The sequence below is a fragment of the Perognathus longimembris genome, chromosome 5, assembly GCF_023159225.1.
Source record: "Perognathus longimembris pacificus isolate PPM17 chromosome 5, ASM2315922v1, whole genome shotgun sequence".
Lineage (NCBI taxonomy): Eukaryota > Metazoa > Chordata > Mammalia > Rodentia > Heteromyidae > Perognathus > Perognathus longimembris.
Window position 1 is genome coordinate 56,984,984 of NC_063165.1, and position 272,546 is coordinate 57,257,529.

Consider the following 272,546-nt stretch of genomic DNA (forward strand, 5'->3'; position numbering starts at 1 on the left):
CCTGGCTCTGATTAATTTGGAAAGGGCAAGTTTAAGTTGACTCCATTTAAGATGAGACTTCATCTCCTCTTACTTCTCTCCATGGTTCCTTGTTGTCAGGATTGACCTCATCCTGAAGGTCTAGATGCTCATTGCCTGGATAGCTTGTCCCAGTTGGCATTCACGGGATTTGAACTCAAGGCCTGGGCACTGTCCCTGAGCACTTCTGCTCAAGGCTAGCACTCTACTATTTGAGCCATGGTGCCGCTTCCAGCATTGATATGCGTCTCTTGGGCCAAGCTTCCAATCTGGCTCTTTGCTGGTTAGTTGGGAGATGGAGGTTTAGAGGGATTGTTTTTCTCTGCCCTGGCTTGCTTTGAACTGGCGAAATCAAAGGTGTCTTAGCCATAAGAGCCCTTTTTATTTCCAATTAAAGCAACGGGAGAACAATAGGAGTAGAGCTTACCAGTAACTTGTTGAGAACAAATACTTGCCAGAGTTCTGCAGTAACACTTACACTTTAGCTTCTTCATTTGCATTTGAAAAACTGAAGCCTGGAGGTATTTGAGAAAATTATAGCCTAGGTGTCACCCATTGCTTCAGGCTGCTTGTTTGTTTGTTTGTTTTTTTAACTTCCAAATTTCTTACCTAGAAATGCTCTCTTGATTTCTAAAGCCTTTTAACACCTTCACCTCAGCCTTTATTTGAATCTGAAAAACTCTGAAGCCAGAATTATAATTTCTGTAATGACAAAACTCATTCGATGTGTTAGGAGTCTTCAAACAACAACTGATTAGTACTTTAGAGTTCCTTGGGCTATTTAACCACTGGCATTGTGCAAGAATCCAAACTTGGCACTTTTTTGCTATTTACCAAAATGCATCTAACTGCAAAATAGCATTAAAAAAACATGCAAAGGCCACCATGTAGGTGCTCACAAGAGTCATCACACTATAGAGAACAGCAGACTGAATGAGATCCATTTCCCATCAAATCATATCATTTAACCTTACTGGAAGGTGGAAGAGAACACAAATGAATAATAATCAAGAGGGAAAACGGTCAGGACAATGTAAAAGTCTCAGCTTCAGTGGATCTGAAGTGCCTGTGTCTTCCATCCCAAATCAGCAGGCTTCATTAGTCATGTGTGATGGAGGCAGGCAGGAGAGATGGGTGGGATCTGGGCAAGGCTGTAGTAACATCTCTCAGAGTTCCCTAGATAGATTGTCACGCCTCCTGCTGGGTTGCCTGCAAATTTCTGCACAGACTGGTTAAAGACATTTGAAATCTCCCAGTATTCCCTGGTTGCTTACTCTGAGTACTCTGGCTTTTGTAGGCTGATGCCATACTGGTTTAAGCAGGGTGATAATTTTAAAAAAGATTTTAGAAGGCTTGGGCCTTAAACCATCTTCCTAGTCACAAAATCTACAGACCAAAGGCCAACCAAGTCTGCTCTCTGTAGCAGCCACAACAGTTTCTGTGACATGGGGGGGAGGGAGGGAAGATATCAATGCTACCCCAATACAAACCTGTAGCCACCAAACACAACTCTGATGCTTTTATCCTTGGAGTAAGAGTCACAGACATGTGTCTTAACTTATGTTATGCCAGATTTCCGGTCCCCAAAGACCATCAAGGAGCTGATTCTGATGCAAACACATGAAAGTTTTTATTGCAAGCTTAAGCCTGGACTCCCAACCGTCACCGACACAGCATATCTGGATTGAGAGCCCCGACTCTCAGATAGGCAGGTTTTTTATTGTGATTACAACAGGGGCAGGGTATTTCCAACTTGGCAGATACTTGATTGGATGGCATTTAGCAAGCAAGTCTTGTCCTATTTCTACTGGCTAGCTACCCTTTCATTTATCTATTTTGGCTTTGATATCAGGAGCTGGCCTCCATATCAGGAATTGACAACAGGTGGTCACGTAGCACTGATGCAGGGGGCTAGTGCAGGGGGTAGGGAAAGTCAAAAATGGGTTAAACAAGCCATTTACAGAAGCAGAATATTGCGGTCAGGCTGACCTAGTACCAACTTTATTTTAACAATTGCGACCATGTTTTCCCATTACCACTAAGCAAGCTTGAGCGGGCTAAAACAATCCAGTGCTCCATGGCATTTCTACTACTATTATGATTATTTCTATAGTATATGACTATGATCATTTTTACTGTCTGTTACCATGGTTGATACCTAGGTACAGAGGTGAACAAGTGCTCCCTACATTTTTAAATGTCAAACTATAAGAAACTTGTCTCATGGGTGGGGCTGAAGCCCTCTATCATGGAGTCCTCACCAGAGTTTAGAAGCTGTTATACTTTTTTTTTTTTTGGCCAGTCCTGGGCCTTGGACTCAGGGCCTGAGCACTGTCCCTGGCTTCTTCCTGCTCAAGGCTAGCACTCTGCCACTTGAGCCACAGCGCCGCTTCTGGCCGTTTTCTGTATATGTGGTGCTGGGGAATCGAACCTAGGGCCTCGTGTATCCGAGGCAGGCACTCTTGCCACTAGGCTATATCCCCAGCCCTAGAAACTGTTATACTTTTAACACTAAAACTTATGTTTAGTTACTCCAGTTTTCAGTTCAGCCTTAGCACTTACTACACAGTTTAAGTCTCAGTTGCAACTCTGTCTTGATAGGCCTGCTATAAACCCAACTCTAATCTTGGGGAAGGCAAGGCCAGGTCAGGAGCACTCTGGGCCTGTCAAAATCTTCACAGGAACACTACCAGTATTTCCCTTGTGAAAGAGAAGGAGTAAGGAATCACTAGTAGTGAAACCAGGCAGTTTGAGAGCAGACTGTGGAGGCAGCTTAGCCACAGGCTGCCACAGTCCATGGAGCTAGCACACATGTTGACCTGCATCCTATAAAGCAAAATATCAAAGCAAAATCGAAGTTAGCAGCCACATTTGCACACTTGTTCCAAAATGACTCTGGTCCCTTGATCTTAAAGAGTTTATGAGAACACAGGAGAGAAAAAAGGAGAAGCAAAATCTTGGTCTATACCAAAGAATTGTCAGGATCAGATGGACACTTGATTTTAGCATAGATGGACATAAAGAATAACACACTGGTTTTACATCATTGTATTTATACCACGTGCTGCATATTGAACCTTTTGGAGATTTTCTTAGACACATTTGTTTGTGCCCAAACATGATCATTTTGGATTGAAAACCTGGGTTTTTTTCCTTTTGGCTAGGAGTCTGGTGATTGGAGTCAGGATTGCCTCCAGGCTGTTTACTGTGACTCCACCCACAAGCTGCAAGGATCAGCTTAACACAAGACTTAAAGTAAGGTAAAATAGTCAAAAGAAAGTAATTTTGAGGGACTGGGGATATAGCCTAGTGGCAAGAGTGCCTGCCTCGGATACACGAGGCCCTAGGTTCGATTCCCCAGCACCACATATACAGAAAACGGCCAGAAGCGGCGCTGTGGCTCAAGTGGCAGAGTGCTAACCTTGAGCAAAAGGAAGCCAGGGACAGTGCTCAGGCCCTGAGTCCAAGGCCCAGGACTGGCCAAAAAAATAAAAAAGGAAGTAATTTTGAAACCACGATGACAGTTTTTATACATCTTACTGACGGCAGACAGACAGGCAGTTGTGTACAAGATTTGGGGCATGCTTAGAATTTTTTTTAATTGGCTATGTATGTTTTATGGAATTCCAGTGGCAAAACGACATTATTTTGCCCATATTTTAGAACCATGTCAGTTAGAAAACAAAAATTTTTCCAGCAAACAAAAATTTTCACAGATTATACGGCAAGGAAATGGAGAAGCCACATTTTGAGAAACCAATTGAGCTCCAGTGGGGAGGATGCTATGACCAGAGAAGGTCCAGGAGATGGGAGACAGGACACGAACAGAACACAGACACATGTCATGGCATAATGACAGCAGAGCTCGTCAGAGCCTTAGCAGGCTCACAGCAAGACACCTTCTTCACTTTCCAGCATTTGCATTGCAAGGGCCATATGAATTGCAAGGTGGCAGTTACAGAGTTCAGGGTGAGGGCAGGGTTACCTGGGAGCTTGAGTCTCCACATCCCTGCCCTGCCTCGAAGAATTTGGCACAGCCATTTCCTGGGGGATGGGTGGGACTCCACCTCCAAGAGTTTTTGGAACCTTGATGGAACCAAGATGGTGCTTGTTAAAACCAATTCTATTGTCCACCACGTGGTCAGTGCTAGAGAAAATTTAGGATTTAGCCAACAACAAGCAGAATTTAACCGAATCTCCAAGCTTAACAAACATCAATAACGAGAACAGAAAACCTTTCTTTGTGTCTTTCAAAGCAGATGTTAAACAAATATTGGTACCTTTCGAAGCTAAAATCAGCCCGTCCTATATCACAGGCAGGCAGGCAGGCTAAGTTTAGAGAGAGGCAGAGAGAGAGAGAGAGGCAGAGAGAGAGAGTAAAAGAGGAGAGAGAGAAAGAGGAGAGAGAGAGTTCCATCTGCTCGAGTGCTCATAGAAGTTATGTAAGTCCTGTAAAATATCAGAGGTCCCATGAAGGGGTCACATGGAGTTCCAAATTTGTGAGATTGGGCTCAAACTTGAGCACCTTTCCTGAAGCATTTTAGACCATCCCCCAGTTGATGAGTGACCAGGGAAGCTGAACTAGAGATAACCTGCCAGCGTCCCAGTTCAGTTGACTCCAAAAAAGTCAGCTGAGGGAATAAACAACTAATTGGGGTGGTCACACCAATTGCTGATTCCCTGGACCTACTGTCCTGTGACTACTGGTCCCTGGGAGTGGGGCTCGGAACTTGAACCCAAGATTTTTTTCTTCTTTCCTTTGTGTGGCTCTGAAGCCTTGGCCCTGTGATCCTACAGAAAATGTGGCTCTGAAGCCTCAGCCCTATGAACCTATGGAAAATAGGATCCGAACCCCAGGTTAATGGTCACTCACCCTGGTTGAAGGTTCAAATCCATTGTTGTGGTGGTGGGTGGAAATAGAGCACTTGGTCAGAAGTTACCTTGGTGGTCCTCTGGGTGGGCTTAGGACAGCAGAATAGGTCCTGGGGGCAGCTTGCTCCCCCCAAAGTGGGGGAGCAAATCCACCGGAGAACCTCTCCCAGGTTCAGCTCCAATGAAAGGATGTGTCCTGACCATCCCAAGGGACCATGCAGAGATAATCACAGACAGGAGAAGGTTCATAAAGAGGTTTATTAGTGGGGCCATAGTTCTCACAGGAGAGGGAGCTACATGGCATCTGCACCTTATGCAGGTGGCAGCTTCTCTCTCTTGGGGTAAAAGGGGAAGTAGGTAAGTAGTGAGTAGGAGTGGCTCATTAGGTATGGGTGAATCTGGGGGCTAATGGGAGGAGCTGAGGACCTGAGGCTAGGGGAATGCTAACAGATACCCTTCTCTATGATGGGAAAATCTTGCAGAGAAACAGGTCTAGGACATGAGAAATTGAGTCTGTTTTTCAACCTATGGATTTGGAGATGTGTATGGTCTGTGAATACCAAAGACTGACATTGTCATTCCGCCTATGAGCTCACAGTGAGAAGAGAGAAGTGAGAAAGTGGCCAGGAGTGGCTCTCACTGGATGCTGACTCTCTCAGAACTTCACAAAGGGCTTCCACTTTCAGAATAATGAGAAAATAAATTTGTGTCTAAGCTTTCCAGAATGAGCTGGCTGTCATTTCAGTACACGTGAGTAATACAGTGATGTTCTGAAAACAACCAAAGTTCACAAAGAGTTCCAAATAGAACATTGTGTAAGACCAAGGGACTCATTTTATTATAAAGGAATTGCACTGGTGGACACACAGCCAAGGCATCCATTGATCTTTTCATAAATTGCACCACTGGGAAGTAGCTGGTCTGGCAGAATGATGGAATAGCCTATTAAATGTTCAGCTAGGTTACTGACTTTAAAATAACATCCTGTTGGGCTGGAGCATTTTTCCTCAGGATGTTGTATGTATTCCCTGAATCAAAAATCAATGTAGAGTGTCATATCCCCAATAGTTAAAATGCATAGTTCTCAGAAACAAAACAAAGAATAGAAGGTGATTTGCTTTTCCTCACATGTTATCATGTCTCACAGTGACCTATTTACAGAATTTATTGGGCTTTGCTAGATTCAAAGTCTTGTGACATTGAGAATAATATTTCTACCAAAAAGAATCTTGCTAAATCTGAAGGTATGATTACTACCTTTTCTTAGTCCATTTTTTGCTGAACATAGAGATGGGGTAATTTACAAAGGAGTGAAACTTATTTTCTCACAGTTCTGGAACTGACAAGTCCAAAATGAACAGTAGTGTTTGGTGTGACAAAAACCTCCTTGTTTAATCCACATATGATAGAAAGCAGAAGAGCAAATGAACTAGCTAGCTGAATAGTGCATAATATCTTGCTCAAAAGGCCCTTAAGCCAAGCTCCAGTAGCTCATACCTGTAATTTTAGCTACTTAGGAAGCTGAGATCTGAGGATCAGGTTTCGAAGAAAACACAAGCAAGAAAGGCCTTAAGACTTATCTCTAAATTAACCACCAAAATCCAGAAGCCGAGGTGTACCACAAGTGATAGATTACTAGTCTTGAGGGAAAGAGCTGAGGGACCAGCCCTGAGTTTACCCCATTACCATCACATTCTATATCTAAAATATTGATCCAGCTTAGATAACATAGCTGGGTATAGAATTATATGTTGAAAGCTCTTTTATGTCAGCATTTTGTCTTTTTATTACAGTATTCCTGGTGTTATTTGATTTTTCCATTCCTTGGTGATTTATTCTTTATCATCTCAAGTTACTCCTTTAGAAGTTAATTCCCACCATTTTCTTAGGCTCCATGCCATTATTTTTACAAGGAAGATAAATTCTATGTTTCTTATTAATCTTGTTAAAAGTCCCTCTAATGGCTGGGCACTGGTGCCTCCCGTCTGTAATCCTACATTTCAAGAGTCTGAGATCTGAGAGTTGCAGTTCAAAGCCAGCCCAAGCTGGAAAGTGTGTGAGACTCTTGTCTCCAATTAACCAGCAAAAAAAGCTAGATCTGTGTCTCAAGGGAGAGAGTATTACTCTTGATCAAAAAGCTCAGGGACAATGCTCAGGCCCAGAATTCAAGCACCAGAACCCCCACTACCACCATTCACACACACACACACACACACACACACACACACACACACACACACACACAAAGAGAGAGAGAGAGAGAGTCAGCAGCCAAATCTTTTTTTAATATACACTTTTAATATACATATTTTACATACATATTTTAATTATACATATTTAATATACATATTTTAATATACACTTTTAAAATACATATTTCTTCAAATAGTGCATCCCATATAATCTTCCTAACATTTTGTTGGGAATGTCTTATACTTGAATGCTGGTATTCACAGCCCAATCTTGCTGAATGTTAACTATATGTTTTATATAGTGTTTAGCGAAATTTCTCAGATCAATTTTATAGGACACTGTTTAATGGTTTTATTAAGTTTAAAAAATTAAAGTGTATGAAAACATTGTTGGATTTGTAATATATTATTTCTATGTCAAAAAACTTTTTACCTAACGTCTATCTCTTGGTTACTAGATAAAATGACTACATTTGTCTCTTTGATACTACTATATATAAATTTTAAATTCTTTTAAATCTGCATTGTTTTCCCAACTTCCATGGTTGTAAGCTCTTTTTGTGGGAGAATTTACTAGCTTCTGTAACAGGACTGACCCTAGTTAGCTGCTTCATGGTTTGGGGGACTTTCTGAAGAACTCATCCGATGGTGAGGTCTTCTAAGTAATGTCGCTTCAGAATAACAGCTGGATACTGAGCTGAAAGGGGATTTATACATTTTTCTACCAATATGGAAGCTTCCTGATAGGAGAGAAATATCATTTCATGTTATATTGTTTCCCTGTTAAGGAAACATCTCCATCCAGGGGCAGGTGGCTCATGCCTCTAGTCTTAAACATTCAGGAATCTCAGATCTGAGAACTGTGGTTCAAAGTTAGTCCAGCCAGAAAAGTCCAAGAGATGTTTTCTCTAGTTAATGACGAAAAAGCCAGAAGTGAAGATGTGAAAGATGTGGCTCACATGGTAGTGAACCAGATTTAAGTGGAAAAAAAGAGCAATTGCATGAGGCCCTAAGTTCAAGCCTCACTACCTACACACACATACACACACACACACAGAGAAAGAGAGAGAGAGAGAGACAGAGACAGAGACTGAGAGAGAGAGAGAGAATATCTCACCAGTTCTGATTGTAAAGACTTCTATTTGGTTTTGGTTGGGATTTTGATTTTTGCACAAAATAGTATCATTTTAATAGGGTTGGTGTTAATGGGAGAATATTTTCTCTTATTTCATACTTTTGTGTAAAGACCTGAATTTAAAAACCAGTACTCTCCCCAAGAGAAAACATTAAAAAAAATCCTGCCACTTAGGGCAAGTGAACTCAGAGGATATTATCTTAAGTAAAGTTAGCTAAGCATAGGAAGAAATCTGCTGCATGTTTTTATTTACATTCGGAAGTTACAGAGTCAAACTCAGAGAAGAAGAATATGCCCTCTGGGAATGTTAAGTTTTGGAGAGGAAGGAAGAAAAGGGGGAAGCAGATTTGGATGACAAAGGCCACAGCCATTAGCCAGGAAGGATTAGTTCCAGGGAATTTTAGGGTTACAGTGGTCATAAATAACTATTGTCTATTTCAAAGTAACTAGGAAGGAAATGTCCAGCTTTTCCCCATGCTCAGAAATGATAAATCTTTGAGGAGATGGAAATACCCATGATAACCTGGATTTTAAAATCATGCATTATGTGTATGTGTGGAATTATTATGCCATAGCCCATAGATATGTTCAAATGCTATGCTCACTTTATAAAGCCTTAAAAGAAAAGAAAGGGCTAGATAGGCACTTTTTTTTTTTAGGACTTCTACATTTCTATTTAAGCCTTATTTTTCACCCACAGTTCTTCACCACAAAGTGGGGAAGAAAATGAGGTAATACCTTTAAACATGCTAAGTAAGTAGAACTTACTATTTAATACGCATACAAGAGGAAAATGGCATAAATAATAAAGTGAAAGTTTAGTTTTTTAATCAGTGAGATAAGGTACAGAATGGTGACACTATTTATTATCAATAATTGTTTTATTTGTTCTTTAACAGTCATTGTAGAAAGACAAAAGATTTATAGGACCTGTACAGAAAACAGAGTGAGAGGGCAAGGAGAGGGATAGGGTCAAAATACTTCATTGCATGTGTGAAAATGCAACAATCATACTTCCTGATATTGACCTGAGAAGCAGAAGGGAATTGAAGGAGAGTGACAAGAAGAGTGAGTCTAATCAAGGTACATTGCATGCATAAATGGACTTGTTGAAATGTAATCCCCTTGCACAACTAATTCAACACCTATAAAAAACATAAAAAGAAGGTCATTAAAAGCCAACAGTGTCCAAGGTCTGCATGAAGTCTGAAATCTGCAAAGACACTTCCTGTGTAGAGAGAGAGATAGTGGCAGGCACATGGGGTAGAAACATCATATTTGCTGGATGAAGACCACAAGTGACTAGCAACATGTGTGACAGGAACAGAGCAGTGCAAGAAGTGTAAGAGTGTGTGATAACTTAGTTTTTATTTTTGGAAAGGTATTACAAACTGCTATAGGAAAAGTAAGTTTTGCAGTAGTGGGATTTGAATTCATGGTCTGTGCTTTCTATGAAGATGTCCTATCAGTTCTACCTCTACCTAGCTTTACTTTTCAGTTATTTGTATGTGGAGGCAAGGTCTCTCTCTCTCTCTCTCTCTCTCTCTCTCTCTCTCTCTCTCTCTCTCTCTCTCTCTCTCTCTCTCTCTCTGTCTGTCTCTCATTTTCCCTAGAACCTGTCCTGGACAGCAGTAATCTTACTCAAGGCCTCCCGCATGGAATGGTAGTTGTGCACACTGCACCTGGCTTAGCTTTTGTTGTTGTTGTGATGTTTTTTCTTTCTCTTTTCTTTTTGCCAGTTCTGGGGCTTGAACTCAGGGCCTGAGCACTTTCCCTGGCTTCTTTGTGCTCAAGACTAGCATTCTACCACTTGAGCCACAGCACCACTTCCAGCTTTTTCTGTTTATGTGCTGCTGAGGAATCAAACTCAGAGCTTCATGCATGCAAGGCAAGCACTCTACTGCTAAGCTACATTCCCAGCCCTGTTTTGGGTTTTGGTTTTTTTTTTGAAGTAAAATCTCACTAACTTTTTGCCTCACTGTGATTCTCCTCATCTCTTCCTCCTACCTGGGATTACAGGAGTCATTGTACCTGGTGTAAGAAACTAAATTGAAAGGCTACATTGCCACTAGAATATCAGAATCTATTAGATGATTCAATTATTCTTAATTAATGTCTGGTATTTTAAAAATGCAAATTATAGGGGCTGAGAGTATGGCCTAGTGGCAAGAGTGCTTGCCTCGTATACATGAAGCCCTGGGTTCAATTCCCCAGCACCACATATATAGAAAATGGCCAGAAGTGGTGCTGTGGATCAAGTGACAGAGTGCTAGCCTTGAGCAAAAAGAAGCCAGGAACAGTGCTCAGTCCCTGAGTCCAAGGCCCAGGACTGGCAAAAAAAAGTATTTAAAAATGCAAACTGTACAAAGTTAGCTGAGCAAAATGAGAATCTCTCACTCCACATCCTCCAATGTTTCCTCAAAGAAGTAACCATGCAAGGCTTTCTTTGACTCCTTGTCCTTCTCTTCTAGGAATCAGTGTATTTATGCATGGAAAACTAACTCAGTGGATTTTGATTCTATTAGTTCTATCAATTTTGATTCTATTAGTTCTATCAATTCCAATATGCACAAAGCATGTATGATGATTAAAATGTTTCTTTTGGTAAATTTGGATTGCCTCCCCCCTCCCCAAACCAGGTGCTTTCAATTTACATTAGGTGGCATAATAAAAATATACCACAAGATGGCAGAATAAGCTATCTTTCCTGAACTTGTACAAATCTCTTAAGACAGAAAATTGATTTACAACCTCCACCTCAAGAAAAAGAAATTGCTTTATCAGTCTCCAGTGCATCAGCATATTCCAACAAATGTAGTAATATTAAAAGTCAATATAAAATGATCCCTGACTCCATAGCAATTTTCCTAAATTATACTTTATTAGATTGTTCATACAAATAACACACTATTTGTTTGTTTCTGAATTCCTTTCCCTTACTCCATTGCATAATTTTGGGTACTCTACAGATAGAGTTATACTATTGTATTTTTTTCTCCAAATAACTTATCTACTCCAGATGTCATAGCTCTTCATGAACTTCAATGCACATTCATCCTTCAGGTGGCCCATTGTTAAGAGTGAGTCAAGAAGACCTTCCTTGACTTATTCTCTCCTTCCAATGTACAGCAATATTTTGAAGAAAAGATTCCTACCAAACAGGACTAAACTTCCTTAATAAAAGCCCCAAAATGAAACAAATCAAAGAAAGGTTGGACAAATTGGACTGCATCTAACTGCAGAGCATCTACACTGCAAAGGACATAGTTTGCAAGATAAACAGAAAGCCCATAGACTATGAGGAGATCTTTACTGGCCATACAACAGAAAAAGGACTAATATCTAAAATATACTCAATATATTTGAGTAGAACTCAAATAATTAAATTCCTCCAAAACAAATCCTCAAAGAACCAACTGCCCCCCTCAACAAATGGGCTAAAGACCTAAGAAGAGACTTCTCTGAAGAGGAAATGACAGTGGCCAAGAGGCACATGAAGAAGTGCTCTACATCACAGTCCATAAAAGAAATACAAATCAAAACAACACTAAGATTCCAACTCACCCCAGTAAGAATGTTCATTATCAGAAAAACTAACAATAACAAATGCTGGAAGCGGTGTGGCCGAAAGGGAACCCTACTACATTGTTAGTGGGTATGTAAACTTGTTCAACCACTCTGGAAAGTGGTATGGAGATTCCTCACAAGCCTAAACATAGAGCTCCTCTATGACTCAGCAGCCCAACTTTTGGGCAACTACCCAAAAGATTACAAGCAAGACCACACTAAAGTCACCAGCACAACTATGTTCATTGCAGCATAATTTGTTATTGCTAAGATATGGAACCAACCCAGATATGCCTCAGTTGGTGAGTGGATCGGGAAAATGTGGCACATATACACAATGGAATTCTATACCTCTATCAGAAAGAATGACACTGCCCAATTTTTAAGTAAATGGAAGGACTTGGAAAAGATCATTCTAAGTGAAGTGAGCCAGACCCAAAGAAACATGGATGCTATGGTTTCCCTCATAGGGAATAATTAGTACCTGCTTAGGTTAGTCATAACAGAAGATCACAATAGCCCAATAGCTATGCCCCTATAAACACATAAGGTGATGCTAAGTGAAATGAACTCCACATTATGAAAACAAGTGTTATATCATTATAATTATTTTCAACATGCCATGTGAAACCATACTTTTTTGTTTGTTTGTTTCTCTCATATTCCCTTCCTGTGGTTTTACCCCCTCTATCACTGGATCTCATCTGAGTACCCTGGATACTGTATATACATGTATTAGAACTAGGAAAGGGGAAGAGAATATCCAAATAGAGAGACAAAGGATAAAAAGACAAACAATTGCAAAAGCAACACTTACAAAACCATTTGGTATAAACCAACTGTACAACTCATGGTGGGGAGAGGGAAAGTGGAAGTGGGAGGAGGGGGAAAATGAGGGCGGAGGTAACAAGTTGGAAAAGAAATGTACTCACTGCCTTACATATGTAACTGTAACCCCTCTGTACTTCACTTTGATAATAAAGAAAAAAAAGATTAATAAAAAATAAATTAAAAGAAGATTCCTGCCTAAATCTTTCAGACTGTATTTTACCTATTACAGTGGAGGATTCCCTGCCTTGTCTCAAATATACCACACACCATCCCTTTAGAGATTTTGCACAATGTTCAAATCCTACCTAGAGCTTCCAGAGGCACGGGAATTGGTCTTAGAAGGCCTCCTCACTCTAGTTCTTCCTTCTCACCTACCTTAATTAGTTTCAGAATTTCTGTAGGCAGTGACAGCTTTGTGGTCAGCTGTGTCCTCATCTTTTGTTTTACAAGAGCAGGATTAAACCTGCGAAACCCTACTGGTGTCAACTTATATGTCCTGGTGTCACTCAAATGCTTACACTTTGCCAGTTGCCTGTCACCTGTGGCTCATTTCTACAATTCTAGCTACTCTGGAAGCTGAAGGATGAAATCTAGAGGACTAAGTTTTGAATCAAGTCAGAGTAGAAAAGTCTGCGAGATTCCATCTCCAATTAAGCAGCAAAATGATAGACTGGAGGCCTGGATCAAGTGGTAGAAGGCAAGTTCTGAAAGAGAAAACCCAATAAAAGTGTAAGGCCTTGAGTTCAAGCTGTGGTATGTTGTGGTATGCACACGTGCACACACACATGACACCACTTTTTAAAACTTTTCTTTTGTAAAATCTAATATCACAAAATCTTGATGTTTATTGTGATGATGTTATCATCTTCCTACTAACGATTTCAGACTGAAATCTCAAAATGATTAGACTAGAATTTGATAACATTGTGTTAGGGATCAGAAAAACCCGACTTTCAACAGTAGCTTTGCCACTTCTGTCGGTGAGACTTTCTACCAGTTATTCTGCAAGTCTGTCTTTTTGAGGTCCATGCTTGTAAGAAAGAAGTTAAATACTTATGTCACCATTAGATGAATGTTGTAATACTTACAAGCACTTACACCATGTCTTGCCAATAGTAAAATACAGGAAATGCTAATTATAGCTTCCGATCATAATGGAATTTTTTCATTAAGTGGTTTTGATTAACATTCATTATTTGTAAAAGAAAGAATTTCATTGAGTCATTTCCATAATACAATATACAACAATCAAACTGCTTCCCTTCTATCAAGCATCTTTATCCTTCCATTCCCCTTTTAAAACAATTTTGACAGGTTCTATCACTTTATTTTCATAGATGCGAATACAGCAGTTCAACCATATTCATCCTCATGCACTACCCTCACCAGCCTTCTCTGAGATACAGGGATATTTTTCATTGAGATTTCTTGTGACATTTTTCACTGAGATATTTTTCTTCCTGCACAGTTGCAGTGCTTATCAGTAACAAGTTTCAAACAAGTCAAGAGAATGTTCTGGGTTTTTGTTCATTTTTGGGGCACCTGGGTAGGTTTCTTCTGGTCCTTCTTTCCTTTTAACACACTAGTTATACAAAGGGTTTCACATGAGATGTATATATATGCATGCAATGAACTTGGGTCAAGCTCATCATCTATTATTCTTCATTATGTTCTCTAATGGCTCATTTCAGTTATTTGGTCAGCCTTACAATTCTATTGATACTTAGGTTTACATGTGAATAATTTGTTTTTTCTTCAAGTGCTGTTTACAAACCACCATTCTTTAGTTTAAAAAAAAAACAGTTGCACTATAAGAGATTAGAGATGTTCTTTCTGAAAATTAGTGCATGTTTGCTTTGCATAAAAAGATAAGTTAATAAAATCAATTTTCCTACATTATAAATTTAGGCAAAACCAAATGTTGGAAAATTACCTTGAAAGTCAGTTGGGGTTCTCTTTTCTTAAATAACTGATTAGTATACATAAAAAAGAACTGATTAGGAATACCAAAATCGAGAGACACAGGGTAAAAAAAACCAGACAACTACAAAAGCAATACTTACAAACTGTTTGGTGAAAATGAACTGAACAACGGAACAACTCATGGGGGGAGAGGGGGAAGGGAAAGAAGGAGGGGGAGGGGGGAATGAGGGACGAGGTAACAAACAGTACAAGAAATGTATCCAATGTATCCAATGCCTAATGTATGAAACTGTAACCTCTCTGTAATTCAGTTTGATATATATATATATATATATATATATATATATGAACTGATTATTATTCAGAAAATGGATGTGGTCTTGGGAGACATTTCATTGCCTACTATGTCACTACACCTGGTATGATCTAAAATAAGAGTTTGGGGTTGGAGCTCTAAATAAATTTGAAGAATCAAATCCTGACTTTATTAATTAACATCTTTAATAATGTTATTGACTTCTATAGAGTAAGTTTTCTTTTTTAAAATGGGTGTAGGTTTAAGTTTAATATCATATAAAATATGAAATTTGGGGCTGGGATGTAGCTAAGTGGCAAAGCACTTGCCTAGCAAATACAACATCCTGGGTTTAATCCCCAGAAACAAACAAAAAATTAATTATGATCTTTGTGAAAATATTAGAGCATGTTATTGTGTATTTGACACTATAATAAAATATCTGTGAAATGTCTAGACTTGTGTTATTAATTAATTGATAATTGTGTGAGATCATAAGGTAATTACAAATTGGAATTTAAGTACTGAATATCACTAATTTATCCTAAAAAGGTATTTTAGATCATGAAACCGTCTTGCTTCATTTCAAGTTGAGGCACAGAGAGAAGACAAAGAACTTGCTCAGGTTTGCACAGCGAGTCAGTTAGTTGGCTTGCATTACATTCTCAACGTCTCAATTCCCAGAATAATTTAGAAGAGTTTTTCTTTCTCTCTTCCCTTCTCCCACTTCATTTCTGTCTCTGTCTCTCTCTCTCTCTCTCTGTCTTTCACACTCTCATTCTTTCTCATTTTTCCTTTCTCCCTTTACTAGGAAGCTTTTCAAAGTTATAGTCAAATGATCTGGCCAAGAGAGACCCATCTGAGAAGACAGCAGGACAACAAAGTTAAGACACAGAATCTGTAAATGTATTATTCTCATGTTAATCATCAATTGGAGACTTAGTAAGGCCTCGTGGGAGTGGCCAGAGCTATGCTGCACACATATACCACATGTTCCTCACCCTGGCTTTTCAGACTCTTAGGGGAACTGATGGGCAGCTAGGCAGAAACTCAATACTCAACAGTTAATCAAAGGACAATTTCTGTAGTATAGCTGAGAAGCCGCGCCTCTCTTTTCAACAGCCATGTCATAGAATTCAACTGCTCCCATTCTACAAATGTCACTGGTATCTGACTGTAAGAATTAAGTAAATAAACATCCTTTTGTATTCTTTGAATATTTAGAGGGCTCATTGGTTGTTCATTTTTCCCCAAAGTATTTATTTACTTATGTTTTGCTCATTTTCAATGTGACCTTAAGTAGGATGATCAAATATATTTTTATACATGAAATAGAATATAGGAAGAAAGTATTTCTATCTATGGAGAAATTCACTTTCTTAATTGGATTGATCTTTTAATTAAATTTCCCATAGTTTATTTCACTGAAATATTTTATTTTGGTCATTGCAGAAAATCTTGACATCTGGTAAAAAGATGTCTGTAAAAATACAGAATGGATTTATTAACTAAAGAATCAAGATTATTTTAAAAAGTGAACTTTATAATACAAAAGAGATGATAAATTATATCTCTGCAATTGATTTTCGGATGACAGATAAATTCAGCATCATTTCTTCCTAGGATTTTCAATTTCACTAAGAACTGAAAATTTCTAGATCCAAAGACTTGGAATTAACTGTGGCTCCTTTAAACACTTAGTTGCTTATCACACTTCCTATTTTCAAGGCCCATGGTTGTTCATTCTTGTACTGAATACTTGTGAGAAAAAGATTCATTAGTAGACACTATTATCTTGAAAGTCCAGGCAAATTAGCAAAGGTAATATTTAAATAGATCCAACAAAATGCTTTATGTATATGCATGGAACAATGAAGCTTACAGAAATTGGTTTGGGAAGGTTTGGGATCAAGGCACATTTTGTGTACAGTTATGGACATGTTAAAGTAACTCTCCCCTCTTGTACAATTAACTTATGCCAATAAAAATGTGTAAAATAAGAAAATAATTGAATTGAGGATATTATTAAAACTAAAAACAACATCAAATATGAGTAGGTATATGCACAATATATTCACGGCCAGAAATATGAACAATGCCTAGTGCCAGGAGCTACTAATAGAAAAATTTTCACAGACATTAACTTTCTGGGTAACCTAATTGGCTTTTGGTTAGAACCATTGGGCTAAGTAGCGCTCCCAGAGGAATTAAGAAAATAAAATATGACAAGGTTAGAAAAGTTTCCCTGGAATAGCTTATAAAAACTTAACTGTTCTTTGCACAAGCTACCCTTAAGTAACATAGGATTAGCGCAGATATAATAGTTACATGCTAAAAAAAAATGGATGTTACCCAAGAAATGTAACTTCCTAGAATAAGAAAAATACTATTCAATTCTCAACCACGCATTAAAATTCAAAAGCTTACATACATGTATGTGTGAATGTATATAAGACATGATGTGTTGTTAGGATTTGATCAATAGTAAAAATTAAAATTGACATTATGACAGTAATAGAGATAAATAAATACAGAGACCCAGATAAAGTTTGGGATACAGGTCAGTGGTAGAATATCTGTCTATTATACACAATGTCCAGACTTTGATCTTCAGTATTTCAAAGAAAAAGATGGGGCTGGGGATATAGCCTAGTGGCAAGAGTGCCTGCCTCGGATACACGAGGCCCTAGGTTCGATTCCCCAGCACCGCATATACAGAAAACGGCCAGAAGCGGCGCTGTGGCTCAAGTGGCAGAGTGCTAGCCTTTAGCGGGAAGAAGCCAGGGACGGTGCTCAGGCCCTGAGTCCAAGGCCCAGGACTGGCCAAAAAAAAAAAAAAAGAAAGAAAAAGATGGTGTAAATAGTAAGAAGCAAGACTGAGATTCAGATCCAGAAAATCTGTAGCATCATTTATTGTCTGTAGGGGATGGCTATTCCTTTAAGACCTGGAGCGGCTGGTTGCTGGCCCATCCCACCTCCTTCCGGGTTCTGCTGGAAGAGATGCCAAACCAGCCCCTGCCTCTCTGTGGCAAGCACGTGTGTCATGATGGCACCGGCTGACCCAGGAGGCCGAGCCAAGAGGCCGGGCCTCTGCGGGAAGTTCCGTGACATCATCGTGATGGACATGCTCATTAGCCTATCGCTAGCACATAGCCAGTCCCTCTCCTTCGCTCGTCACTACTGCTATAAGACTGTTAGCCCCTCCCTTGAATAAACAGAATGCTCTTTTTCTTTTTCAAATTTTTATTATCAAACTGATGTACAGAGAGGTTACAGTTTCATACATTAGGCATTGGATACATTTTTTGTACCGTTTGTTACCTCATTCCCCCCTCCCTCCTCCCCCTTTCTCTTTCCCCCCATGAGGTGTTCAGTTCACTTACACCAAACAGTTTTGCAAGTATTGCTTTTGTAGTTGTCTTTTTTTAACCCTGTGTCTCTCGATTTTGGTATTCCCTTTCAATTTCCTAGTTCTAATACCAGTATAGACGGTTTCCAATATACTCAGATAAGATTACAGAGATAGTGTAGATACAACCACAGGAAGGTGATACAAGAGCATCATCAATAGTAGAAGCTACAGGGACTGGGGATATAGCCTAGTGGCAAGAGTGCCTGCCTCGGATACACGAGGCCCTAGGTTCGATTCCCCAGCACCACATATACAGAAAACGGCCAGAAGCGGCGCTGTGGCTCAAGTGGCAGAGTGCTAGCCTTGAGCGGGAAGAAGCCAGGGACAGTGCTCAGGCCCTGAGTCCAAGGCCCAGGACTGGCCAAAAAAAAAAAAAAAAATAGTAGAAGCTACAGATACACATGGGACTTTGAAAGTAGTTACAACTGTGATATAACAATCGTTTCCATAACATGGAGTTCATTTCACTTAGCATCATCTTATGTGATCATAAGGGTATAGCTATTGGGCTCTTGTGATCTTTGAAGCTTCTCTGAGAATCCACGCGCTCCTGTCTTCCTTGGCAAGTATAGGGAGGGGGTAGGGTATTCTCGCAACCACACACTGACCAAGGCTGCACATGGACCTCACCCCTGCTGTAATTCCTTCTGGCCAGAGGATATGCGTTGAGGGCGATAGGGGACCACAAGGAGGGGCAGACAGGCCCAGGACCTCTACACGGACGGAGGTATAGAGCTTAGCCAGGCAATTGTCTAAGAACTCTCCACAAACATAATAGTGACCACAAGCTTGACTAGGTCAACACAGATATGTTATCTTTTCTCATACCCCGTCTTACATAGGAAGGTATTGCTAGAAGCAGAATTTCAGAAAATTCCTATTTTACGAGTGTTCAGGGACATCAATATGCATATATCAGTCTGATTCTAAATTTTCTGCTTACCAATTTTCTTCTTTTTTTTTTTTTTTTTTTTTGGCCAGTCCTGGGGCTTGCACTCAGGGCCTGAGCACTGTCCCTGGCTTCTTCTTTTTGCTCAAGGCTACCACTCTGCCACTTGAGCCACAGCGCAACATCTGGCCTTTTTCTGTGTATGTGGTGCTGGGGAATTGAACCCAGGGCTTCATGTATTTGAGGCAAGCACTCTTGCCACTAGGCCATATCCCCAGCCCCACCAATTTTCTTAATTAGAGATGTGGGAGTGGTATTTATACAATCCATTGATCTGGATCACAAAACAAATCACCATGTTTACACTAAACTTCTGACAAAATCAAACATTTTCTTTAAATATGATAGATTAGCCAAGTAACTATAGTTGTACTTTAAAAGCCCAAGGTGGCCAAAATTGCCCAGTATATAAGTAACATTAAAATTTCAACCTTCTTAACTTCTTTTTGCCTTAAAAAATCCTTATTAAATCGTCAACAGGTGCCTGGTATAGGAAATTTCAAATTCAACAGAAAGGATGATTCTTCATGATTTCAGAGACTTGGGAGAAGAGGTGACTTGAGAACATCAAACAAAAATGTAGCATTTAAAAGTCATAACCAACAGAACAGTGGGACCAAAGAGGAAATTACCAATTTTACCAGAGCTAATCTTCAAAAAAAGGATCAATCAGGACACACTTCTATAAGGAACTCGAGTTCCACCTTCAAGAAGAGTGCCTTGCCCTATAAATACAGCTCAAGGGAAAATGAGAACAGGAATAACACCACTAACTATGAGAGGCAAAGTGTACTTGGGAACTCGGAAGTTTAGTTCAGGATGAGTGGTTTGTAAAATGTGTGAAAGAGAATATTGTAGGTGGAGTGCAAAGTCAGGCCTGGGCCCATTATGGAAATCTGTGTCTCAGGACAACTCAGAGCTTGTGGAAGAAGGAAAAACCATGCGCATTTCTTGCCCATGGGGATTACCATTGGAATGAATCCATGATTCGTGCTGATTGTTTCTTGGTTTCATAAATTTCCAATTGCAAAGCCTGGTTAAATCTCAAAACCACTGGGTGGTTGTTGTCTTAGAGTAGCAGCAGCCAACAGCTAGGGTCAAGTGAGATACCCCAGATTAAAGGTCCTTCTTCGTGTGGGGTCCTTGGCTCTGGAATTTCAACCATCTGCTCTGTGAGAACCTGGTTTTTTGTTTGTTTGTTTGTTTTTGTTTTTTTCCTTCTGAGTTGGTTTCTCACTACATCTGGTGAAAAAGACCTCTCCTGCAGTTTTCTCAGACCTACAGACAGCTGGGCACAGAGCCTGGGGACTGGAGGGCTGCTCTGGGTCTCGGAAATATGAAGGGATGGAGACGAAAGTGTTAGCATGTACACCTTTGCTTTGTTCCACAGATTAGTGCAGATCTATCCTGCTCTGGGAAGAGGCTATATAGCTTCGGACAGAAAAAAATAAAAGTCACTTTCCAATGAGTTTGTGTGCCAGTAGGGAACAAGGATTAATTTATCATAGTCATTGGGCCATTTGTGTGTCTAGCACACAGTTAAACATTTAACTAACATTAACGCATAGGTTGTTTTTGTTGTTGTTGTTTTGTTTTAAAGAAGCCCATTGAGGCAGAAATTCTGTTTCTTATTTTACAGTTTAGAAAGCTCTAGTGCTTTAGCTAAGAGGTTTTTCAGGCTTCACCTACAGCTGATTTTTGCTGAAGCCAAGAGATCTGGCCTACTCCAAAGGCAGTGGTCTATAAAAAGGTTTCATGCAGAGGAAAGAGCACTTTGCAAGGAGTCATAGGGTCTGGATCCAGCTTCTCATGTTGACACTTATCTGCGTCATCATTTAGTCTCTCCATCTATTAGCTTCTATATATGCTGAGCCGAATAAATAATCATTGTCCTTCTTACAGATATCTGTGGTGGGAATCAAATATACAAGAGTTGTTGGTTCTCTATAAAAGTTAATTACTACTTTTTATTCCTTTCTATATTTCAGTATTCTCATGTATACATTTGGGATGACATTGCTCCTACACATTTCACAGGGATGTTACAAGAAATTCAATGAACTGTGGGGAAACACTTTATAAACTGTGAAGTGCTGTACAAATGAAGTAATGTATAATCAATCATTTTATAATTCTAATACACTACATTATAGAGACTGCTGCCAGACCCTCTGAGACTAGTAACATATATCACTATGAAATATTTCTTTAGCTTTTATTAGGCTCCTTTCCATTTCTTTGGCATATATTTTCCAAGTAAGTTGGCATAGAACTTCCTCCTAGCCTGCTCTCCCCCTCCTGTCCCCTCTGCCACAATAAAATGAGATGACGCCATGATGGAAATAGCAGCGTGGTCTCTGAATGACCTGCCCAAATCAGAACCTTGTGTATTACACATCCCAAGCTCTGCACATGCATTAGAACTATGAAAGCAGTTCTGTGAGAGAGACAAATACAAACACTATGAGGTCATTTCTTCCATAGTGTAACAGGATGCAGACTCTTGGAAGGAAATACTATAAATGTCTTCTTGGAAAATTCTGTCTCTCCATACAGAACACATTATAATTACTTTCCAAAACCCTCCAACATTACAGTACATCAAACAGTGTGCCTTTTCTTTCCTTTCTCTTTTTAAAGGAGTTCTATTTTCAAAGAGTAAAGGAGCAGCTGGGAAGAGTTTTCAGTTAGTTTCTTTTCTTTAAGACCTGACTCTGCAGTGATAGTACCAGTGCAATCAGACAGAAAGTTGAGCCCCAGTCTCACTCTCATGGTTGGGCCAATAGTTCAATTCGTCTTTTTACCTTCCAAAGAGGGCATTAGACCATGTAGTTAAAACCACTAAAATAATCTGAGCAATGATGGCTCATATCTGTCATCATAGCTACTCAAGTGCCTAAGATTTGAAAATTAAGATTTGAAGCCAGTGGGAGCAGTTAACCAGAAAACAGCTGGAAGTTAGTGGGGGGGGGGGGTGGATTGTAAGAATGCCAGCCTTGAGCAGAAGAAAACAAAGTGAGAATGTGATGCCCTGAATTCAAGCTCCAGTAACAACCCAAAACAAAACACTAAAATTGAAATTAGGAGACAATGGCTTTGCCAAATGCTCCTACCAATAATTAAAAATGGCAAAATTCTTCTAAAAATGGGTACTAACTTCCTGGCACTACTTGGTGCAGTCTCAGTCAATAGGTATTGAATAAGTAAATGGAGTGTGTGTGTGTGTGTGTGTGTGCAGATTTACACACAATATATAAAAATGCTCAGTAAACAGTTAAGAATATTTCAGTAGAGGCATTCTAATCAGGACAATATTTCTAGGCATCTATGCTTCAACTTCTACTGGTAGAAATGTGTAATGTTTTTGGAGCAAGGGAAATGACTCAGGGAAGTGGAGGAGCTACAAATTGGATACAGGTTGGTAACTACATTAAACTACACTTCCTCCACCTATGATTCATGGATTGCCTTCTCTGAGCCCCTGTTTCCCCATCTCTAAGTGAAGTGTCTGGACTAGCTGAATCCTGAGATCATGCCCACCTTTGGAGCTCTAACCCTAGAGAAGAGCACACAAAAAAACAATTTAACAATCGTATTTCTAGAATGATTTTTAATAAATATGGGAAGTAATGTCCCCATTCTGAGGAAACTATTTCAAATACAAAAGGAGATATAATATATATGTAGTTATATATATATATACACAGTTATATATTTATATAGTTACATATAGTTTAACTATGGTTACATATACAGTTATATATATATATATTCTTCTATATTGTACTCTTATATTTCTTATAGGGTTTCATTCAAGGGTTTGGTCACTTGATTAACTACTCACTCCATATCCAGAACCAGTACTTATTTGGTTGGGAACTTTAATTCTCAATATATTGTCTAGGTAAATAAATTTCTTTCTTTCTTTCTTTTTTTTTTTTTTTTGCCAGTCCCGGGCCTTGAACTCAGGGCCTGAGCACTGAGCCTGGCTTCTTTTTTGCTCAAGGCTAGCACTCTGCCACTTGAGCCACAGCGCCACTTCTGGCCTTTTCTACATATGCTGTGCTGAGGAATCAAACCCAGGGCTTCATGTATATGAGGCAAGCACCCTTGCCACTAGGCCATATTCCCAGCCCCAGTAAATAATTTCTTTATGAATGGTCTCAATTACTGTCATTACTGATCTTACTTCTTGACCTTTCATTCATGACTGTGTATTAATGTTAGTTGTACGTAAGGATGTCCTGGCTCCATAATGTGAGATTCCAGACTTATTTGGAATGAAATCAAGGCATTTTTTTTAAAGCTTTTCAGATGATTCTGCCATACAGTTCAGGGCTAACTAGTACTCATCAAGGAGAGTGGTTCTTAAAGTTTATTCTGAAAAATGAACCACATAGGGATATTATATGATAACGATTCTGATTCAGTTTGAAAATGTGTATTTCTAAAGTCCCAGGAGTTGTTGATACTCTATGTTTGCCATTGGAAGTGTGGGCCAGGGATGGTTTGTTAAGACAACAGGATTAATCAGATTCTTGATTAGCGAAATTGAGATAGGATAGATGATAGATAGATTGACCGATCGATGGATAGACAGACAGATGGAAAATTAGAACAGTTTTCTACTGTATTTATGGAAGCTGACAAGTTACTAGACATGCAATTGGCAAGTTGAAGACCTGGGGGAACACTGGTATAGTTCCAGTATGAAAAAGCCAAACTCAGATTTCACCAGCAAACTTACCCTATGTTTAATGAATTGGAAAAGCTAAAGCAATTACTTAAAGATGTCAGCTCTGTTTTTCACCAGAAAATTAAATCTTAAGAACTAATGGTTAGAATTACAGTTCTTGAAGCTTACTAGTCTCTGACTATAGACCAGAGTGTCTCAGCTCTAGCCTATCTTGACATGACTGATAGTTTTTGGTTAAATAATTTCTAGGAAAATTGAAAGAGATTCCAATGACTGATGAAGCTAATTCCCTTTTGTTTCTGGATTCACCTTATTTCTTATTCTTCTTGATGAAATCTCTTGACACTTTCTTCCTTATGCTTTAGATCTCAGGAGCAACAAGACTTACTAATAAATAACTTAATATATAGGACCAAAACTATCTCTCTTTTTTTTTTTTTGTCAGTCCTGGGGACTTGAACTCGGGGCACTGTCCCTGAGCTACTTTTGCTCAAGGCTAGCATTCTACCACTTGAGCCACAGCACCACTTCTGGCCTTTTCTGTTTATGTGGTATTGAGGAATTGAACCTAGGGCTTCATGCATGCTAGGCAAGCACTCTACCACTAAGCCATATTCCCAGCCTCCCTCGCCCCGCAAACTATCTTCTAAGTAACAGAAAGCAACAAAGCTCTGTATTGACCAATACTATTAGAACAGTATAATGATCAGTGAGACGTTGTTTAAAAAAATTACTACCACAAAGACCCCAATCTTTCCCTTTTTCCCTCTTTCTTGTATAACACACATGACAGTAAGCACTCTGAAGATGCAATTTAGGTCATGTGTCTACTGTGATCGTGTTCCTTCCATTACCATTGATCATCTATTTCTTTCAATGACTTCCAGGAATACTTGTCCTGACTAGGTTTGGTCTTCACCAAACCGAACTTTGTCTTCTGGTACTCCCGAGAGTCATGGCTTTTGACCTAACTCTGTAACAAGATGTTTTGTTTTTTTTTTCTTTTTCGTTTCTTTATTGTCAAAGTGATGTACAGAGGGGTTACAGTTTAATTGCCTTATTTTCTTTTTTTTTATTTGTTTATTAATTGAACATAATTTTTTTTACAAGGTGTTGTGCAAAAAGGGTACAGTTACATAGTAGGGCAGTGTGTACATTTCTTGTGATATCTTACGTCCTGTTTTTCTATCCCTTCTCTAGGTCAGGTAGACATATATACAATATACAATGTATCAAGAACATATACAGGGGGCTGGGGATATGGCCTAGTGGCAAGAGCGCTTGCCTCGTATACATGAAGCCCTGGGTTCGATTCCCCAGCACCACATATACAGAAAAAGGCCAGAAGTGGCACTGCGGCTCAAGTGGCAGAGTGCTAGCCTTGAGCAAAAAGAAGCCAGGGACAGTGTTCAGACCCTGAGTCCAAGGCCCAGGACTGGCAAAAAAAAAAAAAAAAAAAAAAGAACATATACAGTATTCACAGACTTGGTCTCTACTGTCTCTCCATCTCTCTTTGTTAACAGTCATATATCAGGGAGATCATGCCCCTTTGTTTTCTGTGTTCTAGGCTTGTCTCGCTCAAGACTATTTGTTCGAGTTCTGACCATTTCCCTGCGAACAACAATATTTCACCATTCCTAATCGCTATGTAGTATTCCATTGTGTATAAGTACCATATTTTTTGGATCCATTCGTCTGTGGAGGGGCATCTGGGTTGTTTCCATATTTTGGCTATTGTGAATTGTGCCACGATAAACATGGAAGTACAAATGTCTTTTTGATATCTTGGGTTTTGCTGTTTAGGGTAGATGCCTAGGAGTGGTATGGCTGGGTCATAGGGTAGGTCTATATTGAGCTTTTTGAGAAACCTCCATACTGTTCTCCAAAGTGGTTGTACTAATTTGCACTCCCACCAACAATGGAGAAGGGTTCCTCTTTCCCCACAGCCCCTCCAGCATTTGTTGTTTCCTGAGTTCAGAGTATAGGCCATTCTAACTGTGGTGAGGTGGTATCTCAGGGTTGTTTTTATTTGCATTTCCTTTACTAGCAGGGATGTTAAGCATTTCCTCATGTGTTTCTTTGCCATTTTTATATCTTCTCTTGTGAAGTCTCTCTTTAGCTCTTTTGCCCATTTCCTAATAGGTTTATTGGGCTTGGAGGGGCTTAGTTTTTTGAGTTCTCTGCAGATGACCGATATCAGGCCTTTGTCTGTTGCTGTGCTGGTAAATATCCTTTCCCATATCGTTGGCTGTCTTTCTGTTTTGGTGGCTATGACCTTAGCTGTGCAGAAACTTTTTAATTTGTAGTAGTCCCATTTGTCGAGTCTTTCCCTATTTGTTGTGCCCCTGGGACTCTATTCAGGAAGTTCCTTCCTGTGCCTATAAGTTCTAGCGTCTTTCCTATTCTGTCCTTCAGTAGTTTCAAGGATTCAGGTCTGATATTGAGGTCCTTGATCCATTTTGAATTGATCTTGGTGCATGGTGATAGGCTTGGGTCTACTTTGAGTTTTCTGCATATGGCTGCCCAGTTCTCCCAGCACCAGTAGTTGAAGAGGCTATGTTTATTCCATTGTATGTCTTTAGCTCCTTTGTTAAATATCAGTTGGCTGTAAGAGTGCGGTTTTATTTCTGGGTCTTCAATTCAAATCCATTGGTTTTCCGATCTGTTTTTATACCAATACCATGCTGTTTTTGTTATGATGGCCTTGTAGTAAAGCTTGAAGTCTAGTATTGTGATACCTCCTGCACTGCTTTTTTTTGCCTAGAATTGCTTTGGCTATTCTAGGTTTTTTGCTGTTCCATATGAATTTATGGATTGTGTAACAAGATGTTTTGTGCATTGCAGTATCCATGACCTCCAAACCCCATTCTCCAATGAGACAACCAAACATGGCTCCAGACATTATCCAGTGTCCCCTGAACATCAATGACAATGAATTTCATGTTGAACTTGGACAGAACAAGGACAGAGTTATCAAAGGAACTGCTGCAAAACTGGTAGGGGCAGAAGTTCTCTGATATAATTACAACTCTTTAAGAATGATGTAAGTTAAATGCCAATATTAATTACTTCTCATTTGTATACTGTGTTCTAGGTACTTTATAAGACCTCTTATAAGTACATGTAATTCAATCAAACATGACCTTTCACTCATAGGAAAAAAGTTGATAATTATTTAAATAACATCTTAATATTATTACAAATTTTTATTGTTATTGTAAAGGTGATGTACAGAGGAGTTAGAGTTATGTAAGTCAAGGAATGAGTACATTTTTTGTTGTTGTTGTTCACGGGGCTTGAACTTGGGGCCTAGGAGCTATCCCTGAGCTTTTTTGCTCAAAGATAGTGGTCTACCATTTTGAGCCACAGCTCCACTTCCAGATTTCTGGTGCAGCTTTCCTACCTGGACTGACTTTGAACCATGATCCTCAAATTTCAGCCTCCTGAGTAGCTAGGATTATACACATGTGCCTCCAGTGCCCGCGATACATTGCATTAACAGTGTCACCCTTCCCTAACTCTCTCCCAGTTTTCCCTCCTGTCCCCACCCACAAGTTGTACAGTTCATTTTTAGAGTAGTGTCTAATGAATACCACTGCTTCATCTGTCCACTTTTTGTCCCGCTCTTTATGTGCCCTCCCACCTCATACTTTTCGCAGAAGAGATAAACTTACAAATAAGACAAAACTTATTGAAAACAAAAAGAGCAACAAAGGGGGAAAAAACCCTCGTTTCCATTTCTTGGAGCTCATTTTGATAAATATTATCTTATATGATCCTATGCACATAGCTGTTGAGCCTTTGTGAGCTTCTCCTCAGAAAATCTTCTAAAGAAGTGTATAGTTTATCACATCCCAGTGTACTTTTTTGTCTTTCACCATCCAGTGTGTTTATTTGTAGATTTATAGACACATTCTAGTTACTACAAATGAGGATAATCATTCAAAAGCTACCAGCACAACCATATTCAGCACTGCAGCATTGTTTACTAAAGCAAAGATATGGAATTAACCCAAATGTTCCTCAGTAGATGAATGGATCAAGAAAATGTGGTAAATATATAAAGAATGGAATTATACTCTTCTATCAGAAAGAATGATATTGCACTATTCATAAGGTCTTTCCATTAAGAAAAACTTGGAAAAATTCTATAAAGTGAATTAATATTATTTTTCAAAAAGTCTGTAAGTGACAAAATTTAGTTGGACTCTAGAGACTGAATTTTTAATAACTCCATTTTTGTTTTTTCCCTCTATCCTTCTTCCCTTCCTTTGCTCCTCTTTTACCTACCTTCTCCCACTTTCTCCCTTCTATGTATATATACATATATATTATATATAAATGTGTATGTATGTGTATATGTTTCCCTTCCTCTTCTTTCATTCATTCTTCACATATAACTGGTGTGGATGTTGAAGGGATCATGAGAGGATGGTGAATGGGAATAGGGATGCACTTAAATAGAGAAAATGGCTTTTATGGTATACAGCACAGTAACATAACATTAATGTTAATATCAGAAAATAGCTGACTCAACATTTCAAAATAACTGATGAAGAGAATTAATAGTCTTAACAAAAAAAATGAAGTCAGTTTGATATGATAGATAGGTCAATTTTGAATCTACTGAAATTTCATCTAGAACCCCATGACTATGTACAATTTCTGTATATTAATTATGTAAAATATGTTTTCATAAAATAATATAATATTGAGAAGGAAGAAAAGAACAAGGGAAGAAAGGAAGGAAAGAAAGAAGAGAAGTATGGGAGAGAGAGAAGAAAGCAGGGAGAGAAGGAAGTGAGAGAAAGGGAGGGAAGGAGAGATGAAGGGATAAATGAAGATAAAAGAAGGAAAGAAGAAGAGGGAGGGAAACAAGAAGTAAGTAAATAAGTTAAGAATTAGTTAAGAAAGGAGGGAAATGGGAATGGAGTGAAGGAAATGAAAAGGAAGATAGAGGAAGGAAAGGGGGAGGAAGGAAGAAAGGAAAGATACGGAAGAAAACAAGAAGGAAAGGGAGAAGAGATGGAAGGAAGGAAGGAAGGAAGGAAGGAAGGAAGGAAGGAAGGAAGGAAGGAAGGAGGGAAGGAAGGAAGGAAGGAAGGAAGGAAAGAAGGAAGGAAAAGAAACACTCACTATTCCCATACTAGATTCCAAGACCTTTTCTGTTTCATGATCTGGTTCCCCACGTTCCTCCATTTAGCATACAACCTTTGATTTCATTTTCATCTTGTTTGTGATCTTCCTTCTTCCTTTTGGACTTGGCATACATGCTTGGATTCTTTGGCTTTAGACTTTCTCAAACATTAAAGTCTTTGGCTCCTTCTCACCATTCCAATTCACTGCTTTTGGATCCCTTGGGTCCTAACCTTGCTCTTATTTCAATCTCTAGTTTGTGTACAGTACTTGTGTTTAATTTCTAGTTCGAGTTCATTACTAGTGTTTTGTAAGAAAACACTTGAGAAGTTAATGGAGAGGAAATAAACATGAAAAATATAGTATACACCTTGCAGATGGAAAGTATTATTTGAACTTTGACTCTTTCCTTTTATTATTATTCAAACATGTATACAAATAGCAATGACTGCATATTAGTAATTGTTTCTCTTAACCACCAAGCATAACTATGTAGTTATTACATATTACTTTGTATGCATATGATGCTTTGCAACCTGATCCTTGCAGAAATAACTCACATGTTACCTTCTTTACAAAGTTTTTCTTGACTTGACCAGGTGGTGGGTTGCTCTGTTCTTTGGCCTTCTGTATTAGAAGCAGTAAGTAGCAAATGCCACAATGTCTTGTAATGGGTCAAATTCAATATGCATCTCCATGGCAATACTTTGCTTTCTCTCTGCTTCTGCAGACCTGGAATACTGTCCTACACACAGGAAACAGTAAGTTGATTCTTCCTGTGTTAATGTTTGATGATGCCAGACAGGAAAGCTCATTTAAGATCTACAACTTCCCTTCCCTCAGATACATGGGATAAGTGAAGTACAAAAGGTAAGGAGGTCTGCTAAGGGTACCTAGCTTCACACAAATGCTCTTAATGCAATTATGTGATTCTTTTCATTTTCCCAAAATATCATTCTCAAATCAAAGGACAATAATAGAATAGAATACTTACAGAGAACTAGTGCAACAGGGGTACATGAAGAGTGTTCTGAACTTAAAGCCCCAAAGCAAAATTGTCTGAGGTTAATGTATTACTTGACTTCAATTATATGTAAGAGGAAACACATTCTTCCTGATCACTCTTGCAATGGGAAGGAAAATAAAATCCCAAGGTGGAAGCATCAATAATAGTCTACACTGAGGAAAGATTTCACAGATGATTTTTAAGCTTGTAGGCCTGTGATTTCATATTTATATTTACGTTCAAGGTTTAATCTAAATGCTTGGTACTAATTTTAGATGGAACATTCTTCGGGAAGCTGTGCATAATGTTAACCTTTTTCCAATTTTACAAGCTGCTAAGTCAAGCTAGAGTTTAGTGTGGTGACACAAATGTAAAGTCTTGGTCTTCAGGCTTTTCTTTTCCTTACTGAACCTAGTAGTGAGATAACATTCACCTGCTATGCGAGTGCTATTAGATCTCTTTCTACACAATTGAGCAGATTTATTTAGAAGTATCACAGAACATTCAGCACAGAACTGCTTTTCTTATAGTGTCTACAAATGATATCCATACCGTGGAGTTTCACTTTATCATTCATCTTTGTACTACTCTCTGATCCTTCCTCCCCTACCCACATCTCATCAGCTTGTATCTACAAGGACATGCCAAGATGCTGTCTTGTCTTCCACTCTGCACAACTCATTTACCATCAAGCCCATTGCTTCTTAGCATTTAAATTCATTCTTTCTTCCATCCTCCCCTAGAGCTTAGGTAAGGTCACAGAATTTCTGTTCTTGTTACCCTGTCTCTGATCTTGTCCTAATCTAATCACTACACATGAAGCCAGACAAACCTATTAAATCAGTTATTAAGCTGTGCTACTTCACTGCTTTAAAACTCTTCAATTCTTTTCTGGCTGCTGACTTCATTCTGGGCCTCCCTACCAAACACTCTAATCTCTTTCTCTAGTCCTGAGTTCAATTGCCTGACATGGCTTAGCTGGCCTTTACATTGAGACCTGTAACTCACCAGCCTGTTTTTTTCTTTATCCCATTTTCTATTTTTTGTCCCATCCAGACTAAACCCCCAATAGTCCCATGATAGCACTCCCCTACCTCCACCCTGTCCTCTGGCCTATGGAACTGCAGTTCCTAATTCTTGTTATTCTCTCCATCCTGTTTCCTAATCCATGTCCCCTCACACTGTTACCCTAAATAACTCCAGTCTACACTCCTGACCCCAGGAAGCTTACCAGTGCATTTAGGAAGCCTCCCTGAGCCCTGCACACTGGGTCAGAATTGGCATTGGGCTACATGACAGCTGGCATTTACTCCTAGAGGTATAAAAATGGCATGGCTTTGCTATTGCATGTGGATTGTGTGTTTCCTCATTTTGTTGTCAAAGAGTTGAGTGTGAAGACTGTATCTTTTAGTTCTTTATTTCCATAGTAGTTATCATAATTTTATACAAAGTAGGCTGTCAATATGTATTAGTTGAAATAATAAATTATCTGAAAAGAGAATTAAGGATTGATGTTCTGGAGGTTTCTACACTTAGGTGTATTATTTAGAAAGATCAACAAGAAAACACCACCCTAACCTTGTCTAGCACAGATCAGTACCACAGATCACAGGAACTGTTCATACTGTGTAACCTCAGCAAGTATTCACTTCTGCAATTTTACACTGGGGGTTGAGCCAAAGACCACAGTTAGAGCTGTGTATACAAAGCAGCCTTAAAATAAAACAAAACAAAAATATTCTTGGCATTTGTCTCAACTTTGCCAAGGCTTAGGCTTTATTCTTGATTTATTTTAAGATTTTAATTAAGCAATGGATTCCCTGGCTGAAGTGTTCTGACAATAGTTAAATAACCGCATTATTTTCTTAAATGAGAAGTGAGTCATCATCTCCCCAGAGTCTAAAGATTTGTTCCCAGTAGTGGTTTGAGACATGCTTCTACAGATTTCAGTGAGAACAAGAATTCTGGAGAAGCTTGGAGATTCTGTTATTTTCATCTTCAGAATTCTCAAGAACTTGCATAGCTAACAAATTCCCAGGTGAAGGTGATACTAAGCCATTAGAAGAGCTTCCTTTCTGTAAACCTGGGTTAGGTGTGGATCACCTGCCATTTGCTGGGCATTTGCGGATATGCAGATAAGGAAATCTCTTCTACATACTGATGACTAATCTTCCACAAGGCGCTGCTGCACAGACTAAGACCATCTTTGCTTCTCAAATAGTCCCTGTTTATTGCCGCACACTAACTCAGATAAATCAAATTGTGGTACAGGTTATGGCTTGTCTTCATTACCACATTGGCCAATGCCTGGACAAGTATAAGAAAGGGGACTCAGGCCAGTAAATGACAGGCTGTGAAGCTCATCTGAAATAATTTTTTGTTTGCTGTAGAGAAAACAGGTTTTTGTTGTTGTTTTGTGAGCCAATACTGGGGATGGAACTTAGGGACTCATGCTCTTACTTGTCATTTTGCTCAAGGCTGGTACTCTACCATCCAAACCATACCTCTGGATTTTTGCTAATAAATTCAAGGTAGAGACTTGTGGACTTTCCTACACAGGCTGGCTTTAAACTGTGATCCTCAGATATCAGCCTTCTACATATCCAGGATTAAAGGCATGAGCCACTGGTACCTGACAGGAAAACAATTTTTTTCAAAAGGGAAAATGGTATTGACAGTTTCCTGGATCATGCATAGAAATGTATGGCAGTAGTTTGTATAGCAATATGAGGGAACTTTGTATGGAGATTAGGAAATTGGTAAGGACAGGCTTTCTGCTTTTCCAGAAAGAACTAATGAGAGCATAAGTTAGGGAGTGTTTGTAAAGTTATGGCTTTAAATCACATATAATCTCCCTTTGGGTGTAGCAATAGAACTTCCAGGGCCTAAAAAGTGCTTGGATAATGATTTGCTGGCTGTTCCTTTGTGAGGAAATAAAGGGAAGAATCAAGTCTGTTTTACTGGCTGATGTATTCCTAACACATAATAAAGTTTCTGGCCCTTAGCAGGTATGAAATAAATTTATATTGAATAACTGATCCTTTGGAAATGGATACAAGTATTACATAAAGATATAAATATGTATTCATAACTGTATTCATTATTTTATACATGTTCATATGTGTTTATTATTTATTTACACACATAAAAATGGAGGCCGAAAGAGTCAACTAACATGACATATCTGGTTACCAGAAAAACTGGAATTAGAACCCACATGCCTTGACTTCCAGTTCAATTCCTTTTAACATCACCCCAAACAGCAAAGAGTGTTGTCAACCTTCTATTTTTGTGTTCTGGGAAATTAAGGATTCTGCATCACCTCACTGTTTTCTGCTTGTCTTCAAGATGTTGTGGTCTGGCAGACAGCATCTCATCGAAGTCATCTTCTTCCAGCCAATGGCTCCCCTTACTAGGACAATAAAGTGTGTTTTCCTCTAGACTGTATTCCATTTCAAGTGGTTTGCTTTCTCTCTTGAGTATTCTACTACAGGTAGATCACTACTTAATTCCAAAAACCTTTCAAATGGAGGAGGGAATTGATCTAGCAAACAGGAACTGATAAAAGATATTAAAATACTCAGACCATATCATCCATTGAAAAATATATCACACAGAAAATACATCAAGGTCTCATGGGCAAAACTTATGTAAAATGGCTCCCAACAACCAAAGTTCCTGGCAATGACCCCAGTAAAGTCCTTCAGTGACTACATTGCCTACACTTCAGAATGTGTGTTCTGAAATAAAGAAGAATGTAGTACTACCAGAACTAGCACTAGAACTCTCAAAGGAAAATTGTGTAGGATTCTACAGGTAATAGCTCTGCATTTGTGTAGTACTTTGCTTCTATGCACATGTTACAACAATGGAAAACATCTTGTTGCTGAGGCAAAGAAGAGGACTGAGTTATCAAATTCCTGCATATTAGTCACTAGGTTATGTGGCCTCAATGCCACTTAAAATCCCTGGCTTAATTTCTCCATATGTAAAAGGAAATGTGAATTGTTTGCTTGATTCCTCAAAAGCATGTAGGAAAGGAAAACATTCAATAATACGTTCAATTCTAACACTATTGAATGTCTAAACATTAGGGTTCTACTACATCACTTCTGTGTAGAATACAGACTTATTGTAGAACAAAAGGTAATAGAACCTTATTAGAAATATGTCTAAGAGTATCTAAAGACTACAGGCTTTTTGTTCATACTCCTTTCAAAAATGTAACTTTTATTTACTAATGCCCTCTACTAAACAGTTTAATGGTATGGATGTCATTAGAATAATTACAAAATGTAGAATTAATTTCAATTTCACTGTTGAAGAAAACAGAGTTTTAAAAGATAAATTACCTTGCTCAATGACAAAAAAAATGGAAGTGTTAGTACAAAAAAAAGTGTTTCTCATTAATAAAGGTCTGAAATCCTCCATCTCATTGAAGGTCAAACAAATTAGTTTGTTTTCACTTTTCAAAGGAGTAAATCAATTTACTAAATTATCTTCAAAGAAATAACAAATAGGATCATTTATATGTTTCCAGTTAGTATATCATAACTTTAATGAAAATGTTTGCATGGCTTTCTCAGATATTAAAACATGCAGTATAAACTATAGCATCAATATAGAATATAGCATAAAGATGTGGCACTCTATATCATCTTTACTGATCTTGAGAATCAAAATTTTTGTCCTCTTAAATGGAGATTATAAGATTGCACTAAGGTGAAAGCTGAAATCATTGATTGAATCTTTTTATTTTTCTAAAAGATGTTTGTTGCTATAAAATTTCCTTTAAGTACTGAAGCAGCATTCCTCTACAAAATTTGAAAGATGTCATTATTTTCATTCAGTACAAACTATTTTCTAAAAATTTTCCCTCCATGGGGCTGGGGATATAGCCTAGTGGCAAGAGTGATTGCCTCATATACATGAAGCCCTGGGTTCGATTCCCCAGCACCACATATACAGAAAATGGCCAGAAGTGGCGCTGTGGCTCAAGTGGCAGAGTGCTAGCCTTGAGCAAAAAAGAAGCCAGGGACATTGCTCAGGCCCTGAGTCCAAGGCCCAGGACTGGCAAAAAAAAAAAAAAAAAAATTACCCTCCAGAACACTCCTGAATATAATAAAGGCAGTTTATGACAAAGCAACAGCAAGCATAATTTTAAATGGTGAAAAACTAAAGCCATTCCCTTTAAAATCAGGATCAAGACAGGAATGTCTGCTCTCTCCCCTTCTCTTCAACATAGGACTACAATTCCTAGCAAGAGCAATTAGGCAAGAAGAAAATATAAAGGGGATCCAAATAGGAAAAGATGAAGTTAATCTTTTTCTCTTCGTAGGTGACATGATCCTATACCTAAAGAACCCCATAGACTCTACTCCCAAGCTACTAAAGCTGATCCAAAACTTTGGCAAAGTTGCAGGATATAAAATAAACCCTCCAAACTTAATGACCTTTCTATATGCTAATGACCTGAACACCGAGGCTGAAATCAGGAAAGCAACTCCTTTTGCAATAGCCTCAAAAAACATAAAATACCTAGGAATAAACTTAACTAAAGAAGTGAAAGACCTCTATGATGAGAACTTTAAAAACATGAAAAACAAAATTAAGGCAGAACTAAGGAAATGGAAAAACCTCCCATGCTCCTGGATTGGGAGGATTAATATAATCAAAATGGCAATATTGCCAAAGGCTATCTACAAATTCAATGCAATACCCATTAATATCCCAACAGCATTTTTTTTTTTTTTTTGGCCAGTCCTGGGTCTTGGACTCAGGGCCTGAGCACCTTCCCTGGCTTCTTCCCGCTCAAGGCTAGCACTCTGCCACCTGAGCCACAGCGCCCCTCTGGCCATTTTCCATATATGTGGTGCTGGGGAATCCAATGGAGAGCTTCATGTTTAGAAGGCAAGCACTCTTGCCACTAGGCCATATTCCCAGCCCTCAACACCATTTTTTTTTAAGGAAATAGAGGAAGCAATCCAGAAATTCATATGGAACAATGAAAGAGCCAGAATAGCAAAAACAATCTTAAGCAGAAAGAACAGTGCTGGAGGAATTACAATACCAAAGTTCAAGCTGTATTATAATGCTATAGTAATAAAAACAGCTTGGTATTGGCATTGGAACAGGCCTGAAGACCAATGGAACAGAATTGAAGACCCAGAAATGAACCCACAGAACTACGCCTACTTAATCTTTGATAAAGGAGCTAAAAAAAATAGTCTGTAAGAAAGATATCCTCTTTAACAAATGTTGCTGGCAAAACTGGTTCAACACATGCAACACACTAAAACTAGATTCTTATATATCACCCTGCACCAAAATCAATTCCAAATGGATCAAAGACCTCGAAATCAAAACAGATACCCTGAAAACACTAAAGGAAGGAGTAGGAGAAACACTTGGGCTCCTTGGCACAGGACGGAACTTCCTTAACAAAGACCCAGAAATGCGACAAATCAAAGAAAGGATGGACAAATGGGACTGCATCAAACTGCAGAGCTTCTGCAGGGCAAAGGACATAGCTCACAAGATAAACAGAAAGCCCACAGATTAGGATAAGATCTTTACTGGCCATACAATGGACAAAGGCTTCATATCTAAAATATATGCAGAACTAAAAACATTACATTCCTCCAAAACAAAACTGCAAAGAACCAATAGCCCTCTCAACAAGTGGGCTAAAGACTTAAAAAGAGACTTCTCTGTTGAGGAAATGAGTATGGCCAAGAGACACATGAAAAAGTGCTCTACATCACTGGCCATAAAAGAAATGCAAATCAAAACAACATTGAGATTCCATCTCATCCCAATAAGAATGTCATATTTCAAGAAAAGTAACAATAACAAATGTTGGAGGGGATGTGGCCAAAAGGGACCCCCTACTTCATTGTTGGTGGGAATGTAAACTGGTTCAGCCACTCTGGAAAGCAGTATGGAGATTCCTCAGAAGGCTAAACATAGAGCTACCCTGTGACCCAGAAGCCCCACTTTTGGGCATCTACCCAAAAGACCACAAATAAGAACACACTAAAGCCACCAGCACAACAATGTTCGTCGCAGCACAATTTGTCATAGCTAGAATCTGGAACCAACCCAGATGCCCCTCCGTAGACGAATGGATCAGGAAAATGTGGTACATATACACAATGGAATTTTATGCCTCTATCAGAAAGAATGACATTGCCCCATTTGTAAGGAAATGGAAGGACTTGGAAAAAATTATACTAAGTAAAGTGAGACAGACTCAAAGAAACATGGACTCTATGGTCTCCCTCATAGGGAATAATTAGCACAGGTTTAGGCTAGTCACAGCAGAGGATCACAACAGCCCAAGAGCTAAGTGAAATGAACTCCATGTTATGGAAACGACTGTTATATCACTGTTGTAATTACTTTCAACATGTGATGTGAAACCATAGCTTCTATTATTGATGACCCTCTTCTATCCCCTTCCTGTGGTTGTACCTGCACTATCTCTGTAATCTTATCTGAGTACATTGGAAACCATGTATACTGGTATTAGAACTAGGAAACTGAAAGGGAATACCAAAATCGAGAGACACAGGGTAAAAAGACAAATGACTACAAAAGCAATACTTGCAAAACTGTTTGGTGTAGGGGGAATAGGGAAAGGGGGAAGGGGGAGGGGGGAATGAGGAAGGAGGTAACAAACCATACAAGAAATATATCCAATGCCTAACATATGAAACTGTAACCACTCTGTACATCAGTTTGACAATAAAAATTAAAAAAAATTCCCTCCAAAATCCACAGGTTAGTTAGAAGCATAATTAGTTTCCCAAACTGAGACAATGTTTCAGATAACTGTCACTGATTACTAATATCCAGGGTGGTCGTATAACCTTGACCAAATGACTTGAATTCTTTCAATTTTATTAAGAACTATCGATGACCCATAATAATCTTGGCAGATGTTCTAAATAGACATAAAAAGAACAGGTGACTGTTGTATAAATCTCAATTAGATAGTTGGTTGAGAATGTTTATAGCTTTTATACATTTAGTAAAACTCTTTCTACTTAGTAAAGAATTATTAAATTATTAAAAGCTTCTAAAGGTTTACTTGAATTTATACAAGACTTTTCTTCTTTCATTTCTATACTTTGCTTCAAATTATTTGGTTATCACTCTGTAGTATTGTCATGTCTCATGTCCAATAGAATTCTTTGTCATTATGAAAGGGACTTTGGTGTACCCACTGTTTCATGCTATGGAATCTATCTTATCAGAATTATCTACAGTTATTATAATTTCTTCTTGCACTAGATTTTATGTCTTTTTAATGTTTTGTTAACACATACCTTCAATTTTAAATGAGTTTCTTTTAGGCACTGTATGGCATCAACTTTCTTTTTAAATTCAATTTTTAGTCTCTTCATTGGTAATTTTAGATCAATGATAATGAAATTATTGAAATATTTCAGTTAAAATATTCCACCATTCCATTTTATACCATATTTGTTTCATTAGTTTTTGTTTCTTTCTCCTTCGTTGTGCTTTCTCTTGGTATTTACTCTGATTTAATTCTGTATCTGTCATGGATTATTAGTTATAACTCTGTTTTATTGTAGACTTTATTGTATACATCTCTACAGTACAATAAAAACAAAACAAAACAAAATCTTCTTGTTTCTATATTTTGGAGTTCATTTTAATTAGTATTATTTTATATGGTCATGTGTACATTGCTATTGAGCTATTGTGATCCTCTGCTAGGACTATCCTAAACATATATTAGTTATTGCAAATGAAGGAAACTAAGAAGCCTATGTTTCTTTGGGTCTGACTTACTCCACTTAGTGATTTTTTCCAAGTCTTTCCATTTCCTTATGAATGAGGCATTGTCATTCCTTTTGATGGAAGCATAGAATCCCATGGTGTATATATACCATATTTTCTTGATTGATTCATCTACTGAGGGGTATCAGGGTTGGTTACATCATAGCTATTGTAAATAATACTGCTGGTAGCTTTAGTGTAGCCTTATTTGTGTTCATTTGGGTAAATGCCCATAGGGTAATTCTATGTTTATTCTTTTGAGGAACCTCCAGACTGCTTTCTAGAGTGGTTGAACCAGTTTACATTTCCAACATCAGTGTAATGGTGTTCCCTTTTGGCCACATCCCTGCCAGGATCTGCTGTTGTTATTTGTTTGTTTGATAATGGCCATTCTAACAGGTGAGGTGAAATCTCAGTGTGGTTTTGATTTGCATTTATTTTATGGCTAGAGATGTTTAACACTTCTTCATATGTCTATTGGCTATTCTTATTTCCTCTTTAGAGAAACCTCTTTTTAGTTTTTTAACTCACTTTTTAATGGAGTGGTTGTTTCCTTGAGGATTTTTTTATTGGAGGGTTTAGTTTTCTGAGCCATATATGACAAATCTATAGTCAGCATTATACTTAATGGTGAAAAGTTAAGACCATTTCCTTTAAATCAGGAATGAGACACGATGTCTACTCTCCATCCCTCTTGAAATTCCTAGACAGAGAAATAAGGAAAGAGACAAATGAAAAAGGGATACAAATAGGGGGAAAAAAAGTAAAACTCCCTCTTTACAGATGACATGATCCTGTACTTAATGAAGCCCATTGACTTCTCTCCCAAATTACTTGAGTGGATCCAAAACTTTGGCAAAGAAGCAGAGTATAACGTTAACCCACAAAATCAGTAGCTTTCCTAAATGTCAACAATAAGAAGAGTGAGGCTGAAATCAGAAAAGCAACTCCTTTTGTAATGACCTCAAAAAATACCTAGGAATTAACAAAGAGGTGAAGGACTTCTATGATGAATAGTTTCAAAACTTTAAAAAAGTAAATAAAAGTAGATTTAAGGAAGTGGAAAAACCTCCCTTGCTCCTGAATTGGGAAGATTAACATCATGAAAATGGCAATACTATCCAAAAGCCCACAAACAAAATCACAGTAATGCCACCAGCACAACAATGTTCATCGCAGCACAATTTGTCATAGCGAGAAGCTGGAACCAACCCAGATGCCCCTCCATAGATGAATGGATCAGGAAAATGTGGTACATTTACACAATGGAATTTTATGCCTCTATCAGAAAGAATGACATTGTTCTATTTGTAAGGAAATGGAAGGACTTGGAAAAAGTTATACTAAGTGAAGTGAGCCAGACCCAAAGAAACATGGACTCTATGGTCTCCCTTATTGGGAATAATTAGTACAGGTTTAGGCAAGCCATAGCAGAGCATCACAAGGCCCAATAGTTATACCCTTAGGAACACACAAGATGATGCTAAGTGAAATGAACTCCACGTTATGGAAAAAAGTGATATATCACAGTTGTAACTACTTTCAACGTCCTATGTGTATGTGTAGTTTCTATTATTGATGATGTTCTTGTATCACCTTCCTATGGTTTTACCTACACTATCTCGGTAATCTTATCTGAGTATATTGGAAACCGTGTTTACTGGTATTGGAAGTAGGAAATTCAAAGGGAATACCAAATTTGAGAGACACAGGGTAAAAAAAGAGAAATAACTACAAAAGCAATACTTGCAAAACTGTTTGGTGTAAGTGAACTGAACACCTGGGGGGGGGGAGGGAAAGGGGGGGAGGGAGGGGGGCATGAGGGACAAGGCAACAAACAGTACAAGAAATGTATCCAATGCCCAACGTATGATACTGTAACCTCTCTGTACATCAGTTTGATAATAAAAATTTGAGAAAGAAAATGGCATTACTGCTCCAAGGGATCCACAAATTCAGTGCAAACCCATCAAAATCCCAAAACATTCTTCAATGATATAGAAGAAACAACCCAAAAATTCATAAGGAATAGTTGAAGACCTTGAATAGCAAAAAACAATCCTTAGCAGGAAAAACAGTGTTGGAGGAAAATCAATACTAAACTTCAAACTTTATTATAAAGCTATAGTTATCATAAGAGCTTGGTACTTGCACATGAACAGGCCCAAGAACCAATGGAATAGAACTGAAGACCCACACATGGCTATAGATCCACCTAATCTTTGATAAGGGAGCCAAAATAATCCAAAGGAAGAAAGACAGCCTCTTCAACAAATGGTGCTGGCAGAATTGACTATTCACGTGTAGAAAACTGAAGTAAGGTTATGAGAACTAGGGAAGTGAAAGGGAATATCAAAATCGAGAGACAAAGGATAAAAAGACAAACGACTCCAAAAGCAATACTTGCAAAACCATTTGGTGCAAACCAACTGAACAACTCATGGGGGGAGAGGAAAAAGGGAAGCGGGGAGGGGGTATGAGGGAGGAGGTAACAAACAGTACAAGAAATGTATCCAAGGCCTAACGTATGAAACTGTAACCACTCTGTACATCACTTTGACAATAAATAAGTTTAAAAAAAAGAAAAAAGAAAAAAAGAAAGAAAACTGAAGTAAGAATCTTATATGTCACTCTGCACCAGAGTCAATTCCAAAATGGATCAAAGACCTTGAGGTAAGAGAAGATACCCTGAAAATATTACAGGACAGGATGGGGGATACACTAGGTATCTTGGAATAGGTCAAAACTTCCTAAATAAAGATCCAGAAATACAACAAATCAAAGAAAGGCTGGAAAAATGTGCACTAATCTACAGAGCTTCTGACTGGAAAAGGACATAGCCAGATAAATAGAAAGCCCACAGGTTGGGGGAAGACCTTCATTAGCCATACAACAGACCAGAGCCTCATTTCAAAAATATAAAGTTAATTTTTAAATATGAGTTTCAATTTATAGCTTTGAAAATGTTTGCATTTTTATATTTATCTCAGTCCTATATTCACATGATAATAAGGTATAATACTATTATAAGCCTTCTAATAAAAATTAGCAATATTGCAGCTACACTCATTATCCACTTAATTAAAAATTATTTGTATCTTGATCACTCATTTTATTATTTTCTTGCTTTCTCTCCCAACTCCTGGGTTGTATTTTGGTTGACAGTATTTTTCTCTTAATTGTCATACCCCTGAATTGTTCCTTATAAGAATTTTTTTAACCACTATACAGAGCTTGTCATTCTTATTTGGTTGTTTCTAAATTTTTCTCTTTTTTACTGGTTTTGAGTAATTTGATTATTGTATGTCTTTGTGTAACTGTTTTGTAACTGTTAGGTTTCAAAATTGTCTAGCTTACTGATTTGTAAGCTTTAAGTTTTCATTAAGACTGGGAAAGACCAGGTGCAGATGGCTCACTCCTATAATCCTATCTACTCAAGAGGCTGAGATCTGAGGATCTCAGTTCAAAGCCAGCCCAGGTACAAAAGACCATGAGAGTTTTTCCAATTAATCTCCAATTACCCATCAGAAAACTGGAAGTGGCTCTGTGGCTCAAAGTAGAGCACTAGCCTTGAGCCGAAGAGCTCAGAGTCAGCTCCCAGGCCCAAATTTCAAGCCCAAGGACTGACAGAAAAAAAAAAAATAAAACATTGGGAAAAGTTCAATCACTGTTTCTGTAATTTTTGATCCTGTCTTCTCTGTCAGGGACTGGTTCAGTACAATGTTCTCATTTTTGTTTAACTTATTTTCCATTTCTTGTGTTTTATTTTGATAATGGCTATCATATCTTCACTCATTAAGCTGTCCTTGTGCCATATGTTAAACCAGAAAGTACATTTTTCATTTCACATATTGTAATGTTTTTAATCTCTAGAATCTCAGTTTGACTCTTTCAAAAAATCTTTTCTGTATCTAGTTAATATGATCATTATTTATTTCACTTTTTGGAGCATATCAAATATATTTAAAATATCAATCGCAGTCATCCAACAAAGCCAAAATACATATCATCTCAGGGTTTAGATTAGACTGATGGATTTTTCTCATCATCGTGGATTGCACATTCCTGCTAGGTGGCATGCCATGGGAATGAATGCTTGAAAACATACACACCTTCAGCTTCTGGCCCCTGGATTTCAGACTAAATCTCTCTTCTCTCTCTGTCTCTCTGTTTCTCTCTGTCTCTCTGTCTCTGTCTCTGTCTGTCTCTTTCTCTTCCTCTCTCTTCCCCCCCCCCTCTCTCTCTCTCACACACACACAGACTTGAAGCAAATAAAAATCTGGGCCAAATGACAAAATATTTGAAACAATGGTTTTCCACCCAGTGGTGTCAAGTAATGAGTAGCAGCAGTCTCTGAGAGAGGGTAAACACAGAAGTGCTGCAGCTGACCTACTTGAGCCTTGCAAGGAGTTGCAGACTGCATCAAGAGGGTCTCTCAGTGGGAGCCATAGTCTCACAACTCAAACAGGCTGGGAAGAAAACAATAGAATTCATGTGGTAGAGTGGCAGAATACTGACAGCTGTGCACAGATGTAACTCTCCCTGAACTATTTGGCAGTGTATGATTAGAAAAGTAGCTAAGAGGAATCTGACACCACACAAAGAGCCTCTCAAAAAAATGAGCCATAATAAAACTTGAAATTCAAGCATTTGTTCCTGTTGCCTAGTAATATCAAAACCAATATCAATGAGCATCTTGAGTGCCTAGATTATAGTCCATAGATATAGATATACATCATCTATTGAAACAAAAGCCCGAAACATATCTGAGTGTTCGCTGATTCTCTAATTCTAGAATGAGGGCATAAATATGTGTGATATGAGATGAACATGTAATGTTGTGACTTTATAATGCCATAGGGAGACTAGAATGCCAGATTTATGTCCAAATGATTCTGAAACATACTGAGATAATTCAGCTAACCAAGGAAGAGAAATCTGTTAATCAGTGGAATATTTACTCAGTACACAGAATATTTACATCTATGAATTGCAATAATTATTGTCATGAAAATGTATTGTCTGCCTTTATAGGCTGTAATTATTATTCAGAAAATTGAAAGAAAAAAATGAAGAAAGAAGCATTTGAACTTTGCTTTTCCTGGAACATCCATGATGGAAAGGAAATTTCTGCTTATAGAACTATTTTACTAATAAAGTTGTGACAGGATAATAATATTTGAACATTTTACCCTCTAGTAAGGAATCTGGGCTTGGATAGTTGATAACTGCCATATAACAGAAAGAGACAATAAGAGGTTTTATGCTTGATAATAGAAGAAATGAACAATATCCAAATCTGAAAAGTTTGCTTCTAGCTACAGAAAAATGATGTCATAAACACTTCAAAATATGCCAAAGTAATTCAATCAAGAAAATTGAGACTGTGAGAAATCCAACAGAATCAATAATATGACCTATGAAAGGAGCAAAAATAGAAATCACACAAGATGGGTGAGGTACTGCATTCATTCCTATGATACCAGTACTCAAGAAGCTAAGGAGTGAGGATCACTTGAGCCCCAAACTCTTGAGATTAGTCCAAACAAGACAGAGAGAACTTGTCTCAAAAACTGATGAAAATTCTACTGTTCAGAAATGCACATTTTTTATTAGACAGTAAAGAAAAATAAAGAAATGATAATCATAATAAATAAGATAGTCGGTACTTTTATAATGATTACTCTTACTTTTATAGAGGACAAAGAGGCAATAAACTTGCAAGAGGGTTGCACAGGCCTTCCCAGGGTTGGCAAGATTGCCTTTTTACTTGCATGTTAGTTACAAACTTGCTTGCACTTCCCATATCAGGTTAGTCAACATTTGTGACTGTGACACAATAAATAATCTAAAAGAGGAAAGGTTTACTTTAACTTGTGGTTGCCAAAATTTCTAATCCACAGTCAGCTGCAGGAAAGGAAGGAAGGAAGGAAGGAAGGAAGGAAGGAAGGAAGGAAGGAAGGAAGGAAGGAAGGAAGGAAGGAAGGAAGGAAGGAAGGAAGGAAGGAAGGAAGAAAGGAAGGAAGGAAGGAAGGAAGGAAGGAAAGAAGGAAGGGAAGAGAAGGAGCAGAAGGTAGAAGAGGAGGAGAAAGAGGAGAGGAAGAGAGGGGAGGAGGAGAGGGAAGTGAGAAGGGAAGGGAGGAGGAGAGGGAAGTGAGAAGGGAAAGAAGAGGAGAGGATAGAAGAGCAGGGGAGAGAGGAGAAAGGGTGTGTATGGGGGGGGGTGTCCAGGAATACATCCTTCCACTGCACATATTATTCTGACCTACTTTTTCCAACTAGATGCCCCTCCTAGTATCCCACTCAGCTATAAACTAACTCACCAATGTGTTAATCCATTGATGAGATCAGCACTGCCTTGATACAAACACCTTTCAAAAGCATCACCAGCTGGGAAGCAAGCTTTCAACTCTTGAGGCTTTGAGCACATTGAAACACATTCTAACATTTCTTTCATGCACTTTTTTTGTGTCCTATAATATTTTACAATAAAAGTTGTTAAAAAAAGAATACACACTAATGAAAAGATACTTTGTGAAGTGAATATTTAGTAGAATAAGAAATAACTGCTTATCCATTATAAATTATGTGTGTGTGAGAAAGAGATAGAGAGAGAGAGAGAGAGCTGATACTGGCCTCCTACTTTCACTTAGTGTTTTTGTTCAAAGCTGATGGTCTACCACATGATCTCTTAAACTTCTATTTGTTGTTTTAGTTTTTGTGTTTTTTTCTTTTGCTGGTTAATTGGAGAAATGAAAGTTCCTCAGATTTATCTGCCCAGGCTAGATTTGAACTACAATCCTCAGATCTCAATCTCCTAACTAGCTAGAAATAAAGGCATGAGCCACCAGTGCTCGGCTTGTAAATTTTTTTAAAGCTAAGGGAATACAAAAATAAGAAATTTCTGGGTGCTGGGAATATGTCCTAGTGGTAGAGTACTTACCAAGTATACATGAAGCCCTGGGTTCCATTCGTCAGCACCACATAAACAGAAAAAGCCACTAGTGGCACTGTGGCTCAAGAGGTAGAGTGCTAGCCTTGAGCAAAAAGAAGCCAGGGACAATGCTCAGGTCCTGACAGAAAACAAAAACAAACAAAAAGTATCCCACCTAGTTGGCATGGTGTACTATTTGCATAATTGCTTGATCACATCATTTCTTTATTCCACAAACTGGCTTAATGGTGCAAATTTGTAAGATTTTTTTTCCCCATGGGAACAATTTTTTCTTCAGGCCATGTCACTGGCAGAGTCAAGCCTGCATGTCGTTTCATCTGGATGTTCAGACATGTCAGGGCAGGGTGAGTCAGATGCCTGCAGATCTGATCGGGTCTCTTTGCTGGGACCTACCTGAACATTGGTCACAGCTGCGCAAGCATTACTGCAGATCGGTTCCCCAAACACAGATATTCCAAGACATTTAATTTTGCACAATCTCTAAGCCAATGTTTAAAGAAAGATGATACTTATAGTTGTTTATTGTGCAATATCAGTATATTTCTTTCAGGAGAAATCTTTCATTAGAAGGCAGTGGAAAGTGCCTTTACAGGCTATACATCCTACATGGGAAACAGTTGCTTGCCTATTAGGTCTGGATCCATGAATTGCAAACCTTACCTTTCTTTCCATCTCACTCCATTTCACCAGTTGTTTTCTGTGGCACCCACTTTTATTACAGGGTGATCTCTGACTCTGTATCATCATGGCCCCTTGTTGGATAATTGTGCATATCATCCCTGCTCAGGGAGGTTAATAATAACCTTCATTTAATTGAAAGGGGAAAAAAAAGCTTTGGTGCTAGTGTTTTATACCTATAATCCTAGTCACTTGGGAGATTGAAAGATGAGGATCACAGATTGAAGCCAGCTCTGGCAGAAAAGTCCAGGAGACTCCATCTCTAGTTAGCCAGCAAAACAATGCCAGACTAGAGGCATGTCTCAAGTGATAGAAAGCTAGCCAGCCCAGTGAGAGTGTGAGGCCCTGCACTGACGCCTTATCAGCTGAAAAAGATAAAACGAACAACAACAAAAAAAGAAAATTATATAAAACCTTCAAAAATATGTATCCATACCCAGATTCACAGTTTGTCGTTATTTTATCCCATTTGATTTATTTTATGTGACTTTCCTTTTTTATTATTTACTAATTTATAACTATAATACAGACTCCTTACTTCATTGTTATTTGACGGTTTATAGTTCATTACTCTAGGTATTTTGTTATAAAATTGTCCTCTCTGTAGACACTGAGAGCCCTTCAAACTGACTCATGTCTCCTTGTGACTATTCCTATACTTATGTGGTACTTTATCTTCTAGACTAATGTGTTGTTCAGAGGGCTCCCTGTGTATTTGCCTCAACAGTGGCATCATCTATGTCTCCAAAAAGCCTCCATGACTTTCAGTGGAAAGAACACTAGAGACTAAGGTTTGTGTGCTCACTGCTACTAGTGTATAGAGCAGTTAGTGCTTTGACCTTGAGCAGGCCACATCCATACACACCTCTGAAGCCAAATTAAGATGGTCCTATACCAGGTTTTCTAATATTGCTCCAAGACTACACTGTGTGTGTGAAGTGTAACAGAAGGGAACATGGAATATATGTACATATATATATATACATGAAGGAAAGATGGAATACACACACACACACACACACACACACACACTCACACACACATATTAGGCCAGGCATAGTAACACACATGGAATGTCAGCTACTCTAGAAGCTCTAGAGATTGTGAAAATTAGGTTCAAATCCAGCCTGGTCAAAAAGTTAGTGAGACTCCATTTCAACTATCTAATAGGTAGAGGAATTGCAGTAGGAAGGGAGGAAGGAAGAAAATGAGGGAGGAAGGGAGGGAGAAAGGGAGAAAATGAGGGCAGAAGGGAAAAAGAAAAATAATTCTCTTAACCTTTCAATTTACAATAGCAATGCCTCAAAGCCTTTTGCCTGTCTAACAGTTTCTGAGAAGTGTGGAATTTGCACTGAAGTGATGTCTTAATAATTTGTGTCTGGTGCTGAACTTGTAAATGTTACCCTACTACAAAAAAACATTGACATAGACCCCAGTGATCATGTGTGGTTAGGTGCTATGCCTTGTACTAATTGTCTCAGAGATCCTCAGTGCTCCATAGACATCAGATGTGAGAAGAGGAAGGTGAATTGTATTTGTGCTATTCAACAGTTGTCTCCAAGTCTGGTGCCAGTTCTTAAAAATGGTATTACTGGCTTAAGATTAGTAGTAAAAAGTGAGGGCAGATATTTAAAACATGTCAACACATTCTGAGAGAGTAATTTTATCTCTGCTCTATCTAATAAAATATGCCTGATTTTGAATATATATTGTAAGAGATCATTTTTATTATATTTTTCTTAAAATATGGATATTTCAGAGACTAACAGAAAATGCAATTTTAAAAATCTATTCCTGCCCACAGAAACACAGGATTAAGGACTTATCAAAAATCCTATTTTGGGGCTGGGGATATAGCCTAGTGGCAAGAGTGCCTGCCTCGGATACACGAGGCCCTAGGTTCGATTCCCCAGCACCACATATACAGAAAACGGCCAGAAGCGGCACTGTGGCTCAAGTGGCAGAGTGCTAGCCTTGAGCAGGAAGAAGCCAGGGACAGTGCTCAGGCCCTGAGTCCAAGGCCCAGGACTGGCCCCCCCCCAAAAAAAAATCCTATTTTGCCTTAGTATACTCGGCTATATATTTTTAGATCAGGTCTCTCACTTTCACATCCCTCTTAAACTAGCAACTCAAAACAGCACAGGAAAGCATCTTTAGCCAGAGTTTTAGCCAGAGTTTTAGCCAAAGTTCTTCTCACTTGCCAACTGACTTTGATTATGGGAGATGTCTGGGCTAGGCATAAAGTAGCTAATTTGAAATTTTCCAGACAAAAATCAGACATGGAATTACAAAGTGAGTTTTAATGTGGAACAATGAATGGAACATTTACTAGTTCTAGCCATTTCAGGACAAATTTTCTTTTACTTTTAGTTCACAAAGCAATATCAAATTTCCAAAGGAAATTAGTTTTTAATGGAGAAATAGTAGAGAGATACATTTGACTCTAACAGATGTTACATATGCTTTAGTATGAAAGAGAAGAAAAGTAAATGTTAGATGTTAACATGTCTAATATATTAAATGTTAGAAAGTGAATGTTTCCTAAATCAGAAAAACAAATGTCTTGAAACTCATGTAAAACAAGCTCATGATCAGAAAAAGTATAGCGGGCATAGTGGCATGTGCTTCTTATTCCACTTGGGTGAGAAAGTATAAATAGAAGGGTCACAGTGCAGGCCAGATTGAAGAAAAAATAAAGTCCTATTTCAACAATAATCACAGCAAAAAATGGGCTTTAAAAGTGTGGTTCAAGTGGTTGAGTACCTGCCTAGCAAATATGAAGCTCAGAGGTAAAGCTCCAGTGCCAATAAAAACAATAAATATAATATTTATAATATATAGTTGCCTTGTTGACTATAATTTACAAAAATCACTAGACTGCAATTTACAAAAATCCAAGCTACATTTCTTAGTGATATGGCATTTATTACATCTCTAGAAGACAGAATAGACATATGTTAAATGAAGGAATTTACTAAATAAAAATACCTTTATTTCCAACTATCTGTGTTCTAGAAAAATTTTGTTTTCTGTTTCTAAAGCAAAAACAAACAATTTGCTTAAAGTGGAGCTGTGGCTCAAAGTAGTAGAGAAGTAGTGATAATACTCATTTGTTTTATGCACTATTATCTTTTAAAATCATAGATCATATCTTTTAGTTAGAACAAACTGAGAGATGTTTTAATATACTTAAAATTGGTTCTTTTTTTCTGTATCAGAATTTCATGATAAAAGTTTAGAAAACATGGATTTATTTCTCCCTGTCAAGATTCCTACTGTGTGGATCCAGGATTGAAAGTATAGATAGATATCTGCACTAAAAAGAGAAATTATTCTGTGATCTGTAGTTGTAGAACTTCTTAATCTGAAGGTTAAATTTCTCTGATGATCCATTCACCAATGAGTGTTCAGTTTGGTTTTTACCCACTGAAGCAGTGCTATTAGAGTTAACACTCAGCCGTTAGAGAGCAGATACTCAGCAAATGTGTGGTGAATCATTGAAGACACTGAGGAAGAAAGAAAGGGACAGAAAGAGAGAGGCAGAGAGAGCTATGGAGTGGAATAAAACTGTCTCAAACCATCAAACCACACTGGGCCATCTTTGGGCTGTACTTTCTAGGGTAGAGAGATCCTTTTATGTTTTCCCCAAATTTCTACACATTTTTCCTATTATTATCCCATAAATAACTTGGTAAATGATGTAAAATTCTGCTATTTTCATCATGTGTACATGCATATGTTCAAGAATAGAAATAAATTCTCGTCAGAAAGCAAAATATATTACCCAAGATTATACACGAAGAGACAATAGCATGATAAGATCAGAAACAAGATCTCCACAAATAGAACTAATGTGTATGTAGTGTTTACTATATGTCAGACCCTTTTTAAGGTATTCTGGTATTGACTTCTTGAATCTTCACAATACCTAAAGAAACAAAATTATCATTGTTATGTATTCCCTTCCCCATGAAGAAATTGAAGTACATGTGATTAATTAGCTAAATTAAAGGCCAACTCAATAGCAGATTCTTTGAAAAGGAATTCCACAAAATTTTCTGCCCAGCTGCTTTCAAACTATGACCCTTCTCATTTCAACTTTATGAAATAGATACACTTATAGGCATCAGCTATTAGCATCATTTGGAACATTTCTATTTATCAGTACTGTCATTATATACAGTGGCTACAGAACTTTTTGTCGCTGTATTGCAGAATGCTTTCCATTTTTTATCAAACTTCTCATTTTGTTCATACATTATTTTTCCAAAATCATTTTAGGTATCTGTGTGTATTTGTATCTTCTCAAATTTCATTGTTTGTTTAATTTTGGCCATAATAGGGGACAAACTCTGGTCCTTACAGTGCTAAGCAGGTGTTTAGCCACTTGAGCTAAGGGATTCTTTCTTTCTGGATTTTCTCAGGCTTTTAAAATCAAAGAGGCTGGTAATTGTATTCAGTACAACTTTTTTTTTTTTTTAAACTTTGTGCAAACTCCTATGGAACCAATCGGAGTCAAGGACTACTCAAATGGTACACCTTCGGGTTTTTTGTTTTGTTTTGTTTGCTTTTTTAATCATTTTAAGAACATGTTTATTTCAACTTGAAGGTGAAATCTGTGGGATAATGACCTTTATAAACCTAGACTCCTTTATTTACCAGAGCAGGTACTTAACTTTTACTCAGGAAGTTCAATGGAAAGGCAGAGGTACAGAGCATTAATTTGTGATGTGACTAAACTATCTGTAGAAGTTGTGGAGAAGAAATAAATAAATGATCACTACTGCATTTCTACCTTCTAGTAAATTATCACTTACTGTACACTATAAGAGAACTCGTTATCATTTATTTGAAAAAAATGGCAAAAGTTTAACTTTGATTTTGAGATCTCTACTAAAATACAACATTTCCCCTTGGTTTATTACACTACATTGTATCATATCTTGAAATAGCATGTATTCAACACCTTTGCTCCAAGATTTCTTATATGAATCTCTTCCTTTGAGTGATTACCAATGTTGGTAAGTGGGCAATTATTTATGACTTTAACTTAAACAGAGGATACAGGAAGTTACAAAATCTAACTAAGGTTTCAGTTAGTAAATGGCCTTTATTCAAAAGTTTTTTCCACATTTCCTTCCATTTCCAAAGCACAGTGATAAATGCCCCTGGCAAGATTAAGATGATTGGTTTTGAAAAGACCTCTAGATTATTCATCCCAGGAACCTTCTATTAAGCAGAAAGCATGGATCTTACTTCATATTTACTAACGAAAATCCAAGGTATAAGATGAGCAAGGGCTTCCAACCTTATCATAGCTTTTCAAGGAAGCAGCTTTGACAAGTTCTCCCTGAATGCATTCTACAGGAAGCTACTGCCATCGGCAGTGTAGAAATGTCAGAGATCACTCACACACTGCTGGGAGAGCCACTCAGAACCAAGCTTTCAGATCCTTTGAGATCCATTGGGGTACACCTATGGTAATATGATTTATTATGAAGTTCCATTCTGTGTCTAATCCTTTAAATATTGATAATCCCATTTGGGTCTTCATTGTCTTCAAAAGCCAGCAGAGAGATAGGAATGATTTTCAAGCATCCTAATTTTGCATTCCCTTTCATTGAATTAGTGGAAGGGGTTTGAAAGATAATGGAATCAGCAAGTTCACTGACACTACTGAGTAACAGCTACCATAGTCTACCTTCCAAAGCCAAAATGACATTATTTAAAAGAATGAAATGTATTTTCAGATGCTGGGCCAGAGCTGTAGTGTGATGGTCTAACACATTCAAAGGCTGAAATCAAGTCAGACTGCCTTGTACAACAAAGCCCTCTCTACAGGGTTCAGTGAGCAGAACAGAAGGAAAAAATTCTATCTGCATTCAGAACGTCACTACAATAGGTGCCAGTGTCTTTCAGTAAGTGCTTTCAGGGTTTTGGTACTGTGTGTGTGTGTGTGTGTGTGTGTGTGTGTGTGTGTGTCTTTAACATTCCTGAGGAACAAGTCTGTGTTACTACCTCAACCAAGGTGGCCTGCCAATTAATTGTAAGGCTCCATATCCTCCTCAAAGTATAATTACAAAGCACACTTGTTTTATTTCTTTTTGTTGTTGTTGTGAAGTGCCAGACATTGAAGTCAGGTCCCACTTTACCATGCGAACCTGAGATAAGCAGGCCCTGTGAGCAGACCCAGGACAAGCCCATTAGGGCCCAGTCAGTCTAGAACTCTAACCGCTGGGAATGCTTAACTCTGACCTCCCCTAGAATGCCTCGAACCCTGAGCCAATCAGATTTGTATCTGTGTCCTAATCTTCCTTGCTTGAACACCTGATTGTTGTAACTTTGTGTTTTGCCTTTATAAGTCCTGTGTAATCATAGCTTGAGACTCCCTCCTAACCTCCGCTGTGTCGGTGGGTAGGACAAGGCCCGAGTTGCAGCTCGCTTGAATAAAGCCTTGCCTTGCTTTTGCATTTCAGAACGTCTGAGTCTCGGTGGCCTTCTTGGTGATCGTCTAGCGACTTGGCATAACAGTTGTCAAGTCATGGGGCTGTCGCTGAGCTTCTTTTGTTCAAGGCTAACACTCTTGCTTTATTCTTTTTTTTTTTAAGCAAAAAATAGAAAGCTTTCTCTGTTGATTAAAGAATTATTTCATGTTCTTTACTGCTTGCTTTGAACCTCAACATAGTTTTCTCCCCTGCATTGTCCCAAACACCAGCAGGCTAATCTTTCCAGCTTTAGTTCACCTCTGAATTTGTGTGTGTATGTGTGTGTGTGCACATGCATACAAACACACACTCATACAGGGACTTGAACTCAGGACTTCGCACTTTTTTACTTGCCTGTTTTGCTCAGGGATGGCATTCTACCATTTGAGCCACATTCCTTTTTCCAGCTTTCTGCTGGTTAATTGGAAATAAAATTGGACAGAATTGGCTTTGAACCATGATCTTCAGATCTCAGCCTCCTGAATATTTAGAATTACAGTCATAAGTTACCAGCACCTAGCTTTTCTTCTGAAATTTTGAGGCAATATTTTCAGGAGGTGGTATGAAGTGATTCCGTCTAAGCACTCCTCATTTTACAGCAATTAGAAGTGCTTAAAATTATTTCTTAACTGGCTTCCTGCATTTCTTTTGCCAGACATATCAATTCAATGTATTCTCTATATTATCGATATTATTTTAACAAAATGCACTACACTCTTCCTCATTGTGACACTTATTTCCATACACTGTTTGCCTGCTATAAAAATAATGCTAGCTGAATGACTTTGCTCACATGTTCTACTTTCTTGTAGTTTTTGTAGACTTTTCTTCCTTAACAAAATCTCATTTATATGTATTTCCATGAATTATGCTTGCCTGTGTAATTGTGTGTAAGTGTATTTAATTTTTAGACATTATGAACTCCCTGGGTACACAGAACAAATATTATTTTGGGAGTTCTCAATTCCACATACACTACTTGGTAAAGTGAAGTCATACAATTCAGGGTGTATTGTGAAGAGTACCATGCAATTGAGATTTCTGTTGTTCTTTTCTGTATATTTACTTTTGTTTGATTCATATTAAGATCATTAAAATCAAAGAAATTATAAGTAACAATTGTTTTTATTAAACAAATTAAATTTGTAAATGATATTTTATCAAATATACTTTATATTTTAAAATAAAATTTCATATATATAAATATATATACTTTCCTAATCCCAATTCTCTCCCCAGAGGCAATTGTTTTTATTAATTTTGTGCATATACAATAACATACACACACGCATATATACATAATATATACCTATATAAACATGTCATATACAATATATACATTATATATTGCTAATTACTACATATGTACTGCATATTTTAATTACTGTATACAATTAGATACATATAGTAACATAAACATAAAAACTAATAAAAATATACCCTTGTTTACTATAGCTTTTACAAAATGTAAATGCTATCCATCTCTACACAGTCTTTTGCGATTTCCTTTTCCATTTACCTTTAATTGTGAATTCTTATGATCTACATTAATTTATTTTAACTGACAAGCTATTCCCTCTTTTCGATAAATTGTAACTCAGTCGTTCATCAGTCAATGGGTCTATTTCTCTTTTTTTGCTGTACAATAAACTTTCTAATGAATTTTTGTAAGAGTTATAAGTATATGTTATAAGTAAAATGTGTATGTCATTTTCTGATTTCATTAAAGAGGCCAAACTGCTCCACAACGGAATTGAATTAGTTCAAATTCACTCATATAAAAACAAATATGGCAAGTATATCCAAAAAAGGTTCCTCCTCCTCCTCCTCCTCCTCCCCTTCCTCCTCCTCCCTCCCTCCCTCCCCCCCCTCCTCCTCCTCCTCCTCCTCTTCTCCTCTTAGTTTTACGAGTTCAAGGACATGACACTGACCACAGCTAAGCTCTGGCCAGAGCCTTTTAGCCACACAGTATCATAGCCAGACAGAATATGCACTAAGGGAAGAGATCATTTTAAAGGATGGATACCTAGTGCAATTTGGAGCTCAGATTCATAATTTTATAACAACTTGCTCTCATGAGAACTCAGAGGCCCACATTGGGAGCAGCTCCCCCAAAGACCTAAGGACCTAAGGGACCTCCCACCAGCCTCCATCTCCTTAAGGTTCCACATCATCTGCCTGTATCACTTCACAAAGGTCAAGTGTACAGCACGTGGAACTCTGGGAGTCAGAGAAACCATACCTAGCAGACACTTTATAAATCATCAGTCCCTCAAAGAGTTTTGTCTCTATAATCAATTACAAACAAAATATGTGGGCTACTCTCATATTTGCCTTAATTTGTGCATGCTAGTCTTTCCTTCTAACTTGTTTTGGCTCCTAAGTAGTAAGTGTGGATGTTGCCATCAGATTCTTCCCCAAGAGCAAGAGATCTGTTAGGTACCTGTTTCATATTTGGTCTCAATTATTTTGCTTTTAGTTTGTAATTAGGTCATTTGATATTGAAGTAAACCCATAAACATTTTAGATCTGTCCCCTCGTACTTTCTGCTATTAATCCCCTATTCTCTGCTATAATCCTACAAGTCTGTCTTTTTCAAATACTCAGAAAACACGACATCAACAGATATTCTTAGGCTAGATCCTTTTTCTTCTTTCAGAATATGTGGGCCAGATTCTTTCAGATACTCTTCCTACCTGGCTTTCCCTCCCTCAGCCAAGAACATCATGTGACCCTAGTCTAAATTCCTGCCACACCCTATCCTGCCCTAACAGGCCTCTAACTATTTTCTTAGTTTTCTATCTCCTTAATTAATTTCCCACCAACTTTTCCTAACCACAATCTGACACTCCCACACTGATTAGCTGATTCACCTTCATTGTCTGTTCTTTAAAGCCCTTGGGCCATGACCCAAAAGAAAAGTCCCTTTACTGCCTGTACCCTCTTATAATCCTCAACATCAGCCACAGCACCTGGTGTACCCCGCCCCCCACTCCCACAGGCCCTACACAGACTCATGGACTGCGAGTTTTAACCCCCAAGACTTCCAGGGTGTTGGCCTTTTAATACCTGCATAAAAAATGTGGATGCAGTGCTCATACTATGATTCATCTCTGACAGACACTCCCTAGTCATGACAAATAGATTTACAGTTACATGCCATAGTCACTAACCCCACTGAAACAATCTTATATTTTACATGTCTCCCTTCCCCAGTGCCACTACCAGCAGCAAAGTTAGATGTCTGAGCAAGCACAGCTGGTTATGTGGCTTGGCTTAAAATGATGACCTAAGCTAGTAGTTTGCTACTCTGGCTGAACATGGATGTCATCTGGGAAGTATTTCTATAATGTTACTAATACCCAACCATCTTCCCCAAGGTAAAAGTTGGGATGTCTTGGTATAGGACAATCTATATTCTTTATTTAGATCTCTGTACCTACCCTTTCTTAGGGCAGTAGTTCACTTTAGTTGGGTCATCAAATGCCAGCCACAGTTAGAAACCCTAACTTCATTTTATCCACCAGCCCTAATCTATTGTCACAGATTTGTCCAGTGAAAAATTGGTAGCATTTATATGCTTACCTTAATATAGATATCCAAGTTTTAAATTTAGCCCACAAAGTTGCCTTTCTTTTTAAGCTGCTACTGAAAAGTATTGATCTCTTTTAGAATGGAGAGCAATAAAATGTGCAGTAAGAAAGCATCACTGTGCTTTATTAGGTGGTTGTTTTGGGTGGTCAACAAGTTAACTTAAAGTTATTTTCAGAGTGCTCAATAGATAGAAATAATTATTTAATCTAGGCCAATTTGCCTTTCTAAGAGACACAGAAAATAGCCAGCTATAGGTAGGTGCCTAACCTTAGAAGTCCTGATATACATCAGGAGATCACAGACTACAGTCGAGGAGAAGAGGAAGCAGGATCACAAAAAGGAAAGGAAGTAAGTACAACATGCAGGAAGTAGCTAGAAGTGAACAAACTCTCCAGTACCTGGCGCTCCAGCTCTAGTTTATTTAAGTACATTCCCTTATTTTTTTCTCTTGGAAATCTGAGTATCTGTGATGTGAGAAGAAAGGGAAATAAGGCTCATGTGTTAGTTTGGCTTTTATGTACTGACTTATTGCTATTTCTTCATTAAGAAACTTCTGTTGCCAATTGCTGATAGGAAGGAAACAAGTCATATCCTTCCAGATGGCAGAGTAGAGGTTGTGTGTGTAAGAACTTCATCTTTATACACACAGGGTTTATGCCTTGATATTTGGCTTTGCTAAGTCATGGAGATGAGTCTGAATGAGTCGTTAAACCCTCTCTGATTAGACATCAAGTCCATGAGCAACAGAAGTTAAATTGAGAGTATCTGAAAAGAAAGCCAAAAGAGGATGATAGATCTTAAGGACAGAATGGGAACTAGGATGTCTACTGATCGATGCTTTAAAGTGGATTGTTGGTATTTTGTGTCTTCCAATCTAACAGGACCTGGGGATCTGGAGGACCAGTCAAAGATGCAGAACTCTGTGCATCAGAACAGACCCAACACCTTGGCCAATTGCTGATTGCTTAGGAAAAGTCATCCATTTACAAGAAGGAATGTCATCTAGCTGATACTTCCGGATCAAACATCTAAACTATGAATGCAATAAGTAGCCTTCCTGTGCCTCGTTTTTTTTTTTTTTTTTTTTTTTTGGCCAGTCCTGGGCCTTGGACTCAGGGCCTGAGCACTGTCCCTGGCTTCTTCCCGCTCAAGGCTAGCACTCTGCCACTTGAGCCACAGCGCCGCTTCTGGCCGTTTTCTGTATATGTGGTGCTGGGGAATCGAACCTAGGGCCTCGTGTATCCGAGGCAGGCACTCTTGCCACTAGGCTATACCTCCAGCCCAGTGCCTCGTTTTTTTATACAACATTGAATGCCATTGGCTGATGAGTTAAGGGCTGTCTGAGCAAATTAGCATATCCTATGTTAGGAACACAAGGGTAGACACACTTTCTCCTACCTATCTCCTATCACTAGAATAAAAATGTTATTTTTATTAGTACAGGACATGTAGAAATGTCTAAGGCATTTAATAAGGATGGGCTAAAATAATTCTGGAAGATAAATCAATTTTATAATTTATCCATTGTTCAATAGGTCCTCCAAAACTCATTGCAGGTTGAAGGCAAACATACCTAATTCTGGTTTTCATGATCCCATCTTCTTGTAAGGCAGCTTATCTCACTAGTTCCAGAGAAAGTTCTGCAGGAGAATAAATTGAAGTTCATTATGGCTTCTATGACAGTTCTTACAGGCATATTACAGAGGAGTGTCCACAGAGAATTGGGAGGTTGAAAAGAATTTTAGTTTTCATTGCTCAAAATATTGCAAATGCTTCATATAGTATAGATGACATGTTTGATCATGAAAAGGAAAACTAAGGAAACATTTAGAATCACTATTACTTTTGCTTACTTATTAGTAATGATTTATTTGTTAATGTTTATGCCTTCTACGTCCATTTATTTAAAAAATAAGCCATTTAAATGTCAAGAGAATCATTTTTTCAGTATGGGTAACTGTCAGTCCCAGTGTAAACTATATCACTTTTAAAGAATCAGCTCAATCTGCCCCTGAGCAGCAAGCTTTGTAGTCAGCCTAGCGGCCCTCACCAGCCCCACTTGGCCTCCGCAGGGATTAGGATGTCCCCATGGCGGCAGCAACAGCAGAAGCAGCGTGTGTGTTTATAGGTGAAGCGGCCCTGGTGCTCAGCCTCCTCGGTGTCCTTGGGATAAGCTCTTAACCTCTATGCCAGTAACAACCATGACGGGTGGTTTCGATGCCAGCAGTAGCAATGGCGGCCGCGGTGCTTGATGGCAGTCATGCAGAACAGGCACTACTGTGCTGGTTAAGAATTCAAGCACTGAGGTTCCCGAGGAAGACGGCGGAGGAGATGCAGATCCCTAGCAGAGCTCCCTCCGATATCACAGTTTTCTCACCCCATAGAATCTTTTACTCCTAGAAAGACAGCCAAAGTAAGTTCTAACAGTACAGGGATTCTGACCAGGAAGGAAAAATCGACTTTGCTGGTCTGAAAACACAGATTTGAGCTCCGGGCGGCGTCCCGCCGCCGCGCCAGTGCCGGCACCGGCACAGCGCCCGGCACAGCACCCCCGCACTCAGCGCAGCTAAAGCGCACAATGTTGACCTGCGAGAAATACTCCAGACGGCGGCTGACGACCTGACATCGCAGAGACAGCGTGAGTACCCCACAAAAGATATTCTCACTCGTGCCCACAGACCAGCTTCTGGAAGGCATCCCTGTCCCCACCGCCAGAGCAAAGCGCCATCTTTGCCACTGGCATAGGGTCAGACCAGATTGGAACTGAAGCGGGCCTGGGGAAAGCGAGGTCAAAAAAGCCATCTTTGAAAAGGGCAGGAGGGGCGGAATCAGTGAGAACCAGTTCCGCCCAGGAGAGCCCCCTGCCCTGGCAGGAGGCTCGTCCTGGGCCGCGGCTTAGCCAGAGGTGCCCCGCCCTGCCCGCCGGAATTTCTAAATTTAAAGCAAAAGCTCGAGCAGCTTCCGGGGGCACGGAAACACCAGAGGGAGGAACAAACAGTTCCTGGGACAGCTAAACGGCCCATCACAGAGGAAGCTAATTCCCAGCCCAAAACGGAGCTGCATTCCATACCCACCTATGCCAAGGAGGCCGCCTCCCTCAGGCAAGCAACTCTCAGCGGAGCAAAACAGGCCAGAGGTGCCCCGCCCTGCTGAGTTCACAGCCTAGTCAAGTCCAGGCATCAAAGGCAGCGGCCCCACAGCGGACAGAGGAGCCACAGTTCCTGAGACTGCTCACCTCCCCATCTACAGAGGACGCCCAAGGCCTGCCTGCAAGCTGTGCGAACCTCAGAGACCCACGATTGCACCAACAGGGGAGAAGGGTCAGAACAGATCCACCCCATGCCAACTGAAATCAAGTCAAACCAGCCAATCAGGAAAATAGACTGCAGTCCATTGCAGGGAAACCAGAGAATGGGGAGAAACCACCCAAACAAGGAGGACTCCGTTTTTTTGTTTTTTGTTTTTTCTTTTCAAACATTTTTTAAAACTTTTTTTAAAAATTTTCTTTTTAATTTTTTCACATCTGAAACATCATTGGTTTTTTTTGTTTGTTTTTTATTTGTTTGTTTGTTTTCCATTTTTACCGGTTTGTTTTATCAAGTTTTTTTTGTGTTTTTTTATTTGTTTGGGTTGTTCCTTTTCTGTTATTTTCCTTTTTATTTACTTTTTCTTCTTTTTTAAATAATTTTTCTCTGTTTTGTGTATCTGTCTTCCAGTATTTTTACTTTATTTCTCTCGTTGCGTTTTCTTCCTTTAAAAATTACTTTCCTGGGGCTGAGGATATGGCCTAGTGGCAAGAGTTCCTGCCTCGGATACACGAGGCCCTAGGTTCGATTCCCCAGCACCACATATACAGAAAACGGCCAGAAGCGGCCCTGTGGCTCAAGTGGCAGAGTGCTAGCCTTGAGCGGGAAGAAGCCAGGGACAGTGCTCAGGCCCTGAGTCCAAGGCCCAGGACTGGCACAAAAAAAAAAATTACTTTCCTATGAATAACACCTCCACTCTTTTCTGCTAACTCTCCAGTGTCTGTCATTTTAACCTTGTTCTTTCTACTGATTCTACCCTTCTCCACATTTCCATGTCACTAAAACTAAACCAAAATCACCACCACCCCCCCAATACATTTTACTCTATTCTCTTTACTACCTCCAACTTACCCTCCTGACTTACTGCCTGGACCTCCAGGTCCCATTGACCCCTGGTTATGGGATAGAGGGTATCCCAGCTTAATACGAGTGAATCAAAGGGGTTCATAGAGAAAGCCAGTCCTAAAAGAACTTAATATAAAAACAAGAATTGCGTATAGGGTTGTAACAGTAAATAAGTACTGAATACAGGGCCCAGTATCAGTTGTTATATTGAAATTGTATTCTTTAGGAACACCAAATCTAACTTTATAGACAGGTATACAAGTTATCTGTATATAATTGTGAAATTGTAAGATTTACACAACAGTGCTTGGTAAGGGCTGCTTTGGGTCTTAAACGGTGCTCACAGGTGTTGGTAGACTGGCATTCCCAATCCAAATGGGCAGAAGAAACACAAGAAAGATGACAAACAATGAAGTCTTATCCCCCACTCAAAACAAGGAGGAAGCAGAGCAGTCAATCAAAAGCATAGAAGAAACCCCCCAAAATGCTCTACAAAGTCTACTGATAAACATGATAAATGAAAAGTTTGAATCTCTTCAGTCAATTATGTTAGAGCGTGAGGAGGCAAAGCAAAAATTAATGGAGAATTTCATGGCATCCACAAATAGAAAGATAAATGAGCTTCAAGAGTCAAATGAAAAGATAGCTACCCAGCTTAAAGATTTGAGAGACAACACTCAAAAACCAAAGTAATGAAGTTAATGAAGTATAGAAGTCCATACAGGACCTAAGAAATGACATGGAAATCATCAGGAAAGACCAGTCAGAAGGAAAAGAGATTCGAAATCAAGTAGCTAGCCTACAGTCCCGACTAACTGAAGCAGAGGATCGAATCTCAGGAGCTGAAGATTCCTTAGATTCTATGGAGAAAGATCAAAAATCAATACAAATCAAGTCCAAGCAACAAAACAGATCGCTACAGGAGATTCAAGACATGATCAGGAAGCCCAATTTAAGGATAATAGGTATTGAGGAAAACTTGGAGAAAGAGGTTAATGGCATAGGCAACCTATTTAACAGAATATTAGCTGAGAACTTCCCAAACATCCAGAAAGAAAGGCCTATACAGATACAAGAAGCATTTAGAACCCCAAATCGAAGAGACCAGAATAGGACTTCCCACCGACACATTGTGATCAAAACAGCTTCAGCAGAGTGCAAGGAAAAAATACTCAAAGCTGTTAGGGCAAATAAAACAATCACATATAAAGGAAAAGCAATTATAATTACCCTAGACTTCTCAGCAGAGACCATGAAAGCAAGGAGAGCCTGGAATGAAGTATACCAAACTCTAAATAAAAATAACTACCAACCAAGAATTCTGTACCCAGCCAAACTCTCCTTCATAGCTGAAGGTCAAATAAAAGTCTTCCACAATAAGGAAAAACTGAAACAATATATCTCCACCAAACCAGCCTTACACACAATCCTTAAAGATGTACTATACAGGGAAAATAATCAAGATCCCAACACAGACAGAGAAATGAACCCTAATTAGTAAACACTAGATCAAGAAATGGGAAGACACAGCTTTAAACAAGATAGTGATAATGAAAGGAACAAACGATCATCTTTCAATCCTGTCAACATTAATGGACTTAATTCTCCAATCAAATGACATAGGCTTATAAGTTGGATCAAAAATCAAGATCCATCTTTCTGCTGCCTCCAAGAGACACATCTATCCAGCAAAAGTAAACATCTTCTAAAAGTGAAAGGCTGGAAACAAATCTATCATGCAAATGGCCCCCATAAGCAGGCTGGAGTTGCAATCCTAGTATCAGACAAAATTGACTTCAAATTAAAAAATGTAAGAAGAGACAAAGAAGGTTACTACATATTAGTAAAAGGATCTCTCCAACAGGAAGAAATTACCATCCCAAATATCTACACACCAAATGCAGGAGCACCCAACTTCATCAAACAAACACTACTGGCTCTAAAAACATTCATAGACCCAAACACATTGATAGCTGGAGACTTTAACACTCCACTATCACCTCTGGACAGATCAACACGCCAAAAACTGAACAAAGAAACCACAGAACTAAACAGTTGCATAGACCAACTAGACTTAATCGACATCTACAGAAAATTCCACCCAGCAAGGACAGAATACACATTCTTTTTGGCAGCACATGGAACATTCTCCAAAATAGATCACATCTTAGGGCACAAAGAAAATCTGTACAAATTCAGAAGTATCAAAACCATTCCCTGCATTCTCTCAGACCACAATGGAATAAAATTAGAGCTCAACTCAATCAGCCACCACAGAAAATCCCACAATTCATGGAGACTAAAGAACACACTGCTGAACCATCAGTGGGTCATTGAAGAAATTAAAATGGAAATTCAAATGTTTATGGACTTCAACCAAGTTGAGGACACAAAGTACCAGCTCCTTTGGGACACAGCAAAGGCAGTACTCAGAGGAAAATTTATATCCCTGAGTACATACATCAACAAACTGGAGAAACAGCAACTCAGTAATTTAAGGAAGCACCTTAATTTTCTGGAGAGAGAACAGCAAGCCAAACCCCAAGTCAATAGATGGAAGCAAATGATTAAAATCAAATCAGAATTAAATCAATTAGAGATGAAAAAACCATCGAAAGAATCAACAAAACAAAGAGTTGGTTCTTTGAAAAAATCAACAACATAGACAGACCCCTGGCAAACCTGACCAAAAAACGAAGGCAGCACACTCAAATAAACAAGATAAGAGATGAATCAGTTCACATCACCACAGAAATAACCGAAATTCAGAAAATAATAAGGGACTATTTTGCAAACCTTTATGCCAACAAATTCGAGAACTTGGAAGAAATGGATGATTTTCTAGAAAAAATTTATACCCCCAAACTCAACCATGAAGATTTAAACCTTCTAAACAGACCCATATCCAGTATTGAAATAGAAACGGCAATAAATGATCTCCCATCCAAGAAAAGCCCAGGTCCAGACGGATTCACTGCAGAATTCTACAAGGCCTTCAAAACAGAACTCACTCCAATATTTCTCAAACTCTTCAATGAAATTGAAAGAGAACGTTCACTACTAGACTCATTTTATGAAGCCAGTATAACCCTCATTCCAAAACCAGGCAGAGACTCATCACAGAAAGAGGACTACAAACCAATCTCCCTGATGAACATAGATGCAAAAATTCTCAACAAAATTCTGGCCAATCGACTTCAACAGGTCATCAAAAAGATCATACACCACGATCAAACTGGATTCATCCCAGGGATGCAAAGTTGGTTTAATATACGCAAGTCAATTAATGTAATCCACCACATCAACCGGAGCAAGCTAAAGAACCACATGCTTTTATCTCTGGATGCGGAAAAAGCATTCGATAAAATCCAGCACCCATTTATGCTAAAAGCCCTGGAAAAACTGGGATTCTAGGGAACATTCCTGAATATAATCAAGGCAGTTTATGACAAACCAACAGCAAGCATAACTCTAAATGGTGAAAAACTAAAGCCATTCCCTTTAAAATCAGGAACAAGGCAGGGATGTCCACTCTCTCCCCTGCTCTTCAACATAGCACTAGAATTCCTAGCCAGAGAAATTAGGCAAGAAGAAAATATAAAGGGGATCCAAATAGGAAAAGATGAAGTTAAACTTTCTCTCTTCGCAGATGACATGATCCTATACCTAAAGAATCCCATAGACTCTACCCCCAAGCTACTAGAGCTGATCCAAAACTTTGGCAAAGTTGCAGGATATAAAATAAACCTTCAAAAATCAATGGTCTTTCTCTATGCTAACAACCCGAAGACCGAGGCTGAAATCAGGAAAGCAACTCCTTTTGCAATAGCCCCCAAAAACGTAAAATACCTAGGAATAACCTTAACCAAAGAAGTGAAAGACCTCTTTGATGAGAACTTTAAAAGCTTGAAAAATGAAATTAAGTCAGAACTAAGAAAATGGAAAAACCTCCCATACTCCTGGATTGGGAGGATTAATATAATCAAAATGGCAATATTGCCAAAGGCTATCTACAAATTCAATGCAATACCCATTAATATCCCAACACCATTCTTTAATGAAATAGAGGAAACAATCCAGAAATTCATATGGAACAATAAAAGACCTAGAATAGCAAAAACACTCCTAAGCAGAAAGAACAGTGCTGGAGGAATTACAATACCCAACTTTAAGCTGTATTATAAAGCTATAGTAAAAAAAACAGCTTGGTATTGGCACCAGAACAGGTCTGAAGACCAATGGAACAGAATTGAAGACCCAGAATTGAACCCACAGAACTACGCCTACTTAATCTTTGATAAAGGAGCTAAAAGAATAGTATGGAAGAAAGATAGCCTCTTTAACAAGTGGTGCTGGCAAAACTGGCTCAACACATGCAACAAACTAAAACTAGATCCTTATATATCACCCTGCACCAAAATCAATTCCAAATGGATTAAAGACCTTGAAATCAAAACAGACATCCTGAAAACACTAAAGGAAGGAGTAGGAGAAACACTTGGGCTCCTTGGTGCAGGACGGAACTTCCTTAACAAAGACCCAGAAAAGCTACAAATCAAAGATAGGTTGGACAAATGGGACTGCATCAAATTGCAGAGCTTCTGCAGGGCAGATGACATAGCTCGCAAGATAAACAGAAAGCCCACAGACTGGGAGAAGATCTTTACTGGACATTCAACAGACAAAGGCCTCATCTCTAAAATATATGCAGAACTAAAAAAATTACCTTCTTCCAAAACAAAACCGCAAAGAACCAATAGCCCCCTCATCAAGTGGGCTAAAGACTTACAAAGAAACTTCTCTGATGAGGAAATGAGAATGGCCAAGAGATATATGGAAAAATGCTCTACATCACTGGCCATAAAGGAAATGCAAATCAAAACAACATTGAGATTCCATCTCACCCCAGCAAGAATGTCATATATCAAGAAAACTAATAATAACAATTGTTGGAGGGGATGTGGCCAAAAGGGAACCCTACTTCATTGTTGGTGGGAATGTAAACTGGTTCAGCCACTCTGGCAAGCAGTATGGAGATTCCTCAGAAGGCTAAATATAGAACTCCCCTATGACCCAGCAGCCCCACTTTTGGGTATCTATCCAAAAGACCACAAACAAAATCACAGTAATGCCACCAGCACAACAATGTTCATCGCAGCACAATTTGTCATAGCGAGAATCTGGAACCAACCCAGATGCCCCTCAGTAGACGAATGGATCAGGAAAATGTGGTACATATACACAATGGAATTTTATGCCTCTATCAGAAAGAATGACATTGTTCCATTTGTAAGGAAATGGAAGGACTTGGAAAAAGTTATACTAAGTGAAGTGAGCCAGACCCAAAGAAACATGGACTCTATGGTTTCCCTTATTGGGAATAATTAGTACAGGTTTAGGCAAGTCATAGCAGAGCATTACAAGGCCCAATAGCTATACCCTTATGAACACATAAGATGATGCTAAGTGAAATGAACTCCATGTTATGGAAATGATTGTTATATCACAGTTGTAACTACTTTCAACGTCCTATGTGTATCTGTAGCTTCTATTATTGATGATGTTCTTGTATCACATTCCTGTGGTTGTACCTACACTATCTCTGTAATCTTATCTGAGTATATTGGAAACCGTGTTTACTGGTATTGGAAGTAGGAAATTCAAAGGGAATACCAAATTTGAGAGACACAGGGTAAAAAAAGAGAAACAACTACAAAAGCAATACGGGTAAAAAAAAGAGAAACAACTACAAAAGCAATACTTGCAAAACTGTTTGGTGTAAGTGAACTGAACACCTGGGGGGGGAAGGGAAAGGGGGGGAGGGAGGGGGGTATGAGGGACAAGGTAACAAACAGTACAAGAAATGTATCCAATGCCTAACATATGAAACTGTAACCTCTCTGTACATCAGTTTGATAATAAAAATTTGAAGAAAAAAAAAAAAAGAATCAGCTCAACTCTAAAAAGATCATGAATCAAAAGAAAAGAAAAACAAGCCAGCCATCAATGGCTCATGGGTGTAATCCTACCTACTCAAAGACCGTGATTTTTGTGGATCAAGGAAAATCCATGAGACTCTTATCTCCAATTAACTACCAAAAAGCCAAAAAATGGCACTGTGACTGAAAGTGGTAAGATGCTAGCCTTGAGCACAAAAGCTCAGAGGCAGTGCCCAGGCCCAGAGTTCAAGCCACACGACCAGCAAAAACAGCAAATAAAATAATAATAGTGTAACTCTGTATTTAACTTACTATTTGTCTCTTTTTTGTTATAAGCACAAAAAATACAGTTAAAGGTAATATAGCTGTTAATGGTAATACTTAACAGTTTAAACATTTAGCTAATCTGATCCATATTACAAATTTCCATTTTCTCTTTTGAAGTCCAAGGGAATCCTAAAGAGGTAGAATTACTCAGTAGCATGACACAGCAACTGGTTACTATTATTTTTGGAATAATATTTCAGTAAATTACCCACATGGAATTATTATGAAGATATTTGTTTATCTTACTGAAAGCAACCTAGTATCATTAAACTCCTAGAAAAATCCAATACTTTTCAAGTCTGTTTTTATTACAAATTCTTATGGCTTTCGTAGGAAAATATTGGCACAGTCATGTATAAACTCTGCATATTTCTGTATTTTTGGAGAGCATTTCTTTGTAGGCTTTTCTCATTTGTTAATCTATTTCTGCAAAGTTGGCCACCTTGGGACACTGTTGAGCAAATTAATATAGTCTGTGTCTCCTCAAGTTATCTAGCCACCCTAACTACCCATGCACTTGGTTGTATTTCAGCAATGCTAAATGACTAGAAAACAAAGACAAGTCAACTAAGGGCCCTGTTTTGTATGGTTAAAGGGGAAGACAAACATATAAATATCAATTTATAGGGATACTATACATAAAGTAAATATTAAAAGACATTGAACCCATCCAAGTTATATTGGAAACACTATGAAAGCTTTGCTTAAAAAAAGGAGAAGAAATTTTAAACGTTTATCAGGGAAATTTTAACTGAATTGAAATTTGAAAACAAGTGGTTACAACTAATATTAAGTCCTAGGCACAAGGGAGACATGTACTAAATGCTGACCTGTATTGACTCATTTAATGCGAAAGCCCTATGAGTTAAGTATAGTAGAATGTCATTCCTCTTTTAATCTTCCTTTAAATGTGGGGGAAGTGGACTAGTTGAGTAATTTCTCCTATGTTACTTGATCGAGTAACAGAGGAAATTAGAATGGGAGTTTCCATGACCCTTTTTTGACTAAGATTCTAATAGATAAATACTGGCTACAGGGTATGAAATAAGTTCTTTTCCATCAGTATGGTTTTGAACATGTATGATACAAGCATACATTTACACATATATGTCTGTGCATATATCCATATACATATATATCTCCAGTAATTGAAACAGAAAAGAAAAATACTGCACCTGTCTCAACTTTGGGAAAAATTTATGGAGTTGGAAGCTGGAAAATCTAAATTGTACACCAGGCCTGCATTTTGAGGTGGGGTTTGGAGAAAGCGTCAGACCAGCATCTTATGGCAGAAAAGAGATGCCCAGGCATAAGGGTCATGTAAGGCAAGTCAATGAATATCTTCTTGCATCTGTCCTATTAGGTTGCCTGAAGAACAAAAAGACTTCAGCAAAAAAGGCTAGATGTGGAATGGGATGGCTGGGTATAAAGGACATAGAGCCACCCGAAGCAACAGTGATTTGAGAAAGAGACACAGCAAGGAACCTCTGCAGAAATCACAAAAAGGTTTGCCAAGAGCAAGACTTGGCCTGGAACATTTGCAGCCCATATGCAGGCAACAACTCTACTTGGCTGTCAGGACTACAGAACTAAAAGCCACCCGCTAGGCAAGAAATGCCCTGTCCCTTTATCTTTCTTTCAGTGTCCATTTAGGCTCCTGTAGAGAACAAAAGCTGAAAACTAGCTGGGGAAAAAAGCAGAGGACAAAGAGAAAAAGTTTCTTGTCATTCGTGATTTCCTTGTCTCACTTAAGGCCACCAATCTGAGATGGTCCCAAATTTTGCCAAGTAATTAGATGATAGGCAAGGCTCAAGATTCCAGCCAGCATCTGAGACAAGGGTGTTTTATGTTTCCAATTCAAACTGACTTCATACAGTCTTTATAAAACCCATAATTTATATACTTGATAGTACCCAGAAGATTATGACCTATGAATCGAAATTATGGGACCAGTGATAGAACCATCACAGACCAGGAAGCATTACTTCCACCAATTGAAATGAATGAGATAATGACAAAGACAAATGCAGTGGCATGTCATGTGTATCACCAGAAGCTCTTGAGTTTTATTAGGAAAAACTAAAGTCATTGTTTCCAATTATTTTTGTCCTTCAAAAATTGATGAATCTCGGGGCTGGGGATATAGCCTAGTGGCAAGAGTGCCTGCCTCGGATACACGAGGCCCTAGGTTCGATTCCCCAGCACCACATATACAGAAAACGGCCAGAAGCGGCGCTGTGGTTCAAGTGGCAGAGTGCTAGCCTTGAGCCGGAAGAAGCCAGGGACAGTGCTCAGGCCCTGAGTCCAAGGCCCAGGACTGGCCAAAAAAAAAAAAAAAAATTGATGAATCTCTAGATATTCTGTAGAGCAACACCAACTAACAATAAACAATGAACAAACTTGTGTTTCTGTAAGCCTGAATTTTCTACATAAAAAGCCTTTTGGAGAAAGAACAATTAAAACTGCAGTAGGATTAGAAGGGCTCTCTATCAGTTAATCTACTTGGCATAAATCTTGGTAACTCATTTAACATGTCATCCATATGATAGAATGTATATCTCTGCTTTGGCTACAGTATATAGTTATTCTGAAGAATAAATGACTGGAAAATTAGGTGGTGGTTACAATGGAGTGACTATATATGTATGAAGATATGTAAGGGTAGATATAGATATAGATATATGAAAAAATAAGGAGCAGAACAAGATAAACAGCAAAAATAATTAAAAGATTTTAGATTATTGACCATCACACACAACACAAAAAGTATTAATTAATTTATAGGGATATATGTATGGACAATTTATATACTGTGTATTAGTAGGACTGGGAAAGTAGTCAAAGAGAACTTCAATTGTAAATAAGATTTTTTTTTCCTGGTTGTACAGCTTGAACTCAGAGCCTGGGCTCTGTCCTTGAGCTTTTTTCTTCAAGGCTACTGCTCTACCATTTTGAGCCACTGCTCTGTTTCTGGTTTTCCAGTGGTTAATTGGAGATAAAAGTCTCCTGGGCTTCTTTACCCAAGCTAGCTTTGAACAATGATCCTCAGATCTCAGCCTACTGAGGAGCTAATATTACAAGCATGAGAAACAAGCACCTGGCTTTAAAAAGATTTTAATTCTAGGTTTTAAAACTGGAGAAGTATTACTGATCACTGGTGGCTCATGCCTGAAATTTTAACTACTCAGGAGGCTGAGATCTTATGACCTCAGATAGAAGCTAGCCCAGACATGAAAATCAATAAGGCTTTAATCTCCAATAAAACACCAAAAAAATGGGGGTGGGGAGGGCATGTATGGAGCTTTGGCTCAAATGGTAGAGGGCTGGTCTTGAGTACAAAAGCTCAGGGACAGCACCAGTACCTGAGTTCAAGGCCTAGGACTAAAAGAGAAAGAAAAGTTAAATCATTAACAGGAGTTACAAGAACTCAGAATTTTATGGCATTTTGTTATGAGGTAGGATCAAAAGATTTGTAGAGTTTTCTTTAGAAGTCGTTTATCTTTCCCTAATCTCTACCTTACACATTTGAGGAGGGAGGCTGTCAACTTCTTACCTGTAACTAAGGATGCAGATGTCAAAAAATAACTGAAAAAATCTCTAAAATGTATGTCCAGTGATTGAGAGATCTGAATACTGTATATACCACACCTTTGCCTCACCTCTTCCTCCTTCTTCTTCCTCTTTATCCTCTTCTCCTTCTTTTCCATTCTCTTTCTCTCTTTCATTATGTCTGTCTATCTCTTCCCCTACCCTCCCTACCTCCCTCCTTTCCTCTCTCTCTTTCTCTCTCTTTCTCCCTCTCTCTCTCTCTCTCTCTGAAACACACACACACACACACAGAGGAGATGATGGTGGTTAAGGAGAATTTACCTCAGGTTTCCTAGCTATCTGTTTTTATCCATCCATCCATCCAGGTATATATCAGATATGTAACTATTAACTTCTAAGCTTCTTTCTATTAATTAGAAATTATGGACAATTTCAATCGATCAGTCTCTCTGTTCTATAATGTTTGTGAGAAAATGATCAGTTAACATATGGAAGCTCATGGCAAACTTTATTGAAGAACATAGACTCAGTGATAACTTTCTTAACTAAAAGTGTGTACCCACTACCATCTTTTTTTTTCAGAAGTCCCCTTGTCATTTCATTTCATTAATATGTAACAACTAATTTTAAGACACTTTTTAAGTCAACTTAAGTATTCAGGACTGTTTTGAATGAGTTGCCACATTTAGAAACTGTAAAAACATAGGATTTCTTTTTTTTCCATCCCAGTATACTGTATATGTATTGGTACCTATTTTACTATTAGAGTAATATTAAATTCACATGAAAATTGAAAGGAAGATATTGGGACTTGCCTCTTACTCCCTGTGCTAATGCATGAATGGCCTTCTGTCACCAATATCCCCAAGCAATGTGGCATGCATGTCACTGATTAATCTATTTTGACCCATCATCAACACCCAGAGCCCATAGTATATATTATGGTTCATTCTGCATGATTTTCTTGCATTACTGCACTTTTTTTGTTTTAGAAAAATGTATAATAATATCTTTATAGTCATCACAGAACATTCTTATTGTCTTCACAATTCTGTGTGCTCTGTCCATTTATCTTTCCTAACCCCAACAACAATTTAGCAACAGCTAATCTCTTACTGTTTCCATGGTTTGGATTTTTTACAGAATAAATTTGTTGAAAATGTATAGTATATAACCTTTACAGATTAGTGTATTATGTATACTGTTAAGATGCATTTTACTGTACCTTTATTTATCATGGTTTCCTAACATGTATTTTATTTTAATGCCGAATACTATACTACTGTCTTGTAGCACAGTTTATTCTCCTTCTGAAGAATATCTTGATTTTTTTTGAATTTATAAATAAACTCTTATAAACATCTGCATGCAGGTGTTTGTGGGAGTTTCAATCCATTGGATAAAAACCAAGAAGTACAATTGCTGGATCATATGATGGGAGTGTGTTTAGGTTTGTCAGAAGCTGCCAAACTCTCTTCCCAAGTGCTTGTTTCTTTTTGCATTCCCACCAGTAATAAATCCACATTTCTATTTTTTCCACTTCCTTGCAGCATGTGATATAATTTTCTTTGCAAAACAGAATGTAATGTTCTCCATATTAGGGGTTTGGGACATTTAATAAGTATTTATTGGTATAGCACTGTTGCTTCAATTAGAATATCCTTAATGTTCTATGAAATGAAATATCTTTCATGCTTATCCCATATCTATGTGTATTTTTTTTTAGGAAATGTGAAGACACTGAAAGATGATTTAACAACAACAAAAGTCTTATTCTTATTTTCTTATTGTTAACAGTTTCTGCACATTATGGGTGACAGTACTATTTTTTTGTTGTTGTTTTGTTTTTTTTTTTGTTTTTTTTGGCCAGTCCTGGGGCTTGGACTCAGGGCCTGAGCACTGTCCCTGGCTTCCTTTTGCTCAAGGCTAGCACTCTGCCACTTGAGCCACAGCGCCACTTGTGGCCATTTTCTGTATATGTGGTGCTGGGGAATCGAACCCAGGGCCTCATGTATATGAGGCAAGCTCTCTTGCCACTAGGCCATATCCCCAGCCCCTGTGGGTGACAGTTCTTTATGGGATATAGCATTTGAAAAAATTTCTCCCAAGTATGGCTCTTCTTTTTAATCATTGAATATGCCTTTTATGGAAGAGACTTTTCTTAGTTTTATTGAAGTCAGATAATTAATTCTTTGTGTCATAATCCAATTCCTGTTGCTCTATTGAAAAAGTCATCACAAAATTATCTAAATTGCTGCATTGTTTTACATTTTTATCCTTGGATCTGTATTCTATTTTGAGTTAATCTTGGCAGAGAATGTAACATTTGTGTCTAGATTCTTTTTTTCTTCTGTTTTTGGCTTTTGTAGATGTTCTGCCACAATTTATTGTAAACAATGTTTCTCCATAGAATGCTTTTGCCTGTTGTCACAGATGAGATGAGGTGACTGTGTTTATCTGCATCTATTTCTAGGTTCTCTATTCATTTCTAATTCATTGTCTATTCCTTTACCAGCTGCATACCTTATCCATCACTGTGATTTTATAGTAAGTACTGATGTAGGGTAGTGCTCATCTTCCAACTTTGTTCTTTTCCAATTTAATGTTGACTTTTCAGGATCTTTTAACCATTTCATTTGAACATTGGAATCGGTATGTCAGCATCTATAAAATATCTTGATGAAACTCTGACTAGAATTTCATCTGTAGATCAAATTTAGAAGAACCAATACCTGGACAATATTGAGTTTTCTTATTAATGATATAAGTTATTTCGAGTTATTTTTTATTTCCTAATTCAGTTTTGAAGCTTTTTCCTGTAGACCTGAACATATTTTGTTGAAGTTACATGTAAATATTTTACTTCATAGACCACTAAAATAAATCATTATTATTTTCAATTTCAACCTCCATTCATTCATTGCTGGCATATAAGAATGTAACTGACATTTGTACACTAAACCGATATTCTACAAACTACCACAACTTTCTGTTAATTCTAGGATATTTTCAATAGACAATTTGGCTAAGATATAGGGAAAAGTTAGAAAGAATGTGAATGGAAGCAAGGAGACCTGAGAGAATGTGATTACACATAGGATTAAGTTAGCTAGAAGCTAGAAGGAATGGATTTATGATACAGATTATTTATTTATTTATCTGCATATTTATGTACTTCAATGCTGAGGATTGAATTCAGAACCTCTTCTCTGATAGGAAAGTACTTTTACAGCTGAGCTTAGACTGAGCTATACTCTGTCCACATGGTTAATTCTTTTTTTTTTTTTTTTTGGCCAGTCCTGGGGCTTGGACTCAGGGCCTGAGCACTGTCCCTGGCTTCTTCTTGCTCAAGGATAGCACTCTGCCACTTGAGCCACAGAGCCACTTCTGACCATTTTCTGTATATGTGGTGCTGGGGAATCGAACCTAGGGCCTCATGTATACGAGGCAAGCACTCTTGCCACTAGGCCATATCCCCAGCCCCACATGGTTAATTCTAAACAAACACTCTTAGTCATTGAATACTGAGTATGAGAGAAAGTAGATCTCAAAAAAATATTCACTATTTTGACTTAGGCATTTGTAAAATGATGGTATATTTAATAATATGAGAAAGAATGAAGAAGGTTAGAGGAGACTAGGAGAAAGGGCAAAAATAATAATGCATTTCCACATTTCTCTGCTATTCCCAGGGCCTCATGTTTGGATCACCTCCATGGCTGTTATTGTTTTTCCAAGTTTCTTCAAGTACTCTCTTGACTTAAATTATTGTTCAGAGTCTATTCTTGAGCTCTTATTGAATCTCCATTGTTTAAATCCCCTTTCGTGCTCTGCTGCTAGATCACCATTGCTTGGTTGTTGTTGTTTTTTTGTTTGTTTGCTTTTGTTTTTTCTTGGTCATCTTGACCTGTAGCCTAGATGTTGTTAGGTTTTTAAAGTAGGTAGCCGGTAAAGGAGAACGCCACGCGGTATTCAGGCAGGAGAGAACGTTTATTACCGAACTGCTGGCCTGTGGCCAAGGTGATCCATGGCCCGAGAGAAGGGAGAGAGAGAGAGCCACCCCCATCCAGCCCTGCTTTATTTAGGGCAGGGGCAAGGGGTGTGGCCAGGTGGATTAGGAGGTGACCTCAGGGAAAGAGGAGGTAACTGCCTCCAGGTCTGCTGGTTACCCAGGTAACTGGGTGGAGACTTAATGAGGTGGGGGGCATCTGCATGGAGCCCTCAGGGAGAGGACCTAACAGATGTGAATGAGAATAACCTCTTCCATGAAAACTTGAGCACATCACAAATGCAATGGAATCTAAGAAAAAAAGCAAAATGTTCTGCAGTTGAATGATACTGATGTTCTCAATTCAGGTTCTTGAGAATTTTTTTTTCTTCAGAAATGTCTTCTCTTGGTTGGAATTTTATTAGTGTATATTGGTTGGAAGTATGCTGTATTTCAAGTGAGGATTTTCCAAGTTTCAACACAGCAATTTTCTAATTTGCTTTTTTAATACACAACTTGCAAATAAAATCCAGTGCTCTAATGGAGGTGGAAGTATAAGGTTTATAACTCTTCAAGGACTCTAAGGCGTATCTAAGGATCACACATGCGACCGTCTGGGATTTAAGGTAAAACATCAAGGAAGAGTACAAACCAGTCTCTTTGGTGGTACTAGGGTTTGAATTCAGCCCTCCTGCTTGAAAGTCAAGAGTTTTAATGCTTCCAGACAGACTTCAATCTGAACAAGGTGATTTTCCCTGAAATAGAGCCTATCCACAAAAGTGTAACTTTTATGCTGATTCAGCTTGATTTCTCCAGTTGAGACCTTTAGATCTTTAGCTCACATGATCTTACCAGTTATCAGTCTGGAGTTATCAGGTAAGCTTGTCTTTTCAAGGTTACATCATGGAGCTTCCTTCTCCTGATATCCTCTTAATTCTCTCTTGATAGTAGGTTATATGTGGTTTTAGGAAAAGGAGAAGAGAGGAAATTTTGGACAGTGTGGAAGTAGGGTGTTGTACAGTTGGCCAACTGCTTTAAGAAAGCTAGTCATTGAGCATCTCCACAGCACTGTAGAATTTAAAATATAGGAAATCCTCATCATGACCTCTCAGGAACACTTGAGAAAAGACTAAATTAATATATAATCTAGTCTCACTACTCCATTCTCCAAATAGCCCTCTGAAAAGGAAAAGTCCTTGATAAAAAATGAATAAATAAAACTTATGTCCCTGATTTGCAGTGTCCATATCAGAAAGACTTAGTCAGTTGTGGCATAATATTCTAAGGGAAGGGTCATACATTTTGCCAGTTAAAATGAGATGAAGATTGTAATACAAGGATAAGGCCCAATTTTCACCTCTTTGGGTATAATATCTTGCAATAATACAGAAGCAGATCCCTGGAGAATTTCAAATTTTGTGTTGCAGAATCTGAGGTTTGGCAATCTCTCAGATGCATGGCCTCTCTGTTTTCTTGTGGGTTTATCAGGAATGATGTGAGGGCAGGAATCCAAAAAGGAAACTTTCATAATGACTTAAAAAAACAGATCCCAAGATTGAAATTTTGTTTCATCACTGTTCTTTCTCAAAGTGCAGCAAACTCAAGTACAGAGAATGGGCCCATTAAATTAAGTGTACCGTTCAAATAAAATTGTTTTCCTCCCAAATAATGTTTGAAATAATAACTTAGGATACTTGATGGGATTTTGGCAAAATAAAGGGACAACCAAGATTCTAAATTTCTTCTGCTTTGCAACATAACCAAAGGAAATTGCCAGCCCAAAAGAGCAGGTGGTAAGGCAAAAGTTGTATCACCATCATTTTACGTAAGTGGACAAGCTTTGGAAATGCTCAAGTATTACCAAAATTAAAGTGATGTCTTCTTCTTTTCTATTTTATTATTTTACAAAAATTGGGTAAAATATTGGGTTAGCTAATTATTATGGATTTTTTCATCACTGTGCCTGAGTGTTCATTCATTTATTACGTAGGGTGATATTTACAAGAAAACTATGCCTCTGTTCTTTATTTTCTGTTTATCCGTGATTGATTTTATGACTCTTCTTCTGGTTAAAGACAGAGGCTCATGGGAGGCCACATTCTGGTCAGATTTTCCCAAGGATCTGGGCATATGGATCAAGTCTGCAGTGTCCAAAGTGGTTACTATGCTACCAGGTGGCTCAAAACAACAACAGTAGCCTCCTGCTCTCCTGGATGAGGTCAGCTGACATTTCTAGGCAAAAATTATGTGCTCTAAGTAAACAGCCTTTTTGATGGTCCCAGAGAGAACTTGGAAATTTGCCTGAGAACCAATGTTTAAATTTATCCCAGAGACTGATGTAGGAGATCCCCAATATCAAAGAATACAGAGAAGTGGAAGGGGTTTCAGAGGTTGAATTCCACACTTTCCTTTGCTGATGGAGGTATAAAAGTCCCAGAAAGAAATAACATACCCAAGGTAAAATCATCTCTAAATGGCCGAACCAAACCAGAGCTAAAGTACTCTGATATCCTGCCAGAGTATGTATGCATCTCTTTTGACAAACAGATTCATTTTTCCATTGTTCCAGGTATTCTTTGCTAGAATGTAGACATAGTGTTGAAATCCTCAAAAATTCCTTTGTCTTCCCTTCTCTTCCCTTCCCTGCCCTTCCTTTTCTTTTGTGCTAGATATTAGGGCTTGAATTCAGTGCCTCAAGATTTCATTCTGTTTTTTAATTTTTTTTAAATTTTTTTTTTTTTTTTTTTTTGGCCAGTCCTGGGCCTTGGACTCAGGGCCTGAGCACTGTCCCTGGCTTCTTCCCGCTCAAGGCTAGCACTCTGCCACTTGAGCCACAGCGCCCCGTCTGGCCGTTTTCTGTATATGTGGTGCTGGGGAATCGAACCTAGGGCCTCGTGTATCCGAGGCAGGCACTCTTGCCACTAGGCTATATCCCCAGCCCTCATTCTGTTTTTTAAACCATGACTGATATTCTACCACTGGAGCCATAGCTCCAGTTCCAGAGTTTGGCTGGTTAATTGGAGTATCTTGGGTTTGTCTTCCCAGTCTAGTTTCAAACCGTGAACCTCAGACCTCAGCCTCCCAAGTAGCTATGATTATAGTTGTGAGCCAGTGGTGACTTGTAAGATCTGATTAATTTCTTTCTTCCCAAGAGATTAGGGAGATGATAATCATTGCTTTGACTCTTGGAATAAGTTTTTCCATTTGGGTAAAATATATGTGCTATGGAGAAACCATTTAAAAATGAGCACAGTAGGAGTGGACCTGGATAGACTCATTACAAAGATGGCAAGCTAGTTGTGACCAGGGTGGATAGAAATCAGGAAGTCACAAGCTATCTCCAGAGGGGACAAGCATGGTAAAATCAGTATGGAAAACAGTCACATAGAATGGGTAAGGAATTGTCCAGCAAAGCTACATTGGTGAATTTTATGGATTCTGCCACAGCATGTTTATTTAAATCAATTCTCTGAAATAACTATAATAGGGAAAAACAATCAATTTTAATGAGGTGTATACATGGTACTTCCTGTGATGGTTTCATTTTGATTGCCAAGATTTATTGAGTGGTCAAAATTTCTGCAGATACATGTTTATTCAAAAGCAATGTAAAACTATCTTTTTCATTCAATTTTTTCTCTTACATATAGAAACATATATACATATCATCAATTGTTAATCTTCATAACAGTAAATCCTATTTTGGTAAAAGGTAAGGTATTTAAACATAAAAATTTGAAATGAAATCATGCTTTACATCATGTTCTTACCTGAAAGGAAATGTATTCTATATTTGTTACAGACTGCTTATTAATGAGGTGCTGAAGTTTCTGAGGCCAGTTGTAGGGAGGGGCTCCATGTATCACCTGGGATATGAGTGACCTTACCCCCTTCAGGTGCATGGAATGAGCTACTAAAAAAGGGTAGGAGCTACAGTCCTACAATAGGTTCTTGTAGATGCTATCTGCAGAAGCAGAGATACAAGGCCATGGGGGCAGAGGACACTTATTGCAAAGGATATCACAGATCACATTACTCACAATGTGAAACTTGTTAGAGAATGTCAGAGGAAGATAAAAATGGTGATAAATGTGGACAATGTAGCTTGGAAGAATAGGAGAGATAGCATTAGAATTCAGGAGAGCTTAGCAACTAAGACTTTACTGCCCTAGTATTTAGCTGTTTTTTGTTCTCTGTGATTTTCCCCAAACCATCATAAAATAAGTTTGGATTCTATGAGAAGGTGGCCAGAAAATATGATTAATTAAAGGTCTCCTGTTAATAGGAGAACTTGCTTTCTGGAGACCCTAATAGGAGGATGAAATCATCAGTAAAGTGGGCTCTGGGTGTGAATTCAAGTCATAACTCTAATTTGTTCTGTACAGTTAAAGAAACATTTTATGTGTGTGTGTGGGGGGGGTGTCCTGGGCTTGAACTGAGGGCCTATGTATTTGTTGTCCCTGCGCTTTGGCTAGTGCTTTACCACCTTGAGCCTCATGCCACTTCCAGTTTTCTGGTGGTCAGTTGGAGATAGAGTCTCATGGGTTTTCTAGCTGAGGCTGGCTTTGAACTGTGATCATCATATTTTGTATAGTCGGAATTAGAACTCATCTCTGAATTCCTTACCTTCTCCCAATTCTAAGAATCAAGTAAATTTACCACATATTTCTACTTGAGTGTCTTTGATTAATTTTGGTTGGAATTCAAAATGAAATTTAATGCTATAAGAGACTTTAAAGTAAATTCTCTACCAGTCAACCACATTTTTGCATTTGTTTTTGTGTTTTTAGTTTGGATTTCCATCTAGAGTTTTAAAAAACAGAGGAAAGAAAAGAAAAGAAGAAAGAAAAAATAGAAACAACAAAAAAGTGCAATAGCCTGATTTTTAAGACTTTTTTTGTGCTAGTACTGAGGTTAAACTTCAGGGCCTAGGCATTGTCCTTGACTTTTGTGCTCCAGGCCGGTTTTTCCACTTGAACCACAGCTCTTCTGGCTTTTTGGTGGCTAATTGGAGAAGTCTCATGAACTTTCCTGCCTAGTCTGGCCTTGAACCCCAATCCTCAGTTCTAAGCCTCTGTAGTAGCTAAGATCAGAGGCATGAACCACTGGCAAGATAAAATGCTTTGAAGAAGGCTTCTCCAACCCTTCCCTGTGAAGTTGAAGTGTCAATTTAGTCAGACCCAGTTCAGAGTGTCAGCATGGGAGCTCGGTCAGAAACTAAGCTCTAATGAGAAAGTCACCACAATTGTTCAGGACATTTAGGAGGACTAAAAGAACACACAAGCAAGCAACAGGTTATAGTGAAGGTGTCCAGTGGCAATACAGTTAATATTATGAGGGCTTTAGCAAGAAACAAGGAGAATGCCTACCAGAGAGATGAAGCTCACCATTAAGGAATCTATTAGCAAGAATGAGGTGCTGGTCCAGGCAGAATGGTATTACTAAAAATGTTTGGCAGCCTTAAATGGGAACTTGGATTTTGAATCAAGGCATAGGCCCTGTTTCAGAGAAAACTCAGTAAAATTATTCTATCTATGTTGTAGGGAAGTTCTTTATATGTCTCAATGAGGAAACTTCCAATGTAATACTTGACATTTCTCTGGTATCACCTAGAATAGAGAGGTCAGTTGATTTAAGGGAGTAACAGAAAAAATAGGAAGGCCAAATTGTTTATTAAAATATCTGTTTTGCTGTGATAAAGTTAATATGTTTATATTTACCCTTCTCGTTTCTGACATGAGTCAAATTTGAAGTTGGAAAACAAAAGTCCATCTGTCTTAATGTCTTCTAAGAAAAGAGAATAGAAGGGCTCAGTTTGTAAATCAGGGTTCCAAGGCAGAATAGAAGAGGAGAACAGCAGCTTTTCTCTCCCTTCTCTCTCTTCTCTCTCTTCACTTCCCTTCTCTCCCTTCTTTCTGGCCATGGATCACCTCGGCCACAGGCCAGCTGTTCGGTAATAAACTTTTCTTTCCTGCCTGAATACCACGTGGCGTTTTCCTTTAACGGCTACCTACTTTAAAAAACCTAACAACAACCTTGGTTCTAACCTTTAGGGAAGAAAAGGAAACTAGGGATCCAGGCTGCTTAGGAGGCTGAGATCTGAGGATCAAGGTTTGAAGCCAGCCCTAGCAGAGAAATCAATCTGTGAGACTCTGATCTCCAATTAACTAGAAAAAAAAAAAAGCCAGAAGTGGAGCTATGGCTCAAGTGGTAGAGTGTCAACCTTGAGCGAAAAATCTAAGGAGAGCAGCCTGTCCTGAGTTCAAGCCCCAGCCCTTACATAGAAATGAAAAAGAGAAAAGGAAAAGGAAGTTGGGGAAATACCAGAAGGTAGAGGGAAGGTGAATATTGTGGGCTCCAAAGGAAAAGAAGTTTGGATAGGGATTAGGGTTTGTGTATTGAAAATTTAAGAAAACCAGTGATCACCACAAAGGAACTATCCCTAGGCTCATCCCTGTGGAAGAGGTATCATCTGCTTTGGAAATAGCTTGTCTACCTCTAGTCCTGTGTGGAAGCAGGGGGTTTCTGTGGTAGCCCAGGCCTCAGGTTCCGGCCTTTTCCCTCACATCAGCATTTGGAAAGCAGATTAGGCGATGTACCTCCAGGAAAATATCCTCACTCCCAACTTCCTTCCTATATAGAATTTTCAGATCCTGAGGTTCGTGCTGGGAGGGGACTTCCAGTCAGCTGGGGATTTAACTAGACCCTCAAAGACTTAGTCTTTCTGATACAGGAAGTGCTAGCTTGGTACTAAGAGTCGGAACCTAGGTTTCTGTATCTATGTTTTTATTGGCCTCAGCGAGGTACAATTTGGCTGGAAAAATGAAGAGCTATGAAAGCTAGCAGAGAAGAGAGAAGCCAGAGATTGATTCTCTCTCTCTCTCTCTCTCTCTCTCCCTCTCTGACTCTTCCCTGTCTCTCTGATTCTCTCTGTCTACCTATCTTTCTGTCATCTATCTATCTGTCTATCTATCTATCCTCTCTCTCTCTCTCTCACTCTGTGTGTGTGTGTATGTGTGTGTGTGTGTGTAAGGGACTAAGTGGTGACTTGAGCAGTAACTACCTGAAGAATGCATTGTTGCAAAGCCTACAGCAGCCACCTCTGTGGGACTTTCCATAAAGGAATCCTTGCACACAGATTTCTGGAACCTAGGAATTTCCCAAGTTAACTAAGGCACCGACCTGGTAGCTTTCAATAACCTCAACGGGCCCCAAGAGAGCCATGTGAGATCACATGGGGCTGAGCACTCTGTCTCAGTGCATCCATGCTGCCGCTGCGCTGCTCTACCCCTTCAGCTGGGCAAACACCTACATTCCCGTCGTCCCAGGGAGTCTTCCACTGACTGCTGCCCCACCCCCTTCATGGTTGGAGTCCAAATGAGCTTTCGACAGGAGCTGATGGACAGCCCCATGGAAGAGGTATGCTGCAGCAAGAAGAGTGCGTGGATTTGGAGCCAGGCAGACCTGGATCTGGACCCCAGCTCTGCTGCTAACAGCTGTTTGATTTGGGGCAAGTTACTTCATCTCTTTAAGCCTCGAGTTTCCACATCTGTAAAATGGAGTTAAGTGCTGCTGGTGGATCTTTGTGAAGGAGTCTTCTTCTTGTCAGTAGGTGATGAAAAAGACATCCTACCACCGAAGCTTCAAGATGACATCTTAGCCTCCCTTGGTCAGGGGATCAATGAGTTAAAGACTTCAGAAAAAAATCAATGAACATGTTTCGGGCCCTTTTGTGCAGTTCTTTGTCAAAACGGTCCGTCACTATGCTTCCTACATCAAGCGGGAGGCCAATGGGCAAGGCCACTTCCAAGAACGGGCCTTCTATAAGGCTCTGACTTCCAACACAAACCAACTATTTGTGAAGAAATTTGTGAAGACTCAGCTCTTCTCTCTTTTCATTCAGGAAGCCGAGAAGAGCAGGCATCCTCTGCAGGTTATTTCCAACAGAAAATACTTGAATATGAAGAACAAAAGAAACAGAAGAAATCCAGGGAAAAGATGTGAAATAACAGCTGTGGTGAGCAAGAGACTAGACCTGCAGGCTCATTCTGCACGTAGGTCCTGCTAGTGTGGTAGGAATGGTGGAGCTCTCAGCCCCCAGAGCCCACAGCCTCCTTCTGAGTCCTGGTGACCAGTTCTTGCTGTAAACTGGTGTGTAGAGTTTGGGATCTCTGTTGTCAGCTTTGGAAGGACTTTGTAGGCCTGACCTCAAGTTCACAGAACTGGCCTAAAGCTGCTTTTAAAAGTTTTTGCAGAGGTGACAGTGAGAAACAGTAATTACAGGTGTTGTAGGTGCTTGGTTAGAAGCTGCTACAGCTGCCATCTCCTAGGAACCACTGTTAAAAAATTCTCAACAGAGAAAGCTGTTGGGACCCAAGGTTTAAGTCTACAGACATTCAAGATGACTAATAAAGATGAAAATGTTACTGCTAAAAAAAAAAAAATAAGAGAACAGCAAAGCATACGGTGATATCACAAAGCCTTCTTGAAGTGCTAGACAGTTAAACTAGACCCAGTCACTGAGGCCTCCATCCTAGCTTAGCCTGAAATGTGAGGTCAGTGACCCTGCTAACAAGAGAAAAGAAGGAGATAAAACAGTGTGAGGATTTATATCAATGTGAAAAAATAGCTCCTGGCAGACATGGTATTCTGCTGTCCTAAATCCTCCAATTGAATATAGGGAATTTGTTGTTGTTTCATTTCATTGTATTTTCATTTTTTATCCTTTTGTTTTTGTTGCCAGTCCTGGGGCGTGGACTCAAGGCCTGAGCACTGTCCCTGGCTTCTTTTTGCTCAAGGCTAGCACTCTACCTCTTGAGCCACAGCTCCACTTCCAGCTTTTTTCGATATATGTGGTGCTGAGGAATCGAACCCAGGGCTTCATGTATACGAGGCGAGCACTTTACCACTAGGCCATATTCCTAGCCCCCCATTTTTTATCTTTTTTACATTCGTGGACAGTTATCTAGCATTTCTTGTGTTGACATGAATTAAGATCTATTTTTTTCTGCCATTATCAATATTGGTACACACATATAATGTATATATGTATGTATTATATGACCATGAGCTCATGATCATATTCAGTGTCTATTCATTATATAAGGCCACACACACACACACACACACACACACACACACACACACACCACTGTTCATACTTATTTTGCAGAATAGTTTTAGGTGTCTGTGACTTCAGTTGAATGACTAACAAAACAGCTAATGATTAATGAAGAATATGGTCTGTACAAGTGTAATCAAAAGAGAATTTTGACAGGAACTATGTGAATATTTCAAGCTTAGAAGCAAGGAGGCAGTAGAATACATCAGAGAAAGGATTAAGTAGGCTTACTATTGGCATGAACTTTTGCAAAGTATGGCCTTAGGCAAGTTATTTCTCCTTGACAAGCTCCATTTTCTCACTCAGAAAAAAAAAGTCACAGTACTATTGCCTTACTCAAAGGAACTTTTGAAAATTAAGGGACTTAATATTTGTGAAAAGAATTGACAGAACAGTCTATGGATTTTTATGTGAATTGTGTTTGTTTAGTTTAGATTATTTGGGGAAGCATTTGCATTATTTATTCACCTCATTTTTTTTTTCACTCAACAAATATGTCTCTTAAGGAATGAAGTTAGAATTTCTATGTGAAAATAAGGAGAGAGTGTTTGCAAGTTCTGTTTGATTTGGAATTTCAAAGCTCCATCAAGAATTAAGGTAAGCATGGGGAAAGGGCTATTAAAGACTTTGGAAAGGAACAAACAGACCTGGAATGTAGCAGTCCCTGTTTGATTTCAAATGTAAGTTAAATATTAATTTTTCTTTAAAGGAAAAAAAAACCCTCCTCCTCCAGGAAGGCCTTTTTCCTCTCACTGTTGGTAGCTTACTTTTCACACTAAGTTATTTAGGGAAAAAATGTTTTCAGATGATCCTATTTGTGTAAGAAAAAAAAAAGTATTCCATACAAGTCTTTTTTGTGGCCAGCATCAACAACAGCCAAACACGGACTGATTTGTTGCACAGCAAGAATTATTCCTTTCATTTCAAAGGAATCAAAGATGCTTGAGGTAGGTGAGAGCCCTAGTTACACATGATTAAAATAAACTAATATCAGGTTTGCTTGTGGAAAATGTTGACTAACTCTACAGTCCAAGTCTGTGTAGGCTTTATAGTCTTTCATAAGGATTTAAGAAGGAGAAAAGTCATGTCCAAAAGTTAAGTTGATTTGGCAAAATTCAGAAATATTTGAAGATCTCTTTTTGAATTCCTTTCTGCTGATATTTTCCTAAAGTCAGCAAGTGGAATGATGCTGATGACATATAAACAGAAGTCAAAAAGGAAATTCTAGCTTCTGTCAAGATCCATGCCAACTATAATAAAAAGGGAAATGATTGAATCACTTTTAGCATTTTTTGGATGGCCTCTCTTGTACTTTGGCTGTTCTTTGTAAGGAATAGAGAACAAAAGTGAAATTGCAGCTCCCAGTTTCTACCGTTTTTAGCAGAAGATTTAACATTGTACGTTCCCAACACTTCTCCACTCATGGTTTCTTTCTTCATGCATTTCTTTCTTCAAAACATTATCACCTGGGGCTCCATGACATCTAGCAAGTATGATTTATAGTTCAGTGCATAAAGCTAAGTGTCCTTTTGTCACTTCTTGTGCATGTGACTTGTGGGCCTAAGGCTTCTCCTTTGTATATTGGAATGGGTAGGGATTGCAGTACCACAGTGTGCTGTGTCTGTTTTCTCAAGGTCAACTCTGGCAATATTGACATTGCCATTGTCGCTTAAGATAAATAACGCTCCTGTGGAAGACTTGTCCTGTTTCTCATAGACAGATTAGCAGTAACCTTACCTTCTCTACAGCAGATACTGACATCAATGGTCCTTTCCTCCATCTCTACTCAACAGACATTGTCCATTGTCTCTGGGTTCACACAATTATCTCCAGTTGCCAATTTTCATTTGTTAATGTTCTCAAGCTTTGCTGAGTATCAGAATAACTAAGAACTTGCTAAAAACAGGAAGGCCCCGGCTGAATCCCATTTCAGGGCTTTGTATCTATTTATTTAAAATCTTTCTGGTATTAGAATTTGAACATAGGGTATTGTGCTTGTTTGGCATGCTTGATCAGCTGGTGCTCTACTACCTTGAGGCAGGCCTCAAGCCTGCTGCTTGTTTTGGAGATGGAGTCTCTGGGACTTTTCTGCCTGGAGAGGTATCCAACTGCAATCCCCCAGATCTCAGCCTCTTGAGTAGCAAAGATTACAGGTATTATCCACCTGTCTCCTCATTTATTTTTTGATTTTGATTTTGATAGCACAAAAAAAGTTTGAGAATGGCAAGTCACAACCAAGTGGACTATAAAGGATGTTTTATATACTAAGAGCCTTAGCATCAGCAAAGGATTTGTTATAAATGCAAACTGGGTCTAATGTGGTATTACAAACCTGCAATTCCAGTGTTTTGGAGGCTGAAGCAGGAGGATCACTTAGGCCAACTGGGGTTTCATATCTTGTGAGAGGATATCTTGGGCTACACGGAGAGTTTCTTGTCACATAGTATGATTTTTGTTTCAAAAAAAAAATTGGGACGTAGTGAATTAAGAAATCTGAGATGTGACCTAGTTAACTGACTGAGAAAAGGCCTGGAGGAAGATGACATATGTTCTTCGCACCTCCAGCAGGAAGTACAGTAGTGCAAGAGAACATCAGATGACTGTCTTTCAACACAGAAAGTACCACTGGGCAGAGCTCAACAGGAAAACAATTTTTTTTTTACATCACGTAGCTCTTACAACTATATAGTCAAATTTTTCTTTGATATCTGATTCAGCCTTAAAAGGTAAGTTAGGTTGGCTTTTTGGGGGAAGACAGATCCGAAGTACAGCACAAAACTGTACCTATTCCCAGGTTTCAGACTCACCAATCCCCACCACACAAAGCACTTTCTTTAGACCAGTGATTTCCTATATCTTACACTCATCTAGAAAACTTCTAAAAATGCTAGGTACTACCCCAAGCAGATCAACTAAATCAGAATCTCACAGAGCAGACACTAGATATGAATACTTCAATTTTATAATCATTCCAATGTTCCAAACAATCAGAAGTCTTCATTAAATGATTTCTCTAGAGTTGAACAGGATTTGTGCAGAAGAAAATAGTGTAGTAGAGCATACAGAAAGCTTGAAAGGACATGACTGAATTGGGCAGCTGAAGGATGTTTGTGTGGTTGGAGCCCATAGGCTTTTGACTCTGACAGTTATAATTTCTCCCATATTATTTTCCATCTTTTCAGCTTCTATGTTCTTATAGCATATTTAACCAAAAACATGCCACATTCTTACCTTGTACTGTTGTCCAATTCATTTCTTGTTACAACACTGAACTCCCCAGAGATGAGGAGGCTGACTTAATTATCTCTTCTTTTTTGGGGTAACACTTGCTTTTCAGTCAGACATTCAAAAATATGAGTTTACCAGACACATTTTAACAATATAGAAGTATCTGTGAACATAGAGCTGAAATATCACAAAGAATCTAGAACTTAAAAAATAATAACATCAATCAATTACACAAAGCTCTGGCACTTTATCCAGTGTCTCCCAGCAGTATTTTCTATCCTAGTGTGTTTCAAAATCTTCCACAGGTGGACTGATAACTCTAGACTCCAGAGTCTTTATGTGAAAATACAGACACTACCTACAGAAAAAAAAAAGAAGTCTAGACAATGACCCAAGTGCTATTTCCAGAATAATGAAGAACCAAGTCATTCCTTATACAAATAGCACTAACTTGGAGCTTTTCTATCTGTGGGGCATGACAATTCAGGCAAATTTGTGAGGCTTAGTGAAAAGAAATGATACAGTGTCCCTTGTAGTTATACCACTATAATTGTTTATGAACAAAGTAGTGAAACTCAACAAAATGAATAAAGGACCAAACATGACTCTGACAACCTCCTCCACATAGGGGTGACTCCAGTACAAAAACTTGCAGTGGGAAATTCCAGTAGAACAGATGCAGCTCTTAATCATTATCTTTCCTTCTGGGTCACCAATCCAGTAGCCAGAAGATTACCATCAAATTTCCACAGGCAACTGGAGACAATGAAACTACTTCCTCAGGGTAGGTGTTAGGCACCATGGAATCTAGGATTTGGCACATCAACTGGCACAAATTCTTCAGAGGATGTGGTGCCAAGGTTCCAGAAAGCAGGGAACACCTTGGCTACAAAGGTATTTATGGCAAAGGGGAGCAGAGGAGTCAGAGAGCCTCCGGCTAGCCCCAGGGAGTCTGGCAGTGGTTTTTCTGTCTTTTTTCCCATTCCCAGATTGATGTTCATTGCTTAACTCCTTGATTACTGGATATTAAATTGCATCTTTGTTCAATTCTTCCAATAAGAACTTATTATATCTGCATATCCTTTGGCATGTTTGGTGTTTGGCTGTTTTACCATGAGGAAACGTGAGGCTCAGTTGTCCACAACCAAGCACAGGGTCAGAATCTAAATACAGCTTCACTTTCCTCCAGCAGTTCTCTGTGTCCAGTTGCCATGGGCTGCAAGGAAAGGCAGGCTGTTTATTTTTCTTTCCCTGCCCCAATCCCCTGTTCCAAAACAGAAACTTGTATGTATACGCACAGTCAGATGCAAGAGACCCTCCCAAAGAGAAGGAGCAGTAACTTTTGATGACAAAGGCCCACGGCTGTTTCCTTTCCTAATTCGCAGCTATGTAAACTTGTGAATATTGCAACTAGGCACTTTTTCCAGGTCTTGAGATGGAGCCATGTGGCATCATCTGAAGATGAAGAGCTTTGGATTCATCTGAAGGTGAAGAGCTTTGGATTTTGTTTGTTTATATATTTATTCATTCATTCATTTATTGGGGGGGGTTCATGGGGCTTGAATCTAGGCTTGGGCTCTGTCTCCAAGGCTCTCTGTGCTCAAGGCTAGTGCTCTAGCACTTGAACCACAGAGTCACTTCCACCTTTTTCGGAATAGTTTATTGGAAATAAGAATCTCATGGACTTTCCTCCCAGGCTGGCTTTGAACCGTGATCCTCAGATCTCAGCCATCCCCCTTCTCCCCAGAAGCTAGGATTACTGGCATGAGCCACCTGGTGAAGAGCTTTGCAAACTACTAGACACCGATGTGGATTCCAGAGAATGATGGAGACCTCATTCGGTGCTGAAGTGTTATCCTGTATGGAAGTGAGAGGAATAGCCTAGAGGAGAACCCACGTGTAAAGCTCCTACCAGCCCCTGGGCCGGGCCCACGTGCCTGCCGCCCGCAGAAGTGGTCCTGTGCCTGGGAGCTCGGCTTGCAGACGCTGGGCAGCAGGAGGAGCGTGTGAGCTGTGGGCGTCCCTTTAAGAGCAGCTGGCCGCGCCGGGCCTCCGCCTCTAGGCACACCGAGCGCGGGGCGGTCACCTGGGGCTGTAGGCAAGGGCCAGTCGCTTGTGGGACCCACGCGCTTTAGAGGGCGGAGGAGAGAGAGGAAACCAGACGCGAGGGTCCCCGGAGCAGTCTTGGTGCTGGCCGCCCGCGTTGCGCCTCTTTGCGGCAGAGGATGCGGGAGCGCATCTGGACGAAGCTACTGCCGCTGCTGCTGCTGCTACCGCCGCCACTGCGGGGCGGTCCCCAGGACAGCCGGCGCCAGGAACCCGAGCCCGAGCCCGAGCGCGGGCCTCTGCTGCCCTACGATCTGCTCTACGCTAGCGGCGTAGCTGCCTATTACAGCGGAGATTTCCAGCGAGCGGTGCGCGACTTGGAAGCGGCGCTGCGCAGCCACCGGCGACTGCGGGAGATCCGCACGCGCTGCGCCCGGCATTGTGCGGCGCGCCGCCCGCTCATCCCGCCCGGAGCCGGGCCTGGGGCTGAGCTACCGTTCTTCCGCGCCCTGTTAGAGCGGGCGCGCTGCTACCGCAGCTGTCAGCACCAGCGCCTGGGGGGACCCGAGTCCAGACACCGCGTCAGCGAGGACGTGCGCAGCGACTTCCAGCGCCGAGTACCCTACAACTACCTGCAGCGGGCCTACATCAAGGTACCCCACGCGCGCGCTCGTCCACGCCTAGCATTCCCGCCTCGCCGGGCATGCGATCTCCAGTCCTCCCTTACTACGACTCTGGTCATCTTGGCGTTGCTCTGCCCCTTTAACCTCCTCGATGCGACTCTTAGGGTTTGCCTCATGTTTGAGAAGGAAGACATCAGGTGGCCCCAGCTCTGTACCCAAGACGATTGGAACTTGGGCCTGTCTGGTTTCTTTCTCTCCCAGCATATCTCTTTGTCTCTCTGTCTCTCTCTGTCTCTGTCTCTGTCTCTCTGTCTTTCTCTGTTTCTCTCTGCCTTCCCCCCCCCCCCCTCTGCGCGGTACTGATATGATATTTTAAGTATCCATGAGTTTTGGGCCAAGGTAAGCTGACCCTAAGTTTCCTCCTTGAGAATGGCTCATGGCACATATCCATCCTTATCTCTCTTCTGTCTCCTCTTCCTCACCATACAGCATTTGTGCCTTTTCTCTAAAGTCTGGCAGAATTAAAAGTAAATCCCCTGTTAAGCAAAGTGACTTTATTTTTTTTTAGATAGATAGATAGATAGATAGATAGATAGATAGATAGATAGATAGACAGATAGACAGATAGAAGAGCAGCTAGAGGTTCCTGCCTGTAATCATAGCTACTAAGGAGGCTTCGGAGATCAATCTGATCTCAGAGTAGAGTTGTGGCTCATGAGAGTGCTATCAAACGACAACAACAAAAGGTACAGGACAGTACGCAGGCTTTGAGTTCAAGGCCCAGTAGAGGAACAAACAAACAAACAAATAGTGAAGATTGCAGAGATTCCTTTGAGGGCACTGAAGTGGTGCTAGGCTATCTCATTGAGAGTATCCATTAGTGCTGTTTCTCACTTGGTGGAAGGCTTCCAGTGCCTGGAGACTCAAATCTGCCTGGGTTACTTGAAATCAGATGCCCCCTGCTCTCTTCCTGGTTTATGTTTGTGTACTTAATTTCCCTGAAGTTAGTGTCAGGAGGAAGGCCTTGTAAGTTGGCATATTTATCTCACACACGATTTGGGAGATCTGTTTGAATACTTCAACAGAGAGGATTTAGAATGAATTCCTCAACCCTCCATGCTACTCACTTATGTTGCTCAGAAGTCACAGTTTTTACTCCCAACTTCCAGCTTTCCAAGTCAATATATCAAGTCTTTTCCATAGCCCTTGGAGAAGGGTCAAGCAAGGGTTAAGTCAGCTGGGGAAGGATCAGGCTGGTTTTTGTTTGTTTGTTTGTTTCCTTTGGTTGGTTGTAAGGCTTGAACTCAGTACCTAGGCATTGTTCCTGAGCGTTCTTGTTCAAGGCTATCACTGCTCTATCACTTTGAGCCACAGCTCCACTCCTGGTTTGGGGGAAAAGGGTCTCATGGACTTTTCTGGGCTGGCTTTGAGCTGTGATCCTAGATCTCGGCCTCCTGTGTAGTTAGGATTATAGCTGTGAGCCCCAAGTGCCTGGTTTCAGACTTTTTAAGAAGATGGAAATACACACCATGTTCAGATGTCCCACAAAGTCTCTCTCATTATAGGTTGTAATGCCATGGAGTTTATAGCTGTCAGATGGAGGTGATAAAGTTGCAACTGTGACTCTTCCCCCCAGTCTTAGGGTTTGAACTCAGGACCTGAGTGCTATCCTTGAGCTTCTTTTGCTCTTTTTCCCAAGGCTAGCATTCTACCACAACATCATTTTCAGCTTTTTATTTTTTTTTTTGGTTATTTATTGGAAATAAGAGTCTCACAGATTCCTGCATGGGATGACTTTGAATCTTCATCTTCAGATTTCAGCCTCCTGAGTAGCTAGGATTACAGGCCTGAACCACCAGTACCCAACTCACAACTATGATTCTTAACTTCTGTGTGTTGTGGGAAGATGCTGAGGGTCGGTCATACATTAGTGCCTTAGGCAAGAAATGGGGAGGAAACCCAAAGCCTCTTTAGGCCTTGTCTTCTGAGGACTTATGCACTTGTGCTTTCTGATGGATTTGCTAAGGCACTCATTAAATATAACTGTGATTTCTTCTAAGTAAATGGCCTGATTTATATCCAGAGGGGGTGATCTTCAAGATATTGATCATTTTTTGGCAGAGAAAAGATCTTGAATGTCTGACAGCAAAGATACCCTAAACTAGTTCCCCCAGAAGAATGTAGGTGGCTATGTTACAACATGACCATGACCACTGTAAAATGTTCCTCCATAGAGTCTCAGAAATGAGGTGGACTCTCTTCTGGGTGTTTCTGTTACGTATCTTGGACAGATTTTCCTTGGTTTTACAAAAGTAAATAACCATGCAGTAACTGTCAATATGTGGGTTACTTTGGTTCTGTAATTATGTTTGCTTCACACTGTTAATGTTGGCATTTGTCAGTTATTCCCTTGTTCCTGTCTCCTGGTTGGAGGTTAAAGAAGGTGAAGTCAATGATTGAACAGCCTACAGATTTTTTCAGTGCAAGAGTTAGAAGAACAAGTCATGCATAGACATCTTTGCAGTGAACTATTAGCCATTGTTGATAAACCAATGAAGTTTATGAGTAAGTCCTTCCACAACTATTTGGCAGAATCCTGAAGGCAGAACAATTCCTGCTGCTTCTTTCTCCTTCCTTTAACCACCTCCCTACAAACCCAATTTCTTATCTCCACAAAACTGGCAATCTCTCCTTTGGGAATTTGTATTTGATAGCTGGGAGTTTATTAAAATCTGAAACATGGTTCCTTGCTCTCTATGTACCTAAGAAGTACAGTTTTAGCAACTGTTTGGTTTCCTTTACGCAGACACATACAGTCACTGGAGACTACAACAAAAACTCTCCAACAACAAAAGGACATTGTCAGGATCTCATAGCTCTGGATTCTAGGGTTTGCATTCATTGGTCAAGAGAGGTAATCTTTACTTGTGCCTGGACATGATCCAATGGCTTGTAATACTGAGTTACTTTGGACATCAGTGATCCAGTTTGAAGTACAATCCTGACCAGGTTGAGCTATGCCTCTTTAGCTTATTACTGTTCTCAGCTAGAAGTCGTTTTACAAACTGCAGAAGCTCTAGCTAATAGAAGCACACCCTTTAAGCATGTATTAAACAGGAAGAAGAGTTAAAAGGTGTGATGTCTAAGATCTATTGAATGAACTTTCTGTTTTCCCAGATGAGGAAAAGAATATCCAGAAAGGGAAAGGTCATATTCAGTGTCACATATTTTATGGAAGACCAACATGACTTGGTGAAATGAGCCTAGGACGAGGAGACTGGCTCTCTGAGAACTGATCTCCGGCCACAGATGGTCTCAGGTTTCATATTGCTGTCTTCCCCAAGGCTGTCCTAATGCCAAATTTGGACAGCTCCAGGGATGAGACGGTTCTGGTCCTGCGGGTCACTGACTTTCATTACATTTCACTTAGTGACTGCTGTGAAGAATCTTCCTTGACATCTGGCATGTTGGGAATCTGAGCAGTTAGGAAGCAGTTGTTCCATCTGGCTTCTAGCCACATTTTTGTGTGTGTGTGTGTGTGAAAGTAAGGTGAGACTTAAAGTTTTTTTTTTATTTTTATCACTTCAATTTCTAAGATAAAATCTATAATTCATGCCTAAATCCTGAAACTGCTTGGGGTGGGGGGAACTTCAACTTAGGACCTAGGTACTGTCCCTGATCTTTTGTGCTCAATGCTAGCATTCTACCACTTGAGCCAGGCCTCTACTTCTGGCTTTTGAGAAGAGTCTCAAAAGATTTTCCTTCCCAGACTGCCTTCCAACTGCAATTCTCAGATCTCAGCTTCCTGAGTAGCTAGGATTATAAGCCTGAGCCAGTGGCACCCCCACTAAAATTGCTTTTATAGTAGCATTTCTGTTGAGAAACCTTCAGTGTTTTCTCCTTGGTACTCCATAGAGCCCAAATCTTTTTATGCAGCCTCATTTTCCCGTTCCCTTCTCAGTCTGGCCTCCTTTAGCTCTGTCTCAGCCAAAGAGATCAATGGACACTCTTGGTTTTCTGTTTAACACTTGCATCATTTGTCCTTGTCCATTCTTCCTTGGAAATAAGTAGGTCAGAGATTCAGGTCTGTGAACAAATTGCAAAAACATTCGGTGTCTTAGTATTTACAAAATAAGGAAATGCTAGGACTACCTGCTTGGTTTAAGTTGAGTTGTTTCAGACATGATTGATGCAAATGGCCTGGAACAAGGTTTTATTCTCAGTAAACATCAGACATGATAACAACAACTTCTCCTTCCCCCTTCCCTCCCCCGTCCTCTTCTTCTAGTTCTTTGTCCTCATGGCCATGGTCTTCTTCCTTCCCCATCTTCTTCCTCCTCCTTCTTCTCCTTCTCTTCCTCCTCCTCCCTCCCTTCCCTGTCCTTCTCCCTGTCCCCCTCTTGATCCCTCTCCCCCCTCCTCCTTCTTTTTTGTAGGTGTGCATTTGTTTTTGGCTTTTAAACATAGACTCTTCCTCCATGACAGCCTTGAACACTTGATTCAACTGTCCTAATCTTCTGATTGCTGGGACATGCCTGGCTTAATTTCTCATTACTAATTATAACAGTGTTTTTACCCCCCCTTTTCCTTCTTTACATGTTCAAATTCTAACTCTTCTGACACACAAAAAAGTGCTTATTTCTGTGAGGCCTCCCAATTCCCTCCACAACTCACTTTGAACTCAACTTCCATCATTGCTCTCTTTTCTGAATGCTCAGAAGGAAATTTGTTCTTTTCCTGCCTTTTTACTTTCACTTTTACCTCCATTCTGAAAAATTGATATAATTGCCATCACTTATGTAAGCTTCTTGAGGATAAGCACTATCTTAGTGCCAAGTGTCCATGGCTTGCACCCACAATCCTCACTACCTTGGAAGCTAAGAACATATGAACCATGGTTCAAGGCCAACCTGAACAAAAGGAAAAAAAAAAGCAGGAACTTCTGACACATACATTCCTGTAACCGCTACAACAATGGAAAGCCTATGTAGTTGAATTACTGTGCAACTGTGCAGTCTTTGTGCCCTGGTGGGGAAGGAGAGTCTATTGAAACTAACAAACACATAAATAAAATAAACCTAGTAGCAACAACAAGAACAAAGTACTCCCCAGCAACAAACAAACAACAACAAAAATGATGGTGTAAGCAGTAGAGCTCTAGCCTAAGAAACGAGAGGCTCTGAGTTCATACATCTTTATGAAAAAAGGGAAGAAGGAAAGAAGGAAGAAGGGAAGGAGGGAAGGAAGGAAGGAGGGAGGGAGGGCGGGAGAAGGAAAATAAGAAAAAAGATCTATTTTTTTTTCATATCCTAAAATATAGAGTCTCAGATCTAGATGGTTATTAAACAGATGACTATTATTAATTACTGGGACACTAAAATCTGATTGAAAATTGAGCATTAGAAGTCTGATTTGGGTCACCAACAATCACATAAACCCCAACTTCCAAACACAAAAATTAGAGCAGTAGATAATGCTCATTATATATGTGTGGAATGAATAGTTTGATTCTATGTACACGCAGTGTCATTGAGGACAGTCTCTTTGGTGGCAGAAGGTTTTGTCATATTAGGTGTGTGAGTTCCATTTGATATGTGGGGGGAAGGGAGAAGGGGTGACAGAGACCCAGACTGCCTGACTTCTTCCTAAGTAATGCTTGGAAGTTCTAGCTGGTGTTGGTGCCAATCTCCCCAGCACTCCACTTTTTTATTTTCTGCTCATTTAATTCTTGCTACTTAAAATTGTGATTCAGAAATTGATAACACATGATATCCACTTTAAATACATTTCTAGAAATTAAACAAATATCTGAGAGATAATTTCCCTGCTCATTTGTATCCTGGATAATCAGAAATGATTTGACGGTGTGTGTGTGTGTGTTTTCTCATAGAAACCTTATGATTTTAAGGGAGAACAGAAAACTCTTGTTCTTTGTTTATTTATTTGACTTAACAGTCTTGCTCCTGCAGCTTTTCTTCTTGAGTCCATGCTTTCTGCTCTTTGACATTTGTTTTCCTTCCCAGGATTAAATAGGTGAGAGGTGGGGGAAGGTAATGTAATTAACCACAATTCTTTCTCTCTTCTAGTGCCATCTTTCTAAAATCCCTTTAGCTTGACCGAATCTATTACTAGTTCATAAAAAAGGGAAAAAAAAGTAAACTCATATTATTTCCTTACAATTCTACTTCATTGGCCACTTTCTCTTTCTGAAATGAATGCTTTCTAGGGGAAATTGAAAACTTAGCCAACCTCTGTATCATCCTTAGTTCACAATAAAAGCTTTCTGAATAAAATATTTACATCTTTTTTCTCCAATTAAAAAATATGTTCATTACATTCTAAGTCATTTCAAACAAGAGGCGATTTTTACCTTCTTGCCATAACTGTTCTGAAATTATTAGTTATTTCTTCAGGGGATAAGGCTTTTGTCTGTCTTATAATTGAGCTATTGTGTATGTGGGTGGGAGGGTAGCGCTTGGTTCATGAGAATGCATTCTTCACTACCTTTTCCTCTCCCACTCTTTAGGAAGGAAATCTGGGAAGTTCATTTTCTAGCCAGATCCTAGGTTTTGAGTGCTAGAATCACATTTGTTGGGTCAGCCACTTCCCACTCATCAATTCCCTTATAAATGATAAGTGCTACTTAAAGTGCTACCACTGCTTAGAATTCACTTAGTTGAGGGAAGCTACTGCTTACACCTCTGCACCCTTCTTAGCTCAGGGCACCATAAATTACTCTACAGGCTTTAATGAAGAAAAGCCATAAACCTCTTTTTTTTTTCTCTCTCTCTCTTTTAACAGATCCCACTTTTGAAAATCACATATAATCTGTCAGTAATATCATTTACTCATTACTAAACCCCAAAGAGGTAACTGCATAGAATTCTTTAGTTCATGTTTGATAAAATGTCAGCCTAACTAATGGGTAGAATTTGATAAAGTCTGAAAGACAGACTACTTCATTTAAAGCAAAAACTTATTGGACTTGATATAACAATGGTTCTTTTGTAATGTTAAGGAATTTACTTAACTGTGAATTTTTCAGAAGCACAGACTTTAAGGGCTGAAAGGGTAGACAAGAGAACATCTGTTAGACAAACAGTTGCTCCTGGTCAGTAAAGTAGAAGAGAGATCGAGAAAGATAATTATTTTTCTCCCCAAGAAATGTGATTTAAGCCCAACGCTGGTGGCTTGTGCCTGAAATCTTAGCTACTTAGAGGGCTGAGCTCTGAAGATTCAAACCTAGCCCTGCAGGAAAGTTTGTAAGAGTATTATCTACAATTAACTGCCAGAAAACCAGAGGGAGAGGGAGAGCTAGAGCTGTAGCTCAAATGATAGAGCATTAGTCTGAGCAAAAAAGCTCAAGGATAGAGCTCAGTCCCCAAATTCAAGACATAAGACATCCTCCTACCACCTCCATCCCCTCCCCCTAAAAAAAAAAAAACCAAAAGCAGAACTTTGTGATCTAACAAAGGCTATAGATGGTGATTATTGAAACTATAAAGCTACTGTGGCTTGAAGACTTCTCAAAGATCAATCAGCAGTCTATTCCCGTCATTTCACACCTGTTGGTACTGGCCTCTGACTGACATATCAAGGAGGTCCAGCATGTGACCCAAAATGTAGGCATCCCAATTTGCAGTCCTGAGATGTTTACAGTCTATGCAGAGGACATGGCTGCCTTGGGATGGGCCATCTGTAGAATCAGTGGTTCAGGAAGACCTGCAGTGAACTGCTTGCCTTCAGAGGCAGAGCAGACAGGAGGCCCTGCTTCTCCCACCCTTCATTTTCATTCACATGACAAATGGGTCACTCAGCCAACATTCACAATTGTCTGGTGGAAAAGTTTACATTTCTAGTTAAGAACAACAATTCCTCCTGTCTTTTTATTTTATTTTATTTTTTTAATACAGCTTCCTTTCCTAATTCTTTTCCTGTCATTTAACTCATCCCTCCTTTCCTGCTGTCTGATTTCCTAGCTATACAATTTCTACCAAAGCTGTTTGCCAAATGGCCAGACATATCTTTACAGGGTCATTGGGAGTCGGCCTTCTGCGTGGTGGGCCTTGCTGTGTTTGGCTTGCTATTTTTTAATACTGATGAGAGATGCAGACGATTGTGGGAAATGGCTGCTTTCACTTGATCACACTGGGTTCTGCTTTATTCTGCTGTATAGTTTTCTATGTTTCCTTCTCTGCTTTTTCTCCCTGGCTCCTCCCCAACATTGTCCTACTAGTGGTCAACACTGGGAAAGCCTGTCTGAAAGGTAAAGGGTCAAAGTACATGGGGGGGGGTATGGGAGACAAAAATTGTGGTAGAAGAAAGGCAAGGTGTCTACTTCTAATAAGCAGGAACCATAGAGCTTCTTATTTAACTTGGCAAACACTCACGGACACCTACTCCTTTGGAATTTTTATTTTTAGGTCCTCTTCCATCATGTCTGCTGCACTTAGGCATAGATTAATGGAACATATTCTCCTCCAGTTCCCGATCTTTCTGCAATGATCCCCTGATATTCCTGGGACATTTGTGCTCGAACCATTCCAATTTACATGGGATGGGTAAGCCACCAAATTTCATGCTAATAAATAAATGATCTTGGAAGAGATGTCAAGAAATCAGATTCCCTTCCACTTCTGTGGCTTCTCCTTCATTACTATTTGTAGGATATGGGCTAAAATAGGGCTCAACCCTCACCATTTTTAGGGATTTAAAATAGTGCATGCTTTCTCAGGGGAAAGTGCCAACCATGATACAAGTGAGAAAACTACATTATTGTGCTGCCAGCTATGTGATTAACAATAAGGATGTAACTTAACCATAGGGGTCCTAATCATTTCCACAGATTTTCTTTTCTCTTTTTCTGTGCTTGCTCTGTGACATTCTGTGAACTGAAAGCTGTGATAAGCCTGGCTTCATCTTGTGACTCTTACACTGAGTGTGTCAAGAACCTATGCATCTAGTAGAGTCCAATTCCATTACTTTCTTTTCCCTTAAAATTCTGACTCTTCATGGTAAGAAAGGAAAATTCACATCTAACTGGTGAGTAGGAAGAACTAAAAATAGATTTCTTAGAAAAAGTGGTTTCCAAATAACAGAGTTAACTATGCAAACAAAAACATTCATGCCCCACCCCCATAAGTAGGTTCAAGTTGAGCCCCTCTTGTTGAACAGAAGAAAGTATTCCTCCTGCATCTCCCTCACTTTCTCATCTTTCTACAGCTGTACCATGCCAATTTCCTGGAGCATGGGGATTCCAACCATCCTACTTTAGAGAAGGAAAATAAATCTCCAGAGAGGAAAAAAAAAATGACCAAGTTTATTCAGAAATTAAAAGAAAATCCAGGATCAGAACCTAAAGATCCTGACTTCTGTGTCTGTGACACTGCCATTGGTACCACTTTTTAGACTCATACTAAAAATGCAAACTCAACAAAATTAAAAAGAAACTCATAGAATACCACCACTTACATATTTGTGAAATGGAAGATCCCCTGAAAGTAAAAGCCTCCATTTCTTTATACAGGGCTGTTCCTTGTACAACTATTCTGCTTGCTTCTGGGAGGAAAAAAAAAGAAATGAAACCTGGGTCAGCATTCTTCCTAAGTAAGCTTAATAAAAATGAATTAGGAAAAGAATATGTTTTGGAAGAGAAAAGACAGAATAACAGGCACAGAGTGAAATCCAACATGTCAGATTTTCCAGAAGTTCCATGCTATCATAGTGATCCTGCCGGGATTTATTATCTGAAAATACTAGATTCAGTTTTTGTGCAAGTAACAAAACTCCATTGGATATTAAAATGTACTCAGCCTGGGACCCTGGAAAAGCATAAAATAAAATAAACAAGTACAAAACAAAGAAAAGGCTAATAAACTGAAGCACAAGAAAGTTAGTTGGGCCAATTTGGATTCATTGAGTGTTTTGTACTTGGCTGTAAATCTGTCAACATCAATACTCTTTGGGAGAGACAATCAACACAATTAAGGATTCAGACACGGAGACTGTCTATAAAAATGATCTCAAGTTATAGTATCAAAGATTAATCTAGTAAACCAGACAGATGATTTCTCTATTAAAGCAAGAGCTGTTTCTTAATAATACTATGAAGATCAAATTCAAGATTAACACTGGACTCTGATATTCAGTATTTATAAATGCTACCAGTGGCAAAAACGTTCACAATCACTGTTTCTTTCTATAGGATTACCAAGGGCTCAGTTATGCTCAGTAGACATACAAGCCAAGGTTTCTCAACCTAGGCTTATTAATATTTGGGCATGAGTAATTCTTTGTTGCTGCAGACTTCCCTGAGCACTTTTGAATGGTAAGAAAATCCCTGGTCTTTAACTACTAGGTGCCAGTAATAACATACCTTTCTGCCTCCTTAGCTAGAATAACAACAACAACAACAAAACCAAAAACCAAAAACCAAAAACCAAACCCAAAACATCCCCACACATCACTTTTTTGTAGAGGTCAAAAATTACCATATACTGAGAACCACTCATAAACATTTAGCCATCTTTAAGATGATTGCACATCTAGTTTAGATAAGAACAATTCAATTTTTTTGACAACATATGCAACTTGACAAGCTGACTACTGATGGATCAATTAATTATAAATAATTTCAACATATGTTATAAGGGGAAGTCTATTTGATATAATAAGGTCTCTTTTCCTAGATGCAAAGCAGTGGGCTTCTAGTATCTCACATCTTGTCTTTCATAACTGCAAATGTTCATCTAGTAGATGAAATGAATAGTTCTGAAATTTTGTTACTCTCAGCATGACAGGAACAAGTAGATTTAACAATACAGACTAACACCTCTTACGTATAAAGTCTAAACTCCAGAATTACTATATTTCTTATTCAAGTTGAAAGTATGCAAATCAGGCATTTATAAGTATTGTATTCTAGCCCTTAAGGTTCCAGAATTTAGCTCTGTATCATATATCATCTTAGGAAGCAGCTTGACTCAAATAAAAAAGGTACATTATAGAAATCTGGGGAGCAGGGGAAATGAAAAGTTAGAGGAAAACAGATATTACATACATACTTTGAGTTTCCTACCTGAAAAATAGGGCTAATCATGTATTCTTCATATTGTAGGATTCTCTTGAGAAGTCAGTTTTTTTTTAAAAAGGCTGTTCTTTGCTTTGCTAGCTACTAGGAGAAGAATAGATTTGTGGAGGAAGATAAAAGTCAGAACAATGATTTAGATAAATGTGTCTTCATGAACGGAGAAGAAATTACATGTAAAATGTAATATATATAGAAAACAAAAGTTTGACCTGTTTAATTTGAGCAACTAGCTTCAGATTTAATACTGTGCATATGGGAATACAGACTTATCATTCAGCTAAATAAAGAAATGTCCCTTTCAGTGGAAACTTGGGACTGGTTTTGTTCTCTTCTTCATTTCATTCGACTGATTTCATAATTTTCTTGTGATTGTGGCCTCTCCTTTGCCCTGTTTTTAAAGCATGGCTTTTGTTTAGACACATTCCAAACCTTTTCTGTTTCATATTAATGGATAAAAATCCCTTCTCACAGACCAACACATCTTGGGAAATTAAAAATCCCTTGAAGCCTCTTTTCTACTCTACTCTCATAGACATGTGGGAGATGACTTCTCAAGATAAACACTAAAAGTCAAGCTACCACTTAATAATCAACTGGTAGGGAAAATTGACTCAAATACAAAAGTCTGTGAGTAACCATTGTCATCTTTGTCACTGGTATTTCTAACCCTTGAGGGTGTCTATTTAGACGACAACAGCTTTGAATCAAGTGGTCATTAATAGTGCTTTCATTCTTAATGTTCTAATTTAGTGCCATCCTCTCTTTCTCTCTCCCTCCCTTCCTTCTTTCCTTCTCTTTCTTCCTTCTCGTTATTCTTTCCCTTCTTTTCTCCCTCTCCCCCCCCACTTTCCTTACTCCTTCCTTCCTTCCATTTCTTATAGTGCTGGAGTTTGAATTAGGCTTTGTAACTTGCTAAGGATTCTACCACTTGAGCCACTTGAGCCATTTTTGCCTTTAGGGTATTCTTCTGATATGGTGTTACATTTTGCTTGGATCACCTTCTGACTATGATACTCCTACCTACTGCCCCTTGTAGATACGGTAACAGGCATGTTTCACCATGCGCATCTTATTGATTTACAAGGTATCATGTTAGTTTTTGATCAGGCTGGCCTCAGGAAGCAACTCTCTAACTGTTCCTCAAAGATATCTGGGATGCCAAGCAGGTATGATCCATCACTGCCATTGTAAGACCCTGAAATTCTTTAGTCCCTGGAACAATGAGCCAACAATCTACCTATGAAAAGAAAAAAAAGTGATGAATAGCAATGTAAGGAATATAAAATATGCTGGAATTAAAGGAAGTTTTGAAAGTTATACGAAAGTAGGTGCTTCCAGTATGTCTGAAGTGGAGTCAATACCTTTAGATGCTGGTTCATTTTTAAGTGTAAATATTTGAAAAGAAGACACACTACTATTTATACTAATATTTAACTTGATGGTACTTTTGGAGGAAAAGATAAAGTACAGCATACTTAAAGGGGACAATGAACGCTGACTGAAAACTCAAAACTGCATTAAATGACAGTTGAGATATGGATGAATACACTGATAAAGGAAATGGAAAACCAGAGACCTCTAGACCTCAGCATTTGAGACAATTATTCATGATCTTAATGACCGTTGATCATAATAACATCAAGGAATGGAATGACTTTGATCAAGTAGTAGAAGTTAGAGAACAATATTTTTCAGCTAAGATGAAAAACGTTCTTAACACTAACAGCTGTCCTAAGACATAATAGGAAATACCAGAGGAATGTGCTTAAATAGGATTTAGACAAATTTCTAACGGGGAAGTTGGATTTATGGTTTAAACACTACAATTATGTTGAAAAGATTGGGTTTTCTAATGCAGACTTAATAAGACTCCATGATTTCATAAAGTGAAAATTTGTTTTTGATGCATAGATGGGCACATTGAAGGTTTTTCATTGAAACCTTCCTATAGTTTGGTCTATATTGTACATTAATTATGATTAATGTAACATTAGATCAGGGTCATCAGCACATAGACTCTAAATCATATGCAGTCTTCTTTAGTGGTACAGTGTTCAGATGCCATCTCCAAACCTGGAGGAGCGTTACCCAAGGCTGAAGTTCTCATACCTTTACCAGTGTGAATTTTGATCTTTCTATACCTGGGTTACTATAGTGTCTTCCCCAAACAGCATAATGCAGAATATTAAAAGGATATTAAATATCACTAAACTATATTTAGACATCAGGTGCCTCCAGCTCTGTAACCAAGACAACTGGACCTTGGGCCAGTCTGGTTTCTTTCTCTCCCAGCATCACCCTCCCCCACACCCCGCTCACACACACACACACACACACACAGACACACACACACAGACACGCACACATTCTATCTTCCTTTTGTGGTTTTGCATGTCAAACCCAGGATCTCTCACATGGTAGACAAGTGATTGAAAGTAATTGGATTGCATAATCTTTGAAGTCTCTACCAGCTTTAATATGTTTTAATATTTGACAGAATCTTTCCTCTCATACACAAAGTCATTAGATGTTACTAAAATGTGAAACTCTCAGCATTTTGTGCCTCAGCTTGGTTTTCATAAATCCTAGTATTTTGTTCTCCATGCTAAAAATTGTGATATTTAAACGCTCAAATGATAGGCTTATGTCTCTCATTCATTCATGAATGTATCAGGGAGGAAAACCACAAGGACAATCATAGAAATAACATTTTGTATTCAAATTTGTGTCCTGAAGAAGTATTTTATCCTCATCATAACTCAATCCAAACACCAGCCTTAGTACTTCGGCTCAGTAACTTAAGTGTTAGTGAAAGTATTACACCCACTTACACAGTGCTGCAGACTCCATCCAAGATGATGTAAAACAATGGCTCAGATTCAATTTTAGTCCAGGTTTTTACCATTCCCTATAAAGTAAAAATCAATATCAGTATATAAGTTGTTAACGCCAACTGTCCTCTATGAATTAAGCAGCTTATAGACTAGCATCCAGATAAAGCCTCTTATTCAAAATGTACTTTCTTTGCTAAAAAGGCTAATCCTCTGCCATCCATTTTTATTTCAACAGTTTGATTCTCCATACCTCTTATTCTGGTTCATACAATCTTTTGAACTAACCTAAGAAAACAGTCTTTTCTTTGATGTTTGGGCTTTTAGCGATGCGACAAGAAACAGGAAGTCATTCCTCACTTCTAGCTGTGATTCTTCTCTAGTGGGTTGTTCAATTATCTATATAGTAATGATTGCTCCTCACTAAATATATTTAATTATCTATATGTATCTAATAGTCATTTGAAAATGAAAATCTTTCACGATGCTCTTTCAGTCAAATAGGGGTTGTTAATGTTGAGATATGTTTTATAAGCATCTAGGTAATAGTATTTAATGTAGTTATTTTTGCTTCAATTTCACTTTAAAAGTTTTGTTAAGTTTTTAGGCCTAATATTTATTACTTTTGTGTATGTGTGTTGTGTGGCAGTGCTGGGGCTTGAACTCAGGATCTGGGCATTGTCCCTGAGCTTTTGTGCTCAAGGCTAGCAGTGTACCACTTGAACTGCAATTCCACTTCCAACTTTGTGTTGATTAATTGGAGGTAAGAGTCCCACAGACTTTCCTGCCCTAGATGACACTGAACCACCATCCTCACATCTTACCCTCCTAAGTAGCTAGCATTGGGGGCGGGGGGTATGTATGCAAGTGTATATGAAATGAAGGTACTGAAATTATAAACTTTAGAAGATAAATAACTCTAAAGAGATGATATAATTCATATCAAGATTACATACCCTTTGATAACAGGATAGTGGTTCTCAGGAAATATTTAGTGCAATGCAGTGAAAAGCTTATATGAACTTAAGAATGTCATAATTATGAAGAACTTAATGAAATTGCTTTGAAAATCATAATAAAACCTGTATTTCAACTCTGTAAAATATACTGAGCCAAATCATTTTTAACTCTGAAATTATTGGGTCCATGGAATTAGCTATGCAGGGTTGATATATTTTGAGAAACATGGATGTAGGAAAGTAAATTAGCTCATGATTTCTGATCTTGAATATGTTTTTTTTTTTTTTTTTGGCCAGTCCTGGGCCTTGGACTCAGGGCCTGAGCACTGTCCCTGGCTTCTTCCCGCTCAAGGCTAGCACTCTGCCACTTGAGCCACAGCGCCGCTTCTGGCCGTTTTCTGTATATGTGGTGCTGGGGAATCGAACCTAGGGCCTCGGGTATACCGAGGCAGGCACTCTTGCCACTAGGCTATATCCCCAGCCCCATTGAATATGTTTTTAAGGTCTCTATGCTTCTGTTTCCTCATCTGGGAAGGATGGGTGATGAATTGATGAATTGTTAGTATCATGTGAAATTCATTAGTGGCAACAGATTATGTAATGGCTTATGATGATGTTAACATTGCCCTCCCTCCCTCCCTCCCTCCCTCCCTCCCTCCCTCCCTCCCTCCCTCCCTCCCTCCCTCCCTCCCTCCCTCCCTCCTTCCTTCCCTCCCTTCCTTTCCCCTCTCTTTCTCTTTCTCTGTCTCTCTTTCTTCCTTTTTTTTTGTGTGCCAGCTCTTGGTCTTGAACTCAGGGCCTGAGCACTGTCCCTGAGCTTTCTCACTCCAGGATAATATTCTACTACTTGAACCACAGTTCCATTTCTAAGTTTATTATTTGTTTGTTTGTTTGTTTTAGTGTTTAATTGGAGTTAAGAGTCTTAGGCACTTTTCCTGCCTGGACTGCCTTGAACTGCAATCCTCAGACTTGAGCCACCAGTATCTGGTTACCATTATGGTCCTTGAATGGGTATCTGTCATCTATTATCCTAGTTTATTAAATGATTGTCATTTTAAAAGCTTATCTCTTAATTTTTAACTTTTCAACAAGAGATTAACCCTATCATCTTATCATTTAAGGCTGAGTTACACACAATTTGATAATAAAACAGTAAGTCTGACCAATGAAGAGATGAAAGGTGGGGGTGGGTGATTACAATTGTGATATTCAATGTGCATATGTTCAAATGGAAGAAGATGACCTGAGGGGGAATAATGCCTGGGGTTGGGAGAGATGGAGAGAATAATGGAAGAGATGACATTGATCAAGATTCATTATATTTATAAGCTGACAGGTTGAATTGAAAGCCTTTTGCACAACTATTTGAAGATAATAATAATGATAAAATAAACAGTAAGCCTGAAAAGATGCATTTCTTTTTATGAAATGCTGTTGTCCTTTCTATACAATGGAGTCTACCACTACTTGTATCATTGGGATAATTTGCAGAAAGGACTGAGGGAAGTATTTTGGATATGTTTAGATTCCTTATAAATGTCTTGTAAGTATAATGTCTCATATATATGATATTCATTTCATTTTCAAAATTGTTCGCCTTTAGAAATTACTTTTCTAATATTTTTTCACTTTTATTACATATAAAATGTTTCTATTCATCTTTCACCACTTGAAATTGCTCATTTTTTCTTTAACAGTGAGAATAACCGTAATGACCATAAAGAATACTGCACTCCAAATCATTTAATGCTTTCTTGTTTACAAATGTCAAATAAGGATTGGGTAGACATAAAATAAGATATATAGTTTCCTTTTTTCCTGGAAATGTTTAAGGCCTCTGTCCTCCTTCAATGCATTCCAGACTCATGAATGCCTTTATCCTTGGGGTGGGGGTGAGGGGATGAGGATGCTGCTGCTTAAAACAACACTTAGGGTAGGAGTTGTGTGATAAAGCCAATGGTTAGAATATTTGCAGCTTCTTGTTTTGAAGTCTTATGATAAAATAAACTTCCCAAGGTTAGCCTACAATTATTGGGAAATCTAACAATAGGAATTTGTCTTTCAAGTAAGAATTTTTAGATAAGGTAAAAAGGCATAAAGGAAAGAAGGAAGGACGAAGGGGAAAGGAAGGGAAGGAAGAAAGAAGGAAGGAAGGAAAGAAAGAAAGAAAGAAGAAAGAAAGAAAGAAAGGGGAATGGTAACTTTGTGATTGAGCTCTGAGTTGGCTTCATAGAGTAGAAAGCAGGAATGTGTGTGTGTGTGTGTGTGTGTGTTGTTCATTTGTTGTTTGTGTGTAGCACATTGACTTGACTTCTTTATTAAACTGTACTTGAGACAGTGACATCATTTCTGATCTTCAAGTGTTTGGCATGAACAGTGCAGAGATAGAGCAAATCCTTCCTAGCTCTCTACCACTTAAGGTATGCCTCTAGCTCCTTTTTGCACTGGTTACTTTTAAAGTAAGGTAGGGTTTTGTTTTGGGCCCAGGGTTCTCTTGGGCTGCAATCCTCCTGCTAGTGCACTCCTGTGTCAATGGAGACGATAAGCACTCACAGCTATACCCAGCCATTGTGCTTCTTTCTTAGCTCAGTAGCAGGTAGTATTACCCACCATGGCTGTCTGGCCAGGAACTGTGATCTTCTGACCTCTAGCTCCCAAGTAGCTAGGATTACAGCCTTAAGTTACTGCATGGATCCCTTGAAGTTCCTCCTTCCTCCTTCCCTTTCCCTCCCTTCCTTCCTTCCTTTCTTCCTCCCTCCCTCCCTCCCTCCCTCCTTCCCTCCTTTCCTTTCTCCTTCCCTCCCTCCCTCCCTCCCTCCCTTCCTTCCTCCTTTCTTTCATTGAAACACAATACATTTATTTTAAGATTATTTCTTTGTTCAAGATTATATGCACTTGAAAAAATTATTGTTACTATAAAGGTGATGTACAGAGTGGTTACAGTTATATAAATCAGGTAATGAATACATTTCTTTTTGAACATAGTTATCCCTTCCCTCACTCTCTCATGGTTTTTCTTTGCTGACTGTCCCCCTGCCCAACATTGTGTAGTTCATATTCAGTGTAGTGTCTAGTGATGATCCCTGCTACATTTGTTGACTCTTTCTTTAAATCATGCAGCCCAACAGTGTGAGTGAGTTTGTGCATAATCTGGATTAAGCATCCTGAACTGATACCTGCCTTTGAACAGCAAAGATTACAGTGGGATACAAGATAATCACCTCTCATGTTTTTATCATACTTTGAAATGTTGTGAGCTACAGGTACAGAGATATCTTTGCTTCTTCCTGAAGATACTCTAAGAGTGCTGAAATTTAAAGACTTATCTAGTCAGACATGAGGAAAGTACAGCAGCTTTGTGACTCAGAGAATTTCAGCTTTGAAACCAATGTTTTTGCCAAAATGTCACAGCTGCCATCTGTTCAGGGTAGAAGTTTGTAGACACAAAGCTACAAAATCAAAGACATTTCCATTTCAAGGACCACATGATGTCGCTTTTGTCTCTCTGTTCTGACATGTGGCATTTCTAAACTAAGGAGTTGCAAACTACTATTTATTGTATGACTACATATAAATGAAATGTCCAGAATGAGCAATATAGAAAGATAGGAAATCTGTAAATATGTGTGCAAGGCTTTGTATAGTATAATGTATTTGGAAATGAGCTACTAAGTACCAAGTTTCTTTCGATGGAAGAAATGTTATAAGATTAGATAGCAATAATGGTGACACAAATCTGAGTATGCCAAAAACATCAAATTGTATGCTATATAGGAATGAGTTTTGATTATATGAATTATATCTTAAGAAAGTCGATTTTAAGAAAATTAAAAACAAAGAATGGGAAGAGAGAGAAGTATAGCGGACAGAGGAGAGAAGTACAGAGAGACAGAGAGAAAGAGAAAGAGAGAACAATTTATTTAACTTAGATTTGGTGATCTTTTAATCTATGATGGACATATAAGGAGCTGGGTATGGAAATTCTGCTCCCAATCAAAAGTTATCATAATTACAAAACCTAGTAAAGTTGTTTAATGTCTTCAAATTTCAGTTTTATCCTCTCTAAAATGCAAATAATAATCAGCCTCAGTTTCCCAATCTGTAACACAAAACATGAATGGATCTCTTTTCATGAAACACTTGATCTATTTTTTTAAAGCAAGTTTTAAAATTGTTAAATTGATTATTTGTGAACTCCTTTATATAACAACATAACCATTGTTTATGAGCCAAGCAATCTGTATAATTGTCCTGGCCATCTTCTCTTGGGATGAATGACCTTGGACCAATCATTTTACTCTTTGATCTCATGTTGGTCTTCTCAAGAAAAGTTATATAGCATACTACATACTTGTACTTGGTTTATTTGTCCACAGTTTTCATTGGGTATTTCTTTCTATTGACTGCTTTAAGTACTTGAAAATTACAAAATACATGTCTTCATGTTATCCTACCTGTAATGCCCAGATTTCAAGGCCCCCAAAGACAACCATCAGAGTCCAGAGTCAAAGCCAAACCACAAGGGTCGTTTATTACGAGTTCGAACCGGGACCCCCGCGCACTGGTTGCCAGTGACGCTGAGAGGCCCTGAGCACAATTCCAGCACAGCTTTTATAGACAAGTACAGGGAAGTTGGGGAAGACCCCTGGTTACAAGTACATGATTGGTTGACATTTGCCCTAGTTTACTGGTCACCTCAGGATTGGCCTGGGTTTTCCCGCAGAATGTATGGGCCAGACGGCCTTAACCTTGGGGTACAGATTCGGGTGGGCCTCCAGGAGTGGTCACGTAGCCACATTCCTGGAGCCAGATGGTTCTTGTCTCTTGTGCCCAGATCCGGGCTGGGGTCTGAGACCGGGCACTTAGTCATGTCCAACCTTGAGTGGGCTCTGGGCGCGGACAATTAATCACATCCCAGGCCAGATGACCATTATCTTCAGTGCCCAGATTCGGGTAGTACAGAGTTCACAGAGGGGTGTGTGTGTGGGGGGGGAGTGTGGTTACAGAGTAGCTATAGGAAGACTGCTGGTATTTTTCCACTTCTCCATGGGTTAGCAAGCAAAGGTACAGAAGCAAAATAGCTGTTAGGGGCATAACGGTCACAATTTTGTTCTCTATGCTCTTAACTACCCAGTGCCCATTGTTGGTTTGTTGATCTCAGACATCATTTGATTGTTACATCCATGCTGTGATCCTGAGTCAACCTGTCTAAAGACACCATTCTCCTAGTGCTTATGGAACTGTGCCTGAGTTCTGTAGACACTACAAGGGAAAATATGAATCAGTAGGCTATTTTACTGGGTTGCTAAATTTAGCTTCCTGTTTCATAAATCAGGATAAATCTGTCTAGAAAAGTTTTGGTTGCCACCAGCAACCAGGGTCATAGAACTGAAGGACATCAGATATGCAAGAGAAATGGAAAATAACGTCTCAAAGTTATGCCTTCTACAAAGATCCCAAGGCCAGTTATAGTGCTGATGAAAGCTAAATAGGGACTGTAACTGGAGGCTTGGGATTTCCTGCTTGAAATCTAAAACGGATATGGATGTAGATTATAGGATGTGGTCCAAGCTTTTGCTCTCCTTAGTGGAAGGTGTTAGCATTTCCCCAGCCTCAGGTCCTCAGCTCCTCCCATTAGCCCCCAGATCTACCCATACCTAATGAGCCACTCCTATTTACTACCTACCTACTTCTCCTTTTACCCCCAGAGAGAGAAGCTGCCACCTGGATAAGGTGCAGATGCCATGTAGCTCTCTCTCCAGTGGGAACTATGGCCCCACTAATAAACCTCCTTATGAACCTTTTTCTCCTGTCTGTGATTATCTCTACATGGTCCCTTGGGATGGCCGGGACATATCCTTTCAGAAGGAATAGAATCAGTACTGAATTGTGGAGAGTGTCTTTTCAATGCATGTAGCTCCACAAATCCAGTCAAAGTAGAGATTCATTTTCCAGAGCAATTCATTCTGAGTCCTGTTGGTATGTCAGATGGCTAACCATTTGTATCTATTAATTTTTCTTGAAATAATTAGAACTAATCAAAATTACATTGGTATTTGCTACCCAACATTATTTTTCTTCTTGAAAGTAGAGGTGACAAAGGTAAAAGGAGGTTCATTTTTCCATCATGAGGAAAAAGAAATGTAAATGACTTCATCCTAATCTTTCAAAAAGTGATCTAGAATGCTCACAATCATCTCTGTTTCTCAAACTTCTAACATTTAGGTTTCTGGGTTTTATTTTGGTAGTACTGGAGCTTGAACCTGCACTATGCCTTAGCTTCTTTTACTCAAGACTATTGCTTTACCACTTGCCCCACAGCTCTACTTCTTGCTGTTATTTTTGATAATTTAGTGGGGATAAGAATCTCACAGACTTTCCTGGCTGGGCTGGCTTCAAACCATGGTCCTCAGATTTCAGTTTCTTGAGTAGCTAGGATTACAGGTGTGAGCTACTAGTGCCAGGTGGAAATTTTTTTCTTTGATTTTTTTGTTTGTTAAAGATGACTAGGGAAATTTTTGAAAATTTACAAAACAAGCCCAAAGCTTTTATGTTATTTTCAGTATATACACTACTAACTCTTGTAAGAAGGCTGTTACTCAACTTAAATGATATAGATACTCCAAGTTGAAAGAGTCACTATTTTTGTTACTACTTTCACATTCTCAAAATGGCCACCTACAGACCCCTCCTGCCTTCCTTGAGAACTTCAGCTTCTGAAGGTTGGCTCACACCAATGTTACATTTTTTTTGTCTACTCCCACTACCAACTCATACGAATTGAATCATCATGAAGATATTATTTTAATAATATTCCTTTTTTTCTCAGTTTACCTATTTGTGTCTTTGTTAATAATTATCCAGTATTTCAGGAGTTACCTTCATGCCATTCCCTCATCTTTACCTTCCTTTCCAGGGCACCCTCAAGGCCAGTCAAGTTAGTGAATTTCCCGTGTAGAAGCATGTGCCTCTCTCTCTCTCTCTCTCTCTCTCTCTCTCTCTCTCTCTCTCTCTCTCTCTCTCTCTCTTTTGCCAGTCCAGGGGCTTGGACTAAGGGCCTGAGCACTGTCCCTGTCCCTGGCTTCTTTTTGCTCAAGGCTGGCACTCTGCCACTTGAGCTACAACGCCACTTCTGGCCATTTTCTGTATATGTAGTGCTGGGGAATTGAACCCAGGGCCTCATGTATACAAGGCCAAGCACTCTTGCCACTAGGCCATATCCCCAGCCTGTGTCTATCTCTTTTGTCAGGCTTTATGAAGCTTAAACTCTGTTCACTAATAGATAGTGAAGCCTCACAAGTCTATTATTTATTGTCAATTCAAGATTACAGCCATGGTTTCAGAACTGTCTAGAAATTTTCTGATGTCATTGGTTATTACTTTTTCTCAGTTTGCTGTTCAGAATCATGGATGATCTTCAAATCATTGATTCTCTGTACAACTTTATCTCCGACATTCTAACAAAGGCTTCATAAATGGATAGAAAATATGGTGTGGTGGTAAGAAAGGAGAAGGCAGGGCACTTATTGGAGTTACTAAGCAGGTTGACATAGAAGTTCGTAGTATATTTTTAAACATAGGAAAACAAAGATTAAACAGTGGTCTCAGAATTGGCTAAGAGATTTAATGACTAGATGAGGGATGCACTGTTATGTGAACAGGAACTAGAAATCCAGGAGAGTATATAGAATAGGGAGGAGAATATTGTTTTGCTTTGCCTCATCTTTTGTTCTTTGTCCTCCATTAAAGTCTAATTGCTTCTGATTAATTGCCTTAAATAAAACAGAAAGGCTCATTGAAATGAATGATCTTTCAAAATTACAGGGCACATACCAGAAAGACTAAAAAGAGTTTCAGTCTTGGCTTCCAGAAAGAGTAATCCACTTAATAAATCTGGTCTAAGCTCTCCAATATTAGATAATGAGAATAACATTTTTTTGCCTTTGGGAAAATGTTTTTAGTCCCTTCTATTTCTTAAAAAATAGCTATGTAAGTAAGATGTAGTGCTCATTAAAATATTTTATAGAATTTTGCCTTGCCTTCAAAACCACTGTTTTGCCAAGCAACTTTTGCCTCCATTTTTGTTGTTGTTGTTCCAAGTCCAAAGATTGACGAAGCTTGTGATAAAGAGATACTGGCTTTGGGATAATTTTACTATCACATACTTATACTACATATCTAAATGGCTCTTGTATATGATTTTAGGTAAATTATTTCACTTTAAGTAGAAAGGGCATTTCTTTAGCTAAAAATGCCACTTTTAACAATACATTAATAAAACCCAGAAACAAGATGGTCCTGTCCTAACACATCATATTAATTTCTTTCTGCTTTCTTTACAGATTTCTTTTTATTATTCCAGTCTCTTTGTTTCTTACCTTCATTGTGTTATCAAGTATGCCAGAGCATAAGAAACACATCTAGAGTTCTCAACATCTCTTTTTTTTACTGTTAAAATGCTATTTTCCTGAGCCAGTCTATATATTCTTCAAAAACTTCACTTGTAATCATTTTTTTCAGAATTATCCAAGAATCCTACTTTTGGAGGGTTGGCATATTTCATCTTTATTTTGAAATTTAAATGGCATTTTTTATTTTAAAGGAAATGTCAAATGTGTGCATATGTATATGTGCATATATATTTGTGCTTATACAATGTATTTATTAGTACCAAACTACATATATATCTACCTTTTCCCAAATTTAGTTGTCATCATACTATATTTCACACTCTCTCAATAACAATGAATTTTACAGGAGCTTCAAGTTGTATCTGTTTATTAAAATCAGCTCCTGAACTCATTGGAAACATGGGTGATACAGGATGGACATCTGTGTCCTGGGCTGAATTATTAGTAAGCAATAAAATGAGGTCACATGTGTTCATTTTGAATGTCTCTATGACAAATGAGACTCTACTTCCATCAATCTGAAAGCTTTACTCTGAAAGCGTTCAGCAAATTCAAGTTGAATTTAGCACTTTGGCAACCATAATGTAACAGGTAAGCTTTCCTCTTCAAGTCAGAATTAGTTCAAAAGTAGGAATAAGGGTTTTCATCAGTGGCAGAGTATTGGTCTGATGTGTGTTTATGAAGATTTGAGTTCAATCTCTAGCATGTCCCAAGAAAGAACTAATAATAAAGCCAATATATACAATTTGGATTACATAATTTTGTTTGTGTATGTGTGTGGCTGATAGTGCTCTTCATTTATACAATTAATAGCTTAATATTTAAACATAAGCATCACATTGGAAACTAAGTAGACACCCTGTGTAAGTGTTGAAGGCTTAGCCTGTCTGGCCGTACTTTGGGAAGGATATGGTAGACATGCCTCCCTGTATTAGAAATACCGGTACATAAGCATGATTCTGACAACATTTATGAGGATGTACCTAACTCTAGGTGAGTCAAAAGCAGCCTTTGAATAAACAGACATCACAGTTCTGACTTAAAATGAGTAAGAGAGCCCTGTTAGAAATAAAAGGGTAGGATCCAAAAGGAAAGTGGAACGATGACTTGGAAGTATACTGACTCACTGAGGAATTGTACCCAGTGTACACTCATCTTCTAAGATAATATGTGGAAAAGCTTTATATTTGAGTATATTTTCAGTATGAACTACAAAAATTCTATCAACAAAAAATTTATTTGCATATTATTTTTGTCTTCATTGAGCACATGATTCAATGCATTTTTTAATTGCTTATGATCTTGAAGATTCCAGATGGAAAAGAACTGATAAAGAAATAGATGATGTCTTCAAAAGAAGTTTCCAATGTATTTGAAAACACAGCTATATTTATTTGGTAAACAGTCAGATTTTCCCTGATGCTTAAAGAGAAATGAAAAGATGCCATGGTAACACAGAGGACTCACTTTAAAATCTTACCTAAAATCCACCTAACAGAGAATTCATTGACTGCAAATTCTTTCCACTTTCTGACACAGACACCAGACCACAAGTTCTTTACCTCACCAACCACTGAGAATTCACCAGGCCCAGAATGTCTTCTTAGCAAGGCTCTATTCATCATTTTTTCACTCTGTGATTGAAGCACGATGTGATATCATTCATTACTAACTAAAGATAGAGCTAAAGCCCCAGTTGCTCTAGAGTGGTAGCTTTGTGGGTTTTTTTTTTTTTGGTTGTTGTTGTTGTTGTTTTAACAGATCCCACAAACAGGACATCCATCTTTTCCTACCCATACTCTTATGACTTTAAGGGTTTGGATAGCTTCAGAATGACAACCAGGACTTGTTTTCCTAGTTTCCAACATGCTTCCTCACATGTATCTCAAATACCTCTGTGATTTGATTCACAAATGTTACATTCCTGTACTGACAAAATAGAGAAGGGAAGGAGGTAGAGTATGGGGCTTAAGGTAAGCATTTGTGACTACCTGCCATGGCCAGAACAGACTACCAAGTTTTTTTCCAGCTTAAGGTGTAGAGGTAGAAGTTCACAAGAATGAAGGATTAATAATAATACAATAATTGGGCTGGGGGTATAGCCTAGTGGCAAGAGTGCCTGCCTCGGATACACGAGGCCCTAGGTTCGATTCCCCAGCACCACATATACAGAAAACGGCCAGAAGCGGCGCTGTGGCTCAAGTGGCAGAGTGCTAGCCTTGAGCGGAAAGAAGCCAGGGACAGTGCTCAGGCCCTGAGTCCAAGGCCCAGGACTGGCCAAAAAAAAAAAAAAAACCCCCCCCCCCAAAAAAATAATACAATAATTAATCTCCAGGACATGAAGACCCATCCTGTGTTGTCTGTGTTTCAAAAGAGTATTTGGAAATTTTTAATTAATTTCAACCCATGCTTCACTCAGTTGGAAGCTTTCTTAGTCATTTTGTATGAATGGTGGTAGCAGAGTCTCTACGAAATACAGTTATACAATATGAGGTGTCACAGTAGAGTCCTAATATCTGTCTGGGAAGACCACGGAGGCAGCAATGAAGACTTTTTACAAAACTGAGTTGATCTTTTCTTGTTTCTCCTGGTTCTAGCACATTTTTAGTACTTAGGATGGCTTAAGTGTGGGAAAGATGAAGGATGGAATGAGTTTTAAATACTGCTTATTCCACAGGTGAAGAGAAGTTAGTTCATTCATACCTAGATACATAGACAGACAGATTAGATAGATAGATAGATAGATAGATTGATAGATGATAAATACTTTCTGACGTTGTTCATTTTAATAAAGCATAATTTCACTGTTTTTTTTGTTTCTTTTTGATGAGGTCAAAGTACGAATCCTTTTCTATTTTTGATAGGAGTTCAGAGATAGTATTCTTGGAAACAAAACCGATAACTCATTAACCTCCATCTAATTTGGCCTCATACTTTCTATTGGCCAACATCCTAACATTGCAGTTACTAAGTATAAACCAAGAACTGGATATAATATGAGTCGGTATTTATATTTCCATCTCCCACTATAACTCAGTTCAATTTGTAAGAGAGTTCCACATATTTTCTTAACACATCAGGATATAGAAGGGAACATAGCTTTTTCTTGGGTGTACTAAACTACTTTTCAGATCAACAAAGAAACACATAGTACCTTTGTGCTTCAGGAGTATTACTTGTTCTCTTCTAAGACATTTCAGTTACTTTGCTCACTATTGTACAGACTTATCAATGAAAGTGTAAAAAGAAAACACTGCTTTCAATTCACAGTAACACAACTTTCCTCTTAAAGTATTCTCTCTTCTATCTTCCTAAAATTTCCTCTGTTCGTTTTCTAGTAAGAATTATCAACAAAAACAATATGAATAAAACCCAACAGAAGTTGGGATCATTATGGATATTTATGGACCTGCATTTAGCATTATTGAACAAACATTGACTTTCTATAATTCACTAAGATCTTTAATTTGTATTGAGCCAACCAAGTAGATTGGTGGCATTGTTCTTTCCTTGATTTTACATTAAACCAGTTAATACTCATGTATACGGAGCATTTTATACCAATGTATAAGAATTTGGAAAAGAGCTTTATAGGTAAATTCAGAGTGCTGTAGAATATACAAGCTCTTCAATAGACCTGAACAGACAAATAGGCGTTTGTAGGGTTTTCAACATAGTAAAAATCACATAGATTGATTTATAGAGGTGATAAATTGATTGACTACTATGGAAGGGCTGGCATTGATCAAGATACATTGTACTAATTATCTGGCATATAGAGTTGTAACCTCTTTGTACAACTACATCATCATTATCATCATCATCATCATCATCATCATCATCATCATCATCATCATAACATGAGACTTATTTTCCACAACAAACCAAATCTTCTTGTAACCACAATTATGGGTTAGAATCTCAGTTCTAGGAGTTCCAACCTGTCAAATCTAGTCATTTACCCCAATGTGCCAACTATAGAGCTGAGCAGTGCAAAAAGGTAGAGAAAGGAGAATTAGTAATGTCAGAGGCTGGCTAGCGGCCTTGGCAAGAAGGATAGTAGTAAATATTTCAACTTATCTTTGAAATAATGACATGTGAACCTTTGGTTTAAATACAGGAATAATTGGGCAAGAGTTATGCATGATTAAATAGTCTCTACCAAAGAAGTTTGAAGAAGTTCTCGAGTCCTTATCATTTGAGAGTCATGATTGTTCCTGTTTAGAAGCAGAGCATGCCTACCTACTATTCCTAGATTCCAAGGCAAATGCAAGTAGGAGAATGACTTTTCTTTTGCTATTCCTGGGGCTTGCGACTCAGGGCCTGAGCACTGTTCCTAAGCTTCTTTTTCTCAAGGCTAGTACTCTACCTCTTTAGCCACAATATATTTCTGGCTTTTTCTGTTTATGTGGTGCTGAGGAATCGAACCCAGAGCTTCATACATGGTATACAAGCACTCTACAGTTAAGCCACATTCCCAGCCCTGATTGTGACTTTTAAGAGCATTTTTGGGAGATCTGCAAGAGGACATTGTAAATACTGATAGTAAAATGACTTAGTTACTCTTATCTTCAGCTTCTAAATAAAATAAGACTTTTGGGGTACCACCACATTTTAGATGAGCACTCTTTGAATGAATACCATGCCTTTAGGCAGAGTTACGCAAGAACAGGACCCAGATTTAAGGCAAAGGAAACTGGAAACACCAATTTTATCTTGCTTTTAGTTAACGTGGAGGACCAACAAGTAGTCAATGCTTTTTTTTTTCTTTTAGCAAAATGAGTTGCTAAGTAGCTGCTATATTCCTTGTAAGTTTATATCCTAGTGAAAAAGTAGACAAAGGGTTGAATTGTGGAGGGGAGTTTAACTTCATAGGTAATAACATCTTATTTCTTTTCTGTATAGTATGTATTCAATCACTTGATTTTTAAATGAAAGTGCTTAGTAATTCTGATTTCCTCTCTGTTTCCAGGGACTTTCCTAAGGTAATGTCTCAGTATTTGAGAGGCTTTGTGTGCTTTGTTGGTAGTAGAGGGGAAATTCATTCCAGTCATCATGGAATCCTCTGAATCTTGGCTTGTTTTGGTTCCTGGGTTAGTGAAGCCTGAAGTATTTGGTTCTACTCAGATCAGGAGTTTGAGACTCATGAATTCTCCAGTTCTAACTCTCAGCAAATTATCTTATGCACTGAAACCTGTAATATGACCTTAGACCTCTGTATAAGCACAATCTTATCAATTCTGAGATATCTCTTGTGTCACAGGAGTCTTGGCTCCCTGCTCAACTACATTCAGGCTGAGAAATCCAGGAGAGCAGGTACACATTGTGAAGTAGAAAGAAGAACTGGGATTCTGGAAGCAAGCAGCTGTCCTGGGGAGACACTAAGGAAGCTGACATCTCATGGTGTGTGGCCATAGGTACCCCCACAGATGTCTAGGTCTTTCTATTGAACTTTCACTGTGGATGTCCACATTCTTTGTTCATGTAGGAAGTAACAATTTCAAGATAAAGTCTAGGAAACAATAGATAATAGATAAGGAGATGTAAAAATAGGACAGTGGGTTTGGAGAGTGAAAGAATATAATGGATCCAAGTTGCATCAGGAAGATTAGAATCAAATTGATTATTGCTTTAAATTTGGGAGAGAAATAATTCTAGGTGAAACCAACATTTTTTTCATTGACTTATAAAGTGGGGAGTGATGCCATATAAGTCAAAGTAATGCTTAGGGAAGAGGTTAGTGAGATTGGCTATGATAGTGAAAAATGAACTATAAAATCTTTTCAGTGCACTTATTTGTACTCAATATGATATTATCATCTTATCTTTACCTGTCCAACGAAAGTGGTATGCTAAAAGTTCAACAAGTCAATGATTTGACTGTTCCATGTTATTAGTTGTGCAAAACCATTGGGAATAATTTTATGTACTTTTTGGCAGTTGTGGGGCTTAAACTTGGGGCCTAGACACTGTCCCTGAGCCTCTTTATGCTCAAGGCTAGCGCTTTAACACTGGAGCTACAGCAACCCTTCCAGTTTTTGAGTGGTTAATTGGAGATAACAATCTCAGGGGACTTTTCTTCCTGGGCTGGCTTTGAATCCCAATCCTCAGATATCAGCCTCCTGAGTAGCTAGGATGAGAGGTGTGAGCCACTGGTGCCCAGCTAGGAATATTTCTAGAAAATGTGAATTTAAAATTTTGTTATCCAAGTAAGCTAAAGAGGCTGTTATCTAGAAACTAAAAGCATGCCATATTTTGTGGTACATTAATGAATCGATGGAGAAAATAGAAATATTTAAGTATAATAATTTAAAATTCAATTTTGCACATAAATATGTATATCTTTCCTTTTATATTTTCTTGTCTGGTTCAAACAAAGGGTTAGATATAGTTACTATTGAACAATGAAAAATACACCACAAAGAGGAAAAGTATATAGTCATTTCCAATCAGAGCAACAAGTTGTTTATTTACAAGGAACATATTTAAACCATCAGGTCTCTGCAAGGCTGCAAATGGTTAGATAATTTGAGTACTTTTCAGGCAATTAGCGAATGAATCATTTTTCTTACAGCAGCATTTCGGTTCTCAGTAGCATGTGCATTTAACCACATATGTCAAGGGACATGTCACATCTCAGGGAGTTTATCATTTTGTTATCATTTTGACTTTCTTGGTTCATAATACCTTTGCACTAAAATGCCACAATAAAAGACTTTACAAATGACTACGTCTTTACAATGTTGTATGACAAAATCAATAGTCAACTCTCGTTCCTAATCCTCTCTTTGGTGTGCAGTGACCTTGAGCAAAGTTTCAGTACTTCTCTGGGTCTCAGGCATAATGTTTATGAAATGACAGATATATCTAAGGCGATATCATAATATGTCTAGTCTCCATCAAAACACATACCCTGAGTTTTGGATGCACTATCTTATATATGCAGCTGCCTACTTAGAGAGATAGACATATGTTATACAGGTTGAAGTAATAAAAATAAAATAGTTAAATTCAGAAAATGTTGGTGCCATGGTCTATAAATCAAAGCTTGTGCATTTTGCTTTGCCTTATATTATTTATTATAAGGAAAAAACAAAGAAACAATGCCATTAGGGTTGGCATTTATGTGTATTTAATTATAGATGGATTGATATTTTATACTTAGCAATGATAGGTGTTTGAAGTGCAAAAGTGCTAACCAAAGTAACAAATTCAGCTTTATCACTGAAAGTCACTCACTTAGTCAGTGATTAGGGTTCCTGCATCCTAGCTTTTATAGAGTTTTTAAAAATAGATTTTATAGGGGCTGGGGATATAGCCTAGTGGCAAGAGTGCCTGCCTCGGATACACGAGGCCCTAGGTTCGATTCCCCAGCACCACATATACAGAAAACAGCCAGAAGCGGCGCTGTGGCTCAAGTGGCGGAGTGCTAGCCTTGAGCGGGAAGAAGCCAGGGACAGTGCTCAGGCCCGGAGTCCAAGGCCCAGGACTGGCCAAAAAAAAAAAAAAAAATAGATTTTATAGATTTTTTTTCCAAGATTGGGCCTCCTTTCCTTTTAAATATGCTTTTAGCTCTTATAAACAAGTGAATTAAGACTAAATGCATTTCTACCCAGAGATGTGGAAAACTAAGATAATTTTCTAAATAACTTAATGACAAAGAATGCTTTTAGTGCACCATTTAAAATGATGGCAAATGTTGCTTATAAAGTTATTAGATTAATTGTGGTCCAGATTCCCTCTGTTGGATCACTTACCTATGCCAGCTTGTTAGCTGCAAACACATTGAAAGACTTTTTATATTTTTTTGGCGGGGGGGTGGTGGTAAAAGAAATGACTGCTGAGGGGTTCTTAAGAAATTGTAGCTCTATATCCAGTAGTAACACAGAGATTGCTTGAGTCTTAACTTCATGAGCAGGTTCAGATCCTTGCTCTGCTCTTTATTATATGTTTAAGTCATTAAAGGGAATGGACCAGCCTTCATACCACCTTCTTATTTAGAGCTCCAGGTGCTTTGAGAAATATTTTTGGTTTGGGCTTTTCTTTCTTTCAAAAGAATGAGCAGCATCAAACATGCTAAAGAGACTCAATCTATTTCCCCTAAATCCATTTGAAAACCCAACCAAGTTCATGGTTATTGATTTATTTTAAAAGCACTATTTTAGACATAAGCTATAACAGGCTCAGTAAGAGCCATGAGGCAGGATTATATTTTATGGAGCTAAAGTTTCCTCTTGGTTAAAGGAAAGTGGAAAAAAATCGGTATTAATCCCAATGTATCTGAGCGGCCGCACATGGTTTGAGAATGCATTAGAAGTCTCTGAGTGTCTAGGGAATTCTCCTACTCAGTTAATTTTAGACCTTTTACTTAGAGATGTCTTTATGCCTGTGATGGGACACAGCACATCACAATTACGCATTTCTAGAAGGGAGTATCCTTTGATGAAAGATATAATTTCTACCCCTTCATTTTTCCTTAGTTAAGTGATTAACATTTAAAAATCCCTTGAATGCATTTGATCCTTTTCACAAATGAAGACTTTTTTTTCAATCTTCAGTAAAATTTATGGAAGCTGTAGTTTTTAGTCAAAAAGAACACAACAGCCAACTGATGTGTTTTCCTTATACAAAAGAGAAAGGATGTCAATTTCCCCTTTTTGGTGTGCATGAGACCCAGTCTCTCCCCTAACACTTCTAATGTCTTCAGCGTTCCCTGTCAATAGGACAACTCCAGAGCAACCGATTCTTTCTCCCTGTCTTTCCCATAAAATGCAGAAGATGCTTTGCATTTCTCAGACCAGATACTTTTTGGATAAGTTATACTGAAGAGGAAAAACTATGAGTAATCTTCAAAGTCAGGGTTTCAAGATTTTAGAAAATCAATTTTATTTTAAGGTAAAGGTCATGATCCTGGAGGCTGATGGGATCCTGGTTATACACAATTCATTTTATTTTATCTCCTTCCTTCCCTCCCTCCCTCCTTTCCTCCCTCCCTCCCTCCCTCCCTTCTTCTCTCCCTCCCTTCCTTCCTTCTTTGCCCTGCCCTTCCCTTCCCTTCCCTCCCCTCCCCTCCCCTCCCCTCCCCTCCCCTCCCCTCCCCTCCTCCCCTCCCCTCCCCTCCCCTCCCCTCCCCTCCCCTCCTCCCCTCCCCTCCCCTCCCCTCCCTCCCCTCCCCTCCCCTCCCCTCCCCTTCCCTTCCCTTCCTTCCCTTGTATTTTTCTGGTATCATAGCTTGAACTCAGGACTTTAGGCTGCTTGCTGGAGATAAGTTGGAGAGTCTCATGGACTTTTCTGCCAAGACTGGCTTTTCCTTCACTTGAGTAGCTAGTATTACAGGCTTGACCTACAGGTACCTGGCTTATATAAGTATTAATTAAAGTTGGAGTTTTATGTTCCTGAACCAAAATACAAATGTTATAGAATTATACATTTCTGTTAAAAATAAGTATGTATATAATCTTTCCCTAAATGTTTTATTATTATGATATTATTCCCTCAGTTTTATTATTATATTATTAGTATTATTAGTAGTATAGTAACAGTTAATCTTTCTTGAATATTATTCTGTATAAAGCACTTACAAAGAATATCATCTTCATGGATTCACTTATTCCTTTCTAAAAATCCCAGGGTAAGAGATTATTAACCTATATTTATGTGTGGAATCCCAGGCTACCTTGTACACTTTCTTAAACTTAGGAGAAAGTAAATTCAGGACTTGTATGCAGGCTCATCTCAAAACAAAGAAAAACATTTTTATGTTTGTTTATTTTGGTGGTTCTAGGGTTAGAAGTCAGAGCCTTGCACCTGCTAAGCAGGTGAGGAACACTTGAGCCATGCCCCTGAACCATTTTTGTTTTAGGTACAGTCATTTTCCTTTAAGTCTAGGCTAATCTGGAGTACAGTTTCTCATTTATGCTCCCATGTGGCTAGATGACAGACAAGGCTACCATACCCAGTGTGTATTAGTTGAATCTCACAAACTTCTTACCTGGCCTTGAACCTTGATTGTTCTTGTCTCTGCCTGGAAATCATTGTTATTCTGGAGGCATCAAGGCCAGATTCTTAACTACATTCTCCCTCTTCTGTTGAATGCTCTGTATCAGATGTACAATTCTGAGCATTTTGTTTTATATGATTTTTAATTTTGTTAGAATGAGTGGCTGAGTAGTCCCTTGTATTGACTTGCTAAACTATTTTACCTCTCCCAGATTTCATATTATAGATTCTTTCATGTTTTGAAATAGAGATGATTTAAAGATTTTGAGGAAAATAATGATATACAGAAAGAACTATGATAAGAGGCTGAAACAGAGATAGTACTAGAATAGCTTTCCATGGTGTATGAGAATAATCACTTGGAAAAGTCCTTCGGTTTTTAGGCCTGAAGAAGACAGCAAAGTTGAACTGAACTATAGTGATACAGCTGTGTGTGTGTGTGTGTGTGTGTGTGTGTGTGTGTGTATGAGTACATATATATATACTCACATATATTATGTATGTATATACATATAATTTTAATTTTTATTATATATTTTTTCCAGTCTTGGGGCTTGAACTCAGGGACTAGATGCTGTCCTTGAGGTTCCTTTGCTCGTGTTTAAAATGCTCTATCACTTGAGCCACAGTGTCAATTCCAGCTTTTTTTTTTTTTTTTTTTTGTAATTTATTGGAGATAAAAGTCTCATGGAATTTCCTGCATGGGCTGGCTTTGAATTGCAATCCTCAGATCTCAGCCTTCTGAGTAGCTGGTATTATAGGTTGGAGCCACTGGCTCCCTGCCAGCTATATATTTTAACTATATACTCAAGGAAGGAAAAAAGTAAGTCAAGAAAATCTTAAATATTTTCTTACTATTTAAATGTGCAATCATGTGTCTATTTCTAGCCTTCCATGCTTCTGAATCTTCTTGGTACTTATCTTAAAACAAAAATAAGTTACTATAAGCAGAGTCATTATAGTAACAGATTTGACATTTTTTGTCCTATCATGTGATTATTTTTATAATTAAAAATGAGGAAGGGGAGAGAGAATGCAGCCATGTATTCAATGCATATCCTGTAAAGCTAGGAAAACTGAGGGGAAGGTTGGGTTGGGAGGAATGGGAGAGAATGCTGTTATGGGTGATATCGATCAAGGTGCATTGCGGCCTTTCTCTATGCTAACGACCCAAAGACCGAGGCTGATATCAGGAAAGCAACACCCTTTGCAATAGCCCCCCAAAACATAAAATACCTAGGAATAACCTTAACCAAAGAAGTGAAAGACCTCTTTGAGGAGAACTTTAAATCCTTGAAAAACGAAATTAAGTCAGAACTAAGGAAATGGAAAAACCTCCCATGCTCCTGGATTGGGAGGATTAATATAATCAAAATGGCAATATTGCCAAAGGCTATCTACAAATTCAATGCAATACCCATTAATATCCCAACACCATTTTTTGATGAAATAGAGGAAGCAATCCAGAAATTCATATGGAATAATAAAAGACCTAGAATAGCAAAAACAATCCTAAGCAGAAAGAACAGTGCTGGGGGAATTACAATACCCAACTTCAAGTTGTATTATAAAGCTGTAGTAATAAAAACAGCTTGGTATTGGCACCGGAACAGGCCTGAAGACCAATGGAACAGAATTGAAGACCTGGGAATGAACCCACAGAACTACGCCTACTTAATATTTGATAAAGGGGCTAAAACAATAGTTTGGAACAAAGATAGCCTCTTTAACAAATTGTGCTGGAAAAACTGGCTCAACACATGCAACAAACTAAAACTAGATCCTTATATATCACCCTGAATTTATAAATTGACTTGTTACCTCCTTTGCACAACTACTTAAAGAAAACAAAGATATAAATTATGCTTTATGTACCAAAATATATTTTATGATGCACCTATTATGCAGAACTGAGCAAGAGAATTGCAAATAATATTCCCAGTCATTTAAGCATCAGATCATCTAATTGAGCATCAGTATCAGCCATAACTGTCTACACAAACATGATAATCTAAGCTCTAACCGTCTTGAGAAGTAAAGTATTGTCTGTGTAGGAAAGAAATACCAGTGTATTCTTTTTATTAAATTAGGAAGTTCTAGAGGGTTTTTATGAGTCCAGATGAAAAAAATTGTATATTTTCTTATTTGTCCTTCATAGATATTGCCTTAACTACCATTGCTCGATGCTGCTGTGATCTGCCCCTCAAATTTAAGAAGAATACATACAGCAGGGTTCAGAAAAAGTATGCAACTGTAGCTTACTTCCAGCTTTATCAACAAGATTAGATATCGGGTGGCCATTTGGGCACAAAGAGATAAACATAAAAATGCATGTCACAAACCCTGAGACTTTTATACATTGTAGGCTTGCTTACCTTCTTGCATCATTGTGTACTACTTACATTTGTAACTTGATTGAGGTATTTCCAGAATGCATCATCCTTACTATCTGCCTGAGATTTTTGTCTATGTTCTTTTTGCCTATCAGGCCCTAAATCCATTTCCTGGTTTTTGAGATGGGAAAACTGCTTTCCTTCTATGGTATTTCCCTTCCATGCCTTTAAAATTTCAAAATGTTTATTTTCTGCTGTATGTACTATAAGAGATAAATTGCTTTTCCCTACTATAATAAACAGTGAATTATTCATTGAGTAATCTCATTATGTAATATTTATGCTAACCAGTTTCCATATTTTTCAGAGGTGACATAATACAAATCTTTGAAACTGCTCATTAGTGCCCTCCTTTCTTTTCTTTATACATGAAGAAATGGCACTGGCAGGTTGACAGCCTACCTCATAAACTGAGTAAATGACAGTCAAGATAAACTTTAAAATCAAAGCTCTTGCTAACTAAAACTTACTCCATCATGTCAGTGAATTAAGAAAGAGGAGGTTTGCTGGATGCCAGTGGCTCATATCTGTAATCCTAGCTAATTGGGCGACTGCGATCTGAGGATCTGGTTGGAAGCCAGACTGGGGAGAAAAGTTCTTGTGACTCTTAATTCCAATTAAACAGAAAACACACACACACACACACACACACACACACACACACACACACACACACACACACACAGAAGCAGAGCATTGTTTTAAGTGGTAGAGTGCTAGTCTTTTGGGGACAGCTAAGATACCACATCCAAACCCTAAGTTCAAGTTCTAGTACTGGCAACAATAACAACAAAGGAGATTCAATGTCATTTGTTTCTATACTTGAGTTTCTAGCTCAATAAAAAGTGTTAGTCTGTCCTTAGTTACAAAGATGGAGTGTGATATGTAATGAGTAATGTGTTTATGTGTTTTTAGGACAGTGGTGGATTCTTAATTCTAGGAAGGTCAGTTACTGAGGAAAGAAGGTGTTATTAGCAGTGTGCATGTATCTAAAGGGAGTTTCCCAAATCATAATCTACTAAAAACAAAGATTAATGGTATTTATTGTTTACCTGTGCTTATACAGTAACTCATATCTCAAAATAGTCATCTGTAGTAAGTAATCTTATGCCCCTACATTTATAAATATGATTGAAACACAGGAAAGTTAAGATGATGTCAGGATTCACTCATAGCTAATGAGTGACTAACCAGTTGGAGCTGCATGGGCACTCACACTGTAGAGCCTGCAACCACTGTGAGTATGGCCTGTGTGTAGACATTTGTATACTTTCCAGTTAAGGTGTACCAGGAAACATCTGACTACCCTTTCACCCATTAACTAACAACATCAATGTGTACACTTGGGTTTCTTTACCACTTGTGCATCATCCTATAAAAACAAAGTAAGTAAGATAAAGGAGGGGAAAGAGAAAGGGAAAGAAAAAGGAAATGGACAGGAATGAAATGGAAAAGTTAGGAAAGTTAAAGAAAGGAAAGGAGAAAAAACAAAACTATATGAACCATCAATTTTGTGTGTTCAATAAGAACTGAAGAAATTGGGGCTCTTTGTTCTTGTTGATGGGAATAGTGACATTTGAAGCAGGGCTAGTTGCTTTTCAGCTCAAGAACATATATTGGTCTTAGTATACACTTCTGCTATCATTTGGGATATTATAGTAATTTTTTCTTCTTTGCTAGAAAACATAGCTTGTTGAACATACTACCTCTACTCATTTGTGATTAGTTGGTAATAATAAGTGATAGTTAAGTTGGATGGTAGACTATAAAACAAGGATTCATTTGCTGAAATCCTATAAAGGGCCAAATCTCTGATGCATTTTCTTGTTTAACAGTAATAAACACATGAGTTTTAAAGTCAAATTCATCATAAATGCAATAAAAACTGCAGATATGACTAATTTCAAAGCCCTGCCTGACTCCTATATTTGTTTTATCTTTCAACAAATGTTTATCAGAAGGTAAACAAAGGTTCAGCCCCAAATAAATACTTAAATGATAATGATTATTAAAGTATAAAATAAATAAAAAAAATAGGACTTTGTGGTTCATGGATCTTACAGGCAAGGACTCTGAGGAATCCTTCCCTCCTACATCTAGTTTTACTTTCTTATCCCTTGAAGAAGGCTGGAGGTTTAGCATTGTTCCTGTCTGTATTTCCGTGAAATCTCAAGCATATTGGAACTGATTGCAAGGACCCTGGCTGTTTTGCCCTTGGCCCAGCAGGGCTAGTTTTTTTTTTTTTTTTTTTTTTTTTGGCCAGTCCTGGGCCTTGGACTCAGGGCCTGAGCACTGTCCCTGGCTTCTTCCCGCTCAAGGCTAGCACTCCGCCACTTGAGCCACAGCGCCGCTTCTGGCCGTTTTCTGTATATGTGGTGCTGGGGAATCGAACCTAGGGCCTCGTGTATCCGAGGGCAGGCACTCTTGCCACTAGGCTATATCCCCAGCCCATCAGCAGGGCTAGTTTTGAGCCATGTAAAAGTTATTAGATTTAATGACATTTTGATTTGCCTCCTCTTATCTGTCTCATCAGTTTCCATCAATATTCTCTAAAGTTCTATGTGAAGCTTTGGTAAAAGTTAAAAATTGAATGATGAAGAGAAATAAATCTCATGTCACAGCTCCTAATAGATTTGATCTAAAGAGAAACACATTACCATTTTTTTCCTTTTTTTTTTACAGGCCTTCAGTCAGTTGTATCTCTTCCTAAATATATGTACATAAAGATATTTCCCTTACTTCCTGCTAAAATTAACACAATTCATATAATAACTAACAGACAAAGCCACTGTTATAAAATTTGTATCATTTATTTTATCCATTACATGCTTTAAATCTCAGTATATATTTATCTCGTCCCCTTTGTAGTTGATGAAGTAAATCAAAGAGAGTAAAAGACATATATATGTATATATATATAGATAGAGATAGAGATAGATAGATAGATAGACAGATAGATAGATAGGTAGATAGATAGATAGGAAGATAGATAGATAGATAGAAAGATAGAGAGAGAGAGAGAGACACCTATGAGGAGAGACAACACTGAGACTTCATCTCAGGTTTGCAGATCTGAATCCAGGCATCAGACACCTTTGATGATATGTGAAAGGTTTTTGATGTGTCTGGACTGAGGATGAGAAAAAGGACAACCATGAAAAAAGTCAATTGCTACAGATGAGTAGGCAGAGAAAATGTTCAGTGTTGCTAGGAGACCAAGTCTCCTGTCAGTTCAGGAATGAGAACATGTTGGATGGAGGGTACCAGGCTGGAATTTGTATTTGACACAAACCATTGAATCATGCATGCCAGTGAGGCTGAGTCAGAACCAACCAGAGCTGAAAGCAGTCAGGAACTTTTTCCTGCCTCTTTCTGGTTTCTTTCAAAGTTTCTCATTCAAAATTCAGCAGGGTATATATAGAATGCTTAGACGGTTTTAGTGATTCCATGAAATAAGACAGTACTTTTTTTTTTAAATAACACCATTGAAAATGAAAAACATTCTCTCAAAACAAGGGAGTTTTAACATGTTTATCATTAGAGTTCTTTTGAGGTACTAAGAATTATTGATCAAATGAATCATCACTACTGAGCAACAGTTTCCCTCTGTACTGTTTACAAGAGAAAGCAGTGTGCTGTGTCCTTACTTGGACTCAGAAGATGTTAAGACTAATCTCTGGGCTTGCCCTCAGCAGCCCTATGACCACAGACACATAATCTTTCTCTATGAGTTTCCATCTTCTCAGATGAATGAGCACTGAACTGAGGGTAAGGATATATTCAGCCTTATTTGAGATGACCAGGGGGACTTAGAGAAGGAGAATGTGTGAATAAGAGGATAGCTCTTCTCACTTTGCTGGAGCCCTACCCTTATCTGCCTCACCTTTGCATGATTTGGGTAGCACTTCACTGTTCTGAAAAATTGCTTAGCATTCCATTCCCTCAAAGCAGAAACATACTGCAAGGAGTGTTCTGGCTTTTGACAGCTTATGGCCAAGAGCATTCTCTTTCTTGTCAAAATGCCAGGAAGTGGGAATCACTTGACTCTGAGCACCTACAGTGAGATAGTGCCAACACACATGAATATACAAGAATAAAGGACACATCCTCAATGGTTTTAATGTGTAAATGCACACACACACACACACACACACATTTCATATCTTAAAGGAGGTGTAAACCATCACTGCTAATCATTGAAGGTTGAGCTCAGGAATAAACAAAGCAAAGTTTTCCAAGAAATATGAATTGAGTAGATGAGATAAAGTGTACATAATTCACATTCACTAGCTTACAAGGAGAGAATTATCATGAAAAACACAAAGTGGCATGTAATTTCCTTGGAAATCTTTTGAATGTTATTAATGCATGGGCTGAAAGAAATGTTTTACTTTGGAAACTTTAACTTTGAATCATAGTAAAGTATGGATTTAATCATAAAGTTTCTCCAGAAGGCAATCTGTAATCATTCTTACATAGGATATAGAACCTGGAAGCCCCTCTTCAAAGGCCTTGGTTTTCAGAACACGTTCTCGCATCTCTGATGTTTTTAAGATAGTTTTTCACCTCTGAAATCTCCTAAGATTTTATGTACACCAACTGCATGCACTGCCTATGTTTACTTGGCATTGCAGTTCTTGGTTCTTGTAGCTAGGTTATAAGCTTCTTGAGAGCAGAGTTTCTCTGGTTTACCTTTGCATCACTTTTTTTAGGTACTAAGAAGGAGGAGTGGAGCAAAAGGCTGGCTCCTAACTATCAATTGCCAGGTGTCCTCATTTAGGTTGAGTTGAGAGGAGCACTTTGAAAATTTAGAGGGAAGATCCCCAAGAAAATTTTTGAAAGGAAGAGACTAAACAGTTGTTCACATTATGCAAAGATGTGACTTTCTGAGTATATCCTTCCTGTGCTCAGAAATCTGTCCATTCTCAGTTATATTTTGCACTTTATTGAAGAGAGCTAAGGAGATGGATGAGGAAGAGAAATGAAAGTCATGAAACCAATAGATGACATGAGGAGAACAGAGGATTATTAAGTATAAGTTCATGTGTGCATTCACCCTACCTCTCTTCTGGCATTTCCCCTAGTAACTAATGAGATGTGAAAGGTACTGTAATATGGTATAGGTACAGATTTTATAAGTAGGAGAATGATGCTGCACTTTTGAAAAATTAAGTCTCTTTTTATGCTGAGACCATCAGTGTGAACTTAGAAATTCAGAATCAATAGTGTTTTAGACTTAAATTCAAAGTCAATGGAATGTATCATAGGATTCATAGATCCAATCACCTTTCAGTTATTAAGCAACAGATACAGCATAAGTTAGACACCTAGCTTTTTCAAAGATTCTTGATTCCTTTTATGTTGTTGTTTGTTTTGTTTGGTACCAGTAGTGGGACTTGAACTCAGGGCCTTTTGCTTTTTCACTCAAGGCTGTCAGTCTTCTTCCTGAACCTTTGCTCTACTTCTGGCTTTATGCTGACTTTTTTTTTGTTTTATTTTGTTTTGTCCATAAGAATCTCATGGATTTTCCTACCCTGGCTGGAATCAAATTGTAATATTCTTATTTCTGCTTCCTAAGTAGTAAGAATTACATTCATAAGCCACCAGGACCTCACTTGACTCATATTTTAATTGTTCTATCCTTTACTTATGCAGAAGTACTTATGAGTTTAATGATAAATGAATGCCTATATATTTAACTTAAATAGCTCGTTCTTCAAAAATGTACAAGTTAACTCCTCTCAGAACATTCTTCAATGGTCTTGATTATCATTCAGATATTTCAAGTGAAGTATATACAGCTGCAGACATGAATCACCCAATGGTCCTATTTGTAGCTCGGTTGTGGTGTGGCTTTAGTACAAAAAGAGCAAATGGCTCTGGTTGCACTTGGCATCTTTTCTAGCACACAAATCATGGGCATCTGTACACCACTGACTTTGAAGATGAGATGAAGTTCTTTCTAAACTGAGCCTTAGAAATCCTGGCCCTGCTGTTTGCACTTGTCCTATTTTCCTTGACTGCTCAGTAGTCTTGAGGCACCCTGCTGTCATCACCCCTATGTCTTGCCCACCAGAGCTGCTGTGGTAGCTACAGTTTTCAGGCCAAATGCAGTCTAGGATGCGATCCAGGCCTGGATAGTTGGTGATCCTCTTACTATCTGAACTCAAGCAAGTCTGCTGCTGATTAGTTGCTTGGATGTTGAAAAGTGGCAGACTGTTGGAGGTTTGCCCTGAGGAAGAGTCTTCTATCAGGCTGCGTGGCTGTGTGCAGTAATGGAGCCATAGCTAAGCTTTTTTTTTTTGTCAGTTGTGGGGCTTGAAATAACCCATTTCCATTTCTTATCTGAGGAAGGTGAGAGGCTGGAGTACATGGCTTCCAGGATTCCCTTCTAGCTCTGCTGTGAGTCTGATACACAAGCCAGGGGTCACAGGCTGGGGCTATTTAAGCCTTTGAAACTGTAGTATAATATGCACACCAAAGAGTACACAGATTAAAGATCACAATTTACTTGAATGAACTCTGTTTACCATTACCTGTGATTATTTCGCAACTCCAAATTAGAAAGAGCTGTCCAGTAGAGCCAAAGTCTGGTAATAAATATACTTTTCCAAAACTGGGTTGGTCAAAAGCTACTATTTGCATTTCTCTGTAGACATCTCATGATTATGATTCTTCGTATTCGCAAAATGATACAAATGCGAATGAAAAGGGATATGGAGATTTTAACTGGTCTGAGATTTCTTTTTTTCTTTCTTACTGCTGGTATCAGGGTTACACTCTGGGCCTGGGTATTGTCCCTTAGCTTTTTAACCTCAAGGCTGATACTCTACCATTTGAACCAATTTCACTTCCAGCTTTTTGGTAGCTAGTTGGAAATTAGAGTCTTATGGGTTTTCCCACTCTGACCGCTTTTGTCCTTGACCCTTAAGTCTCAGTTTGAGTAGCTAGGATTACAGAGATCAGCCACCTCTGTAAAATATATATTATTTTGAAATAATGTATATTTACTGTAGATACCAAGTGCTATTTCATATGCACCATGTGGACACACCTATTCAAACATCATTATACTCAGGTTTTTCTGTAACTTTTATTAATCCAAGTACACAAACATATACTTCTTATTTGTAAAGTGGAGTGAACAGAGCCTACTGTATGAATATATTGACATCTACTTTCCAAATTCTAGTTGTGTATTGCTTTTGATGCTCATTGTTGTATTTTGAATACTAATTTCTTATTATTTCCATAAAGCTCATTGCAATGTATGGAATTGTTGTGCCCAATAATATACACACTTTAAACTATTTCACATGAATATTCATACTTTCCTTTGGAAAGTTATTACCTTTTATTTCTAAAGTCACTGCTAGCTCTCTAGATTGAAGCTCTTAAAGTTATTTTAACTTTATTTTACTTTTTTAGTGCTGAAGCTTTGAATTCTATGTCTCATGTTTGCTAGAAGATGCTCTACCACTTCAGTCATGCCTCCAAACTAGATTTAAAGTTTTGTAAATAAAGTGAAATCGTAAAATTTTATAAAACATTTCATCTGGTCATAATGTGCATTTGGATCAAAATATAATATTTTAAAATGTTTACTACTGCTCATTACTAATTACTTTTTGTCCATCTTATTGAGGCATTGGATTAAAAATAGATTATATATTTTTTCTGGTTCAGCATTGTCATTTGAATTATTTCTCATGCACACGTAGACCTGAAATTAGCAGATATACCCAGAATGAATACAAAACAAGTACTAAGTAGTAGGAAAATATACTTCTTCCATCACACACAGATCAGTCTCATTGGCATGGTCTTTTTTTGTTGTTGTTGTTGGTTGTGAGGCTTCAACTAAAGGCCTGTGCACTGTCCCTGAGCCTCTTTGGTGCTCAAGGCTAGCACCCTACCAATTGAGACACAATGCTACTTCCTGCATGGTCTTCTTTTTGTCTCAAAATACATGTTTTGGTTGGGTGATAGTGGCTTATACCAGGAACCCTAGCAACTCAGGAGACTGAGATATGAAGATCAATGTTCCAAGCCAGCTTGAGCCAACAAATTTGTGGGAATGTTATCTCCAATTAACCAGCAAAAAGCCAAAAGTTGAGTTGTCACTCAAGTGGTATTGCATCAGCTTTAAGCAAAAAAGCTAAGGGAAAACACCAGACTCTGAGTTCAGGCCCCAGTGATGGCACCAAAAAATAAAATATGTTTCTAGAAAACTCAGAAGTAGAGCAAAAAGATAGTAATGAAGTAGACCAAATATCTTTTCAAATTCTCAGGATAAAAGTACAGTTATCCTGTACTCAAGGTAAAAAAGTATAAGAAAAAACTACCATTATCCTTTTTTTTAAAGTAAAAATTTGTAGTGGCTATCAACCAATATTTGCTCACTGATTCACTTAAGTCAAGATAAATGCAGAATTGACTGGGTTTACACATCCCTCAAACTGCAAATAGGTTTAACTGCTAGAAAAGTATTTACTGAATATTTGGAGCTTAATTCAATGTTTATTCCAGGTGGCAGATTCCTTTTAGGGACTGGCTCTGAATGACCTGTTGATTGTGGTATTTGTAATAAGAGACTTCTACAGCAATATAAGCCATCTGAAGGGTGTTTATTTCAGAATTTATCCAGCCAACATCTGGGTACTATCTGAATGTCTAGAATGAACTGTGATAGCTAAAGTCAATGCCATGGTGGATTGCTTAGTTCATCAGTCTCAGTGAAAGCCTGTCATCCTGGAAGAGGCTGGCATTTACTGAGGAAATTAGGTACCTCAGATTCAATGGAGCTCTTGGAAACTGAGAAAAAATAGTTTAGAATCAGAGCCAAAATTTTCTAATGGCAAATTCTCTCTTAAGTTTTCTTGATTAATTTATCTTGTATATAATTTACAGAGATGTTATACATTCTACATGTAACAATTTTGGTGTTCTATTCTGGTTAGCTTAAAGATGAGTGGCCTTTGACTCAATTAGCAGGTTATAATGATGCTGGGGCAGTACTAAACATGAAAACTGAAGCCTTAGTAAGTGGCTGGAATGGGAGATAAGTTTGAGGTAACGGAAAAATACTACTTCAGGCAGACAATGTGTTTTTATTTAAAAGAGGTTTTGAGAAGACGGACTGTTAACATGGAGAGTTTAATGGAAGAAGGGAAATAGCTGTGTACAGAAAGACAAAGACAGGATTTCTTGGTCCGTAAGCATTGTATCTTTGTAACACTTTTGATTATAGGACTATTATGATATACTGGGAAAGGAGGAGAGAGCATCACATAAAAAAAAAAAGTCTTGAGACATTTCGGTAGAGGATATATTTGTGTGTGTGTGTGTGTGTGTGTGTGTGTATCTGTATGTGTGTGTGTGTGTGTCTGTTTGTGTGCTGCCACTGGGACTTGAATTCAAGACCTGTGCACTGTCCTTTTGCTTTTTCCCTCAATGCTGGTGTTCTACCACTTGAGACCCAACTCCACTTTGGGATTTTTTGGTAGTTAAATGGAGACAAGAGACTCACAGACATCTTACCTAGGCTAGCTTCAAACCTCAATTTTTAGATCTCAGCCAGTTGAATAGCAGAAATACAAGGTTGAGGCCACTGACACCTAGTTGCACTCCATTTTTGGACTTCAGAAACTCACTTCATATTCCCAAGACCCCGTTTACCCAAATGTAAGGCAAGAAAGTTTAACCAGATCCTTTTTACAATCCCACATCTTCTAATCACTATGCATCTTCTAATCACTATGACTCTGAGACAAGATGCATAAGATAAGCACACTGCCATCTTCACCCTCCCACCTCATCTCCTCCTTCAACTCACTTCACCAAAAGCTGCTTCTCCTTTTTTTTTTTTTCCCACCAGTCCTGGGGCTTGAACTCAGGGCCTGAGCACTGGCCCTGGCTTTTTTTTGCTCAAGGCTAGCACTCTACCACTTGAGCTAAAGCCATTTCCGGCGTTTTCTATATATTTGTGGTGATGAGGAATTGAACCCAGGGCTTCATGTGTACTAGGTGAGTACTTTACCACTAGGCTATATTCCCAGCCTGCTTCTCCTTTTGACTCAAAAATACAAATAGATCTTGACATGAAATCTACCTAATTTCAACCACTTCTTAGTGTTACCTGGTAATGGCTGTTTTCCTCTAACCTTCCAAAATATTTCATGCTTGTTATTATATTTGTAGCTCTTCTTTCTATCATAATTGGATAATTGCTACCAGCACACAAATCTATTTTAATGTATCCAACTCGTCTTCTCCTATTCTCTTCCCATTCGTGCTAATCTGATTTCCTTCTGCACTGTGGCATTGCATGTCATTCAAAAACTCCCTGAATTGCGCCTCACTAGAGACAATGGTTAGTTTTCTGCTGACAGTGCTCTGGTCCTGTGGGCAGCATTTCACCCACATGACATTACTGCTTGAAACCCTTTCTTCTCTAGGGATCTATCTAGGGAGCACCCATCTGGCTAGATTTCTTCCTGGTTAAATGACTTATTTCTTCTATCTCCTTCGTTGGCTCCTTTTCTCCTATATCTTTGAATGTTGTGCTTCAGCATCCCATAACAAGATACTAGCAGAATTTTATCACATGAGGATGAAGACAAGGAAAACTAGAAAAAGAAAAGTGAACAGGTTAAAACTTTATAGAAAATTTGTTTGGAAATTAGGGTAAATAGAGAATAAACTCATATACTAAAGAAGCTTGAAATTAATAATACTTACTTTGAATTAAAAAAAAGATTTCCTGGGACTATGAATTTTCCATTTTTTCTACTCCTTGAATTGATGATAAGTTACAGACCAACTTGATGGTGTTGAAAAGCTAGTTAGGCCTTATAGTGAATGTAGCAATTTCCTTTCACTAAAATTCAAATCTCAGCCACCATGTCCCAGAAGAAGATACAGGCATATATCACTGTAGAACTTCATATTTTTTGTTTTTTTCTCCAAAGGATATTTTAGGACCTTGGGTTAAGCCACACAGGGACTGATATTTATCCCTTAATTGCTTAAATGTTTATGGAAATTTCTAATATTGTGGAAGTTACAGGTAGATAAGTTTGTCATAGAGAAATTAACAGAAAATAGTTTCCATTGTAACTCTTTAAGGTGGCACCTAGGAAAATACTGATCTCATCATTATTATTATTTTGGCAGTATTAAAGTTTGAGCTCAAGGTCTTCTCCTTGGTAAGCAAGTACTCTAGCACTGGAGCCACAACCATAGCACTGACCTCATTAATAAGTATTTTTTTCCATGGTTTCCCAGGGCACTGCTGGGCATGGGATGGTATAAACAGAAATAATTTACTTGGTTGCAATAGAAAATTAAATTGGCATTCTTCATTTTCTTTTCTTCTATTTGTGGCTGAAACTTAGATATAAAGGTCTTAGAAATTATACTTTGGTTTCTATTTCTTAAATTCTAAAGAAATCTATACTGAGAGAGAAAAATGTGAAGGTGAAAAGAAAATATGTATTATATAGAATGGCAAATGATTGTCTTTCTGTTGAGCAAAATAGGTAATCTTTTTTTAAGCGATATTCTTTCACACTCAGGAAATTGCAACTTAGGCTTTTATAAAATGGCCCTGTCCATGCCTAAATCTTAATCTAAGAGAACTTCATTGGTAAACACAGAAAGCAGTAGTTTTTCAAAGAAAAACCTTTTATATAATATTACTCTGTGTAGTTTTTCTAGCTCCTCAGAATTTTTTTTCTCATACTTGGACTTGAACTCAGGGCTCAAGGGACATTATTGTTCCTTAGCTATTCTATCATCTCAAATTCTCTGAAGTTTATATTTTACATTACTAATGGTTCTGTGTTATTCTCTGGTATTAAACGTTAATTTGCATGTCATTCTGACACATTTTTCTTCTAAGTATATACTTAAGATTGTTCTGTTCCCCTCTTAAGTATATGATAAAGTATTTTAGCAAGTATTTATAAAACGTATTATAAACATATTGTATTAAAATATATAAGCAACTTACAAAATCTTTTCTCAGAGGATTTCAGGAAAATACACATTTTTTCAAACATTTTGAAAGGAACATCAGAAGCTATGCATTACTCACTAGAAGTAACCTGTCCTTCACTGAGGGCTGCATTCATTCCATTCAATGCATGCTTTTTATAGATTATGAAACAATTTATAAAGGTAGATTCCTAACTTAAATATCAAACATCTTACGAGCCATTTAAAATGGGTAGGATTTGGTTTGAACCCAAATTGTCCAATAAAATTTGCACATGGTTCCCATCTGCCACTCATTGCTCCACTCTTGCTTCTGGTATTTCACCCTTGTGTTCTCTTCCCATCAATTTTTTTATGTTAGGGTCTTTTCCTCCTTAAAGTCTTTGGTGCTAGCTGGACAGTAAGCTTTCTAGATATTGAAGCAATATATTACTGTAAGTCCTGTTTTTCAGATGCTTAAAACTAACACATAGCTCATCCAAGCTACTCAGAAAATAGATATAGGAGAATTGGAATTCAAGGTCAACGCAAGTAAAAGTAAGAATCTATCTGAGTGTGCAGTGGTGGATACTTGTTGTTCCACGTACTTGGGAGGAGGAAATAAGATAGAGGACAGAACACTTGCAAAGCTCAAGGCCCTGCAGTCAACTCTAGGACCTACAAAAACAATAAAAAAACAAAACAAAAAAAACACCAATAGCAATAGCAACAGCAACAACAGTAAAACCAATACAGAGGATTGAGTCATTTGCTCAAGATTGCATATTAGTAAATTGTAAGGCCAAGATTTTAACTCAAGAAGGAAGACATTGCTTTCAAAATACGATATAAGCTTGGCACAGTAATATGTGTCTATTGTCCTAGCTACCCTGGAGTCTGAAGCAGGAGATTTGTGAGGTCAAGGCCAAACTGAACAGCATAGTGAGACCATGTGTCTTATAAAAGAACAATAGTAAATAAGATGCAATTCTTAGATATAATGGTGATGTTATCAGAAATCAATAAATGTTCACAAGAAATTTGTTAAGGGGTACTCTAAAAGTTTAAATTTTCTGTACTCAATATACAGTGAGATAATGTAGGTACCCCAGATTGTTACAAACTAGAACAAGTTGTTACCTGAGTGAGAAATTACTTATTGAATTTGATTTTTCCAAATTAGGCTCTTCTACTGTGCAAGACCTTTTGAGACTAGTTCACTAAGTGGAGTTTGTATCAAGGATTGTTTCACAAGGGAAAACAGATGTCCTGTACATCTGGTTCATAACTCCTTCAGGCAAAAAATTAGGAAGTTACAACAGAGCGATAAGCATCAGGAACTGTCAAACCAAAGGACCAGAGTTGCAACAAGTAGGGAAGGGTTTGAGAGCACCTTGACAGAATGTCAGTGTTATTTGAAGGAAAGAAGTCATATGAACATAGTTGAGACAGATGTCCAGATCAAGGGAAGAAACAATAATTTTTTTTTTCCTTACACATTGGAAAAGTGTGTTGGTCTGTCAGGAAGATCTTCGAAAAGAAAGGAAATTCAATTATCATTTATCGAGTACATAATACACACCCGGAACATCCCCTTTGTTTTGTTTGGTGTAGTTTTCTCAGACACAAATAGTTCTTCTGTGTTCTAAAAGAAAAAATACTGAAGCCTGGACTAAGGAAATTTCTTAAGGTCAGTTGGTAATATATGGAGATGCAAGCTCAGGCTTGCCTGGATTCTGGCAGTGTGCTTGCTGGAGGGCAATGATGAGCCATTGAATGTTTCTTTGGAGGACAGATTCTGAAATCAAACACCAGTTTGCATGACTGTTAAAAGGTGCAAGGTCATCATGACCTGGTGTTTTCAACAAGGTTTTTCAGGTGCATCGAGAGTAAAAATGGTTTCCAGGGAAGATATGGAAATGATTTCACAAAACTATTTCCTCAGTCCCTGAAATTAAAGTCTGTTAGCATTGTTTAAGTTTTTCAGGAGTAGAGTAGGAGGCACTGGTAAGCACATACAAGATGACTTATTTCTGCCTCAATTTTGTGTTTACGAATTCTACATTCCCAGCATTCTGCAGGACTTTGTAAGTCTTAACCATCCATTGAGCTACCACCCTCCTTTCCACGTTCTTATGATGGTTTTGCATTGTGAATGCAGAACCATATCATATGAAATCAAATTTATCATAAGCTGTTAGCTTCAGCCCTTAGGTGGAATGTGTGTTATGAATGTCAATTCTCCCTCCATTTGGTTTAGTACACAGAAAATTCCTAAATACAACACATTATGGAAATGTGATGCTGAGACCCAGAGAAAAGAAATCAGAGGGAATTTCCACAAAATAGTCGGAGAAATAAAAAGAATGGAAGGTAGGGGAAAATCAAAGAAATGATTTGTTCAGCCCCATGTGGTCTCACTTTGTTTATGTCCTATGATTAGAAACATTGGTCTTGGCTTTCCTACAAGTGCTTCACTCAATTACAAAGCAAGCTGTTAAGAGATCTATGAGTGGTCAAAATAAGGCAAATCATGAAGTCATTCCTACTATTTCTGTTCCCAGCTACCTTCTATTTTTTGAAGGTTAGTAGACAAGTTTGGTTCACAACCTTTCCTCTCAAGTTTTTAATGTATGTACTCACCCAGTTATGAAAGAAAGAGCACCAAACTGTAGTGTAAAGGCCAATCTTGGTTTTGTTCCTTGGGGAGATAAATCATGTACGGGAGAAGAAGGCAGAGCCCAAACAAGGCCACCTAAGAAGATACACCCAAGACTTGACAGAACATTGACATGTTTAGAAGACTGGAATCAGAGCAGCTGAGAGAAAAAGAATTCCATGACATTGATTATTTCAAAAATTCAGGAAAAATTTCTTTTAAGTCTGAGTTGGCAATCATGGTTGTCCTCAGTTCCTCAGAATTAATATGTAAACTTCAAGAGATTTTGTGTTCACTTAGAACTTTTCAGAAAGTTGGCTGCTTAGGATATGGAATAAGTTGAAAATTGGGTGGAAGCTTTTGTACAAATTCCTCAAGCCTAATTACAAAATATGTATCTTAATATTAAGTATTTAGCTGACTACTTCAATAATAGTGACAAATACAGTTTTTTTTTGGTGGTCACATCTTTGAATCGCATTTAAAAAATTTCAAAACTGCACATGTGAAATTTAGTTCCTTTAACTTGTTTCTGGACAAACATTTCCAAGTATTTGCTTCAAGAGTGCTTGCTTGTATACATGATGCCTTGGGTTCGATTCCCAAGCACCACATATATAGAAAATGGCCAGAAGTGGCACTGTGGCTCAAGTGGTAGAGTGCTAGCCTTGAGCAAAAAGAAGCCAGGGACAGTGGTCAGGCTCTGAGTCCAAGGCCCCAGGACTGGCAAAAAAACAAAAACAAAAACAAAACACCAAGTATTTGCTTCAGAACCCAGGTATTTCTTAGCTATTGCATTAGCCAGAGGCCAACTATTCAAAATTTTTAAATTTAAGTGACTTAGAAAACAATCTTTGATATTATCCCAAAACTTAATATTGCAACAGTTTAGGATTCCTCTGATTTTCTTCCTCATTAACCTTTTCTACTTGTATTTTTAAAAAAATTTATCTAAAACTGGAAACATTACTATTAGGGCTTCCGGATATAACTTACATAGAATTAACTTGACAACTTTGGTTTTGCAAAACCTCAGATTACTGAGTATAAGTCTTCACATTCACAGCAGTAGGTCAGTTAAACAATTTATAAATGAAAATATACTGTGATGTGATTAGGCATAGGGTTCTTGTGGGATATAACCCTCCCATTCTACCCTCCTCCCACCCCCCAAAAAGAAAAATATCAGAAGCATCTCTTCTCTGGTTTCTTAGACTTTAGCTGACAATCAACTTAAAGATGCTACCAGGATGAAGAGACAGACCTTAGTGGAAATTTGTGGCATCAATTGATGGAAGGGTGAGTGGCAGCTTCAGTGGAGGAGAATGAGGCTGGAGGTGATAAAGAACACAGAAGTAAGGATATCATGCATAGGGAACTGTCACCTTTTAAAACCCTGAGCTTTCCTACTCTCTGATCTGTGCTTCTTTCAACATGACATTGTGACTGGAGACACAGGGAAGGAAAGATAGACAGTGATATAAACCAGCAACCATTTCGATGATACAACCATATCTGGTGTTCTTTACCCATCAATTATCATCCTGAATAGTTGCCAAATACAGATCGCATATTTATGTGCTGTATAAAGTGTAGATGACTAGCCTTGTGGCTTAAGGAACTCATAATCAGCAAGACAAGAAAATAAAATATTGTGGCAGAGGTTGGGGAATAATAAAGAAACCTAGAGTGATAGGCCAGGTAGCCTTGCCATAGGTAATGAAGCATTGGCATGAGGTATGTATTATGTGTCTGATCTGGTTTTCCCATGACCACTCAGCCTGTCTGAGAGATGCTCTAGTTACAATACAGAAGGGTGACTATTAAAGAACTTCCAATATACCTCTACACTGGTGACAAAACTGGTTCCTCAGTCTACTGAATGAAGGAAGAAAGGAGCTGTCAACTCACTATGAAGACTACCAATAGTCAGTTTTCTCTCTGAATTAAATCTTGCCTTTTTAGGGAATTTCCTTTGCTTTTGAGCCTTGGCTGCTCTTTTCCAGCATCCTTTTATTATGAGGGACAGAACACTGTGACCCTTTGCACAGGGTTAAAACAACAGCAGTAGCTCAAGTGGAGGTTGAGTTTTGCTGACTGTTTATGTTCTCCCTATAACTTGCTGTCTGCATCAGCAAAGCAGGGGGCCCTCCCCACCCAAAGGTCTCAGCATTCTATTGAGCCTGTCAAGTCAATTAAGTCTCTTTACTCTCTTAAGTGGACATAAACATGTCACCCTTTCCATTCCTCTCTTTTTTCCCTCACTCCCACTGGGTTGCCAAGTTCTTTTTAGCATTCCTGGGACTATTTACTCCCCATTCCATCTCTGAACTTTGACCTGTGTTTGAAATTCGGAGGTTGGCTCTTACAAATACTGTGGACTTTTAATTCTTTGGGCAATATGAAGGTCATCAGGAGCATTGTCTTTTTCTAGGAGGTCAACCTAGTGACGAGAAATTTGAAGAGTGCTACTGCTCTGTTGTACACTGGAGAGTGTAGCTTATTGTCATTTTCTTGGGAAAGGGCTAATTCTTTCACAAACCAATCAACAGACATGGATTAAAGTCTTCTGGGCACAAGGCATTTTGCTAGCTGCTTGGAGATGTGTGTAGAAGAATAGGCACTTTCTTCAACTAGGTTCTGAGGAATAACTGACATGATGCCTGGAATTTCAGTACTCTCCATTTTGCTTTTGTGGGGTTACTAGGTAAAAAAATGGAAGACCTTTTAATCTTGTTCTGGATCTACCTCTGATGCCTGTTTTTTCTAATACCCTCTACCTTACATGGCAAGATTCCAATTATTTGCAGTACTGGCAATTGAACTCAGGACTGTACTTGCTAGACAGGTCCTCTACCGCTTAAATCACTAGTTGATTTGCTCTAATTTTCTTTAACTTTTGTTTGGAGGCAGCCTCTTACATCTATCTTTCAAGTAGCTGTAATTTTAGAGGTGGACCATCACATGACATCAAAAGGATTTGCTTTTTTAATGACTATTTTCAAGTTGAAGGTAAATTATGCATTTATGTTGAGAGTGACTCAGGAAGAGAGGTAAGAGAGATTAGGATCGCCATTGGTGACCCTCACACCTCTTCCTTACTCTGGAGTCATAGACATCTATCACTGAATACCTCTCCTCTTCCTTCTATAGCTTTCTCTTCCTTTTTGTGGGGAAGAATGTTCCTAGCAGCCAATGTTTGATTCTCTCCTCAAATGTAGATGATTTTAAAAGTCTGAAATGAAAAACTGACACCTACACTATCTGTTTGTCCTTCTTCTCACCCCCCCCCCCCCCCCCCGCAGTGTCTTGGGAGGAATGGCATGGCAGCTGCTTTATTTCCTCTGTGACTGCACAACTGACATCCACAGGAAAGCAGAGAGGATAGTGCATGCTTCTAATGGCACGCTACCATGGGAAGTAGGGAGAGTAATGCTCCAGGAAGGCAGGTTTGACTAGAGAGCTGAGAGCTGTGAATCAGGACAACCCATTCTTGATTAGGGACCAAAACCAAGGGACTTAACCAGTGGTTCCTGAGACTTAACATCCATAGTTCTTTGTCATAGCCAAGAAAACCTGTGCATCTCCTGTGTATATCATCTCTATCACATTGATCAAATGTAATTTTCATTCAGAAAGTTTTGGCTGGAGTATGAAGACAGCATCACCAACATGTCCCTAGGAGATGTCTTTGCTTTTGGCCCAATATACTTAATACAGCAAGACCATACTCATCATTTGGTAAAAGGAAACAAGGTATGTAAATTTAATCTTTCCAAATAAAAAAAGATGGATTCATAAGTAGTGTAGAGGACTCCTTGAAATTCCATGTCTTCCTGCTAGTTTTTCCCTTCCCCTCCTCCTTCCTGTGTCTGCAAGACTGGCAGCAGCTCCAAAGTGCTCTCCTGCTGTAAATGAACCTAAGTCACCCTAGGATGAGGTCACATTTTCCAAAAACGTGTTTCTAGTCTGCGGTGAAGACAGCAGAGTCTGGACCCAGCCAGGATTTAAGGACATCCCCCAGGCAGAGAAGAGAGGAGGCCCCGGCAGCCGCATGTGCTTTTCTAATCTAGTCTGCCTGATTTTCGGAGACAGACTGTGCTGTTGTGTACTAGACTGATTGTTATTGGCAAAGCCTCCCTTGTTCCTGTCAGTAACTAGCCACTTAGTCACAGTTGTTCTTTATTTGTATGTGTTTGCCAGTAGTGGAGCTTGAACTTAAGGCCTCGTGCTCTCACCTGGCTTTTAATTTTTTTTTTTATTTGTTTGTTTTCCTGACAGTCCTGGGGTTTAAATTCAGGGCCTGGGCACTGTCCCTGAGCTTCTTTTGCTCACGAATACCACTTGGGCCACAGAGCCATTTGTGGATTTTTCTGAGTGGATTATTGGAGAAAAGAGCCTTACAGACTTTTCTGCCCTGTCTGGCTTCGAACTACGATCCTCAGATTTCCGCCTTCTGAGTAGTTAGGATTACAGTTGTGAATCACTATGACCCAACTGTCTTGGCTGTTTCGTTCAAGGTTGGCACTCTACCACTGACCCACACCTCCACTTCTGACTTTCTTCCTGGCTCCCTAGAGATAGACTTTCCTGCTCAAGCTGGCTTCAGTCTGTGGTTGTGACATTTCTGCCTCTTGTGTAGCTAGGATTTTATAGGCAAAGAGTTGCTAGCAATTCTATTATTACTAAGTCACAGTTTAAGACTAGAAAAAGGGATGGTCAACCAGATTGTCATCAATGACTTCTTAAAACGGTATTCTCAATAGATAGGGCTTTTCAGAGGAGGCCTCTATACCAAATATTCTGAATAAGTTGAAAGAACTAAGGATTTCCAAATGGGGTCTTAAATTTTCTAGTTTAAAACTGTATCTTTTGGTAAAGACTGTTCATTGCACACCTGCTATGCAAAGCCTGTGTTAAATGCTTGGAAGTGTAGTTAGGAAGCGAAGGGTAGTGGTGGCTGCTCTCAGGTTCCTGCCTAGAATCCTGAGTAGGTGATCAACCCCTCAACAAGTTGCACTCTGTGCCATCATAAAACAACACAGATTGAGTTATCAAACCAGACGTTAATTTTCTCACAGTTGTGGAAAATAGAGGTGCAAAATCAAGGCCCTGAATGACCTAGCTTTTAATAAGGACTCATCTTAGCTTTCCCTCACTAGGTCCACAGTGGCTTTTCCTTTCTGTATCCATGATAGAGGGGGAAGAAGAGAGACAGTGGGAAAGAGTATATGTGAGAAACAGAGATGGAGAGAGACAGAGACAGAAAAAAAACCCACACATACAAGGAGACAGAGGTAGAACAAGAGCCCTCTGGCATATCTTCTTACAATGATACTGATCCTTTCACCAGACCTCATTTGATCATAAGTACTTCCTTTGAGATCCTATGGCTGGAGTTAGTACTTTAACACATGATTCTTAAAGGACATAAGCATTCAGTCCACAGCACAAGTATAATCATAAACTATTTATGCTAACAATGAAAAAGATAGGTGCTCTTTTTAGAGATATATTCCCTGGAATTACTTTACAAAGATTGCTTTTTATTGCTCATGAAAAATACAGTACTTGCCTCATATACATGATCCCTAGGTTTGATTCCTCAGCACCACATATATAGAAAATGGCCAGAAGTGGCGCTGTGGCTCAAGTGACAGAGTGCTAGCCTTGAGCAAAAGAAGCCAGAGACAGTGTTCAGGCCCTGAGTTCAAGGCCCAGGACTGGCAAAAAAAAAAAAAAAAAAAAAAAAGAAATTAGAAGAATCAGGCAAATAAAATTGAGAACTACACTGCACTCTGTATTCTCTTTTGGAATCCTATTTCATTCATACTTGCCCTTGACACTCACACTACAATGTTTGACTTCCTGAAAAATATGATCATTTTGTGGAATGTAGCTATGACAATTGTCGTATTCTTGAAATGTAATTAGTAGGTACCTTACAGAGCTAAGTACTAGGCCTTTTGATAAAGTAGAAAATGGAAAACAGCATTTTGAATCTGGAAGAAGTTCCTTTTCCAAAATTCAATTTCTGATTTCATTTATCATCTTATAGTACTTTAAAAAAAAATAAGGAATTGAAAATATTTTTGGCTCAGAGCCTGGCCTCTCATGTTTATAATCCTAGCTACTCAGGAGGTTAAGATCTGAAGATCATGGTTCTAAGCCAGGCCAGGTAGGAAGGTCCATCAGACTCTTTATTTCCAATTGACCATTAAAGATCCAGAAGTGGCTTTGTGGCTTACATGGTAGAGTACTTGCTTTAAGCTAAAAAGTCAAGTCATGAGTGCAAGGCTCTGGGTTCAAGTCTCAATACCAGCACACACATTAGAAAAATTTTTTTGATATGGTTGTTGTTTCAATACAAAGGGTAAAATGAAGAATGCATTAATGTGAATTTCAATTTTTTTCAACTGAGTTTTGTTAATTAAATACAAGGTGATCCAAATTTAAGACTCAAACTAAAACAAATGTGGATGAATGAGACTCCCGAACATGAGACTATGTATTATGTCACATTTTATTATTAATAATTGTCAAAGATATTACTAACGTTGGTTTAAAAGCACAAACAGCAATGTTATGCTCGTATATGGTGCTCATATCAACCATCCTTGATTCTATGGGGAGTGTTGGGAGATGCTACTCATTGATTGAAGGCCCTCCATCGGTCCACAAAACGGCGTGCTGGCACTTCACCTATGAGGGATGGGAAAGAGCTTTGGAAGCCATAATTAGCATGTAATTTGACTTTCTTACACTTCGACTTATGAAATGTCTCTTGGAGAATTGTGCTGCTTCTGAGGCTAACATTTAAAACAGATCTTGGAAAAGGAGAGTTACTGAAAAGGGAGAATGTCATGACAAGAAGGGACCCATCTCTGAAGAAGAGGGGATATTAAGCTTGGCTCCTGGGTTGAGTGGGGGAGGTGAGAACAGCATCTGATGCCAGGCACGTAGAAGCCATGGAGCTGTAAAGGCTGGATTAATGGATGAAAAGATGCAGAATTATAAACACCACACAGTGCAAGAAAGAGCTTCAGCTCTGTGATGACTGTCCATAGAATACTGGGCCACCTTGTGTAGCACTGGGAATGATGTTGGCATATCTCTAGAGTTCAGGCAAAGCTTGACAACTGAGTGAAAGTATTTTATATGAGAAAGAGGATTACGGTACCAATGAGCTTAGAGTACCTCTCCCAACTCATTCCAAAAACAAGGTGAGGCTGGGCATCCATCCATTCTGTTCTGGTGTAGAATCTTTACCCAGCCCTAGCTATGGGTGTCAGCTTCACCACACAGTCACAGGCCAGGCCAATCTATCTGCAGATTATTTAGGACGTAGCCCCCTGTGATATTCTTTTGAATACCACAATTACTTAAGCCAAAATCTCTCATCACTTAGATAATTAATTAGGTATGTAGTGAGGAAACAAAAGGTGGGGATAGGAGTTTTTCAGAGACCTTGTTGTTTGCACTGGTGGCTACAGAATGTAATTTAGTCTAAAGGATGGGAGCTGAACAGAATTCAAATATAGCTGCTATGTACATGGTTAATTGAACTTCAACTAGGGTACCAAGGAAAGAAATTGACAAAGGATTTTTTTTCATAAACAGTGCTGGAAACAATGGATGGTCATTTAAAGATAAAACTCAAATGAAAAATTCTGTCATATAGGTCAGGCTTACAAATGGGAGCTACCATTACAGAATGTCCATAACAAAACAGGGAAACGTAATAACTTGGGATTTGACAATTATTTTTTTAATGGGACATGAGATATCCAAGCTAAAAAAGAAAGAAATTACTCATCATATACTACAAATGCACTTACACACCATAAGTGTATACAAATATACACATGCATATGTTGTTCTTAGACAAGTTGATAACTTTTCTTTTTTTTTTTTTTTGCCAGTCCTAGGCCATGAACTCAGGGCCTGAGCACTGTCCCTGGCTTCTTTTTTGCTCAAGGCTAGCACTCTGCCACTTGAGCCACAGCGCCACTTCTGGCCATTTTCTGTATATGTGGTGCTGAGGAATCGAACCCAGGGCCTCATGTATACGAGGCAAGCACTCTTGCCACTAGGCCATATCCCCAGCCCAACTTTTCTGTCTTTAGTTTACATTTGTATAAATTGGGAACATAATATTGCTTGCTTCAGGGAGGACAACTGTATAGTATATACAGCAGTACCTCCATAAATGTACCAAAATTATTACTGTATGGTGATAATTCACTTCTTTAAAACCTTAATTATTTGTGTTTCTGGTCTCTCAGTTTTGTGTCCCCCCTCCCCCCTTGGGTGTAGTGTGTTACGTGGAAAGAAATGGAATTTCTCCAAAGAACTGTTTTCTCCCATCCTTTTTTACTTATTTTAAATTTTTTTTAAGTTGCTTGGTGTCAGTGGCTCATGTCTGTAATCCTAGCTACTCAGGAGATTGAGACCTGAGGATCCAGGTTCAAAGCCAGCTTGGGTAGGAAAGTCCAATAGACACTTACCTTCAAGTAAACACCAGAAAACTGGAAGTGGAACTGTGGCTCAAAATGGTAGAGCACTAGCCTTGAGCTGAAGAGCTCAGGGACAGTGTGTAGGCCCAGAGTTCAAGCCCCTTGATCAACTCTCCCCCAATATTGTTAATGTAAAGATAATATAAGTCAGGTAATAAGTGCATTTCTTTTTGAACAGTGTTACCCCTTCCCTTGCTTTCTCCTAGTGTTTTTCCTTGTTAATTTGCCCTACAAGTTCTATAGTTCATTTTTAACATAGCTTCCAGTATCACAGCTACATTTGTTCACCCTATGTCCCACCATTTCTGTGCTTTCCCTTTACCGTCTCAAAACTGATACATTTACATATAAGACAAAATTTACAGAAGTCAGACAAAGCAACAAAGGAGTAAAAATAACAAAGTACCTCATTTCCATTTCTTGGAGTTCATTTCAATAAACATAATTTTTATGATCTTATGCACATAGCTATTGAGACTTTGTGATCCTAGGAATATCCACCTTTGGTCTCATTGTGTGAACATTCATAGTATTGTTTAATTTATCATGTCCACTTGTCATTTTTTTGTCTTTTACCATCTATTGTGTTTAAAGGCACATTCTAATTACCACAAATTAGGGAAACCATGCAACCTATGTTTCTTTGGGTTTGGTTTACTTCACTTAACATGATTTTTTTCCAAGTCTTTTCATTTCCTTACAAATGGTATATCATTCTTTCTGATGGAAGTGTAAAATTCTATTGTGTATATATGCCATGTTTTCTTGATCCATTTGTCTGTTGAGGGGCATCTGGGTTGATTCCATATCTTAGCTATGGTAAACAATGCTGCAATGAACATGATTGTGCTGGTACCTTTAGTTTGACCTTGTTTGTGTTCTTTAGGGTAAATGCCCACGAGTGGAATTGCTGGGTCATAGAGAAGCTCTATATTTAGTCTTTTGAGGAACCTTCATATTACTATCTAGAGTGATTGAACAGTTTATATTCTTACCAACAGTGGAGTTCATATTTGGGCACATCCCTGCCAGCATTTGTTATTGTTAGTTTTCTTGATATGGCCATTCTAACTGGAGCGAAGTGGAATCTCAGTGTTGATTTGATTTGCATTTCTTTTATGGACAGAGATGTTGAACATTTCTTCATGTGAATATTGGCCATTCTTACTTCTTCTGAGAAGTCTCTCTTTAAATCTTTAGCTCATTTAGTAATTAGGTTGTTGTTTCTTTGAGTGTTTATTTTTGGAGGGTTTAATTTTTAAGTTCGAAGTGTATTTTAGATATGAGGCCCTTTTCTGAGGCATAACTAGTGAAGATCCTCTTCCATTCTATGGGTTTTCTATTTATCTTGCTAGCATTCTATCCTTTTGCAATTGTCATTTGCAAGTCTGTTACCTGTAGAAATGAGTAGAACAAGTGAATAAAGACCTGGAAGTGGTTTTCCTAAGAGGGAGAGGGGAAATCCTGGTGCTTAGAAGTTTTCCATTCTCCCCATAGCTGAAATGCCTTTCTTGGCTGAACTGCCTTTCTCAGCACTTGTGTTCCAAATATCCATTCTTGAGGGATTCTAAACAAGCTGCAAGAATTCACTGTGGGTTGAAACTGGGCAGATGAGATCTTAGTGCAGAGAGTGATTTTTAAAGCAATAATTGTTTTCAAAAAGAGAAACTAGCATTTCCAAGTTTCTGTTATTTTCTGTACTCTGATTTGTCAAATAGCAGATTTGCTTGCTTGTTTAAAGATTTCAAAATAAATAAGGCTGCCACTTTCAAAGATAATTTCTTTAAGAAATTACAGATACTGTCCAAAATTCGTGTCTACTTTCTTAGCAGAGGAATAAGTTGTAAAGGAAACTGAATTGTTCTTTACTTTTTTTCATGTTCAATTATATTACTAGGGAAAAGATTGAAATGACACTCTTTTTCTTTTCCTTTTTCTCTTTTGGTACTGGGGATCAACCCTAGGATGTTGCACCAGCTAGGCAAGTGATTTGCCACTGAGCTACATCCCAGCCCACTCTTTTTCTTAATGATATGAAGTCCAGTGTCATTTTACCATTAATGTATATTTAACAAAAACCAAAACAAATTCTACTTGTCTATGATGGATCTTTACTCAGTTACATCCTGAAACTTCTGTGATCCTTCTGGCTATTAGCAGCCTATTTCCTTCAGATTTTATCTTGCAACCATAGATATCACTGGGTATTTGTCCCCATGGCATCGATGAACTTGATGGTTCAGTTAATGCTTCCATATTTCTTATGAAATAAGAAGAACTGCACTTTGTATAGTTATGAGATGGGGCTACCTGGAGGGCAGTAAGTTGCTGTGTGTGTGTGTGTGTGTGTGTGTGTGTGTGTGTGTGTGTGTGTGTTTCTTGAATTCAGGGTCTGGGCCCTGTTCCTGAGCTTATTGTTTAAAGCTAGCACTCTGCCATTTTAGACACAGCTCCACTTCCAGCTTTATGGTGATTAATTGGAAATAAAAATCTCATGGATTTTCCTGTGTAGCTTAGCTTTGAATCATGATCCTCAGATCACAAGTAGCAAGGATTCCAGGCATGAGACACTGTTGCATAGTAGTTGTTATGTATTAACATCTTAATTTCAGAAGGCATTTGACAGTATCTTCTATTATATTTTGATATTGGTTATCAGCCTAGATAAAAGTTTTGTTTTGTTTTGTTTTTGATTGGTAGTGTATGTATTTGTACTTTCTTGAAAGGACTTGCCTGGGACCAAATAATGAGTTAGTATTAAACTGAAGAAACTCTCTAGTTTCTCTCACTGTTCAGGTTTTGGATAAAGTGAAAATATTTTCATGAAATTAAAGTAACTTTTTAATAGACAATAACTGCAAAAAGATCAGTATAGTGGATTTTTCCTCCCCAATACACCTAAAACAACAACAACTCCATATATTCGTATGCATTCAGAGAACTGTAAAGAAACAACCTAGGTATGATATTCATAAATCCTCAAAATTTCAGTAAATTAATTAAATCAATTGTGAGACATGTTTGCCAGAAACAAGTAAGCAATCTCACTAAGTAGCTAATTAATGATAGCTAGGTCTAACTTTGTTGAAGCATATATGAATTTTTGTGTTTAATTCTGGGTCCTAATCTTGAGGAAGATTTTGATAGACAGGGCAATAGCTTATAACTTGACACAATGATTTAAGAAATATATGGAAGAAGTGGGAATTTGGTTGTTCCTTTCAAATAATCTGACATGCTATCACAGGGAAAAGGGGTTATATTACACTTAAATTTTTTTCTTACAAAGTTAAAAATGAGAAGGAATGGTGAAATTTATAAGGCAGTGAACAATGCAACTATGTAAGAAATAGTTCAATTTTGACATTCATCTTTTCCTTCCTTCCTTCCTTCCTTCCTTCCTTCTTTCCTTCCTTCCTTCCTTCCTTCCTTCCTTCCTTCCTTCCTTCCTTCCTTCTTTCCTTCCTTCCTTCCTTCCTTCCTTCCTTCCTTCCTTCTTTCCTTCCTTCCTTCTTTCCTTCCTTCTTTTCTTTCTTTTTGTGTTGTTGGTTGTGGGTTGAACTCTGGCCTGGGCACTGTCCCTTAGCTCCATCTCCAGTTTTCTCCTGGTTAATTGGAAATAAGAGTATAAGAGTCTCATGGACTTTCTTGTCCACGCTGGCTTTGAAATGTGATCCTCAGATCTCAGCCTCCTGAGTAGCTAGGATTACAGGCGTGAGCCACCAGCACTGGACTGTACCTTTGTAACATATTTTACAAGATTCTCATCAGATCACTTTAAGAGACAATAGAATATTAACAATGCATCAGAATATTAAAGATGGAATGTTCACAAATATGGAAACCTGTTTAGAATTGTATAACCCAACATTTCCCAAAAAATCTTCCCACATATTATGAAAACATGCTTCAGCTCGCACATTGAGAAATGAACTTGTAGGAAATGGACCAGATGAATTTGATCCCACAAATCTACTCTCTCCATATGTCTGAGCACATTCCTGTATGTTCACATATGTGTGCTCGTGTAGCAGAAGGTGGGTATCAAGGATTATGTATAGGTAGTTGACAGTTTTGAAAGAGTTTCCTAAAGGATTTATAAATTGATAGCATTATGAATAAATAATACTTTAAGAATCTTAACTGGCTTAAAAAAGCTGTACAATTTTAACTTTCCCTCAGAGAGATCTTGAAAGCCAAATGTATTCACCACACATCAACAACCACTCAGAAACAGGAGAGCAGAGCTATAAGTCCATAACCTTTTTTTCTTTCTTTCTACCCCCTATGTTCCCTCCTCTGATATTTAGGCAAATAGCCAATTTCTTGAAAGTGGTACAGGAAGGTAGGAGGGGGTGTGCATGAGTACGAGGTAATGGTGGAGCCACATCTTAGACATCTGGTTTTATTTATGTGCAAGCACCATGCAGAAAATGTAATTAATGTGACTGAAAATAGCCATGTGTATATTGAAATGCTAGGTCCTGCCTCACGTCCATGCAGTCACATTTCCTAAACTTTCTGCAACCCTATCTTTAAGACATAGCTGAAAGACTCAGTGAGGAACAAGTCTTCTGAATGTGCAGTTTCTCTACCTCTTGCCTCTCCTAAGTCTCTATTTTTTTCTCTTCCTGTGGTTTTCTATCTAGAAAACTACTACTTTGGCAAAGAATGAGGACTGAGTCATGAGTCATGGACGTGCCCTTACTCACGTCTTCGGCAATTTGAAACCAAAATCTGAAGCAAATTCCAGCACAGCTGTGACAGACAGCTGTTTTCCTTCTTGAAAGTCAATCTGCACATTTGCTCACACCTGCAGCCTCCTGGTTCTTCTGGAAGGTTCCAAGGCTAACAGGATATGCAGGTAGAAGACGGCAAGGGGAATTCCTTTCCTCTCATTGTTGTAGCTTTCCTCCCTCTCTCCCTCCCTCCCCCCCCATCCTTCCCTCCTTCCCTTTCTTCCTCCTTTTCTCCTGGGAATATGATCCTGACCCAGCAAAAAACATTGCTTTGGGAAATGTGGCAACTTTTCCCCAGCTGTTGACCCTATCTTCCCTGCCACATGAGAAGCTTTACATTCAGATATCATCATGAAGAAAAACTATTTTACGTAAATACTGCATGCCTCAATACAGTTGGCCAAAATGATGGTGGAAAAAAAGCCTTTAAATAAGCCAAAGGTAGCAAGTTTAAATTTTATGGCCAATAATGTCAAGCTTAAATGTAGACTTTCTTTCAACTTTGTCTTTGTTCTTCAATGTACTTCGTTATTAATATCATAGGTCATTAGTAACCCATCAGCTATAATAAAATGAAATAAAATCTTATTTAATTTTATCCTTTTTTCTCTTTCTTTTGATATTTATTTTCTTATTTATTTTTTTATGGTGCTGGGGATTGAGCTCAGGTCCTCATGTTAGCTAGGCAGAAGTTATACCACTGTGCCATGTGTCCAACTCCTTTTTCTAAGTTGGTTATTTTCAATGTAGGGTCCTGCTTATTCCCAGGCTGACCTAGGCTATGATCCTCCTATTTATGTGGGCTGTGTACAAGCATATGCGACTGTGAGTCCCCTGTAGCTGGAAGAATGGGTGCCGACTACCTCATCTATCCACTGATGGAGAGAATCTCTGGAGTTTTTATGCTTGAACTGGCCTCAAACTGCAATCTCCCAATCTCTGCCTTCTTAGCAGCTAGGATTAGAGGCTTGAACAACTAGCATCTAAACACCATCTATCATTGTTATTTTTAAACTATATTTATCATGTTAGTAGAAGCCAATTTAAAATCTCTTCAATTATCCTGTTTTTTTTTTTAAATAAAGAAAAGCAAGGATGAATGTAGACAGCTGTGCTAATAAATATAACTCTTCTGGGTCCTGCTGACTTAGATATAACCCTGAGGTTCTTCCAGGAGCCTAACGTGATAATCACTGCTCCAATACAGAAAACCTGAAGACCTGCCTGTGAAGCAGAGGACATATCTAGCTAAAACCAATTTCTACACACCAAATAAAAATTACCTCTTATTTTTAAAAAATAATATGGCCCAGTATATGTTTTGAAAGCACATATTCTTAGACTTAGGAACAACTGGAGCTTAATTTCCTCCCCTTCTTGATGGTACTGGGGCTTGAACCCAGGACCTTATATTCTCAATCATCTTTCTTGTTCATGGCTGGCACTCTACCAATTGAGCCATGCCACCAACACTGCATTTTGCTGGTTAAATGGAGATGGAGTCTTTCTGACTTTCCTGTTCCGTCTAGCAAAAACAAGTAAATGGTAATTATTAGATAATCTCAATGCCCAAGAATAATCATGGTAACACTTTGTAGTACATCTTCCTAGTCTTCCCTCCCTGGTTTTTAATATGTTTTGAAATATTACTAATATTATTTATTACTCATAAATTCTACCCTCTGTTTTCGTTGTTTGTTTGTTTGTTTGCCAGTCCTGGGTCTTGAACTCAGGGCCTGAGCACTGCCCTTGGATTCATTTTGCTCAAGGCTAGTACTCTACCACTTCAGCTATAGCCACTTCTGGCTTTTTCTATATATGTGGTGCTGAGGAATCAAACACAGGGCTTTATGTATACAAGGCAAGCACTCCACCCCCAGGCCATATTCCCAGCCCCCACTTTCTAATATAAGAAAAACTGTAATGTTCTTAAATCATCTTCTACCACAACAACTAGGATAATTGGGGTTTTCCCTTACATTAATTGCCATAAATATCTTTGCTTCACACTAATGTTAGGCAGTTGGTTAGTTTAATATTCTTTTGTCCAATTACATATTTTATTGATGAATATAGCAACTTTTACCCAGTTATTTATTTATTTTGTTTTGAACCAAGAATCAACCCAGGGACTTGCATATGGTAGACAGGTGCTCAGACACTAAGCTGTATCCTCTTAAAGCATATTCTCATCTTCTTAAATATATCAATATATCTGATCATGGTGGCATACTTCTGGTAGTTTTATCTAAGAGTAGAGTGACTTGTACATTTACAAACAAGAGAGCTCCCAAGTTCCAATCCTGCATCATAATGTAATGTGACTTCACTTGGCCAGAACAATGGGGTTTGGCAGCCTATACCATGGTAGATGGTTCTTCCTTTTTTGCATCTTCCACTTACTTGCACCCATATTGTATGGGTCACAGGAATGAAGGAAGGATTCTGATCTTTATCCCTTTGGTGTTTGGTGCAAACTATCTTCAAGACATTACTTCAAAAGGTATTCAAAGGGTTCAACTGGAAAAATACAGAATGTGCTATACAGTACAAGTTTTATCACAAAGAGATGGCATATTTGATTGTGAGAACTGGCTCAGCAAAATTCAAGTCCTTATGGAAAAAGTGCAGGTAGTGCAGGTAACTACTGAAGCTTGTATTCAAGAGCTAAAGCTTGACAAAAATTCCACTCTGATGCCTTCCAGCAGATTGCATCAAACCCACTCAGATTATCTGGGATAATCTCTTTTACTGAAAGTCAGATGACTGTGGACTGTATTCACAACTACTGAATATCTTTATAAGTACACCTCAATTGGTATATGTGACAGTAGTCTACATAATGTTGCAGTGAAACTTTCTATTACATGTTTGTAGCTCCCTTTCCCTTCTCTCTCACCCACAACTAGAATTAGGATATATAATGTAAGTTTTAAATTGGGAGAGAAAAATGAAAGCCAGAAAGCAATAATGTGGTTTAATGGAAAGAAGATTTTTTTTTTTTAGTTTTTTTCACATTTCCTTTCTTATAACATTAGCCATATTTTCTCTTGCTGAGAGCAAGGCAAGTTTAGAAATGGTACCTAACAACTCAGGTCTATGTGTAAAGACCAATGGGATTTATTTTCTCATAATCCAAGATCTTTCAATTGTACCTCAATGTATTGGATAACCTGCCTGCTATCAAGCCCTCCCATGTTTTATTAGGTCTCAAATGTCTAACATGAAGGGTTGCTTTGAAGTATCTTTGCAATTGCTTTTCTCTTAGCCTTGGATACCTTCCTCCAAGTCTGCTCTCTCCTGACATTGCCGCTGAGTTCTCAGCTCAAGGGTTAGCCCTTTGGGGACGAGTTCCTGACTAACCTACCGAAAGGACTGATTCTTCTTCATATACTCAACCTCTCTCTCCAGTTTTAACTTTTATGGTAAAAAGTTCTATCTGTAATTATCCCAGTGGTTAAAAGTTTTCTTGACTATTTTATGTCTTTGTGTTTCATCTTTTGCTGCAAGGAACTTATCTCTTTGGTTCTGTACTAAACCATAGTAATCATAGTCTTAACTGATATTTGGTAGGCCTACACCATTTTTACGGGAGGAATGGGTGGATCCTAATGCATTCTCTGGGTATAATCAATCAATTATTCCCATAGGATTTGTTTTGTTATTCCAGACAAACACGATGTTTTTCTGGCCTACGTACATTTTATTGCAAACTACCCTAAATATTTTTGGAAGCTGTTGGTGTATATGCTTTTGATAAATGTGTGCTTTTGCAGAATTAATCAAATTGTCCCAAGTGAGACAATTCAAGCTTCGGTCCTGAGTGGAATAAAATACGTCAATGTCATAGAATTCCTTCGGGGACCATGAGGGAGGCAACATGTCAGATCTGTATTCCATGTGCAGTGCTCTAGCAAGAGTTGTGGCAGCAGTGAGGGAATGGAGAGCTAAGGGAATGTGACTTGGCTGGAAGTTTCTGTATTATTCCACCAGGCTCATTCCTCTACACTGTAAAATCTTCCCCATTTGGCAGCTGCTGCAGCTGAAACTAATGTCATGTGTTAGGACTGTGAAGCACGGTGAGAAGGCCCTGAGCATCTGGGGATAACTTCTTCTAACAAGTGCTGACAAAGGGCTGGGTGAGGATTTTCCGAATATCATGGTATTGGCATTGGTACCTACCCACTTCCTTGCTTGTTCTTTTTTTTTTTTTTAAATTTAAGAGACTATTTACTTATCCTTGACTATATCTAGCAGATGTGAAATATATAACCTAAAATTGTAGAAATTTTGTTTTTGTTTTGCATTTCTCAAATAAAACAATACCAACAATAGAATTATGACCTGGGAAGTTCAGATATTATATATATGTATACACACATATATCCATTCTACTGTTTCTGTTTTTGTTGTTTTATCTGGATTTCAGCCTATTAGCATCCTCACACTCATTTTTCAGGAAAAAAGAAAAGACTAGGTGTTGACGGACATGCCTATAGTCTTAGCTTCTCAGGAAGCTGAGATCGGAGACTCACAATTTGAAGCCAATCCAGGCAGAACAGTCCATGTGACTAAGACTCTTATCTCCAGTTAACCACCAAAAAGCTAGAAGTGGAGCTGTGACTCAAGTGAGAGAGTGCCAACAAATCTAAGAAACAGCTCCCAGAAAAAAAATACTTATTTTAAAGATTTGCCAGAAAATTTGCTTTAAATTTTTAAAAGAATTTATTTTACTTCATTAGATAGACAGATAAATAGACAGATAGACAGATAGATAGATAGATAGATAGATAGATAGATAGATAGATAGATAGATAGATAGATAGAACCAGGAGAGCGAGCGCGCGCATGAGAGAGAGAGAGAGAAAGAGAGAGAGAGGTGAGAGAAAGAGAGAGAGGTGAGAGAAAATGACAGTCCTGGGAACTGTCCCTTTTTGTACAAGGCTACCACTAAGTCATGGCTCCACTTCTAGCTTTTTTTTTTATTGTTAATTTGGAGATAAAGAGTCTCAAGGATTTTTCCACCCAGGCTGTTTTCAACTGCAATCCTCTGATTTTAGCCTCCTGAGTAGCCACCAATGCCTGGCATACTTAACTATATTCCACTATGATAGATATGCATATTTTTTCAAATTTTTATTATCAAACTGATGTACAGAGAGGTTACAGTTTCATACATTAGGCATTAGATACATTACTTATACTGTTTGTTTCCTCGTCCCTTATACCCCCTCCCCCCACCCCCTTTCCCTTTCCCCCCATGAGGTGTCTGATTCACTTAGACCAAACAGTTTTGCAAGTATTGCTTTTGTAGTTGTTTTTCTTTTTCTACCTTGAGTCTCTCAATTTTGGTATTCCCTTTCAATTTCCTACTTCTGATACCAGTATACATGGTTTCCAATATACTCAGATAATGTTACAGAGATAGTGTAGGTACAACCACAGGAAGGTGATACAAGAACATCATTTATAATAGATGCTACAGATACACATGGTACGTTGAAAGTAATTACAACTGTGATATAACAATCGTTTCCATAACATGGAGTTCATTTTACTTAGCATCATCTTATGTGTTCATAAGGGTATAACTAATGGGCTCTTGTGATCCTCTGCTGTAACTTGCCTAAACCTGTACTAATTATTCCCAATAAGGGAGACCATAGAGTCCATGTTTCTTTGGGTCTGGCTTTTTAAAGCAGCAATTTCTTTTTGGAAACTTCTAATCAATAAGTGAGTATATCAATGCTAGCAGAGAGTTTATGATAAAGTGTACAATCTTTTTTGCATTGTCTGTGTTGCTCCTGAGTGGGAAGCACAAATGGTACTTATGAAGATATGATAAAGGTAGTTTTTAATAACCAATTATTATCCTAGGTAGGAATTTCTGAAATATAAGAGTGCTGCAGAGAAATACACTAGCCTCTTCTCTGATGGTCATAAGAAGACATACAGTAGGTCAAGCAGTGGATGCCAACCACAGTTGAAGTTGGAAGAGATAATGGTGTTTTCCAAGAAGCAATTATCAAGAAATAACACTTGTGATTCATTACAGCTCTTCTGCAGATGTGTGTGTCCTAGTTGCCCAAAGAGAAAGCTTTCCATATATCATTTGCTTTTATGGAGGTCATTTTTGCAAGAACTTAATTTAGGTCTGTATTCTAAAATGCTAAGACCACCTATGTTGATTATGAAATAATTCAGGAATTGGATCTTATTTCCTTGTGGGAAGTTTTTACAATGCACAGATAAAGTATGGCAATTCATATTTATGTACATGGCCATTTGGTTTGCAGGTAGTTGACCTTGACTTATAATCAATAGCTTTGATAACTTTCATGAATTCAAAAAGGGAGTATTTTCTGTAGCGGAATCTGGTTTTGTGATTGTAAACTTCGAAGACTAAATTAGAAAAGTATTACACACAGAGGTCCAAATTGCACCCTGTTATCTATACCAATTTTGGACCACCTGTGGATAGCATGGAAAAACTGTATCCAAGTACTATTCCTCTGATTCAGTGGCTAGATGAAACTGCGTATTGAATTATGTTGCCAGTGTGTCCTCTCATTGAGCTTTGAATAACAAATACAACTCATAATAGTTACCAGGCACAGACAGTCGAACAGCTCATTAAACTGGAATAAAAATGTCAAGTTTCATCTGGAAGAGAGATACCATGGGGTGTAAGAGTTATCATGATGTTCTGGAAAGATAATGAGATCAAAATGTGACCTTACAAGTGGGTGGAGGGCTGAGATGTAGCTTAATGGTAAAGTACTTGTCTAGCAAGTGTAATGTCCTGAGTTCGATCCCCAGTACCAAAAAAGAAAGGACAAAAAAAATACAGTTAAAAAAAAAAAAAACAACCAAAAGAAGTGGGTAGAGAACTCAGAAGCAGTGCAATGGGAGCATTTCACAAGGTTACAATTCAACGCAAGGTATCCCATCCAGTGCAATGTGAAGTGAGCCTCTCATCTCTAAGGGTTTCCTGCAAAGCCTGAACATCCCAGATGCATTGCAGGCGCAAACATGTATGTAGAAGTTAGCCAGAATATTCAAAAAGACATGGATGTCATTTAAGTTTTCCTGTCTCCTTTTCACACTGCCATTTAATGAGTGTTTATTAAGTGTAAAATATTGCCCTGAAAACTAGGAACAAAGTATATATTCTATTTATTTATTTTTGTTTTGTTTTAAAAGTCAAAATATTTATTCAAAACCTTTGCAGGAAATTTATAGACCTCCATGATTAAAACAATGCTAAGTTTCAGGTGAACTTTGACAATCTTGTGTCATATGTTTCCATATGAGGTTTACTTACTTATTTTTTACTTTTTATTTTTTTAAGTTTTTATTATAAAACTGATGTACAGAGAGGCTACAGTTTCATACGTTAGGCATTGGATATATTTCTTGTACTGTTTGTTACCTTGTCCCTCATACCCCCCTTCCCCCTCTCCCTTTCCCCCCCTGAGATGTTCAGTTCACTTACACCAAACAGTTTTGCAAGCATTGCTTTTGTTGTTGTTTCTCTTATTTTACCCTTTGTCTCTCAATTTTGGTATTCCCTTTGAATTTCCTAATTCTAATACCAGTATACACTGTTTGCCATACACTCAGATAAGATTACAGAGATAGTGTAGATAAAATCACAAGAAGGTGATACACGAACATCATCAATAGTAGAAACTACAGATACACATGGGATGTTGAAAGTAGTTACAACTCTGATATAACAATCATTTCCATAAAATGGAGTTCATTTTACTTAGCATCATCTTATGTGATCATAAGGGTATAGCTATTGGGCTCTTGTGATCCTCTGCTGTGAAAAATGGTTTCAATTAGTTGGTAGTTAAGAAACTTACAAATATAATTTCAGGAATAACTTTATATATGACTGAATTGCATTGTCTCGAGTTGAATTTTCACTACTTAGTATTTGTTAAACCTCAAATTGGGAAATAAAAGGCAGCTAATACAAGCTCTTCAGCTTTAACTTTACATGAGCAAGGAAGGGGCCTAGAGACTTAGTACTTTTCATAGTAGTTGATAACTCCTCAGATTCACAGCTAATTCCAGAAGCTAAATTGTGTAAATTTATTCTTATTTTTCTTTTATTCCTTCAAAATGCATTGGCAGTCAAATGAATAGTATCTCCTTCACATTCTTTATTTGCTAGTTAAGAAAAGAGAGATAATACTTTGGAAAGAACACCAGTTTCCTGTAGGTCAGAAAACAAAACAAAACAAACAAACAAAAAACAACCCTGAAAATTTAGCCCTGATTCTGATAATGAGCATGAATAACCCCAAACAAATCCTCTACCTTCTCTCCATTTATTCCTGAGCATTTACGTCCCCGTGAAGCCAGTGTTGGTAATTCTGTTACAGTTCAGATGTGATTGTGTGTCATCCTTCAATTTATGCTTCCTCCAGCTCACACTGGGAAACACAGGGATGATTTCCAGGGCCAGGGTTTGTGATCCTTACTTGGATTTCATAGAAGGACCGTCTTACTAACTAGGAATGTGAAAAATGGGCCTCTACATCTTACACACTATTCTATTACTGTATAATTACTGTATAATACAAAATGATTTTTAGTATTCTACCATTTTTGGTAGTCATCCCTGCCACCCCACATCTTAGGTAATATTTATTCTCACAATGTTTTATTAATAGGTCATAAAGCTTACCTGCTTTCACTATTAGGGAATATTTTATTTGTTTGCTTGTTGCTTTCTTTCTTTTTGTCCTGGGAATGGGCCTTGTACTTTGGGCCTCATCCTCTTGCTTGGCTTTTTTCTCTCAAGGCTGGTGCTCTACCACTTGAGCCACTTCTCTGTTTCCAACTTTCTTGCTAGTTAGAAGTAAGAGTCTCACAGACTTTTCTTACCATAGAGCCTTGGAATGCTGATCTGCAAATCTTGGCCTCCTGAGTATTTAGGATTACAGGTAGCTGGCCTGCGGGCCAAATGGAAAGATTTGACTGCCTTCGGTTTTAGGATTATTAGCCTAGTATAAATTGATTAGCCTTCTTTCTAAGTCTGGTTTCCTACTAAAGGATTATTTTATGATCATAAAACAAACATCAGCACTCATTGGTTTTTTGCAAAATGAAGAGCTTTGGAGACAGATTTTTGCTGCCTTCTTCTGCCCCTTGTGTCTAAGCAGAGTCAGTGTGCTGGGGTCTCACTTACCCTTAAAAGCAAACAGTAACAACACCAATATCAAATAGTAAGTATTCCTTTGAATTTAAGCCAAAAGGCTTAGTGGAAAAATTGCAAGTGATATAAATAGGAAACTCAGAATTTATATCAATAGGATATTTTGAAGATACTATACTCATTTTAGAGTTTTTTCCATATAAAGATAATAATCACATTGCTATGTAACTCTAGAGTTTGTACAATGCTTGCATATGTTTTGATAAATCGCATAATATTCCTAAAATATAGATAGCCAGAACATAAATATATCTCTCCCAAGAGGCAATGACATTCTTACGATGTTCTGACTATAAGAAACAACTTACAGGATGCTTTTACTGGGCCCTGAGAGTTAAAAGTAAAGTCCCTCAATTTTGTATCTGTAACTTTTGATCTAAGCTATTTTCTGCTGCAATACTTTACCACCACCTTGGTTCCAAGGGATAAGAAAAAATATTGATAGAGTGGTGCCCTGGCTTAAGTGGTAGAGCACTAGCCTTGAGCTAAAGAGCTCAGGGACAGCGCCCAAGCCCAGAGTTCAAACCCCACAACTGACCAAATATATACATATATGTAAATAATATATATGATATGTACGAATATATAAATATATGTACACACACTATCTATACTATATGTGTAGATAGTATACTATAAGTATATGTATATATGTATATGTATAGTATACTATATGTATATATGCTATATGTATACATATATTTATAGATATACATATATACATCTACTTATATATATCTTATACATATATATGTACACATACATATATGTGTGTATATATATATATATATATATATATTATCCTAAAATCAAACTACTCTCCAAATAGGCAAAACCTCATCACCTTAAAGGAAACAGCCCCAAATTCAGGAGGTCACTAACCAGGAAACTTTAAAAGAAGTTATAACTTCTCCAGAATCCTGCAGAAACAAAGTCTTAATTGGTCAGCTAGGGGTGTACCTGTCACCTGTTGTAACTAGGCTTATCTTTCTCTTCCCCTGCTCCAATTTTCCCTATTCAACCTAAAGCCAATGTCTGCACCTCTAAAGATGGATGAAGTGCCGTCTTCCCATGTTTGCTATGTTATAAATCTTTCTATCTTCCAAATAAAAAGCCTTCACCGAGGCTCTTTATTTATCATCTCAGAGGAAATACATTCTTTTTATATGCAAACATGGAATTAATCTAAAGAAAATAAATTAGGTATGTGTTTTGTTTTGTTTCATATTCTGTCTTATATGTTGAGAAAAAATTTCTGAATTTTAAAGCCTTGCTTTCCACTTAAAAAGGAAAAATTAAAGACACAAAAGTACTGTCTCCCTATTCCTGAGGACATGCAAAATCATATGAAGCCATTTGGGAGAAGTTGTTTGATTTAGGTTTTAGTTTGTTAACAGAGGGTCAGCCAGATGTTCAGCTATTGACCCAGGTCTTTGGGACTTCTAAGATTTCTGAATAGCAGATGATGCCTTTAAACTTTTGCAAGTCAGGCATGGAAACATTTAAAGCAGGCTCTGACTAAAGGGCTAGTTTGCACTGGGTAATTGCAGTGAGCAGAACCCAGCTGTGCCCCTCTGAGCAAGGGCCTTCTTATGGGACTTAAGTTTTTAAACATTTGCTGAGTTGGCAGAAAAGCTTTCTCTTTACTCCCACTTGCTTTGTGAGCATTCACTCTTTAGTAAACTTCAAGGAAACAGGATATGAAAATAACAAATGAAGAATTAGTGTGAAGCACAGCTTTTAGTACTTACTTTAAGGTCATGCACTCCACCATGTGGAGTTTAATGCATAACTATTACATACTAGCTTTGGAGGAGGTGTTCATTTAATATTTGGATTACTTGAATGTTGACCACTTCAACACTTGTATGGAGTATACCAGAAATGTGTGCAATCTCTCTGAAAGTTCAGTCAGTTTGCAAAGACAAAAACACAGTTTGTCTTAAGTCAGAGCCACTTGGTAGAAGACCAAGGAAACACCCTGGTAGCCATAAACATAAATGAATTATCTTCCTAGGCATCAAGTGTGCATGGGTTTTAGTCTCTGCCTCTGGTGTCTTCAGATGACAAGTTAGGTCATGTTCCATGTCTCATGAAAAGACCATGCCCTTGTATCAACTCGACTCAAAGGGAACAACCTGATTTTCTAAATTCATTCTGCAGATGGCAAGTCCATAACTATTCCTTGGCATGCTGTCCTTACATAAGCTTCAGGTAACCATTCTCTCAGCACCTGGACTGTAGACTGAATGAAATCACAGCAGTTTATAGACCCAATAAAAAACTGTTTAAATGTCTGGAAGTGTTTTGCTCATCTCTCTATGCCAGACCCTTCAAATTTCTCCAATCTCTCCTGGAATCTCTCTTAGTGAGCAATTGTCCTATAACTGGTGATCTCCAGTCATTTACAAACTATAAAACAAATCCCTATGATGCCTGTTAATATGACCATTAGAACACACACGGAGACAGATGCAAAAGTCAAATAGCAATTTAATAAACATGAGAAAAATAATAAACACTATTTTTATTTCCCTTATAGTTCAGGAAGTTTGTTTTTTTTTCCCTACTGTTTCTCTTCTGTGGAGTGTATGTATAGTGATTATTTCAGAAGTGAATATTGCATAAAAAAGTACAGAAAATAAACAAGTAGTGCTTTTATTTATTTATTCCTCAAATTTCATACCTGTTGTACAGCTAGTGTATTCTAGTTCTATGGGGGAACTGTTACTATCCTAGATTAGGAAACTTACTATTATTAAATGCTGGACTTATTATTAAATAACCAGTAGGAAGCTGAAATTTATATTTTATTTATTCCTCTCTCCAGTGATTGATATGTCATGTTAGAATCATTTTGGAGAATCTGTCACACTCTCTATTACTTTATTTAATTATTAATTTATCTTTGTGCTATTACTTTGGCTTGAAATCAGGACTTATGGCGTATTGCCCTTTACTTTCTTTGCTGAAGATTGGTGCTCTACCACTTGAGCCACAACTCCACTTCGGTCTTTGGTTGGTTAGTTGGAGATAAAAGTCTCATACCTATGCTGGTTTCAAAATGTGTGGTTCTCAGATCATGCCTCTTGAGTAGCTAGAATTACAGCTATGAGCCACCAGTGCCTGTTTCTCTGTTACTTTACGGGGTTCAGAATATTAGTTTTTTTCATGTTACTTTGTAGACTTATTATGAAAAGCAAAGACTATCTTCCTTATATATGTATCTCTCTTTCCTAATAGAGTTTTTAGTCCAAAATGTGTGCTTAGCATTTTTTTAAATGAATGGATTGTCACTGAAGTGTGTAGGACTTTTAGGTACTGATTTTTCTTTTTAATTTCTGAGGTCTGGTTCTTCATCTATGAGAGTAATAACACCCTACTTGTTATGAAGTAAGGGTTTTAGAAATAGTTGAATTAAAATTTACAAACTGTGAAGCAATGCACTGATGTACAGCATCATTTTTATTAAACCGGAATGTATAAACTCACTTAACTATGAGTTGCCACTTACCTATGTTTGGGAATGGTATTTGAGAGACTCTGAAAGGGGCTTACAATCATTGGGAAATTCTGCTACCATACATCCCTTATATTTTCCTTCTTCAAGGTGCTCAATTGTTAAACAAAAATCTAAAAAGTTCTATCCAGTGAAGCATAGTAAGTCTAGTTTATTTATTAACTTTAAACTTCTGTCTTGCCCATAAAATGTGAATTATTGTGACATATGTTTCCATTCAGGGCATGATAAATATTGTGGAATTTTAGGAAGGAAACTATAAGGTATAGTTGGCTTCAATTGAGGCAAAAATAAATGGCCTATACAGTCAATTTCATCTTTGGTTGCAGTGGCTAAAGGAACAATGCTCATCCTAGAGGAACAACGTTCTTTAAGTTATAATAGTTTCTATTTCTACTTAATCCTTGGTGTTTTAAAGACAGAATGTGAACCTAAAAGTCATCAGCTTTCATTTTAGTTGACTTTTATTCTGCCTTTATTGGAATTGCTCTCATTCATTTTCATTCTGTGGTAAACATATCTCATTTTTATATAGAAAGACAATGGGAGTGATGGAGATTATGCAGAGCTGATTCTGGTTGTGTGGAGGTCCAGTAGATGCTGATGAACTAGAAAAGCCCTGAGCAGTTCCAGTGCCCCAAGGGTCTGTGCATCTCACTGTGCTGGTTTGTCAGGAAGTTCAGCGTAGCCCTTAAGTGTTCCTCGTTTGTGACAGATCTTGGTATGTTTTGTTGCTAGATGCAGTCAGCAAGCACTTTGTGAAGCAGTTTGAATGGTTTGGCTCTCTCTTCCTTTTAGATTTAGATGTATAGTAACTCCAGTCTCTAAGTCAGATTTGTCCAAAGCTGATACTTTTGTTAGTTGAAAATTTCATTTCATTATGAACTAAATATGTCCTTCATATTTTTCAATGATATCAATCCAGTTTCTCAATGGATGATGATTTATTTTGTTTTCAATACCTTTGTACACCTGGGATTTTTGTACCAGTACTAGAGATTGAACTCAAGGACTCATCTGATTGCCTAGGTTTTCTACTCAAGGCTGGCACTCTACTACTTGGGACACACCTCCTTCCAGCTTTTGCTAGTTAGTAGGAATTAAGAGTCTCACAGATTTTTCTGCTCTGTATTTTTTTATGATTAGCTTTAAGCAAATCATAATCCTTGATAAGACTCAAAATTACTTATGTTTAAAATGGACATAAGAATGGTCTCATAAGACTGTGTTAGAAATGAAATAATTAGGGCTGGGGATATGTCCTAGTGGCAAGAGTGCTTGCCTCGTATACATGAGGCCCTGGGTTCAATTCCCCAGCACCACATATACAGAAAACGGCCAGAAGTGGCCCTGTGGCTCAAGTGGCAGAGTGCTAACCTTGAGCAAAAAGAAGCCAGGGACAGTGCTCAGGCCCTGAGTCCAAGCCTCAGGACTGGGCAAAAAAAAAAAAGAAATGAAATAATTATATCTATGGGATACCTAATCAGCTCTTAAATCTTATATTAGTTTGTTATTATTTAAGGGAATAATCATTACAACAGAGTTCTGAGATGAAAAACCATTTTTGATTCTTCCCTTGTGCTTTATTATTATTTTGTGTACTCAAACCTGTATACTTCTGCACATATATATTAGTTACTATTTTGTTTGTAGACACAAAAATTTGTAGGATGCCCCATTAGTCAAGAGCAAATTCTTAAAAATGAGTGATGAATTTTTTTTAAATATGATAAAGTTTAGGAGAAAAGGGAGGGGTGTGTATGTGTGTGTGTGTGTGTGTGTGTGTGTGCGCGCGCGTGTGTGGTTAAGGTCAGACACTGCTATTTACTTTTAAAGAGCAAAAATAAGTAGGAAACTATTAGCAATGAAGACTTTCAGAGGAAAATTTTATTATAAATGTAGGAAAATGAGAAATCAAATAGTGTGGAAGGAAAAAGTAATTTTCTACAGACAAAATAACTATAAAGAAACATTCATACCATAGACAGTCTCCTGGGACTGTTTCTTACAATTCCCTGTGTGATTGATGGATATTAACCTACTTAGTAATTGGGCACATAACCTGCTTGTACTTGTATTAACCTATCTACCTCTGAATTTCACTGCTAACTAGCTGTTTGTGTTAAGGACAAAGGTCTTGTGGGATATTACAATAGGAGGTCTGGGTTTGCTTTCAGATATACCAAATTCCCTCAAGCTTCACAGATGGCTCTTGATTTTTTGTGTTTTGTTCATTGGGAAATACTTCATTATAGTACAAGCCTTCCACCCTGCTGTCTCTTAATGTAAAAGCAATGAGTGGTAGTACAGTATCAGTGAAACAGCAGAAGTTAAAAAGGAAACCCCCAGGATCATTAATGGATAACAGAAAATTGCTAGAGAGATGGTAGTTGGTGGACTAAAATAACATACATGTCTTAGGAGATAGTGTTCAAAACAGAAAATCTCCTCTCAGCACTTGACAAACTCTTTGTTATGTGAGGATTTAAGGCTTTTAAATACTTTTTATTAGGGTTTATAGTCATATAAAGTTTAATAGGATTTTTATGTAAACCAATTCAATTGCCAAATAAAGTGAGGTAGGTTGAGTGACATTATATAGCTATAATGGGTCAAAAAAGTCCAAGTGTTTTCCCTAAAATCATGCAGTAAATAATGTGTGAGCCAGTCTTAATGTGTGTTTTCTGTTATCAAATTATTGTTTTCACAAAGCCAATATAAACAAGAACAAAAATAGCTATTCATCCTGAGTTAGTTTTCTTTTTTTTCCTGAGTTAGTTTTCCAAAGACTTAACATTTTCTTTTCTATTTTCCTTTTCTTTCTCCTTCTCTGTCTCTTCCTCCTTCTCTGCCTCTCTCTTCTCCTCTTTCTTCTTATTCTTTGTCATTGTGCTGATATTTAGTTTAAACTTCTTATCCTGTGCTTGTTAAGAAAATGGAGGAGAAAAGAAAAGCAAAAGACTGGATTCACAGTCAACAGGCTAGAGGTGACCTTCCCGTGGGCTTGGAGGTTGTGCAAGGGACTGGATTTGGGGCCCCACTTATATGAGTCTTAAGGAAACAGAGGAGTGAAAATCAGGCTGAACTTTCAGTTAGGTCCAAGTGAATGTCCTGCCTGGAGTAATGGATACTTTCTGCTGAACCTAGGTCAGAGTAGCTTGCTTCCAGACAAATAGGTGAGTGCATACCTGGTGTTTTGCTTGAACTGACCTGGGGGAATAAGGCGCTAGTCAATCCTTCATAAACCATCTTTATATACATAAAAATATTAGGCCAAGGGGGTAAAGGAAGTCTTTCATATGAGGTCTTTGGATGCCTTCCCACCCCTCCTCCACCCCCCCAAAAAAAGACTGGGCTGAGGGGAGTGAGATGGAGTTGTGAGAGCACAGCAGATTCCTATCAGTTCTCATTCTCAACTTTTTCACTCATGGCTGGCATTCTACCACCATCACTTACAGGTCTTGGGTTTGGGTTTTTTTTTTGTTTGTTTGTTTGTTTGTGTTTTTTTTTCTGGCTTATTGTAGATAATGTCTGATTTGTCTACTGGGGTTGGCTTTTAATCACAGTTCTCAACTTTAGACTCCTGAGTAGCTAGGATTATAAGACATGAGCAACAGGTACCTAGACTTCTTTGCTTATTTTAAATTTACAAAATTAAACTTTGCTCCTTTTAATGTACAGAGCTACTGCTTTCTGCTAATGCACAGTTATGCAGTATTCATAGTTACACATGGTATGCATAGTGTGCATAGTTAAACCATACAAGAAATGAATACATATTCCTTTTACTTCACTCCAAAGCATTTCCTCCTGTATAACCAATTCTTCCTCCCTTCAGTCTTTAACACCTACTGGTCTGCTGCTTTCACCAAATGAGAATATGTTAAAGACTCATAAGAAAAGTTATGGATTGCAGATTATGAATTTTTCAAATCCTCAATTTTATCTGATTCCCTAAAACCTTGTTTGTAATTATCATCAGGGTAATGAGATTAAATAAGGATACCTTTCATTGAAGGACTTCAAACTGAATTGAACAAATAGTCTCTATTGCTGGAATAACAGACTTTTTTTCACCTACTGAGAGCTTCATAAAATCAGGTAATATATATTAGGTGCCAGGAAGATGACAGATTCAAAATAGACAATAAATATTAAACACCACCATACTTTTAAAATAGAATGAAACATTTACTCAGGCCATCATCACTCTAGGAGTTGACAAAAGCCAAACATCATTTTTTCAAGTCTTGGGTTATGGCTTGAATGTGAAATGTCCCCTGTAGGCTTCTGTGTGGAATACTTGGCTCCCAGTTGGTGGCACCATTTCAGAGGGTTGTGAGAAAAACAAGTAGGCTGGGTCTTTCTGGAGGAAGCAGGGCCAAGGAAACATATATTTGAAGGTTATACTTGGTCCCTGGTCCTTTCCTAGGCTGCTTCCTGTCTGCCATAAATTGAGCAATCGCCTGCCCCACACATTCCCATACTATGATGTTCTTTCTACCTTGTCATAGGTTCTGAAACATGAAGCCAAGTGACCATGAGCCAAAAAAACCTTTACTCCTTTTTAGTTGTTCTATCAGGCAATTTGTAACAGTGATGAAATGTTTAACACAGTATGTGAAGGACAAGGTAATGTTAGGCTTTCCACTTCTATTTTAGCATTCTGGAAAATGTTTCCTGGCTTCTCACACACTTCTCTCTCTAGACCTACAGAATCTGAGCCAGATACATCATCTCTTTCTTTTGAATCGGTTTGAAATTTTAAGGAATAAACTTTGAAATTTAGAGAAACCCTAAAAAAATGAAAAGAATAATATAATAAAATAAACTCAAAGCATACTTTCTTCTTTTAAAAACAACATTATCTTTAAGTAGTTGTACAAAGGAGTTGCCATTTAAGAAAGCAGTTTATGAATACAATGACTTTTCTTCTTTCCTACAAACCATAGAGTATTAACTAATTCTGACAGCATTCACAAGAATACCAGTTGTTTGTGAGGGCACTAAGAAGAAGATTAAGCTATGGCACTCGTGGTCAAAATGACATTGATCTGAGTTGTGGCCTCGGATTTGTATGCCATCACTGAGATAGCTTCTCAGGCACGACGAATAAAGCTGGCATGTGTGTCAACTGAGAACATGAGGGAGAATGCTTGATCTTTAGAACTTGGTTGGTATGCTTCTTCAAAGCACGTGTCTCCCTTCTTTTTATACTCAACATTGTGCCAAGTCCCTAAACCTGAAGCACTCAAGTGAGACATAGGGGGAATGTGAATCACCTAGAGTTCCTTTGCTTGGGATAAAGGGCACCCAAGAGCCATTACCAGTTGAGGATGCTCTGCCATTTATTTTGCTGACTATGATAGTTTTCTCTCTAAGAACAAGAATGACATTTAATTATTTGACTCATCGCACAAAGTGCAGTGGTATTTGGGGTTGATAAGTTATAGAAATTAGAAAAAATAGTCATTTGTTCTAGAAATGTGTGGAAATAGAGAAGACTTTTTGTTAGGGAAAGATGGAGAAGCCACATTCAAAGAGAGGTCAAGGGAAGAGAGTCCAGGAAAATAAGAGTCCAGAGAGTCCAGGGAATAATATGGGGAAGGAAGCACATAGGAGCTTGGCCTCAGAGCTCTCTTCTGTAATGCAGGAAGGAGCTGGATGCTCAGATTGGCATAGAGAATCTGCTGTGTTTGAAATAAATTTATTAGCACTGTGTAGGAAGAGCAGCAGAGGGAAAGGTCAATGCTCTGAACAGGAATGACAAATAAAAATGAATAATGTATGAGTTCTTTGCCAAACCAAGATTTCCTAAATGTTAATCACATGTAGCTAGAGATTCATTTCATTTTATTTTAGTGAAGGTACAAATGTTTTCAAGCATTTATATAGATTAATGACTTGCCTCTATAAATTGATATTCCATTATTACATAATTACTATTATTTCAGGATATTTCAGGTACTCATCTACCCTTCCTCACATTGATTAAGGATAGGTTACTCTATTTTATATAGCAGTGGAGTTAAATCTTTCTAATTCCCATTCCTAGTCACCTTAAAAATATAACAGTAAGGTAAAATGCCACCAGGCAGGCTGATACATGCTCTGTTTCATTATGGTATGTAAGTTATGATATGTTTGGTGGCTTCTCTCTGTAGAGCTACACAGACATTATCGATGAAAATCACAGATCCCAGAACCAAACTACTTGGTCTTATATTATGTTTTCTGACATGTCTAGCTCTCTTCATTGAGAGGGTTACTTTTTTCATGGTGGTCAGTTTCATATCAATTACTGTGATCCAGTGCCTAACATATCTAGCTGAAGGGATGAAGAGTTATTTTATATCATGGTTTCTGAAGTTTTTGTCTATCCTGGGAGAGAATAGTCACATCAGGTTGTCTAGGAAGTAAATAGAGAAAGAGAAAGAGTGGGGAGGGAGGAGGAGGAAACCAGCTCTCTCCTTCTTTTTATTCCATCTGAAATCCCAGCTTAGAGGATAGTACCACACACATTTAGGATGGGTCTTCCCATGCATAGTTAATCAACTCTGGAGTCACCCTCACAGACACACCCAGTGATGTGCTTTGCTAATTTCCTAAGTGCTTTTCAATCCAATACATTAACTGTCAAGATTAACCATCAAAGCTCTCAGTAGTTGATTCTGGTCCTATGTATATGAGAATAACAGCAATGCTACTTTACAAAAATGTTTCATGTATTCAATGAGCTAGTGTTTCTAATCACCTAACACAGTGCCTGCCAGATAAAAGTACTATTTTGAAAAGAAAATTAAGATATTCTCTTACAGCCTAATTTTCTTCACTTTATAACTTCTGTGCCCAGCAAATAATAATTGAGTTCTGATAAATAACTTGTGTATCACTAATTAAAAAATTACCAAGTATGAAATCAACTAATCCTTGTCTCTACAAAGCATTACTCATTTCTATTTAGCCTTATAAAATACATGGGAAGAACTCCCAGGAGTCTTATTCCTAAGTTAAAAAGATAAAAGAAAGAAGAGATTATTCAAGTTCACACACATCATGTAAAATCTGGAGTAAAACATTGTAAATTTTTATTTGAAGCTTCATTGCATTTAACAAATTTCAAATAAAATACTGTAAGTTTTATAAGCAGCCAGAAAGGAACTTCAAAAATGAGAAAGCAAAGATCTAGAGCATGGGAAATATGGTTAATGACAACAAAGAATAAAATCAAAATAAAGCTAGCAACTTTAAAAGGAGCCATCACCTAGTGGAAAGACGAATGCTATTTTTATCTTAAACAAATGGACAGTAAATTCACTAACGGACCTCTAAAATTAGCTTTTCAAAAGAACCCTCAATATAGATATTTTTCAATTTGCAATAAAGATTTATTGATAAAGATTTTTGTTGGAAGTCAATTTGTGTGTGTGTGTGTATGTGTGTGTGTGTGTGTGTGTGTGTGTGGTGTCTGTGGTGTCTGTGTGTCACTGTGGTTCGAACTCAGGCCTACTGTTTTGTAGGCAAGTGTTCTACCTCTTGATCCATACCTCCAACCATTTAATCCATTTTCAAAAGAATCAATTGCTACGAATATATCTGCACAATAGCTTGAATTCACTGTTCTTTTTTCATAAACGCTTATGTTTGTTTTGTTTCATTTGATGGGGTCTACAAAATGAAGAAATCAGAAATCTAGGTAAAGACAATAGTTTGTTGATTTTTCCTTATATATAAAGGGCAGTTCAAAATATTTGACCCCTATCCAGTTACATAATTCTCACCATGGTACTCAGAGACAACTATTCTCCTTATCTCTGCCGGAGGGATGAGGAAACCAAGGCACAGAGACTTCATGCCCAAGTAAACCATTTGTAAATGACCAAGTTAGAATTTAATTTCCAATCCAGCTGCTTTAACAGAAGTTAGTATTAACTAACTTACTATGCTGCTTACCCATGACTAAAAGATAAGGAATAACATTCTTGAAAGATGAAGTTGTTTTTGAGGGTACACAGAAAGAGAAGCAAATGGAACAGTTTTATGGACTTTTTGTCACCAGAGAATAAAACGCAAATGTCTCCAGTGGAAAATTACTCTTGCAGAGGCACTAAGTTAGAAGCAAAAAGCAAAATGCAAAGTTCTACCAGTGGACATAGTTGAAAAATTACTAAGCAAAAACCTGAATCTTCCTTCTTTATGTATTTGTAGAGTATTTTAAATGCTCAGTGAGATAGCCTCCATTAAAAAATTGATACAGTTCCAACTATATATTTCACTTAAGATCCTTTCCAGAGTTGATTTTGGTAATCATTGTTTTGTTAGTTTTTATCTTTCCTACCAATCTGTTATTAACTATGTTTTCTTCTAGTCATCAAGACCAAAAATATTTGGCACACTTAAAAGTAGTGGCTAAGAGAAGGCAAAAGAGTTTCTGTGATTGGCCATGATTCAGCATATTAACTGTGTCCTAAAAAAAAGGGGGGGGGGGAAGAAACTTCTATAAACCCATGTGCTTTTATTAAATTTGTCTGCAATCCCCCTTTATCTTCCTAATACTTCTTAGATTTAAGAAAATTTAGTATTTCTGCATGGTTAGCCTAGTAGTTTCACACTATGGCTAGTATAAATCAGTAGAGTCCTACAGTACACAGAAAGCAGCAAATAACACTAACCAGGAGCTCAGTCAAGGCAGATGAAAGGAAAAGCATCTCTAAATCCACTTGTTCCAAAGAAAAAAGTTTGAATATGATTTTTATTGCTAACATTTATATACTAGACATCTACTATGTGCATAAAGTACTATGGGAGTCATTTTAAAATTTAAGATCCATTACATTGTACACTATTATTTTATATTGATTTTTTTTTCCTTTTTTTGGCCAGTCCTGGGGCTTAGACTCAGGGCCTGAGCACTGTCCCTGGCTTCTTTTTGCTCAAGGCTAACACTCTGCCACTTGAGCCACAGCGCCCCTTCTGGCCGTTTTCTGTATATGTGGTGCTGGGGAATTGAACCCAGGGCCTCAAGTATAGGAGGCATATCCCCACTAGGCCATATCCCCAGCCCCTTATATTGATTTTCTAACCAACAGCGTGTTGCTTTAGAAAACTCAAGAGTCCCATCACTGTGTCCTTAGCTCATTGAGTATTATAGTTTCCCTTGGAAGCAGATAGGTTAAGAAGGCTTCTTTGGCTCTTATTTTGAGGATTATTAGAGTGGAGTCAGTCATTTGCAACCTTACCATACATATGTAGCTTGTTAGAAAAAAATAAATAAAAGCAAACAAACAAACAAAAGAACTCTGCGGTTTGTTTTCTTGTTAGTTGTTTGATGATAATGGAGTTTAAAGTTCTTGTGTTGCTCAGGTTGCTTGATTGGCTGACTAATTAATTAGCACTTGAGCTATGCCTCTAGCCTGGCATTTTATTCATTATTTTGGAGGAGTCCTGTGGATTTTTCTGCTCAGGCTGGCTTTGAACTCTGATTTTCTGTATTTCAGCCTTCTGAGAAAGTAGAATTATAGTCATGAGCAAAGCCACCATCAGTGCCTTGCTGACATCGAGTACATTTGTTGACACTTTCTGGGAATCGTGTTGTCTTTGGAATATTACATGAAACCTTGACAAAATCAACCTAAAATAGCTAACTGCAATTGATCAAAGCCCTCAGAACGAACCCAAGCTATGTGCTTAGCTTATTTTGGTCGTTCTGCAGTGTAGATTTACATTTTTTTTTCTTTGCCAGTACTGGGGCTTGAACTTAGGGCCTGGGCACTGTCCCTTAGGTTTTTTGTTCAAAGCTGATAGTCTATTTTGTCACACCTCTACTTCTGGCTTTTTAGTGGTTAACTGGAGATAAGAGTCTCATGAACTTTCCTGCCTAGCCTGGCTTCAAACCGGAGTTAGCTGGATAGGAAAGTTTTACCATGAACATTACAGATTTGTACAACATAAGCCAAAAGTATGGATTTTATTTTTAAAAAATGGATGAGAAAAGTTTTCACAATTTTGAAAACAAAATATTTTCAGAAACAAAAGTTACTTTAAAGGAAAAGATCTGAAAGTAAAAACAATGTATTTGGTTTTGATTTGTGCATTAAAATAGTGTTGAAAACCTAATTACTATAAACCCAACAGTAAAAAAAGAGCACATTAAAAACAAAATGAAAGAAGCCAACTGAATTTCATTTGTCTAAGCTTAAGAAAATGCCAAGAAATTAAGTAGAGAAAAATGCAAATTGTTGTAGTGAGCTGAATTGATGCATAGGAAAGAGAACCACCTATATTCTCCCTAATTGTGTTTATTTCCCCAGCAGATTAAAACATCTGCCTAAGTGGTGTGGAACCTCTGAGACAAGCCAATTTATTTATTGTTATATTAAGTTTTCAAAGCAAATTTCTGATTATTTGGAAGAAGTTCATGTTGGGTGTTGTGTAAATACAGGTTTCCAGATGTCTGTAGTTTGGCATGATTTAGAACTAAACATCTGGAAGACACTAGCCTGGTGTAAGGCAAAATTGATAGGATCCTGGGAATTGATGTTTCCCAAGTGACTATCAAAATCACTGCACATTGCTGGGACTCTGTTGTTCCTTTTACTAAATTGTGGGACTTGGACTAAAGAAGGCCTAAAATTCCTTGCCACTTTGTAACCACCCACAGTTTTTTTCCCAGTATAGTCACTGAGATTCTAGGGACATTGCTTCCATTTGTTTTATGTGTTGGGGAGAATCTACTCCTCCTTGGAAAATATCTTCTTAGGAAGTCTTTCTAAAAGGCCATTGAGGCTCTGGGCACTTCAACAGGCTTAAATTAAGAAAGTGGTTTGTGTGTGTGTGGCAGCCACCCAGACAGACCACGCATAGGAAAACATGACCCCACCCCTAGGATGGACTTCATTCTAGAGACCCACACTGTGACCCTGTTTAACTTTGCAGACATAGAGGCTTTCAGAGATGGGGAAAGTTTTGCCTTTAAAGATGAGACCTGGAAGTCAGCACTATTGAGCCCCATGAAAAAATGCAAAGAGGGAAAGTCTATGAGGAACTCCTGCTGGCTTCTTTGAAGTAACCACTGAGACTATATTTAGGGATCCAATAAGTACTTCAATTTTCAAAAAGAAGCAAAATGTTAAAAGACCATGTTAAAAGGGCAAAGAAAGCCAGACACCGGTGGCTCTTGCCTGTAATTCTAGCTACTCTACAGGATTAGATCTGAGGATAAAGGTCCAAAGCCAACTCAGGCAGGAAAGTTCATGAGACTCAAATTAACCAGCAAAAAGCCAGAAGTGGAGTGATGGCTCAAGTGGTAGAGAGCCAGACTTGAATGATAAAGTTAGCACTCAGACCTTGAATTCAAGCTCCTGGACCCCCCCCCCCCACACACATACACACATACACACACACACACACACACACACACACACACACACACACACACCACATTCCAAATAAAAGGCAAATACAGATATTAAGAAAGTTCTACTCTTCTCCCAAAGGAATGTTTGAACATTTTTACTTGCTTTCTGAAGCTTAGACTTTTTCCATTATTAATACCATACAATTACATATTCAAATTTATCCTTGATTTCATATCCACTACCGTTGAGACATCTGTTACACATTTTGTTTTGTGAATCATTTACATTTATTTTCATAAAAGCCTGTTATTGCATGGTTTGGTTTTAGGGAAGGTGATAACCACTGCAGCTTAGTGGCAGAAATTAACTAATTTGATAACTTCCCATCTTTTAGCATAAGTAAACTATCTATGCTTCTTTCTGGTTCCTTTATCTTGTAAGGAAAGTTAAATTTGTCTCATCACCCCATCCACAGAATGACTACCCATCCTAAACCCCAAGATAATATTCAGCATAAAATAGCTCTTTTAATTAAGGTAGAGAAAGACAGACTTGCATAAAAATGATTGCAGAAAGCATAATGGATAGATATAAAGGCACACACATGTAATGCATACATACATAATAGACATATAGGTTATAGATAATTTTATTGTTTTCTAATGAATGTTATATGAGTTCTTTTTTATTTCCAGCAAGTCTTTGATCCAACCTAAGCAGGGATTATCACCATTACTTTTATTAATGAGGTTCTTGAAAGTTAGAGGGAAATAAAGCAACTTGGCTGAGGCTCCATAAATGGAAAACAGACACTACCCATCTGACTTTTTACTATTACAAAATGCCAAATTAAGATGACTATAAGCACTGAGGCATCTTAGAAATTAGAGAGACAGAGAGACAGTCTCGTATAAGGATAAGAATGTCAATGAGCCAACACCACTGAGTATTTTGACCATTCCCGTGTTCTGGAAATTAAGTGTAACATTTCTCCGGTGTTCTGATTATGAAGCGATCACATGATAAGGCTGTCATGGAAAGAATGGTCTTTGTTTTTATGATATAAAAACAGGCTTTAATTCTAGGGGAAAATTTTGAGTAAAAAGAACATCAGCATTATTAATCCCTACTGCCTTTAGGGCACTGGAAGGGCCCAGTGCCTTCAGGTTTTCATGTTTGCTGTTTACCAATTTAACCCTTCCTTCAATGCCAGGTCAAAAGTGTGGGTGCATAGAAACTCCTAGGTTATTGAAATTAGTGGGGATTTTCTTGGCTTTTTCCAGAGACACTTCAGTCAGACTGCTCCAAGTCCTCATGTATGTTTTGGAGAAGGACAAGTGGCATGGAGTGCGGTATTTTCTCCTCATATATCTCACAGTGGTATTAAGCCTCTGCATGCTGGCTCACAATGGTTGAGCTATCACCATATAAGTAGCTTTCAGATTGCTGCATTAGAAGAAAAATAGAAGTATTTTCTCTCTCCAGAAGCAGTAGAAAATGTAGATAGGAGAGCACAATCCTAAGTGACGAAGGCAGCAATGCATAAACGGTCACTGTGGCCCACTCCTTGCTTATGCTCTCATAAAAAAAAACCTAAGCTGGCAGCAGAGTGCAGTTGAGTTAGAAAGATCCGAAGTGCTTCATCTTTGGTTTCTTATCTAAAAAGTGAAAATAGTAATGCCTACTTTATAGCAGTGTTCAGATTAATTATACTAACACAAGTGAAAGGTCTAAAAAGAACAGACAGATGAGATGTCATCTGCCAACTATGTCATGCAAAAATAAACCGTTATTCCTATGCTCTCAGATCTGTGATGACTATAATGTCTATGTATGTATATATACAGAGTTTATGCATGTGTAGTATTAGCCTGTTTCTTTTGCCATGAGAACATTTTTTCTGCTCTCCGAAGGCCAATTTTCATCACTGCACTGTCCCATTTCATTTGGATTTAATTATGCAGATAAGATCACTCAAGACAGAAACCTTTCAGGAAGAAGTGTATTGAGAACCGATGTCAGCCTGTTTGCTTGGGAATCCACAAATAAAGTTGACATCGTGCTCCAAGACTAAGCAGGACTGTAGCATCAGCAACACTCAGCATCTCCAGCTACACATGCATAATACATTGCTACTCAGGGGTGTGGTTCAGTGGCAAACATAGCTGTACTGCTGGCACTGGATGGGCTAAGGAGAATTCCAGAGGAGAAGACTTTTTTGTTTTTTGTTTTGTTTTGTTATTTTTCTTCTTCTTCTCCAATCTATTTCCCATTACCCAAGCTGACTTTGAGGCTTGTTTTGGTTATTGTCAGGAGTCAGATATATTTACCATGCTGTTGCTGGCTCCTTATAGTCATCATCTTTCATATTCCATGTGTGTGTTATTTGGTCTCTGGAAATAATATCTGTTTTTGAAATAGTTGGGGGATGATTCCCAAATTTTTGTAACTGGAGAACCAACAATAAAATAGTTATTATTTCTTTTTCCTTTCTGGAGAGAGCAGCTGAGGTGGATTTATTTTGTACTACTAAATATAATAATTTGTGGAAGTCATGGAAGATTCATAATGGAAAAAGAAATGATATTGTTTTGTGTCTCACATATCATTGCTTCCGTGAACAGACTTATTAGGTTATATACGATAGACAACACAACTGGGAAGGGGATGAAGAACAAATGCAAGGGATCACAGGGAAGAAGCTCAAGTTCCATGACTCTGAAAGCTCTGCCACCTGTCCTGCTTCAGATCTTGGCTATAGGCATCCTATGATGATGTTATTCTCTAAGGGATAACATCAGAGTACCCATTCTTGCATGGCCACCCAAGACCTCCAGGGCAGTCAATCAAAAGCTATGACTGGGCTGACTGAAGACCAATTGGTAGTGATTCTAAGATAGATTCTGGCCAACAGGCAAAAAAAAACCTTTGAAATTACCAAAGCTGTTCAAAGCTGGAAAAGGATGTTTTGGTGCATGGTGAATTTCATATGCATAGCTGGATTCAAGCAGAAGTTAAGACAGAAATTTGCAAAGGATTCAAATATCATAATAGAGGGTGGGGCTTTGACCAGTTAACCTTTAAAGATTTATATTTTGTTTTATTTAAAGAATTTATTCACTATTCACTACAGACTTCAAAAGGTGAAGAAAGCTCCTTCTTCACACACCCAAGGACCTTCTATAAAAATGTGCAGCAAGCCAGGCATTGGTAGCTCATACCTATAATCCTAGCTATTTAGGAGGTTGCGATCTGAGGATCATAGTTTAAAGCCAGCCCAGGCAGGAAAGTGCATAAGGCTCTTATCTCCAATTAACCACCACAAAATCAGAAGTGGCACTCAGGCTCAAAATGATAGAGTGCTAGCCCTGAGCTGAAGAGTTCAGTGACAGGACCCTGCCCAGAGTTCAAGCCCCACAACTGACCAAAAAGAAAGAAATGCACAGCAGAGCAAACTCACATTTAAAGGAACATATAAAAAGTAAAAGAAAATCTCCACAGGGAGATATTGCAACTTCTCAGAGGCAGTGGGACCCTCCGGTAGTTGGTCAGTCAGTGTATAAGTTAGTAAGATTGCCTTTGTAGTTTACGTCCTTCACTCAAGACTGAAAAAGAAAAAAAAAATTGTTAACCAACCAAAAGATAAACTGTTCCCAAGTGAGCCTTTTGAATAAGTCTCCAAATTTAATGGTTTACCAACCTGAGATGTTGAGAATTGCCTTGTCAATGGTAGTTGTGTCATTTCCCACTATTATTTCTCTCTCTCTCTCTCTCTCTCTCTCTCTCTCTCTCTCTTTCTCTCTCTCTCTCTGTCTTTCCCCATAAAGATGAGTTCAAAATTTCTTTGGGCAGAAAGTGATACTGGGGTTTGACCCAGTATCACTATTTAAAAGCCCTGTGTGATATCTGATAATACACTTTATTTTAATGAGAATGCCCCCTTGCTGGTTACTGCATGCGATCCACATAGGAAAGGGTATACAAACAAAATCAAAGGAGTCAGGCAGTGTTTACAGGACATCCAGTCCCAAGATACAGTTCATAAGGCTGGAATTCCCGCTCATTCACGAAAGGTATTGTTCTAAGTTTGACCTGGAGCTTGTTGTTAGAAGAGTTCACAGGTCAATACTCCAAAGAATGAATTGACACAGAAACGCAAGATAAGCGCTATTAGCACACCAGACATCTTCACTAATACACATTGAAAACCAGAAGATCACAGGAAACAGGAAAAATCTCTTAAGGACTTTTCAGCCACTGGGATTTCAGTGTGGATCACAGTGGGAGTACGTTAAATTCATGTTAGGTTTTTAATTTATAAGCTCAGAATTGTTTTCACAAATCACATTCCATATTAAAGATAAAAATTAAAGATTGAGATTGTGCTCCTATTGTGAATATGAGGTCATTGAATTATGATGAGAGGCCATGGAAGTAGTCTTGATAATTGAAGCAGTCTGCTGAAAAGTAAGATATCAAGCTAAAAAATTAGGAGGTATTTAATAAAGACCTACTAGCATACCATGAAGGAAGCTGAATGTAAATACCACCTCCTTACACACACACACACACACACACACACACACACACACCATCACCACCAAAACTTTCTTTGTTAGTAGTTAGTAACCAGCTCAGTTCTGTGTGTGTGTGTGTGTGTGTGTGTGTGTGTGTGTGTGTGTGTGTGTGTGCGCACGGGCACATAAGCACGCCAGTCTTTGGGCTTGAATTTAGGGCTTTGGTGCTGTCCTTGAGATTTTTTGTTGTTGTTGTTCAAGGCTAGAGCTCTATCTTTTGAGCCACAGCTCCACCTCCAGATTTTTTGGAGGTTAATTGGACTTTCCTTCCCAGATTGGCTTTGAACCACAATTCTAAGATCTCAGCCTTCTGAATAGCTAGGATTATAGGCACGAGCTACTATCCTCAACAACCAGCTCTATTCTTAAGCAAGGTGTCATTGCCAGCACGTGTGTTGTAATTATGATCTTACTCAAAAAAGACACCCAAAGTCATCAGCTAAACTTCATCTCAACCAGACAATCCCTAAAATACTACAGAAAAGGTCTCAGTCTGTGTCTTCTATAGGATAAACCCAGGTGTACAAGGTTACTGAACTAAACCAGACCGTACCAGTACCAACTTAGGAAAGATCAGAAATGCTGGTCACATTCTTCTGTACATGTTTTATTTTGAGGAATAGTCAGAGACTGTTCAAAAGAAGATGAATATGAGAGACAGGCTCATTTCCAATTCCTCCCTCAGTGCTAATTCTACTATAGGACACTCTCTTGTCATGAAGGAATGATTCTAAGACTGGGTATCAACTACTTTTCAATACTGAAGCAATCTTCTAAAATTTTCAGGTGTAGTTTCTAAAGTGGATTAAGCCAAAATATTTTTATGCAATCTAATTAGGCAATGTAGCAAGTTGGAAGTCATCATTAGGATCATCTGGCCCAATGTGTTAGTTCATCTTGCAGATAAAATAGCAGATTTACAAACTTTGAACACTTTACTAAGAGTCACTCAGTAATGCAGAAGTCTGAATTAGCATCAATATCTTTACCTCTGGATCCACACACTACCCTTTTACCAGTTCCATTTCCTTCCACACAAATCCATTAAACAAGTTGCTGTACCTTCTGAAGATAGCATCTAGAAGTGTGGGCAGAGTGACAAAAAGCAGAAAGATAAAGAAGGAGCCTTGGCTAAGTCAGGCCCAGTCCTGGAGAAACTACAAGACCACTGCTGTATCAAAAAAGACACAAAGCTTTGGGGTAATATTTGTGTTTATATCCATGCAAATACATCCACCATGCAAATCTCCTGTAGTGCCTAACATCTCATTTTTCTCCCCAGGAGTCAGCCTCAGCAACAGCCAGAGGAAGTTCTTGTCTAGTCTATTTCTGTTACTTTCTGGACTCCTTAGTTTTCACAGTTATACCTACTTCACCTAGAATCAATACTCTCTGTCTGAGTTGATCTCACATGTCTTTCTGTTTTAACAAATATTTTCTTTGAATCATACTTTGTTTCAATTCATATCCTTTTTCAAGAGTCAGCACAAATATTATGCTATTCATGAGTCTTTGCTAATCCCTCAATTCTCATAAATCAAAAATCAACACTTTCTTGCTTATAATTTGCCACCACAGTTTTTGTGGTTGTTTTTGCTTGTTGTTTGTTGTTGTTTTGCTTCCCCCCTCCCCAATCACTCAGTAAATTCCCAGAGAATTATTTTCTTCAAGAGAAATGTCAAGATACCTACTGAGAAAATAGCACATATAGGTTTTTTTTTCCTATTTTTTTTCAAAATAATATCAAAGCCCATATAAAATTATTGATCTCTGCACCATTGTATATGTGTGGAAAGAAGGAGAGGGTGATTTAATTGGATCTTAATTGGATTTTGCTACCTTGTGGAACAATTTCAAGTTATTAACATGTGGCAACTAGAACTATTCTACTTACTTTCTGGTCCTGGAAAAGACATTTGAAAATGTAATAGTAGGCAAAGCCAGGGTTGTTAAAAAAATCATAATTTCCCTAAAGGATATCACAAGTCCTAACAGTAAATATTTACAAGGAAAATCTGTTTTCTCTTTGGAATTTAGAGATTTTTATTTGTCTATTTTTCTCTTCTTACAAGTCTACCTTGCCCAATCCCATGTGGCAAGAAGACCGTTCCACTCGTTCTTCATAGATCCCTTGCTTGTAGAAATCTCTGCTTTTCCAAGTAAATTTCTTAACCAATGTTTGCTAAAAAGAAATCTTGAAGCTAATCATTGACTTATTCCTTTTGAAAAAAATAAATTTAAGAATGACCTATTTGTTACAGATTAAATAATCTCTTTTATAGATATCAAGAAATTGTTTTAGTGTGTGAGTGTATGTATGTATAAGAGAGAGAGAAAGAGAGAGAGAGAGAGAGAGAGAGAGAGAGAGAGAGAGAGAGAGAGAGAGCACGAGCCTGTGTGTCTGTCTGTACCAGCATTAGGGCTTGAACCCAGAGCATATCTCTCACTCAGCTTTTTCACTTATGACTGACCCGCTACACATGAGCTATGCCTTCAGTTCCAGATTTTTTTGTCAGTTGTGTGGCATGAACTCAGGGCACGGGCACTTCTCTTTCACTCAAAGCTAGTTTTGTTCTAATTTGAGCCCAGCTCCACTTCTGAATTTTTGATGGTTAATTGGAGATAAGTCTTAAGGATTTGTCTGCCTAGGGTAGCTTCTAATGGAAATTCTCAAATCTTAGTAGCTAGAAATATAGATGTGAAATACTGATCCCTGGCATAGAGAATTTGTAAAAGCTTCATTATATAGTAAATAGCACCCATTTTGAACTGCTCCTTCTTTGTACCCCCATATCACATTCCTTTGTATTTAACTAATACTTGGTTGCTGTCTTATTTATTTGTGTGCTGTTGCCCCCATAATGTGTAACCTCTTGTTACGTTGTACATATTATGGGATACTGTGCCCTGTAGAGAGATCATGTATGATTGGTGACTGGTACAGTGGCAGTTCTGGGGCTTGAACTCTGGGCCTGGGCACTGTCCCTGAGCTGTTTTTGCTCAAGGCTAGCACGCTACCACTTGAGCCACAGTGCCACTTTTGGCTTTTTTGAGTAGTTTGTTGGAGATAGGAGTCTCATGGAGTTTCATGGCAGGGATGGCTTTGAACCATGGTCCTCAGATCCCAGCCTCCTGAATAGCTAGGATTATAGGCATGAGCTCCCAGCACCTGACTTAAAAATTATTTTTAGTAGTTGTACAGAGGTTTCAATTGCACATGAGAGGTTAAATGAATTAAATGTATCTTGATCAGTGTCACCTCTTTCATAATTCTTCCCTATATGTTTCTTAATGAGAACCCATCATGTGCCAAGGAGAATTAGTCACTAGTAGAAATAATTAGAGAAACACTGGATATAACACATATGAGCCAAAAGGACCTTCACAGTAAAAATAGACTCTAGTTCTGTTTCATTTCCCTATAAGTGACTAAATGTTTTTAAAGCTTAAAGAACTATTGAGTCTTAGTGAATTGGTAAAGTCACGTGTTCAGAACCCTGCCCCCAGAGAACCAATGGCGAAGTCAGGCATGTCTGTGGATGATTGCAGTCCTGTTGGAGAGCACTATGAGGCAAAGTTCAGACATTCATAGGTATATATGCTATATATTTATTCATATCACCTAAGCTAAGCCCTTAAAGATTAAGGGAAAATATCAAACAAAGGTTTTGGAGGAAAACTTTCCCCAAAGATGAATACCAAACTGAGAATAGTGCAACACAGTAATGGAACAAAGACAAAATTAAATAGGGCCACAATTTAGAAAAACAAGACAGAATAGTAGGCAATGCTTGTGGGCTGGTAAACCAGGACCAGTTAGTGAATCACCTTGAGAAACCAATGGGGAGGGAGTTCAGAGCAGATTTTAGGTTTATAAGAGCCATTTTAGGCTCCTTATCTTTTGGTGAATAGATCAAGAAGAGCTGGAGTTCATAACAAATGACCCTGCAGTTGTTTTTCTCTGTGAATATTATGCCCCTCACAAACACACACACACACACACTCACACACGAGTTTATTTCAGAGTTTCACTTTTCTTATATAAATCACATAAATTAAATTTAGTAGGGATATTATCAGCCCTTCTTCTAAGTTGATGTCCTTCCCTACATAGGTATGCTATATTCCTTTATTTGAGAAATCATAATTCATCTGTATTTTTGCTTACTTTCACATTCTGCTTCTATTTGAATCTTCATATGATGTTTATATATACCATAGGGTTATTTTAAAAATTAGAATAAGTGGGGCTGGAAATGTGGCTTAGTGGTAGAGGGCTTGCCTAGTATGCATGAAGCCCTGGATTTGATTCCTCAGCACCACATAAACAGAAAAGGCTGGAAGTGGTGCTCTGGCTCGTGGTAGAGTACTAGCCTTGAGCAAACAAGGAAGCTAAGGGACAGTGCTCAGGACCTGAGTTCAAGCCCCAGAACTGGCAAAAAAAAAAAAAAGTAGAATAAGAACAAAAGTCCTAAGTTCTTTGCCTCTACTCAGAACAATTATCGGATGTTGCAGTATAAAATTTTTCTTTTTGGTTTATATTATGCAACCAGAGCCACCGTGTACAATGTTACTCAGTCTGCTTTCATTCTTTCAGTTGTATACATGGACCTTATCCATTCTTCTTAATTCTCAGTGGTCATTCTCTTATATGACTGTGCCCTAATTTAGTCCATTTTTTTAGAAATTTTGCTTTTAACTTAATTGGACCAAAATCTCTATGAATTCTTTGAAATTCTGCTTTGCCAAATTAAGATGACATTTTCCAGGGAGACTTCTCTGGTATGTTACATTTTTAACATTTTGTGGGAACCATATCAGCAAATCAAAATAATATTAGGAATGTTACATTTCCTGTGGAGTGTGTGTGTGTGTGTGTGTGTGTGTGTGTGTTATACAAACCTTTTCCTTACAATAAAATGAAAGGAGATTCATAGAGGAAGAGAGTCTTGATCAAATCCTTTCATAGAATAAATTGACATGGGAGGTTCCCATTCTATCCTGGAATAGTGCATCTATTTCATTGCCTTGGCTCTTTAGTCTTATCCTGAGAAATAATAAAGTAAAGCAGACATTTTGATGAATTTTCTTTTGGAGTCATTTCCTTTTAATTTTGTACCAGAATTAATTCACGAGTTTTTTTCTAGAAAGAACTCGGAATTAAAAATCAAAATACCTTAATTTGGTTGTCAGCATAGTAATTGACCACATCAGTGGGATAATATAGAACCCAGAATATGTGCGTTAGTGCTGGTGTATGGCAAAATTGACTTTAACATTAGAAATATATTAATTGTTATGTTTAGTTGTTTTCAATTATAAATGGACATATTGAGATAAGCATCACTATAATTTTTTATTTTAATTCCTATTTTCTTTATTTGTCAGTCATGTGGCTTGAACTCTGGGCCTAGCTGCTGTCCTTGAGCTTTTCAGCTCAAGGCTAGCACTCTACCACTTGAACCACAGCAGCACTTCTGTTTTTCAGGTGGTTACTTGGAGATAAGAGTCTCATGGACTTTCCTGCCCAGGCTGGCTTTGATCTCAGCCTCCTGAGTAGCTAGGATTATGGGTGTAAGCTTCCTGCTCCCAGCTAATTTTCAGTTTTATAGGGTTTTTTTGTGTGTTGTTTTTTTTTTTTTCCAGAGCTGAGGACCGAACTCAGGGCCTTGCACTTGCCAGGCAGGCGCTCTTCCGCTGAGCTAATTCCCCAGCCCCCAAATTTTCAGTTTTAAAGTGTGGTATATGAGTTCTTCAGGGCTGTCATAACAAAAGACAACAGTATCAGTGGTTTGAACATTTATTTTCTCACATTGCCTCCAAGAGTAAGAGGAAACCAGGCTTGGCTTCTCTTGAGGCCTCTGTCCATGGTTTGCAGATATTTGCATTCTCATGAGGTCTTCACTTATTCTCTCCTCTGTTCATCTGCATCTCTGGTTTCTCTTTCTATGTCTTATTCACTTCTAACGTTAATATGGGACAGATAATAATAGCACCCACCCTAATGGCTTCATTTTTATTTAATTTCCCCTGTGCATTTTCAAAGTTTAATCATATTCTGAAGTACTAGTAATTAGGGCTTCATGATATAAATTTAATGGAAGACACAGTTCACCTCATAGTACATGATAATGTGTAAGACACTAATTCCAAGTCACTGGAATAGTAAATGTTGAATACTAGTAGCAGGTATTATTGCTTGATCTCTCTGACATTCTTCTTCCCCTTTGAGGATTTTTTTAAATGAAACCCACATATGAAAGCTACAAACTATGAACATACACACTGTACAAACTACATCCAGGAATGTTCATTTCTGCTTATTTTTATCTTAGTGTTAAAATCAGAAGAGTAGAATTTAGGCTCCCATCCAACTTCTCTTTCTCATTTAATTTTTAAATTTGTACTTATTTAATTATCTTTAAGTAGTTGTACAAAGGGGTTTCAATTGAATGTATCATTTCATAAATATAATGCATCTTGATCAACATCACCCCTTCCATCAGTCTTTCCCATCACTCCAAACCTGCCCATCCCCTTGGGTTACCTAGTTCCATTCTTCTTGCAAAATCTCCAGCATCTTTAGTCCTAGAACAGGAAGGCAGAAGGTTCATAATCCCTACTCCCTCAAGCATAGCATCGACAACAATGATTAATTCAAGTGTAACACTCTCTCTGACCCTCTATCTTCAAGTAGAGACAATTGTGAGTTAGGCTAGTGAGTCATAGATTGCTTTCAAAGGAACAGAACAAAAGCTGCTCCTATTATTTGGTAATGGGACCACATGTTCTTCCTGGCAAGAAAAACTGAAGTGGCAACAATCAAAGGCACTGCTCTTTTAATGAGTTGGTTGGGATTTTTCTCTAGTTTACAATTTGACTTGTGGTGCAGTCTTTAAGATATAAAAACTTTTATTTTTCATTTCTGGTGCTTGTTATGGGGCTTCAATTCAGGCCGTGGGATTTTGTGCTCAAGACTGGTGCCCTACTACTTGAGTCACAGCTCAAATGCAGGTTTTTTGCTGGGTATAAATAGTCTCTTTCCTGCTAGGCTGGCTTTAAACCATGAGCGAGCCTCAAATCCCAGCTTCTGAGGAGTTAGAATTACAGGCAAGTAGGAACCATCAGTGCTAATATAAAGTGTGTGTGTGTGTGTGTGTGTGTGTGTGTGTGTGTGTGTGTGTGTGTACATTTTTAAAGACAGAAAAGCTGGGCATTGCTGGCTCCTACCTGCTAGTTACTCTGGAGTCTGCCATTTGAGGATGATGGTTCAAAGCCACCTGGGAAGGGAAGTCTGTGAGATCGTATCCTATCTGAAAAAAAACCAGGAGTGAAGTGCTGGCTCAAGTAGCAGAGTGCTAACCTTGAGTAAAAAGCCCCAGGGACAGCACTGGAGTACTACTCACTTCAAGCCCAAGGAACAGCATATAAAACTAAACAGAGCAACATAACAACGGGAAAAAAAAATCTTGATGATCAGGAAGTGGATCTCCTAAAAAAAAATAAAAGGGAAATAAGACAACATAGCACCTTATTAGTATCCATAGTCAATGACCGTTTGGAGTGTATGTGGCCTGGTTCCATGACACTCAGAATTCAAGGTAAGAGAGAGCTCTGGCTGGTAGCAGTAGAGAGTACAAGCAGCTGCTAGTCACTGGGATTTATCCAAGTCAATGATCTCATACTGACCATCTTATGAGACCAGTGCAAATGAATAGCCTAGAGTTGCCCTGGTGAAGGCATGTGGCGACGTTTCTTGAAAGATATTTTAAAAGATTTGAATCACTCATTTGTGCTAAAATTTTCAAGCGCTTCCCAAAATACAATGGTGGCATAAACTCAGGTTTCAAACTCCATTGCTCTTTGGCAATTTCTTGTTCAGTAACATCTTCTTCTTTGAGCCTCAGTCCCATCAGTTAGGCTCTTAAACATTCTCCACATGCACTTAACTTGGCACTTCTGTCTTCCTTTGGGTGAATGCTCTTCTCTTCCAACTTTCAGGGTCGGTTGAAATCCCACACATCCTCATTCCATTCCAAGTGTAATTTTTTTTTTGTAATAAGATCTCCACAAAAGTTTCCCTGTTCCAAACTCACCTACTTAGATATGCTTTGTCTTACATTAAATCTCATAGCAATTATATTTTCTTTTCTTAAAATCCCTTATTCAGCCCTAAATGAGTGTCTGATTTTCCTACCAAATGCCCCCAATTAGCTATTAAAAAGCCATAATTTTTTAAAATATTTTCTTCCCATCATCTCATCTATCTACTGCCAGCACAGGACACTTATTAAATGTTCATCGGAGGTGCCACTGTCTGAAAAGAAATGTACTCTTTACCTAACTTATGAAACTGTAACTCCTCTGTACCTCACCTTTATAGTAACAACAACAAAACAGTTGATGAGGTAGAGCTGGAAGATGAAGTGGAGCAGACTGAGTTTCAGGGACTCCATCGTGCCATGTACAGACAAAGGAGAAACACTGACCTCCCCTTGAGGAAGTTCATAGTGCAGTCTTTTCTTAGCCTGGAACAGGCATGCAGTTGTTAAACCCTGCCAGCATGTATCATTTCAAGTGGAAAAAATCCAATGCCAGCACACAGTATGTAAAAAAATCAAAAGCCAAGTTCTTTATTTAACCACTAAGCATAATTTCTCAGTCTATTTGATATGATGTTTCTAGGTTGGCTTTGAATTCATACCAGTCTCTTCACTTGGACCCAATCCAGGATTCTCTTCTACATTCCTTAGCTGTCACTTTACAATTTTAATTTCACTTGTTCAGGGAGGCATGGAGAAAGAACTATTTGGCTCATTTTTTCTGATACTGACTTTTGAAGGGTTATATTCAGGTATAACTTTTTTAATGTTTATTTCTGAAAATATAGGAGATTCTTTTTCTTTTGGCTACTTAGTGTCAGGTACAGTGCAGGATAGCAGCAAAAGGTTTTGCTTTGGAATAGAACAACCACATTGTGAAGTTCAGTTTTTCTAATAGGTTGCATGTGGCTTTGAATACACTTTTCAAGCTATAGTTTTATGTTTTATTTATATTGGTATAGTGGAGAATGAATTATCACACTCAAATAATTCAAAAGGCTTACATCCCTATATATTTTGAGGTTCTTATATGTTAGGAGATTTGTTCATAATCAAAGCCATTCCTGTCACTAAATATAATAAAGTTTATCTTCAGATAAGTACAATCTCAGAAATATGATGCATCTTTGGAGTCTCCCTAATACTGGTCAAAAGAGGTTGAAAAATATGGAATAAAGTAAACTACTCACTGAGATCATGGAGATTAATGGTAGAGAAATACAATAAAGCCATCAAAAACCTTTCAATAAAGAAGTATATTCACTCTCAGTATGGTTCATCTTATGCTTTAGTGTGTATACTCACTGGTCCTGGGGCTTGAACACTTGATGCCAGGACATCACACTTTCTTACTTAGTTTTCAGCCTAAGCTAAAATCTGACTCTCTACCCCCTCATGACACAAGTCTAGTATTTTTCTGTGTAATTGACGATAGAGTCTGTCTAGTTTTCTGCCCAGCATGGTTTGAAACAATGATCTTCTAGATCTCAGCTTCCTGAATATCTAGAATTACATGGGATGGGAGGTGGGGAGTCACTGGTACCCAGCTTCATCTCATATTTCCTTTATTAACTATACAACCATTGTGTCAGTCTTTGAACATCCAGTGGAGTACATTGCAAGATAAGGTTTGAGTCATCTGACTCATTTATAGTCTTTGTTTTTTTCCTCACTTTGAAAACTTTGTACCTACCTATAGGTACAAATACTGGGGTGTGTGTCTCCAATAAACACTGCTCAGCACTCAATTGATCAGATCATCAAATCGCAGTTCAAGTTTCTTCACTCCTAACATGACTTATTTCTGTAGGTGCCCTCCCTTGATATCAGATATAACCTTGCTTAAAATAAAATGATAATTTTCTCCATCAAGCACAAACATTATCCTAATATATACTAATTTATATTCATATGAATATGGTTAGCACCATATTCCTACTTGACTGGCTCTGACATTTTAAGGATGCCCTTGATTTGACCTCTCATTTTACTTAGTGCTTCTTTATGCAAAAAAGAACTTTGCATCTGCCAAGAACTTTGCATTTTCTTCAGGCTCCTCTTACTCCCAGGTAATCCTATAATAACCAGGCTAATGTTTCTATAAGTCAACGACTATTGTAGAGTTGATCTTGTGTCCCTTCTCCCTGCTGAGAGACAAAGTGCTGGGTTGTCACTTCACATGGTTCAGTTTTCATTTTTCAATGCCTTCTTGAAGTGAAAGAGGACATATTTTTTATGAATATACCAGATACAGGCACATATAGAAACATATACAGATAGGTCTGCTTCCTCTCTTTCAGGAATGAAAATTAGAATGTTTCTGATGAGTGTTCACAGATCCACATTGTCCAGTCCAATTCAAAGTGGTTTAACATGACTCTGCCATTCACATCTTCCATACGAACACGAACCAGATCAATCAATGACTATGTCCATGCTATGGTACACTGGTTGCTCTCTGATAAGCTCTTCTGTGTCTGAAGTGCCCATGTGTCCTTTGTTTCATGATCCTCACTTGGCACCATGGTGTTTCCTGAACTGTCTGGGTTGCTTTAGCCCCACAGTTCTTTTCACATATGCCATTCTGCTGCCTGCCACCAGAACACTCTGATCCCTAATCGTGCAGAACCTTAATCATTGGTAGATGTTCATAAACTGTGTGTTTTCTTTTCCTAACTGGGTCACGTCATATTTATTTGGTATCCTCAGAAGCATTGGGTCTATCACAGTGTACTCTGACAGGTGATCAAGAAGATTTTGTAAATATATATGAACTTAACTGGCACATTGAGGTGATGATGACTAAAATCTCTAGCCTTTGTTTTCATCAAAGAGCTATATTCCAATGATAGTCCTGCCACATTTGGAGGGAGGGGGATCTTTTACCTATAAAAAGGATGAGTGGAACTCTATAGTTTAAACAAGCTTGCGGCCCAAATCCTCTGTGGTTTTTGGAAGACAGTATTCATAAGACCAAAGGGCATGTCACAGGAGTACTGGAAATGATACATTCAGACATGCTTCCTCAGCATTTCCTTCCTAAAGTATAGTTTTCCCCTAAACTTTAACATTCTCAGAAAAATTCAGATGGACTAGAATTTCTTTCGAGGGGAGTCTGTTGGCTGAGGTACAAAGAATGTTTGAGTTTATACATAACCTGTGTATACAGGAAGAATATTGCATTTACTATGCAGCCTGAAGGCCATTGCTGTGGATGAGTCCTTAAAAAGGTGCAGGTGTGACACCAAAGGAATTTATGAAAAGAACTCCAATCATCAAATTGCCTCCTAACAAGGGATTTTCAGGTTTGGAGTATTCTCTGAATGTTTTGATAGGTTAAATATTTGAAGAACCCTTGGACTCTTCTGGAAATTTCCTTCAGGAGAAGTTTTGGGAGTCAGTTTTGCTTTGGCTTATAGCCATAGTTTATTCCTTTATATGAGCTCTAGCGGGTATTGTGAAATATTTTTCAAGGTAAGTCTCCAATTTCTATAAGAGCAGATGTTTATATTACACAGAATAATTTGACATATTTATGTTACTGAAAAGTAAAAGTAGAAAAGCTTTTGATTTACTTGTTTGTTTTTTCTTTAATTTCTTACAGTGGAACAGTTAGGGTGGAATATTAAATTCTCTCAGACCAAGCATTAGAAATCATAACAGCCCTTTACATATCATTAAAAATTTCCAGGCTATTTCCAGTGTGATTCCAGTACTGTTAACAGCATGCAGCAGCCTGAGGTCCAATTTATTGATGTGTTTTTACCCTTTTTACCCTTTCGCAGTCCACTCAGGAAACATGGGAGCTTATGGAAAAAAAATGGGAACAAAGCCCTTGCTCTGAGTCTCAGCATTCAGCTTTCTTGCTTATGACAAACATGTTAAGCCTGCTACTTGATCAGTTCACAGAACTATGTTTCAAGACACATAAAAAACTTTTGAATTGTTTTTTTTTTCTTCCAAACAAACAGGACAAGAAAAATCAGTCCAAAGTATATATTAAGCTGTTTCATACTACTGATTTTCAAAGGGTATTTTAGAAGCAGAAATCCATAAGGAGTTTGTTATTGAGCTATTATAGTGGACAATTGCAAACAATAGTGACATTGTAGTGTTTGAGGAAGAGGATGTGATTTGGCTGCCAATAGCTACAAAGCATTAACTTTAAGAAGGAATACATAGGGAGGTGCCTTTTGGCTCTAGCAAAGTGATGGCCAGTCAAATGTTTTAAATGATAAATAAGAAGGGAAAACTACATTTACCTCCTTAATTATAATGAAAAACCAGACAATAACAAAACATAATAAATTAGTTAACACAAGATATGTCTGTATACCATGAAGCTTAATAATAGCAACTCTGTCCCAGGACCATTTTCTATTTGATGCTATGAAAAATGTTGGTATCATAATGCCTCTTTTAAAAGAATAATCAACAACTTCTACAATGAGTTTAAGGCATAGGATTTCACCATGCCAGGCTAAGCTCTACCTCCTTCTGTGTAGAGGTCCTGGACCTGTCCGCCCTTACTGTGTGGTCCCCTATCGCCCTTACACATATCCTCTGGCCAGTAGGAATTGACTGCGGGGGCGAGGTCCATGCATAGCCTTGGTCAGTGTTTGGTTGCGGGAAGCCCTCCTCCTCCCTATCCCCGCCAAGGAAGCAAGGCACGCGTAGGCTCCCGGAGAAGCTTCAATGAACATTGTGGTTTATTCAAGGGAGGGGCTAACAGTCTTATACCAGTAATGACACACGAAAGAGAGGGACTGGCCAGGTGCTAATGACAAGCTAATGAGCGTGTCCATCACCGTGATGTCACGGAACTTCCCGAAGAGGCGGAGACCGTGTCAGCCGGCCCCATTAGGACACATGTGCTTGCCACCAAGAGGCAGGGGCTGGCTTGGCTTCTCTTCCGGTTTCGGAACAGGAAGGAGGTGGGACGGGCCACCCCAGGTCTTAAAGGAATAGCCATCCCCTACATCACCACATATCCTTTTAAAGAATTTTGCATTTCTACTACGTAGGCCTCCTCATTTTAATTATTTTTAATATTAGTAATAGTATTGTGAAATGTTTTGAAAACTGTAGAGCAATAGGCAAAAGTAAATTCTTATTATTAACAAACAAACCTGACAACATACATTATTCTCACTGATATGATGGTTGCTTAGGAGAGGAGTTCTATTCCATGCTCATAGATGGGGATTATAGGTTTATTTTTTATTGAACATTTCACTAATAAGATTCTTTATACATTGTGGTTATGACTACTTCAATAGCCCTAGGCTTTGGTAATCATGGATAACGAAGTAGGCAGCCTATACTTTCAGAAGAAATTTTCAACAAGAATTAAGGTTATGTTTCCCAAAACAGTAGTGGGAAGCAAATGTCAGAGAGGTCTTGGCTTTAATTCTCTTTCCAGGAACTATTAGTCATCCTCTACCACTCAAGGGACAGTGCTGGAAAGACTGCTGAGATTAAGAGGCGTGTTCACTTGTTCATTTGTACCCTGGCCTAGTGTTTAGATAGAAAGCATCAAGAGCACATCAACAAACCACAGATACCAGTTTTCTTAGATCCAAGGCCAAGATGACTGGTCAACATTCCATAATTAAGATAGAGCCCTCACGCCATTGCCTGGAAGCCATTCCTGTTTGGGTTAATGTTCTGTTAGGAAGTTTGATATTTTGCAGATGGTTGAAGGGACTTTCTCCAATTAAGTATGCATTTATTTTTGGCTAACAGTTTGATTAGTTTGAACATCAAGAGTTTTTGTTGTAAATGATCTCTCATCTGAAAAAGCCTGTCTAAAAGTTCTGCTTCTTCATTGACTACTTTCCCAGAAAGATAAGTTAGATTTAGATAAGAGACTACTGAGAAAAATTTGCTGACCAAATCTGTTGTTGCAATGAGCTCAGGAGGTGACTTGGTTCACAGAACTGTCCACCACCAGTGTTTAACTTTCAGGATCCTAACCAGGATATGTTCATTGCGGCATTATTCATCATAGCCAGTTTATCTAATTATCCCAGATTCCCCTCAATGGATGAATGGATCAAGAAAATGTGGTATATCTACACAATGAATTTTACTTGTCCATTAGAAAAATAGATATTACATCATTTACCAAGAAATAGAAGGACCTAGGAGGGGGGAAAATCCCATTAAGTGAAATATGTCAGGTCCCCAGAGAGACAAAGGATGCATTTTTTTATCTCATATGTGGAAGCTACAATTAATTTATAAAATAAGTAAATACTTGGGAATGGGATTCAAGTATATACAAATGTATTAACCAAAATATGGTAGATTTAGGGGAGAACTCAGAAAGTGTAGCTCCTTAGAATGGCTAACACATAGTCCAACTAAGTAAACACGAAAAAAGGGATACGTGAAAGGGAAGAGATGAGGTCAAGTGGAGTGAGGTGGTCAAATGAAGAAAGAAGGGGGTAGGAGAAAGTCAGTAATAAAATTCCATGCCTATCCTACAGACTAAGACAATTTAGGGAAGTGGTAGGGTTGGAATAAAAAAAATGGGTAGCATTGATTAAGATACACTGTATTCATAAACTGTTTTATTAAATGGCAACTCCTTTGTCCAACTACTTAAATATACTAAATATTTACTTAAATTAAAAAATGAATAAGAAAAAAATAAAACATAAGCACTGGATTATAATATCACTGGGGAGATAAAACAGTAGACTCTATTAGTGAGACTCAGGACCATAAGCAATTGGAGAAAAATGCATAAGTAGTTTGCCAAAATAAAGTATTTTTACAAAGGCAAATTCTTCCTTTCCAAATTATTCCATAGAGGGAATGTTACCCTTTAGAAATCCAATTTCCCCTTTGATCCTATCAAATAGTGTTCTGAAAGCTATAAATATTTACTAATAACCATGACTACATTTTAGGCTAACATTCCATAAATGCAGTGATGAGTTTATTTTCTACTACCACAGACACCTATCTATGTGTTCTAGATTTTTCCTTTATTTTATTTTATCTCTTTATTTCTCTTTCTTTTTTATTTTTGTTAGAATTTTTCCTTATGATGAAGAGAGATCTTTTTTTTTTTTTTTTTTTTTTACCAAATTGTGTCTTTCCTGTGTCTAACAGGGTTTTGAGTTACTTAATTAAACCAAATATTTTTATACCTTGATTTTACGATGGAATAATTTTTTAAATGAAAGGTAAAATGCCAGCTTCTTTTTGACATATTTGAAACTCAACATAATATAAACACTACAAATAAGACAGAATTTGGTTCTATGCTTCCTATCTAGGCAAAACAGACAACATAGGGTATTACGTAGTTTTCATTATATGCTGAAGTTAGTTTCCTAAATTTGTTAGTGGAAGAAACATTTATTTTCCTTTGCTGAACATATTTCTTCATCCAGGAAACAATTCTGTATATTGTCTTTCTGCAAGTTACATTGATTAAAAAAAGTTACATTGTTAATTAGGAAATAAAGTACAAAGTCATTTTTATATGGCCAATTTTTCTGTTTTCTGAAAACCCAAGTCTATTCTTCAGAAACACTTAGGAATTAATCAATTACTTAATTAATTAAGGTAGAATTCATCTAATAACCTGGTCTTTATAAACTTTTTAAAGACCATAGTTTAAGAGTTGACTTAATCAAGTGAGTCAAATAAGCTACTTCTAAATTTTCGTTCTAATTCTTATATTTAAAAAAATTCTCTTAATGTATTCATAATTAGCATCAATTCATTTATCTCTTTTGTTTTAGGAAGAAAAATTAGCAAGTTAACAAGAATTCAGAGTAATAAGTTTGAAGAATTTTACCAAGTGAAAATCTATATGCAAAAAAATGTCTTGTGACAAGATAAATAGCTTATAGCTTCATTAGATGAACACACACTTTCAACAAAGAAATGTTCAGGTTTACTCTGATGATTTCTTTTGTCTTCAGCTAACTAGTATACTACTTAGAACTTAAGTAATCTGCTCTGGTTTTTGTCCCTGTCTACTTGCATACTTTGTCAGTTGGTAAGCAGCACTTATGTGGTCTAAAATTTCCTAAAGTTTGCTCAACTGGGAAACGAGTGAAATTTAAGTAAAAGGCCACGACAAAAATACATCAGCTTATAAAATTGTGATAGCTTATTTTCTGTAAATTCTTAATTAGGAGGTGAATATAGAGAAGGAATTTTTTTTTATTAAAACTGTTTGAGTGGAAGCCTGGAAATCACTCATTTTAGAATTCATGTGTTCTTGTTGTCCAAAAACTCATCAGAAGAGAAAAACAATGATGTAAAACATTTTCTTTTGAAATACCCAGTGGTCTTGACTAGTCTTAGTGTTTTAGAAACCAGGCTTTCTCTTTGTTAGACACAAACTGCTATAAATATCGTAGTCAAATTATTTTAGTTCCTTATCATTCCTGTTCAAAACAGAAGGAACATTTTGGAAACTTACTTGTTTTCATTTTGTGTTATGCACCTTCTGAGCTCAGAAACATTTCTGGAAAGAGACTGGGGGAAATAGAGAGGAATGAAAAATGATAGGAGGGCGAAGAAAGGGGAGGAAAATAAAGGTTAGTGGCAGACCTGTGCTGTCCTATTTTTGTTTCACAAAGTAAATGCCTCAGATCTGATCCAGTGCTCTCCTACCTGCTACAGAAGTCAGTTGCACATCTAGTTGTAGTGTGTGTAAGACGTTGCTTATCCTTTGTTATATTATATTTAATAGTTTTCTACTTTAGTTTGAATGACATTCTTCGAGGCAAGCACTCTACCACTAGGCCATATTCCCAGCCCCTGAATGACATTCTAAGTGTTTGACATAGCTTGTGAGTGGTCTGCCTTCCCTTTTCTTAAGTCTCTCACCACAGTTTGTACTCTGTCTTTAAAACATGCCAAGGCTTTTTCCAAACAAGGACTTTCCCTTGACTTTATTTTGCCTGAAATGCTCTTTCTCCTCTTCACTTCACAACTGGATTCTCAAGTTTTGATTCTAAGCTCTCAAACTGCAGAGAGATCTTCTTTGACTAAAGTATCCAAAGGAATCCTCCTTTCCTGTCGAAACCAATAGTATGTTTCTTCATTTATGCATTCATAGTACCTGGAAAAATCAGAAATTACTATCACTGATTATTACTTGCGATTTTTCTCCTCTGATCGTAACTAGGTCTACTTGACCAAATAGCATATCTCAGGGGTTGGAATAGAGTTTCTGCAAAATACATGTTCATTGGTAAATGAATAAGTAAAGAATTTGAATATGGTTGAGTTATTGGATTTGTATGTGTTTTTCAACAAAATAGTACATTGGGGCTGGGAATATGGCCTAATGGTAAAAGTGCTCACCTCGTATACATAAAGCCCTGGGTTCAATTCCTCAGCATATATATATATATAAAAAACTGGAATTGGCGCTCTGGCTCAAGTTGTAGAGTGCTAGAAAAGGAGCCAGGGACAGTGCTCAGGCCCTGAGTTCAAGCCCCAGGACTGACAAAAAAATAGTAAATTAAAAATGAGTGTAAATTAAGTTCATCTGGAAAAAAAGTTGACTTACTGATTGATCTGAGGAGTTATGTTAGAATGAGTGTAGCCTAATTCTGGAGATTTACATTTCAAATATTGTTCTATTTTGTCCTAGAGATTGAACCCAGGGCCTTCTGCATGCTCAGAACATGTACCCCATCTCCACTCTGAAATTCATCACTATCTTGGTGCAGCATGTGCAATCTCTTTTGTGGTCACTGGATGGTCCCTGAGAATATATGAATAGCCAATGTGTGTTTACATATGCCTGTTTAATTCTCTCTGCCCTCCATGACACTATTACTTCTGAACATTACCAAGGTGTTGATTTAGTCATATTCATTTTTTTTCCCCATGCAGCAAGACTGCAACATACAGTTAGTAGTACTTCTGGGCTGCCTTCAGTCTTGATACTCCAACTGAAACAGCACAGTGCCTCTCGAAGGCATATCTTAGCCATCTTCCTAGCATCACCATGGGCTGTGCCTCCCTTAAAAGTCTGATACAATCTTCTTGTGAAATCATTTCACTTTCCTTAAAAGTTTTGCATTCACAATTTATTCTGGCTTCTTCCCACTCAAGGCTAGCACTCTGCCACCTGAGCCACAGCGCCCCTTCTGGCCGTTTTCCATATATGTGGTGCTGGGAAATCGAACCGAGAGCTTCATGTGTAGGAGGCAAGTGCTCTTGCCACTAGGCCATATTCCCAGCTTCACAATTTATTCTGTACTGAGTAGTATCACTCTCATGTTAAAGTCCCTTTTTCCCGTGGTTTGTTTTACTTACATCAGAAGGGAAATCTAGTTGCCTTCCCATGCGGTTTGCTTTTGGCATGTGTCAGTGCAATAGTGGGTGATCCCATCATTAGTTGAGTCCTTGTAAACACATGGCCTTATGATGATCTTCATTTAATAATATATTATAATGTAGTATACACAGGTCCATATGGAATTTTCTCATCCAGGTCAAGTGTGTGAATTTAGTTTCTCAATGAAATACAAACGTATCATTCTCCCAGTCAAAATAATTATCTATTTTAGATAACTTCAAAGCCAGAGCCAGTTCATGAAGAAGTTTCATGGTTCAGTGAGAGGTTAGAGAATCTTCTGAATATTTATTTGGGAAGGTTACTATTATGTTGCACATAGAATTATCAAGGAAGAAAGCACCACATTACCCGAAAACCAGTACGGTCAAATTTAAGACAAGAAACCAGGTTCATCAACATTAGATTGTGAGCATGTGTACCACATTGGTCAGCGGTAGCCAGTATCTTAAACTTTCAGTGTGAATGATGACTTCAGAGACTTTTTCATTAGTGCTATATAGTTTACGAGGCATATTCTCATTCAATATGCTTTGAATCTATTTGAATTTAAAAGGTACTAATATCGCCCCCCCCTTTCATAGACTTAATTTATGTGCAAACTAGTTGGAAAAAATGACAAATAAATGAGTTACATATCAATAAGAAGAGATGACAGGCACCAAGTTTCTCTGCATTCGTGGAACAGCTTCAGCCAAGGCATACAAGTAGGAAAATAAACATAAATATAAAACTGTCCCATCCTCTTTAATGTCTATTGCTACAGAATCCAAGTATGACTGTGCTGATCTGCTCTACTCTTTCCTTACTGTGTGACTATTACTTGGAGACAGTATTCACCACCCACAAGTATCTACTGTGTATGTATGTGCGTGCATACATGTATATATATACATAAATACATACACACATACATACATATGTAGTCAAAAATGATCTGCGTCTGGCAACTATACTTTCTATGCCTCACTAATAGGAGCAAATTCACATCCTTGAACCTCATAGATCATTTATAAATTGCATATTATTATTTTTGAATGCCTTAATATTTCTGAAGCACAGTCACACATAATGCATAATTAAATCCTTTCCAAAATCCTATTTAGTTGATGGTGATATGACATTTTATGAGGTATAACTCATTGCTTTTTTTGTGAAGAATTGTGTTAAGTGGTTTTAGGACATACCTATGGTTAGTATCTATGCAGTGATTATAATTTTTAAAAACCTTCCTTCTGTATTAATGACAGGGTTATGAGTTTGGAATCTTTTATCATTGGGCTAATTTACAGCTAGGGAGAGATAACCTTTTTTTTTCTGTTGAGAGCAGTTTGGGTATTTATCACATCATTTGTAGGCCATACAAAATGATCAATACAGGCAGATGGCTGCATGCAGCCAATGAGAATCATACAAGAAGCATATGTGTCTCTCTGATCATGTACTGAATGATTTCATGGGCCTTATACAGCCCTTGGGCCAAGCATTCCACACCCTTGATCCAAATTTGTCATTTAGGAAAGCAGTGTGTTTGTACTGATTTCAGGATTCGTGGCAAAGTGAACAAAAAGAACAGCAATATACACTTGATTGTATATACAATAGTTACTTGTAAATAAGACAGAAATTATAGAAAATGTGAGATGGAGTTGAATAATCCTGGCAGTTTTTAGCTTTGATTAGTCATGAAGCAAACATAAATTTTAGATTCAATTTCCTCAAAGACATAGATGTCTTAGGAAATCAAAGTCAAAGAAGCATATAACTTGAAGCAGAAAAATTGCCCACATTTTATTTCAGAAACACATGTTAACCTCCTGGCACTTAAGTATGGAGGTTGAATATTCTATGTTGGAAATCATGTGTGTATAAATATTGGTGCAAATAAAATGTACATGTATATACTTGTGCCTGTGTGTGTGTGTGTGTGTGTGTGTGTGTGTGTGTGTGTGTGTGTGTGTAGTCAATCTGCGCTGGCTTTTGGCCTTACCATTTTCAAGCTATGAGACTATGGATTGATCAAATTCAAAGATTAGTACATTCATTCTCTCCTTTTCTTTTGCTTCATAGCTTAATCAGTTGGAAAAGGCAGTGGAAGCCGCCCATACATTTTTCATGGCCAACCCTGAGCATATGGAAATTCAGCAGAACATTGAGAATTACCAAACAAAGGCTGGCATGGAAGAATTCCATTTGGTAGATCGAGAAGCCAAGTCACACCTTGTGAGTTCTGGGACAGTTAACCCTGCCACATGGACTGAATGCTCAAAGTTTCCTCTGATCCAAAGCACATTCCTATGAGTGGATATGTCAAGTGTATTCTCAATTTTCCATAATGATTAAACCTTCAGAGATCCCAAATGAACTATTGTAATTATCAGGGTTAAAAACTTTGAGAGAATGTTGATCACTTTTAAAGTTAAAAAATTAAAATTGAAGTTTTCAAAACAGAGAAGAAGTGGAAAGTCAGTAGATTCAAAGGTCTAGATTATAATGACATCTCTCACCCCAGCACTTCCCCCAAACAGCAAAGAAACAGAAAAAGGAAAGAAAAAGAAAGATGGTTTTTAGATGGAATTTGGTAATGCCTGGAAGTAGGTGTCCTTTGCATCCAGATCTACTCTTTTGCATTTACTTGTCCTATGGGCCTACCTAGAAGCAAGAGGATTCGAAAGTAGTCTCTGTGTCTGCAGGAGGAAAATGCAATGATAGGTGCCACTTCATTTTACTTGTTCAGTATGGCCCCTCTCATGTGCAATTAATTGAGCCCAGGGGAATTCCAGTTTGTGGTCCAGTGCAAAACGTCATCATCATTCTGCAGCAGAAGATTCACACATCCCACCTTCCAAAGTGATCCCAAAGCTGCCTACGCCTACTCTTTGCAAATGCTTTCTTTCCTGTTTCTTTGAAGGAGAGCTACAGTGCAGGAGTGAAACATTACGAGGCTGATGACTTTGAAATGGCTATCAAGTACTTTGAACAAGCTTTAAGAGAATATTTCAGTGAAGATGTGGAATGTCGAACTCTATGTGAGGGACCTCAGAGATTTGAGGAGTATGACTACTTACAGTACAAAGCTGGTCTATATGAAGCCATTGCAGGTAAAGTTTGTTTTTCCTCTCTATTTTTCTGTTAAAAAGTAGTACATGTATTTTGCAAAAATATGTCACCAACAGAGGACTGAATATAAAATAGTAAGAGAGTTTCTTATGTTTATTTCATTCTAGCTTTGAATAAATTTCTAACAAGTAAAAGATTGATGAACATATTCAAAAATTTCCAATTCATTCATAGGCATTGATGTATAGTATTATTTTTGTAAGACGAGGTATTGCTGTAGCATTGTTTTACAATGTTTTTGTTTTCTTGTATTTCTGCATACCAAAATGTGGACTTCTTCTCATGTAAGTAAATAGAGATTTACCTTGTTCTGTGTAATGACTATTATGTGAGTACATCACAATTTGTTTTGACGGATTTTTTATTTTTTATTTTTGCTAGTCCTGGGCACTGTTGCTGAGCCTCCTTGTGCTCAAGGCTAGCACTCTACAACTTCAGCCATAGTGCTACTTCTGGCTTTTTCTGAATAATCTATTGGAAATAATAGTCTCGTGGACTTTCCTGTCTGGGCTGGCTTGGAACCTTGATCCTCAGATCTCAGTATCCTGAGTAGCTAGGATTACAGGCTGGGGCCACCAGCACCCAGCTTGGCCAGAGTTTTACTGATAATTATTCACCTTGTTTCAATTTTTCATTATTGTGAATAATATAGTACTGAACACTTTGATCTAGTCTTCTAAATTATGTAAAAGAGTGGTTTGCTAGCTATAAAAATGATATTTAAAACAGTAGGTAATATATATTATGTAGTAATTAGAGGGATTAAGTTATTAGTCATTTATGGAAGGAAGTGAGTTCTCTGCTGCATGCCACATACAAAAAATAAATTCTACTTGTATTAACAGAGTAAGTGTGAAGAGTAAAATTCTGAAAGAAAATTGGGAAAATATTTGTATAATGTTAGGAGAGGAAAGTCTTTTCTAAACATAGCAAAAAAAATGAAGAAAAAGATTTTATATGAAACACACACATATCAACTTACAAAATAAACTAGACTGATTTGTAAAAGACATGGAAAATATTGAAAAATGTTTTGCAGACTCAACTTTCATGTAAAAGAAGCTAAATAATCATTAGTTATTAACATTTTAGTTATTAGTAGTAATAATCACCTATATTTATATAACAATTAGAAGAGACGAAGCATTTTAAATGTTTGTATCTCTTAACACTCTCTACCACTATGTAGATAGATACTTTTGGTATCTATCTTTCTTATTTGATTTTTCTATTACTGTGCCAGTGAATGAAAAGAAGGCTTTACTGAGTGCCCTGGGCCATAGGGCTGGGGTAGGAGTTTTCCTGTGTGGGAAGGAGGAGCTCCTGAGGGATTTTGTTTGCCCTTCCTGGAACAGTCTTTTGGTGTGAACACAGAAATTGCTCAGTTGACATCATGGAGTTTCAAGAGAGTGACATTTGTAGTCGATTTTCTGTGGCAGTTGTGTTTCTGAGTGAGCTTGATGATGCCACTTGATAGGTCAAACCAAACACAGGATGTGCTGCACTGGTTGCTATAGTCAAAATGAGTACATCTATCTTCTCACTCTTTGCCTAAAAATACCAGAGGATGCTGGTCAGCTGGAGATGTTCTCCTTAACTTAGAATTTGGCATTCATGTTCTTGATGGTGTCACAGGACTCAGCCTATCAGGAAGGACCTTGTCCTTCGGAGTTTTCCCACAGATGTTCATTGCTGTGTCCTTAAAGATCTATGCAACTGGAAAGGGAACAGAGAGAATTATTCAATCAATATTTTGTTAAAGATGTACATATTAAATAATATTCAATTGAAGTGCAAATTACTGGAGTCAATTTATTTTTCCCTGATTCCAACATTTTTGATAAACTTTAATATTTCATGCATTATAAATGTTGTAATAAAAACATGAACCAATTGGGCTGGGAATATGGCCTAGTGGCAAGAGTGCTTGCCTCGTATACATGAGGCCCTGGGTTTGATTCCTCAGCACCACATATACAGAAAATGGCCAGAAGTGGCGCTGTGGCTCAAGTGGCAGAGTGCTAGCCTTGAGCAAAAAGAAGCCAGGGACAGTGCTCAGGCCCTGAGTTCACGGCCCAGGACTGGCCAAAAAAAACCAAAAACAAAAACATGAACCAAGAGAAACCTTTAAGGACAAGGTATAGACAGCAAAGCCTATAGATAGCAATGCCATGAAGTGTGTTACACTGTAAAACACATGTTAGTACAGCTAGGAATATGGCCTAGTGGTAGAGTGCTTGCCTCAAATACATGAAGTTCTGGGTTCAATTCCTCAGCATCACATAAATAGAATATGGATCAAATGGTAGAGTGCTAGCCTTGAGCAAAAAGAAGCCAGGGACAGTGCTCAGGCCATGAGTTCAAGCCCCAAGACTGGCAAACAACAACAACAACAACAAAAACAAGTCATTAGCCCTTTCTTTACATTTCTACTTCCATACTTTACTATACAATTGATATTAGTTTGAAGTCCCAAGTTCACATCTACTTGTTCTTTAAGCTTCCTGCTTATAATGATATCATATATCTCACGAATGCCAAGTTTTAGTAATGCTGTTATGTTAACCCATGCAAAAATAGAATAAAATAAAACAGTGCAAGAATCAGATGAGAACCATTAAAATAATTCACATACATTTGCCCACAGAGCTAAAGAAAACTTTTAAAAAACTTAAATGTCAAGAAAACCAGGTTACTATCCAACAGCTCTCAACCAAGAAGTATTACTGGAGTCAATTTACTTTCTCCAATTTCCTCTGTTCTCTATTTCCCCAAAACAAACTTATGTAGTAAACTCTAATCCAATCCAAGGAAGTTATCTTTCAGTCTTCTTCAATTTCTAATCCCATCTGATTTGTTGTTACCAAACCAATTGCTACTTACCTCCTAACACCATTTTAGAATCCCTGGCTCTTCCTCCCTTTTCCTATGAACTTGGGTCATCTCAGTAGTATATTGTAGCTGAACTACAGTTGCTGCTCATAGTGTAGAATCCAGATTTGGCTCCTAACATAGAGCTAAATTACTATACTAACAGACCTACATAACTACCCTCCCTCACAGGTTAGATTCCACTTTGGAAAAAGCCAAATCTTTACCGGTGTTCATGTGTATGATCTCCTTCCCTCCCCTTCCCTTTTCCCAATGCATACCTTCTTCACCTAATTTAATTCTTTCGAGATGCCACACTCATTTCTCCTTGCAAACCTAAACATCTATTCCTGGTTTACATGGCTACAATACTGTCTCTTCAGTGCTCAGCCCTCAGTGCCTAAATTCATTGACCAAACGATTCTGTGTGTTTAATCATTTACTTGGAAATGGGCTAGCTTCTCCTTACATGGTCTTACTATGTTGTAGTTTTTTCCTTGGTGTCACATCTCCCCCCCTCCCCGCCCCCGCCACCTCCACACTGCCTCTGTGAATGTCCATGGTACAGTTCTGGCAAGTGTTCCAGGTCCATTGTAGGAAACTAACAGGACGTTTTCCACAAATGATGGTCAAGGTCACTGCAACACATTGGGTTGCTAGAAAACCTAGAGATATTCCAACTCAGGTCTGTTACTTTCATTCATATCATCATTATTCTGGAGGTGTAGGGTTTGAATTCAGGATCTTTGCTAAGCAAGTGCTCTGCCATTTGTGCTATGCCTTCAAAGCAGGTTCCTTTTCTCTTTCTTTCTTCTGTCTTTCTTCTTTCTTCCTTACCTTCTTTCTTTCCTTTTCTTTAACTTTTCTTCTTCCTCTCTCTACTTTTTTTGTTTGTATGGTGTGTGTGTGTGTGTGTGTGTGTGTGTGTGTGTGTGTGTGTGTGTGTGTGTTGGTTCTGGGGCTTGAACTCAAGGCCTGGGCACTGTCTTTGAGTTTCTTTTGCTAAAGCCTAGCACTCTACCATGTAGCCCAGCTCTACTTCTGGCTTTTCCCCTCCCTCCCTCCCTCCCTCCCTCCCTCCCTCCCTCCCTCCCTCCCTCCCTCCCTCCCTCCCTCCCTCCCTCCCTCCCTTCCTTCCTTCCTTCCTTCCTTCCTTCCTTCCTTCCTTTAATTCTTTCATTTTTTTAGTAATTTTATTGGGCATAAGAATCATATGGACATTCCTTACTAGGCTGTTTCAAACTACAGTCCTCATAGCTCAGCCTCTTCAGTAGCTAGGATTACAAGCAAAAGCCACTGGCACTTGGCTAAGTTCCTTATTATTTTTAACACACCACTACCACCTCTGTCACCACCATTACAGCTTTCAACGAAAGAAAAAATTGCTTTTTAAAAAAGTCATAATTGCTAAGTCCAAACCAAATATTACCAATTAAAGAAATATGATAAAACTTCTTTGAAATCCGAAAATTTCCCAAAGTGTAATAGGAAGGAAATATTAAAAAAAAAAGTTCCCACACAAGTGTCTTGGACCTCAAACTTATTAAAAGCATATTAGTTTCCCAATATTTGAGATAAAAAGCAGACAAGGAATACAGCTAATAAAAAGTAATGTGTCAAGTCTCACTGTGTAAATTCTTATATTTTTAAATTCAAAATGATCTAAGTTAGGAGAAAAACTGGCATTTAAAGTACAGAATGCATGAGAAAGACATAGTATTTGAATTTTAGAGTTGGAATAGACTTTACATGTTGCTGAAAATGACAAAAGGCTGCTGAATGGTGAAATTTATTACCACCTCTGCTGATGAAGCTTTGAAGGGCATAATTTTATCCCTCTTAATTTGCTATTATTTATAGTCTGCTTTGAAAACTATGTTCTCTCAGATTTTGACAAAATGGGGGGTAGATATATATTTCTCTTTTCCCTTTTGCTTGTCATTTGGGATCAAACGAAATGTGTCTTAGAAGGTAAAAAGAAGTATAAATAGTTGCATACTACGAAACAATTGAAGGTTGTTTGTTGTTTCCTTATGAAATGAAGCAGTAGTTTAATTGTAAAATGCTAATCAAATAAATAGAAATCATTTGTCCCTTGCATCCCCCAAATGGAATTACAAAGTGATGGGATTTCTATTCTGTTAGCTGTGGCTATATAAATTGATTAACCTGGCTTCATGAAACTGGCTCATCACACACATACACACACACACACACACACACACACACACACACACACACACACACACACACACCGGAAAATACACCTTTTCTTCCTGTTGGGCCCTAGAGTTTCTCTGCCGCATCAACTACAGCCAAGCAGAGCTCTGACTAAACAGAGACCCTCTTGAAAGAACGCAGTGGTGGTAAATTAAATTGTACAGCCATGGAGTCAGTTATTTTATCACCCTCCTCAAGGGAATCTGCTTGGCCCAAGCATGAATGCACCATTCTTTCCCTGAAAAGGACTCCTTCCATCTTCATTGTAAAAATCAATATTGAGCAAAAGGGAGGAGCTGTTTTCTCCCCTGGGCCATTTTCTCAGCCCATAGTTTGGTGAGATGTAGTCTAGACAGAGTTAAAGGGACAGGAAAGTCCTTCTACTTCACAACTTCACTCTGTCTATAAGTGCAAAGACCTAGAGCCATGAAAAAAGGAGCCAGGAGAAAAAGATACACACACACACACACACACACACACACACACACACACCACACATACACATACACACACACGCTTATTCATTCTTTAACTTCCATCCTTTCCCTACTTTACTAGTCTTGTTCAAAAATATACTTGTCTTCAGTACTGGAATATGTAATCATCAGGTAATGGACTGATATGTAAACTGGGCAGACTAGGATGCCAAGAAATAATGATTTAAAAAGAAAGATTCCCATTTAGGAAAGACTGGCTAGAAATGTTTGAACAGGAAAAGGAGCATTTGAATTTTAGGTTTCACTTCTCTGCCTGAACCTTCAATGTAAACCAGAGACTATAAACCATTCTCTGAACAGTTTCTTCACATTCTTATCTGAACCTGCAATTCTCAATTCAGGCTTCTCAGTTCCTCTACTGTATCCAACAAGAAGCTCAGAGTTATGAGATAAGGAAGTCCATGTTCAGCTGGGTACAGGTGTGGTAGACTATCAGAAGAGGTAGGAAAAGTGTAACGAGGAGAGGAAGAGGGGAGAAGAGAAAAGACCATGAGCAAGAGGCTGTGGGATCTATTGCTACTCCAGTAATCACAGGTTAGGTCAGTGTGAGGCTTCCAGGTAGAGATTGGTGATCTTCAGGTCTTTTGGGGGGTATGGTACAGTGGCAGTCATTCTGTACCTCTGAACAGCCTGGGGGCCTCACCCCTGCTCTTATCTTTCAGATCACTACGTACAGGTGCTGGTGTGTCAGCATGAATGTGTAAGGGAACTGGCCACTCGCCCCGGCCGCCTCTCGCCAATTGAGAACTTCCTTCCACTGCATTATGATTACCTACAGTTTGCCTACTACAGAGGTAAAGTGTCCCTCATCCACAACGACCTGTGAGGGCTGCTTTCCACCATTGTACACAGCCCATGTTTGCCAATCTTCTGCTTTTTTCGCTTTTTCTCTCCTTTATCAACAAGTTAATATAGTTTCATGCAATTCATTTTCTCACTTTTCAACCCACTGTAGCTCTAGATGAGAAAAGCAGAAGGCAACACCACAAATGGGCAAAATACAGAATTTATTACTACAATAAATATTCAGCAAATTATCTTACGAGACACACCATATGGTGTGTCTTAAACTTTACTTTTTGAACTTAATTTGATAGGAATAATTCACATTGGGAAAGTCCAAATATATAAGCCTTCTTCTTTTTCCTATTTCCATGAAGTGGTTTCTTATTTGTACATAGAATATAGAATACATACATCACAGTTACACATATAAAACAGTTACACACATTATACATAAAAATCAACATATTGTTTGCACTACCCTTGTTACTTTTTAAAGTAATTAGGCCTGTGGAATTACTATCTTCTTAGGTAAAAATGATTAAACTTTAGCAATTTTACATAGCTCAACTTAGTGTCAAGAGATCATTACCATCCACTTTAATTCATATCTGCCTGCTATCGTGTTATGATTTATATATGTCCTCATGTCAAAAGGCAGTTTCATTGCTGATTATCTTGGCTATTGCAATGAACATTCAAGATGAATGATGCTTGATATGTGTGTCATTGCACATTTGCACACAAATATCTATAGTATAAGTATCTGGAAGTGCAATTGCTGGGTTTGATGATTTACTCATTTGCTGTTTTCAGAGATATTGCCAAGTTTTTGTCCATTTTTCTGTGGCTAACCTTCAGAATATATTATGAAATGTTTAGAGAATCCTCAAACCATGGGATAAAAATTGGTATCTCAATATTGATTTATCTTGTTGAGAAAGAGTCGAGGAGGATCATCTTTCCTGCTTGAAAGCAATTAATAAAATTCTGGTTGTTGAGATTAATTTTGTCATGTCTTACATCTTTATTGTGTAGACAAGTGATTTGCTGAAAATCAATTAGTTTTTCAGCAGTCGATAATTGATCCCTGTGTTTCTCATTGTCTCTTACTGTCACCACCCAGCATCTGCACCTTATGCAGAGGTCAATAGTAAAGAAACTACTTCCTTTCCTAAGTAAAAATAAGAAAAAGTGTCAGCCAATGTATTAAAGCTACTTTGGCAAGTCCTTTCCCTTTCCAAAGGTAAAACATTACTCATTTTCCTGGCGATAAAGAAAATTATATACCATGCTTGTCATGAGCAGTGAATGCAAAGGAGTTGAGAGAGAGGGTTGTTAGCATTCTAATTAAAAATCAGAGTCACTGAGTTACACACACACACACACACACACACACACACACACACACACACAAATTTAGGGGAAGATTTTTTAAAAAAGAAAATCGGTGTGGTGACCTATTTGAAAAATGCAACCTTTTATAATCTGTCCACAACAGCTAAATATATATATAAATATCCATTTTGCAAGAACTAAACAACACTCTAGCAAAACTGAAGTTATAGAAATAGCATGGTTGAAACTTGATTACTTATTTTAGTAGTTGGCTGTTATAGTTGAATAATGAAATGTTGGAACAGTATTTGGGGAATTCTGAAAGAAAATTGCCATGGACGTACTAATTTGCAACTAACTTTACAGCAAGTACCTTATTGTTTTAGAAGGGCATAGTCAGGATATTGTCTTAATCCAAAGTCAGGGAGAAACAAAGCAGAATGAACTCATACAAGCCTTCTATTTCTTTGCATTTACAAAACTCATTAGCAAGTATTTTCAAGGAGAAAGTCTGATGGTTTATGCAAAACATCCCACACCAACACTGACAAAATGTCTTCTTTTCTGAATGCCTGAAATCATGTTCCGCCTTCATTTGTGAAGTGTTTCTGCTCAATTTACTCACGGTCAGCTTATTTTCCACATTTTTTCCTGATTACTATTGACATTAATAGATAGCAGACACACCATATGGCTTTTAAAATTAACTTTTTGAACTTAGTCCGATAGGAATAATTCACATTGGTGAGAGTCCAAATATATAAGCCTTCTTTTCCTGTTTCTCCAAAGTGGGTAAGTAGTAGATAAGGTGGCGTCTCTGGGTAGACCTAGTCTGATGCTATTGTTGCAATTCCTTGGCCTTTCAGTTGGTGAATATGTGAAGGCCTTGGAGTGTGCCAAGGCCTACCTTCTGTTCCATCCAGAAGACGAGGATGTGCTCGATAATGTGGACTACTATGAGAGTCTGCTGGAGGACAGTGTGGACCCAGCATTCATCGAGCCCAGAGAGGTGAGACCAATGTTCTGGAACCAAGGTCCTTTCTGCTCTGCACTTTAGAAAGAATTGATGTATGTGTGTGTGTGTGTGTGTGTGTGTGTGTGTGTGTGTGTGTGTGCATGCACGCATATCCATATATGACTACACACACACACACACACACACACACACATGTTGGTGGCTCACACCGGTATTCCTAGCTACACAGGAGGCTGAGATCTGAGGATCGTGATTCTAAGTTAGCTCAAGCAGAAAAGTACCTGTGAGACTCATATCTCCAATAAACTACTCAAAAAAGCCTGAAGTGGCTCTGTGGCTCAAGTGGTAGATTGCTTGCCTTCAGCACAAAGAGGCTCAGGGACAGTACCCAGGACCAGAAAAACACACACACACACACAAACACATAAACACACTGCTCTTAAAAGGTATTTGTTGGGGGGAGGGGACTTGACCTCAGGGCCTAGGTGCTGTCCCTTAGCTTTTTCACTCAAGTATTGCACTGGAGCGACAGATTTGCTTCCAGCATTTTGTTGGAGGCGGTGGTAGTGGTTCATTGGAGAAAAGAGTTTGAAGAGTCTCCCAGACTTTCCTGTCTAGCCTGACTTGGAATCACTATCCATAGATCTCAGCCTCTTGAGTGGCCAAGATTTCGGGTTTGAACTATCGGTGCTCAGAAAAGAAAAAGGTATTGAACAATTAATAAAGATTCTAGAATTTAATTCTTTCAAATTGTATTTATTCCACTCATTTTTATACCTGCTGTCTTGTGGAAAGGTGTTAGTTAACACAGGGACAACTCAGCTCATTAGTCAATATCTCATGAAAATTATTTTCATTTGAATACTTACGTTTCTTAGCTGTATGATATAAATTTTATTTCTTTCTCTAGGACTTGATGATGTTTGTGAAACGTCATAAACTGGAATCTGAACTGATAAAGTCAGCTGCCGAGGGTCTGGGATTTTCATATACAGAACCAGTAAGTGCAAAGTGGGAAAAGGAAGATATTTTTGTTTCATTTAATAAAACAACTTCTCAAAGAAATTTTCATTTATTTTTTTAAAATTTAGCATCCCCATTTACTGAAGAGTCTAATATTCTTCTTGAGTTAAAACTAATGTGGGAGGAGTTTTACTTAATACCCGTACGTGACATCTCCATACCAATGAGGTCCCAAACAAATATATTCAGTAGAAGGTTTTTGTATATGATTGCATTTGCTTCAGGGTGGTTTTATTTCCCCCTATTTGGGATTCAGTCTTTCATATTTTCCCTTAATGTCATTTGTGGTGTGTGTGTGTGTGTGTGTGTGTGTGTGTGTGTGTGTGTGTGTAAGAGAGAGAGTATGTGTGTACTGGGTCTTGAACTCAGAGCCTGAGCATTCTCCCTTAGCTTTTTCATTCAAAGCTACCTGGTGCCTTAACATTTGGATGACAGCACCACTTCTAGCTTTTTCTTAATTAATTAAAGATTAAAAAGTATTAAGGACTTGCTACCTGATCTGGCTTCAAACTGAGATCCTTAGGTCTTAGCCTCCTGAGTAGGTAGGATTACAGACAAGAGTCACTTAATGAGTTTTTATCCTTAACATGCATTTACAAAAGAAAACACCAGCTAACACTCATCACATGCTGTCTTTTCCCTTCCCATGTTCTCTCCCAGTTATTGTTATTATGAAGACTTAGCATCTGCAGAGCTGGTGCAATGCTATAGATGGATTTTTATTCTCATTTTTATTTAAGACGCTCTTGTAACTTCTATGTATGTACAAATATTTAAATTATTTTAGCAACATATGGAAAGTCCATGTGCAATAATTAACTCTTCACCTATCGCTGGAACTCTGAATTATTTTTGTTTTCAACCATATGCAAAGCATTAAGAATTTTCCTGTCTATTGAACTATAAAGTTAATATAAATTCTCAGGACCTAATACTCCGCCATCAAAGGATATGAGGTTTATGTGGTTTAAAGTTCTTGGAACAAACTGCTTTTCTGAGACAATTGTTTTGATATTTTTGCCATTCCTAGGAATAAACAAAAGGGCCAGTTTAACACTAACTTGTTAGCAGCAACAACTAACATTTTAAAATCACATGTACTATACAAACATTACAAAGAAATGGACACATCTGTGTCATTTTAACTTGCACAACTTTATGACCAATAAGAATATTCCTTTACCTACAGCATTATTTTCCCCTTTAAATGACCTTGACATATGTGTTGTCCATTTAACTGCCACTTAGCGAATCTATTCCTTATATACTATTCATGATATATTGAATATTGGTATATGAATGAAATCACTTTTTATGGTGTATTCATTCTGCACCACGGTTTTCCTACTGTCTTTATGACCTGTTTATTCTGGCACATTTTATTAGACAATTAGATTATTTTAAGATAATATTCTTAATGTAACACCTTCAATCTATCTTTGTTTTCATTGGCTTATCTCAGTTATGGGGGGGTACATTTCATTGTTACATCTCAACACGTGATTCCAGTCTATTCCAACACACTGTATTCCAATCAATTTCATCCCTGTATCAACTGTCACCACCCCCCATCCCCCCCCCCCCCACCGCCACATGCACACACCATTCCCTCTGAGAAATAGCACCTCTGGCAGGTCTTATTGTTCAGTTTAAATAGTTGCAAATCTTTTATTTCAACATTATTCAATCTTCCTTGTCTTTTCCCCAAACACACCTTCTTTCCCTCATACCTTCCCATCCACAGATTTCACACATATAATACATTTACCCCTACATTCTATTTTTGAAAATTGTGTAATCCCAGAGACCTGAAAACATCTCATATACTTACTTCAGGCCATTCTTCTTCTATTTTTGTTACTCATAAACATAAAACAGTTAGGTTGAATGATCTTTGAATGTTCTTTCTATTTTTTATTAATTTATTTATTTCTTTATTGTGAAAGTGGTGTGCAGAGGGGTTACAGTTTCATACGTAGGGCTCTGCCACCACATTTCCAGTAACCTTTGGGAAAGGACAGATGCCATTGTTAATTGCAGCTACTTTTAAATTCATTTTGTACTTTCCAAAATTACATTATTCTTTCAAAAGTCTTTCTTTTCATTATTTTATGTAAAACACAAATTTCCAACTATTTTAGGTCTCTTGACTATTTTAAATGTATTTTTATTTCTGTAAGTGACATGTTAGTGATGGATTTACATTTTTTTCTTAACTTAAAACAGAACTATTGGAACAGCTATGGGGGACGACAAGACGAGAATTGGTGAGCGCCCTATTACCCTTTTTTCCATTTTAATAAGAAGAAGTAATTAAGAGTTAGATGTTGGCATACAGAACTTGGCTTTCTTCAACTGGGGGTAAAATATACTTAAGGGATTTGAGCTCAAAATTTAAAACTCTCTTTTCTAGTCCCAATTCATCCAATTATTTTTATGTTACCTTAATCATCTTTCTTGCTGGGTCTTTTTTTTCTCAGATGAAGGAGTTTGATCAGCTTTGCTCTGAATGCTATCATTCTGTGACTCCAAACCAGAAAAACGTGGATGCTATTGTTGATTTATTAATGGAAAACAATGTATAGATTTTTTCATTCTGATGGTGAATTCCTTTATTATATTGATTTGAAATTCAATGAGTTAAGGAGATTTTTCTGCAAGCTAAAATGTTAGGCATCACTAGCTGAATTAAGAAAAAAGAACTCATTTTTAACATGATCAAGTCAGTTTATACCATTTTAGTGACTCAAACTTACAGCATATTTGAGATCAAATGGTCCATTCTATCCATTTTCAACCTGGAAAACAAGTCCTATCAAAGGAAGGGACTTGCTTAGAGTTTCACCACAGGGAGTGGCAGGTACGTGAATGACTTAGAATCATGAAGTTCTCCATTTGCTTTTATTTTTCCCCCTTTTTCTTTTTTTCTTTTTATTTTTTTTTAATTTTTATTGTCAAACTGATATACAGAGCTCCATTTGCTTTTAAAGACCCAGGCCTTGGGTGGCATGAGATTATTTTAAGATTTAACAACACATATGCATATTTGTTTCTGTCCAATATGTGTGTTTATATGTTTGTATATATACATATACGTATACATATACATATACATACATGTTTGCAAAATAGAACACAATCTGTTTCTTCCTTCTAAGAATAGTTGACAAATATCTTCTACATTTGGACACATTTCATTTCAATGCAATTATTACTTAATTAAGCACCCCATGTTGAGGGTACAATTACAAAGATTCACATGGTCACTTTTCCCTGCCCCATTAGGAAGGTATTTGGTTATAAAGGTAGGTGAGGCATAGACACAATGGATGTAATGAGGGTTGCAAAGCAGATCTAGAGCAGTGAAATGGAACATATTCATTGCAGAAACAGAACTACATGGAGGCAGGGATATTCAGTTTGATTTAGAAAGACAAGTGCACTGTGTACAACAGAAATGTACAACACAGAATCCTAGACTATTCAGATGTAGTATTTTTTGCCTTTGAACATCTTTGTTCAATGGAAAATCACTATATCAACTCTTTTGAATGGACAGGGTTCCTTCAGGAGTGAACACAGAGGAGGCAGAAGTACATGGTTTGTCAATGAGGAAAAAATCATCATCAAACATAGATCGAGACCTGAGAGAAGGTAAGTACCTGTACGATTACTCTCACAAGATGGGAAGAGGGTGATATGGGTTTCCTGGGTTCTCATTTAGATTAATGCAGGACCCATTTGAAAAAGAATAAGAATACAAGCAAACCATTGCAGCTGATCAAATGAAAGCGAGTTTTTAAAATAAAAAAAGCTCTCCTATTGTTATATCATTGGCAAAGTGTGTTCCATTCAATCCTTCTGTTTTCCACAAGAGTTCTGTGGGTTGTTTAGTCATCCCATCCTTGTGGACACAGTGATGGTGGAAAAAGAATTACTCAGACACAATATAAATAAGCCCAAGATATGGATTTATATGCCATAAAGAGTGAGGAAGAGGTTAATGACAGACCAAATTAAATAGCAAAATATTCTCCAGCTTCTGTTTATAATGGGTCAGAAAATGCATGTTAGCTTGGGGAAGATTGCATTTATTTATTTATTTGTTTGTTTGTTTATATTTCATTTCGTCCAGTCCTGTGGCTTGAACTCAGGGCCAGAAAGCTATCCCTGTGTTTTTTTGTTGTTGTTTTGCTCAAGCTTAGTGCTCTAATATTTGAGCCATAGCTCCACCTCTGGCTTGTTGTGTTTTATTTTGTTTTGTTTTGTTTTCTGGTTAATTAGAGGTAAGAGTCTCACAGAGTTTCCTTTCCAAGCTGTCTGAACCATGATCCTCAGATCTCAGCCTCTTAAATTTACAAGGATGAGTCACTCGTGCCCAGTTGGGAAGTTTTAGTTATAGATCAGAGGGCACATACCAAGGGGAAGTTAATAGGATTTCAGGAAGTGGTAAAGATTGGGACACTAAAGAGTAGGCACACTCATCCTGTTTCTGGACAGTATCACTGGGTAACTTCAAATATTCAGAATCCTGTGCCTTTACTCAAACACAAGATACAGTTGGTTTTGTTGTTGTTTAAATTTTTTCTCATATCGAGCTTTCTCTACACATACCATCTGCTCATACTTCCTGCACCCACTTCTAACTCCCTTGGTACTTTAGGATCCCCACACGTCCTGAATTGAAAACCAGAGACCAAATGAGGTCATAGAATGAACTTCTATCACATTGTCTGTTAATCAGTGCTAGATGATATCGGAGAGATTGCATGTTCAGGGAAGTTGGAGAGGAAGTAGCTCACATGGGATATTAGATTCGTTCATAAAAGATACTTAGAGAGTATATATCTGAGCAGGGCTTTATATTTATTTTCTACTATTTTCAGCCACTGGAGATTGAAGACAGGAACTTTGCATGCTAGGCGAGTACTCTACCACTGAACTACATCTCTACCTCAAAGATATACTTTAAATTGAAGTGACAGGGACATGAAAGCAGTGGATAAAAAAGGATGGGGCTCTTCAAAAAAACCAAAAAAAGCTAAACATAAAACTTCCCTATGACCTAACCATACCACACCAGGCATCTGCCCAGGACATCACGAGCCAGGATACTATCAAGACACTTGTACATCCATGTTCATGGCTATACTATCCATAATAGTTATGGAAACAGCCCAGATGATCTACAATAGATGAGTGGATAAAAACATATGGTACCTAGTCACAATGGAATTTTACACAGCCATTAGAAAGCATAATATTTTGTCATTTGCAGGGAAATGGAGGGACCTAGAACAAATGATGTTAAGTGAGGTAAGCCAAGCTCAAGACACCAAGGGTGTATGTTTCTCTCATATGCAGAAGCAAGATTTAAAATACACCAGGACACAAACAGGGCTTTAGGCACTCACACACAGTGAGACCTAAAAAGAATATTATTAGGGGAGGAACACCAAGATGCAATGCATCTGTGTAGTATTTACCAAAATGAATTCAAGAAAGTAGAAAAAAGAGGTCTTCTTCTTTTTGTCTTGTTTTTGTTTAGATGCCTTTGGGGGAGGTAAGGCAGGCACAGAGATGGCGGGACAGGCAGTGAACAAATTCAGCAGTGGTACTCACTAGACACGATGTTGAAAATGAAATATACAACTTGTGTATGGGGAAGGGAGGAAAATCTGGGAGAGAGCAAGTGAAGGGGTAACATTGTCCAAAAAGAAATGCACTCATTTCCTGATTTTTGAAAAAGGAACCCCTCTGTATATCTCCTTTATAATAACAATTTCAAAAAAAGAAAAGAAAATATCAAGGAGAGAAGGATTAAACTGATCAATTATGTAAAAAATAAAAGGAATGGAGCAAAAGCATCGAGATGAGGAGGGTAGAACATTATCTGTATACTCATTATCAGAAAATATTAATCAATTACAAATAGAGTGTCTCCAAAACATCTTTAAATGGAGCCAAATATTGTCATACTAATACGATATTAGCAAGAGTAAGCACTAAGAGGAATAATAATTCTTGATAATCATTACTACTCCTATTGGGTTTTTAATTTTCAAGCAAGGTACACATAATGTATTTAAATACTTGCAGTATCTGATGTGTGCAGATATGTTGACTTTACACACAGCTTCCTATTAAATCATCTGTGAATTACCTAAGCTACCTACTACAATGCCGGTGTATATAAATAAATAGTTTTTAAACTATATGGTTTAAGGAAGCATGACAGAAAAGGGCTGAATGCACTTGGCACAGGCACAATTTTTTTTCAACTGTTTTTCAACCCATGCTTGGTTCCAGACACAGAGGCCCAACTCTAACTGTAAGGTAAGAAGAGGTCGTCAGAAACCTGCATTGGGAAGTACAGTACTTCTTTCCCCAGGAGAGCTCGTCAGCACATTCTTGTCAATTTGAAAACTTCTTGGCACTCTACAGCACTTATTTTCCATCCCTTTCCTTTCCCAGCTTCCAAGTCTGCTTGAAGCCATAAACAGGATAATGGGCTCATCTAATGTGACCTAGACCTCAGTGTGTAGTCACAGAGCACAGGCAGTTTCATAACTGCCAGAAAGCTTTATGGTCAGCCAGAGTTCATGTTACTTTTTAAGCTGAGAAATCACCCAGGATATGCATGCCAAAAGGATAGCATTTTGCTGTAAATGTTTGGGAAACTCCGGCACAGTTGCCAAATTTTAAAACTTTTTTTTTTTTACTTTTTTTTTTTTTTTTGGCTATCAGATAATTTGATATCCCATAACTAAGAAAATGAATGGAAAGAGCAGAACAAAGGACCAATGCTATGCGATGATTATGTCAGCAAATGCTACAAAATCTACCATTCCTTTAGCATTTGTTTGCTGCTTTTTTTTTTTTTTTTTTTGGTGTTGGTACTGGGGTTTGAACTCAGGGCTTGAGATAGAGTCTCTTGAACTTTTCTGTCCAAGTTGGTTTCAAACTATGATCCTCTAGGTCTCAATCTCCGGAGTAGCTATGATTACAGGCTCATTAGTCCCCAGCATCCGGCTCACATCTGTAGTTTTCTTGAACTGCAGAATGAATTGCAGGATGCTGTCTGGAAGCCTACTGGTCTGAAGGAAAACATAACTATTTTTCTTTCCCTATCCTTATGCTCAACCCAGAACATTTCTGTGATCAGGTATGCAGGGAGTTTGCCTCTTGCCCACCATGAAGCTCTTCAAGGAACACCCACTTACTTGGTGCCCTACAATACGGTGCAACTCTGCTTGAGACAGGGTCAGATTTCCCAGCTGAGGGCTAAGCCCCATGACACTGCCCTCGTTTCAGATGCCAACAGCAGTAGTCAGCTGTCAACTATACTCTGACTGAGCTTCACAGAGACCAACTATAAACATCAGCTCTCACAATGCACTCTCTTTTGCTAATTTGTGAAGCTATTCATAAAACTCTTTTTTTGCTTTTGTTTTTAGCTGTGTATATTTTTTTACAAATGGCATTGTCACAGAGACAAATGAACAACCAGGAGAAATGGTACATTGGGTTAGGCATTGGGAAGGGAGGTCACAGAACTGCCATGCCCTCTCTGGACAGACAATTCTCCCAGCATACTGAAATCTCATTAAACCTTCTTGCCCAAGAGTATGCTATTTTCCAGTCCTTCTGCTCTTCTTCCAGAAGCCCACGTGGGGACTGCTGGTTTCAATGCTCTAATCACCTGGGGTTTCATATGACCTACCTCCACCTTGAGTTCATCTACAAGCTACACTAGAAGATATTTTGTTAACCAAACTCCAGTGTGATTTATAAAGGACTTAATACGACTAACAAAAGATACTCACTGTATCATTCAAAAAAACATTGAGTTTACTTATGAAACATTTGAACTAAGAACTGTAGGTAAAGACCAAACAAATTTCTTTCTTCTACACCTGGAAAGTTTTGTGCCCAATCATCAAACAGTATAATAGAACCTAAATTAAGACTAGAAGTCCACAGAAGCAAAGTTCTCAACAAGAAAACACAGTTCTATCTTAGTTGGGCTGAAAGAAGATGCGAAGGAGGTAAGGAAGGATATATGTGCTACAAAAGAAGCTGTCAGTCAGCCTTTTCCATCTTCTCCACAGAGAATATCTCCTTAAGTTACCTAAAAGTGCATAATAGTATTCATATAGGCGACTTCTAAGTGTTAATACGAGACTCACTCAGGGTTATATACCAGAGAGGCTCCAATACATGAGACATACAGCACAGAGTAACTTACTAATGCAAACACATTCCTATCAGTTATGCATTTTTCTTTCAACCACCACTAAAGATTACATTTGATATGATCCTAGAGTCATTGGAGGTAAGGTAGAAATAACACTGAACTTGGGATCTGGAGACTTGGTTTAAGGATTTTCTTATTCTGATGCTCTCCCCAGAACAGTGGAAACCTAATCTCCCTCCTACTGGGTCCTGTGCCACTTAACTGTAACATTAGATGGTAACTTTTTTTCCCCCAGTAAATGTGGAAGACTTTTGCAAAGCATGAAAGGCTGTGTTCATCCAAGGGCCTGCTATTTTGCACACCCCTACAATGCCCCGCATGATACTGTGGTATGTGTGGAAAAGTTAGTTTTCTTGCCCCAAGCCACAGTTGAGGAGCACCAAGGAGTCCTTTCCTAGATCACCTCTTTGTTGCAAGCACAGAATCAGAGCCAGGCGCATACTTTATGAATGAGAGAATTAACTTGTTGAACTAAATCTCCCTGTGCTGTGGTTAAGAACTGGCGGAAGCTTTGGGAACCACAACCTATTGGACTGCATTTTCATGTTCATGTTAGTGTTTTCTTCAGTCTGATGTGTTACAAGTCAACTGCAGGCTGGTTGACTCACTTTATGAATGAAGTTTATTTTTTTCCCTTTTGGCTAGTGGGCAGATAAGTGGTTATTAAGAAACAACCAATCAAAGACCTGGTGAGAAATTTCTATATAAAACATAGTGATGATACTTAGTGATGATGACCTTGTGATAATTAAATTAGCTCTATAGAAGGCAAGTTTCTCACACCTTTTCCTCCTGCTGGAGGCTCTCGGTATTTAGGGTTCTATGCCACTCTGCCTTCACCAGCTTTGAGACTCATCATATGCAAAGGAATGTTTATCTTGATGGTAGCAAGCATTGCAAATTTAACAAAGTAGAAGCCAATCAAGTTTACTAAACTCCTCCTTTCTTTTTTTGTCTTCCATTGCTTTTTGAAGTTTTTATTTGCAAGTCCTTTTGAATGAATCTTGAGATGACTTTTTGGTTGGAGGAACATTTCTTTTTTATATAGTTCTAAATTAGAATGAAGATGAAATTTTCTTTTCCAAATAATTGAAGAATTTGACTCCATATGACTATGAATCCTAGCTAGCTAGAGAGTAGAGCAGCTTTCTCCAGAATGTGTTCTGTGCTTAGATGGCTTGTAGAAGAAGCTAGTGTTCTGTTTGATTTTGCTTCATTTTGCTTTATAGCTCTAAAACACTAGTAGAACTGTAGCAGCTTACACCAAAATCAAAGGGCAGAGGAACAATATGGCTGATTCACTTTCTTCAAGTTTTCTTACCAGGCTGCAATCACATTGTTGACCAAGGCTAGATTCTCTTCTGAGGCCTGCCTCTGAAATATTTCCTTTAAAGTCAGATGGCAGAATTCACTTTCTAAAGGATTATTATCTCATTATTCTTCAGTTTCTAGTTGGGTTTGGGCACAAGGATGCCCCTATTTCTCTACCATGTCAGCTCTGACAGAGCCACTGACTGCTTTAAGGAAGCGTGCAAGCTGAGAAGGTAATAAATAAAAATTACAATGTTATGATGTGATATTTCCTCACCTTTGCCACATTCTACTGGAGAAGCAAGCCCCAGGCCACACCCACACTCATGAGAAGCGCTTCACACAGGGGCCAGAACCTGGTGCAATAACCACTGGGGCTATCTAGAACATATCTGCCATTGGAGGAAAAGAAGGAAGGAGAGTGATAAAGGAATGAAGAGGAAGAAGAGAAGAAAGTGGCATCAAGGAACATCTATGTTCAGTGAAAGCTGAAAACCACTGCATATTGCATCACTGCTTCAGAGATTCATAAGGCCTATTTGTATATTAGAAGTTCTAAAATGTTCATTTAAATTTTATATAATCCAGTGTTGTCCAAAAACTTTGTATCATGAGAAATACTGACTTGTAGAAAAATGTATTTATTTCTCTTCCAATTTGAAAGATGTGATATTGAAACTGAGTACTTGTTAATATATTTTTGAAATATACGACATTCTGTGTTTATACATTTTAATAACAACTTAAAGAAATCAATAGAAGCCTTAAGTGGACAAGTGAATGAGTACTTTTTGGTTTCTAGTGCCATGAAATTTCACATCCTGATGGGAGTGAGGGTACTTCTGGTCACCTTGGCACCACTTAATGCATTGTTTGTGGCAGACTAGCAAGAAATGAAGTGGATAAAATTATAAATAATACGTTCAGATCTGATAAAGGCCAACATTCATCAAATAAACTAAGATTATATAATAGCTTCAGTGAAAAGTTATGGTAGCATATGTCATCATACAGCAAGATATGGAAAAAACCCAATAATAAATAAACAGAACCTTGTAAATAGTTCAGTATGGTGGTACATACCTGCAGTCCCAGCACTTCTGAGGCCGAGGTAGGAGAGTTGTCAGTGTAAGACCAGCCTGAGCTACATAGCATGATTCTGTCCGAAACAAGCAAGCAAACAAACAACAACAACCTGGTCCAGATCCTTGAGTAAGAGTAATGCTTATGTGAAATCCGATGCCTTAATTCAAGCCAAATAACAAGAATAGTTTCATTCATTCATTCATTCATTCATTCATTATCAAAGTGATGTGCAGAGGGGTTACAGTTTCATACAGAGACAGTACTTACAGTTCTTATCCAACTTGTTTTCTCCTCCCTCATCCCTCCACCCCCCACCTTGCCATTCCCCGTGTTCCTCCCCCCATGAGTTGTACTGTTGGTTTTCACCATATAGCTTTGTAAGTAATGCTGTTGTGTTGTTTTGTCTTTTATCCTTTGACTCTCCATTTTGATATTCCCCTTCCCTTCCCTAGTTAAGAATCGTTTTATTAATAATGTTAATTCTAGTAATGTTGATTTTTAAATGCAGCTGGTTTGTGATCAGGCTTCTGTTTATTTATTTACTTTTGAGAAATACTAGGGCTTCAGCTCAGAGCCTGGGAAATGCCCCTTAGTTTTATGCTCAAGGCCTGTGCTCTGCCACTTGAGGTATTTCTGCCGTGTGTGTGTGTGTGTGTTTGTGTGTGTGTGTGTGTGTGTGTGTGTGTGTGTATAAGAGAGCAAGAGAGACAGAGACTGAGGCAGAGACAAAGAGACAGAGAGTCCTGGGATTTGAACTCTGGGCCTGAGTGCTGTCCCTGTGCTTTTGTTTTTTTGTTTTATTATTATTATTTCTCTTTCACTCAAGGCTAGTTCTCTACTACTTGAACCATAGCCCCACTCCTGACTTTTTGGTGGTTTATTGGAGATAAGGGTCTCATAAACTTTTCTGCCTAGCCTGGCTTCAAACCTCACTCCTCAGATTGCACCCTCCTGTGTAGCTAGGAATATGAGGTGAGCCATCATCTCCTAGTAGCTTTTATTTAATCTTAAAATTTGATTTTGGTATTGCAGTTGTATGAAACTACAAAAAATCAGTAATGTCTACAATCTTTCTGTAATATACTTTTTTTTTTTTTTTTTTGCCAGTCCTGGTGCTTGGACTCAAGGCCTGAGCACTGTCCCTGGCTTCTTTTTGCTCAAGGCTAGCACTCTACCTCTTGAGCCACAACACTACTTCTGGCTTTTTCTGTTTATGTGGTGCTGAAAAATTGAACCCAGGGCTTTGTGTATTTCCAGGCAAGCTCTCTACCATTAAGCCACATTCCCTGCCCAATACACAAATTTTTGTGACTAGAAATAGAGAAGCAAAATGACAGTAAGAATGGTTTGTCAGAACCAGTGCTCCTTCTGGAGCATTTGTTTTAACCAATAACCATGCATTGAATACTCAAGGATGAAAAACACTGGCTTCTTGCTTACTCCATGAGTCATGGGCCTTTGTGAACTTTCATCCTTACTTGACTAATAAGCACAGGGCGCTGTTCCCTGTGCAGCTAATCTGCTTTACTGAGATAAAGCAGTTGTCTGTCTTGATGTCTCTTCCTTCTTGAAGACCTGTCGTAGGCTCTGTGTCATTACTAGCCTGAAAAGGGAAGGGAGGCTCTGTGGCTCCTGTGCTCTGTTCTTTGCAGGATTAGCTGTTGCTAACCAGAAGGCATGTTTCTGGTCCTTACACTTAACAAGAGTACTATAAGGAGTAACAAGTACTGTTTAACTTCCTGTTCAGTTTCTGGTAGAAGGCATTTGCCCTGTGCCTCCCCTGAAGTGCTCATCAGAGCACAGGCTCTGTCCTGCTGTCCTTTGGCAGCAAAGGGCCTTGCTATGGAACCTTGTCCTCTGAGGATTTGGCAATTTCACCTTCAATAGAGCCCCAAAGAATCACCTTCTGAGGGGCCTTTGTGGGCTACTTTTTCCAAATGTGTTCCCCCAAACAGCAATGTGAATGTTTTACACAGAAATCAGAGAAAAATAATCACTGTGAATACAAGAGCACTCTGAGTCAGATGAGCACTGGGAAGGCACGAGGGAAGGAGACAGGTGCTGGCCTGGGTTACCTGCTGAAGGTATTTCTCCAGGTACGGTGCAGGTGAGGTGAGCATATCAAGTGTGAGGGACAGAGAGATGTAGCCACCTACTTCACAGTGACATTGACCAAGGCACAAGCAAAGTGCTAAGGAGAAGGGTAAGCTTCTCAGACAAGAATCCTGAAACCTGTCCAGACTGTTTCAGAATTACCTGAGGGGGGGAAAAGTTTTATCCATCCTAAAAGATTGTACATATGTAACCTAGTCTGGAAGACAGCTCTATTTTCCTGAAAGCACATTGTGTTTGCAGAGTTGGCTAATATATCATTTATCCTCACATTCATGGGCATCTATTCTGAGAAGGCATCTCCTGTGTTACCACTGAAGCCGTTGGAGGCCAGAGGTAGCAGGCCAGATGGATCAAGATAGATGATGTGGGTGCTCTGCCGTTCCAGGTGGCCCTCTGCTGTTTGAGAACATCACCTTTATCTACAACTCCGAGCAGCTGAATGGGACTCAGCGGGTTCTTCTGGATAATGTCCTCTCTGAAGAGCAGTGCCGGGAGCTGTACAGTGTGGCCAGTGTGAGGCTGGAGGGGGGTGAGGGGGGGAATCCTAGGAGGGGAAGGGCTTTGTATCCAGTGAATAAGGCCTAGAAATCTGCTTGCTTGAGGATCAATCCATATTATATGGTCATGGAGGTACTTTCATAGCTTTTGAGTTGAAATTACTTTAGTTTTCCTAGCTTTCACAGTAGAATACCACGTGGCTTAATCTCTAGGGCAGGAAGACCATCTGTCATGTGACCTGCCCACCATATGAAATTTCTGGGGAAAATCCTTTCATTTCAATCCATGCTTATTGATTATGTAAATCATTTATATTTTATTTATTTCTATAAACATATAGAATGAAGATTAGTAAAATTATCTCTACGGGATTCTTTAATTTTATTTATCTTTTTATTATTAGTTTTCAGTAGCTGTACAAAGGGATTTAACTCAACACATCCATTTATATGAGAATTAAATCTGAATCAGTGTCACTCTATCATTCTGTCCCCTCCCATCTATTCCCAACTCCACCCATCCCCTCAAGTTACCTAGATCCAGTTTCACAGATGAACATTGATGATTATGCCTGTATTGGGCCACCTTTATTCTTTTCATTCACCTGCTCCCTCCTCCCGTTAAGCCCTATCCACGTGGTCATTATTACTATTATTACTATTATTGTTATATCATCATCATCATCATCATCATCATCATCATCATCATCATCACTATTAAGAATGAGTTACACCAAGGTCCAGGAATAAAATGGGAATGGCTCTGCTTAGTGACTTTTGCTCTCTAGTTTCTGGTAGCCAAAGCAGACAGACAAAACTGATAGATTCATACTCAATACTTATAAAGCTTCTTGTATTTTTCTCCCAGAGAGTCATGATTGTCGGTGATGGGTATCAAGGAAAAACATCGCCTCACACACCCAATGAGAAGTTTGAAGGGGCAACTGTCCTGAAAGCACTCAGAGTAAGGTCTTTGCTTTATATAGCTTGGTTTCTTCAGTGTCAGTCCAGAGGCTCTTGTGAATGGCAAACAGTGCAAAGAGGGGGTATGAGGGGTGGAGCCCTGGTTGGGTCGTTTTGTGCTGTAGAATGTAAGGTTTGATCTCAGAGCTTCCTCCATCCTAACGTGTTCTCTATAGCATGGAGCTTCACTCCTAGCCACCTTAGTTGTCATTAATCATTGTTTTCATTCATTCACCAAGTTATTAAACTTTACATCTGAACCTGTCCCTGACAAAAAATACACAGCCACTGTCCTCAAGGAGCTTGTGAGCTAATTACACAAACATCAAAACAAGTGATTCTTTTCTAACTGTGGTTAGAGAGGGATGAAGAATGGATGCAAAGAGAAGAGGGGAACAAGCAAACGTCTAAGTCTCCTTCTGTGATGAGGAAGGGTTTATTTCAATGGTTTACTGTTCTAATCCATATCCACAAGCATGTGATTCTATTCCCATTAGTAAGCTCAGAAATGACAATGATATTGTGGCTTCATGAAATCCAGCGATTGTCCCAACTCTTCCAGTCCACCTACTTCTGCTCTTCCTCTTTCCAGTTTGGTTATGAAGGCCGAGTCCCACTGAAGAGCGCACGTCTGTTTTACGACATCAGTGAAAAGGCTCGAAAGATCGTTGAATCCTACTTCATGCTGAATTCAACCTTGTATTTCTCCTATACACATATGGTCTGCCGAACAGCCCTTACAGGTGAGATACTGAGCCTGAACTTGATCCTGCAGCCCAATCTAGTGAAGGCTCTACCAAGCAGAGCAAACAAACCCTAGTATAGCGTTTGATGATAGTGGGTAACAATCCTGCATTAAAGAAACTTACTCTTTTTTGTCTCATTCCACTTCTTCTCCTTTTTGGTCCCCTACAGTTGCCAGGAGACCTTTATTCTGAGTATTTTCTGTCTTCAAACCTGTTTCTTGCAATGGCTAAAATTAAGGAGAAAAAAATATGCATTTCTGCTTCAGATTTCTCTTCTTAGGGAACCAAGAACCCGGAACTTACAGTTGTTAGGTCCACAGCATTGAGTGGAAGCTTTGATGATAAAGAGCTTATTTAGTAAGTGTTCTTTAAACCAAGTGCCAGCGGCTCTTGCCTATAATCCTGGCTACTCAGGAGGCTGCGATCTGAGCATCACAGTTTCAAGCTAGCCAAGGCAAAAAAGTCCTTGAGGTTCTTATCTCCAATTAACTAGCAGAAAGTTGGAAATGGACCTGTGGCTCAAGTTGTAGACACCAGCCTTGGACAGAAAAGTCTAAGGGATAGTGTTTAGTCCCTTAGTTCAATCCTCAGTACTAGCATAATACATGCATACTACAAACATACATACATACATACATAAATACATACATACCTACAACGTTCCTTAAAAGGACTCTCCATCCATTGTTTTTGCCTCTGTGTCTTTTCTCCCACCAAACTCAATGGGAAAGAGAAGGATGTCCTGTAGACTTTACATGTGAGACATTTCATCGTAAAACCCAAATCATGCATTTACATTTTTGTTTAATTTTCTTTTTCTCATGGCATTCCTGGGGCTTGAGCTCAGGGCCTGGATGCTGACCTGAACTTTTTTGCTCAAGGCTAGTACTTTACCATCTGAGCCACAGGTTCACCTCTAGCTTTTTGGTGGGCAATTAGAGAAAGGAATTTCATTTCCATTCCTGCGCAGACTGGCTCCACCTGAGATCTTCAGATCTCAGTCTCTTCAATGGCAAGTTTACAGCAGTGAGCTACTGGTGCCAGGCTATTCTTCTCCATCTCCTCCTCCTCCTCCTCCTCCTCCTCCTCCTCCTCCTCCTCCTCCTCCTCCTCCTCCTCCTCCTCCTCCTCCTCTTCCTCCTCCTGTTCCTCCTCCTCCTCCTCCTCCTCCTCCTCCTGTTCCTCCTCCTCCTTCTCCTCCTCCTCCTGTTCCTCCTCCTCCTCTCTCTCTGTCTCTGTCTTTAAATTACCTCTAAGTATCCAAGCTATTATTCTTAATCCTTGAAAAGCAATCTATGAAATCATAGTTTATGCATATAAATTGATTGAGGCACAATTTTATAAATGAAGAGAAAGATATCATTTGCCCAAGATTCTACATGAAGTTGGCTTCCAAACTGGGCTAGAATCTGACTTGTCCATTATCCTTCCATGTATTCTGACCAGCTTTCTGTCTCCCTGAATTCATGGATGGCACTGGAAAGACAGTGATAGCATCTGCTTTTCTATGGGAAGTTACTGCAATATATCTCCCATTCTTCTGGTAGGTCAGCAGGACAAAAGAAATGACCTCAGCCATCCCATCCACGCGGATAACTGCCTGTTGGATCCAGAAGCCAATGAGTGCTGGAAGGAGCCTCCAGCGTACACTTTCCGTGACTATAGGTACAGACACCCAAACTCCAAAACCAAGCTTTCTCATAGCACTTATCAAAACCCCACAGACACTGGACAGCTTCTGCTTGGCTTTCTCTCTTCATCTTTGCTTCACAGAGCTTCTCCAGTGGCCTTCTGAAGCTCTATAATCACTGAGGAGCATTGGTTCTTTTTCTTTTTAATCTTTAATGGCAACACATTTGGCATCTAATTAAGAAAAGCACATCTCTTTTAACCACCATGTTTTACAAGGCTTACCCTTGTGTATGTGTTTGTCATTCTTAGAACATAAGGGCACATAGGCATCTTCACACATAGCATCACAACGCATGATTTAGCTAGTATTCACAATAAAGAACTATGCTTGCATTTAGAAACTTCCCGAAGGAAATACTCTTTCAACTATGGAAGGCTATCAGTATGTAAAGAATCATAAGCTATAGTCACATTAAAAATGTGCTAATGACTGCTGAGCCCTGTTCTACTCAAAATACAGTTACTGCGTGCCCCCTATTGGTGAGGCCAGGCTTGACAGCGAGGAATTCATTGTCTAGCACTTTTTTTTTTTTAAGCCTTAATAAATAAGAGAAGACATGAGATTAGAGAATAAAATCTGATTAGGTAATGTCTTCTGGAAGAAGTGTGGAATAAGCTTTGAAATGTAATTTAAACATCAATGTAAATGGAACCAATGACCACTTCTGGGGTATAACCTATATTATATCTAATCTTCACAGATGTGGGAGGTCATTTGCTTCAATATCTACTTCAAGGGGAATTTACTGATGAATCCAGTGCATTCATCAGCAGTCTCTGTGAGGCTGAAAGCATGTATTATCTTATCATTGGTGTCCTTTTTCTTCTTATAGTGCACTCATATACATGAACGATGACTTTGAAGGAGGAGAATTCATATTTACTGAAATGGATGCTAAGACTGTGACAGTAAGTAAAATTTTCTGGCAAATTTATTTGGAATTATTAGAACTTCAGTCTTGCCATTTTTTTCAGACTCATAGGTCAAGAATTCAAGAAATGGAAAAATCACTAGTGAATTTGTAGATCATAAGATATAAGATATGAAAATATCTGTATACACACTTAAGTCCATCTTAAATATGAGTAAATTACCAAAACAGAGATAGCCAAGCATTGGTGCCTCACACTTGTGAGGAGGCTAAGATCTAAGGGTTGTGGTTAAGGTGGGAAGGGAATTCTGTGACACTCTAATCTCCCAAACCATGAAAAATGTTAGAGTGGGCCTGTGGCTTAAGTGGTGGAGTGCTAGCTTTGAGCTTAAAAGCTCTGAGACAATGGCCAGGCTCCAAGTTAAAGCCCCATGACCAACACAAAATATAAAATAAAATAAAACAGTGCTTATAACTATTTAATGTGATTGTATAACTAGTGTTCAATTTGGAGCAAAAATTAAAATGTTCTGAGATTCTGTCAAATAACATGATAGAAGTTCCTAAGTCACCCAAGTTCAGGACAAGTTAAATGATTACACAAAATGTCTCAAGTAACCTGGTATTCTACATTCTTGGATGGAGCATTGGCCTCTCATTTCCAGGTTATCAAAATTATCACATGCAGTTACATGTATTAGCATGCATGTGTGCATATCAATAGAAACTTATTATGCAAGTGTAAGTTCCTCCTTCGCCTCCACATTTATATGCATACTTGCAGATACATATACCAAGCCAGGTTCTGGTGGATCATGCTTGTACTCCTTGCTACCTACTCAAGAGGCTGAAATTTGAGGATCACAGATCAAAGTGAATCTAGTCAGAAAAGTCCATGAGTTTCTTATTCTAATTAATCAGCAAAAAGCCAGATGTAGAAGTGTGGCTCATGTGATAGTACACTAGTTTTGAGATGAAAAAGTCAAGCAAGAGCTTGAGAATCTGAGTTCAAGCCTCCGTTCACACACACACACACACACACACACACACACACACACACACACACACATCTATTTCAAAAGATAAATTCAGCTACTATCTTCTTAAGAAGACAAAAGCAATTAGAAAACCAATTTACTGTGTCCTTAGAAAAGATGAAATGAATATCTATTAATATTTAAGCCAAAGATCACACACAATGTTAGAAAAACACCTCCACTTGAAAAAACAACAGAAATACAAATTGACCATGGACTATCATTTTCTCCATGTAGAACCTAAGTAATCAGAACATGGACGTGATAAATACCAACATTTTGGCATTGAATATGCCCTTTGGAAGACTTTAGATGAGTTTTATACTTTGCATTTCATTGTACACACACTTTTCTCAATAACAAACTGCCTTTTATTATCCTGCTACATTATTAGGGTATAAGGAACCCATACCCCAACCTGGACTTAAAGGAGATTCCTCTGAGGATTTTCGTTAAAATTAACCAGAAACATGGTTGAGGTTTTTTTTAATTTGTGAAATTTAATACAATATCTGTATTAAGTCTGTAAAAGATCATCTTTCCTCATTCTTTGTAGAAATATTAATATTAGTATCTTCTGATGCTTCATAATCAGGGAGATTCAGTCAAGATTGATGTAGTCTGAAAACCCTCCCTGGGATTCTGACTTTTAGAGAGTTTGTGTGTAAAAAACATTTTATTTTTGAGCTTTGCTAATTCTGAAACAATGAGAGAATTAGAAACAAAGTTCATATTTAGTTTCAAAGGAAAGCACAATTTTAACAGGACAGGTGGTTGAAGAGATGCCTTTGCATTTACTCCATCTAGTGGCCATACTTGAAATTGTTCAAAGTATGAAAAAGAAAACCTGAAATACTGTTTGGGAATGAATTTCATTCACTGTAGAATAGCTAATTACACTTCCACTTTTCAACATTGAAACCAGGTCACATGCTCCTTTCACATCCTATTAACCTAAGAACTGGTGTATGTTCTACAGCACTGAATATCACCTCCCTACAAAAAGTAAATGAAAAACACTGCAACAAGATTTTAAACCAAAAGCCGACTCATTTATATTACTTAGTATGGCACAGATTTTAAGGCATTTATATATTATAGGTAAATGAAATTTCTAGATAAGAATGTTAGGAATTCTTACAATCGTCAAATTCCAGTTCTTTCTCATGACAACTTAACTCCTCTTTTGGCTTTCTTTATTGAACCTTTGAAGGACCTATGGAACAGAGAAATGATCTAACTTGAGGTCCCACAAAATTGGTATCTTCTAAGTCTTACTTTGGAAAACTCTGAATTTTTTAAATTAATTGAATAGTAGGTGAATATTTACCTTTACTCAAAAACAGATCATCACATATGCTTGTCTGGTTGTTGGTCATGGTTTAGATGGAAAGCAAAGAGTTTTTTCAAAATCCTACCTAGACAGTAGAAAATATGGGATACAGATAGGTTATTTTGTGTAGCCACAATTACTTGTGAGGTATAGAAATTGAGGGATGTGGTGTTCTTTGTGCAAGTTTGAAGGTTAAAATTTACCTATCCTGTTTTCTTCATGGAAACTTAAATTCAAATTGGTAAGCCTTAGATAAGATTCTCATATAAGTTCAATATGAACTTGTCTTGCAAAAGTCTGAGCACAGTCATTTATGGGAACTTGAGAATAGACCTCCCTGAGGAAACCATATCAGACACAGAAGCAGACTGACAGGTGTTTTGTTCTTGCAGCCACTGGTGTGGGCAGGTGAAGCTCCCGGATAGGTGAGGTTCAACCCAGAGGTGCTCAAATCCATTCTAACTGCCTTAAGGCTCTACACCTTGCTTTCTAAAGTTGCCCCAAATTTGTACGTTGGGAAAAGAAAAACTGTAGAAAAACCACATGTAGAAGACAGAAATTAGATGCCTCTCTTCCTATACAAAGGTCAACTCAGCATGAAGTAAATACCTGAACAAGAGACCTGAACGTTACTACAAGAAAACTTAGGGAAAACACTTGAATGATTTAGGCATAGGCAAAGACTTTCTGAATGGGTCTCCAGTATGTAAGGAAACCAGTAATTTAACCTCTGATGTTATACAATAGGCTAATGAAAATGTGAGCAAAATAATTTTAACTTTAGTTTCATTGATGAACGAATACATCATTGCCTCTCACACTCTTCCTCCCTATTCGAAGATGCTTCTATCAATAGCTGGTGCGGGGTGTGGCAGAATGAATGTGGAAAGCAAGAAGCAACCAGAATCTCTGCAGCCAGCCTCCCAAGGCTTTCCATAGGAAAGCGTTCCTATCTTCCTCCATACACTTCAGTATCATTTATATTTGTGTGTGTGTGTGTGTGTGTGTGTGTGTGTGTGCGACAGTACTGGGGCTTGAACTCAGGGTGCTGGTGCTTTTTCACTCAAAGCTAGCACTATAGATCCACTTCACCTTTTTGCTGGTTAATTGAAGAAGTGTCTCATGGACTTCCTTGCCCATGTTGGCTTAAAAACCAAGGTCTTCAGATCTCACCTCCTGAGTAGCTAGGATTACAAGATTACAAGCATGAGCCACTAGGGACCAGTTAGAGTTTAGGGTTTTTTTTTTTTTTTTTTTTTGCTAGTTCCATATGGAAATGCACAACAAATTCTCTAGACAACAAGAGTCAGACTGATACTGTGGGTACAAGCAACTAGACAGCTCAGTAGGACTCTTATAGGCCACCTGACTAAAGCTGTCTGTCCTAAAAAGCAGCTTTATCCAGAAAAGAGAAATCACTCATCACTGATTGTGGGTAGGGGAGTAACCAGAGATGGCTCCTCATTGCTCTTTCCATTAACATTTGCACACATATAAACATACACATACCACACATACGTGCATGTACACACACATGCAAACACATACTGGCACACACAGACATACACTGTGAATTTTGACTTCTCCACCATCTGTAATATTCCATATGCAGCTGTAGAATCTTGAGTAAAAAGATTATATTGTGTTCATAAATTGTAAGAAGCTTTTTCAAATATTCTTCCTGAAGACAGCTGTGAAAACACCACCATGTCAGTCTGATTTCTGTACACAAGGAAAACACACCATTCTACTGGGCATGTTTCCAGTCAATTCAGAGGCTATATAGTTTAGAAGGGCTCTGTGCGGCCACACGTGACAAACACTTGTTCTGCAGATCTGCTTATGTTCCACCTTTCTCAGCTTTCTGAGGGACGGAGCAGGGTATTTGTATTTCCCTTAGGAAGAAAAATGGCCTCAACCTATTTAGGATTCTTTTTCAAGCACACAGATATGGCCTATAATTCAGCTGCCAGAAAGACCTGCTTGTTCATCTTCTACTCCAGCTGAGTGCCACCAGCCATGCCTCCCCCTTGGAACCCCCTCCCACCTTCTCTACCTAAACCTCAGTGGACAGCTCCATCTGCAGCACACCAGCTTTGACATACTATACCAATCACCTCAAAACACCTGGAGTCAGCAGAGAAGGGCCCCTCAAGGGCACTGGGGTTCTCATCCTGGAGGCAATCAAGCCATGTTTGACTGACCACTGGGCACGATATTGTGAAGGGCATGATGTGCCATAGGGAATTAGACGTGGCATTTAAAATATGTTCTATTGTGAAAAATATACACCTGTTGATGTAAACTTGAGGAATTAGAAAAGGTTACACTCAAGTGACCACTCCATAGATGATTAACAAAGTTTTTCTGGTACTCAGGTGTCCTCTTGATTTCTTTATTATGCCATAAACATTCAATGTACTCACCTTATATGCAGATGCTTGGTCCGTGCTAAAGCTGCATATGGGAATTAGAAGAGAATGTGGCTTTCTTGGAATGTGTAGGCATCACTACAACATGTAGATAAATTACTATGCATGTGTGCTATAATACACCTTGGACTTAAAAGCTGTTATTTTATGCATTATACATTATCTTATTTATAGGGTAAGAAAATCAAGATGACCTTTGTCTTCTTCCATGTCAGGATTCTATTGTTGTTCTGCTGGTTTGCTTTTTGTTGCTGAAATTCAAGGCTTCACATTCAAGCCTGGAGGGAAGTATTCAAGATACAGGATTGACAGCTTTGCTTTGACTTTCAGGCCTCAATAAAACCCAAGTGTGGGCGCATGATCAGCTTCTCATCCGGAGGAGAAAATCCACACGGAGTGAAAGCTGTCACCAAAGGCCAGAGGTGTGCCGTGGCCCTGTGGTTTACCCTGGACCCACTGTACAGGGAGCTGGTGAGTCCGCTCATCCGTGGGGCAGGGAGACCTGTGCAGCAAATAGCCCAGCCAAGAGCCCTTCAACTTGTTCCTGACCCTACACACACCTGAGATTAGGACAAAGGTTTCACAGAATTCCTCCTAGTTTGTGATAGAAATTTATCTGCCATCATTTTCTGTCATTATCTTCTAAGACAGAAAATTGTTCAAATGCAATTTTTCCTAAGCCTGATTTACTGATTGCTTTTGTAATGGAGTCGTGAGGAAAAGAAGAGGGCCTGTAAAGGCGATTCTCAATCAAGCCTTGGGGGCCTACCCAAGAATTGTAGTTTCTCTAGAGGTTGAGCTCTGAGAATTATGGCTTGAAGCCTTATCTCCAGCTAACTATAAAAAACAAAAAATAAAAAGGAAGTGGAAGCATGACTCATAGTAGAGCACCAGCAGTGAGCAAAAAAATGCTAAGTGAAATGATCCTAAATTCAAACTCTAGTACAGGCGCCTCCCCCCCCTCTCTCTCTCTCTCACACACACACACACACACACACACACACACACACACAGTCAAAAACCAGCCCTGGAAATTTCATGGAACACATATGGAATAGGATTAGAGGGGCATGAAAGATTATCATTACTTATTGCTGTTGTTAAATTAAATATCAAAACATTTTATTGTTTAAAATATGAAAATATTAATTTAATATTATCATTTAACTGCCTAAGAAATTTAATTGCATCATGATAAAATATTGATAGCAAAATATTAAAATGATATCAAAGTAATATGATATTAAAATAACATTACATTTATTGCTTATTAGTACCATTATATTGCTTGTTAAAATTCAGTTAAATATTAATGTTAACATTAAAATAATATTGATATAGTATCTTACTTAAAGTAGCTGAGGATTAGATGGAAAAAGACAGCCTGGTCTTATCCTGTGGGAATCCCTTGTTTAGCAAGCACAGATTTTACTTGCGAGGAGGGGGAATGAAGACCCATGGGTGGAACCCCACAAGGACCCCTGGGGCCACTATAGGAGATAGCACTTCCTCCCCACTGCTGAGCACCATTGTCTGCATTAGTGAGATCAGGTTCCTGTGAATCTGAGGAAGTGGCCTGCTCAGAAACACTGAGGTTGCAGCCGAAGCTTTTTAGCTCAGGCCACCACCAATAACTTCCAGTCTTCCCCAGGCCTGCATGTGGAAGACATCAGGAAATCCTCTTCTTAAAATGACAGTTTGACTTCCCTCTTAGATCCTTACATGGAATCTAATTTCAACAGAAAATGCAAACAGACTGGGAAATGTTCCTCCATTTTCTCAGTGGTCTTTTGATAAACTTGACAGTGTTTAGAGAACAACCCCTGTGCTTGGGAAACAGCTAGGTAGGCTTTGGGGACAGGGGGGAAGGAAACATAGTCTCTGACTACAAGGAGCTTATGAGATCCCCTGCATAATGGCGGGGAATGAAAAGACATCCTTAAGTATCTCGAAGTGGAAGAATCCAGAAAAATTCTCAAGGGCTCAGACAAAGAAGCCTGGAAAGAGAAAGCAGTCCTTAAAGTCCTAGAGTCCTAGAAGGATCAAGTGGTGCTAAGCATCCCCCCTTACCTGGAATTCCTTTATTTCCTTATATTTTATAGTATTTAAAATACCCATGCCGCTCCTGCAAGAGTGACTAAGGTAACCAGGTAAATGAATAGATAGTAAAGACCATAAATGGTTGAAAAATTGCCTTACTGTCTCAGTGCTCATTCATGAGGTGAACTCACCCTTATGTATTCATCATTCTCTCTGACTCATTGTTCTGCCAAAGTGAAGTAGGACAAACTAAGCTTTCTGTTCCTTCCTTAAAGAAAAGAAAAGGCTGCAGATTTAGCTCAGCAGAACAGCACCTGCCTAGCAAGTGCAAGGCCTCAAGTTTGTCCTCAGCTCTGGGGGAAAAAAATATAAAAGACCAAAAAGAAAAAAGAATAATCCCTTCTTTTGTTGGAAAAGAACCAACTAAATAAATCCAAATTTAGTGATTAGTGACATCTAGTGGCCAAATGGAAAATGACAGGAAAATTTGGCCTATTGGGTGATTCCCAGCCTTTGCTAATCACCTGGAGATCTTTATAAAATACTAAGGGTCAGAATGATTTCATTGACTTGAGGTTTTGCCTGAATAGCAAATTTTAAAAGCTCTCCAGGTGAATTTTGTGGTTTAAATTCCTTTTCTCATTTTGGATCCCTGAACAAAGAGAGCCTGTCTGAAATGTCCCTATGAGATCGCATGAACATCACGGATTAAGACAATTGTCTCAAGACATATTTAGCAACCTAAACATTCAAGGATACAAAGATGTTGGAGGCTTGAAATGCATCAGTTACACCTTTCAAATTTCTTCCCTTCATGCGTGTGTCCTCTTCCTATTCCTCCTTTCCTCTTCGTCATCCCGTTCCTCTTCCTCCTTCTGCACTGAAGCTTTAACTCAGGGCCTTGAATTACTTAATTACTCTGTTACTTGAGCCATGTTTCTAGTCCATTTTTTCCATTGGTTAATTAGAAATGGAGTCTCACAGACTTTTCAGCCAGGATTGGCTTCAGACTGTGACCCTCTACTTCTCAGCCCCCAGCATAAATAGGATGTAATAGCTTCCCATGACCATCAGATGTGAAAACTTTTCATGAGTGCCAATTTGTTCAGTATAGAACCTGTTTTCTCCATTTTCTTGAGAAAATATTCAGGCATGATTTTAAGCATGAAATTTTTGTTTCCCGCTATTGTGCATATTGTTTCTTATGGTTGTTATTATGTCAAGATCATCTTCAATGGTAACTTATGTGCCAGAGACCACCAGTGGAGGAGAGAAAATGAATAAGACATAGCTTCTGTTTTTATGGAGAGCTAATATAGGGCCAAAAAATTTAAATCCAAAGTAAAGTTTGGCAGTAGCAAATGACATTTGAAATAAACTTTACAGGATGAATTATTCTTTAGGGGGAGGCATTTTCAAAGACAGGAATCTCATCAATGTATACATATAGTCATCAGTACAATGAAGCCCTTGCAAAATGCCACTAGGTTCTGTAGGTACTAGAAATATGGCAGTGACTAGAAAGATAAAATTTTCTATTATTTTGGAGCTAACATCGTAGAAGGAAAAGACATGTAACAAATAAATAAGAATATCAATAACTCAGAGATTTTTCTGAAAGTGATAAATAATATGTGGAAAATTAAACAAAACCCAGCCACAGAATCCCACTACTATAATCTGAGCTACTTAGGAGGCAGATACAGGAGGATTATAGTTCAGTGCCAAAAATGGGCAAAAAGTAAGCAAGACATACATCTCACATCAGGCTTGGGGGTACACATTTTAATCCAGCTACATGGGTTTTAAGTCTGAGCATGTCCTTTAAGCAAAAACCTGAAACTATTAAAAAAAAAAAAAACACCTGAAAAATAAACTCACAGCAAAAAGGTCTGAAAGCATGGCTCAAAAGGTACTGTGCTTGCTAGGCCTCAAGTTCATATCCCACTACTGCCACACAATCCAAAGATGAAGAAAAGGAAGAAAGGAGGGATGGAAGGAGGAGAAAGTAGAAAGTAGTGTTTTACTCAGCGTTAAAGTGAGAATTTATCATGTACAACATATTCAGCTCAACTCCTAGCAGACAGGAATATAACCCGCAATAGAAGGCCAGAGTTTCTGAATATGTGTGCAGATCAGAGTGGTATAGAAAGAATGCAGAACAGGCAGGCCTCACATTACACGGGTTCATTAAGAAATGAGAATTTCAGGCCAGACCGGTAAAGCACACATGAAATCCCAGATGCTCAGGAGGAAGAAATAATATGTATCATGATTTGAAGTCAGGCCAGCCACGAAGTTAGTAAAACCTTGTCTCAACAAGCCAGCAAGGTATTAAGCCTGGCACTAGTGACTCATACCTATAATCTTAGCTACTCAGGAGGTTGAGATCTGAGGATTGTGGTTCAGAGCCAGACCAGGCAGGAAAGTCTGTGAGACTCTTATCTCCAATTAAGCACCAGAAAACTAGAAGTGGCTCAAGGCTACTGCTAGCCTTGAGCAGAAGAGCTCAGGGACAGCACTGAGGCCCCAGGTTCAAACCTCATGACCTATGAAAACAAAACAAAAACAAGGTATGGTGTTTCACACTTGTGATCATAGCTATATAGGAAGTATAAGGGGTTGGAGGGGTGGCTCAGCTAGTAAAGCATTAATTAGCCAATGAGTAGACGTGTCCAGTACCAAGCTTGAGTCCTTGTCTTGGGCCTAAAAAACAAAAAAGTGTAAGAAGGAGAATCTGGCCCTGAGCAGAAAATACAAGATCTAGTCTGAAAACCAATTAAAAGTAAAAAGGGGCTGGAGATGTGACTCACGTGGTCATTTGCCTAGCACACATGAGATTATAAATCAAACTTCAGTGTAGCCAAAATTGTTTTTAAAGTGCATTTTATTCTAACTGGTGCAGGGCCCTAGAGCCTCCCCCAGAGACTCCCATGGCCTTAGCAATCTCTGGATCCAAAGAATTACTCTAGCTAGCCACGTGGACTCAGACAAGAACAGTGACCTAGCAGGTGGGAGATGGAAAAGCTGGAGCGTGGTATAGAAGTGGAGGCACTGGATCTCTGGAGACTGGGGACATAGAGGCAGCACTGGCAGGAGCTCATTAAGCTCATTCTAGCAGATTGATCATGGATGGGGAAATGGGGAAGGAAGAAGGAAATCAGCAGTCTGGGGACATCTGAAGTACTGAGTTACACAGTGCTGACCACTTCAACCACTGGTGCTCAGGAGGGGACACATTGGCCCCTAGGGGAGGTGTGACAATATCTGGAGACATTTTTGGCTGTCAGAACTTGGTGGTGTGTGTTACTCATGAGTTCCCTGTGGTAAGAAGCCAGAGATGTTGCTTAACACTCTAAAACACAGAGGACCCCATCTTACCCCATAAAAAATTACCTGGTCTGATATGTCAGTGGTGCCAGTGTTGAGAAAATTTGGCAAAAGGGCAGACACAGAAGCCAGCCAATGGTGTATCGGACCCAAGAAACTGTGGCCAGTTTCTTGGTGGAGCAGTGGAGGTGTTTACCTGGAAAGAGGAAGAGCAGAAGAGGCTCTGGGGTGGAGAAAGATTTTATGTAGTCTCTGAACATCAAACCATGCTGAAAAAGTTGATGGGACCGTGAATTAGCAAGGGAAGAAAGCAGTTAATCACAAGAGCTCTCTCAGTGTGAGAACTGGCCACAGGAAAGAAATCTTGGAAGGTAATGGCTTTGGGACATAGGGATGTCTGCAGAAGACTCCCATCTGGGGATGAAGTCTGTTGAATCCTTGGCTGGGTTTCGCACCACTCATGCCCAGATGGCTGCCTGGAAGTGTTCAGGAAGCATCTGCCGAGGAGACTGATCATCCCGCTGGTAACACAAACGTGTCAATTGTCTTTTTTCTGCAGGAGCGGATACAAGCCGATGAGGTCATTGCAGTCCTGGACCGAGAACAGCAAGGGAAGCATGAACTGCATATTAACCCCAGAGATGAGCTATAAAAAAATGAGAAAGAATGTTCTACCAGATATTTATTGAAATTGTTAATCTTAGAAGAACTGTTTTATTTTTGTACAGAGCCATGGTATAAGTTAACAGGTTATTAGAAGTCACCAGAGTGTCCCTTCTGCTGCCATGACTGTGTGCTCCTAGGCTGCTTGGTTTCCATTAGTGTGCTAGTTCATCTCTCCAAGCCTAGTCACCTCTCCATACACAGACCACACATACCACACAACAGACACACATGTACACATATCTCACGCAAGCACACCACACACACACCACACACAAGAACACTTTGCTGAGCACATCACAAAACGTAAACAGAAACACACCACATAGGTGTCATACACACATGCACTGCAGAGAACACAGAAACACATGTACCACACAGACACACACTATATGCACATACATACCACATATAGCCAGCATGTGCCATGTATACCACACATATGCAGATATACACAAATACACCACACTTACTACATAAAAATAAATATAAACATACCATGCCAACACTATGCACACATATAAATTCACATGTACAAACACATATAACACATGTACCATACATACCACACACATCACACAAACACACACACACACAATTAATTTGCTGCACATCCAAAATCTCAGTGCCTCAGCTGGTTCATGGCAAAGGCACAACAGCTGTGTGGCTGGGTGGTGCGGGCCTTTGTGGCCCAGGGCCTCCCTCTCTGCCAGATCCTCTCTGGGGCCGACAGCCATACACTGGGATTCTCCAGAGTCAGCTCGTCCTTGAGTCTTTGGAGCTTTGGGCAGAGTGTGCACTGCCTCGGGTATTAAGGAGACAGGAGCCCCTCTACCCCCTCTCAGCCCCAGGCTCCAGGAAGGCACATTTCAGACAAGTCCTTTATGAGACAGGGAAGTCCAGACAAGAAACATACACTGGAACTTGCAATTCTTCTCCACTGTGCTATGGAAAGGAATACATGGAGTTGTGCCATAGAAACCAGGTATGGTGGTTCACACATATAATCCCAGCACTTGGGGAGATGACTTTGAGGCCATCTTAAATTATAGGATGAGCCCTGCCTTTAAGAAAAAATCAAAACAAAACAAAATAACACAAAGTATAGAAAAGTTGAGGCAGAATGAGTCCTCACTCCAGTGACTTCGGAAGACTCTTTAACCCTGCCTGGCCCTGAGCACACTGTGAGGCTGCTGGAGAGGGGCAGTGACGGGAGAAAGGGACATTTTATACTTAGAAAGAAAAGAGTGTGACTGATTCCAGCCATCTCTGCCTGTATCCCCTCCTCATTGCTGCTATGCAGTGGACAGATCTGTGCTTGAGTCTGAGTTTATTTAATTAAAAAGAAAAAACGTTTGTTTTGAGATCTGGTTTTATTTCTGTTCTCCAGAATGTCCTTTGCATGTTATGATATTGTTTTTGTGATCTTACAGGGGCTCTGGACAATCCAAGAGCAATGCTAGGCCATGAATGTTTTGCTCACAGATGCGAGGCTCCAAGAAAAAAAACAACCTGGCTAGACACCAGTGGCTCATACCTGATGCCTGTAATCCTAAGGTGCTCAAGAGGCTGAGATCTGAGGATCATGGTTCCAAGCCAGCCTGGGCAGGAAAGTCTTTGAGACTCTTCTATCTGATTAACCACCCAAAACCAAAAACCAGAAGTAGTGCTGTGGCTCAAAGCAGTAGATCCTTGAGCAATAAAGCTTAGGGACAGCACCTAGTCCCTGAGTTCAAGCCCCAGGACTGACAATTAAAAAAACTGCTTTACAAATGTTAAAGATGTTTTAGAAGACAGGGACTTGATCTGAGCACCAATGGGTATCTGCTTCTCCATCCCGACACTGAGAAGACGCAGCCCCATGCTAACGACTTTGCTCACTGTCTTTGGGCATTGCTGTAGCCTCTGGGAACTTGCGCCACGTTGAGCCATAGGAGACCGTGCTTTCCTCCTGATGTGCACTGGTGAGACTTACTTTCTGCCAAGTCTGATCTCGGCAACAGCATTCACCCATTGAAACTGAACATTGCAGTTACAGTGATTTATGTGCCATCTGCTTTCTACCAAACCCTCCTGGTTACATTTCCATTTGGAAGAGTGGAAAGAACATTAGATGCTAATCCCAGCCCTATCAGATTTACCCTGCTGTGTGACCTGGAGCTACTCTGTACCTTTCTGGGCTTTGATTTCCTTTTCTGAAAATGACATCACTGATCATTGTAATTATTTCCAGAACCTCTTTCTTGCTCAAGATACAAAACAAAACAAAACAAAAAAAACCCTGAAGCAATACTAATTTTAGAAATGGTTAAAAGATAATAGCAAACTTTATTTCTGCTAATGTTTGCAGATCCATGATGGGTTCATCCCACATGTAAATGGTCTAGGAAACTTGAAACCCAATTTTAGGACTCAGATATCCTAAGATTTGAAGAACTAGACTATTATTTATTTGTTCTTCTACCATGAAGTACTAACTGGCACTCAGATAGGCCGATAGGAAGATTTGGGCAAGGATCTAATTTCTGTTTTCTGGCAACAAGGCATCAACAAAGAAAACACAGCTTGGCTCTATGCAGGCCTTGCTTCCTGGGTGTGATGCTCACTCCGGGAGAGGCAGGAACTTCAGAGGAGTCTGACTTCAGTCCCATGGAGAGTGGATAAAGGCTCCAGTCGATGCTACTGTGTGAGAGTCCCATCTTGTGCCATTTGCTGACAATGCAAAGCAGTGATTCCTGTTTGGCTGGTTAATCCCGTTGCTTTACACCTAGAACATCATGTATAGAGCAGAGCATTTAGTTGTTAATCTCCTCCACATCAAGTCATACATAATTTTATTCAAATATCTAGGGAGTGCCAGCAGATGACTTAAAAAAATCAAACTCAGAAATCACAATCTGCATGCTAAAGTGTCCTTTTGAAAAGCTCATGGTATTTTCTTGTGGCTTTGAGAACTGAAGAAAGCCACAGAAACCACAATTCAGTTTTATCTTTCTCTTTGGTTAAGAATGGGAGCTCAAGGATGAGTAATCCTAAACTTTACAGGCTGAGAGCAGGAAGAAGCAGAGATAAAGCTCAGGCTGTTGGATATGCTTATGTAAAAATGTCTGGCCAAGGGCCCATGGGGACTAGAACCTAAGCACAAAGCTTCATTTTTTTTTTCTATTTAGCCAAAGATAACCTATAGGTTTACACTACTGTGTCTTTCCAGAAGGAGCACCCTTTTCCAATCACACAGAAGTAGTAAATGCAAAGAGCCCAGACTAACAAGCCCTGTCTGTATGCCTAAGATTCTTGAGCTCTGTCACTTAGAAAAGTAACATTTGTGTTGATGGCTGTCCTTCTCTTGGGTAAAAGAAGTTCTATTCACAAAGTTTTTGTACTTGCCTTATTGTATTAAATGCATGTTCACACATGGATGTCAAAGGAAGCTCTGCGCTTGGGCTCTAATGTCTATTTTACAAGAAAGAAAGGAAAACTTGGAAAGGAGCTCAGTGACCACCTGTGGTCACAGTTCAAAACCATATCTGAACTGTAAGAAAGATATTTTGAGCCACATAGGGGCAAAAAGAACTAGGGTATATTGAAGATGAAATAATTAATGTAAAGAATAAGTTTTGTTTTCTGAAATCGAGCAAGTTCCTTTATGTTTTCCTGTAATGTGTGATGCTATACCTACTTCCTCTCCTAGAATAGATTGAATATGGGTTACATAAATCAATGTAATAAGGTTCTGTTTTTTTTTGTTTGTTTGTTTTGTTTTTTGTTTTGGAGGGAGGTGTGTTGGTACTGGGGCTTAAACTCAGTGCCTTGTACTCCTTTTCACTCAAGGCAAGTGCTCAGCTACTTCAGCCACACCTCTCCTTCCAGATTTTTGCTGGTTAATTAGAGATAAAAATCTTTCCAATTTGTCTGCTTAGGCTGGTTTTGAACTACAGTCCTCAGGTCTCCACTTCTGGAGTTCTGAGCGTTTGAAATGTGAGCCACTTGTGCCCAAAAAGCTCCACTTCTGAAACAAACCTAGTTCCCAGCACAGCTTTCAAGAAGTTCCCAAAGAGGAAGAAGATTCTGGTAAGGTCTCATGTTTCTCTCCTCAAAGACAAGTGATCTTGAGTATAAATTCCTTTTTATAACAGACTACCACAGAATAGAGCAATATCCTGTTATGTGAAGCCCTGTCAACTTACAAGAAAATCTTAGTTTTAGAAGTGTTTTCCATCATTCATGCCTAGGTATGTTTTTATTTTATTTTTATTTTGTTTTGGCTCTCATTCAGCTGAACACAAGCCATGAAATGACTCAGTACCATTTAATAATATATACCTATGAATTTTAATTGAAGTACGAATGCTGAATTATTTCACATAGGACAGCCACAGGGAACAACTCCCTCACTGACGTCAAGGGAGGAAAGATGAAGGCCACCTCACCAGCTTCCGTTGCCAAGGCATGAAGCATGTGGAGGTGACTGAGAAGCTGGGAGTAGCTGAACTGATCCCACAGCCATAGAACTGTTCAGAAGAAACAGGAGCTATTAGACAACATTTCCAAACCACCAGTCCAGTTCTGCTCTCTTTACCTCCTGCTAAGATGCCTGTGATGTGCAGTGACCTCCAAAACATCATTACAGCAGCCCACCCACAAATCATCTATTCCTAGGGAGTTTGAGATTTCCAAGAGGAGACACAGGACCTGTTTTGTGTTGGATCTGGGTGCTGTCTTTAGACACATCGAGACAAGTCACATCAATGACTCTTTGAGCTCACTGTTGGGCTAGAGCTGCAGATACCCATTTGTTAGAGTTCTCCGTCTCCTCCCTCCCCTTGAGAAAATCATGATATGTTCTGGGCTCACTGCTGACCTCTGAGGCCAGACAATGTCATGCCTGGAACAATCTGATCATTGATCCTGGCTTGCTTTACAATTGATGGCAGCAGCCATGTGAACAGTCCATTCGTGAGTCACCTCTGGCTTCAAAAATCTTATTGAAGACTCACCACAACAAGCAGAGGAGATGCCCTTGTCTCCTCCATTCCTACCAGTATTACTGGAGAGGAAAATCCTGAACACCTCATGTATTCAACATACAAGATTCTTCTTCTGGTCACTTTATATGATATAAATAAGGTGGATGAAGGAGAAATAAAAGAGAAAGTTCCTTTCTCTGGTAGGTCAGCAAGTAGGAAATCCAGGATAGAATTTGATTATTGTTTTGCCTTAACAGTATGTCCTAAATTACTCCTCTGTTCATAAAGGTCAACCAACTTTGAATAGTTTTCATCTCAACTATGAAGTGGGTGCTGTTTGTAGGTTGTATGTGTATGTGGAAAACCTTGCCCTGGGACCTGTGGTCACATACTGTGAATCTTCCTACATGATGACAGTTCAATGGCAGAGGTTCTAGAAATCCTACAGACTCTCGTTAAACAAACCCTCCTTCCTCCTTCCAGATTCAAGTTTTCACCTTTGAGTTACTATCTGATGTTGGGTGGGGATAGAAACAGGGGCTGAGCAAGAAGCATTCATGTTATGTGTCATCTTTTTTCCACTTGTTCACTGTAGAGCCCATTGTTTATAAGGGTTATAATCATGGTTGGCATTTTTATGGTCTTAAAGCACTTAACAATCATATATAACTACGTAATTATCTCAAGAGTCATGTAATGCCATTTTGTAAATAGGTAAGATGAATAGTCAAAGGCAAAGTTGTGGAATAGTGAACCTCTGGGAATTTTTTAATGTCTTCCTCTACTTGCTTTTCCATGGATATTCAGTATTCAGTAGTAGGTTGACAGAGGTATTTCAAGATGAATAAAATTTCATCTCTGTTTTTAAGGAGCTCCAAATCAAGTGGAAAAAAAAACAGTGTAAACAAAATGATAAATATGAAATACCTACCTGGAAGGAATGTAATGGAAGTAGGAGGGGAAAGCCACTTGGTTTCAGAGAAGGGAGTTGGTTGAGGAGGAGGAGGAAAGCTTCAGAGAGATGATAGTTAAGCTCAAGAATGAGCACCCTTTCTGCCTCCAATAAGCAGGTTGAGCCAGCTGACTTCACTCTTCACCACAGTGTCCTAAATGGAGAAGCCTCATATTCCAGCCGTGTGGCTTCTTGGATTCTAAAACATGGAGCCTTCTTTAGAGAAGTAAAGGGAGTCTCTATTAAAGTTGGTATTTTGGGGTGGAGTGGAATGAGCTCTTTACTACAGGTTGCCTTGGGAAAATACTTTAATGAATGCTGTGAAAATCCAAATAAATACTAGTTAAAGAGGAAGTTTGATTTTATTCCCCTGTGAAGGAGGTACTATTTAAGTGGGTGGGGTAAAGAGCCCTGGAGGTGCATGCTTCTCAATGGAGAGGAAGGGAGAAGCCCGGTCAGACATGGCTTCAGGAGCTGGTTAGGCGTTTGGAGCCCCCGGGCTCCCTGGGAGCATTCCCTCTACCTTTGAACCCATGGAACTTTCCATCCCACCTGCCCTGGAGCCAGTCTAAGCAAACTCTTTGGTACCCTTTCATGTTAGAAGCTGGAATGATGAGGGCATTCCAGCCCTCAGGGATATGATGTTTAAAAAGCTCAAACCATTTTGGTAACCTCAGTTAACTCTCTTTTAACAAAATTAGAAAGCCATGTAATGCTCTATTTAGAATCTCTTCTTCAGTGGCATACAGAGAATGGAGTCTCACAGTCCTTGAGAATCATGGGAAGCAAGTCATCCAACATAAGTTAATGGAGCCAATTTACTTCAGTTAAGCCAAAGGGTTAAAGAATACATTATGCAACAGGAGTCCAATCACACTTACTTTGTTCTCTCTACCTGTTTTTGGTTTGCTGAACTTTGCATATGCCTTTTAATGTCTTACACAACCATGTTCCTTAGATTTAGAGTAAATTATAGAGTTCCTGAGGCTCAGAAACTACTTCAAGGCTTCTGGAAACCAAAGCAATAGTTTGGTTTTTCATGATATTCCAGTTTTTAGCAACATTTCTTTTCTTTTTTTTGTTAAAAAATTATTGTAAAGGTGATATACAGTGGGATTACAGTTGCATAAGTCAGGTAATGATTACATTTCTTTTTGAAGTGTGTCACACCCTCCCTCATTTTCTCCCAGTGTTTTCCCTTCCCACCTCTTTCCTTCCAAGTTGTGTAGTTCATTTCCAACAAAGTGTCTAGTGAGTATCACTGCTGACTTAGTTCACTCATTGTCCCACCATTTCTGTGCTTCCCCTTCCCCTCCCCAAATCAGATAAACTTACATATAAAACAAAGTGTACAGAATCCAAAAATAGCCACAAAGGGAAAAATACAGAAGACAAAAAAAAAACCAAAAAACAAACAACAACCAAGCAGTACAATGAAAAAAAAAACTCTTGTTTCCATTTCTTGGAATTCATTTTAATATGCACCATTTTATATGATCATATGCACATAGCTATTGAGCTCTTGTGGTCATCTCCTAAGAATATTCTCCTTTTGTCTCACTGTGAATGTTTAGAGTCCTGTTTATCATGTAACAGTCTCTGAACACTGCTCTACATGTACATGAATTTGAAGTTTGGAGTTTGAGGACATGGTTTTCTTGCAAGATAAAATACATTCGAATTCTATTTCTTTGAAGTTAATTTTGGTTACTAAATAAAGACTAGGTTCTTCCACATTGTCAGTTTCCAAGACTACACCATGTTCTGTTTTTCGACACAGTTGTTTCCTGTGTAGCCTTAATAGGCAATTTAGTCTAATTTAAACTACTTAGTATCAAGCAAAAATCAGGCATGGACGGCACTGTGAGAATTCCCTGGATCACACAGGGAATTGATTCTTGGGAGAATGCTGCAGACTGCATCATTTAGCCCTGGAGTCAGTAAGCTTTGTGCAATATCGGGAGACATAATTACTACTCATAAGTAGGGGAAAGGAAACTTTAGGGATGTAAATAATTTGACGTGTGTGTGCGCGCGTGTGGGCTGGTACTTGAGCTTGAATTCAAACCTTGTGTTCTGGCTTAGCATTTCCTCTCTAGGCTGGTGCTCTACTAGTTGAGCTCTATCCCAACTGCTGGCTTTTGTTGGTGAATTGGAGGTCAGAGTCTCTTGGATATGTCTGCTTAGGCTGACCTCAAACTTTCAGTCCTTAGCCCTCAGCCTCTTGAATAGCAGGATTGCAGGCCAAAGCCATCAGCATGGGACATAACATGACTTTTTAAAATCAAACTCACTCTAGAATGTCAATTTCCTGAGAATAAAACAAAATGATTCTACTCTCTCTGGCCAGATTTTCAGATAACTTCAAGGTAGGACCATCAAGGTGGCCACATTACCCACCCACTGTGATACCTACCCATTCAAGACTGATCATGTCAAATAAGACTAATCAATCACCATGCTCAAAACTTTAAACCACCCTCTCTGCAGGATTCACATGGAATCCATTATTGTGCCTTGAATTTTGTGGGTAAATGCCTCATTTATATGCAGGCAGATTACTAAATTCAATAGAAAGATGGTTGGAGTGGCATCCATGTCTGGCATATGATGCTTTTCATTGCTGATTTGGAGCCTGGGTTTGAATTCAGTCAGTAGACTGAAGTGACCAAGGCTGTGGTGGAAGCATTAAGTAAAGCCCAGAAAATGCAGTTCAGGAAATATTGACTGAAAGTTGAAGTCCATTCCCCTAGAGCTGTATTCTCTATATTTAGTGTTGGAAACACTAAGGCAGTGAGAGAGAAACACATACACACACAGTTACTCGCACAGAGAGAGAGAGAGAGAGAGAGAGAGAGAGAGAGAGAGAGGTGGAGAAAAACATAGAAACAGAAACAGAGAAAAGAAAAATGGACAGACAAAAAGACCAAAAGAGGTACCCAGAGAAATACCCAGAGAGAAGGAGAGAGTCAATTTACTCAAATTTACTAAAAGAGTAGTAGAATATATACTCAAACCTAGGACTCCGGACTCCTTCTCCAGAATCACATGATGGGAATCCATATAGAGAATAGCAGAGAAAATTTTAGACTTTGCGTCACTCAGACGTGGCATCCTTTTACTAGTTCTTTGATGATAGACCAATAGATTCTCAATCCACTCATTTTTATTCTTCATTTGTGAATAAAAGGCCAATAATACCTATGTCACACGTTATCAGGAGATTTAATTGTGATCATAGATGAATATATGGGTGATCATTAAAAGAGTTGATATTATCATCATCTCTGGTCTCATAGAAAAAAAGAATATGCCTATGAGTTCACTAGAGGTGTTTTACAGCTGTCATGGAGTGTTGTGCTTTAAATTGCCAGGCTTCACTTTATCCCTCCCCACCCTCGTGGGGAGGAGTCCTGGGCTTATCTATCTCCTCTGCTGGGGATCCATACTCACTCTCTCACGTCCCCCCCGCCTTGGCCGGTAGGGATTGGACGCGGAAGCAGGGTCCCGGATTAGCCTCGAGTCGCATGTGGTTGCGAGACCCCCATTCTCGCCAGCCCAAGGAAGACATGAGCGCGTGAGGTCTCGGAGACCGTCTTTGGGATGATTCTGATTTATTCAGATGAGAAGCCACAAAGATATACCCCAAAGGCGGGCACAAGGAAAGGGAGAACAGATTGGCCACAAGGGGTGTCCATCAAGTGATGTCAGGAGACCTCTCTTGTGGGTGGAGGCCCAGCCCCCCAAGGATTGGGTTTCTGGGGTACCCCGCCATCAGGCCATCAGACACGTGCTCGCCCCAGGAGCAGGGGCTTCTCTTCCTGTTAAAGGCAGGAAGGGGAGGGACAGGCCAAGGTCAGCTGTGGCCTCTTAAAGGCACAGCTGACCCCAACAATGAAGCTTTTTGTTGTTGTTGTAAATGCATGCTCCATGAAAATACTTCAGGATCTTGAAATTTATTCTCATAAAATTACATTTGAAACAGACTCATGCCAGTGTGGTACAATTATTGTTAGGTTATAAGCACAAGAGAAGAGAAAATTGTAGCACAGAAAAACAGAGAAAGATAGACACAGAGGGAAACAGAGAGAACGACCGACAGAGGGAGAGAGAGAGAATGAGAGAGAAAGAGAAGTGATTCACTCAGAAAATTGAAAATGTGTTCTCACAGTATGGAAACACAGACACAGACTCATTGGTCAGCAGCAGAGATCACTATTTGCATAATTTGCTTTGAGGGGTAAATACAGGAGCTCTCTGAGCATTCATTCATTCACTCATTCATTCATTTTGCTAAGTAGTGACTTAACATCTATTGTACATTCTGCCACAAGAACAAACTAAATGAATACAACTTGTGGTATGTATAGACTAAATGCAAAGCATGCATACAATAAGACAATATGTGTGGTACAAACTTGAAGGCAAAGGATTTATGGTTTAGAGGTTGTTTTTTAAGATGAGAGTTCGGGATAGGATTGTGTAGCCTGGAAAGAATGTGCGAAGCAGTTGGTCTAAAGCTGTTCCTTAAATGATGAATATGACAGAGAATGGTTAAGACAGAAGCTATTGCAAGTAACACAGACAAGCCAACCAAAAGCAAAGAATCCTGCATTGTCATAATATCCACATATAATTGACAGCCAAAATGCTAACATCTAGAATCATCAACATGGCCCCCGTGGGCAGCAACTTTCACAAGCATGATGTCACTTGGCCCTTACTGTAATCCTGTGACTTCAGCCCTACAGAAATTATCTGAAACTCACTAATGAGAACTTTGAGCTTTTTTGAGGGAAAGTGACTTAAGGTCACAGCAAGATTCACTGGTAATATCAGGAACAAAACCTGTTTCTGTTACTGGAGAAGAAAAGTAAATTTTGAGACAAAGTCTCTTGGGAATGAGGGTAGGGAATGGAGACTAAATGGGTAAGTGGCAGCTGAAGGGCTATCTTCAGATGACTAAAGCTTGACCGGAAGATTACTTGGGGCTTCAGACTTAGGAACGACTCTGAAATTTGGAAAAGCCAGAGCTGGGTCATGGTGTGCCTTGGTTGGCACTCTATCAGAAATGGTATACAGGGAGTTGGAAGACAAAGGACAGATGATCTTTTTGAGGCCAGTAAGGATGAAAATGTTACAATACTTAGGGATGATGACAGGGAACAGGGAGTTGTCTGCCCCAGTTTGAGGGAGATTATATCATTGTCATTATGTATAATTGCAGGCACATGAGAACAATCCAAGGCAAACTGACTTCTAATTGGTTTGTGTTGGCTTTAAATTATCTACAGACAATATCCCCCAGTTATTGCCTGCATGGGGAGGGGGGAGAGATTCCACTCCTCCCTCTTCACATACATAGTCTATTCCTATCAAAGAGCACTTAAGGACAGCCTGTATCAGGTGTGTAGTCTTGATAGTCAAAGCCTAAGACATGTTATGTACAGAAGAAGTAAGAGTTTGGAGGCTAACAGTCACTGAAGGGAAAAAAATTACAAAAAAAAATCACAAGTGTGAGATTTGAGCCATCATTATTTAGTAATGTCTTTTCTTCAAGCTGGGAAACAAGGAAAATGTCAACCAGATTTACAGGGAATGCGACCTTATTGGACTATAGAAATTCCTTAGAACCTCTAGAGGCAAATCAGCACTAGGCTGGAATGTTCAGAGGCAATTACATTTCATACAGTGCTAATATATTTCATTTTTCTCATCTTTTATCTGAAAATCTATAAGTGATCATTAGCATCCTTTTTTAACAAGTATTTTTTCATTGTTATTATAAAGGTGATATATAAAGCATTTATAGTCACATAAGTCAGGTAATAATAGTACATTTCTTTTTGGACAGTGTCACCCCTTCCTTTACTCTCACAGTTTTTCCCTCCTTTTTTTTTTTTTCTTTAAGAAAATAAACTGAAGTCGAGAAAGTCTTGCCAGGTTATTAGTGTTACTGCTCCTTGCTTAAAATGCTTCCAAAGACATCAGCACAAAGCCATGTGTTTTCATGGCTTCATGAATTGCACAAGGGAAGCTTTGCTTATCTCCCCCACCCTACATCATGCCTTCTTCTTCCCCTATCTGCAGACCCCTAACATCTCCTTTCCTTGTGTGTGGATGTTTACTTTCTAGTCTCTCTATCTAGGACATTCTTATTCTTCTGCTACCCCTCTTGCTTTACTTGGAAACCCTCCCAGCATGATTTCTCAAGAAATGTTAAGATTCGGATAATGCTGGGTAAATGAAGCAAGTTCACCTTACACCATTCTTCTGCTTTAGTCTTGCAGCAGTCTTCCTCTAGGAAGCCTTCAGTGAGCACCTACTCTCCCAGGCTAAGTTCAGTCACACCGCTAAGTTGGCAGCCCCACCCTCCATTCCCCTATCATGACCTTTCTCACACACCTAATTACCCCATCCATGTCCAACACCCCTGCTTTTTTGTGTCAACCGCACCCCCAGCACCACAGTCCAAACACCAAAATCCCTCCGTTGATTACTTTCCTAACCTTTTTCCTGGCTTCTTCTTTTGTCCATTTCCCCAGTCTCTTATTAACACAGAGCCAGAGAAAGAGTTTAAATACACAAGATCATATCATTCCTCTGGTTGAACTTACTCTCATCTGTTGCCTGTCTTTATTACAGTGGCCCATAGACTGGAACCAGGTATTTTTCAACTCTGTCTACATTACAGTGTACCCTGGTTTAGTCAATCCCAGAACTAGTCAACTGTTCCTTGCCTCCTTATTGTTTTCCTTACAACTCCCGGAACAAGCCAGACATATTTCTGCCTCAGGGTCTTTGTATTTACTATTATCTGTGCCGTAACTACTTTTCCCTCAGGTATAGATGTGGCAAATCTCTCCTGTCCATCCAGTAGAGATCAAAGGACACCTCCCCAGGGAAGGTTGTCACGCAATGTACAATTTAACTTCCATTGCCCCACTCATTGTAATGGTTTCCTGTATTTATTATCTACATTTCTGCTTGCATTTTTTGTGACTTTATGTGGTTGTTGTTTATTGGTTGTCTTCCTCCATCTAGGAAAGTATATCTTGGACAGGAATTTATTTGTTGCTCTATTTCCAACATTCAAAAATACTATTCAACACAGAAGAATGTATTCATAGAATGAATAAGAAATAAATATGTTCCACATATTTATAAATAAGAATTTATAAATAAGAATAAAATATGTTCCACATATGGCATCCAAGGAGTCAAAAAATGGAAGGGCACTGGGCTGGCATGATACCATTTCACTCAGCCACTCAAGACTGGAGAGATATTATTATCTAATTCTAGCTCTTATTTTTCTCTAACTATAAAATGAGATGTTAGGCTCGGTTCCTTTTAAGGATACTACAGGGAGGTGTATTGTCAAAGCCCATGAGGCAATGGCAATTCAGAACCAGAATCTGAACTTGTTTCTTAAATGGAGTTTGAAAGGAAAAGACCCTTAGCAAGGGGGAAAAAACCCCCACAAACATTGTGCAAGATTAAAGGGAGAACAACATATGTGTATGATACATGGGGATTCCATAGGTGAAGAAGCACAAAAGAGACAGGTGACTGAACCAAATCATTCAAAATAGGGTAATGATTGAGCTTCAGCCTGGGCATGAGTTGCCCTAATCACCTGGAATTTGATATAATCCTGCAGTGATACAGTTTGATACTGGAACACCACTTAGCCCTGACTTCATGACCCCAAGAATAGGTGCATTCTTACATATAGACAGAGGCTATAGAGAAGTCACATGAACATTCTAGCCTGTCCCACTGGAAAACATCATGTCTTCAGAAAAAGGAAGGTGTTTGCCAGACATGCACATTTCTTTCCATTACCATGTGGTCTTTGGTGGAAGAAACAAGCTGGCCACCATCTCATAGAGGGTATGTGGAGACAGGGTGCAAGTGGCTGAGGTAATAAATCAAAGGAGATATTTGTAAGTGCTGGCACTGCCACATCCAAGCTCAAGGGGCCAGACTGGTTATTCTACTTCTGCTGTACAGCTACTGCTACAGGGAAACAAACTTGAGCCCCAGAAGGTCAGTGAAGTACTCTAAAGTAACAAAATCTGCAGTGTTGCTGAGATTATCAGGCACATATCCCTCGGCCATTGTGGTCCAATAGGATTTTGCTGTTGTCACTTTGTTTGGTAGCACAACAATGAGAAGTGTTGTAACTAACTGTCACTGTTGATATGTCCTTTTGGCAGTTACAGGTGTATGTGTGTTGGCATATTTGTGCATTTACCATCCTCATGTCTTTACAGAGCAGCTGTGGGAACTTCGACTCCACTCCAGGAAGTAGGTTGTATTTAGATCTAACTAACAGATACCAACCTCTCAGTTCAACACTAGACATTTGAGATCCATCTATTAACACTCCCTTGCTCCCCTGACTTATGAATAACACACCACAAAGGCCAATAGGGTCGACTCCATTCCATCCTGCTTTGATGTGCCGTGGGTGAATGGAAGAATCTGAGAAGGTGCAGACTGTAGACAACTCCTCTGCATGAGTAAGCAAATATGGCAGCTAGAGGCATCATCATATTTTCCCCATAATTTACAGGATCATAGATGATGAACACACTTTGGAAATCAAGAAGCCCAATAAGTACACATACTAAATGAAGTAGGAAGTCATCTAGCCAGTTGTCTTCTGTCTTCTAAAGATGTGATCTATACTATACAGTATGGAACATTCAGTGCATTCTAACCAATCAGAACACACACAGCACTGGCCCCTTCAATGCCCAGTCACACCGTCTCAGTCTGGATTCTGTAGAGGCCCCAGGGGTTGTAGAAGAGGAACTGAGGTAGCTGGCACAACAGGGCCTGGGGCACTCCAGGGGCTGATGCTCAGGAAAATGGAGACTTGGGAACAGTTTGGAATTGCTTAATAACTGGGATTAGGACACTAGTGCAGAAAAGTGGCAGGTCAGTTCTAGACTTCATGCATCCCTCCATTAGCTCATTCAAAAATTGGTTACAGTGCTTTTTGTGTTATTTTCAGAACTCAGCCAAAGTTGCTGGGCAAATGCTGGTTTGTTTTCAGAAAGACAAAAAGAGCCTGGAAAAAGCAGATTTTCTGCCAACCAAATGTCACACCAAACATTCCAGCCAGGTCCACACAGGCACAGGTAGCTGAGGGGCATGGCCTTGAACACAGTGCTATCTCAGGTAATTGGGCTGACATCACTCAGCCACTTCAGAAGGTTTGAATCCCTTCCATGGTACCTGTCACCTCCAATCTGGTGATGAAAACCCCTCATTAAGAACTAAATAATTGATGATGCAAAAGCAAAGGAAAGAAATTGGAGAGGTCACTGCCCTCAAGGGAGACGTTTTCTCCTAGGTTCTGACTGAGATTCCCAAGGGAAAGCAAAGAGCTAAGGTACCAATAATTAGCATAGATGTGCGTGAGATCTAAGAATCATGGCATCATGCACCAGGGCTTTCTATTTAGTCCAACACTGCATTAGCCCTGACTCCAACCAGACCAATGGATGACATCTTCCTGAATTGAGCCTAATTTCTAGATCTTTCTCTATATAGTTTTGTCCGTTTGTGGTAGTACTTCCTCTCTGATTTTTGTTTGTTTGTTTTTGCCTGTCCTGGGCTTGAATTCAGGTCCTTGGTACTGTCCTGGAACCTCTTTGTCCTCAAGGCTAGTGCCTTACCATTTGAGCCACAGTGCCAGTGCTGGCTTTTTCTGGGTACTTTATTGGAGATAAGAGTCTCACAGACTTTGCTGCCCAAGCTGGCTTTGAACTGCAATTCTCAGGTCTCAGCTTCCTAACTAGCTAGGATTACAGGTGTGAGCCACAGGTGCTGGCATTTCCTCTCATTCTTTTGGGGGACTATCTATCTACTGCTAGCCTTCCAACTATTATTTTTGAATGATGCTTTCTTTAATAAGTCTCTGTTCCCCTAAGTTTGCATTTAGAAGCCCCTTAGAAAAAGTGATTTAGCCACTGCAACTTCTCACAAGTGGCATTCATTCCATGTTTTCCATCCGGTCTGCCTTTCTAGACTAGAAGCCACATTAGGAAGGGTGAGCCTGTCTCTGCTGTGCTTTTACAGTAGGCCTTTCTACAGGGCCCAGCCCAATAGGACATTCAAAATGCCTGCATGCTTCATTGAATGATGATAAAGTGCTTATATCCATAAATTCATATTTATTATTATGCCATGCTTATGAAAAATATAATACATTTAATGTTATTTTTATAGACGAGGGATATGGGCTCACAGAGAAAGGAAAGCAACTGATACTTAGAGAATATAGAGGTCATTCAGTGTTATTTCTTTAAAAGAAAAAAACAAAAATAGTTTTTGTTTCTTCCTGTGCCAGTACTGGAGCTTTGTGCCTTTCCCTTTTCTCAGCTATTTTGCTCCAGGCTGGTGCTCTCCCATTTGAGTCACACCTCCACATCTGGCTTTCCAGTGGTTAATTGGAGATAAGAATCTCATAGACTTTTCTTCCTAAGCAAGCTTTGAACTGGACCCTCTGATCCTCAGTAGGCTTGTATGTGTAAGCCACTCGCCCCTAGAGTACCTTCAACCTTATAACTGGTCTTAAAAAAGTTATTTTTACTACACTTTTAAAAGTTATTTTATTTATCTGTATGCAAAGAAATCCTTTTTTCCCCACAATGCAGTCCATGGATTTTTGGGGGGCGGGGGGTGGGTCATGGGCTTGACCTCTGGGCCTGGGCACTGTCCCTGAGCTCTTTAGCTCAAGGCCAGTGCTCTTCCACTATAGATAGCAGCACTTCTGGCTTTCTGGTAGTTAATAGGAAATAAGAATCTCACAGACTTTCCTATGCAGGCTGGCTTTGAACTGGATTACAGGTGTGGGCCACCAGTGCCTGGCAGTCCATGATATTTTGAGAAATGTATGGGACTGCCTGCCATTACAATCATGTTCTATGTCTTTCTGTCCTCTTGTGCTAGTCTTTGTAGGGATTCCTTCCCCAGTTGTTCCCTGGCAATCAACCGTCTATTCTCCATCCCTGAAATTTGTATAACCACATTTTCAACAAACAGAAAACCAAGTTTAAGCATTTTTCTCAAAGGTAAGCAGCTATAGGAATTCAATTTTATCTTTAAACTCAGCACTGTTGATTCCCACAAATGTAGGAAAACATAAGCATAAAGCCAAGGAAAACAGCTGCCACATTCTCTTGCATACCTCCCTCTTCCACAGAGACAGCTCTATCACTGTTGCTCAGTCAGGGACAAGCAAACCAGGCCTCATTACTGAAGGCAAGATCTGATAATGCTCTTCCTCTGATCATTCACTAGGTGTTGAGGGAAGACTGTTCCTATCCAGTGGAATCATCTGCAAACCATTACTATCTGCAGGCTGAATAGCAGACTCTGGTGTCAGCAATTGGTCTTTTTCCAGTTGCTTTACTTATCTCTAAGAAAAGAAGTTCCGGAGAAGAGCTTGCTGCTAAACCTTTAGCCTCCCAATTTGCTAGTTTTTCTACCAAGGCCAATGGGTGGCACATGGGTGAGACTGCAGGTGAGCTCTGCTTGCACAAGGTGGGTGCTGCTGCTAATTGGGTTGATGTAATTAACTGTTTTGGTTGTTCACCTGGAAATCCAGCCACAGAGCCTGAGCAGCCTAGCTGGGCTAGCCTGAAGAAGCAAGCACAAATTGTATTACAACTCCAAAAGCAAACAGATTTAGAGGCAACTTCAAAGGTGGAGAGCCAGGATGCCGCTGGGAGAAGGCCATTTCCTTGGGAGGGGTTGCCTTCCTAGGCCAAGACGGATAGAGGAGTGATTTTTATCGTCCTCCAGCTTTTAATCAGAGTGGCAAGATATTGTTGACACATTTGTCTAAAAGTAATCTCTTTTCTAAGGAAACACATAATTGTTTGAGTCTGAAGGAAGCTAAGTGAGTTGTGATCACCTTGACAGTGCAAAAAACAGCCACAGGCCTTTTGCTCCCACCCTGGGCTCTGTGGGAGCCCTTTGTCCACATCATCCAGAGATCTCAATTCTCCTTTCGTCTTCCCTTAGAAGATATCCTAGGAAATAAATTGTAATTCATTAGGGTTGTTCCTTTCCATAAGATTTACCACTTTTGCTACAATGCCCAGTCTTCATTTCCGAATAGCATGCATTCCCTTAGAGCATCTACTTTGGCATCTTAAACTGAGTAACACACCAAGAAGTACACTAAATCTTTACCAAGAGTTTGGAACTCAGACTCCAGAGTCCAGGACCGCTCTTACCCATTTCTTCCATACTTTATACAGACTCTTCTAGCCTCACCGAATAAAAGTTGTCTCCTAGCCATGTGTTGTGGTTCACACTTGTAATCACAGCTATTTGGAAGGTGGCGATAGAAGGTTCTGGTTCCAAGGCCATCCTGGACAGAAAGAAGAAGAAGAAGAAGAAGAAGAAGAAGAAGAAGAAGAAGAAGAAGAAGAAGAAGAAGAAGAAGAAGAAGAAGAAGTAGAAAAGTCATTTAGCAAGACCCTATCTCAAAGCATGTTGGGTATGGTGGTGTTTGACAGAAATCCCAACTGCTTTGGAGAGCGGAGGGGAGGAATAGGTTCAAGAACAGTCTGGGCCAACATTGTCTGAGATGCTATCTGGAATAAAAAAAAAAAAAATCCTTCTAGAAAAAAGCAAAAGATTGCAGTGCTGGGTGCCCATGGCTCAAACTTGTAATCCTAGCTACTCAGGAGGCTGAAAATCATGGTTTGAAGCCACTTTCTTGGACAAGAAAGTGTGTGATCCAAAAAGCCAAAAAAGAGGTCTCTTTTTAAGTCTTTAGCCCACTTGTTGAGGGGCTATTGGTTCTTTGCAGTTTTGTTTTGGAGGAATTTAATTTTTTTAATTCTGCATATATTTTAGATATGAGGCCTTTGTCCATTGTTGGGCCGGTAAAGATCTTTTCCCAGTATGTGGGCTTTCTGTTTATCCTGCGAGCTATGTCTTTGCCCTGCAGAAGCTCTGCAGTTTGATGCAGTCGAGACATATGAAAAAGTGCTCTACATCACTGGCCATAAAAGAAATGCAAATCAAAACAACATTGAGATTCCACCTCACCCCAGTAAGAATGTCCTTTATCAAGAATACTAACAATAACAAATGTTGGAGGGGATGTGGCCAAAAAGGAACCCTACTTAATTGTTGGTGGAAATGTAAACTGGTTCAGCCACTCTGGAAAGCAGTATGGAGATTCCTCAGAAGACTAAACATAGAGCTGCCCTATGACCCAGCATCTACCCAAAAGACCACAAATAAGAACATGCTAAAACCACCAGCACAACAATGTTCATTGCAGCACAATTTGTCATAACTAGAATCTGGAACCAACCCAGATGCCCCTCGGTAGATGAATGGATCAGGAAAATGTGGTACATATACACAATGGAATTTTATGCCTCTATCAGAAAGAATGACATTGCACCATTCATAAGGAAATGGAAGAACTTGGAAAAAATCATACTAAGTGAAGTGAGCCAGACCCAAAGAAACATGGACTCTATGGTTTCCCTCATAGGGAATAATTAGCACAGGTTTAGGCTAGTCACAGCAGAGGATCACAAGAGAGCCTAATAGCTATGCCCCTATGAACGCATAAGACAATGCTAAGTGAAATGAACTACATGTTATGGAAATGAGTGTTATATCATTGTTGTAATTACTTTCTTTTTTTTTTTTTTACTTATTTATTGTGAAAGTGATGTATAGAGAAATTATAGTTTCATACGTTAGGCCTTGGGTAACATGTGAAACTATAGCTTCTTTTGTTGATGATCCTCTTGTATCCCTTCCTGTGGTCATACCTGCACTATCACTGTATCTAATCTGAAGACACTGGATAATGTATATACTGATATTAAAACTAAGGAAGTGAAAGGGAATATCAAAATCGAGAGACAAAGGATAAAAAGACAAATGACTCCAAAAGCAATACTTGCAAAACCATTTGGTGTAAACCAACTGAACAACTCATGGGGGGAAAGGGAAAGGGGAAGGGGGGAGGGGGGATGATGGAGGAGGTAACAAATAGTACAAGAAATGTACCCAAGGCCTAACATATGAAACTGTAACCCCTCTGTACATTACTTTGACAGTAAAAATAAAAGCCACAAAAGGAGCAGTGGCTCAAGGGTAGAGTGCTAGCCTTGAGAAATAAAGCTGAGAAACGCCAGGTGCCAGTGGCTCACACCTTTAATCCTAGTTACTCAGGAAGCTGAGATCAAAGCCAGTCAGGGCAGTAAAGTCCCTGTAAGACTCTTATCTCCAATTAACCACTCAAAAATCCAGAAGTGGAGCTGTGGCTCAAAGTGGTAAAGCACTAGTCTTGAACAAAAGAGTTTGAGCACAGTGCCCAGGCCCTGAGAATATTGAAAGGGATGACATTGATCAAGACATATTATATTCATAAACTGGCTGAATGATAACTCCTTTGTACAACTATTTAAAGATGATAAAATATTTAAGCAAATCATAGCTGTCCATTTTTATTTTGCAAGGAAATGTATTAAAACTATAAAGGAGAAAATCTATAGTAATTAGCAGTGGCTAACTTCTAGATGTTAGGATTGTAAGTTAACTTAATTTTTTGTTATCTTTCCTCTTATATTTTCCTTTTTATACCACTAAAATGTATTTATTTTTTATCTTGAAATATACATACATACATACATACATACATACATATATACATACATACATACATACATACATACATCATAGGCTGGATGTAATAGCCTGCAAAGTGCTTTATGTAGTCAAAGACATAGGCATCTGACTCCTATTGTTAATCAGTCAGTATTCAGTCTTTCAGCCATCATTCACTCTTTCCCAGGAAGGCAGCCACTGAAAAGGGTACCAGGTTTAAAAGGTACCAGAGAAGCAACCTGTCCTCTCGGAGTCACTGAAGGATTGTGCTTTCCTGGATCCATGTGAAATGTAGTTAACAATGCAGACACAAAATCACATCCTGCAATCATTCCTGCTCTCAACATCCAGGACTGGCAGGATGAAGAAAACTAGTGGGTGAGAGAACTTCGAGTGAAGAATAAAACTCTGAGTCATTGAATTCTCACCAGATGTCAACTTAGAGGATTGGCCCACCCAGTAGCCTAAGGCAAAGTCTCTTGGTCATCAGAGGGACCTATTGCTGACCAACCAAACCCTCTGGCACCTTATAAGGAAATGCTAATTAGGAAAATCACCGTGCAAGAATGCTACAACAACCTTTCACTTAGAAGGGAAGAACAGCGCCCAGAGGCATCCTGACTCAAGGGTGGAATTGTATTCCAACACTCAGGTTTGCCAACTCTCCAGCTTCTTACAGGCCAGTCACAACGCGAGTGCATGGGAGTGACCGGTCCTCACTCTGGAAAGTACTGGATTTGTCCATGGTGTCAAGAAGAGAAGAGGCCAACCACTTTATTTACTCATGTGTTTATTTTATTATATGCATTGTCTGTGCATAAACATATTGTCTGCCACCAATGCATCAAAGACTGCTTTATTTGCTATGGGGAAAACAAAGATAAAGCAGACATCCCTGACATTCAGGTCTAGTTATAGAGAAATATGGACCTTAGAATATTAAATGCTTTCTAATTACTATAAACAAAGCCATATACAAAGAGGCATGGAATTTAAAAGCCAGGTGTAGCTTAGACTGAGAGGGAAACATGACCAGGATAGGAGTCATATGAGAGTTACATGTAAAAGGGTGAGTAGGTACTTGCCTGACCTTCTATAAAGTATGCTGGTTAGAAGAACAAATGTATACAACAAGGTAAACAACAACAAATGAGGTCAATCAAACCATTTGGCTTTTGAAGTTAGTCATTTCCTGAACATTCCGTTGTCCTCAGCCATCAGCCATGTCAGTTTCAGAAATTGCAATGAAATGTTTACTACTGCATCTGAAGCTCACAGTCAAATGCATATTTCCAAAATAGTCTAACAAAGAGGAATTGACCAAAAAAGGTATGTTTGGAGAAAGAAAGTGATAGAGAATGAGGAATGGATGAGAAGGGAAAGGAAGGGGGGGGGGGAAGGGAAGGGAATGAAAGAAAAAGGAAAGAGAGGGAGAAAGGAAGAAATAGAAGGAAAGAAAGAGGAAGAGAAGGGAAGAAAGGAAGGAAGGAAGGAAGGAAGGAAGGAAGGAAGGAAGGGAGGGAGGAAGGAAGGAAGGAAGAGAGAGAGAGAAAGAAGAAAGAAAGAAAAGAGAAACACAAGTTTTCCCTGGAGGCTTTAGACTGCTGAACCTCAAGAGCAGAAGCCCAGTTTGTACTTGTTCTAAGCAATTCTTCCATGCTATATGCCAACTCCAATATTGAACGTATCTTCTTACCAGGATGGCTAGGAACCACCCACAACTGTCTGTTGGTACATGCATTTGCATTTATAATATTGTTATTCTTCATGTTTTATCTCTTTTATTTTCCATATTTCTCACTTGCCCTGTCCTGGGTATGTGAGACATTTAAATGATACTGTTTGTACTCTTTGTGCGATAGTTTCATGTGTGTCAACATGCTTTCAGTGACCCCCTCCTTCCACATGTTCACCATTTCCATTCTTCCCTGATAGCATAACCACCTGTGCAAAGTTGTGGAGGAGTCTTCTACTCATTTCTTCTTCACTCACTTCTTCAGCTTAGAAAAATAAATAGTAAAGACCCAAAACAAACAAAAGAAGAAAGAAGAGGAGGAGAAAGAAGAGGAGGAGGAAGAAAGGTGCAGATCCAGTTATTGATACCGAGACTGCTGAGACTGAAGAGGCAGCTACCCGAGCCTCTTGCTGGTGGCTCACATATGTAATACTCCCTACTCAGGAAGCCAAGATCTGAGGATTGTGGTTCAAAGCCAGCCCAGGCAGGAAAGTACATGAGACTCTTATTGCCAACTAAGCACTCTTAAGTAAAAGCCACAAGTGGCTCTGTGGGCTCGAGTTGTAGAGCAGTAGGGTTGAACACAAAAGCCCAGGCCCCAAGTTCAAGCCCCAGGACCAGTGCGCGAATGTGTGTGCGTGCGCGTGCGCGCGCGCGCACACACACACACACGAAGTTAGATACTTGGGAAACTAGAACACCTTCCATTTTTCTGGAGATAAAGGCAAGCAAAGAGTCAGAGCTATTGCATTAAGACAGTTTGAATAAACATTGTTTTAGCACCAGCATAGTCTTTGCTCTGCCGGTTGCAATAGGTTGATTATGGGACCTAAAAGTGTAACTTTAAAAGTTCTTATTTTATTTCCTAGACTAAGTAGAATCTCCTTGAGTATCTATTATTTCAAGGTAGTTGTGAGAGACTAGTCAAGGCTTTCCAGAATATTCATCCAAGATGACACATTTGAAGGTACAGTCCATAGATACAAGCTATTTCCTACATTAAACTGGAACAGGGCCCTGGCATGTGTTTATTTTAAGTGAACAGAGGTAACTCTGCCTCCAGTTCTTCTCTCTAGGCCTTAATCACACTAACATGCTTATCTTTCCAGAAGCAATGCTGTGAGAAGTTCATTTTTCTTAAGACTTCATTAACTCTCCTCTGATTTTATGACAAAAATCTAGCCTTTACAGTCATACTCTCCATGCCCACAGGCTCTTCTAACACTTTCCAACTTTATGCCTGAGAAATCCTAACCATGTGTTCAATACACCCAGCAACCACAAAATACTTGGGAATCCACGACAGCATATGCCGTCTCTTTCACTGGAAACTGACTGATCTGCCCTTTTTTGCTTGGATTGCACTTTTTTGAATTTCCAGAAAGAAAAGAAAAGGGAAGTATTTAATTTATGGCTCACATTTATTCATGCTTCACACACCAATGTAACTTCTCTAGCTTCCAGTAGAAAATTTATAACAATTTATCTTTATTTGTCATCTAGATCCTTGTAACTTCTCTCTTTCAGTTATCATTGAGTATTTACCTTGTAAGAATAGATGCGTTTTAGAGGTGAAGGCTTGTGTCTTTTCTGGTTAGTTCCAGAATAATGTCTGGCAAGAGCAAGATGTTATATAAAACATATTAAATTAATTTTATTTAGTTTCAATAAATGCATATTGCATATCTACACTATGTGAGAGACTATGGTAGCAGTAGTGTTACTTACCTATTCATTTTAATATTTCTCTGTTGACATTGGGTTCCTGAAACACAAAAAAAACCTGTAAAGTATTTAGATCATATCCTTTTCTAAGAAATTTTGTAAACTTTTGTCTAGTAAATAATACAACAAATGAAAGAACATCTAAATATTGTAAACAACTAACCCCTCTGAATATACTTCTAATTCATAGATAAGTGCCCTCTTCTTCTATTTTTCAGTTTCCTGTAATAAGGTTCTATGTTACACTTGAGTAAAGAAAATGATAAGCACACATTTATCCTGCTTTGGTGACTATACACTTTTGGTTGCTGCTTTAGTCATTTTCTTAAATGTACACTTCATTGTTTTCTGTAGAATTGAGATAACTGCCAGAGTTAAATGAAAATAAAAAGGGACAAAATAAAATAAATTAAATTGAGTTGTTGAAAGAATACAAAAATAAAATTACCACATACATTACCCTCACAGTCTGTATTTCTTAACCCTTTTGTTTATACAACAGACACATATTTTACTTATATTTAATGCTTTGAGTATCTTTCAAAACAAATCATACTAAGCAAAATATACGTCATAGTAATTCTCCCCACCCAAAGGAGTATGTGATGTGCTTTTTGTAAGCAATGAGCTGACTATCTTATATTTGTTGAAAGGTGGTACTTCTGTAATGGAATTTCAGCAGCTCTATGGCAACATGAATCAAGCATATGAATTATTCAAGATAAAGAGCATGAAGTAAGATGAAGCCTTTGGTGAGCAGTGTTCATATGTACTACCATAGTTTTATGACAGTAATGTAGCAGACTCCAAGAACTTTCAAATTTTGAGTGCTCAGACCCACTGCTCATACATTACAGGTAAAGTTGAGCAATTTTAGAATAGTGAGCTGTTTATATCTTAAACATACCTGAGTTTTTCTCAATGATCTCTTTTGGAGCCCTGCACCTGCTAATGTTGAGGTCTAATGTATATTGAAAATGTTTTCATCTGCTGATAAACCTGGAAATTATGAGATTGCTCAGGAAAGAAAGTCTAACTCAACAGAAGAGAGGACATCATATTGTAGTCTTTATTTGATTCAGTGGCATTCACTGAGCATTTGTGAACAATGAACATGTCTAAGGGTATTATAGATGTATTAAGCGAAATCCTTCTTCCTAAAAGCTCAAAATATAGTCAGGAAACCCTTCATGGTGAAGGCATTAAATATGATAGAAATTAGTTAATCCTTGACAGCTTAGAGTAAGATTATTTCTCAAGTAAGAGAAATCTGGAAGGCATATTGGAGAAGTTGTTGATTAAATCAAATCTTATTCACAACAAAGGAATTCTCCTTTAAGTCTCAGTACAATAGGACTTCTTTTAGAGTCATGATGACCAGATATTACAGCAAATGGAGAAAAAATACTTGGAGCATTTTGGGGGTTCTGGATAATAATATAATCCTATTTGCAATCATTTTATAGTTCAGAAAGTGCCTTCTTCACTTTACCATGATATTTAACATTGTCCAACAAAGTTTTATTGAATCAGAATTACAGGTTCTGTTTTAGAGATTAAAAAAATGAGAAAGAAACATATAAATTATGTATAATCTTCTGACTGGATCAAAGGCACATGCAGATATAGTTCTTCACACTCCTGGTGGGATTAAAGATTAAGAGGGTCAGGGATGGACAGCTGATGGGATGGGATGTTGCAGTCAGAATTACTGGTGGTGAGAGGAGTAGTCAGTTTGTGTTGAAGATGGTTCTAAACTGATACACAGTCTGCCATAATAATTAGGAGAGCAAATCAGTGACCTTGATCTTCTGGTATAGATAAATGTGAAGGCGCTTGGAGCAAAGTTGCAGACTCAAACACTTTTGAAGTGATTAGGTTCCATATGTTTCTTCAGTTATATTTTGCTTTTTAGTTCCAAGATAGAATTGAGGATTACGTACTGATCTCTATCATCAACAGGAGACTGCCTCCTTTAAACTAAAATGAATCTTTTATGAGGCATAGAGTCTTATCAAGGCTGGTTGCTGAATAATTTAATGGTTTTCTGGACTAATGGCACCCAGAGGCAGGTAGATTGAATAAATTAGGTCAGATAAGCTATGTTTATCCTTGTGTTGGTAATACATCTCTTTTCCCTACCATCTCATATTGCTGCCCTCATTCTAGAAAAGTGACTCAATCTCACCTGAAGGGAAGAGGATCTAAATGGTTGGTTAGAATGATGATTTGTTCTATGAGTAACTCTTCTCAGAAATGAAGGATTTCTCTTATTCCCTACAGCAGGGTACAGTATGGCAGATGTTTCCCTTATCGTCTGCCTCAACCCAAGATTAGTTTGTACATAGAAGTCATGTTGAAGGAAAATGGAAAAATGGTGTGTTAGGCCATTCTGCTCATGTTTACCATAAGGGCACTACTGATTTACTATATGTTGGAAATGGAGCTGATCACTGATCAGGGGATGAATTGACTTTACACAGAGACTTATTAGGATTTGGTCATCGCCATTGAAATGAAACCATTCACAGTCACATAAAAAGTGTCGAGTCTTCCAATTCCCACACTTGGCTGGGCATTGTAATCTTGAAGGGAGTTTTTAAAGAAAATATGAATATGTAGTCATATAAAAGTACAAAGATCCTCAGAGTCTAATATGACAAGGAAAACGAGAATTGCTAATATGATGAATACCCTATTTTGAGGTTTGTTTTTCAAAGTCTTCTCACATGTCTTCTTCATTTTCATCTCCAGGAATACTCCCAGCACTGCACCAGTAAGGGATTCTTGATTTTGCCATTTGGTTTCTTGGGCAAGGAACTTTTCCTCCATTTTATTGAAGATATTGTGTAACCAGTCAACATTCTATTTCCAATTTCAAACCAAGCATTAATGATGGAAAACATATAGACAGGGGTGTTCATGCTTAAAAAGGATGCAATTATATGAAAGATAACAATTATCAAGATTACTTAAACTCTGAAGCCTTTACTGTTTTCATACATCTAAGAATATTATAGGTCATTAGAGATTTTTTTTTTTTTTTTTTTTGGTGCTGCTCCTGGGATTCAAACTCAGGGGTTTGAGCTCAGGGCTTGGACTCTGTTCCTGAGCTTTTTTTGCTCAAGGCTGTGCTCTGCTACTTCAGGCACATCTCCATTTCTGGCTTTTCTGTGATCAGTTGGCGATAACTGTCTCACAGCCTTTCTTGCCTGGGTTGGCTTTGAACTGGGATCCTCAGATCTCAGACTCGTGAATAGCTAGGATTTCAATTGCAAACCACTGGCACTTAGCTAGAATGAAGATTTAATGCTGCATAAAATCTTTTCTAAATTAAGAACCGGAGAACCCTCACATGTGGTTGTTGAGGCATTAGAAATATTTATATTAGAATTTCACTCTGCCTGAGGTTAAAGTGGACACATCTGGCAAAGCCAGATCTATAAATATTGACTATCTGTAGGTCAAAAATAACAGGCTTCTCTTGCAAGATCATTGACAAATGGTTCCTATTCGTTACAGAATCATATTGTATAACACAAGCTCTAGTGCAAAAAGAACTATTAATTTAGTGTTGAAAGATAGTGGTGTCTTGGTTTGCTATGAAGTATCCAGTTGGCAGTGGGTATATCTTTTAAGGTCCCTGAGTTCAGACATCATTCAATAGGACATTTATCACTAAATAGGACTGCAGTATGCCAACATGATGAAGGTGTTCGAAGTCGCAAATGGAATAATAATAATGGCTAGTGTAAATTAATAATTCCATGCAAATATGACAATATTACAAATCTCATATGATTGTTTTTGCTATCTTCTAATATTTAGAGACTTGCTTCCTAGTCATAATTTTCTGGGGAAGGAAGGGTAGATAGATGTGTAAATTTTAAGAGAAAATGTCTCTAATATTTATCAATGATATTATATGAATATGAGATTTTGACATTTTAGTATTATGTCACTTAAATGCATTAAGTGTAAAAACATAGCATTTTCCTATATATACAGTGTCATATTTTAAAATAAACAGAATATAAATTAATTTCAATAAAATTAATGCCTACTTAAAAAACAGTGTAATAGTAACTACTCAATAACTGATTACTATAAATAACTAAATAACTATTCTATTACATATTTGACCCATTTCTTGGACCCATCTGCATAATGCTATTTTTATTATTCAAATTGTTGGCTGTTTAGGATGGGTGCTGGTGGCTTCTGCCTAGCAATTCAGGAGACTGACATCTGAGGACTGAAAATTGAGGGCGGCCCAGGCAGGGATGTCCAAGGGACTCTTCTTGTCAACAAACCATCAATAAGCCATAAGTGGAGCTTTAGCTCAATGGTAGAGCCAAAGCCTTGAGTAGAAAGCTATGGAACAGTGTCTGGTCCCCAAGTTTAAGCCCTGGACCAACACACACATAAAAGAATTTTACTGGGCTGGGAATATGGCCTAGTGGCAAGAGTGCTTGCCTTGTATACATGAAGCCCTGGGTTCGATTCGCCAGCACCACATATATAGAAAACGGCCAGAGGTGGCGCTGTGGCTCAAGTGGCAGAGTTTTAGCCTTGAGCAAAAAGAAGCCAGGGACAGTGTTCAGGCCCTGAGTCCAAGGCCCAAGACTGGCAAAGAAAAAAAAAATATTCAGAGCATCCTCTCTAGATCTTTTGAAACCACAGCTCACATTAAGCAGATCTGTGCAATGTTGATGTTTGCATGCATTTATGCAAAAAAGAACATCAGTATACATACATTTGCATTGGCATAAACCTTATATATATATATATATGTATGTACCTATACACACAAATATTTGAATGTGTTAGTCTGTGAATGGATATGTATGTATATACATTATCAAATAACTAAACTATGTCAAATGCCATTCACCTCTAGAAATAACATAACATGAAAGAAAAAACTGTTATTTAGGAATTAAATTGGCCTGGGAATGTAGCTTAGTGGTAGAATGTTTGTCTAGCATGCATGAAGTATTGGGTTCAATTCCTTAGTACCACATAAACAGAAAAAGCCAGCTGTGGCTCAAGCATAAGAAGCTCAAAGACAAGGCTCAGGCCAAACCCCAAGACAGGGGATGATGGGGGGGAGGGGGGGCGAGGGAGGGGAGAGGTAAGCCATTTAAGGTAGAATATAAAATCTAAAGATGGTAGGCAGAATTACTCTAAGAGCTCATATACAGAAAAAGACCAAAACCTCAACAGAGAAATCATATCTACTAGATTCTCCCCCATAGTGTCTAGTACAGAATTGTATTTAATTGGCTGATTTTTATTCAAATATTCTAAGACATTAATTTCTCTGAAGAGTGTTTACCTTGAAATTCCTTAAGGAATACAGGGATTTTTGTTGTGGGGAAGGGACTGTTTTTTTGTTTTTAATACATCTTTGAGTTCCTCCATATCTGTCCTGTTATCCACAGGAAAGCATTTCTTAAACAAAAATGGCAGAACAGTTGTTTGATTATCCTTTCTGTCTATGAGAAAAGGCAGCTTGGCTTCTAAATAGTTTGGAGGCAAATTATGTACTCTGAACAGAAAGTTAAGAAATCTACATCATCAGAAAGCTAAAGTTCAGCCTCAATTCACAAATAAAAACACACTATTCAGTGAACTTTCTTATACATAAATATTTACCTGTATCTGTGATAAGATTCTCTAGTAGATTCTAGGACATAAAAACTCTAGGTCAAAGGATGCGATAATTTTAAAGTTCACTGAACATGTTGCAAGCTAATTTTCAAACAATTATACTAATTTATATTCCAATCAATGTGAATAAAGCACTCACTTGACTTTGCCTGCAATAGTTTAATGGCTGTCAATTAATAAGCAGCAATCAAAGAAATACATTATCTTATTTGTTTCAAATGTTCTATAATCACTATCACTTTGTAAGATTCTCTTTTACCCCTATGTATGAACTTACATCCTTTTTCCTCATAGAAATTGCTTCTATTTCAAATTTGATGAGGGTTTTAATCATGACTGTGAGTGGGATTTTGTTAAATGCAATCTCTGCATTTATGATAATTGTCTCACGTTTAGTCTACTCATATGATAAATTTCATTGATTAAATGTCTAATCATCAACCAGTTTTTGCATTTCTGGGATAAACCCCACTTGATATTAATATTTTTGCATATTGCTTGTTTCAAGCTGCTAATATTATGTAGGAATTTTCTGAATGATATTGGTCTTTCTGATTCTTTCCTTAGCATCTGCTTTTGTAGTAGTATAATGCAGTTGTACCTAAATGTTTTGGTTCCAAATCCTTACTGACAAATGCATTTGAGAATTTTTTCATGTATTTATCTGTCATCTATACATTTTCTTGATGAGATGTCTATTCAGATCTTTTGCCTATTTTACTGGGCTCTTTGTATCCATATTGTTCACTTAGCATTCTTGCTACATTTTGGATATAAGCTCTATATCAGATAAATGTTTTGTAAACATTTTGTCTGCATCTGTAGCTTTTATTTTTACTCTCAATGTTGCCTTTAGGAAAACAGTTTTCAAATTTGCAAAATCACCTGAGTTTTTTAATTTCAGAGAATGTTTACATCTCTGATCTTAAAACTCAGCATTTCTATTTCTTCATATTTTTAGATGATGTGTAGATTTGCAACATACATTCTAATCTCAGATCCATTCTGATTTATTTTTATGGGAAGTGTGAAGTCTATCTAACTTTTTTGGTACATAGGAAACCAGCACTTTTTGTTAGAAGCTATGCTTTTCCAATTGAGTTGATGATGCAAATTTGTTTGTAGCCTTCATTTTCATGGGTTTATTCCTGGCCTCTCTAGTCTGTTTCATAGTGGTGTGTGTATGTCTGTCTGCATGTGTCTGTGTGTATGTATGTAAGAATGTGTGGGAGGGGGGTGCCCATGCATTTGCACATGTGGAATATTACTGAGAATTCCACTCCAGGGTCTTGAGCATACTGAGCCACTATTCTATTACTAAGTCACATCCTTAGTCCTGTTCTTGCTGACAAGGTAATTCTTCTAGATCTTTAGCTTTTAAATATAAACTTGAGAATGT

General features: G+C 38.5%; 1 protein-coding gene, 1 long non-coding RNA gene and 1 pseudogene across 2 annotated transcripts; 2 read left to right on the top strand and 1 right to left on the bottom strand.

Annotated features, from left to right (window-relative positions):
* The first annotated feature begins 81,740 nt into the window (after window positions 1–81,740).
* On the top strand, window positions 81,741–82,529 carry LOC125351105 (annotated as a pseudogene).
* A 6,375-nt stretch (window positions 82,530–88,904) lies between these two features.
* Window positions 88,905–242,792, top strand: P3h2 (prolyl 3-hydroxylase 2). Its single transcript, XM_048346956.1, has 15 exons — window positions 88,905–89,554; window positions 202,297–202,449; window positions 203,138–203,327; window positions 209,597–209,728; window positions 211,922–212,064; window positions 212,942–213,031; window positions 215,281–215,321; window positions 216,614–216,708; window positions 226,209–226,336; window positions 227,189–227,284; window positions 227,876–228,026; window positions 229,577–229,694; window positions 230,555–230,630; window positions 235,726–235,866; window positions 241,325–242,792. The coding sequence occupies exons 1-15, from the start codon at window positions 89,081–89,083 to the stop codon at window positions 241,415–241,417; spliced, it is 2,121 nt and encodes a 706-aa protein (XP_048202913.1). The 5' UTR covers window positions 88,905–89,080; the 3' UTR covers window positions 241,418–242,792.
* LOC125351880 lies at window positions 134,605–154,277 on the bottom strand. The gene is made up of 3 exons (XR_007211038.1): window positions 153,921–154,277; window positions 150,814–150,819; window positions 134,605–134,615 (listed from the first exon to the last, which is right to left on the bottom strand). It is a non-coding gene; the product is annotated as an uncharacterized LOC125351880 (long non-coding RNA).
* Window positions 242,793–272,546: the final 29,754 nt, after the last annotated feature.

Coding starts and splice junctions, on each gene's coding strand:
- P3h2 (XM_048346956.1), top strand. CDS start 89,081: ATGCGGGAGCGCATCTGGACGAAGCTACTGCCGCTGCTGCTGCTGCTA. Junction 227,285..227,875: donor CTGTCCTGAAAGCACTCAGA/GTAAGGTCTTTG, acceptor TCCTCTTTCCAG/TTTGGTTATGAAGGCCGAGT. Junction 235,867..241,324: donor ACCCACTGTACAGGGAGCTG/GTGAGTCCGCTC, acceptor TTTTTTCTGCAG/GAGCGGATACAAGCCGATGA.